General features: G+C 47.7%; 11 protein-coding genes across 25 annotated transcripts; 5 read left to right on the top strand and 6 right to left on the bottom strand.

The window, feature by feature from the left end:
• Nucleotides 1–11319: 11319 nt before the first annotated feature.
• CENPM (centromere protein M) lies at nt 11320–19018 on the bottom strand. 2 transcript variants are annotated; one of them, XM_074572697.1, is made up of 6 exons: nt 18883–19018; nt 18375–18454; nt 15808–15906; nt 14688–14767; nt 13520–13611; nt 11320–12765 (listed from the first exon to the last, which is right to left on the bottom strand). In XM_074572697.1, exons 1-6 carry the CDS (start codon nt 18937–18939, stop codon nt 12640–12642), a joined length of 534 nt encoding a protein of 177 aa, XP_074428798.1. In that variant the 5' UTR covers nt 18940–19018; the 3' UTR covers nt 11320–12639. The 2 variants fall into 2 exon arrangements, with proteins under 2 accessions (XP_074428798.1, XP_074428799.1); XM_074572698.1 differs by lacking the exon at nt 13520–13611 and having other exon boundaries at nt 12509–12765; nt 18883–19006.
• A 6466-nt stretch (nt 19019–25484) lies between these two features.
• SMIM45 (small integral membrane protein 45) lies at nt 25485–32264 on the top strand. Its single transcript, XM_074577819.1, has 3 exons — nt 25485–25836; nt 28826–28901; nt 29193–32264. Exon 3 carries the CDS (start codon nt 29195–29197, stop codon nt 29399–29401), a length of 207 nt encoding a protein of 68 aa, XP_074433920.1. The 5' UTR covers nt 25485–25836; nt 28826–28901; nt 29193–29194; the 3' UTR covers nt 29402–32264.
• A 5133-nt stretch (nt 32265–37397) lies between these two features.
• On the top strand, nt 37398–53303 carry SEPTIN3 (septin 3). Of its 4 annotated transcripts, none has more exons than XM_074577715.1 (11): nt 37402–37627; nt 40673–40755; nt 43016–43207; nt 43431–43559; nt 44297–44378; nt 44758–44895; nt 45264–45381; nt 45824–45919; nt 47864–47963; nt 48439–48490; nt 49723–53303. In XM_074577715.1, exons 2-11 carry the CDS (start codon nt 40725–40727, stop codon nt 49856–49858), a joined length of 1074 nt encoding a protein of 357 aa, XP_074433816.1. In that variant the 5' UTR covers nt 37402–37627; nt 40673–40724; the 3' UTR covers nt 49859–53303. The 4 variants fall into 4 exon arrangements, with proteins under 4 accessions (XP_074433843.1, XP_074433834.1, XP_074433816.1 ...); XM_074577723.1 differs by having other exon boundaries at nt 37403–37627; nt 47867–47963; XM_074577742.1 differs by lacking the exon at nt 40673–40755 and having other exon boundaries at nt 37398–37627; nt 47867–47963.
• Nucleotides 53304–53902: 599 nt separating this feature from the next.
• On the top strand, nt 53903–63261 carry WBP2NL (WBP2 N-terminal like). The gene is made up of 8 exons (XM_074577755.1): nt 53903–54000; nt 56426–56534; nt 57073–57208; nt 58765–58857; nt 59677–59895; nt 60308–60436; nt 60808–60884; nt 61720–63261. The coding sequence occupies exons 1-8, from the start codon at nt 53942–53944 to the stop codon at nt 61765–61767; spliced, it is 870 nt and encodes a 289-aa protein (XP_074433856.1). The 5' UTR covers nt 53903–53941; the 3' UTR covers nt 61768–63261.
• A 680-nt stretch (nt 63262–63941) lies between these two features.
• Nucleotides 63942–69318, bottom strand: NAGA (alpha-N-acetylgalactosaminidase). The gene is made up of 8 exons (XM_074577702.1): nt 69062–69318; nt 68316–68490; nt 67992–68169; nt 67634–67728; nt 66817–66978; nt 66221–66418; nt 65863–66006; nt 63942–65590 (listed from the first exon to the last, which is right to left on the bottom strand). The coding sequence occupies exons 1-8, from the start codon at nt 69223–69225 to the stop codon at nt 65408–65410; spliced, it is 1299 nt and encodes a 432-aa protein (XP_074433803.1). The 5' UTR covers nt 69226–69318; the 3' UTR covers nt 63942–65407.
• Nucleotides 69319–69342: 24 nt separating this feature from the next.
• Nucleotides 69343–76360, top strand: PHETA2 (PH domain containing endocytic trafficking adaptor 2). Of its 2 annotated transcripts, none has more exons than XM_074577769.1 (3): nt 69343–69463; nt 70837–70934; nt 71481–76360. In XM_074577769.1, the coding sequence occupies exon 3, from the start codon at nt 71489–71491 to the stop codon at nt 72302–72304; it is 816 nt and encodes a 271-aa protein (XP_074433870.1). In that variant the 5' UTR covers nt 69343–69463; nt 70837–70934; nt 71481–71488; the 3' UTR covers nt 72305–76360. The 2 variants fall into 2 exon arrangements, with proteins under 2 accessions (XP_074433870.1, XP_074433878.1); XM_074577777.1 differs by lacking the exon at nt 69343–69463 and adding an exon at nt 69694–69903.
• Nucleotides 76361–76571: 211 nt separating this feature from the next.
• SMDT1 (single-pass membrane protein with aspartate rich tail 1) lies at nt 76572–79875 on the top strand. Its single transcript, XM_074577806.1, has 3 exons — nt 76572–76815; nt 78541–78681; nt 79586–79875. Exons 1-2 carry the CDS (start codon nt 76660–76662, stop codon nt 78676–78678), a joined length of 294 nt encoding a protein of 97 aa, XP_074433907.1. The 5' UTR covers nt 76572–76659; the 3' UTR covers nt 78679–78681; nt 79586–79875.
• Nucleotides 79876–81920: 2045 nt separating this feature from the next.
• On the bottom strand, nt 81921–84349 carry NDUFA6 (NADH:ubiquinone oxidoreductase subunit A6). The gene is made up of 3 exons (XM_074577791.1): nt 84116–84349; nt 83434–83549; nt 81921–82114 (listed from the first exon to the last, which is right to left on the bottom strand). Exons 1-3 carry the CDS (start codon nt 84240–84242, stop codon nt 81983–81985), a joined length of 375 nt encoding a protein of 124 aa, XP_074433892.1. The 5' UTR covers nt 84243–84349; the 3' UTR covers nt 81921–81982.
• Nucleotides 84350–85327: 978 nt separating this feature from the next.
• On the bottom strand, nt 85328–95099 carry CYP2D6 (cytochrome P450 family 2 subfamily D member 6). The gene is made up of 9 exons (XM_074577688.1): nt 94735–95099; nt 92627–92798; nt 91410–91562; nt 90600–90760; nt 90296–90469; nt 88319–88460; nt 87534–87721; nt 87069–87210; nt 85328–86939 (listed from the first exon to the last, which is right to left on the bottom strand). The coding sequence occupies exons 1-9, from the start codon at nt 94945–94947 to the stop codon at nt 86761–86763; spliced, it is 1524 nt and encodes a 507-aa protein (XP_074433789.1). The 5' UTR covers nt 94948–95099; the 3' UTR covers nt 85328–86760.
• Nucleotides 95100–113248: 18149 nt separating this feature from the next.
• On the bottom strand, nt 113249–243564 carry TCF20 (transcription factor 20). 10 transcript variants are annotated; one of them, XM_074577581.1, is made up of 7 exons: nt 243057–243564; nt 230417–230527; nt 152026–157671; nt 128443–128536; nt 121569–121618; nt 118427–118554; nt 113249–114532 (listed from the first exon to the last, which is right to left on the bottom strand). In XM_074577581.1, exons 3-6 carry the CDS (start codon nt 157633–157635, stop codon nt 118471–118473), a joined length of 5838 nt encoding a protein of 1945 aa, XP_074433682.1. In that variant the 5' UTR covers nt 157636–157671; nt 230417–230527; nt 243057–243564; the 3' UTR covers nt 113249–114532; nt 118427–118470. The 10 variants fall into 10 exon arrangements, with proteins under 10 accessions (XP_074433682.1, XP_074433754.1, XP_074433702.1 ...); XM_074577653.1 differs by having other exon boundaries at nt 118427–118521; XM_074577601.1 differs by lacking the exon at nt 243057–243564 and adding an exon at nt 231702–231798.
• A 4483-nt stretch (nt 243565–248047) lies between these two features.
• Nucleotides 248048–269231, bottom strand: NFAM1 (NFAT activating protein with ITAM motif 1). The gene is made up of 6 exons (XM_074577569.1): nt 268961–269231; nt 266504–266842; nt 265364–265473; nt 262657–262761; nt 257922–258008; nt 248048–255251 (listed from the first exon to the last, which is right to left on the bottom strand). Exons 1-6 carry the CDS (start codon nt 269127–269129, stop codon nt 255192–255194), a joined length of 870 nt encoding a protein of 289 aa, XP_074433670.1. The 5' UTR covers nt 269130–269231; the 3' UTR covers nt 248048–255191.
• Between the last annotated feature and the right edge of the window lie 13364 nt (nt 269232–282595).

Raw genomic sequence — 282595 nt, 5'->3', positions numbered from 1 at the left:
GCACGGGGGCAGAGGACCCCCACAAAAGAGCCAGTGCTCTGTCAGGACACCTGCCCCTGCAACACCTCACGGCTCCAAAGGCTTTGCTGTTCCTCCTGCCCTGGGGTATTTCTACCTGCTGATCCCCTTTTCCCAAAGGGGAACACTGCTGCATCATTCCTGTCTCGTCCTCCCCCCTGAAATCCACCCCACTCCCCAGGCTTCCCTCGGGTCAGTTGTCTCTCGGCGACCCCCAGCCCCTATTCCCCTGGGTCCCACCGTAGCACTGTCACCCTGCCCCTCTCCCTCCCCTCTCCTCTCCCTGCTTGGCTTAATGCGGGGGGGAGCCAGGGGGAAATGGGTCCTAGCATCTGCTGTACCACGCTTACAGATTAACTCTGTGACCCCTCCAGTCAAATATATGCACCAGGGAAAGCCCAAACCGAGGTACCTAGACGTTGCTTTTGACACAGAGGGCAAGGTTTACAATAGAGCTCAGGAGCTGATGGCTCCCATTTTGGTACCTGGAGTGAAAACCTGAAGCTGCGAATGCTTGGTGGGGAGTCCAGGGATGGCAGCCGTGATGTCCTCCTGCAAGTAACGTGCTCCCGGGTCCTGTTGCGTGGAAGGATGTTGCAGCCTCATCGTCGTGACTGATCTTACCCTATTCCCTCCCATTTTCTGAGCCCCCTTTTTATCCCCTTCTTCAGCTCTTTCACACTCCCTTCCCGGCCCGTCTGCTTCCTCCTGGTCCAAGAAAACAATGTTTGAATTCACACACAATAATGCTTACTCATGGAGAAAACCCCCGCTGACTTCCCCAGCGGCACTCGCACGTGTGCCTGCTCACCAGCACGGCCCAGGCTGCCCAGTCAGCTCCGGGCATCAGCCATCCCCCTCTCCATCTCCCTCTTCATCTCCCCCATCTTTGCCTCCCCTGCCCTTCGTAACGGCTGTTCACCGTTTTTGGAGCAGCAGAAGTTAAAGCTCGGTGAGTAGTTCGAACTCTCTGCATCTAAGAGTTGAATACGCTTGATAACAGCACAAATGCATAATTAAAGAGCAGAAAAAATGACTCACTGGATAAGGAAATGCGCTTTTCTTATCTCCTCTGCAGAGAAACGAAAGCCCCAGGAGCCTGGGACTCCGGCTAACTAAGTGCTTTTATTAAACAAATAAACCAGCAAAGATATCAAAGGAGCTATTTAAAAATTATATCTTAATCCTGGAGTCAGAGAGCTCGATTTCCAGTGCTGTTTGCTCCAACCGTGCACTGGGAAGACCAGCTTCGGCTGAGGTCAGCTGCTGGGATCCCTGCGGACAGCCCAGCAAGGGACAGGGCAGCGCCGGTGGTCCCAGAGGTGGGGAAGGACAGCATCATCCTGCGAGTGGTTGTGTACACTTGAGCGACTGGACTCGTGTGAGTGGTTCCTCTGGTGTCAGGGGTGGGTGAAGTGACTCACGCACGCGCTTGCAGAACCACCCGTAGCAGAAAATATCCACCGAAAGTTCACCTTGTGCTCGTGTGCACCGGAAACCCAAAAGCTTGTCGATCAGAGAAGCCGCGAGGTGTTTATCAAGCAGACCCAGTCACCTTGGGACAAATGTCTGACAGGATGCACCCAACGCCCCAGGAACACCTCGGCACAGCCCGATGTCTGCCCCACATCCAGATGGTGCCACTGGAAGGCTTTGGCTGGAGCCAACCCCCAAAGTACATTTGGCACCTGACGGCTGCGTCCCTTCCCAGTGCCTCTGCTCCAGCAGGTGGGAAGCACTCCCTCCTGAAAGGTCCCACTATGGCTCTTGGGAGCTGGTTTCTCAGAGCTCCAACACAAACCTTCTCCTTGGCATCCACCAGGGTGCCCCAGCACGGCCCAGACCCAACTTTGCTCTGCCTTCTCAAAGCCAGCCAGACTTAGGGACAAAACCTGGGAAGATTTTAGGAATAAGGTGGGAAAACAAAGGCTTCAAGAGATTCACCAACACCCTAAATCCAGACCTCTCCACGGGCACTCTGCTTCTCACCAAGGATTTTTATGGCACTGCTCAGCCACCTGTACCGGGAGTTTGGCGTGGGGCAGTGCCCTGGTGGCACCGGCTATGCTGAACATCGTTTGTCTCTTCCCCTTCTTGTTTAAAAGCCCCTGAGCTGTGCTTGTCCATGAAGTTAAGGAAAAATGAGCAAGTGTCCTTGGCTCCCTCTGCAAGGGGACATGGACCCCTGCAGGGGTAATACTGAGCACCCAAATTAGGCTTTTATAGTGGTGTGCCCTTGGAAGACCCCTCCAGGGTTGCAGAGGGAGGGTGGTGGGTCAGGACTGCCTGGGCTCAAGCTCCCTCTGCCCATTCCCCGTCCTTGCTCCAGAGAGCTCAAAAGGGACATGGCACCACTGAGGACATGAGGGAACACCCCCTCCCCAGTCCTGCCCTGGGGGACCTGAGCCTTTGACTTCCCCTGCCAGGAGCAGACTGTGGTGAGAGAGTGAGGGGTGTTTCCAGCTGGTGCGCTGGCTGCTCTTGCCACTCTGCAGAGCATGGTGGGACTCTCCCCAGACACTGCCTGGGCTTTCAGAAGCCCCTCCAATGTCATGAACAGCACACCATTGGCTGAGTCTGGCTCTGCTGCCTGGACCTTCCTGCGAGCAAATCCTGCTGCCTGCTCTGCCTGCGGCAGGGCTGGTGCCTCCATCCCCACCCTAAGGATGGGTGGGACCGCACGCTGATCCCCTTGGGTGGGTGGGTGGAGGCCAAGTGCCCCCCGAGCTTCGCCTGTGGCTGGTTAGGGACCATTCACGTGCCTTGGCAGGGCCAGGCAGCACCTCCAGCACCAAAACAGAAACAAATGGCTGAGGGCAATGCACTGCCGCACTACAGACCTCCAAGCAGGTGGGTTCAGCTGGTTCAGGCGTGCATACGCCGGGGCAGAAACCTCCCTGGGACAGCAGGCTGAACGCAGAAACCTCCGCCGGCACTTCCCACGAGGAGCCCCACTGCTGTGCGCTCGGGGCACGGAGTTCTCCAGCAGACAACTCCAGAGCCAAAAAATCAAAGCCTGCTGAAGGCGAGGGGCTGCCTCCCTTTGAGCCCCCACCCTTTGCAGCTTGTTCCAGCAGCAAGGGACAGGAAACCAGTTGGGGGCAGCCTGGAAGTCAAAACTAAACTAAGCAGCCCCGACTACATTTTGCATAGCGCTTCATTACAATGAACTGCTCGCAGCAGAGCTGCAGCTCCGGCTCACGCGCGGGAATGGTTTGGTGAATACATTTGAATAAGAAGGCAGCCTGAGAAAATAGGAAGGTGCTTGTGAGCTATTCCAACACAGAAGAAAGGATGCTTGTCCTGACCGCACTCATTTGTTGCAATTTACTCTGCTGCCTGCCCAACCACGCTTCTTCCCCATACACAAATAACGGCCCACCGACCTCCAGGACTTCAGCCCAGCCCTGGCACGGCTGCTCCACTGTCACGCTCCTCAGCATTGGCCACCAGAGCCATCCTAACAGAAATGCTCAAAACCAGCAGCGTGCCTGGATAACTTAAAGCACAGCTCAAACAGGGAACAGAACACACCAAAACACCCCCAAAAAATCCTGTGGCACCTGTAGATCGCCACTGCCTAAGCAGGAGTAAGAGTACAGGAGGCTGTATGGTTTCCAGTACTAACCACTGCTCCAGAAACGGGTCTCTCAAGCTGGCTTTTGTGACTCCCACATCCCACCACCCCAGACCCAGGCAGTGGTAGTAGGTGCAAGGCCACCCTCCCTCACCCCCACCGCTGGGGAGCTCCAGCTTTTCTGTTTGTCACCGCTGGATGACGCCCCGTGAGCAGCTGAGCGGAGGGAATACAGGGATTTTGACTGTAGGCTGCTTGGCCGGTCAGATGCCAAACTCAAGCTGGTTTCAGCCCCAGAGCACTGAGAGGGACTGCAGTGCTGCAGGAGGAACAAGTGGCACGTGTTTGGACATGAGTGCAGCCCCAAACCGGGATGAGAAGCAAGGAAGCGGGTTTCCACTGAGCCGAAGCAGGCCTTGTGGCCGGACGGCTGCCTCCGGCAGCGAGCTTGTCACCGCCGCACTGTCAGCTGCAAGGCTCCAGCTGACAGCTTCCCCTCTCCTCCCTCTCCAGCCAAAGCACCTCCGTGACAACAACGTTTCATTAGTCTGCGGTGGCATTGCCCCGCTTGCTAGTACCTCCATACCATTCTCCGGCTTCTCACAGACCTTCAGCTAGTGGTCTGGTGTAAAAAGTCTGGCTTAAATGCAGATTAACATGAAAAATTTCAATAGCCTCATTAAGGATGTGATGTAGGAGAGAGCTGACAGGATTTGGCCCACGACCCTCGTCTCCTGCCTGGCATCTGGGCACGGTCTTAGCCATCCTGCGAAAGCCCGGAGAAGCAACAGGGAAGCGATTCATCAGGTGGGGAAGGAGAGGAAGGGAAGGGTGACAGGCTGCTGCGGATGTAGAGCTGGGGAGGTGCAGAGGGACTGCCAACAGCCCTGTGCCCCGCTCACCCCCAGCCCCCAAGGGACCTGTGGGCAAAGTCCATCGATTCCCTTTCAAAGGGAGGGTCCCCCCCCCAGCTCGCAGGGGCTCCCCCTGTAACAGCCCCACTGGGTTCTGAGCCTTCGGGGCCTTAAAGGCTGAAGAAGAATGAGTTGCACCAACACAGGCTGACACGGGAAAGCAGATGCTGGGGAGGGTGAGCAGTACTGCCGAGGCAGGCAGACATAATCACCCCCTCCAAGATCCCTTTCCCCATTTCCCATCTCAGTGAGAGCACCCACAGGGGAGGTCCTGCCCTCTGTCACAGTCCACCGGCAAGGCTGCTCATCCGCCCCTGGGGAACGTCTCCTGGCCACCACAGCTCCCTGTCTCACACTTGCCTTCCCCCTCCACGCTGCACCCACAGAGCCGTGGAGGGCTGGACCACTGGAGGACGCAGGCAGGCTTCCGAGGGACCATGCAGCAATGTAGCATCTCCCATCACCCAACCTAAAAATGCACATTAGAGGCTGAGGGCAGATACAGCTTTATACCCCCTAATAATCTTGTCTCTAAGCTAGATAACTAGGACTGTAAGTCCCTGGTGATAATCACAGACACCGTGCCTGCAAGCTCTCCCCCGGACCATTCATTTAGCTTGATGATGCTTTAAGGAGACATCTAATGAGGATAATCTGATTCAAATCCCCTCTGCTTTTGGGCAGCAGAGCAATTCAGTCCCCCTCAAACTCCTTCTTCCTCCATGACTGTCTTTATTTCCCCTTCTCATATGAATCACTCTGGGGTTTCCTTTGCTTTTTGCATTACTATTTTGATTCTTTGATATGACCACTGCAATCAAGATTCACTCCCTTTAGAACCTAATTAGCATGAAATCAGACTCGCTTTTTACTCATAGTCTCATGGTAATAGGATGCTGGCCTATGCTTCAGCTCTCACTTCGGGTGCAAGGAACATTGCAGCCTGCTTAAAAAATTCCCTGTTTACCTGATTCAATCAGAACCACTTACGGGAGATCCGCACACACTTCAAGCTTGGCAAGAGAGTCAAGCTTTGGGAAGGAGGGGGGAAGGTCTCAATCACACTCAGCTTGCAGCGCAGAGCAGATGGCGAACATACCGACTATATAATTTATAGGACACCATCACTATGTATTAGTCCCATGCAGTGGCTGAGCTCAGCCAAACCACAGCTCGTACACACGCAGAGGGGACTCGTGCAGGTGATGCGCCACGTGCAACCTGGGCAAGAGGGAAGAGCCAGGTTCTGGAGAAAGCACACGCTTCACGTTTCATCTCCTTTGTAGCTCAGAGTAGAGGACGCGGTTGCAGCAGCCCTCAACCCAGAGGGGTTTTCTCTTCCCCACGGGCCAGGCAAACACTTCCCAGCCCTCAAACTTGTGTTCGAACTAGGTCAGTATTATGCAACATCTGCACGCAAGCAGCTCCCGTTCTCTTCCCTGGGAGCAGCTCACTTGCAGAGGCAGAATGGATGCCAGGGTAGCCCAAGGCCAAGTGTTGGGGTTTGTTTGCACTTCTTCAGGGCCACTGTGCCACGCCAGCACAGCCTGACGTGCAGCTTGTTGGGGGTCACGAAGCCCAAGGGGGATGTGCACCACCACAGCAGCTCTATTTCCACAGTGCCTAAGCCTCCCTGCCCTTGCTTTTCACCCGGACGCACACACCCGTGGCTCAGCACAGCCAAGCAGGGATGCTGGGGATGTGTGGGGGACCTGTTGGTGAGGAGAACTGCTCATGACGGCCAGCTTGGGTTATAACAGAGGAGCAACAGGATGGAAAAGATCAAAAGAGAACACCAGGTAGCAAAAACACTCCCTACAGAGCAAGGTGAAGGCAGCTCCAGTCCTGTCTATAAGTTAGCAGAGCTTTCAGCCCTTCTCTGCATGGCTAAAAAGGAGCCCTGGAAAAAAGCGTGCAAGACCGAGCCTTTAAAGGTGCCCAGTGTGCAAGCACAGAGTGACACCACTATCCTAGGACTTCCCCAACTCCAATGCCTTTGATCCTCTGCTGCTCGGCATAACAGCGCAAGGCACTGAGTCACCCCTCAGTCCCACAGAGGAATGAGGATTAATTAGTTGACGCTGGCACATTGCTTTGAAGAGAGGTGCTCCACTGCAGCACGAGCCACAGGTTGTTATATACTGAGCCGAGTCAAATGCAGCCCAGGCTTCATATCTGTAATCTCTGGAAGAGCAAGAAAAGGAAACATAGCAGTGGTGGGGAAAAAAAATAATAAACAAAAATGTCCACACTGGGGCAATGCCAACACTCCTGTCAAACCTAGGAGAGCAGCCAGCACAGAGGTTCAGGAGAGCTTTGAGCTGACCAGTGCAGACAGCAATGGTGCCTCAAGGACTGCAGACCCTCAGTAAACACGCAAGGTGTTTCGTCAACCTGAGCACTGCGACTGCATAGCCAGGAGGGCAGGAGCAAGGCAGGCCCAGTAGCAGCATGGCACCATCACCCTGTCACTACAGGGTGGGCACACGCTAGGACTGGAGAACTTCCATCGGAAGACAGGAAAGAAAAATACTCCAAGCTGCCAGAAAATGGGGGAAGCCCCCTCAGTGTGCTTAATGCTAGCTGGGCTTTTTAGATCTTTCCAAGTGCTCACGAGTGTGCCTCTGTCCCCTGCATGCGGACTGCTCTGGAGCATGGGTGCTTCAGCTGGCCCTGGCACAGCTTGTTGTAGTGCCAAGAGGGTGGCAGGATCCAAATGACAAAGCAGCCTCTGTGCATCAAGGCCAGGTTTCCCAAGGGGAGGTGGCTTCTCTCTTTGTTTTTGTCCTCACCCCACCTCAGTGCTCCTTCCCGTGACGTGCAGAGCCCCCGGGGCTCTCGCACCCAGCCCGCAGCTGCACCTGGGCTGGCGGCGGGGAGGCAGCCTGCGTGTATGTAAAACACAGGCTTCTCTTTCACACACCACTGACTTCCCTCGGCAAAGGAGGTGGCGGGGCGGGGGGACGGTCACGGCGCCTTTCGTGGCTCCTCGCAGAACACCCCACTGCACGGCGAGCTCAGAGGGGATGAGGGTTGTCAGCATTGCGGCACATGTCAGCTCCAGCAGAAAGAGCCCCCAGCAAGGGAAACGTGGCCCAGCATGGGCCGGGAGCCCGCGCTACTCAGCTGCCAAGGAGTCCGAACAAGTCACATCACTCCTGAGTCCCTTGTGCCCATCCTCTCTTGCGCACCGGTTCTTCACAGCCAAGACGGCCCCTCCTGCACAGAGCCAACCCGAGGGGACACCATCCTGTCTAGTATTGCCGCGCCGTATTAATATTTAACAGTGAGGAACAGATCCAGAGACTTTGATTTCTCCCACTGGCCAATTCAAGGATAATTGTACTGAGCGGGGAATTTCAGCATTTCAAAGTGTGGTTTTGTTCCAGTTCACAACAAAACCCAACCATGTTGCAATGCCTTATGAGAAGGAACACAGCCCAGTTTCAGGCAGCCTCCCTGCCTGCAGCATACTCAGGCACGTAAGGACCACAAAACACGGCCAATCTCAGGAGGCGCCTGGCAAGCAGGTCCCACCAAACCCTCCTCCCCCAGAACTTAGGTAAAAATCAACCTCTACTAATTAGGGAAAAATGGTTTCTTCTGAATGTTTCCACCCAATTCCAGATTTGTGACCCCAAAACAATGTCAATTCGCCCTCATCACTCCCCTCCAGTGGGGGCAGCTCCTGCTGTAGAGGCAGAGCAAGCAAGGCACAGTGAATTTTAACACACATGCCCAGGGTCATGCAAGGAATCAGCCACAGAGGCGAAACGAGCCCAGTGTTTCTGGCTCCCAGCTCTGGGCTGTGCCAGCTATTGCTTTCTCTTGCATATAAATCACTTTTCCCCACTAGTGAAGGACAGCTGGTCACTGAATGGAAAGTGGCAGTTGTTCAGCAGCCCACAGCGACACTGCACACCAGCTCAGGGTGGGAAGTGGAGAACACTCAGCACGCAGAGAAGAGACTGCCAGGGGATCTGGGCCAGTTGAATGGAGAGAGAGCAGCTGGAATCCAGCCAAAGCAAAGCCCAGTGCTCCTGCAAAATCAAGACAAGTTAGAAGCCCCACAGAAGAAAGAGCCCCCCTTGCTTTTGCCAGCAGAGCAGGTACCTCTGCCATGACTCTGCAGGTCAGCTCTAGGCAGCAGAGCAGAGGAATCCCTTCTGTCCACCGCTGCTGTGGACAGTGGTCATGATGAGAGCTACCAAGCAGTTCTTAACAGCGTGACCACAGCTGCTGAGCAGCACTGCTGACCTAACCCAGCCAAGTCCCTTCAAACTACAGGTTTTATCAAGCAGAGGCATCCAGTTTTAAACAGTCCCCAAAGCAAATATTAGTGGTGGCCTTGAATCTAAACCTCTACCACGAGTTTCAAGGTTTGGAGTGACAGATAAAATCCCAGGGCTGGATTTCTCTCTGATCTTTGTTTGAGGACAGAGAGATCTTTTACTATAGGCACCATATCAGTACCCTGACTTTCTCTCCTGTTACTAAAGACCAAGCAGATCACGTCTTACCACGCCTAAAAGTTGGTCTGATTTAACAGCTGGTGTGGCAAAGCCAACAAAAAAAAAACCCCTTCGTTTGGAAAACCTGGGCTAGCAGAGAGCTACAATCCCAACAAGTAATGCCAACCAAACTGATTTGTGCTGAAACGTCTCACAGACCACCTCCATGAGCTGCTCGGCTAGCTAGATACAAAAATCTTTTTCAAGTGACTGGACTGAAGGCAAAATCCTGTGGGTCAACCTGCCATAGCAGAAGAGACCCCCTTTACAGCCTCATTCAGTTCCACCCAAAAAAACCCAAAACCACACACAGGACCAAGCCTATGCCAGTGCAACTGGTGCAAGGTCTTCTAGACAAATTAAACTGCTTTTACACTAATTTTGCTGACATAGCTGACAAACAAAAACACGTCCACAAACTGAAACAGTCAAACTAGCAGTGCTCACGGGTACTTTTGCCAGAGAGGGGGGGATTTCTCTTTGTAAGTCTCCACAGGGAGAGGGAACTGAGGCAACAGCGAGAGGAAGAGAAAGTATGTAACTCCAAAATATTTCTGTTAGTCTAGATTTCAGCCAGCTTGGCAAGCTCTTTCACAATGTTTGAACACAACAGAACCTGAGTCACTAGCCTTAATTCAGCTTCAGGCCTTCCATGCCTCTGATCCCAATCCAAGTACTACTTTCACAAGACCTTTATCAAACATTAGCCCTGGCTACTCCATCCAGATGAAAGATATCCTCAGCTGCCTTGTCTTCTCTGGTAGGGGCAGTGTTATGGCCTGTCTAAACTAATAGCTGACAGTTCCTAGAGGTATTTACATAGTTGAAGCTGTAGCTTTAGATGTGTCCCAACTACTTTTGGTTGTAAAACATGATGGACCTGAGACACAGTGTCATATTCTTAGATACGCTCCACTTCCCCTGCCAGTTCTAGTAAAGACTTTTTCCTAAGAGTAAGAAAAATATTTGCCCCAAGGTGAAGCGAGATGCTGCTCTTAAGGAACTAGATTTTATTTTGTACCAGCTGGGATTCGGCCACCTGTAGGAAGTACAAACAGCATTTTTCTTTGAAAGTAGTAGAAGGAAAGAAATACCACATCTGAAACACAGCAGTGGAAAAAACCCTATGGTTGAAGGTGCAGGAATGGACAGTAGCACGTGTGGGTTGCTACAAAGCATTCTGGGTGAACCAAAGAAAGTTTCGTTTTCACCAGTTAAGAAAGCGCAGCGAAATTACTCTTGAGGCCAAAGGGATTTTACCCGAGTCCAATAGTTATGAGAGGCAACTGGAGAGCGACTTAGGAGACGGAAGAGTCTCCTTACCTTACAGCGGTTGCGGAGGATACGAAAGACTGGCTCATTTCATGCCGCAGCCCTTCCTTCCCTCCCCCAAACTGCACCTGCACATCACGAGCAAATCGAAACCAGTCTATTCTAAACCGTGGTCTCATTTATTTTCAGGGTCCCAAAGCGAGAGCGAGGCTGAGACAGCATAACCAACTGAGAAACTTGTTTCTCAGCATGATTGCTCCTCTCTGGTGGCAAAGCCCTGGCTAGTACCTTCAGGATCACAAAACTAGCTGAAAGTAGGACAGGCCCATTAAGCTCCCAATCCTTCTTACACAGCCATAAGAGTTTGCGCATGTCTTTCTCCTTTGGGTTTTAGCCAGAGTCCAGCCCTTTTGGGCACCATAACACAGCTGAATGGTTTAGCTCCTTTTGTTCCAGCCAACAAACAACCTAGCCCTCCCCTGCCAGCAACAATACAACTGGAGCTAGGATTTGTGTGTCCTCTGAGCAAGGATACAGGCTTTGTGCCTTGCTGAGCTGTCTTCGCAAGGACTGCCAATGCTCACAGATGATTAAGCCTGCAGTGCTGCTTTCTGCTTTTTCCTGCTCACAGACAGATGTCAGAAACAAGCTAAGCGAAACAGCACACGCAGCTAGAGCTCTGCACCTAGGAACATTAAAGCAGACTATTAGGGATTAAATAAATTAAACCAGAGGGGAGCTTAACACATTCTCTCTAGGCTTCATTTCTACCTGGCATGCAATTCTGGGTAAGAAATATCCCAGTCTTTCAAGAAACGCTGTATTTTGGCAGTACACAGGAAGGAGTGTATTTGGAAAGCTTTTGCCACCACCACGTGGCTGAAACCGTGACTGCAACCCACCAACTAACTGGAAGTTCAAACTGCCAGCAAGGACCAGTCTCACCGCCAGGGCAAACTGGGACAAGTGTCTGTAGGTTTTAGAGCCCAAAGCACATACCTAATCAAAGAGCATACAACTAATTATTAAATATTATACATTTTATTAACTTAGAACTCCAAAACACACAATTGACTTGCAGTTAAGAATAAGGCATGAATTACTGCTGATAGAAACCTAACAGTTAAGGGATTATACACAGCATATGCCCACCTTGCAAGAGACAACACGTGTTTTCTGTATGCTGCTATAGTCCAGTCTGCTGTTTCATCTCTGATCAGCTCTGGAGTGCAGAGCCTCAGCCCTACGGATGCTGGAGGGACAAGTGCACTCCTGCAGCTCTGTGGAACTGAGCTGCACAATTTACAGAGGCTTACTGGAGGCCAGCAAAGTCACTTAATCTTAGATTTGTCTCTTGGAGAGCATGAGAGAGAGAAAAGCTGTTCTGTGGCTCTTTACTTTGAGAACAAAGATTGATTTCCACTAGCAGCTGCATGTTTCTCCTCCTGTGGTCTGCCTGCCATGGCTGTAATGCACTAAGTGCTGCTACACTGTCAGTTACAGCCCTTTCACCTCTTCATTTCCTGACTCAGAGAAGGTTTGACCTCTCTGGAGAATTATTTCTTGGTCTGCAGGGACTAACTTGCAGCAGAGCAGTCCACAGCTGCCAAATCACAAGCAAAGAATAGAGTTGCTCATTATCCTAGGCTTGAGAGATGGAGTCTTTTTGTTTAAAGATCTAAGAGACAGCTAAAGTGATAGATTACCTTTTTTAGTCTCTTCCTCCCCAATTAGGTACTAGGCATGGAAATACTGAGCCCTTCACTGGGCAGATGCTCACACAGCTGGATCATTAACTGCCAATTGCAGCCTATCTAGAAGCTGCAGGACAGCCTTCCTTCCCCATTATTCTCTTGGTGGGGAGATAAAACCTGCCCGTGAGGTTTCACATTAGTCCAAGGTGCTACATTTCAATCGAAAGGAAGTAGGAACCTGATGCCTCTTCTCTAGTACTTCGGGGACATTGAAACTAAGAAACTCAACCATGACACGCAGCGTTTGTGATAGTGACCTGTTCTCCTGATATTTTCTCAGTAAAACACATGGCTCCTGGCCACTGGCAAAGTGGGTGAAACTCAAACTTGATCATGTAATGGGATTCAGACGTAGTAATATATAGGAATCCCCAATTCAAACTGCCCTCCCTCCAGTACCTACACCTTATCAACTGAACAGGAATCAAACTTTTCTTGAGAGATTAGCAACTAGGAACAGCTCTGGATGAATGGTCATAATAAGTCAGGCAAAAAAGCTTCCCAATGTGATTCCAACCACAGCAGCTTGAATGCCTGAAGTGAAAAAAAACCCCAAAAAACGATGAATCTGGCTGAATTCTCACAATGAGAAGCTAGTCATCAGCAGAGCTCCTCATCAGTGTGCCAAAGGACAAGGCAGAAACTCCTGGTATGTGACCAGCACAGATCTGTAACATCCGGAGAAGTCGCTGAGCGGTGGCAACTCGTACGCCTTCCAACTGAAAACAAAAATGGAAAAATTATTTAACCAATAGAAAAGAAGAAAAGCAGTGCTTAGCTGCAATAAAAGAAAGAACTGGAACCAGCATTAAGTATGGTTCAGATCTGCTAGCTACAGAAATTCCCAGAGAGGCCTGTTTATTCCCCTAATGTTAGGGAAGGTACAGTGCTGTCAGCTGAAAACCCTGAAGGGCTTGCCAAAGGCACAAATATTACCTGCTGGTAGGGAAGCAGTCTCTGAGGGTGGAATGATGAGTACACAGAAAAGTGAAGTGTAGTGCCACTGAATGCCAAACTCTCCCTCCAGCTTTTCAGACCAAGCAGGTAATTGGAAAGAGTGGTATATCAGATGGCAAAACAGCCTGCGAAGCAACAAAGCCTGGCTAAGAGGAAGCATAACGTGGGCAAGAGAGTCACGTGACAAATAACAGCTCAGGGGCTCCCGGGACGAGAAAACGCCTGAAGGAACAAGTGTATCAAGACTTTGCATATCAGAGAAGCCTTTGTTAATTTAGACTTGGGTTCCTGAGGCTTTGAAGTAGCACAGGAAGGAGCAAGTAATTGAGAAGACTCTTTTCAAGGACAGTCAGACTCCTGTACCTCTGCTGTTCTTGTAGAAAGAGTCTGGTCCCCGACACTTATGCAAGACAGTAGCGCATGTACATATATTTGTTGCTAAACGTAACAATGTTCCCAAGGATCAGGGAGCAATGGAATTCACAAATTCCTTCAGACACCAAACAAGCTCCTTACCTCCAGCTCACAGAATAGCACAGGACTGCAGTAGACTTCTCCCAGTTTCCAGATGGCATTCATGTCTACACTGCAGTAATTCACCCTGCCAACTACAGAAAAAGTTTTCCTACATTACAAGCCCCATAATCAACATTCAGTGAAGAAAAGAACCAGGAAATTCCACATCCACTAAACAATCCAGAGCTAATTTTGAGAGCACCATAGAAGGTAAGGCAACAGCGAGCAGTACAAACAGAATGGTACAAGATTCGCAACAGAATTAGCACAGAAGTCATTCATAATACTGACAGCAGGAAAAATATCGCCACGTTACTGAATACTGTAACATTAACATTCTGGTTAAGGGATCAGTACACTATCATCAGGGGCAGAATCTTCTACTCATTAATAAGAAACCCTTCTGGCTCATGTGATATCACAGGGTGATATCTCCAAGGACTTCACTCCTATCAGGAGAGCCATAGCACAAGACAACGCAGAGACCCTTTTTCACCCCAGAATTAGGCTACCTGACCCTCAAATTCCAGGCATGCAGCACCTCTGTTCCAACACTGAGCAGTATAGGCTGGCCCCTCCAGTCCCTCAGAGCTAAACTAGGGAGGGTATGCAGGAAAGCACCCTGTCTGCTTTTGGAGAGGTGGTGGAGGGGGAGGAAGAGAGATTAAAGGCACAACTGAGCCAGACAGCACGCAGCAGGGATACCAGTCTTGTATTAAAACTATACTTAATAGTTTAGTAGCTCATCCATTTAGATTCACTTTATTACCAGAGTATCATATGCTCCTCACTGCTCATTAAGATTATCATTAAGACAGATCTGCAAGAGCAGATATAACAGACTTCTGCAGTGACACAAGAAAATAAAAATATTAAAAAAAAAAATCAGTGACACAAATCATATCGAGGGATTAGGGACAGAGAAGAGAGGTCTGACTGGCAAAAACAGAAAGAAGAGAGCAAGTGAGCATGAGAGAAGAGAACCATGTTTTATCTATGAAAACCATTAAAAAAGGGAGATGAGTTCAGATATAATTTAAACAAGGCTTTTGACAAAGCCGCTGGTTTCCTTTGTTTCATTTCAGGTTAAGTCACTGCCCTGTTTTAAGGAACATAACAGTGAGTTGTGCTGCTCAGAGAGGAGGAAGAGTGCAGATGCCATACGTACCCCCAGTGACAAGAAAGCACACTTTCCCCAGGAAGAAGCTGGCATCCACATGAGCTAGGGAAGCTTCGACATTCTTCAAGCTGTCAGAAAAGCACAGACAATCCAGTTGGACAGGGAGGTAAAGGGAGTACAGCATAAGAACAAAGGGAATAACTTTCAGAAGCACAATTAGAAAACCAATGATGTTAACATCTGCTGATCTGTGAGCCAGCGGAGTTATGCTCTATGCTAAAAGCATGGCAGCAGAGACCTCTGCAATACCCACAGCTGTTTAATAATCCATAACATATCCTTTCTACCCAAGACTCAACAGTTAGACTTAGTTTGAACGGTGTCCTCCATGATTTGTGGACACTAAGCATCCGAATTCATTAACATCCAATGAGACTTCAGCACTACTTTGGCTCTTTCAGAAGAACTAGCCCACGCATTTCTGCGGCACCATCTGTCCTGTAAGTATGCAGCTGGCCCTGTCATTTTTGGTAAATGAGAGCCCAGGATCATCAGTCACAAGTTAAGTAAAGTAATAAAATGCTGACTTTTGTGCCTTAGCAAGTCTTTACTTATGGCCTGGGGACACAAATATAATTTCTACAAAGATGAGCACAAGATGAGAGAAAAGGGATCAGTCCCTGTAGACCTTTCTCTTTTGCCTAGAGACATCCATAGTGCTGATCCCACTTGACCAGCAGTATCAGTGAACTGGGGACACAGATGCAGCGACTGGCTGGTTATTAGGTAGCGCTACCCAACACGCATCAGCCAACTGCATATTACAGAACTTAACAGCACCACCATCGTTTCCATCTAATTTTACAGACAGCGTCTTTCCAAAGCTCAGTTCAAATCATCCCATGTCTGGATTCAAGAATAAATTCTGCCTTTTCTGCTATGGCAACTTAGTGCGCAACAAGCATGTTATTGGACACAGCGGTTCAGTCCTAATCCATCGCTGGAGGCCAGAAAACCACTGTATATATTACTGAGCTGTGCCACCACAGCAAGCCTTGGGTTTGAAGTCCACTATTCAGCAATTCTGACACAGTAAAAATGTAGATTTAGCCATCAATCCAAGAAAAAAATATCAGTTTCCCCTCTCATATTTTTACCCTTCTTTTACCTGCATTTGCTCTTGATGTCAATCATGAACACAATCATATCTATCCTGGGCCGAAGGTGATCCCTCTCTGAAGGTAAGGGGAGGGATGTAGTAAGGTGACTGAAAGATAATAAATTTGCCAGTTTAACGAAATAGCTTGGCAAGGCAGTATCCGCCTAACCATAACCACATAACCATTGCAGTTCATCATGTAGCAAGTTACCAGGAAGCTGGCTAAATACTAAACATGTAGGCACTGAAGAGACTGTTATTCTTTAAGTGGTATTATCCTATCTTAAGCCTACTCATAGCTGACGACAGCCACAATGATACTTGCTAGAAAATATCGTTTATAATGGGAAGCTTCTTAGAGCACAACAGGACTCGCAGAAACATTTTCCCTGCACAGTTCTGTAGGACAGTCATTTTATTCAATTGTTAAGAAGAGTCCTTTCTAACAAACTGAACCCCAGTGCTTTACTGGTATATTTTGCTGCCAAGCTTCAGCTAAAATGCATCAATGCTTTCCTGTCACGTTTCAGAGATAACGTTCATCTGCTCACGCAGGAATGGCTACCTTTCTCAGGTGTCCATGTTACAGAAAATTGTGTTGTATTCACGAAACCTTAAACCAGAAGTTTATCACTAGTATAACTTTATAGATGAAGTTATAGCTCAGAAAGAGCTTCTATTATACCATTACCTCCCTTTTTATCCCTTTCACTGTGTCAGGAGTTACTAGATTAGTTCAGGTGTCCTCCTCCTACACAATACCACCACTGCTGATACAGCTGTTGGAAGAATTACAGGGTAGGGATTTTTGTGACTCTTCCCAGTACCAAAAAAAAAAAAAAAGGGGGTGGGGGGGGCGCTTCAATAGTGCGTATCTGGGCCTTCCACAGGGAAGAATACTATTAGCACTGTATTTTTGGAAGATGACTTGACAGATAGATTGGACAAATAGAAGTCCCAGAATTTCAGTCTCTCTCACAATACACTTCCTCTCTGGAAGCCAAGAGAGAAACACTGATTTTGCTAGAAGGAATATTCCCCAAGGAGACCAATTAAATCTTAAGGACTTAAGTTTTCCCCAAGCCACAGATCACGGTACGCATTCCCTTCTATTAGTCATATGCAGTTTGCAGTTTTGTCTGCCAGTTTCCAAATAAAGGTGTTTTGTTTCCTATAAATAAGGAAGGTATGTTTTAACAAAAACATTCAGAAACTAACAGAAGATATGAGTAAAGTGTCTTGAAAAACACATTGCAATACAAACAAGCTTATAAATTTAAATTGAAAGCTGTGGTAAAAGGAAGGTATCAGATCTCATGGCGGGAGGGTGGGGGGTGAGGGAGAACAGAACAACCAACAAAACCAAACCAAAACCCTCCATGGTTTAAATACAGTTGAATTCCAAATCAACATTGCTAGATGATGTCAGTGGCCTCCGCCTCCAGATATGCGCTTCAGAAGCCTTTTCTTCCTAGTAGTAAGAGACATAAAAAGCCCCAGCCCTGCAATTCTTCTCCCAACAGCTGTATCTGGCAGGTAGACTTTCCAGACAAGATGCCATATTTCTTTGTAACGTGTATAATCCCAAAGCAACACAGTGGAAAAAAACTGTCATGGACTTCTGCTTCCCCAGTGATACTAGCGAAGGGACTTATCTTGCTCTGTAATATGAGCATAAGTTTCGACACCTTTGTGTAGTTACCCAGCTGTAGTATCAGGAGCCATCTAGTTATGGCACTCCAAAGCTCAGCAAAGGCTGCAGGATTTGCATAGAAAATTAGGTAATTAATTTAGTATTAGTTAGCACACACATCCAAGATGCCATGATCAGAGCAGTACAGTTGCTCTAACTGGCTAGCAGAACATTAGCTCGGGTTTGCCTTTACTGCATAGCCTTGAATTACAGCAGTGAAATAACACAAACACCTTCTGAAGAGCTGACTAAACTAATTTGGTCTTGGCAAGAGAGCTGTCAAGGACATTATATCATAACAAATTAGTTAATCAAGCTTTTAAAACAGGACTTGTCAGGCAGCTACGGTTAAAATCCCAAATGCATCTTAATATCTTGAGGAGGAAAAGCACGTGCACGCATACAAACCAGGGCACCAAAAGTAATGGACATCTTTCAGGAAAACTTGTTTGCTTTCAAGTAGTTGCCAGCATTGTACTTGTCCCAATTTGTCCTAAGATGTTTAATTCCTGTATATGTCTGTCTCCCAGGAGAAAAAAAAATAATAAATCTGTGTTCCTCTCATACCCTTACAATTTATTAATCAAACACCTGTGCGACATGCGAAGGGCAATGGTATGTGCAACGAACACGATGGAGGTGAGAATTATTTCCATCCCCGTCTCTAAACACGCCCAAACCGCTTGCCCTGAAGACAGCGTTTTGCCTTCTGCAGCCGCCGGTCACATCTGTGCAGGGGTGCCCTCTAGCGCTCACAGGAGCAAGTTCTTCCTCGGAAGGGAATACCCTGCCCTTCCACCCACCGCCGCTTGGGCAGAGCCCCTGTACGACCCCGCCACGGGCCTGCGGCCGGGGGCGGCGCGTCCCCCTCCCCGCCACTCACATACTGATCGTGAAGCTCTTCTTCTCTCGGAGCATCGCCTCCGCCAGCTGCCGCTGGAGGCCTTCGTCCGAACACACCAGCTGCGCGGACAGGAGAGGGAAAAGCACGGTCAGAGGCCGCCCGGGAGGCGGGGCCCAGCCGGGGGCAGCTCCGGACCCCGCTGCCCCCCGCCGCGACGGGGACCCGGGAACCACCGCCGAGGTGGGGGGAAGGGAGGAGGGTGGCCAGACCCAGGGGCTACATGTGAATATCGCAGCCAGGCGGCCTATCCCCGCGGCGCGGCCGTTGCCGCTGAGGCACGGCCGTTGCCGCTGAGGCACGGCCGTTGCCGCTGAGGCACGGCCGTTGCCGCTGAGGCACGGCCGTTGCCGCTGAGGCACGGCCGTTGCCGCTGAGGCACGGCCGTTGCCGCGGTGGCGGAGGGCGCGGGCCAGGCGGCCACCGACCGCACGGCCGGGACCCGGGATGGCGGGGGCGAGGGGCGGCGGGGTGCCGCCGCCGGACCTACCAGGACGGCGACGGAGTTGAGCTCCGGGAGCTTGTCAAAGGGCCGCACCACCGCCATGTCCGCAGGAGACAGCGCCGCCTGCCCGCCCGCCGGGATTCAAACTGCCGCCTCGCCCCGCGTCGCGCCGGCGCAGCGCGTTCGGGGGGGCGAGGCCTGAGGAGAGGGGCGGGCCCGGGGCGGGCGCGGAGCGGGGCGGGCCCGGGGCGGGCGCGGAGCGGGGCGGGCCCGGAGCGGGCGGGCGGGCGGGGGCGCTCCAGGGCCTGGCACGGCGCTCGGGGAGGAGCGCGGCTTGGACTCTGCACTGGCCAAACCGCGGTACCGGTGGCCATTCACAGCAAATCTCTGCGCAGCAGCCGTGCTCCTGCGACACCCCCGCGTCCCGGGGGTCAGTCGGGCCGGAGGCACTTAACGGCAGCGCCGGACGGTGCCTGAGGGTTTCACAGGCCTGTGCGAGGGGCAGGACGGTGGCCGCATCTCGGCCTCCCAGGAGTATCATGGACAGCCCTAAGCTGCCGAGAAGCAAAGTCCTGGTGTCCAGGGTTGGGCAGTCCCCCTGGTGCTTGCGATGAGCTGGGGTCTGTTGGTTTGCTCAAGCCTGAACAATAACAAAGTCCCTGGTAAAATTCCACTATTCCTTGCATTGCGGTGTATAATGTGAACGAATATATGTTAACAAACTTAATACATTTTCATGCTATAAAGACTGCTTGATGTAATATGGAAGGGACAGCAGCAGTGCCTGGCTTTGCACGCCGAATTGTTCTGCGCGAGGTTTTGTGGCAGCTCCAGCAGCCCTGACCTCCAGCTGGCACCTTCCCCCTGCTCCCCTGCCCGGGATACAGGCAGGAAGGAGCCCCTGCAGGAACACGGCAGTTATGGAGGTAGGCTGAGCTTTCCTCACCCCAAGGTCAGAGCCAGATGATGATGTGCAGTGATGTAAAGCCCTCAGAGGCCCAATGTCCCTTGGTGGCCTGTGGTCCAAATTGCTGCATCTCTTGCTCTTTGCATCATCCCTGGGTTTGGTTCCAATTTCGTGGCGGGGGGGGGGGGGTGTCCAGGACCCCTTCAGCTGCCGGCTGGGGCTGGCTCTCCCTGCCCCTTCAACCAGGGCACCTCCAAATGGCAGGAGATGTGCCAGGGGGAGGAAGAAGGCCGCAGGAGGACGAAGATGCCTCTTCCACTCTGCGGCAAGCCGGAGAGGGGAGGCGGAGGGAAGAGAGGGGGGCTTTAATGTAAGCTGACATCACATGGCTGCCGTGGCTTTTTTGATCTTGACAAAGGCAGACGGTTCTGCTCGTTGCCAGCATGAGACAAATTACAGGTGAAGCAGAAGAGAGTACAGGATATTTCTGGTTGTTGTTGAGTTCGGCAGGGGGAAGGGAGGACAAATCCAGGGCAGATGTGTCCTAAAGATGGGAGGCAGGCAGATGCAATAAATAACGAGAGCCAGCTCCCAGGTTGGGGGGGGAGAGGGGGGGCATAGAGAGCAATTTGAACAACATTGCTTTTGGGCTGCTGAGGGTGTAGAAATACGCTAAAAGCTGCAGCAACCACCTAAAAGATGCTTCTCCTCGTTCATCTCCCTGCTACTCCCCATTGCCTGCTCTCTGCCCCTGCAAAAGGACCTGGGTGGCTTCAGTGTCTGGTCAGGGACATATTCACTGTCACTGCAGGCTTCTGGTGACATTGGTGCCTGTTGAGGTTCAGTGTGTCCAGATGAGCTATCACCAATACCACAGTTATTTTTCCTTGTCCCCAGCAGGTTTCTTAGCCGTCCCTTGACAGACTTCCCTACGCAGAGCTGACCCCCTCCTTCCCATGGGGACACAGAGATTCACCCTGCTCCCTTCTCCACGTGCCCCACCTTCACTGCGCTGGGGGGGGACACCTCCCCCTCACCCCCTTATTAACAAAGGACCCTTGGGTACACACACAGCCCACCTGAGGATGACTTGGAGGGGAGCAGTGGTAGTGCTGATGGTCCCTGCCTGAAAATCCTGGCTTTGGCATAGCAAATTTCCTCCTGGGATGCAAAACCATTGCCTGACAGCTGGCACAGCAAGCTGCACCAGGCAGATTCACTTTGGTTTCCTTTTTCTTTGAAATGCCTGCAGGGATGCTCCACAGGGGGATGCAAAGCCTGCAGAGGAAGCTCAGCTCTGTGGGGAGCCAGGAGGAGAACAGGAATCATTGTCCTGCACCCTTGTTGCCTATTTACTCATGGGCCAAGGGGTGTAAAATAGATCTAATGTCAAAGGATAGCATTTAATAACTGTTTTTCATGGCAGAGGATGGCACAAGGAGGTGGAGACTCAGGCTGGCAATGTGCCTGCAGCTCTTGTCTAGATCTGTAGCTCGGCAAGGAGAGGAAGGGAGAAGGATGAGACACGGTTGGTGTTGGAGGCTGGGGTGTATTTTACATATCACTGCGTGACTGTGTCAGGCTGTTTCAGCTCTCTCCGGCCCATTTCCAGTTTGCAAAGCGGGAATAATGAGTCGATCTCTGCTTCCAAGTGGTGCAGGAGAGCTGAAGGAAGGGTATCAGTGCACTGGCTGCCAGCGCAGACAGAAGGGGTGAGAGCAGGGTATGATACGGAAGGGGAGAGGTCCTGATTTTACTCTGGGCCATTTTATATTGTTCTGGTAGCACAAACCATTCCAAAAATAAGTAGAAGTATAATGTAGCCCATGTGAAGATGCTCAGGTGCTGCCAATGAAGGCAATTAGTGTCAGCGAGACTTGGCCTCAGCAGTGCTCCCTGGGAATGGTGCAGTCACTCCTGCAGCAGGACAGCACCAGCCACTACAAAAAAAATTGTAGAACACACGTTTTCCTCATGTAGCCTTGACCAATTTGCTGTCTGCTTCATCCAGTGGGTTGGCGACTGAATCTTGGGATATTTTCTCTCTCGGTTCCCCTCAAGCAGCCATAGGCCCGACAGAGACAGGCTTTGGAGATGGTCTCAGAAGGAACACTGACCCCAGCATGGTCCCAGTTGTTTCAGCACCCGCTCCCAGACCTCCTGGCAGTGGTGGCTTCATCTCAGCCTTGTTCAGCCCAAGTTTTGTGAGATGTTTCCTGTCCCCACGTCCCTGGCTCCAAGCTGACCTCTTGCAGTGCTGCCCAGGAAGCGCGCAGAATACAAACTGTTGTGTATTTGATTGCGCTTGTTCTCTCACTAACAGACAAAAATTATATCATTTGCAGCAAGTGCAAATTATTAGGGAAGCTAATGACATTTCCACATATGTTGCTGGCAACTTCAGCTTCCTTTTGGCAAAGGCTCTCCCCAGCTATTGTTAGACCCAAAGTAAGTCAGCTTTTTCCATTCTGCTCATTAATTTAACTCCCCATACACATTTCCTTAGCTTTTTGATCAACTCAGCAAAGCTTCTCAAATGAGTTTCCTTATTTGAAGCTGCAGTAGCACCCAGAAGGCAGGTTAGTCTGCTTTCGTGCCAGAGTATCTGACTGATGTCCTGCCATGTATCCAGGGTGCCTTCTGCATCTTGCAGCAGCTCCCTCACCTCCAGCAGCTGAGCAGGGAAATATTTCTGGGACTCTTGCTGGAGTTTTGTCCTCTACTGTGGACCGTGGGGGAGGCTAGTTTGATAAAGTCCATCTTCTCCCATGCCTCTACCTAGCTTGGCAGAATAGTATTTAGGGGATTGGTATTGCCTTAAAGATGGGCAGACACTTGTGTCTGATCATCTCAGAAGATGCCAATAAAAGCCTAAAGAACAGTTGAGGAAACTTGTTAGGAAAAACTGGAATAACACTTAATCAGGCTTGTGATTAAGCCGAGATCAGTATGTAGTTCTTGCTGTGATTTATGGGCATGTTAAAAATGGGAAGTGTGTGCCTGAGGTTGCCCAACCATCTCATCTTTTTCCAGCCAGGGCTTTTGTCTGAGAAGGGTTTCATGTTCTCTGCTGTGGCTGGTGACCCTCTCATGTCAAACCCAACCCCATGCTTGCCTTCATCGTGCAGGTGAATTTGTGGCTGGCCAGAGATATGGAGGAAGACGGAGGCTTGGTGGTGGGCAGTAGCCTGGTGTGAATGGCTTCAGTGGGCTTGTGTGTGCACAGCTGCTCAGGGGCTTGCTCCATGCCAGGTGGAAGGGGCTGGAAGCCCCCCAGGCACCAGGCAGGGTGATATGGACGTGCTCATGCCTGGAAGATGCTGTGGCACACGGCAGCCTTATTCGTAGTGAAAGCTGAACCGCAGCTGAAGCGTTTCCATGTGGTTTGAGCTGTACACGGCATGTTGATGCCTGGAGCTGTCTCGACGCTGCAGCTCTTATTGGAAACCAAAGGATGTGACAGCACCTGAGAGCTCTCTCACAGGCAGCAAGCAGCTGCTGCGGCATCAAAGGCCACCTTGGGGCAGGGGGCCTGTGAGTGTGTCCCAGCTCCATCAGCACAAAGCCCAGTCCTCATTTCCCGCTGCCTCCAAGGGTGCTTTCAACTCAGCTGAGGAGAGTTCTGCTTGAAGCAAGTGAGGCTGCCATGTCATGACTTCCACAAACCCACCAGTGCAGTGGTCACTGCGGGAAGAGGTGATCCCCACTCCTTGCCATGCCCTACCGGTGTTTGCATGGCAGGGAAGTGAACCAGGGGGAAAAAAATGACCTCATGAGACAAAAATGCTGTTGTTCTGGGGTTTTGGCTGCATGAGCAGTGTTTTAACATTAAGCCTGAGGTTAAACCTGGGGAGAAGTTGCAGCCCGATGGATGCCCACTGGCTCTGGTGTCCCCCTGGGGTGACCTATGACAGAGAGCTGGGATGGTCAGCTGGGGATAGGGGATGATCTTACGCATTTCAGCATGATGTCCTTGAGGACACCTGGCCTGATAGGCCATACCAGGGTGGCCTGTGGCTCTGGCATTGACTGGTGTCCTGGCGAAATAGTCTCCTGCCTTGTGGCGGCCACCACTGATCTCCTTCTCATTTTTTTTCCATACCTGGAAGTGGTTTCCCTTCTGCCCTCTCAAATGTACTGTGTCTTTGCCTGCCCTTAGGGTTTGCTCTGGGAACACAATAAAGAATATCCTTTCAACATAATTTTTTAAAAATCTTTTTGGCTTTTGGTTTGTCCAAATCACGTTTCTCTCCCAGTACGGTCAAAACCGTGAGGCTTGTGTTTTCCTCCCTCGTCAGTGGGATGAATGAAGCAATTACTGCGCTGATGGTCAAGGTGGGTGTCATGGCTGAACTTCAGTGAGGTTAAAATTAAGGCACGATTGCAGGCTCCTCTCTGGAGGCACATGGCAATCATCTGGAGGCAGTCACCTTGCTGAAGCAAACCAAGAAGCAGCTAGATAATCCTAATGGATCTCCATGCAGACATCCTGCTAGGTACAGGGGGATCACAAGCCTGTGCTCAACGCTTCTAAGCTATTACAAAGTTACATCAAACAGAAGTGGGGCTCGGGAGGACAAATGGAGGATGAGGAGGAAATTATGGAGCTTGACAGCCAGCTCCGATGGCTCGCAGTACAGCCCTGTCTCTGCACTGATGGATGAAACCCCAGTGAGACCAGGCAACAGGCCCCTTGGGTGCATTACCTTTGGAGCCAGCAAGCGCACGTGAGCTCTGCCACCGCCCACAGGATGGCTTGGGGAGGGGACAAACCCATTTGTGCCTGAAACAATCTACTGGGAAGCCAAACCTCACACCTCTTAGTTCCTGGGGCACAGGCATGTAGCAGGCACAGATGTGGGGCTCAGATAATTTGGTGGATATTATTAGCCCTGCAAGCCTTTACAGTCACCCCCTGCGGTGGCACCTGCAGGGCTGTAGGTGTCAGAAGCTAAGCAGGCAGGGCTTGGAGAGCACAGGCAGGAGAGCAGGCAGCTCTTGGGACTGCAGCCCGTTGTTTGGTTGATTTTGTTAAAACATTTTTGCGTTAAATGACTTCTAGGTCACAGTGAAAATTTCCCCGTGTGCAAAAAAAACCAACAAAAAACAACCACCAAACAACCAAATCCCAAGACAGTTTGGTTGTTCCTATTTCTGTGCTGCTGAAAAACTGAAAATGTTTCAACCAAACCACTTCCGTCAGCAGCAGCAATGACAGAGCCAGGTATGGATGCAGGAAATGAGGTATTCCACTGAAAGCAAAAACATTACTCCAGACAGCAATGTTTGTCCTGTTTTCTGCTGTGAGATACTTTCGGTCAAAGTGTTGATTCTTTTCTTTTTGTATAAAACCCCTAAAAGGAGTACTAACCACCCTCCCCTTCCACCCCTCTGCCTCTGTCCCGCTGCCGACAAGCCACCAGCCCACAGAGCCTGGGGTGGGCACACCGGCAAACCTGTGGAGCCTGAAAATCCCGTAAATCTCCTTCAGTCCGAGTTTACACACATCTCCCCCGGCATTTCTCCTCCTCCTCAGCCCGGCGGAGAGCCGGTCCCCGGGCGCTGCCGCCCGGGCTGCGGATGATGCGGGAGGAGGGAGAGCATCCCTCGCCCGCCTCTCCCGTGGCTCTCGCCCGGGTACCATGTGCGGGTGAGCTCGGGAGGCCCGTTGCCATAACGACAGCTGCTAAAATGCCCCCCCCACCTCTCCTGCGCGGGGATGCAATTGGTTGCAGACCGTCCCTCCTTCGGGGGGGAGGCAGGCGGTGAGGTGCCCTGGGGAGGCTGGAGGGGGGCTGACGCTGCCGGGGAGGCGGTGGGGGAAGCCCCCGGGAGCCCCGGTGGGAAATGAGGCCGCGCTGCCGGCTGAGTGTCATCCCTGCGCACTCCCGCCGGCCGCGGCTGCTCCCGCCATCCCTCCCTCCCTCCCGCCCCGCGCCTGTCGCCTCCCGCCGTCGCCCGGCTCTCCCGGAGCTGGGTCCCTTCTCCCTGGCACTGCCTGGCTAGGAAAAGGAGCCTGACTCATCCCGACCGGGCTCCGGCAGATGCCGGAGGGGGCAGCCTCATCCCGTCGCCCTGCGCCCCTGAAGGAGGTAGGTGGCATGTTGGCAGGTAGCGGGTGCTTGTCGGGGATGCAATATATGGGAGCGGGGTCGTGTCCAGGTCCCCAGCCATCAGCAGCTCCTTGCCCCTCGCTGTATGCTGCACCGGGGTGCCCTATCCGGGGGGGGATCTTCTGTGGTCGTGGCTGGTAGTGCTGCAACCTGGTTTGTGCTCCTGACCACGCACATGGGAAGGTTTGGTGCCCAAAGTCACCTGTGTCCAGGTACTCTGCACGGGCACCACTCTTGCCTTGCTCACCCCATGACCAGTCACCGCTGCATGTCCATGTCTCCTGCACACCCCCTTTCCCTGCTCCAGCTCCCCCCTCCCAAGCAGCTTCTGCTCTGTACCTTGCAGCATCCCCCCCCCGGGGTGCCTGTCACAAGTGTACCCACTGCGCTTTGGGGGGCAGCTGGAGGCAGCACGCGGGATCCAGGGGTGACACTGAAGGAGAGCAGCTGGAGTGACACATGTAGCATGGGTTTAAAAAGGGTCAGTCAGATTACCCCTATGAGACGATATCTCAGCTAAAAGATGGGGGAGTCTTTTGTGTCTTTGGGAGGACACAGATGTCCCACTGCAAAACAGGGTTCTGAGATCGACCGGTCCAGCAAGGGTTAAGGCACGTTTAATATCTGCAGAGCTGCTCCAGAAAGCTGACATCTTCCCAAATGAAACTCCCTCTTTCAGCATTTGCAGCCAAAATCTGCTCACCCACCTGACGACAGCAAGTGCTTCGCTGGGCCACCCCTGCAGAGGCTGGGGGCTGGGGGGGCGTGCTTTGACACCTTGCCCAGCACTTGGCTTGGCCACAATGAGGACCATTTGTTGGGGGATCGGTGGGGAGATGCAGCACGAGGTGAGGACTGCATAGCAAGTAGACCGAAGAATAGGTTGCTGGCGAGGAGCTGGGAAATGCTGGCTCTGCCAGTCACCGAGGAAGGATAAATGGGGGAGTCTGTAGGGCTGCTTTTTATTGCGTTGTTTTTGGATGGCAGCTTCACTCCCAGGTTTGCAAAGCAGATGATTAGGGAAGGAAATGAGGTTGCTGGCTTTCCTCCCATTGCCTCAGGGGGGTCCAAGCCAGAGTCACCTTCCCAGACTCCCTAACCCTGCCCAATACTTTTGCCAGCCAGGGACTGGTATCGGCTGCTGGGGCACCTCTGGAGAAGGGGTTTGCAGCAGCCTTGGCCCTCCCAGTCTGGCTGGGGGTGCAGGGGGTGCGCAGGGCTTCATGCAGCAGCAGCAGCAGCATCACAGGACACAGGAGATACTTTTGCAGAGCATGTACAGAAGCTGCGCTGAGGGGCCTCTGGCCAAACCCACACCTCAGACCTGACTCCTGTTGGGGAGGGGGGTTTGTGCCTAATTCCTTCCTGAGTTCCTCAGGATGAGTTATGTGACGGAAACCCCATGGTGGGATCCCTGCTCTGCACAACATGTCTGTGATGTTTTTGCAGGCTGGGGTAGGGGGGGGGGTTCTTCCCGAGTTACTCGCCTGAGGAAGGCAGAGGCAGCCATGAAGAGGCAGGAGCAGCGCCCAGACTGCCTCTTTGCTCCTGGCCAAATGGTGGCTGATGCTGAGCCGCCTGGTCTCATTGCTCTCGATCAGGCGGAGCAGGGTCCTGGCAAAAGGGACATGTGAATCACTGAGAGGGAGAAAAAGTCCTCCAGGAGAAAAAGTCCTCCAGGACTTGGCAAGGGTAGGGGCAGCGCCATGGGTAGCAAAACCAAGGACTGCTGAAAGCCAAAGAGCACAGTAGGAGGAGGCAAAATCCACCGAGATCTGCCCTGTGATGCAAGAACAGATAAATATCAACATTCATGCCGCCAGTAAGTGGGAGGAAATCAGGCTTTTTTGATAGTGCTGGCAGTTTCTTGCTTACATTAGCAAGAATTGTAGCTCATTTCAGATCTAACCCTGTGACAGAAACGGTGTTATTCAGAGGGCAGAGATGAATCTCATGCTTCCTGCTGCTAATCTCGGGGTGAGCAGGCAGGGATGTGCTTTCCTGCTGCAAGAGGTGTCCAGCAGAGAAATGCTGCTGGGCACATTGAAATCAACTGATGGCTTTGTTTTTTAAAAAAAAGAAGATAATAAAATATGCCCAGCCTCCACTGTGGGAAAGGGCAGCAACCTTACGGGCCAGGAGCGGGGAGCAGGACGGAGATGCTCAGAGCTCTCCCCAGCCTCCCTTTAACCTCCCTGCACAAGGGAGGCTGGGGACAGGTGGTTATTGGCAGAGGGATGACTCACGGGATGGTTGCTGATGGCAGCTTTCAGGTGTCTTGAAAAGGAGGAGCTCGATGAGGGCGCAGCTCTACTCTAACTGCGTCCCCACCGAAGTCAAGAGGCATTTCATCACCCCACCAAGGGGTGAGGGTTTTGGAAAGCCCCCCTTCAGGACTGTGTTTTGTGCCCGAGTCTGGTGCTGTCACACTTTCCCAAGCCCAAGGGCCCCTGGTTTAATCCACCCAAGCCTGTAACAAGTGCCATGTTCACCATGCAAAACCCAGCAGCCCTGGTGCCTGGGGGAGGCCAGAGCTATGACTTTTTGGGGGGATGCTTCTTGATCTTCTTTTCTACCCCTCCATCGCCCACAACCTGGCGGGTGTTTTGGTAAGAGCGGGCAGCTAGGGGTCAGACAAGTTGGATTCCACTGTGGATTGCAATGTGGATTGCTCCCTCCCTCGCAAAGGATGGGGATAATGGATGGGCACAAAAGTGGTGCCATTACAGCTTTTAAATGGCCCTGAGTGAGGGTGTATGCCCTGAGCACAGCATCACCAGGGACATAATGGTGAGGAGGGAGTGGGCCAGGACACCAGCAGGTTGTGGGGCTGGGACCCCGGCTGTCCACCCCTCTGGAAAGCTTCAGCCTTGACGACTGGGCAGGGAGATGTTTGCTCCTTCCACCTTGCTCGTTTTTAGTGCAGGATCAACAGCGATCATACAGCATGTTGTTTTGTGTTCCCCAGGGCGGCGCTGCCCCGGACTCGGCACCTCACGCCTGGGTGGCGAGGGGCTCCTGAAAAGGCAGATTGGCCGCCCCCGGTAAGTGGCTCCTGCTGCCCAGTGGCTGATGTGAGGGGGGATAGATCTGGGCTCCCCTCAGAGACTGCTGCTCAGTGAGGGGGTCCCAGCGATGAGCTGAAGGGATTGCCCTCTCCCGAAGGCTGAGGTGCCTTGGTGTGCAACCAAGCAGGACTTGGGGTGAGATGGGCTGTGAGGAGGGGTGCAGGGAGGCTGGGCACTGCTGATGAGGCAGATGTCTCATGATGAAGCCCAGTGGAGGTGATTTTTGGGTGCTCCCACTGCACAAGTTTCTCCCTCTTTTTCTGGCAGCCATGCCTCACTTCTTGGATTGGTTTGTTCCAGTGTATCTGATGATCTCCATTCTCATCCTGGTGGGCTTTGGAGCTTGCATTTACTACTTTGAGCCAGGACTCCAGGAAGCCCATAAGTGGCGAACGCAGAGGCCAATCATGGAACGAGACCTTCGGAAGACACTGATGATTCGGGACAACCTGGCCTTCGGGGTGCCTGAGGTCTGATGTGCTGGCTGTTGAGTCCAGATGAGCCTCTCCTGGGTGGGCAGCAGTCTACAAGCCTTGGTAGGGATGACAGTCCTGCCCTGCGCCAGCGGGACTGATCATCGCTTTGCTCTTTGCTGATCTGGGTCTCATACTCACCACTCACTTTTCTGCCCCTTTGCTTCTTAGGCAAGGTTTGTGTGGCATTGTAGACTCGGGGCTTCCCACATGCTCACAGCCCTTCACCCAGCCAAGGACTTCTACTTCTCTCCATGGCAAAGACTGATGGGTCACTCAAAGTAAAGGTCCCTTGTTAATCGCTTGAGTTTGAGCTGACTGGCACCTTGACATGACCCTCAGTAAGAAAGGTGTCTGCAGGGGTACCAGGCTTGCGAAGAGATACAGAGCTTTTTTACTCCTAGTCATTGAGTTAAGTCTAACCCACTCTGTTTAAGTCTGGGGGGTGTTTTTGGGGAAAAAAATGGGATTTCAACGCAGATTGTTGCTTCGCCTGAGCTCTTCACAGCACCCACCCTTGGTGCTGGGACGGTAAGCTTGCTGAAGCTCTCTGCAGAGGGACCAAGGTCTCATCAAGCCCCAGAGACTGGGGGCACACCAGTGTGGCTAAAGGCACACCACTGCTCTGTGTCTGTTTGGGAGATGGAGAACATCCATCCATCTGTCCATCCATTCCAGATGCACTACATTAAAATTAAAGATCTTTAGTAAAGAGATTTGTCCAAGTCCTGTGTCAAGCTGAGAATATTCGGCAGCTCTCCACGAAAGGGTGCTGCCAGAGTTATCACATAAGCCTCTCCCGATCTGCCTGACCTTCTGCTCCTCTGCCACGGAGTGAGATGGGATAGACCGGGAGGTAGCTTGCATTTGTTCAGTATCCTGCACTCTGGAGTCCTATGGCATGGATGGAGTCTTCTTTAACTCTCATCCCAATGAAAGCTCTGAAGCGTTCCTCAGCCTCCTTTCCCTGCACATCTCTGAGAAGGGACACTGAGCCTGTTGGTGAAATGGGCTTGTTGCACCACCTCTGCTTTCTGGACCCAAGCCGTATAATGTGGTCTGGCACAAAATCTCATGTTTGTAGACTATCTGCAGTTTCTGCACTGCCGCGGGGCTGATCAGCTACGGAAGTGCTGTACGAAGGCGTGATGCTGGGGCTAAGAGGGACATTCACATCTTCTCCCTCCCTGCCAATCCTGTGAAATGCCCTGTGTGTCCAGAGAGGTTTGGGGGAGCTCTGAACCCATGGCAGGAGGTTGTGTCAAGAGCCTCTCCTCCCCTCTCCTCCCACCCCAACACCCACCCTTTGGCTGCAGTAGGTGCAGAGGTGGTACCTGTGAGCACTCTGGGCACAGTGGGGTCCCGCGTGACCCACTCCTGCATGTCCCAGGGGATGTCAGCCAATGCCACCACCCCATGTACATGTGTCTGCACATCCTGTGCTGTCACCTGGGCCTGCCAGTATTGGGGCGACCCACATCCCCAGCATGCTCCCCGGGTGTCAGCTCTGTGCCATAGTCCCCGATGGCTCCTTTGGGCGGCAGGAGTCCCTCGGGCCAGCTGCCCAAATCTGCCACAGCTCCTGGATGGGCTCGTGTCCCTCAGCCTCTCCTGTGAAACTGTCAGGGAGGTTTTCTCCTCCATTCCCAAAGAGAGGAGGAGAGCGAACAGGGCCGATTTAAGTGAGTGATGCTACATTGGTAATTCTCTGGGGATGAAAGTTAATTTTTATCTCTAAAAGTTTTGGCAGAGGAAGGAATGGGTCAGAACATTCTGTGAATATCCTGGGTCTTTCTGGGACATTTAATCCATTCAGATTGCAATTGTATCACCATTATCTTCCACGCCAAAACCAGGCATGCTGGCAGGAGATTTCTGTCTCTGTTTCAGCTGGAGGACAAGTTGTGAGTCCTTCCTTCAGCCAAAATTCAGAGATCGTGATATGAGAACCCTAACTGGTGAGTCTCACTCAGCAGGGAAATGCAGTGAGTGGGATTACTCCTGTGCCCAAAGATACTCTCACCCTGGTGAGCAAAGGCTCAAAATGCAGGTGCAGCCTGAAACAGGTAAATCCCACATATTTTTGTGCCTTGGTGACTTGAGAGTGCGAAAGGGAAATGCCGCGGGGCTAGACTGCAGGTTCTGACGTGCCACCCTCAGCTGCACGGCTCACATCGCCTGCTCTCTGGCACAACACAGCCATATCTCCAAGCACCAGCTTGGAAACCCACTTCCTCACCTCGACTCAGTCGTGGCTGGGACTGCACTTGGAACAGACCCCAGCTGAGCCATGGGGTAGCAATAAAAAGCTCTGTACTGGAGCTGAGGGGCTTGGAGCAGCCAGGGCCAGGTAAAACTGTCCCTGTGGGAAGGGATCCTGGTTGTTGTGGTTTTGGCTGGATTGGTGCAGGCTGCTCTGCCATCACACTTTCTCCAAACCCACTTTCGCCTGCTGAGTCAAAAGAGAAGAGGGAAAACTACCAGCCTGGTAAAAATGAAAGGCTGGGTCTGCCACCACCACTCTCGGCCAGCTGGCATCCACGGTGCGATGGGGCTCTCTGCGGGTGTCCCCTCTCCCCTCCTCTGTGTCCTCCTCTGTGTCCTCCTCTGTGCTCTCTCCTGCCTCTTTTCACCTCCATTCTGCCCATGACTCGCTGCAAAAACCGAGCAAAAAGAAGATGACAAAGACATCAGGGCTGACTAGAGAGAAATTAGTTATTCATCTCCTCCAGCTTATGTTTCACGCTGTTTAGTCCTGATGCAATGAGTATTAAGCCAGGTATTTTCCACGGGTATGAAGGACTTTACTGCCAATGGTGTTAAAGCCCTCCCCAGTGCAATAAAAATGTGTGACAAACCACGTGGTCCACCCTTTATTTTCCTGTTGTTCCCCCCAGAAGCTGCCTCCCTCCAGCTCCAGGCAGGCAGCAAGGACCAGGCTGCGGCGAGGTTTCCTTTACAGCAGGGTAGGTCTTTGTCCGCCTGGTTCCTGTGCCGGCTGTGCCACAGGGCTATCTGGGAATAATTAAGCCAAAGGCAAACGCTGCCTGAAAACTGAGACTTTTTCTCCCGTGTGGGACCTGTGCAGCCAGAGAGACCTCAGGGGAGAGGGAAACTGTCTCAGATACTGAATTAAACTGCATAAAGCATCAAAGAAGATACTTAGTGCTGGAAATACTGCACAGCATCAGGTTGGTCTTTTCCACCTTCTCTGTCTCTTTGCCTTTAAAGAAGCAGAGAATCATAGAATCATAGAATCATAGGGTTGGAAGGGACCTCTGGAGATCACCTAATCCAACCCCCCTGCCAGAGCAGGGGCACCTTAGAGCAAGTTGCACAGGAATGCGTCCAGGTGGGTTTTGAATGTCTCCAGAGATGGAGACTCCACCACCTCTCTCGGCAGCCCGTTCCAATGCTCTGCCACCCTCAAAGGAAAGATATTCCTCCTCATGTTTAGGTGGAACTTCCTATGCTCAAGTCTGTGCCCATTACCTGTTGTGCTGTCGCTGGGCACCACTGAAAAGAGCCTGGCCCCATCCTCCTGACACCCACCCTTTAAGTATTGATAAGTGTTGATAAGATCCCCCCTCAGCTGTCTTTTTTACAGACTGAAGAGACCCAAATCCCTCAGCCTTTTTTCATAAGGGAGGTGTTCCAGTCCCCTAATCATCTAGGTAGCCCTTTGCTGCACCCTCTCCAGTAGTTCCCTGTTCCTCTTGAACCAGGGAGCCCAGAACTGGACACAGTAGTCCAGGTGCGGCCTCACCAAGGCAGAGTAGAGGGGGAAGATGACCTCCCTCAACCTGCTGGCCACACTCTTCTTGATGCATCCCAGGATGCCATTGGCCTTCTTGGCCACGAGGGCACATTGCTGGCTCATGGTCATCCTGTTGTCCACCAGGACTCCCAGGTCTCTTTGCACCGAGCTGCTTTCCAGCAGGTCAGCCCCCAACCTGTACTGGTGCATGGGGTTATTCCTCCCCAGGTGCAGCACCCTACACTTGCCCTTGTTGAATTTCATAAGGTTCCTCTCTGCCCAAATCTCCAACCTGTCCAGGTCTCTCTGTATGGCAGCAAAGCCTTCCGGTGCGTCAGCCACCCCCCACAGCTTTGTATTATCAGCGAACTTGCTGAGGGTGCACTCTATCCCCTCATCCAGGTCATTGATGAATATATTGAAGAGGACTAGACCCAGCACTGACCCCTGGGGAACACCAGTCGTCACTGACCTCCAACTAGACTCTGTGCCCCTAATGATGACCCTCTGAGCTCTGCCTTTCAACCACTTATCAATCCACTTTACTGTCCATTCATCTAACCCACTCTTCCTAAGCTTCCCTATGAGGATGCTGTGGAAGACGGTGTCGAACGCTTTGCTCAAGTCAAGGTAGACCACATCTACCGCCCTCCCCTCATCTATCCATCCAGTCATGCCATCATAGAAGGCTATCAGATTAGTCAGACATGATTTCCCCTTGGTGAATCCATGTTGAGTACTTCTGATAGCTTTCTTTTCTTCCACATGCCTTGAGATGACGCCCAGAAAGAGCTGTTCCATCATCTTTCCAGGGATGGAGGTGAGGCTGACCGGCCTGTAGTTCCCCAGGACCTCCGTCTTGCCTTTTTTGAAGACTGGAGTGACATTGTCTTTCCTCCAGTCCTCAGGCGCCTCGCCTGTTCTCCAGGACCTTTCAAAGATGATGGAGAGAGGCCCAGCAATGACTTCTGCCAGCTCCCTCAGCACTCTCAGGTCCATCCCATCGGGGCCCATAGACTTGTGAATATCTAATTGATCTACTTGATCCCTCATTCGATCCTCCTCAAGTCAGGGGAAGTCGTCTTCTTTCCCCATTACTTTCCCCAAAGCCTGGGACTCCTGAGGGCTGGGCCGAGCAGTAAAGACCGAAGCAAAGAAGGCATTCGGTAACTCCACCTTCTCAGCATCCTCCATCACCATGGCTCCTGTCTCATTCAACAGTGGGCCCACAACTTCTCTGGTCTTCCTTTTGCTTCCAATATACTTGTAGAAGCTCTTCCTGTTGAGCTTGACATCCCTAGCCAGGTTTAGTTCCAAGGCGGCCTTGGCTTTCCTTGTTTCATCCCTGCACGCTCTGGCGGCATTCTTCTAATCCTCCCAAGGGGTCAGTCCATTCTTCCACTTACTGTAAACTTCCTTCTTCCACTTGAGCTTTTTCAGAAGCTCCCTGCTCAACCATGCAGGTCTCCTGCGCCCCTTGGCAGATTTCTTGCTCATTAGTTACACCACCCTGAGCCCTGCTTTCCCCCAGCACTCCCCATGGCTCGCTGTGGATCGGGACGGTGGTTCCCGCTCCACCCCCCAGCCCTGGCCACCAGAAGGCAGGTGAGCATCGCCCCTGCTGTGCTGTGGGTGCTATGGGTGCCCGGCTCTCCTTCTCTTTGCTCCTGTTTGCCCACCAAACCACTTGTATTCTGATCCCACCCCACCAAAACACCTTTCTCCTTTCCTCCTTGGTTATTGTGTTGCCCTTCAAAGTCTCTTTAATAGTGACGAAGGTGTAGAGCGGCAAGCTGACTCCCTGTAACAGATGCCTTCTTGACCCTGAAAATGTCCCAAAGCTGGCAAAATTAAGAAACAATCAGAATAATGAAGAAGAAGAAAATCAGAATAAGGGAAAGAAGCATCAACCTGGATGAACACCTGACCAGCGAACACTGAACTTCCTCAGTGGGGCATAAATTGTTGAGCTAGAATCTGCCATTTGAGGGGGGGAAAAAAAAAAAGAAGACAGGAAGGGAAAACATTTGAAAAATTCAGAGATTTTAATTGTTTTTTTAAATCGCTCTTGTTGTTCTCAGGAGTAGGCGGCGCAGGCTCCTCCACCTCCTGCCATGGGAGTGGGGCGGGGGGCCATGGCTGTGGGGCTGCCTGTGGTTGTGGGGCTGCCACTGGCATGGGGCTGCTCGTGGTTGTGGGGCTGCCAGTGGCGTGGGGCTGCTGGCAGCAGGGGCCAGGAAGGCACCGGGGCAGGGGCCAGGACTGGCCATGGCGCCAGGCGTGGGAGGGTGCCGGGCAGGCCACAAGCACCCCATTGTCCCATCCGGAGGCGGGCTGGCCCCCCCGGGCAGGGCTGCCAGTGGGGGCTCAGGCCTCTGGACGACAGCGGCTGTGCCCCAGGACACTGTGGCCCCGGCACTGGGGAAGGCTTGAGCCCCCCAGCCCAGCCCATCACCCCCTGCCCTCACACCTCAGCCTCCAGCCCGCCGCCGCCCACCATGGAGGAGGACGTCACCCCTCACCGCAGCCGCCTGCCCACCCTGGGCAGCCCCCGCCGCATTCCGGGCCCCTCATCGCGGAGAGATGGCCCCCTTGGCATCCCTACCACCCCCACGAAGCGGAGCTGCTTCTCGGTCACCCTGTGCCGGGCTGCTGGGGGTCCCCCCTGGGAGCGACTGCGAGGACCGGCCCCCATCACCCCCGTCCCTCCGCGCCCCCGACCTGCAGCGGCCGAGGGGCCCCAGCGACATGACGGCCCTGGCTGGGCAGAGGCTGCCTCGGCGGCGAAGATGGGGGTGCCCTGCTCCCCGCCACGTTCCGGTGGGTCTCTGCTGCCCGGATGGGCTGGGAAGCGGGGAGGGAGGCACCAAGGGGTGCCTCGGCAATGGCGGCACCATGGGACTCGGTGTGGGGGAGGGCCTTCAGGAGCGGCAGGGGGACATGGGGGAGGATGGGGGCTTCCTACCCCGGGAGCCATTTCCCCTTGGCCCACACCGGGAATGCAGGTGGATGAAGGCAGGCGGGAGGTGAGCTCGTGGGGCGGTGAGCCCGGCACCTGGTGGGGAAATGGGCGGCTGCGGGCACCATGTCAGGAGCTGCTGTGGGTGCTGGGAGGCCTGTCTGTCTGTCTGTCTGTCTGTCCAGACGTCCTGTTGGACCACTCAGCCTAGCCTGGGTAACTTTTCAGTGCCGACAGTGATTTCTGGTACCCTCCGACCATTACCCACACTGGGTGCAATTTCCTTTTTGCCCTGGGGCATTGCAGAAAGAGGCATCCAAAAGCCAGTCCAGTCTGCCAGGCGTCCCACAAGCTGAACCCCACCCAGGGGGCTGCCATGTGGTGAAGGGACACATGGGGACATCCCTGAAAGGATGCTGCCATCATCCCACTGAGCAGAAGGTTAGAGCAGTCCCAGATGTTCGTGCCCCAGCACGGCGTGGCGGCGCCATGGTGTGTGATGGGGCCGGGGCTTGCAACTGTAGGAGAAGAAAACACAGAGAGAGGAAGGAGCATCCCCCTCCAAAGGCACTGGCAGCCAGGGGCATCCACACGGCTCTCCACGCATGGGCATATCCACCAGACACATGCAGGTGGGCACCACCAGGCATGGACGCCCGCCAGGGCAGGCAGGGATGTGATCTGTGCACCCCAACATCGCCCGTGGATGGGACCCCTCCCTGCTCCCCACACGCATGTACACATGTGTACGTGCAGCCACATGCACACATGCATGTACACACACAGAGACCAGGGACGGCGCTCGCTCTGCCTCTGCACCGTGGGCTGACAGCCAGGAATCGCGGTGCCGGAGGAGAAAAGGTTTCTCACGCCTCCGCACACGGAGCTGAAGGGCAAATCACTTTTGATGAGCCAAAACATTCCCCATTTCCTCCCTCCGGGAAAGCAGAAGGAGGCCTTGCAAATCCCCTGAACCCAGTAAATACCTAAGGGGAGAGAGCGCCCTTTCTCAGCCCCGCTGGAGCGAAGCCACAAAGGGTTAAATATCCCCCTTCCTAAACAAGCAGAGATGCTGAAACCACTGGGGAATTGGGAGGGAAAGAGGCAAGAAAAGGCCTGTGTGATGTGCAAGGGGGGCCCCTCTGGGACACGGGGGTGTCCATCAGCGGCAGCCCCCCCCATCCCCACCGCCATGCCCACCCAGGCGAGGAGGCTGGCGGGGGCCTGGGATGGAGCCGGGGGAGGGTGCGCGGGGAGAGATTTTGCGGCGATGTTTAATATTCAGGTCACATGACGATGGCAGCAGGAGCAGCACCAGCATCCCCGCTCCGCTGAAATAGCCACTGGAGAAGGAGGGGAAGGAGAGGGGGGGAGAAGAGGACACAGGGAAGAAAGAGAGAGGTAAAAGCGGAGCCTTGTAGCCCACCACGCCGTGTCAGCATCAGGCTAGAAAAGTGGGGGAAACCCACCCCTGGGAGAGGATTCGGAGACAAAGGAAGCTTCATGTTCAAAGGTAGGATGCTCTGGGCTTGGCAGGGTTGGGTGATGCTGGAGGGACACCGCTGGAGCTTTTTGTGCAGGGATCCTCTGCCGTGCCCCCATGCCGCACAGCTCTGGCCACGGGGGAGGAATAACCCTGAAGGGCAGTGGAGGAAATCCATCCTGGCTTTGTCTTTCCTCTTTTTTTTTCTTTTCCTTTTGGTGGCAGCAGTCTGGCGTGAAGGAGAACGAGCAGGGCTGGTTGTGGTGTTGATGGGGAGTAGCAGGCGCCAGGGGCTGCTCTGAAAGAAAGAGATAATCCCAGCTGGTCCAGGGCTGGGGAAAGCCCACAAGCTGCTCAGCTACTGGCTTGTCCCTTGCCAGCGACAGGCAGTAGCTGCTGGGGCAGCGGGGACATCCTGTGCTGCTCCCTGGGCATCTGCGCAGGAGCTGGCGGGTGGGCGGGCAGGGGGCAGGCAGCTGGGGTGACATGGGTACCCTGGTCCAGGGGTGCTCAGCATCCTCTCGCCTTGCGACACAGCCGAGCCACCCAGGCGGCGAGCCGGGGTATGGGGTAAGGACTGCACGGCCAGGGAGCGGCACCAAGGGTACGGCTGGGGCTGAGGCAAGTATCTAACCCTGCAGCGGCTGGACTGGGGACATCATGCTCAGCCCCTTCACCTCCAGCTTCTGCATCTCCAGAGTGGCTTCGGCACATGCTGCCCTAATTTTCATTGCAGCCCTGGCAGAGCCGGGCTCCTGCCAAAGCCCTCTGCAGAACGCTGAGGGGAAGGAAGGCTGCTGCCGCCAGGAAGGCTGCGGCAGCCCAAAGGGCTGGGATGAGTTTCCTTGCCTCACTCAAAATGCCCGGTGGTCCTCAGGCCAGGCAAAAAGATCTGATAAGGAGAATGGCTCTGTTCTGCACCCTGAGGTCAAGTGGTGCATCCGGCATGGCTCAGCCTTTGCCCTGCACAGCTGGGAGAAACGCCCTGGGGTCATTGTGGAAATGGAGGGGAAAGGGGTTTTTCCAGTGGAGGGATGCTCAGTCCAGCACCTCCATGAATCTGAAACAAGGACCAGATCCTAATGCCTGGAAGCCCCAGGAGGCTGTGCTACCAAAGCAGCCGCCTGCTTTCCTTCCTAGGGACCTGGTGTCACCCACCGAGGACCCACTCCTGCCAGCTGCCTTCAGGATCCAAACCCATGCCTCCTCCCCGTCCTGTGCCTGCAGGGAGTGGGACCGTGGATCTGGGGCCGTGCCGGTGGAAGGGGATAGGGTGAGACGTGTGTGTGGATCGCTGCCTCCAGCCAGAGTGGGACGGCCTTATGCCACACGGGAGGAGAGCTGCAGTGAGGCCGTCCATGTGTTACGTGGGGGTTAAATAGCCTTTCCTTGCTGGAAGCTGGGTTGTGGTAAGCCACTGTTTGCAGCCCTCCCTCCCTCTTGCCACTCAGACAAAGGACGGGAAGGCAGGGGGAGGGGATGTGACTGTATCTGGGTTATCGGGACAGAGTAGATGTTAATCCCCACTACCTGAGCCCCTAAGGGACCTGCAGGGCCACCTCCGTCCCCAGCTACCTGCTGCAAACATCAGAGGCAGGCAGATATGAAGGGTGCGCTGCAGTCGCGGTGTTTGCTGCTGGCCACGTACATCGGCCTTCCAGGGAGAGGTTTTGGGGTGGATTGGTGGGTGTCAGGAGCAGGAGCTAGCTGGGACCTCTACAGGCACCCGTTGCCCTTCTGGCCCTGCCTGCCCTAGCCCCAGATGCTGCACTGGAGCTAAGAGGAGCATCTCCTGTGAGCCAGAGATTATGCCCCAGCAGCCCAGCTCCGGCCACTTCCCATTGGGAACTCAGCAGCAGAGATGTCACCAGCAACTGCCCTCTTAAATGAGCTTCACTTAGCACACAGAACAAAGCAGCAAGGAAAAGGGTGGCAATGCAAACAGCAGATGTAAGTGGTTAACCTTGGCTAACCCTCTATTCATTATCCGCTATACTGGCCGTAGTGCCCCATCATGTATTCATTACAGGGCACAGCTGGAGGGGCTACAGGCTGTGGCTACGATGCACAATGCTACCCCTTGACCAGTCAGTCAGAGTGCTAATGAGGCTTTCTAGCAGCATTAGCATTACCGCATGTAAAACAGAGCCGTTCCCAGGAGATCACGTAGACAACGTTTCACGTTTCACGTCTCAAGGTGCCTCCCATAGCTCTGGCCCCGGTTTTGCACACCCTGACCTCCCCGTCAGGCTGCTGCTCAGTTGGCTCCTTGGATTCCTCCATGGGAGTCAAGAGGTCGAAAATCCTGCGCAGAAAGCTGAGCCCTCAGATACCTCTTTGCAAAATGGGGGCTTCCCTTCCTGAGGCTGTGTGGGAAGGCACCACCCCACACAGAGAGGAAGGCACGTGACCAAGAGGACAAAGGGAGGTTGTCTACCCCAAGACTTTGAATGTCCAAAATCGAAATACACAGGGTGATGATGCTGATTTAAAATCCAAAAAATATTTAAGGAGACTTCTGGAGATCTTTTGTCCTGGTCTTAGGGCTTCTTATAGATGCTCAGGAACCTGACTCTGAAATATCTGCTCCAGCCACTGCAAGGTCCTGGCTCCAGCAGCAAAGCCTGCAAAGGGACGGCCACATATTGTGATGTCCACAGCAGAGTTATCAACAACTGCCAGCTCTGGGCAAAGTGTCCCTCAGTGAGATTGAGGGATGAGTTATGAATCTCTTAGTGAGCCTTGAGGTTGGCTGCCAGCAACTTCCCTCCTTCCTCTTCCCTGTGTAAGAACAAGGAGTTGGAGGAATAAAGGAGAGGGCAACAGACTCCCTGAGGACAAGCTACTGCCTGGGCAGCAAAGAGGTCACAGCCCGCATGGCGCAGGTCCTGCACCCGTCCCATGCAACTGCTCATCTGGGCTTTCTTCCCATCTCAACATGTTCCCTGTCCACCTCCAGAGTTTATTTGCCCCATTACTGGGGTAGCCAAGTGCCTCACTGGGGCCACAGCCCCCTGCCCCATGTTCCCTCATCATTCCCTGTCTCACTCTCTCTTCTCCATGTCTTTGGGGTAGGTGAGACCCCGCAGGGCTGTGTGGGGTGCACACTGGAGGATGCTGCAGCAGGATGAGGAGCACGGCACAGCCACACGACTATGGTACAGGTGGTGTGGGGCAGCCCGGGAGGGGGCGAGCAAAGGGCAAGGTGCAGGAGAGCCAACTGGCTTGGCCCTCCATGCTGTGCCGGAGAGATGGGCTTTCCTGGCTGGCAGCAGCTTTGAGAAAGCTGGAAAAAGACAACAGGAGCCTCAGGGGATGCTTTGTCAGCAGGAAAGGCACAGACTGGCTGTGACGGGTGTAAGAGCGGATTGCAGCTGAGAAGCGCTCAGCTCGGCAGGCTGCCTCCTCCGGCAGCTGCCTGGCAGCACGAGGTGCTCCGAATTGCCAACCTGGCTCAAGCCAACGGTCCATCTTGTGCTCTGGTGCCCCCAGGGTGCTGCTCACTGCTTCAGGAGAGCATGATGATATCTCTGAGTGCCCATGCTCGATGGGGAAGAGCAGGAAGGGGGGGACCATCCTTTAGCAGACCTCTCCCCTGCTGGCAAGGTGGAATGGAGGTGGTAAGAGAACCTTCAGATGTTACCCACTGTGCTGTGCATGGGTGGCTGTGCTACCTTCCTCTCGCATGCAGGGAAGATCCCTTCTCCCAGTGTTAACATAAATGACTTCCCAAGAGGTGTAAAAGGAGCTGGGTGGAGGCACCTTTCTCCCTGCCAAGGGTGTCCCTTCCGCAAGGTCAGCCCTCAGCATGTGATAGTGGGATATTAAAGCTTATTTAAAATGTAAAATTTTCACTGTCTAGGAGGAGTCCTGTCTGCACAGGAGCTTTGATGTGGGAATGGTAAGCTGGGTCACCAGCCAGCCATACAGCCTGTTGCAGCCTAAACTTGTCCTTGAACAAAATCTCTCTGACATCTCCCCAGCCCTGGTCTCTGCCTGGCCCGGCTGAGCTGTCACAGGGACACCAGACTGGTGCTATCAGTGTCCCCAGCCTGGTGACCTCTGAGGCGTCCTCCTCTCCAAGAGGCATGTGTCACCCACCAAATGGCAGTCGCCTGCCTGGCTGCTCACATCCTCCTCTGCAGCCAGCGGGTTCTGCTGAGAGGAGCAAAAAACTCCACTGAAATGATGGAAAGGGATAATTTAGTGTGAGATACTTGAACTGAAGTGGCATCCAAAACAAGTGGAGCGCTTACCAAGGGAAAACACATGCTGTCCCTGTCCTGGAAAAATAACCATCTAATGAGACAAAGCATGGGGGAGTCAAGTAATTACAGTGGGAGAGGCTCTAGTTTGCAGCTGGTTTGTACATGAAAGGTATTTGATTCCCATCCCCTTCATCTTCCTTTCTAAATTCATCCCTCACACCTCCCTTCCCTACCAGCTTTTCTTCCAGGCCCTGTCCTCTCTCAACCTCCGGTTTCCTCCCAGAGGGTGAGCGCTACTCACTAATGAGGCAAGAGATGGAGATAAATGGTCACGGCCCGCCCCAGCAGTGTGTGCCATCACCCAAAAAAGAGTCAGGGAGGTCAGAAGGCCCACAGGGTCTTTCTTTTTGCCCTTTTGTTTTACATGGAAGAAGCGAGGAGGGGAGGAGAGGAGGGAAATGTGCAGATGATTAGCTCACTGATCACGAGGATTAGTTTCTTGACAAAAAGCATCGATCTATGGGCGGGGGGAAAGCATGGAGGTTGTGGCCATACTTTTCACTTCCACCGCTGACTTCTTCTGAGGAATTTGGCCTGCACAGCACCGCCAGTAACCTGCAGCTGCCCCTGGCAAGGGCTGAGCTTGCAAGTCCCCACAGTAAGTCCTAAACTCTCTTTCTATGCTAGGATTTGACACATGATAATTTTTGAAAGTCTGTTCCATTGCAAATTTCATGCTAAACTTGGAGGGGCAAAACACTTAATGAGCATCATCTCAGATTCAGGGTGATGTGTTGGAGGGGAGGATAGGTTGTGTAAGGTAAGTATACCTCTGGGCCACAGACTGATCCTGGTGAGAACTGGGAGACAAAAATGAGGAGACACACACAGAGCTTTGGGCAGCCGGTTAGGAGCCCAGGCAGCTTCACTGGGTCTTCTCCTGCTGTTTGGAGGTAGCCATCAATACGTTGCATGCTCAACGAATGCCACTTCTCCACCTCCTCATCTGGAGTGATACATAGAATAGTATGCTGGGAACTCGAGTAGATGTTCCTCCATGAAGAGCCCTACTGCTAAAATCTTGCCATTCAGTCATCCTCAGTAGCCCTTGAAGTGGATGCTCAAAGTTGCCCTCAGGTCCTGTGGCAGGTCATCAGGAACATCCTCATTACACCTCAATGATGATTTTTCAATCTTTCTCCCTGTGCAGGGCCAGTGGAGACCAAAAACGAAGCAGCCATGTCTGAGCTGGTCCCAGAGCCGCGACAAAAACCAGTCGTACCTATGAAACCCATGGGCATTAATGCCAACTTGCTGGGCTACATTGGTATTGACACCATCATTGAGCAGATGCGCAAGAAAACCATGAAGACAGGTTTCGACTTCAACATCATGGTTGTAGGTAGGCAGGGACCAGCTGAGGTACTGGGGACTACAGCCAGGGGCTGTCCCATGAGGCCAGGTGGGAGGTGAGCCCTTCAGGGAGGGCATGAGAAAGCAGACTCTGTGGGAAAGGAGAGACTGCACAAGGCAAGGAGACACCTACAGCCCCTTCCCCTGCCAGCCCAGCTCCGCCCCATGGGCCTGCTGTCAGAGGTCATGAGCTTCCTCTTTGCGATCCTCAGGTCAAAGCGGACTGGGAAAGTCGACACTGGTGAACACCCTCTTCAAATCCCAGGTGAGCCGCAAATCTTCAGGCTGGAACCGGGAGGAGAAGATCCCCAAGACGGTGGAGATCAAAGCCATCGGGCATGGTAAGAGCCAGGCTGCTGGGGTGGAGGCAATACTGATGCTTCAGCATAGTCTTGCAGAAGACCCCAGTAGTCTATGCAAACAGTTCTTTGGCATTAGGTAGCTTGTCTATGAGAAGCTAAAGGCCAAGTACCAGTTTTAGATGGCCTCAGATCCGGCCAAGGCTTTTCTTAAACAGCAATGCTACTGATACCACAGACAAAAGTGAGGTGTAGAAAAACAGTTATAGATATTTCTTCTGACAAGACATTAGTCTGCATGTGTGGATTAAGCCTTGCCGTAAGTCATTCTTACCTGCAGATGCTTAATAATCTATACAAATTGCATTGGTGGGTCCCATCCCAAGCCTGGTAGAGCATATCTCCTCATGGTAAAGCATCAGCACAGCTTCTACAATGGTGCAGAGTAATGGGCATCATCTCAGATGCAGGGTGATGTGTTGGAGAGGAGGATAGGTTGTGTAAGGTAGGTATATGTCTGGGATATGGACTGAGCACAAATCCATTTTCCTGTAGCAGAGTGGTATGAGGTGGCTTTGGTGCAGAGATTACCAAAATTTGGAGTCAGAAATGCAAGCGGGGGTTACAACTGTTGAGGCATGACCCAGCCTGGCCTGGTCATGCTTGCTGGACAGTGATGAGGGCAGAGTGCTCTTTTTCCCTTGTAGGGCACAGAGACATGTTTCATGGTGGAGCAGGTCCCCAGGGAGGCATATGATTGTTTGCAATTTCTTCCCCAGTCATTGAAGAAGGTGGTGTCAAAATGAAGCTGACAGTGATCGACACGCCAGGATTTGGGGACCAGATCAACAACGAGAACTGGTGAGTTTTACATGGTCAAGGTCTTGTGTCTCAGAAAGGGCTGAAGTATATGGTATGGTATATGGAGTGACTCTCATCTACTTGGCCTGGAAAGTGTCTGGGATCCTATTGCATTCAGGGGGCCAGTAATGAGGACATGGAATTGTGAACACCATGGGTCTACGTGCATGCTCGGGGATATGGGCACATTACATAGTGAGTGCCTATTTCTGTGCCCAGTTATAGAAACTCTTAAACATCTCTGCTGATGGTGTGATGCTTGTGGTGAATATATTTTATGCCTGCGCCTGCTTTGCTGCTGTCAGAGCTGGGAACACTGTAGGCAGGAACATGAGGAGATTTGTACCTGTCTATTCATCTCTCTCTCCCACCTTAACAGCTGGGAGCCTATCGAGAAATACATCAACGAGCAATATGAAAAATTTTTGAAAGAGGAAGTGAATATTGCAAGGAAGAAACGAATTCCAGACACACGAGTGCACTGCTGCCTCTACTTCATCTCACCCACTGGCCACTCGTACGTACACACTATCCCTCCTCCTTCCTCAAGCCCCTGGTGCCTCTGTGCCAGATATACTCTCTGCACTGCTCCATCTCAGTGATGGACCCAGGGGTCCCGTCTGCGGGGCTGGCCACTGTTTAGTTTAACTTCAGGTGCTGCGGGCCTTGAAAGGGTCTAGGATAAAAAGGGCAGGAGAAATGCCACTGTGGTTTTTGGGAGAGGGCAGGATAGATGGGAAGAAGGAGAGGAAAGCACGGTGTCAGCAAGTGGGGTACGTACAAGGGAGGTTTCACGGATGCCCTGACACTGGGAGAATTACTGGGATGAAAGGCAAGGAGGGTAAAGTGACCCCTTCCATGTTGTTGTTCCTTCTTGGGATGCAGCCTGCGGCCTTTGGACCTGGAGTTCATGAAACATCTCAGCAAGGTAGTGAACATCATCCCAGTTATTGCCAAGGCTGACACCATGACCTTGGAGGAGAAGACTGAATTCAAACAAAGAGTGAGTATCTCCTCTCCTGCATGGGATCCTTCCCTGCCCAGGCTTGGAGGAGGGAAAAATGAGTGTTATCCTTCCTGAGTTTGCAGCACAGTCCCCAGGGTATGCACAGAGTCCAATGCTGGGCTGGTGTGTAAGTCCTGAAGATGCAGCTGTTTATGGCCCTGAGGGCATCTGTTAGAGGGGGAAGAAAGGCGCGTATCCCTGTGACATCTCATGATACATTCTGTCATGGGAGCTGCAGAGCCAGACAAGTAACTGAGGTTGAGGAAGAAAGACTCATCATTGTTGCCGTGTGTCCTCACTTTGCTGCACAGTTCCCTGGGGACAGCCCTTCCAGCCCCTGCCTGCTGGAAGGATGTCCCAGATGTGTTTGCCTGGCCTTCTTGCCTGCATTCCCTTCAGGCTTGTGTTGCTTTGTGCTGCAAAATGTCTCTCTGCCTAGGTGCGCAAAGAGCTGGAAGTAAATGGGATCGAGTTTTACCCCCAGAAAGAATTCGATGAAGACTTGGAGGATAAAACAGAGAATGACAAAATCAGGGTAGGAAACATTTTATTACAGGAGGGGAAGGGGGCATGAGGGCTGGTCACGTTTAATGACTGTAAAATAGACACGTGTCACAAGAAGGTTTTAAGTGCTTCATCGTCCCTGAATGAAAGATGCAATGTATGTAAGGAATTGTCATTGTTCCTTCTCAGCTTAATTCATCCCTGTCGTTACCACAGGGTGCTATGAAGGCTGAGTGAGGAAGGACTAGGTTTCACCTCCTCTTGCTGAATGTTCTGTCTGGCCAACGTCAAGGACCAAAGGGGCCTGGGGTGTGACTGATGTCCAGCCTCTGTCCCAAACAACTGCCCCATCAGCCCCCTTATCTGCTGACTAAACTTGACCTGAAAAGAGCACAATATTATCCTTTGCTGATCTTCTGGTTAGCTAAAGGAGACAAGCTCCTTTCAATAAGCTTCCCATTCCTCAGTAGTCCATGCTCCTAGTCACCTTTTTCTGTGCCTGCTCCAGTTTGATTTGATTATCTAGCACTGGAGCTGGTACCCCATGCTCCCCCATCTCTTCTGAGATCTGAATTGCTAAGCTTGTGGATCACATGTGCTTTTCAAACAATTGTATCACACTGGTGTCCTGCGACTGACTTGTGACTGACTAGCACATGGGGTCCTTCAACTCCTTCAGTCACTGCTTATTCATGAGCTCCAAAGTCACAGCAGAAATTCTTGATGTTATTCCCTAAATGCTGCTCTTTGTGCCTCAAACTTGCATCTTCCCAGATAATAACCCAGTCTGCCTTTGGACTGACAACACCTCTTGACCTTGTGATGCTAGTGCATTTAATTATCCCACTCATCATTTTTGTGTCTACGCCATTAATGAATATAAACTGGCCTCCGTGTCAGCCCTCAAGAAACTCCCGGAGTCTTGCATTGCAGCTGACACTTGCTCTTTCAACTCCCCCAGCTGTCACAGCCCCGACAGAAATTATTCCCACAGTCCCCATCTTAATTAATAATTTCCCATTTGAAAATACATCACACATTCTGGAGAAGACTAGATGGGTTTTGCTTCTTCTCCAAACCGTGACTGGTTTTGAGGAGGGCACCACATTTTTTCTGCACTTCAGCATCATTACCCTAGGTTTGGATAGTCTCACACATAAGAAATAAACTGCTTTCTAATCTCCATTCCTGTGGTAACTGCAGTCCCTTCCCAGGCCCAGAGACATCTGTAAAGCAGAGCAAATCTATGAACATCTGCACAGCCTTATGGATAGCAGGCTCTCCTGCACCCTGTGCTCTAGAAATGAATGGTTTCTCCCTGTGCTTAGAGATATCTTAGGGACCTCTAGATGATCTCCAGAGGTCCCTTCCAACCCTATGATTCTATGATTCTATGATATCGGGGTCCCCAACAGCCTCACCTACTGTCCCACTTCCCAGGGAAGCTGCACCCCTTTCCCATTTCAGGCCTTCCTCGGCACAACCATTTCAGCCATTATTGAATGTTCATGTGTCTTGTTGGGGAGGACTAGTTTGAGTCCTCTCCTTCTTTTGGTGAAGCACTACAAGCTTTGTGAGAAATACTCACTGCAAACTATTCATATGAACAGCCTTGCGCCAACAGACCCTCTCCAGATTATGCCAAGGTACTTTCTCTCTGGTCATCCCCCTCTTCAGAAATGCTGGAGATGGATGTAGAAAAGCTCTGCCTCCCTTTCCAGAGCCCTTGGCACTGCTGCAAGCTACCCACTAAGCTTGGGGGGTGCAAGGACACCTGTAAAGCAAGGGCCCAAAATGCTAGTGATAGCGCTGGTGGATGAACAGGACAGTCAGTTAAGTGTTGCTCTGGAGAACTTCTTCCCTTGGAGAAGGCCTTGTGTTTGGTGAGCTGAGAGGAGGAAAGGTCGATGGGGAACAGTGATTGTGCTGCTCTCTGGAATGGGTTCAATAGGTCTCTCCACATGTCTCTCCCCAGCAGGAAAGTATGCCCTTCGCAGTAGTGGGCAGCGACAAGGAGTACCAAGTGAATGGCAAAAGAGTCCTGGGCAGGAAAACACCTTGGGGAATCATTGAAGGTAAAAACCCCCTTGCTTCTGGGAGTTGAAATATCTCTGCAGGCCCCAGTAATAGACAAGGGTCCAGATAACAGGTCCCATGGCTACCTTCCCATCCCTTTTGTGATAAATTTTTTGAAACCAAGCAAAAGGAGAATTCTCAAATAGGTCTGGGAGGGTTCTGCCATGGTCAACGTGGTACCACTACTGCCAGCTGGCAGAAGCTAGAGCCACTCTGAACACCATGGTGTGTGAAGCTCAGATCCTGAGACTGCCTTGGTTTCCAAATGAAAGTTCACATGTAACCGCTCAGCACCTGGCAGCGTGTCTGCTCAATGCCTGACGGTGTGGTGTTCACACAACTGTCTGTCCTTTCTGAAGTACGCAGGCTCTGCCCACCTGGAACTTGCCCCATGGCGATGACCTTCCCATGCTCTGTAAGCACAAAGGGATTGTTGAATAAATCAAATGTAACAATGGCTTGCTTTCTTTTCAGTGGAAAACCTCACTCACTGTGAATTTGCCCTACTTCGAGATTTTGTCATCAGGTAAGGCCATGGTCATGCATCAGTTTGGTCTTGACAAGCAGGGAGTCTTCCTGAGGCCCTCATAGAGTGAAATAGCCCCTATGAAAAGGAAAATAAAGTACATTCCAGGCAGTGGAAGCTTATGTGGGGTAGGATTGTATTGAGTTAAGGGGTAGATACTCTAGTGCCTCTCTTAGTGACAAGACCACTATGACAAGTAGGTGCTAGTTTTCATGTATGAGCTGGACACCTGGAGAAAAGCAGGGTACTACCACCCCCCTTATATCCCATTAAGGATATTAGGTTGCAACAACTTCTATTTGTTCTGACAACGGGTCTGGGCTGGAGTCAATGAGAAAGAGGCCACTACCACATCCTAGACTATGTGTCCTACCAGGTTGAAGGATGGGCTGGAACATATGACCTGGAAGTGAAAAGCTTTCATTGTCCTGTCTTATTTCTACTCTGTTTCATGAAGTTGTCTCAGCACAAGTGATATCTGCCCCGAATTCTGTAGAAGAGCTGCAGATCCAGGGTCACCTCTGTTCCCTATGAACACGATGAGGTTTTAAAACACCACCAAAAAAAAAGAAAATAAGAGAAACACACTTCAAAGCCTGTGGCTCGTTCCACCTGTGGGTATGGTGATATTGAGACACTTGGCCAGGTACAATGCTTTGACATCACACTACTGCCCTCTTTTTGCTCTGCAATACCTTCTGCAGAAGACGTGCTTTCTGTAAGTCTTCCAGTAAGAACATCCCAACCAAGTGATCACCACAAAGCACATAGCAATCTGAGCCCACAGGCTTTCTATGGAGGTTAGGGACGATGCTCACAGCAGTGTTCTGCAGGTTATGATCTGCAGTGGACCTGATACAGCCTCATGGTGTTTCCTTGTCTCACCTATGCTTCAGATGGGATAAGCCCATGTCTGCTCTGACACACCAGGATGGCCACTAGCTGTCCCACTGGTACAGGTGTGAGAGGGGCAGGACACCAACAAGCACAGCCAGGGATATCCTGCAGCCTGTGTATGTGTTCTTGAATGCTGATGCTCCAACCCTCAGTTGTGTATGATGGCACCCATGCCATCCACGCAGAAAGAAAAGTACCCTCATTAGCCAGACCGACTGAAGAAATCTTCCCTTTATCTTGGGCAATAAAATGATCATCGGAAGATTAATACTGACTGAGCTGATATTAGTTATCACATCTTCTTTCCAACCCCATCTTCACTTTGCCCCCCACAGGACCCACCTTCAGGACCTAAAAGAAGTGACTCACAACATCCACTATGAGACCTACAGGGCCAAGCGGCTGAATGACAATGGAGGGCTGCCCCCCATGACTGTTGAGACAGAGGAAAACCACGAAAGTAACCTGTGAATGACCCATCTCCCCATCCCCGCCGCTGTCACCCGGTGTCTCTGGATATGACAACCCACCCCTGCTACCCTTGACTCTACCATGGGCCTGCCTCTGAAGCATGTGGCACATCCTCCGTGTGTGTGAGAGGATGCGAGCGTTGAGTGCGTGCGTGTGTGCATGTGCCTACCTATGTGCCGGAGCGGGACCAAAGGCGTCTCCCCAGTCCTTCCCAGAGTGTCCTCATTCTCGGTTTGTTTTTTGCACAGCGGACTGTCCGTCATCTTCTTTCCTCTCGTTTCTGTGTCTCAGCTGTGTGTCTTGCCTGGGGGAAATAGGGATTTGGGGAAGGATTTCTGGGGGCAGGAGGGCTTTGGAGGTGGGAGGTATGGGGCATGCTGTGGTTCTGTTTTTATCACTTGGAGATATGGCAAGGAGAGACTCCAGGAGAGATGGTGGAGTCAGTGCATGCGTTGTCTTCAAGTGATGGCAGCACAGCTTTCTCTTGGGTCCTTGGTTAGTGGGAAGGCAGCTGGTTGGTCTGAGGGCATGGTGGCCCAGCATTTTACCCTCACTTCTTGCTGTGGCTTGCCGAGGGGAAATGGCAGCTTGGAAGTGGATAGATGGGAGAAGTGACAGACTGACATGTTTGGGGGTTCAGAGGAAGTGATTGGTGTGAGGGGACAGAATTAATTCTTGGGCTGTAACATCTATTTGAGAAGCATAAAAGTGCTTGGGGGAAATAGCCAAATTTTCCAAAAGAAGCAAAACCCAGAGGAAAAGAATATGTTCCTGCTGCAGGGGGTGCATTTGTCCTGCCCAGCGCTAAGATCAAAAGCCATGCTTGTGGCACAGGCTTTTGATCCTGTGCAGATCAGACCAAGCTGTCCTGAGGTCACCCCACCTCATCCCCCATTGCAGCGGTCTCTCTCCACCAGCACTGAGCAGGTCCTGGCCAAACTTTTCTCCCACAACATGGCCCCTCTGCTGTGGGAGCGCAGGGAAGACAGTGCCACGGGGTGTCCCTGCCAGGGGCTCCCTCAGGGACAGCCTTACTCAGCACGGGGCCTTCAGGATCTTGGAGGAATGCAAAGAGCCATGGATTGAGAAGCACTGGGCCAGGGTGTCTTCCTGGATCTCCACTAATGGTGGGAACACAAGAGATACCTCCTCCACACTAAAAAGGCTGCACTTGCTACTCCATCAGTCTCAGCCTGTGCTGTTCCTCTGCCCTCCTACTGCTCTCCCAGCTTCCATGTCCTCCTCTCCTGTGCTTTTTTCCTCATTCCCTTTTAGCCCTCCATAGCTTGCTTCCTTCCTTTCTTTCCCTATCTCACTTTTTCTGCTCTTGACCCCTTCTGTCTCTCCTTCATTTCTCCAAGTACTTTAATCTTCCTCTTCTCCAGGCTGTTTCCTCCCTCTCCCTGTCCCAGCTCTCACACCTCTTCCTTATCAATGTCCTTTTGTGTCGGGTTGAGAAGCTGTTTGTTTACCTTCCCCTGGAGGGGACAAGGAGGGAAGGTAAAGACCCAGGAGTAGAAAGAGGCATAGTCTTTGCCGAAGACTATATGCTCGTGTCTAGCCACTGTCAGCTCTTTTCTGGATGTCCCTTGGACAGGTAGAAACTGTCAGGGCTGGTTGGGCAGAAGGTAGGAAGGGAGAAAATGACAGATGTCCTGATTTTGTCAGTCTCTGCCTGTCACCTAGTGTGTCACATGGATGGCAGGGGTTGTCACCTCCAGGACAATAGCTGGTTGTACTTAAAATGCATGTGCAAAATGCCATGGCACGGGACAGCAGTGGTGCAAGTAAAGGGAAGTGCAGTGGGTTTGGGATGGGGTCTTGGAAAGGCTGGCGCAGGTGGGAGGAAGAGGTCCCAACGAGGGAGTAGCAGGGGATGACTCAAGCCAGGACTGAGGTTGGCTGACAGTTTACAGGGGCCAGGGCTGGGAAGCCTTAGCAAAACCATCTAAGAGCATGTGTCCATCTTGTGGCTTTCTCTGGTGCTGTCACTGCAAAGCAAAGGTCTCTTCACTCTTGCTCCCCCCTGTCCACACTAATCACCCATTCTCAGCACTGCTAGGACATGAGGACCATACTGGCCCTTCACAGTCCTTTCACCACCCACCTTCATGGTTCCTGGTGTTCCTGTATGCAGTGTGTGCATATAATCTCGCACCCAGCTTCCCACCTGCACCAGGCCTCCTCGGCCCTGCAGAGAACAAAAGCCTCATCACCGGTGCCAGCAGCCGTACCACAGACCCTGCAGAAACCATCCTGCGATGCTGCTACCCATCCCGCCACCCACATTGGCCATCCACAGCCCAACACGGGGTCAAAGCCTCCTCCCAGCTTGTCTCCACCAGCCGGCCAGGTGTGAGGTGTCTCCAGCATCACCAACTGCCAGAAGTATCTTCTCATCCTACTCTGCTGTGGCTGCTTCTACATAATATTGTAAACCCAGTGCAATAGGAAAGACCCCCCCAGGGCACCTCTTCTTCACTGCGCTGAAGCATGAAGCCATGCTCCACCATCTTTAGCGGGGGCATGCGGAGGTGTTCCCTGCACTTGCTTTCTCACACAGCTCTTTGGCAGCCATGCAACTGCTCTAGAGGAAGTCTCTTGCCACCGGGCTGCGTCACCCTGGGCTGCAGTATGGTCATTTCTATGACTTTTGGGCCCAAACAAGGGTTAACGCAGAGAGCCAAGGCTGCCCTGCTTAATGAAAGCAAAGCAGACCCCACAAAACAGAAGACAGAGATTTTCCTTTGCCTCTAATGTGGACTACAAGGACAAGGCTGCGTGTTTTGCCCTATATGTTTAAGAATTTTTGTTTGTTTGTAATAAGGTTTTTAAGCTCTGCTCTCTAAGTTCCTGTCAGCTCATGGACTACTTCTAAAGGATCCATAAAAGCTTGCTGACAAAAGCAAGCTCAGGTATTCCTCACTGCCATCCGCTCACCCAAATATCCTACTGGTAACTGCGTATCTACCAGAAAGTCTACAAATGGCAAATCATCAAAAATTTCCCATGCTGCGCCAACAGCAGGATATACTGCCGGGAAAAAGTCTCTGCTGATGGATAAGCTGGGAAAAGCCTGAACGGATCCTAGCTCTCGTGTGCCACCGTCTGAGTCCCAGGATGACCACAGCCGGTCAGATGCTCCCCTCAGATGCGTCATTCCTTGAACGGTACCACAGGGGGGTAAATTTTACACTGGAGGTCCCACTCAGTGCCCTCAGAGACTCAGAAACCCTTCACCACATAAGCCATTGACCAGAAGATTTTTGCAATGCATGGTAAATCCCAAAGGTCCTTTTTTTTGTTTTTTTTTTTTTTTTGTTGTTTTGTTGTGTTTTTTTTTTTACAGTGGACAAATTCCATTTAGGCTAAGACGGTAAGGAAGACCGCGGCAGGGTGTCCATGCTGTCAACAGAGCGAGCAAGAAGAGCGAGCAGCGCTACGTGTAGGCACTAGTGTTTGTGATTAGTTGTGAGAAGTTAATTACGGTTCTTCACCACGGTTCCTGAGCAGGCGGCTCGGGGGAAAGGCCGCCTCACCGGCACCTTTCCCACACCAGCAGAGGCCCCGGGAAGCGGCGCTGCGAGGGGTAGGCGCACGGAGGACGGCAAAAACCGCGCCTGAGCCACCCACCAGACCGGGGGGGGTGGGAGGGGGGGCTGGGAAAACGCCTTCCCCGGCCGCCTCAGGCCCGGCTGTGAGCCAGCCGCCGGTGCCCCCGCCAGGCCGGGAGAGGAGGAGCTGGGCCACGGCCCTCCCCGGCGGGCCTTGGGCGGACGTGGACACCCGCGGCAGGGAAGACGCAGTGCCCGGGCCGGGCGGTACCGCCGGCTGCAGCTGTAGCGTCCCTTCCGCCGGCGGCCATTAAACCAGCCCCGCCTCACAACCGACACCGCCTCGTTTCCGCCGCCGACATTGCCTCACTTCCGCCGCGCGCGCCGGCTGCCGGCCGGGCGTCACTGACGGGGGCGGGACTTCACAGGGAGGGCGGGGCATCGCGGGGGTGGGGCTCGCGGGGGGTGACGCTCGCGGGGGGGTGACGTCACAGGGTCAGGGGCGGGGCCATCGGGGGGACGGGGCAAGATGGCGCTGAACAGGAACCACTCGCAGGAGGGTGGTGTCGTTGTTCCCAACGGCGAGAGGTACCGGCGGGGCGGGAGGGGTCCTCCTCACACCTGCTCCTCGCAGCAGGGCCGGGGGCCGGCGGGACCTGGCGGTGGGAGGGAGCTCGGCCCCGCTGGGGCGGCCCCGTGGCTCGGCCCGGGGCCTGTGTTGTGCTCCCCGGCGGTGTGGGGACGGGTTGGGGCAGGCGGTGGGGAGCGGGCCTGGCTGGAGCCGACAGAGCTGCCCCGGCTCTACTGCTGAAGCTCCGACGGCACTTCGTGCTGCTCCGGCGGGCGTCCTGGATGAAGAGTGAGCTGCCATCACCTGAAAAAGACGAGGAATTGGTTTGGGTTATTTTATATCACGCAGTTAGTGATGTCAGAGAGGCAGACACCACTTAAGGTAGGAGTCTTAGTCACTAGAATTGAAAGTAAAGGGAACTTCTTGTCAGAGGCGAGGCCTGAGCAGAGCGGGTCCCCTCCTCGGCGCAGGAGGAGCGTCTCTCTTCGTGGAATCGCCACCAACGGCTGGACGCCAGCCCGTGCCCTGAGTGGGGATCGACAGACCAGCTCAGCAGGCCTTGGCTTCGCTCCGATGGTGTTTGGGTGCTCCCGGCATCCCGGCCTTGCCTAGGGAAATCCTTGAAAACAGAGGCCCAGTAAAGGATTGTCGAGTTGGTTTGGACGTGGTAAACTGTAGGAAAAATTACTTTTCAAAAACATACTCCAAATAATGCTGAGTTACTAACTGACTACTACTGCTTCAGTCAGGGAAGTCCTTTGACATGTAGAGCTTATGCTGCTTTAAAGGTGATCGCAGTATCCTTAACCGCAAGCCATTCTTCAAGGTGCTGCTTAGTCACAGGGGGGTGCTCTGCAGGGTGCACGGCCCTCCCATGACAGCCCTGGATGGGTATGCAGGTGCAGACCAGTTCAGCTGCCTAATTATGCCCAGTGTTGGTGGCTGCATGTTATTTCCTTGTGCGAGTAGCTGGGAAGGAGTAAACATTAAAGGGGCTATGTAGAAATTCTTCCCAATGAGGCAAATGATGTGAAATGCTGCAACAGGACATGATTGAGGAAATGTTCTGGTAAGGTCCAAGCTGTTGAGGAGCTGGTTTTATTTAGCTTAGAAGAAGTGTTTTCCCTCTGCATCTCAGAAGTGGAAAGAGCTCCGCTGCCTCATCGGTCTGTCCCTCCCAGCCAGTCTGAGAATATGCATCTAGCTCAACTATGAGTAATGTCCCAGTAGAATTTCTTGGTCAATTTGTTTTTTTCTCATTAAAGCTAGGCTTTTTAGTGTCTTCCTCCTTGAATAGCTGCATTTTCAGATTCATCTATACTGTTAAGTTTTTCTCTTACCTAAGGAGCATGTAACCTGAAACTACAGGGCTTTTGGTTGTTTTCCCATACGGTGGCCCTGATGATTCCTCCCTTCCCCCAGTAATTTTGCAATTTCCTGAGTCCTGACTTGATGTGGCTTCTACCCTAAGCTGATCAGAATACGTAAGATTACTTTAGATCCGTCCTCTTCAGGCTTGTGTTGGGTTAGGGTTTTGTGTTTTCTTTTTACATGTTCTTGAACCATAAAATGCCTTGGATTCTGCCGCTGTAACACACTGCAAGCTTGTCACCCACAAGGCTTTTTTATTTATTCTGCAAATTTTCTTACTAGGTAGTATGTTTAGGATCTGCCCTGTAGATTCAGTGTCACGCTTTCCCAAGTTGACTCTTTAATTTTTCCTGAAAATACATGTAATTTTTCAGGCACCTCCATATCTGTGATCCTGCAGCGTTTACAGTACTCATCTGACTTTATGTCATTAGCAAGCTTTGCTAATGTCCCCCTAGATATCCAACAATAATAACCTTATTGTTGATATTACTGGCTCCTGGTTTTGTTCCTTAGCATGGTGCTGTTTATTACAAATATTTACTTAAACCATGTGAAGCAAGGTCAGCAGTGATAGTATCAGTTGAAGCAGCTTCCTCGGTTTGCACAGTGGGTGTGGTGTTACAGTGGTGCTGCTCCCCTGTGATGGCCAGTCCTGGATTTGAGCACGGAGTGGGAGAGGGAGGCTTGCTCTGAGATGATACCTTGGCGTTAAGGGGGTGCTTTCATGCACCTCCACCTTTTCTGTGCCCCGACCTTTGGGCTGAGGCTCTTCTCATGTGGGGAGGGGAATTCCTCAGCCTGATGGTTTTGGAAAGAGAAACTGTAATTTAAAACTTCCCTTTGTGGAGCGGGAGCAGGGGTTATAACAGGTGAGAGTATGAATTCTTCCACTCTGCATAAATCATCCCTCTCCATTGAAAGGAAAAAAGACAGGGCCCACATCAGAACTGATTTTTTTGGCATAATATTCAGAGTTTCTGGTGTGCTATCCCCCTCCTGTGTCATGGGGGTGTGTGTCAGAGCTGTTACTGAGTTTCTCTCTCCAATTTGTCTGATTTCCTTTTTCAGTGTTCTCAAACAGTGTAAAGATGTGGAGCTCTCCTTCAGTGACGTGACAGGCAAGCCTGAAGCCTTCAAAGGCACCAAAAAAGGGATGTTGTATCTCACCCCTTACAGGGTAAGTCTGATGCCAGCAGGGCTTCTGCTTTCTCAAGGGATCTTGTAGACTTTAAACCTGAAACCTAGTTGGTGATAGAAGAAGTGATTTTTGTTATGGGATGAACGACTGAGAGTCCTGGGTTGGAGAAGGGAAGGTGGAAATAGGGTAGTTCATGCCTGTATCACAATCCCAATTCCCTACAAAGGCACATGCGGTCCTAGAAATCACTGTCTAAAGAATATATTTCATATAATGTCTCAGTCAATACTATTTTTTTTGAAAACTGTCATAGCTTATCCTTAAAAAGCAGAACAGTAAAACTCGGTAAATGTGCATGTATGTTTTAAGTGATATATTATTTTGCAACATACATGCTTTGGGCAAGTGAGCCATGTGCCATAAAATCCTGCAGTGTTAAGCTGTGAAATAACACAATGCATACTGATACTAGGAGTTAAGTTACCCTTTTTTTGTGAATGCTGCTACAACTAGAACTCTGTGACCACTCTTTATATGTAATTTAAGTAATTCAGAGGTATTCCCTCCTGTCTTGCAGATGATCTTTGTGTCAAAGGGCAAGGATCCTATGTTGTCTTTCATGATGCCGTTTTATTTGGTGAAAGGATGCTCAATCGAGCAGCCTGTTTTCTCTGCCAACTACATCAAAGGACAGATTCAGGCCGAGGCAGGAGGTATGTGCCCTTTGTAGACTGAGCTTTTCACAAGTGTCCCAAGTCGTTTTCTGCTGAACATCAGATAGATGGCTTACGGGCACAGGAAAGACGGGCAGAGTAGCTGTGGCAGTATAGCTAGCACATCCACCCTGAGGTAACTTTTGTCATCTGAACTTTAAGGCACTGCTTCTGTGTTACTTTCTGCCCCCAAAGCTGGTAACTGACTTTCACTGGATGACTCTTGTTTAATTCTGTAACTTCTGTCTTGCCGTCTATGTCACGTTTACTCTCTTTCCATGTGTGCTTGTTTTCCCCTCTCTCTGACCTGGAAGAGTAGGTAAGTGACCAAGTCACCCCTCGTTGGTATTGATAGAGACAATTAGCAACCACTTTTGTTTTCTGGAGGTCAGTAGCCGCTTACCGACTTGGGTACATTTGCGTGCATCTTGGATGCTGCTGTGTATCATTGATACGGCTTTGTTCCGAGTTTGGTGATGACACTGAAGTAAGACTTACAGTCATGGTCATGACCAAACATGGGGAATTGCGGCAGATAAATGGGGATTAAAAACAAAGCTTCTGATTCAAATTTCTTCCATCTTCAGCCTTGGAATTAGTTTATGTGCGTTTTGATGGCATCCGGAGAGCTTATGCTTTTGCTTTCTGTTCTTAACAATGTTTTAAAGTGACTGGGTCCTCTGGGGATTGTGGATCAGCCCACTTTATTGGGTGGAAATCATACAAAGACAGTGCTTTTAAACAGGTGAATCTCCAAGGGGGGGACTTTGTCCATGGTGAATTGTTTTGTTATATTTCTGTACTTTATTTCTACATTGTCCCCAAGAGACTATCTCTACTTTTACTAACTTCATTGTTAGACAGGGAAGATAAATCTTATTTTATGAAATTTTTTATTTAAATAACATATATTTTCTAAAAAACACCAAAAAACCCCAAAGCATCCCCCCAAGAAAACCCCAAACAAACTAGAAAAAAAGTACCTACAAAACAAAGTACTCTTACTGATCTTGCAATATCATCGCCTACTTGAATTTTTTTCTGAAAAATTGCTGTTATACCTAAGCATTTATAATCTGTCTGAGCTTCTGTGGGTCCAAGAGATTAAAATGTTGCGTCTGATTTAAATCCTAGCTTGAGTTGCAGATCCTGATCTGCAGTCCAATGGGGTCAGCAATAAAACTTCATTTGAGGGCTTTCAAATTAAAATCCTCAGTGAATTAAGTGTTCTTTCTTTACACTGTGTTCATTATTAGGTTCTATTAAACCTTTCAGGAAAGAACAAACCACTTAGTATGTAGAGTAGGCTGCTTCTACGTAACTGTAGAGAGGGTTGACTTTTAAAGGGTAAAGAAATAAATTCCTGATCTTCTTGAGATACTGTTTTGGGGGACATCCGGTAGCAACACCATGATTCTTTCCTCCTGGTAGCAGGACACAAAAGAGTCTTGAAATAAGAAAGAAAAAAAAATAATTGGAGTATTACCTGTTTTGCTGTCTTGACTGCTACTGAGGAGGTTAATAGTCCGTTTCAATTCTAATTCTCCCTTTCCTAGGTGGCTGGGAAGGGCAGGGGACATTTAAACTCACTTTCAACAGTGGAGGAGCCATTGAGTTTGGACAGCTGATGTTCAAAGCTGCTTCTAATGGTAAGGGGTCTTCAGAGCCTGCAGTTCCCCCCATGGTTGGCTGAGCTAGTTAGAGAATAGCGCTCTTTTTGAACTTCATGGGAAGAAGGGTACCCTGTGCGCTTTTCCACAGCAATGCATTTTTTTCTCTTTCCAGGGGAAGTTTTGTTTTTCCTTCCAATCTTTTTTCTTCATTTCACTTCAGTGCTTTGTGCAGTGGCATATTCTGGGGGTGGTGCTTCTAAGGTGGACCACCTTTTTCTACAGAACGTTATTGCTCCTGGAATAAAGTTGAAATATGTGATGGTGAAAAATTGATTTGCTTACCTACCCTCAGCTGAGTTCTGTAATACAGGAGTAAGATGGGGGAAGTTAATGTGCGCATTTGGAGAGAGGAAAAGATAATAAATTTAAAAAAACAACTTATATTTAAAACTTTCAAATGGGGGGAAAATGTACATCAACTTTTTTTCTGGTAAGAAAGCTTTCTTTTTAAAGAAGTGTGCCTTTAAAAATGTACTTTTTTTTTTTCCTGATAAGAAAGTTTAAAAGGAAGGAAAAACCACCCTACTGATCCTTGCTCTAGAATGGTCTTTTCTTCCAGCAGTGGGAGCTCTTTGATGGGACTGGTACCTGGTATTTTTGCAGCTGGTTCCCTTTAGGACCCTGTGAACTTGCAGTGAGGAGACTAATGCTTTTCAAGCGCAGTACTATGCCAGGATTGTTTAGTGAATTTAGATGAAGGGAAATAGTGATGCATGAACAGAACTATTTTCCTTTTATTCTATACGTTTAGTTGTAACAAAAGGATATCTGGCTTACTAAATGTGTGCTTCTTAGCTTCCAGTGGCATTCCTCTCCAGAACCCTGGCTATGGCTATACACCTGTTCCCGGAGGGTATGCACCCCCCCAGCCTGCTCCTGGGGGTTATTCACCTGCGCCGGGGGGCTATGCTGCTCCTCCACCACCAAATGGACCGTATCCTTATGCACCACCGCCGATGAGCGCCTATGGACCAGCTCCACAACCCATGGGATATCCATACGCCCAGACTCCAGGTTTGGAAGCTGTGTAATGATGACTGGCAGGGTGTGTTTGGTGTTAGTTGTAAAGAAATCACAATGGTATGACGAGGGTTATTGTAGTTTTGTCTCCTTCAAGGATCCTTGTCCTTGCAAAAATCTGTCTTGTGCTTTTGATCATACCCATGTATGTCTACAGTTGCAGCTGATGGGAGATGAAAATGGGGTTTGTCAATTGTGCTGCTGCTTGGCAGATCATTATTTGCCTGCTGGCATGCTGGGCGTTAGCAAAATGTCAAATCCCTCCTGTCTGCACCTCTGCCAAGCCGCAGAGCTTCCCTCACTGCTGCACTTGTCCAGAGATAATGTGCTGTTGGGCCTGTGAGCTCTCTTCCCTTCTGTCCCATTGCCATGGTCCAAAACATCAATCTGGTGTCATCTTTTTCAGGTATTTACCCACCACTTCCAAACATGAACCCTGTGTATGTGCCACCTCCTCCCCCCTACTCCGGGCCATCTCCTGCAGGACCCTCAGCCCCCTCTGCCCCCCCGGCCTGGGGGAGCCCAGGGATGCCAGGTAAATGGGACTGGGGGGCTGACAGGGTCTGGGTGAAAAAGGGCGCTTGGGGCCTTGGGCTGTGGGTGGCGTTGTGGGCACAGCGTGGGGTGGGGAAGTTGTTGCAGGAGGTCAGAGTCATCTTGATCTATTATTTGAGATAGCAGAGTATGGGGGGAGCTGCTCAGCTCTGCACTGCACAGCTTGTGGTCAGCTCTAGCCAACCTGCAGCTTTCCTGAAGTGCTCTGAGTTCAAACCCAGCTTGCTGCGATTACTGCTAGCTGTTTGGACGCTTGTTGACTCCTCAAAAGAGCTGTGGCTGGGGAGAAGGCCCTGGGACTTGGTCCACTGCCTAAGGTGTGTGAGATGGCTTCTTCTCTTTCCTTTCTAGGGGGCAGTAAGGCCATGGAAGCCGCTTCCAGCGCGTATTACAACCCTGCTAACCCACACAACGTGTACATGCCCATGGTGAGTACTGCGCCTGTGGCCTGCGTGTGCCTGCTCTCTCTTCTGTCACTAACGGAGACAGCGGTTTGCTTTCCTAGCAAAGCCTAGTGTGCCTTCATCTTGAACGTGCACAGAAAGGACGCATTTTCCTGTGAGGTGTGGGTGATAGTGCCATGAGGAAGGCTTGTTAAATCCTCAGTTGGGAAAGGAGGAGGGCCTGAAGATTCACCCAGTAACAGCCATTCAGTACAACAGAAGCTCTCTGCTTCTCTTGGGCCTGAAGGTGGGGAGAGTGGGACACTGAAGGATGTTCAAGGGTTTCATTTTCACTTTTTTCTGGGCTGCATGGAGATGAGGAGGTTTCTTAAAGTTCAGTCAGTAGCAGCCGGTAGGTGGGCTGTAGCCTACATCTGGTATGGGACAGCCAGTCTGCCTGCGCCCTTCACTGCCTCACATGCCTTTGTGGTGGGCGGGACAGCGATGGAGCAGCAAAGCTGGCCCTCAGCCTGGGGACTTGCTGCCTGCTGGGTCAGGGCTATGAACATCAACAGAGACAAAACCCTGGAAGTTAGGGGAGGATGGGGATTAAAACAGATTAAGTGATCTATTATTTGCAATAGACCATTTGTTACCTGTTTTTGAGAGGACCTTCACTAGAAAACTTTATGAGAGGTTGCATGTATTCTGGAGCATTACTTATAGCAGAGGGGAATGGTCTGGTGAAATGCCAGCTTAAAACACAGCACCCAGCTCTGGCTGTAGCTCCCTGAAGAGCAGTCATTTCTTGTAAGCCAAGCCTGGGAAGAGTTCGTCATAAAATCAGCAGGGTTGTTGACTCTACTGTATCTCGTTCCAGGATCAGCCACCTCCTTATACACCTCCTGAGGATAAGAAGAACAACTAACAGAAGGAAATTGCAACCAGCCTCCCACACTCTCTCTCCCTAAAAACAACTTGTCTGTTACTACCCCTCGGGTTAGCATAACTCTAGGTCTCTTGGTATATACACAATATATGTAGTGCTGGGCAGGGGAGCGCCTGCCCTCCTTAAACATAAAGTCAGTGGCAATACAAGGCGGAACAGCAACACTTTCCTGCTTATTTGCTTTATCTCGTGGGGTTGAAGCACTAACCTTTTGCTCTACCCTTGGCTTAAGGAGAGAGATGGACTTCTTAAACTGGCAGTAGACCACAGCACTAATCTAGGACTAAAATATGAAGGCTCTGGGATCTTGGAGTAAAACTACTTGCAATGCCAAACTTTTGACTTCTGAAGCACCAACGAAGAGGAAGGGTATAGAGAGCCCCGAGGTTCCTTGCGTAGACTCTTGGGTGGCCCAGAAACGTGTTAAATTTCCTTAAATTCTGGCACTCTTCAGCGTGAGGTGGGGCTCTGGAAATCCTGTATCATGCTGGAAACGTGTTTCATCTCCTGGATTAACATTCATGGTGTGATGAATTTGGGAAGTGCATCCTAAGAGACACTGAAGCATTTGGCTGCGCAAGAGGGAAGTGGGCAGGCCCCAGTCAGCCTGCCTTGGTAGACATTGAACAGAAAAGCAAACAAAGGTGTGCCTGCGGGGCAGCGCGCTGATACTGGCAGGCATGCGAATCGGTCTTCCTTTCCCTCTCCTAGAAGCAGGTCCCATATCTGTGCAATGATCCTGTGTCAAACAGCCGTTCTTCACGCGTAATAGAGTCAAGTGCTGCACAGGAGGCTGCTTGCCTTGGAGCAAAATATGTTCCATTGGGAAGATGACCTGGCACTAGCCTTGTCAGGAGACAGGTCCCGCAGCCCTCTGCTGAGCAAGCCTGTGCTGCGTGATAGCCCCACAGGGGAAAACTGGCCTTCATCTCGTCCTTGGGCCGCTACAGCCCGCATCTGAGCAGTGTGGGAGGGTGGGCGCCGTAAAACCAGAGTTGGGTTGCTCAGGGGTGCAGTGCCCTCTCTCAGCTGGGAACCACTGTCTGGTGTGGATGTTCCTCATGCTCAGCTCTCTTGCAGAGACCGGCTGCTCAGCCAGAACCTTTCCTTCTTCCTTAGGACATAGTGCCATTAAACCTGCTCTGAAGAGAGTCTCTGGTAGTCTGGTTGGAGACCTTTGTGATCCTTTACGTATGGGGTTATAGTACTTCTTCCTACAGCCTTCCTACCTTCACAGTGAAGGGGAAGGAGCGTTTTCCCTCTTACTTCCCTGTTTGCCAGGGCTCTCCTGTAAGTCAGGCTTGCGTGACTTGCAAGTGTGAATTCCTAAAGCAGCCCTATATGGGGGGGAAGTAAATTTCCTTATCTGTAAACACCTGAGTTAGAGATATTCTAATAACTATTTAAAAAAAAAAAAAAGAATGTTTATAACTTTTTGAATTGCACTTTAATACAGGAGTGTTGATACCTTTATCTGCCTGTTCGCTTGTGTGTGTGTGTGTTGACCTTCATTCTTGTCTACTGTACGGAAGGCTGGAACAAACAACAGCCACTGGTGGTGTTCCCTTGTGTCGGCTGTGGGATGGTCCCTCTCTCCCTGGTGTGTGGCTAAGCTGGATCTGGAATTGAGTAACTGGAGGGAGAGAAGATAATGGGGCTCATCCTCTTGCTGCCTGGGGAGGGTGGAAGGCCGTTTGTGCCTTTGCTGTCGCCTAGATATCCAGAACTGGCATGTGTTCGTGTCCTCGGGGCAGGCAAAACACTGCATTTAGCAGGGGACGTGTCACCACCCCGCTACTCACTATGGCTCTGTTTGTAGCACCTCTCCTATGTACATTTACTGCCAGAAGGAAGGCCTGTCTTTAAGAGGAATTCCTTGCTAGCCAGTGGGGGAAAAATAAATACATGGTAAAGAAAAGTGGCACTGAACTGTGGACTGTAAAATCTGTTTCCCCTTGTGCCAAGGAAAGACGTTGCCCAGCTGAATGTGATGGAGCTACTGGAAAGCCCTTTCCTACTCTGCATCAGTCCAGTCTCTCACAGGAAACCAGTTCTGTTCCTTAGCATAGTTCTTGTCTTCAGTTAATGACCCTGTGATCTTACATTAACCAAGTAGCTATAGCTGACGACACTGAATAAACATGCAACAGAGAGCCTGTGACCTGCTTCCCTTTTATTTCAATTAATTTGTCTCAATCGCTCCCCAAGAACAAAGCCGGCTCCTGTATACAGGCATGACACGCACTCCTCCTTCCCTGCTGCAAGCATCATATTTGGTATCTTGCCACTGCATTCAGAGAAAATTTCTAGAAGTGGCCAGAATCAGCTCTTTGGTCCTGCAGGAACCCTCCAGCATCTAAATAGAAAGGGGAAGGGACTTTTTTTTTCCCTTTTTTTTTTTTTTTCCTAATTTAAAATATGGTATCTCCCCAATCTGAGGCTTAATCTTGTGTTGGTCTGCCTATGTTGCAGTCTTCACGAATGCTGCACCCCTCTGTGGGGCAGTCGAGGTAGGCCATGTCTTGCCTAAAACTCCTCCCTAGGATGTGCGTTGTAGGCAGGTGAAGCAGCTGAGGCCTCTAGAGTCTGTTCCGCCACTCTGTGGAGCTGTGGATGTAAGTGCCCCTGGGAGAAGGAGGAGCCTTTCCCTGAGAAACCCTGAGTGTTCGGCCCACTGGAGGAGAGCCGAGCCCCCTTTTAGCAGGAATTTCCTGCTAGAGCAAGAACAGGATGCAGCGTGCAGCTCGGAGGCACCTGTGACCATCTCCCAGCTCAAAAAAGACAACTTCAACTGAGCATCGTCATCTTCCTGACACCACTCGTGCACAACACACTACAACTCTGCAGTTTTTGGTGCTGTACCACAGCAAGGCTGCTGGGGTTGGGCACGGCCAAGGAAGTTTTGTGCTCTGCTCTGCTGTAAACTGGTACCAGAGGGACTTAAATATCTGATGCTAGCATGCCTGCCAGGCTGGAGTAGTGCTGGCCTCCAGGACGCTGGCAGCGGGGTCAGGCCTGCAAGCAAAGCCTCTCTGCGCAGGACCATCATGCCTCTAGGAGCCCTTGGTCACAGGGAAGGTTCATGGGAAAGGTTGCAGCCCCATTGATAGTCCCTTATTCTAAGCCAAGCTGACTATAGCAAAGGAAAGAAGGTGACCAGGTCTTGAGGCTAATGCCATCACCCATGGGAGGGGGAGGGAGGGGACAGGAGGGTGGTCGCTACCCTAGAAGACACTGAATCACCAGAAGCCTTTCTACAAGTGTAGTTCAAAGAGCCCCTGCAGCGGTCAGTGGTGGCCAGCTCGAAGAGGTGAAGTGCACAGGTGTCAGCGCTGACCAACTCCAACAGCAACTGGACTCTGCTTGTATGGCGTCTTCCACAGGAGGATCTCAAAGGGCTTTGCAGGCACGCTCCGCACACGCTTCAGAGGCGGGTAACAAGAATTCCTGCTTTATGCAGACTGAGTAAACATCATCAAGCGGGTACCAGAGGGAACGGTCACTCGCCAGCAGCGCTGGGCACGCCAGCGAAAGGCACTTGTGCAGTGAAGAGACACGTGCCCCAGGGTCTCGCAGCTTACCCCAGCACTGACCCACACCCCCCCTCTGCTGAGCCTCGTCACAGGAGGACCGGGCGGAAACCCACACCAGGGGCTTGCTGTCTGACAACGTGCCAGGGCTGTGCCGGGAGCGCCATGGGAGAGAGATACCACATCACCACCCCCGTGGGGTTAATAACGACCGAGAAGCTGTCTTCCGTCTTTAAGCCACTGATGATCTTCCCGCTGTACACGTCTTGTACCTGGAAGACAGAGATGGCGGCTACCAGGATTTCCACAGACCTTTCATCCTGAGGTCCAGCCGCAGTTACTGACGTGGCATGGTGGGACAGGACACAGCAGTGGGCAATGGGGGGGTGACCCAATGGGTGCTTGCCCCTTCATCCTGGAGGCAGGGAGTGGGAGTCCTCCCCCCCTCCCCAAAATGCAAAGGGTGTCAAAGCGGGAAGCTGGAAAGAGGGGGATCCAGGTGCTGTGGGGATGCCCCACCATGCAGTGTGCCAAAGGGGCTCACCTCATACACGGCATCCTCAGGGAAGTGGAGCTTGGCCAGGCTGGTGGTGTAGACAAAGGGCATATCTGTCCTCCGGCTGAAGAAGACAAGGGCGCTGGCGGCCTGAGACAGCGGGCGCAGGAACACCTCGATGTGGTATTTCTCCTGGGGGTGGGGATGGGTGGTGAGGCAGAGCTTCTAGGACCAGTGCTGGCCCACAACTTCTGTCTTTGCCCTGCAGGGCTGCTACGCCAGCAGGTCCCCAGCTCCCACAGCTCTCCTGCTCATGTACCTCTGCATCGCTTCCCTCTCCCTCCTCATTGTCACGCCCCATGCTGCTCCTGCCTGCCCTCCCCACTGTGTCTGCCTTCCCCCTAACCTTAACAATCCTGCGCCCCTGGATTCCCAGGGGGTCCTGGTTGATCTGGATCATCAGGCGGTTCTGCAGGATCTCCTTGGCGCTTGGGGAGATGGTGCGAAGATCCGTCGACATGAGGAGTGGAGCTGCCATCACCGTCCACAAGGCCATCTGGGAGCGTGACTGCTCGTAGCTAAGGCCAAAGTTTCCAATGATGAGCTGGAGGGGAGACGGTAAAGAGATGGGAGAGGCAGAAAAGGGTTAGGAACTTGTCTGCTTGTCACCCTTGGTGATGCTGCAGCGTGCTGGGAGGAAGCATCCACGGGAAACCTCACATGCACTTTTGCTTCCCCTCGAGCAGCCTACCAGTGCCAGGAGAGCCCACCCCTGCTAGGTGCTGAGCCACCAGCACACATTCAAACGCACTCCCTAAAACCCTTCACTTCACCATTGTCCTCCCCCCAGGCTGTGCAGGGAAGGACAAGAACACCTGAACTACTCAACAGGTATACTTGGGCGGTGAAGGGTTTGTTGCAACCTTCTCCCTGCACCCAGAAGGGGATCCCCGGAGACCCCCATCCCTGACCAAGGTCAGTGCAGCCACCACCCAGCCGTACCATGTCTGGGTCATTCCAGTGGCCGGGGCCAGCCACTGGCTGCAGCACATCCTGGTTTGCGAAGAACCAGTCCAGGATGGAAAGCACGCTGTCCCAGGAGTCCTGGATGTCGTCGTAGTTACGCCACAGGTTGCAGACCTCTGCCAGGATGGTGTAGTTCACCTGGAAAGGAGCACAGGATCAGGCAGGAGGGAGAAAGGACGGGGTCTGCAAGCTGGGGTAGAAGGGGCAGCCAGACTTGTTGAGAGCTACAGTGTCCAGAAGGTGGTTGCAAGGCAGAGGGAACTGGAGAAGGGGAACATCGCATAAGGAAGGAGGACAGAGTCATATCCCAACATGACTGGGCACATCCCAGTATAATACGATGTCTGGCAAAAAAACCACACAGGCAAGGGGGAACTATGATCAACTGCAAGAATGAGGGCAGCTTGGTATTGATTCAGAAGGTGAAAGAGGAAATAAAATAAATGTTCTCGATTCTCAAGAAATGTTACCAGGAGGAACATCCTCTTTCAAGCACTTAAACCAGACAGGACCCACCTCTGAAGAATGAACTGTTGGGATCAACCCTATATCAGCTGAGTGGGGTGGAGAGGGCCTTCTTCCCCCAAACCCCCATCACCTACCCATGCTGGGAACCCCCAGTGTCCGCAGATGCCTGGCAGGGAGGCCATGTGCCCTCCGCGGACCTGCAGCCCCATCCTACCAGGGGCAGAGCAATAAGCGGGGTGTAGCACCCAGCTCCTGCAGCTCCAACAAGAACTCCTCCAGGGCACAGGGGACATGAGAAACAGCCATCAAATGGGACAACCCTCACCTTGGGGGGGAGTCCCCCCTGATACGCTGGCCAGCTGCAGGAGTAGACGATGGGGCGGCCTGTGGCATTCAAGGCCCTTGCCATTTCTGGGTAGCCTTTGGGAGAGAAGATGACAAATGGTGAAGGAGACAGCTGGCAGCAGCCTGCCTCCCAGCCCGCCCCGTCAGGGGACCCCAGGCCAGCCTGGCCTCCTGCCTTACACCGGCTCAAGGGCACCCAAACTCCCTCCTCTTTGCCCAAGAGCTGCAACAGAAGACGCGAGGGAAGAACTGAAGCTGGCCAAGCATTTCTGCGGACAGCCAGCTGCCCTGACTGAAGCAGAGAGGGAAGAAACGCCAGCCAGCCAGGGAGCCTTTACCCTTCGCCTGCTCTTCTCCTGACGAGTAGCACCCATCCAGCTTCAGCATGTCCACACCCCACTCCGCAAAGGTCTGGGCGTCCTGCTCCACGCGGTCCAGCGTGGTGCCCGGGTAGCCCCCACAGGTGAGGATGCCCAGGTCACCATAAATGCCCAGCTTCAAGCCACGGGCATGGACCTGCAAGGAGAGGCAAGCTGCAAGGAGGGGACGAGGGGGGTCCAAGGTGCCTCCCAGGGACCAGGCTCCTCCATCCCCTCCCAGCCTTCCAACCACGGTGGTGTGGGGACACAGAGACCCCCCCACCATCCCCAGTGGGCACTCACGTAGTCAGCCAGGGCCTTAATCCCCCTGGGAAACCTCTCGGGGTCGGGAACCAGCCGTCCCGCCGCGTCCCGCTGCTTGGCTGACCAGCAGTCATCGATGTTGATGTACTTGTAGCCCAGGTCCCTCCAGCCATCCTCCGCCAGGCGGTCTGCCATCTCATAGAAGAGTGTCTCACTGTGGGTCAGGGGGACGGGGACGCGGCAGGCTGAGCCTCTGTGACCTCTGTGCCCCACTGGCTGCAGGCAGCCAGCAGGACTTTGGGGCTAACAAGGGCTCTGGAGGGTCCGTCACCGCAGGGCTGGCCTGGGCCATACGGGAGGGTCCCCAAGGCTGCCGTTTAAACCCCATTCATTGATTTAATTGAAGGGAAGCGTTTCCCCAACGCCTCGCAAACCCCGGCCACATGCTTGAGTGCCGGGGGCTCTCCAGCCCCAGCTCTGGGGTGCTTGAGCCCCCCGCCTCCCGCGTAGCCATGCTCCCCGAGATCCCACTGCTGCGGAGCTCGTCCCACAGACACAGAAGGTGCCAGAACCGCCCCGGACCTGATGCCCGACCCGACCATCCACCCTCTCCCTCCCTGGCATCACCCACCCACCCGGGGCAGACCCCGGATACCAGCTCGGTGTTTCCGAGCAGGGTCCCTCGGGCAGGGGACACACGGGACAAGCCCTCCTTGCAGGGAGGGGGGGATGCCGAGCTCCGGGAGGGGTTAGGGAGGGGTTTCCCCCCACCCCTCCCCGCCAACCTGATGCAGTTGCGGGGGTCCTCCCGGCAGTCCACGTTGCAGCGGAACCTCTCCCAGGCCAGCCAGCCCATGGGGGGGGTGAGCGCCAGCCCGTTCTCCAGGGCCACGGAGGGCAGCGCCAGGGCCACGGCCAGCACCAGCCCGCTCAGCACCGCCGTCCCCATCGTCCCCGCCGCCGCCGGGGCACCGAGCGCCTCTCCCCGCCCCGGCCCCGCTCACATGATGCCGCCCGCATCACCTGACCGACCGCCCCCGCCTCCCTCCGGCCCGCCCCGGCATTGCTCCCAGCCCCGCTGCGCCCCACAACCACCCGCCCCGCCGGTATCTCCGCCCCCCCGCCCCTGCTCCCTACGGCCGTTCCACCGTACCGGCGCTGCGCCCCACAGACGTGGCACCCCATCGGTATTGCCTCCCCCCCACAACCCCCGAGCCCCCCCCCCCACGCTGTTGCACCCTATCAGCGTTGCACCCAGTCGGTATTGCACCCCACGGCTGCTGCACCCCATCACTGGCACCCCATCACCGCCGCACCCCACGGCTGCTGCACCCCAATAATTACGCGGGGCGGGGGGGGGGGGGGCTGTAGGTCCCCCCGAGGCGGGACCCCGGGGGTACCCGAAGGGGTGTCGGGCGGAGCGAAGAGGTGCGGGAGAGAGCGCGCCCCCCCGCCCCCGGCCGCCCCCCGCTGCCGCCGGCGGGGCGGTGCTGCCGGCGGGGCGGGACGGCCCCCCCGCCCGCAGGAGCCCTCCCTCCCTCCCTCCCCCGCCCGGCCGCGGCCGGTCCCCGCCGGCCCCGCACCGCCCCGCCGCGCCGGCAGCGCCGCCGAGCAGGAAGGGCCCGAGGTGAGGCCGGGACGGGGACGGGGCCCGCGCTCCCGCCGCCGGGGCGAGGGGCTGGGCAAAAGCGCCGGAGGGCGGCGCGGGCCGGGGCGGCGGCGGCGGCGGGCCGGGAGCGGGCGGCGGGGTCCGCTGGCAGACGGCAAACACGCGCAGGGACACAAAGACACGGAGCCCGGCGTTGCACGGCCCCCACCCGCGCAGTCCACGGGACCCCCACGGCCCCCTCCCCTCGTGGGGCACCCCGGCTGTCCTCAGCCCCAGCTGGAGATTTCCTCGGGGGGCCGCGCCGGAGGCAAAGCACCCCCCGGGGAACAGCGTTTCCGTACGCCTTGATGGGATTTGGGTCCGTTTTTCCAACGGGAGGCCGTGGCCCCTTGTCCTCAGCCCTGCCCCGCGAGCCCTGCCGGGGGAGAAGGGCTCCGGGAGGGATGCTGGAGGTGGCTCGGCAGCAGGGAGCTTCCCCCCGCCCGGATCTGGCCCGGGGAGCGGCGGCTGTGGTTTGTTTTCTGCATATTTCTGTACGCAGAGTTTTTGCCGTTGGACATCCATTTGCAGTTGTAGAAAATGCAGAAAAGGCTGCGCCCGCTGCGTCCTTCTGTGGGACCTGCCACCTTCCCGAATCGCCAGCCACGGGGCTGATGGTGTGGCAATGGGCTTCTACAAAAGCTCTTTTGTTTTTGTAGTAATAAAACCAAAACAAACTCACAGGAGCCAAAAATCAAACCCACGGGAGCGCTGGCCTGAGCCGGAATGGGGCGCAGGCTTTGAAGCCAATGCAGAGTGCCGCTGGTTTTGCCACCCCAGTTTCCAGAGCCACGCACCTGCAGTGCTCCAAGAGCCCTGACTTTCTGGGGTGGGAGCGATGCAGCTCTTTGCTCTTCCCGTCCCAAGCTGTTCTGGTTTGTGATTCCCTCTCTGCCACCTTCCTCCGACCAGGGATGGGGCTCGGCACGGTGAAGCTTCGGAGGCCCCCGGGAAGGGAGCTGCCCGCCCAAGGAAGACGGCAAGGGGTTGCAGTCTGACCCGCACAGCCGGTACGGCACCTCGCACCCTGCTGCCGGTGAACCTGACAGGGCTGGGGATGCTGCTGCTGGGAGGGCCGGTGGGGACGGGTGGGCCTGTGGGGAGACGGGGAGTGGGGAGAGGGTGCTCAAACGGAGGTCCCAGAGCCCTTGGGTATGAAAACGCCCTCCTTATCCTGCCCTATAATAGAGGAGAGGGTGAAATGAATGCCTCGCAGGCACAGAGGCAAATTTTTTTGATGTGTCCCATAAAAAAACAGCAAAGTAGGTCACTCGAGGAATAAGAAAACGAAGCAGCGGTGTTGTCGTTCCTGGAGAAGGTGGGTGTTTCAGTGGTGGGGCTGTGGTGATGACCACCTTTCTGCAGCAGCAAGGAGCCAGCCTGCCATTTGCAGGGTAGTTGCTGGGTGACACACTGTCCTGGAACGCTGGCTGCTGGAATCGGGGCTACTTTTCCCCATGGTGGGGTTTGGGCAAGATCAGACCTCTCCTGGTGGGGCAGGCGAGATGTTCCTCACACTGAGCCGACTTCTTCCCTCTCTCTTCCTCTCCTCTTAGGCAGGGCGATGAAGCTGAACGAGCGGAGCGTGGCCCACTACGCCACCTGCGACTCGCCTGCCGACCATGCCGGCTTCCTCCGCAAGCGAGTGGAGCGGCACCACCACCATGCCCACCACCACCACGCCACCTCCTACCAGCGCCGCTGGTTCGTCCTCAAGGGCAACCTCCTCTTCTACTTCGAGGAGCGGGAGAGCAGGGAGCCCGTGGGGCTGGTTGTGCTGGAGGGCTGCACTGTGGAGCTGTGCGAGGCTGCCGAGGAGTTCGCCTTTGCCATCCGCTTTGATGATGCTGGCGCCAGGGCTTACGTGCTGGTGGCTGACGGGCAGGCTGCCATGGAGGCCTGGGTGAAGGCACTCTCACGAGCCAGCTTCGACTACATGCGGCTGGTGGTGAGGGAGCTGGAGAAGCAGCTGGAGGAGGCCTCCAAGACCTTGGCCGCTTGCCACAAGTCTCCGCGGAGGTCCTCCTCCTCTGGCAGGAAGAGGCATCTCTCCAACCCCGCCTTGCTGCCCCTCCAGGAGAAGCCCACCGTCCTGGAGAACGGTTACTCCACCTGGGGTAGTGGTGGTGGCGTCCCTGGTGGGGCTGCCGGCCTTGACCGTGATGGGGGACACACGAAGCCCCCACCCCTGCCTCCACGCCGGCGTTCGGCCGCCAGCAGTGCTGTGGGGTCCCCGGTGCCCAGCCTCTCGCCAGCCATGCCGGAGAGCCCGGTGTCACCGGAGACGGCCTGCTTCTCCAAGCTGCACAGCTGGTATGGGCAGGAGATCGCGGTGCTGAGGCGGGAGTGGCAGGAGAGGCAGAAGAGGGGACACCCGTGACCGGGGGCGCAAGCCACCGGCCAGCTGATGCCCAGCAGCCTGTCTCCCATGCGGGAAGAGCGATGCGAGGGATGCTGCTTGCCCCCTGCCCTGGTTGGTGGCCAAGTGTGTGGTGCGTGTGTGCTTCACTAGCATGTAGGAGGGACCCAGGTCTTCCACAAACCTCACGTTTCATTTCCATGAGGCTTTATGCAGCTGGAGAGCATGTAATACCAGGGGAGCCGCCTTGGAGGGGGCCCAAATCGGCACATATGCAGCAAACCTTGCCCAACAGGGTTGGCCCCTTGCCATCCTGGCGTGGTGGATGCTCTAGGTGCTTCATCAACCGCCTCTCCCCCACCACTTTTTTTTCTTTTGGTTTTATTTCTCAGCGTGGAAGTTTGCACAGGTCAGCGTTTATTATTGTCTGTGGTCTTGCGCCGAAGTCCTTCTGCCTTTGCTCTTTCGCTGCAGATAAGGCTGGGCTCTTACGAAATGCCTCCGATAGGCCGCTGGCCCTGGTGGGTGTCTCCAGCCTTGTGCTCCTCTCGCCCCAGGACATGCGTGAGCCACCATGGCTGTGGCTGGCCCAGCAGCCAGGGGCAACAAGGACCGGGCTCTTGCGTCGTCATTGTTTTTTTATTTTCGTCTGCACTAACCCTCCTCCCTGCTAAATCCCACAGGATGTGGGTTTCACGGGCTTGCATCCACCTCTTTGAGTGCCTGAGCTCAGCAGCCAGGCTGAAAAGGACGCACTGAGCCTGGTCTGAAGCAACAGCGAGGCCCAGGAGCTCCCCAGGGCTGATCTGGACTCTGTCAAGCGGTAGCCAACCACGCCTGTTAATGTCCTTCCCTCTTCCAAAACAGGGACACTAAAGCCTCTTTGCCTTGCCAGGGGTGAATTTATCAGCCTCTGCGCAGACTTTAGCTCCTGCAAAGTGCCATATAGGGCTCAGCCGGCTGGTTGGGCAGCTTGCCCAAGACGGTGTCCAAAGCCGTGCTCTTGCGGAGCCTCTCTCGTTGTTGCGGCTCTGCCCAGCTCCTGGCAGACCTGCGCAGTCGGAGGAGAGGCTGTGGAGGGAGAAGTGAAGGTGTGGGTGCGTGTTACAGGTTGCACTGACTGACTGCGTGCCAGTAGTGTCTGGCCTTGCCCCTTGAGCATCAAAGCCATGTCACTGCCTTCTACCGAAGCCAGCGCTTTCCCTCCAATTTCATGTCAGCATCACTCGGCTCATCGCCGTAGCACGTCCCATCCTCCCAGCGGGTGAGGAAGGCTGCGGGGAGGCATGCCTGCTGCCTCGCTACAGAAACAGACTTGTCCTTCAGTCAGAAACCTTGGCCACGAGGCAGATGGTACGAGTAGGTGGGTGCTGAGTCCAGGGACTGGAACACCCTGGAGATGGGGGTTTATAAATCTTCTGCCTTATCCTCTTGACAAGGACTGTTTTTCAGAGCAGGAAAAATGCGTGAAGCAGGCTTGCGCTTCCTATTGAACAGTGTTAAACCTGGTTTATTGTCTGTTTTATTAAGGAGCCTTGCTAGGAAAGCAAGAGGCCATTCCAGGTCATGACTGGTAGGAACCTATTTGCTTTTCTGGAGTTAAACGCACTCAGCTTAATACTTTGCAATAGCCAGTAGAGATTGCCAACGCAGAAATCAGATGACTTCCATTAACTCTTGGTGCCTTTGAAAATGTATCTGTGGTGCTTTTGGATGACAAGCTTCCAGCCTGCTGCCTAATTGTGGCTCGATGGTATGTTAGAGGAAATAAGATCTTAAGTCAGACCTTACAAATATGACTTTGGGCAGTGGGAGCATAAACTTCACATGTGAAGTGATGCAATCCAGTCCTCTCCAGTTTGTGCCTGTATTTCTTCACCATAGGGACCTTTGAGTTTGGTAGGATTATTTTTGTTCTCCTTTTTACGTGAAAACAGTTCAGAAAAAACAGAAATAGGTGGCCACAGGCCAGTGCCCAGGCTCCGTCAGCAGCCCAGCTGGCTGGACTTACGGGCCAGCTCTGCCTCCCTACCTGCTGCTTAAATTGTTCAGTGCTGCAACATTCCCGGCTGGGAACTGTCCCCTTCCCCATGGCAGGGCAGCAGCATCTGGGGATGGCACTACCTGGTGCCTCCTCGCATGGGTATTTTGGGGCCAGGGTCAGATTTGGCAAACATTTTTCCTGTGGTGTTGGTTTTTAAAAACGTAATACAGAGAGAATAATATTCCTGATGTCTCAGTCTTAAGGAATTTTGACAGTAAAGATTTAACTTCCAAAATAAATCAAAATGTAATGGCAGTTCCTGCATGAGACCCAAGAATCGGGAGTGACTTGAAAGGGAAAATAAATTAACAAAGCCAGTTCTGTCAGAACTGGAGCTGAAACAGTATTATTCATTTAAGGGCAGTTTCACTTTTAAGAAGCTTAGTTTGTTTTAATAAGCCAGGATTGTGCTAGTAACACTACTAAAGAGCTTATATTTAATGCTTTAATCTGTCCCATTCAAATGGCACAATTTCCACGCTACCTGCCTTTGCATTAGTACGTATCCCAACTAAATCCTAAATCCTGCAAATGAGGGGCTGCGCTCTGCTTTCTGGCTGATCGCATTTGGAGTAATTCTGTGTTTTATTCTGCAGCGCCGAGAAGAAAATGTCTGAATCCCAAACAGTATTTCTGCTCGGCCTTTGCTAGGTCTCCGAAGCGCTGCGTGACTTCGGATGCGCTCGGTCAGGGCTTCCTCACCGTCCCGCTCACGTTAACAGGGATGGCCCTTTAGCGAGTAAAAAGAGCCATAACTGGAACCATGCCCAAATTTGTATGGGAATACAGGTTTTTTTAATGGCCACCGCTGCTTGCTTCATGAGGCAGGCAGCACCTGGGTGCTCCGCCACCTCCTCTGAGACGGAGGCCATCAAACCCGCTCGGCTGAGGATCGGTGGTGATGGCAGCGCCTTCCTCCCCCAGGCAGAAGGTCGGGATTTCAGCTTCCTGAGATTGCACATGCAGCTGGGCGATGGAGCGTCCTCGCGTTCTGTCTGCGGGCAGAGATCGTTACAGGCAAAGCAGAGAGTTTTCATTGTCCCCTACAGCAAAATGGGACTGATTGCCACACACTGTTTTTTTCTCCGGTCATTCAGGTTTGGACTGTTTTCACCTCCCGCCTTCGCTTTCCCTTATTATTTTTCAAAAATAGAAAATGTCTGGGCAGCATAAAACAGGTTCCCTAGGAGAGGGGGGCTGAACACTAAAGCTGAATGGCTACTTAAAGTACGGAAGTCAAATCTTTTTCTAAGAGTTTTCTTTAGCACAATAATGCAAAAGCGATGAGAGAAAAATGCTTGAATCTGAATGCTTGAATTTAAAAGAAATTGAAGACTGAAGGAGGGAGGGAGATTCTGACATGGCCTCTGCAAGCTGTGCCAAGAAAGGGTCCCAATCCTGCTAAAACAGTTGATTAAAGCCTTCTATTTTTCTGAGGCTGGGATTTCAGATTCAGGTCCATAATGTATTGTTTTATTTCTGCACATTTATCTTTTTATAGAACATCTGTGGTGATGTTTTTCACTGAATCCAGGTCCTAGCGATCTGAGTAACCGAATTTACCTGTGGCCACCGCTAGCCATTTGGTGGGCATTCACAACCAAGACTGGACACTTTCTGCTACAAGAGCATTAACAGTTCACGGATGGGTGACACCCCCCCCCCCCCCCCAATCTTACTTCTCTCAGCTACTTTTGCAGAGAAACTGAAATAGCCCCCACTGAAGCGCACAGGGGATGTGTGCGAGTTCCCGTGTCGGTGGCATCTTCGCCAGTACGGACCGTGCTTTATCATCTCCACAATGACCAGGCAACACTACCAGCGACCCGCAGGCACACTCCCGCCTTCCGAAGCGCTTATGTTTTAGGTAGACGACGTGGTTTTGTTTTGTTTTTTTTTATTATTATTTTTAAGAGGCGGCTTTGCATGCGCCGTTATTTTACCCGCGGAACTAGTATTATGCATTTCAAAACATTGTTATCGTTTGTATTTTATGCCGCGACACCGAATAAACCGTTGATGATTTGTAGGCCCGCGGGCTGCCAGTGGAGCTGTGACCCCACACACACCCCCGCGGGAAGCCTCTGCGGGGCCTGGCCATCCCGGCCCCGCTGCGGGGTCACCCGCCCCGGCTTCCCTCAGTCGAGTCCTCACGGTGCCCTCCGGGAGGCAGTAACAGCCCGCCCGGTGCCCGTCCCCCCCACCCAGGGGGGGAAGGGGCCTCGGCCCGCCCCGCGCATGCGCAGCGGCCGCCCCGCCTCTCCCTTCACGCCTCGCGAGAGCCGCAGGCCCCGGTGACGCCTGGGCTCGGCCGTTACGGGCAGGAGGGAGGATGGCGGCGGCAGGCGGGCGGCTCCTGGCGGTGTCCGCGGCTCGCCTGGGGCGGGCGGGCTGGGGCGGGCCACGCCGCTCCCCGGCCGCGCCGCTTGTGCCCTCCCGGAGCGCCACTGTCACCCGCAGCGGTGCCATTTTGCCCAAGCCGGTTAAGGTGAGTGAGGGGCGAGCGAGTGAGGGCGGCAGCCAATAGCAGCGTAACGGACGGCAGCGGTGGCCAATCAGTGCTGGTGTACGTGCTGTGGGTGGGGCTGCGGGAGTGAGTGACAGGGGTTGGGCTAATGAGCGGATCGCTGAGGGCGGGGCGGGGTGCGGAAGCGCTCGGCAGCGGAGGAGAGCGGCCCTGAGGGGTCGGGGCGGGCCCGGCCGGACCGTCTCCCCCCTGGCGGGGCGGGGCGGGGCGGGGCGGCCCCGGCGGTGGTCCCAGCGCCGTGAGGAGGAGATAATCACCCGCCCGTACACAACCCTTTCTCAGCGGCAACGGCTCTCCCTTCCTGAGCCCCTAGTGTTCCCTGCCCCGAGCCCACGCCGGGTTCCTGCTCTCCGGGTGGATGAGAGGGGAGTGGTGGACGTTGTCTACCTCGCCTTCAGCAAGGGTTTTGATACTGTCTCCCGTAACATCCTCATAGGTAAGCCTAGGAAGTGTGGGTTAGATGAGTGGACAGTGAGGCGAATGGAGAACTGGCTGAATGGCAGAGCTCAGAGGGTTGTCATCAGCGGCACAGAGTCCAGTTGGAGGCCTGTAGCTAGCGGCATTCCCCAGCGGTCAGTACTGGGCCCAGTCTTGTTGAACATATTCATCAACGACCTGGATGAGGGGACAGAGTGCACCCCCAGCAAATTTGCTGATGACACAAAGCTGGGACACAAAGCTGACACACCAGAAGGCTGTGCCACCATTCAGCGAGACCTGGGCAGGCTGGAGAGTTGGGCGGAGAGGAACCTAATGAAGTTCAACAAGGGCAAGTGTAGGGTGCTGCACCTGGGGAGGAATAAACCATGCACCAGTACAGGTTAGGGGTTGACCTGCTGGAGAGCAGCTCGGTGCAAAGAGACCTGGGAGCCCTGGTGGACAACAAGTTGACCATGAGCCAGCAATGTGCCCTCGTGGCCAAGGCGGCCAATGGCATCCTGAGATGCATTAAAAAGAGCATGGCCAGCAGGTTGAGGGGGGATTATCTTCCCCCTCTACTCTGCCCTGGTGAGGCCACATCTGGTGTACTGTGTCTAGTTCTGGGCTCCCCAGTTCAAGGACAGGGAACTACTGGAGAGAGTCCAGCAGAGGGCTACAAAGATGATCAGGGGACTGGAGCATCTCTCTTACGAGGAAAGGCTGAGAGACCTGGGTCTGTTTATCCTGGAGAAGAGAAGACTGAGAGGGGATCTTATCAATGCTCATAAATATCTAAAGGGCGGGTGTCAAGAGGATGGGGCCAGACTCTTTTCAGTGGTGCTCGGCGACAGGACAAGGGGCAATGGGCACAAACTGGAACACAGGAAATTCTGTCTCAACACGAGGAAAAACTTCTTTAGTTTGGGGGTGACAGAGCACTAGAACAGGCTGCCCAGAGAGGGTGTGGAGTCTCCTTTTCTGGAGATAGTCAAAACCCACCTGGATGTGTTCCTGTCCAGCCTGCTCTAGGTGACCCTGCTCTGGCAGGGGGGTTGGACTAAATGATCTCAGAGGATCCCTTCCAACCCCTGCCATTCTATGATTCTGTGCGATGCGATGACAGGGGGGTCTGGCACTAGGGACAGCAAAGTGTTCTTCCCGCTGCTCCCCAGGCCCTATCTGCCCTTGTGAAGCCAGAAGAGTGCAGGCTCAGCCACAGGGCAACTTGCTGGTAAAGATTAATCTTTTCCAATCAACTCCTTGCAGACACCCTTTGGCCTCCTCAGAGTGTTCAGCGTTGTGATCCCTTTCTTATACGTTGGGACTCAGATCAGTAAGAACTTTGCAGCCCTACTTGAAGAACATGATATCTTTGTCCCAGAGGATGACGACGACGATGATTAAAGGGTATGTCATTAAGATCACCAGCAATCTAATTATTTGTACTTCCTGTTTGGCTTGGGGCAGGGAGGAGAATCTTGGAAATACAGCAACAGTTCTGAAAAATGCATTTGCAGTTAAACACATGGACACCCACAGCTGTACTGCCTCTGGCTATGAACTTTTCAGTTCCTTTACACTGGAGTAGGCCAGACTGGTATCTGAACATGAAACCTCCACAACATACATTCGTTAGCGATCGTAATAAACTGACGACAGTTTAGGTCTTGTAATTTGAACCAGAAATAAAAATAAACCGTAGTCAGTGAGGGACTATATTGCAGACAGAAAAGAGGGACTTCAGCATCATTACACATTTACCTGTTTAAAAGTCTTCTGCTAACTCACAGAATGAGCATTTTAAGAGAGAATGAAATTCTGATGTAGAGGTGAACAGTCTGAGAGAACTCCAGAACCCATTGGAGCAAAGTGTCTGGTGGGTGTTAGAACACTGATCTCTGGAGTAGTTGGACCATTCAGACTCATCAGATAAAGGTGAATTATTTCTGCTTTTCCTTTATCTACAGTACGCTACACTACCCTCTGTTTTCTGTTATTCTGTTTGGCTTGCCCTTATGTAAAGACTTGAGTTTGGGTGTATTTATTTATAGAACAAAGAAGTTGTTTTAAAGAAGTTGTTGTAAATAGTCTTGTTTTATAATCCGTTTGGTGGATGTATTCCATTTGATAAAGGGATTTTCCAGCGTGCACTGTGCAGCTAAAACCAGAGAATTAAAAGGCTGCAAAGACTGAAATGGCCTGTCAGAAACTCCTTTTATGTAAAACCCGCCTTGTGTGGTTCGGGGGAGGGTACGGACTGGAGCTCAGTACAGTATATCTGGAAAGTAACAGTTGATTGTTCTATTTGCAGAACTGTAACAGAAGAACAGAAAGGGAGAAAACCATTGAGAAATCAATGGTTCCAACATTCGTCACCTGCGTTTTGTCCTTCCTAAATGGGACGGGGGCTCTGTATCCCCTTTGCCAGTGAGTGTCCTGCGCATGTCTGTATGATGGAAATCTGTAGATCTGGGTTGAAGGAAGTGCTTGATAGGCCTTGCATCCTTGCACGCACACAATCACCTCATCAAAGACTGCTTGGGATTCCTTTTATTAGCAATATGGGAAACACTTAATTAAAGATCAAGAGATTGAGATGTATGACTTTAGTCTTGTGTTTTTATAGATTATGTGCCTATGTCCTAGCATTACTCTCTTAACCTTTCTACCTCAATACATTTCAGTAAGGAGGCTCGTTTCATGTTTATTTCCTCTTATGAGTCCTGGAACAGGGTGTCCAGAGAGGTTGTGGAGTCTCCTTCTCCAGAGGTATTCAAAGGATATGTGTTCCTGTCCACCCTGCTCTAGGTGAACCTGCTTTGGCAGGGCAATTGGACTAGATGATCTCTGACGGTCCCTTCTAATCCCTGCCATTCTGTGATTCTTTCTGTAATTCAGGACTGATCTACAGTACGTGACAGGAATCCTATCAAATAATGCTGATTTACAACCTAGCAGGTGTATCTGATGGAAATTGTATCAGTTTCACCTCACTGAGGATTAAATACAATATTATCATTGCAGAGTTTAAAGTTTTGAATAGCTTTGGTAAAAGGTTATGATCACAAGTGGCAAACTAACTCACTGGCGTATTTTATAGCATTTAATCTCTGAATAGTGAAAATCTCTGAACACTCTGGCTCCAAGTACCTAGTATGTACTAGGTAGTTCAGTACTTCCCTCCATATGAGTCCTAATATATTTATTTTCTTAACTGTGTATAAACTTCAACTCTTCTTTTCATAGAAGTGTTTTCTGTTGCAATTAAAAGCTTGCATAATAGACTTAAAAGGTCTTCTCTACTGCTAGGGCATGCTTAGAGTATCTTCAGTCACATCAGATCATCTGTTTTTTCAAATACCTTGAAAGGTTAGTCTTTTTTTTTTTTTTTTTTTAAGCCAGCATTGCCCCAGTGTGCCTGATGGTTTCTGGGTCACTAAAGCTGGCCTTTTCTCGTTTATTTCAACGTTGCACACATTAGCATAGCGTATGGTTGAAACAGCCACATTTGCTCCCTTATTATTTGGCACAGCTTTTGATGTTTGCTCTATAGCTCTCCAGCATAGCTACTGAGAGACAAGGGAGCCTTGTCTGAGTAACCCCAACAGCTGTAGTTGAAGGCAGCTGGCAGGTTCTTGAGTCACTCGGTATCTGAGTTGCCCCCTCCTTCCCCAAGGCTGCCTGAGAAGTGGTTGCTCCAGTTCATCTGCTCTTGGGAGCCAAAGATATCCCTCCTCCTGTTTTGTATACTGGCAAATGCTTTATCCCACCACCTCTGCTGTCCCTTTCTGTGTCAACCCTGTCCTTAAAAACACCCCAGACCCAAAGCCCCTAGGTACACACATACGCATCCCTGAGGAGTGCTGCTTTACAGTCCTCACATGGGGAAGAAAGCCCAGTATTTAGGCAAGGATAAAAAGAACTTTAAGTGCACTACAAAGATGCAATGCTGATCACACGGGGTGGGCTCCAGCACAGAGTTACCATCTGAAAACCTGACTGGTGAAAGAACAAACTCTCCTTATCCTTCTCAAAAGGGAGCTACTAATTCCCACTTCAATTGAAGAGGTGATGGCAGGACACCATCTTCTGCTAGGCAGCAGAAACTCTTACAGAGCCTCCCTATTCTAGACAACAGTATGAAACCCCAGGTAATTTCATTTTACAGCAGGGAAATGGACTGTGCTGATCTTTTTATTGCACAAAGGGCTTTATCAGCCTATTGGATTTTATGCCATTCTCTGCGAGGAAGTAAACAGAGACTAGTGTCCAAGTAAAGAACACAAGGTCAACAAAGTCATAGCATGAAATTGCAAAACACTGCATGAATACAGATGGGCCTCAAGCACAAGAATATTTCTGTGACTACACTGGCTTTTCTGAAGGCACAGTCTTTTCTGCTCTTTCTTCCACAGAGCTGACACCTACGCACAGCGCTGCAGGCTAAGCAGAAACCTCCACAGCCAGGTTGTGTTGTGGTTATTCAGCAGACGCCCCAGTGCAGGTGATGGGACAAACTCACACTGAAAACACACTGGCAAAACCAGGAAATCACAGCTCTTCATACCGATCAATGACTTGCACACACTCTGGAATCAGACTTAGTCATCAGCCTCCTAATATGCTATACGATCTTTCTGTACAGATATTTTTCTACTATATAGAACTTTATTTGTAATACAAGGCAGGAAGACACAGAGTCAATCTCTCAGGGATCGTGGCCGGCATAGAATTTGGACAGAAAGTCTTTAGGTCTTGGGGTTTCCGTCTCATGGAAATACCTCATGATGTGAGTCCTCTGCTTCCATACCTGAATGGTTTCTTGAAGATCCATTTTTCCCTGCGCACAGACAAAAGAATTTTAGACTACTTTGCAGTTAGAGCCTGATTCTAACTATACTGGACTATGAAGGTTATTTGAATGCACTTAGAAACACCCTTAAGATAGCTGCATTAACAATTCTGTATTCCTAAAGACTGCCTGCATCGCCTATACTATAGGCAAATACACCTATACACAAATATATATACTGTTCCTGCCTCGTGATTTTAATGCTTCACGGCCTGTATTAACAAGTTGCTTGTCTCTAGAACACAGCTTCCCAGCCCCACAGAATAGACAAGGGACCCTGTCCCCTTCTTAGAACCTGGCTTGTTTCTCTCATGACCAGCATGAAATTCTACGTAGCATCCCTAACTTTCACGCAACTCCATTTAATTTTTTTGAATAGCAGCAAGTTAGCTGTAAAACTAAGTAAAATTGCTGTTAAGTGCTTTGCACTAGTATCACTACCACAGAGATATTAAACATAACTTCTTCATGACTCCAGTCTGGGAATTATTGTACTGGTTTTGGAGGATGGCAACATAGGGTAGAATGAGAGAGCATGTAATGGTCACCTATTGTATCATCAAGGATTCTGTTGCCATTTTTTTCATCACGTAAAGACAGACTACCTGTCTCGAAACGCAAGGCTGGTGAGCACAGCAGTCCTTGGTTGGAAGCTTTCTAATGCATTGGAACTGCAGCAGTCAGTTATTGTTGCTCAGACCCATTTCAAAGCCTTGTCCTACTCTTGGTGGGCTGATTACTGTGAACCAGACATAGCCAGATGTGTTATGGACTCAAGGTGTTTGGCCAGCCTCCCACCAAGTACCACCACTCTAATGTATGTTTCAGAATCGGTGAACAAAACCACATCCCAATCTAAGGGGGTACTGTAAGGAGTAGAAAGGTGATTTTTATTGGTAAATTTGGTAGCAGCATCTTTTCCCCCCTTTCTTTGATTGCCATTGTTTTCTAGGAAAAAAACAACCCAAACCCGAACATAGTATTTAAAATACCATTTTGCTTGCCATACACTTCCCCTTTTAAAGATCTGCAAACTGGAAGAGCCAGTACACTGAGTGACAGAAATCTGTATTCTAGCAGCTCTTGACTTAGGTGAGTTAAGACCCTGTTCCTCTGCATGCTAAAGCAGCTCAATCCCTTATCAACAGGTTTGTTGACAGAGATAAACCAATCTGGATCGCAAGAGAGAACTCCTCCATAGTGCAAGCTGAGATAAAAACTGTCCCTCTGCTCCATCACACTCACCACTAATTATCCATTCTCACATTCTCTGCAGCTTCAACAAAATGGGAGTAACTTGTTCATACCTTAATAACCAGCATGTCTATCACCCGTGGATCTGTAACGTGGGCGTTCTTCATGAACATCTCCCGCACCTTGTTACGCCCCTGCTTCACTGTGATGTCCAGCTGGTACAGGTGCACTAGGGAAACCAGAATGCCCACAGAGGTCATCTATATTGCTTTTCATTTTTTCCACGCAACTCAACCCTACAAAACACTACACGGTCGTTTATTCTTGCGATGTCTGCCAGCTAACAAGATTAATTTAAAGCGAATAAACGACACAGATGCAGTACGAGTCCCAGTGCAACATTAAGGAGGCAGACAATCGTGCCAGGCGCCCCTATTCTGGAAAATGAAAGCCAGATTTCTCCTCCGCTTAGCTCGGAAAGCCAAGCAAGGCATGAGGAGACAGGGGATTCTCCCTCCCGGTAACGGCAAGGCAACCCCGGCCGCGCCAGCCCGGTGGGCCTGCGCTGCGCCGGGGAGCGGCCCACAGCCCGCGGGCCCCGCACCACCGCGTTGCCCTCCCCCGCACGGAGCGGGCCAGGGCGGGGAAAGGGCCGCGGCTGAACCCCGCACACCGGGGGTACCAGGCACCCACCCCCGACGGGCCCTTTAAGAGCCCAACGGCTGCGGGGCGGCCGTTACGACCTTGAGCTCGCGCTCCCGCCCGCGCATGCGCCGCCGGCTCCGCGTCCCTCACCCGTGTTAGGCACCTCACGGTACCAGGCCCGGTACAGCTCCCTCACGCGCCGCTTCGCCTCGCCCAGGTCCCGGCTGAAGATCGGCTTCACCGCCGCGGACACCGCTCCCTTCCCCGCCACCGCCATCTTTTTGCAGCCGCCGCGGCGGCCACTCCTTCCCCCGCCGCCGGTGGGAGACGCGCACGGGCACGGCGGCCTTCTATTAGCCGGCTGCGCTGCCACTCCAGCCTTTTGGGCCGGGCAACTAGCGGTGACCTCCCATCTGATTGGTTGGGAGAAGGGACAATCATCGCTGGCTGCGGGGAGGAGCCAATCAGTGGGTGGGCGGGGCCGTGGTGTGCCCTGCCTCCCGGGGCGGCTGGGCCTGCCCCGCCCCTCACGGCCTGCACCGGCGGGAGGGACCGGGCGCGGGGGCGGTGGGGGGTCCGAAGGAGTGCCGGAGGGAAAGGGAAAACCGAGCGAGGCAAGGGCAGCACCGGCTTGGTACGAGGAGGGCCGGGTTTAATCTCGCAGGGCTCACCGAGGCGCGAGGTGCCGGGGCCTCACGACAGCGACCGAGGGGGAGAGCAGCAGCTACCGCAGGCCCCTGGTGAGCCCTCACCCCGGTCCCTGCCACCGCCGGGTCACCCGCAGGCGCAGGCCCCGGGGCGATGGGTGAGAGGAGGCCGCAGGACGCTTCTCGGCCAGGGCCCCATCCTCACAGTAGCTCCCGCCTCCTCCCCGTGGTGTGACAGCGCCTGCCCTCAGCCCAGCACCCGCTGCACGGGGTTTTTTTTTGGCTTGGAGACGCTTTCCCCTTCACGATTATCGTTGCTAGATGTGTATTTTGCAATGATCTATTTGTTCCCTTTTGCCTCCCAAGCGGCACACCAACTGATGTTTGCACATGAAGGTTGGCTTTCCTTCAACGCGTTCTTGCATGCTAAAAAGTCCCTGCTCCAGCTATACCTGCACTCTGTCCAAATACGTGATTGCTGGAATCATTCCAGTTTAAAGTTTAGTTCACTGACAGCTTCTTTTTAAAGACACTTCTGTGTGTGCTGGTAACTATAAACCCAAGCATGTTCAGCTCAGTGTCATTGAACCAAACAGAAAAGTAACACTGAAAAGATCTTGAACGAAACAGGCGGGCTGCTGGCTGTAAGGAGAGAATTGTCACGTGAGTTTCTGAGGCAGGTCTGTGAGACAGCCACAAAGAGGAGAGGGGGGAATAGAAGAATTTCAGACCACTTTTATTCTTTTGGATTATTTTGCAGATGAAAAGCATAAATGTGCAGCTCCCGCTGAAGTAAAAATCTTAACAACGGTATTAAGTATTTGCATAATTCAATAGCTTTCATAGCTTCCAAAATTAGTTATTAGAAAGATAGATGTGAATGTGGCTTTCTTCAGTTGTGATTAAATGTAGAAGCTCCTTTATGCTATGGTCTTTTCAGCCATGTGGTTAAAAGGCAGTTACTACTAATCTAAACATTAACGTATCTTAACACCTTGCAAAACAATTTGTCAGGAATATTGCAGGGAGAAAGAGAAAGGCAGCTCGGAAATCTGCAGCTGTTTCAAACAGCATAATTCCATTCCTTTGTGAGTTCCAAACCTGCCTGAGATATTACTTTATGTAATGCTGAAAAAAGCGGTTTTCAGGAATTATTTAGATAGGAGAGGGTAAATCTGAACACCTGGATTCCTCTTAAAATATAGGAATTTCTGTATTTCACAAATGACCTGCTTCTGTGGCTGAAACACCATATGGATTATTTGTGTACTACTCCTTGGTATTTACTCCTACGGGAGGCATAGTGTGACATAAGGATTGTCAGGCATTTCTCTGGGCTAAAACTTAGTTTCTTTGGGGCTATAAATGAAGGCAATGCAGTGTATGCGCAATGGACAGGAGTATGCAATAAACAAGAAGGAACGAAGGGGATCTATATTAATTGGATGGGTCTATATTTATTATTCAGGAGCGCTGTTCTGAAACTGCATTTAAATGTCACCTTGTTGACAGACCTGAAGCTATGTCCCTGCCCACCAGCAGCACATGCCAGATCAGCTGATGGATTGTTTTTGCAGGAATCGAGTCAGATCTGGTCTCCTCTGGGCACCGAGCAGAGGCACCCGCGGCTGTGGGATGGCACTGCATGGGAGGCAGAGCATGGCTGGGTATGCAATGGGGCTAACAAGGAAGGGAGTGGGCCCAGGAGTACCTTACCGATTTTTGCAAGTTTTTGTGCTCTTAGAATGTGCAAGACCCCAGGGTTGTCTTTTACCCAGGATACCCTTGTATTTCAGTAAACTGATTTAGGACTAATAATTCTTTCAGTAGCTGTGTGCTCAGCAAACTGCCTCTACAAACGACGAGAGCCCAAAGTACAGCAGAGCTGGCTAATTAGGCACACATATACTTGCAAACTTGTCGGTCATTCGTAACCTGCTATGGCTGTCTGATTCAAGATCCAGGATTGGAATTAAGCTAAGCTATATACTGGGCCAGATCCTTACTTTACACAGCTGGGGGCATCTGCACAGGCAGATGAGAGCAGGGTCTTGAGCAGAACCCAGCATGACCCTGCCTAGCCCTGCAACATTTCTGACAGAGTTTGCGTTGGTGGTAGTCTCTGAGTGACAGGAGAGTGGTGTGCACTTATCTTGGGACAGCTCGCACCAGGTATGGGTATGGAGAGCTCGTGAGGGCAAAGCAACCATCCTCCCGTGGCCTGGGCTGGTCCTCGGGGAGCACAAAGGTGAATTTCTGCAGGAGAGTGGTAAAGAAAATAAAGAGCTCCATCCGGGCCAGCTGTTCCCCCAGGCATGCACGGCGACCTGCAAGAGAGGGAGTAGAAAGTGTCAGTGAAAGAGGACATTAAACCACGCTGAAATCACCGTGGGAGAAGCAGATCACCCCTCCTGCTGTGCCTCTGACTTGCAGAGGGATCCCCTCCTCAGATTTACCTGCTGAGAAAGGCAGGAAAGCCTCTGGTTTCACAAACCGCCCATTCGCATCCAGGAAGTGTTCGGGGTAAAACTTGTTTGGCTTCTCCCAGACTGTCTCATCCTTCAGCACGGAAGACAAGTTGGTGATGACTGTCGTACCCTGTGCTCATCCACAAAAGGAGACAACTTATGTGAGAACAGCAGCATTACCTCGGCACAACAGATCAGTGCTGATCCCTCTTTGGTCCGTGTCTCCCATCTAATGCAACCATCATGCAGTGCTTCAGAATAAGGCACCGATCTTCTCTTCTGTATCTTATTTAAAACAGAACACATTTTAAAATGTCCTACTTCAGTGCTCGCTAGTGACTGTAATTTGGGGCTAGAAGTGTAAGGCTGCAATGTTGCGTGAGGTCACCCACACCCCAGGCCTGGCATCTGCACAGGCAGAGGACGCTGTGTTGCCTATCTGGCCACGGTCACCTTGGGAATGAAAAAGCCTTGCAACTCGGTGTCCCGGTACGTCATGTGCGGTAGTCCGATAGGAACAACATCCCCGTAGCGTTGCACTTCATGGATCACAGCGTTGGTGTAGGGCATGCTCACTTGGTCCTTCATGGTGGGTGATCTCTCTCTGCCAATCACCATATCAATCTCTGCTTGGACCTTACCTGAAAGCAGCACAGCTAAGGAATTAGAGTGCCCTTAGATAAAGAGAAGGGGCTGGTACAAGCTGTAGGAAGGCTGGCAGCATGAGGTTGTAGACACTGGGTGAGAGCAGGACAAGCAATTAGAGAAAGGAACAGAAAATAGAGGGAAATGCATCTGTTTTCAGTTGCTCAGAGCCACCTGTGTATCTGTTCTTTGTGTATAGTGTCTTTAATAAAGGTCTCGTCAGTCAACATCCTACCTTACCCCTCTCTATGCAGCTGAAAGCGTACCTGGGCACGCACCATTAGAGAATTAAGAGATTAGCATCTATTCCAGATACCGGAAAGAGGGTACTGTGGCCACTGAAAGTCCCCAAGTAGCCTTCAAAATGAAGGCGAGCACAAACTTGCCCTTCCAACTCATCTTTTTATCAGGGCTTCTCCCCTGCCACAGGTCCCTGCCAGAACAGCTATGTTTGGGAATTGTTTCTCCTGGTTTCTGCCAGACCAACAATCACCAAGGCTGTTCCTCATTGCAAAATCCCCAAACCAAGCCTCCTCGCAGAAAAATGAGGGTTGAAGAGAAGACACCACACCTCTGCCTGTCTTCTGACTTACTCTGTATTTCCGGGTGGAGAAGCATATACAGAAGTGCCCACCGGAGAGTGGTGGAGGTGGTCTCAGAACCAGCTGCAAACAAGTCTGCGGTCACCAGACGAAGGTTGTTATAGGTGAAACCACTCTCTTCAGCCGCCTTACCCTGTGGAGGGCAAAGAAGTGGGTGATTGGAGCTGGGGTATTTGCTGGGTGAGAAGACCATTGTTCCAGAGAAGTACTGAGAAGCACTAGATCCGTTTTTGCTGACCCAGAAGTTCATTGGGAGAGTAGAGGACAACACAGGCAATGCTCTGTGTATGACTGATGTAGTTTGGTCACTGTGTTACCTCCTGTATTTGAAGGTCACCGGTCACCTCCCGTATCCTGAGAGATGAACGCTACACCTGCCTTCAGGACAGATGTGAACGTCTTTTGTGCTCTCCACTCAAACAGACAAGAGGCCCCAGCCACTTGCGGTAACATCCTCCCCCAGAGGAGGGGGAACACTGTTATTCAGGGTTGATCAGGTCATAAAACCCACACAAGTAGAGAGGAGGCTGCACTGATGTGGCAAATGCAAAATTAACAGTATTTTGAGGGGGTTGTCTATAGCTATGCATTACAGATTCTCCCTGCTTCTGCCCTGCTATTTTCTTACAATTCAAAAAAAAAAAAAAAAGAAGGATCAGGGCATCATTGCTGCCTATTAAGTCTGCAACACCAATTTCAGCAAAACTAGTCTCTCATCCAAATGCTAATTGAGCTCAAATTTGTTAGCATATGAGATATGACAAGCTCTCTGCATGAGTTCATCTGCTTGTCTTTTCTAATCCTCTTTATACTTTCCTTTCCTAGGGACTAGCTTCTGTTAAGTTATTCTGTATATTTTGATGCTGTTGTAATATGGATAGCAGTTAATAAGGCATTTAAGACTCAACTGTTACTCCAATAAAAGATCTCTGGCAAGGGAGCCACGTGGCTGACTGACCAAAGTTAACCCGGTAGAAGGATTTATCAGACTGGCTTATCAGGGGACCTTAGCGAACAGAAGAGGGATGTGACAAGAGGCAACATGGTCTCATCCAGCCTCAAATAGTACTGCTCGGTGCAGAGGAACATAGGTCACGTTGCTCTGCCCGTGCGAGCTCAGGGGGGCTAATGCATGGACTGGAGGTGCCCCGGCGCCCGCAGCACAGCAGGGTTTGTTATGCAGAGCAGCAGTCCAGCCTGAGGACTCGGATGGCGGAAGCAATTCCCAGGCAGAATTTGCTACAATTGCTCATCTGGCACTTGAAATTTAGGGAATCCATGTGCAGAAACATATGGTGGATGGATGGGCTGACGCAAGTACCTTTGATTTTATACTGACTTCATGCCTGACTGAATCAAAGGAAAGACTCCTTTTAATTTCAGCGAGGTTCAGATTTAGGCCTTCATCTGATCTGTAGGGAACTAATTCTCAGCAAGCAATTCAAAGATACACATCCCAAAGGAGATGCTGTCTTTCCAAGTCATAACTTGATTCAAAGACAGGCTACGGACTGGGCAATGATGCCAAAAAGCCTGTCTGTTGCTGCAGTTCTGCACTGATTTTGAGACATCAGTCATTAAGGCACTGACGTACACAGAATCTTACGTGTTGACTTGTCCCCTGGTGGAAACTTAGAAATACTAGTGAATTCTCAATCATTGCCTTTTAAATGCCGTCAAAATGGTGTAGGCTGGAAAGAATGGGAGTTGCTAGACAGTGAGGGGAATGTGAAGGTAGAAAATGCGTACAAGAACATCAGCAGATAATATGGTCTCTTAAGATAATAAAGGAGGTTACAGCATGAAGAAGTTAACACCTTTCTTCTCAAGATACAACATGGAATGAAAAAGTAGGAAATTAATAAGAGGTTTTATACAGCTTTATGAGGAAAGTCAGCTTCTATCAACAAGCTTGAACAGGCAGAGGAATTGCCCCTGGACCCTGAGGTTCTGGTGGTGTCACCCTACCTTCTCCATTTCCTTTAAAAACGCATCAGTGAAATCTCGGATGTAAGCAGGGTTCCAGGTCTCCATGTGCCTATCTATGAGCACGTCTATGAAGTCCATGAACGCCTTTTGCCCTCGAAAGACTTTCTGTGGCACTCCGGGGATATGCAACAAAATGGGCACCTCGTTAAGAAGCTGGGATGCCAGAACCAGAGAGAGAGAGAGAAGATATTATGTGATGCAAAAAGAAAACTAACAAAAACACAGTGCTCTCTCAAGCAACAGAGGGCAGCTTCTTACAGTTCATATTACGCTCTTGGTTTACCTGAGGCAGGAATCCAGCTTCTTCTTTTAGGGAGTTTTCAAACAAATGTAACAGCTTCTTGAATGTCTCATCACCGTAGCTGAACCGCTCTCCATAGACGGTGGTGCAGATGATGTTGCAGACTGCATTATTTACAAGAAAACGTAAATCGAAAGGACGACCTAAAAATGGCAAAGGACACCAAGCAATGAAGGTAAGCAACACCAAGCTGCTGGGCCTCAGCTGTCAGCAACAAGAATACGCAAATGCCTCCTTGATGCCTTCAAGAGAAAAAGCCCCCAAAAGCACTCAAAGTACAAATGCATCGTACTAGGAAGTGAAGATTCGTCTCCTACCACTATTTGGTTGATCCTTGTTTAAAGGAGAAAACTCCCAAGAAGAGCGGAGTTGCAGGGCTGTTCTGTGACTTCACAGATAACACTTTGCTTTGTGTCTAGATGACAGGCAATGTGCTGTGAAAACTCTCAGCTGCACTTTTACTGCATGTGATAATATCAATATGTTCCACTAAACTTCGTAACGGTAATAGTTACCCAGCTCTGGGAATAATTATATTTTACCTCTTTAATTCTGTTTATTTCCTATTTATCTCCTGTTTCAAGTGGATTAGTGTTACAGTAGCCCCACTGTGTAAAGTAGAAGTGGCTTCAAGGTAGAGCAGGGTCTATAATGCATATAGACTGGAAACACTGCTTTTGCTTAGGAAGAGAGCACGGCATGCAAACGGGAGTGGTTGTAGTGTTACTTCTCTCTCTGCATTCCTGTATTGCCTTTTCCTATGATTTCCCCGTGCTTCTGGATGTGACAAACCTTCTTCAGAATTGACTGCAGTGCACAGAAATCCAGCTTCCTCCACCACTCGCTCCTCCAAGGATTTCTTTCCCATCCCGAAGTCCCTCAAGGTAGAGAGTGTGAATTTTCTTATCTCCTTCCAGACATGCCCATATCTTGCTACAACGATCCCTGGAATTATGGATGAGCAAGAAATGTCAGGAGCTCTGACCCGTCAAGCAAAGTTTGCTGGAGAAAAGCAAATGTGAGTTTGGAGGTACAGGTCTGTGTGAACAGGTGAAAGAATCACAGAATCACAGAATGGCAGGGGTTGGAAGGGACCCTCTGAGATCACCTACTCCAACCCCCCTGCCAGAGCAGGTTCACCTAGACCAGGTTGCACAGGAACGTGTCCAAGTGGGTTTGGAATATCTCCAGAGAAGGAGACTCCACCGTCTCTCTGGGCAGCCTGTTCCAGTGCTCTGGCACTCTCACAGTAAAGAATTTTTTCCTCACGTTCATATGGAATTTCCTGTATTCCAGTTTGTGCCCGTTGCCCCTTGTCCTATCACTAGGCACCACTGAAAAGAGCCTGGCCCCATCCTCTTGCCCCCTGACCTTAAGATATTGAGTCTGATCTTGTACAGCTTATTCACAGAACAATTCTAAAAACGGATTACTGCACTTTCTAGTGTGCGTGCCTGGCTAGCAAAGGTGGAGGGGGATTCAACGAGAGCAACAAGTGCTGCTGAGGGTAAAGGAATCACTCCCCCAAACCACTCAGCATCGCACCCTCAGCTTGGGTGAACTGGGTAGCAGCTGGTGCCACTGGCACAGGAGCTGGGGATGGGAGATGTGGGCTGGATGCTGGATAATATTGTCTTGGAGGAAAGTTACCTTTTTTTTTGTCTGTGATGACAATGACATGCACACGGTGTGTGAGCATAAGCACTAATTACTGGGTGTCTGGAGCTACCAGCTCCAAAGCTGGCAGGGAAGCTGTATCACTGATGGTGTCCTAACACCGCTGAAGAGGCGTGTGCTAGCCTGGAGCTGTACTGCAGCCACCAAGGGGAGCCCCCTTTTCATCACATCTGATTTTGTCACAGCCAAAGGCTGGCAGACATACAAGGAGCTTGACCCAGAGGGACATGAGAAGGTGGCACGGTAGTGAGGAAACCTTCCATCTACCCAACATCTACTCAGTCCTCCTTGTGCTAGTGCCAGTGGGGAATGTCTGTTTCCAAGGGACTTGCCTTCAGATTTATTTCCGTAGCCCAGATGTTCATATACTGGAAAGTATGGCCGGTCAGCAAAGTCCTCCGATCTGTGGACCAGGGCTTCCTTCACTGCTTTATACCCGTTCAGTACTACCAGGTTGGACCAGCAGTTCTGGAGATTGAAGACATTTCCAAACTTCTTGTGAAGCTGCCAACATAAAAAAGTACATCCCTGAAAATGAGCTGAATGTAACATCAAAAATATCACCTGATCCTTCCTTAGGGCGTTTACTATTTAGTGATTTTTGCGGTGCTTTTATGAGGAGACCTTCAGCTTATCTTTAACCCGTGTCTTGGCAGTGCAACAGCTCAGAGCGGTGCCAAACAGCAGCTGAAGCGGGGATCAACGCTCTGTGAGCTGAAAGATTTAGAATACACCCACCCTGGCCAAACTGTTGCCATGGCCATAGTGCAAGTATTTTGGATTTTGTTTGTGGACAACACAAGGCAAGGACCTTTTTGGGGATTTTCAAAGGCTGCACGCTCAGCAACAAATTATTTCCTAATACTTGTATTTATTTTGATCTGAAAGATTAGGCAAGTTTTGAGTTAGTCTACTTCTGCTAGAAGGAAATATTGATGATAAGGTGATACATTATTTTTTTTTTTTAATATGCATTTGTTCCTAAAGATCTACCCAGAGCCCAGATTCTAGAAACAAGGTTGGAAGAGGCAATTCCACACTGGAGTTTCAGGTCAACTTTCTCCCTAAAAGCAGTGTACACAACTAGTAAGACTGGTAACTGGCACACACCCTACATCTGCTGTGATCTCTAAGAGACATAACGCTGACAGCAGGATGGCTGCACAGGTAAGCCCGTCAGCCATGCACTCACCATGGGACCTTCCCACGGAGCTAAGTCTCCTCCAGGTAGACAAGCCCTTTGACCAAGGCCAGGCTTGATGAGGCTCTGAGCAATCTGATCTAGTTGAAGATGTCCCTGCTTACTGCAGGGGGCTTGGACTAGATGACCTTTAAAGGTCCCTTCCAACCCAACACATTCTATGATTCTATGATTCTACGGCCGGACGCAGACTCCCAAGACGGCAGGTCGAAGCTCCCCTGCTAGTCAGTAACACTGAACAAAGCACTAGGGAGCGGGTTGTTGGAAGACAATGCAATAGTAGCAATGCCCCACAGACTGTGCTATGTTTTCTTTTTCTTTTTTTTTATGTCATTTTTTTTTCTTAAAGCTAAGCGTCTTCATTTCTGCACTGTAGCAATGCAAGGAATTGGAGTACTTATGACTGCATTTGCAGCGGGGTTGGAAAGGAAATTAGCACTTCACCGGCAGTAGAAATACATCCTTAAAAGCGATTACTGGTCAAGATTGTGGTTAGCATGACCCTGATGTGATGTGATTTAAAAATGGTAATCTTTTGGACTATATGCAAGCAAATAATACTAATGCTATATTTAGTTTCTCTATTTGGCAGATTTTGGACAGACAGCTGAACAGTGCTGTCCTAGAGAAAAAACCTTTAGAGTTCCTAAACTGAAGCACAAAACCCCAGTGGTTTATCTGCTGCAAGCTGTGCTGTGCTTCTCCTTTGAGAAAAGCTGAGCCCTGACGTTGAATAGGAATGCCACCGAGATTTTGGGCATTGCTGCTGGGGCAAATCCTGCCAGCTGATCTCTTTCACTGGAACTGTCACATGCCTGTAGGCGTGCTTAAGTCACTCGCAGGGAACCCTGCCATTCCTGCAGCCACATCCCCAGCCCACAGATATTTGCTTTTCCTCCCTTGTTTGTGCGTTTCCCCATTCTCTTGTCCCCACACCGGCCCACATGTTAAGTTAGTGGCCAGCTCTACAGCAGAGCAAGCATCATCCATCATTGGGGGCACAACAGGATCTCCCACTGAGGTCGGGAGACGGAGGCTGGCAGAGTGTTGGTGTGTGATTACCTGTTTATCTGTCTGGGCCAGGTCAGTGTCCTTAGGCAGTGACTTGCTTCATCTTTGGACTTCGGAGAGGGCATTGCTCTTTGGCTTTGTGCAAGGGTAGTTCTTGCCAGGATGTCCCACCCTTCCTGGGCCCACAGTCATGTGAGGGGGCCCTTCGTCACGGGGGCTAGCACTCACCTTGTTGAAGGAGAGGTGGGGGTTTTGGAAGTCAACGTACAGCATGGTCCCAATGAACGGCAGCGACATTGGGCCCGGTGGGTAACGGGTCCACTTCTTCCTGCGCTTCATGAAGTCAAGAAGTAAAGTAAAGACTGTAAGAAAAACTCCCAGTACGGAGATGTTGCTCCAGCAGGATGACAGCTGGGACCCCAGCCACAGGAGCAATGACATTTTGTAGCCTGTCTTCTCCTTGGTCTTCCTCTTTTGACCCTCTTCTTGCTTTCTCGTCTTCCGCACAGTCTCTTTTTCTGTCTCCCTGCTCCTCTCTCCCTGCGGTTGCTGGCCTCTGAATGTGGGACTTGGCTCAAACCCGAAGCTCCTCCTCTGCTCAGCTCAGTTTTGGGGGAGTGGTGATGAGCGTCATCCCTCCTCTTCCTCCTCCTCCTCCAAAGCCAGAGCTCAGAGGCCTCTTTGTCTCTGCCGCTGGTGGCAGCTCCGGCAGTGGTGCCCTCCGTGGGGCAGGGCTGAGTAAAGTCCAGGTGTTTGGGTGCCCTCTCCCACAGCCGAGGTGGGATCACAACTATCAATCCAGTCTTGCTGCATTCTGGTGGGGCGATTTTGAAAGAGTTTATTTAAATCTGTGTCGCCTCCTTGTTTGTACAGGCAAGTCAAGGGAGAAGCAGCTCCTAAACAAAAACCGTCCGGGGTTCTGTTTGCAAGGTGAGCATTTGTTCCACAGGAGCTTGAGAAAGCTCAGGTCAGGTGAAGCTTTCCCTTACAGAAAGCACTTGTCACAGAACTTAGCCTAAAACCATGACCTGAGACTTTAAAAATCATTTATGTTTCTTGGAAAACCGATCTTTATCCAACTCCAAATGTCAGTCAGCACGATGACCTTGACTTTTGTACAATACAGCTTAGCTACAAGGGAGAAAGCACGTGCATTGCAAGGATCCTCGAATTTCCAGCCTTTGGGGCAGCAGTAATGCAAAGACAATTATGGAGACAAAGTATTTCCTAAAACAGCACAGCTATGTGCTCCTGGCATCGCTGCCATCAGAGATCAATAAAGCTCGCTCTTATGACAGTTAGTTCTAGCTAAAAAGAAGCAGTAAACCCATCACAATTTGATCTGTGATCTTGGCGTGATCAGAGAAAAGCTCCTAATGGAGCAATTGCTGCGGCAGTGATGGAGAGCTCAGGCTGCAAAGCGATGCACCTGCAGAGACTGTGCAGTCAGCGCTGGTGGGCAGCCAGCGCCTCGAAATGCCCCTTGTCCAAAAAGGCACCTAAATGCTCGTTGTCCGTGTGCAGAGTCCCCTCACTGGAGTCTCTACAGCATCAGAACAGGGTGCCCAGGGGAGCGGTTGAGTCACCATCCCCGGAGGTATTTAAAAGACATGTAGATGTGGTGCTGAGGGACATGGTCTAGTGGTAACTTGGCAGTATTAGGTTAACAGCTGGACTCGATGATCTTAAAGGTCTCTTCCAATCAAAACGATCCTATGATCCTGTGATCTCGCATGTCCCTTGTGAAAGCATCATGACTCAGGGTTCATCTCAAGTGCCTGTAAACAAACACATGCAGCACGGGAAACAACTGGGGCGGGGGGAATTACCAGCCCCCACACAACTGCGGAATTATGATTTCTTTAGGATTACAGAGGCATGGTGGGATAGTTCACACAATTGGAGAGCTGCCACAGATGGACATCGGCTCTTCAGGAAAGACAGGCTGGAAAGGGTGAGGAGCAGTGGTGCTTCATGCAGAGGAGTGCCCAGAGTCCCACGGCAACGTGGGACTGGTGATGAGCCAGTCAAGTGCTTCTGGGCGAGGAGAAGGCAAAGCGACGTGGGCAATGTTGTGGTAGGCATCTTTTCCTCTACCCGCTTCAGGCTGCAAACTAGAGACCTCCTCCACTTTTGGCTAGTGGCATGGACTGCCGTTCCTGCAAAGGGCTGGAGCAAGTGCTGTAGCTTAGGTAATTTCAAAAGAACAGTTTTTCAAAGCAAGCAAAGAAACAATAGAAAACAAATCTCTTTCTGAGAGAGAGAATGAGAAAAGGGTAATTATCCTCCTGAAGAGTGAAAGATGTTCATTTGCATTTCTTTTCAAGAAAGTAATATTTTGAGCAATTTTCGAGTCAGGGGAGGTGGGGGGGAAGCAACCTCCAAATCCATACATATTAATCTTAGCTAGCTGCAGCCCCGCTGTGCTGGGTGTATGGCTGTGACTGTGAACAGTCGATTAAGAGATGAGCTAAGTGAAGTTACGGAAGTTGCACGCAGCCATCACCATCCTTTTACTGTAGAACCTGCAATACAAACAGGCAGCTTTAAGAAAAAGCTTATTAATATTGCAAAACGAAGCATCCAGAAGTAGAGTAATGCAAGAGCTGCCTGCACAATTTTAATTGAGCCTTTTTGTCCGTATTTTCCATAAGATCATCTTTAATTATGGTCTCGTGCCATTTTTCCTTTCTGAAGGAGCCTCCCTTTATTCAGTGCGCAGGACAGATGATGATTATTTACTAGTCTTGTTTTAATTATAGTATTTGGCTTCAAAGCCTACTTTGCCACCTGGTGATCCCATCCTGCCCAGAAGGCAGAGCTGGTTTTGTTGGGCTTTTCCACCATGGTCATCCGTGACTGCGGGGGTTGGGAGCAGGCAGTCTCTTGTGCCCGCAGCATCCCTCTGAGGTGCCACCGATGGAGAAAATGGAAACGTGAGTCCAAATGGCCTTTTAAGTGTTGGTATGTTGGTACCTACCAGGAAAAGCCTAGAAGCTGTGTTTGACGGCACCTGACTGCCACACACAGCTGTCCGGGACCTGTGCCCAGCTCCCGGCTGGGGTTGCAAATGGCTTCTCAGGGTCACAAGTTTGGCACCCTGGGCCCTAATCTGGTGACAGATTAGTGCCTGTTTATGAAAAGTGCAGTTTCCGTAATTACCCAGCATCACAATCCCCTTCCTTCACAGAGGTGCGGGGAAAATCTTTTAGTGGCCAAGGAAACACTCTTCTCTCCCTCTTTGCTTCAATGCTGGAGCCAGCCAGGAAGCACTGGGCACATAATACGACTATTTCCTTGAGCTTTCAGAACTTTTTCATCCAGATCCCAGCAGGCTGCCCACTTTCCCCTTAACACCGTTAGATGGATCCAAACCTCAGCAATGTTTCATTCTGGAGGAGCGAAGCCTCTCGCAACGGCAGGAAGGCTCAGCGTGAAGCCTGCAGCTCCTATTCCCTGGCTGTCCATCTCCCTGGCAAAGCTGGGTCTGGTGGAGATCCCAGAATACTTTCCGCGTCGGTGGCCTCTTCTGAGCCCAGAGAACATGCTCTCCCACCCAGTCCCAGACTTTTTTGGTTTTTCCTTCACCTCCTTGTTTCAGCCCACCATCTATCTTTCGCCTGTTTTGCCTTCACTCGGGCGGCCTCTCCCCCCGACCGTTTCTGTGCTGGAAGGGGGCAAGGGGAGTGCGGAGGAGACCGGCTTCCCACTTGTCATTCACCCTTGCCAGCCTCCGGCAGCCGGCAATAACCACCACCTGCTCCGTTCAGCCGTCTCTGGGGAATTTTAGCTGAAAAACTGCTGTGAACTCTACCAAGCGCACGCAAACTGGGTTTTCAAGTGCTTGTAACGCGGCCAAGTTTGAGCACAGTTTTAGAGAGCTGGTGCAATGTGTCTTCCTAACAGAAAGCTGCCTCCTGCCAAATTCCGCGTGTAATGCTTCAAAGCATTAAACTGAGAAAGGAAAATATCGCCAGAAATTTTTCTAGCGGGTTAGGAGAAGGTCAGATAAACAATGGATTTCTAAGAACGATGTCAGCCATTAGAAAGGGATTAAAAAATTTTTGGCTGAACGTTCCCAAACAAATTTAGCCTGAGGCACAACCCCAACTCGGGAAATTTTAGTCTCAGCCAGTTCATTGTGACTTTCTTGGCCTTCGGATGGAGTTTTATACATTGGAAGTACTTCCACAGCCTTAAGATGGACTGTGCTAACAGCTTGTTCATAATAAAGCAGTCAGCAGAGCTGAAATAGCCAAGTCTTTCATAGTTACTGTTACTATGACTTACTGCCAGCCTTCCCACATTGCAAAGAAATCTGTTCTTCAGGCTTTTCTTCTTTAAATTTCCTGTGGCTTCCTACTCTTTTTCCTACATCAATCACAGCAGCTCACCTATCCCCAAAGCCAGGCTTAGTCGGACTTTGCTTCTTTCACCCATCCCATCCCATCCCATCCCATCCCATCCCATCCCATCCCATCCCATCCCATCCCCATACACATCCCTTGTTCCTAAAGACCCACAACTCTGAACTCAATACTGAAAGTGAGGGGGGTCTTGGGCCTCATTTTTCACCCCAGAGGGACAACTTTACGCCGGCACCCTAAGATGTTGAGGAGTCAGTCAACATCCGGATGAATAAAGCAGCCGCTGAGACGAAGTTTGTTTTCTGAAACAAGTTACCCCCAGAGAAGCCTTGGATACTAACGGCAAACTGAAATAAGGGCAGAATGGCTCTATCTTGAGTTGATACTTCACATTGCTTGAGACGGTATTGAACCGATCTCACACATATACGTAACGCTGCCCAGTAAGGGGTGTGACAGTGCAGCAAAGGACTGGACTGTGGTAGTTATGGGCCCTAACCCTGGTATCCTCATCATGTTAACTGGGTTTAAAGCAGAAATCAAAACAAGCCAGCTGGATTGTAACTAGGCTGATCACCGAACTCAAGTTCAGATTCTCCTACAGGCCTTAATTCCTCAGGCTAAGATGTTCCCACTGTTACTTTAACCTGAGTTAGCCAAACAGAGCTCATCACGAACGATTTCTAACCCCGGGATGGAGAGATAATGAATCTAAGTGCTGCTTTGTACGGGTCATGGTATCAGAACTGGTGTAAAATGCCTCCTGAAGATACTGTCAAACCTCTGTGATGTGGCCAAGCTCTGGGAAGACGCCTGCTCGTTCGGAAGATGACTGGCAGCAGTTGCCTTGACTCACACTCTCCTGCGAATCTGTCAGAAAAATATGGCTTACGCCCCCGATCCCAGAGGCTGTTGATTTGTCTCAGCTGCTGGTTTTGGTTTCTTGTTCTTTAAGCTTCTTGAGAGCTGTGAATATATTGCTTTTCTTTTCACTTTTGATTTAGTACTGATACCATGGGGTTTTTCTTTGCTGTAATGGGAGCATCCGGGGGAATTTTGGACAGAGGTAATGGCTAAAATCCTGGTGTGTTTCCCCTCCCCACCCCCCGCCATAAAAGATGCATTTAAATCCATATGGGGAAACTCATCCTGCTTTCCTGAAGTGTGAGATCAGTGAGACACCTTTGAAAACAACGAGGTGGTTCAATCCAGGTTTGGAAGCCAAAGAGACAAAAGCATCTTGGTTTAGTTTCTGCCGTTGATGGGCCCTGTGAGTTAGAGGTGAGCACTCAGCTGGCTGCCGCCTCGGCTTCACCGCTGGGAAAATGGCTTTTAATGGGGCTGTTTACCCAGTCGTGATAAAGCATCTACAAATCTAGGTGCAAAGTACATTAATGAGGACCGATACTGTAATTATTACATAGCAAAGCGGCAGGTTGCCAAAGATCTCGGAAGAGAGGTTAAAAAAGATAAAAAGTTAATTTGAAGACTTGCTCTTGTTCCAAGCAACGTCCAAGTCTGATCTTTTTCTTCTGGCAGAGGGAGTGTTTCACAGGGAGCGTTTTGCTGCTGTTTCTGTGTGTTGGAAGCTGGGGATGCTGGTTTTTCAGAGTTAGGTCCTCAATTCAGTTATTTATGAAATAAAAAAAAAAAAAGGAAGCTAATCCAATTAAAAGAGAATTGCATGTTTCTCCTGTGCTTATGGTGCTCAGGGGCAGACAGAATAACCTTGGCTGATGCCGTCTCCTAGTAGGTAAGTCAGATTTCAGGTTTCAGTGATAATTCTCTCTCTTTTCACTCCAGGCTCATTAGCCTGTTTCTGATGGCTCCTGAACATCCCTGGCTTCCCAGGAAAGCATTCAGAGCTGCATGTGCTCAGCACATCTCAGAAAGAAGAGATGAAGAGCGGCATTACTTCTAAAACATACTTGCTGTTACAATTTCCTTAGATTCAATAAAGGCAGAAGTGATTCTCTCTGTTCACATCACCTTCCTACTGGCTCGGTGGCTGCAATTGCTCCAAGGGTGAGAGTAAAAATATTCTCGTTCTGGTAAAGCGGCGCGTTATCATCTACTTCATCTGCTCACGCACGTGTTCAGAGGGATGCCACAGCGGTTATTTCGGTGCTCGCTGTGAGCTCCTGCCTCGTTTAAGTCACGCAGCCGTTTTCAACATCATGAGCGCGTGCGGTCGCTCAGCTCAGGATCCCTTTTCTCCTCTCGTGCCACCACGTTTGCCTAGCTGTTTTCTTTGGAGGAGCTTGCGTTAGCTGACCTGTCACTGTGTGATAAGGCGTGCAGACGTTCACCTCTCAGATGTGGTCTTTTTGGGTGTTTGCCTTGGGCTGGCTCTTGCAGATGCAGCGGATCCTACAGAAACAGCAGAGCCGTATCTACTTTGTGGCCCGGCCTTGCTGGGCTCTACAGGCAGACGACAGCAGGTATCTGCTCCCCAGGGCTTAAACTAAGACCAAACTGCAGGGGAACTGAAGGCAGGACATCAAATACAAGTAAAGGCCTGGGTGAACTAGCCCTAGTCACTTTTGCCGGTCTGGGCTCAGCCTGCCGATGCGAGGGGTGCAGACGGCCCTCCAGGGCACTAGCCAAGAAGCTGCAGGCAGAAGCGACACTGCAATTTCCCCCGGGTTTACAGGACGGTGAGCGCAGGCTCCGTCCATTTGCACAAAATTGGATGTTTGCTGGAGCTATTTATTAGCCTTACGTAGCACCACGCACAGGCATTCGCTGCCCTGCGTGCGTCTCGCAGGCGGTGGGACGGACCCGCGGGTTGGGCACATCGTGGCACACGCGAGTCGCGCGGCAGGGACAGCGCTGGGGACGTGGTTCCCACTGCCACTGAAAAAGTGACGTGAGCCCAGCTGGCACCCCACAGAGGGTCCCAGCTGGAAAGTTCTCCATCCCCGCAGCAGGCTGACAGCAGGCTGGCGACGGATCCTCCTCCAACCTCTAAATTCCACGTGGCTTCTCCTGTCAATCTGCGGAAAACAAAAGACACCTCCGGCTTTGCTCACTGACAACCCGGCACAAATCCCAACGATCTTAACGATCCTGTCTTACTCCCAGGCGCCTGAGGAGCCTCGAGGGGCAGGAATTAATGATAAGAAAGGAGAAAAAAAATAGCGACTGATAGAGAAATCCAAGGAGGGAAGGGAAGGAACAGAAAAGACGGCATCCTCTGGAGAGCAGCCTGTCGCCGGCAAAGGCAAGTGCGCTGGCAGGCCAGGCTCAACTGCGGAAGAAAATGTGCTCACTGCTACGAATTGATGATTGTTCCATCAAGCAATTTGTGATCTCCTGAATTTTGCCCTTTGTTCAGCAGGCCATGAAGGCAGCAGCGGACGACGAGCTGAAGAACTTACAGCGATTCCATTGGGAAACTATAAATAACTTTAAGTGCAAAAATAAAATGTTCCAGCACTTTTTGCCCAAATGATTATTAATCCACTTAAAATGAAAATACTCAAAGATACAATTTTGAAGATCTAAAGCCTCTGTTAATAATTTCCGAGAGCGTAGCCTGCTTGTTGTTTGAGTACAGAGTTTATTATTTTGCTATTTTCATGAATAACGCAGTGTCAAGCTCTCATTAGCGATTTTTTCGTGGTTTTATCTGCACTTTTCCTGTCAGTATAAACAGTGGCTTGAATACAAGTCAGCGTTTAGAAGTTTTTATCGGTGTGTTGGAAACAGAAGATTGTTATGTGTTACTACGGCAGTGAAACAGGTTATTTTTGTTTGATTTCTGTGTGATGCTCCTAATGATAGTTCATGCTTCACGAGTCTGAATATGCACTGGGAATCGGAATGCGTATTTTATCTTTTTATGAACACGAAACCCACAAATAACTGTTTTGCTTTGAAACTTTGGCTCAGTCACGCTTACAGTTTGATTAATAACAGTGGGACCATATGGAGTGAAAGAGAAATTAGAAATGATGGAAATGCAGGCAAGATCTTACTAGGGAGCGCTCAGCGAGTTGGTTACCTTTGGTACTGCACCCCAAATGACCTGTAGGTTGCTTTTGCCCATAGTAGTTGCTACATCTCGTAGCAACTGTAGACAACAAGCTTATTTTTCTGTGTTTAAAAAAAAAAAAGCATTAACAAAAATACCTGCACGCTTTTACCCAGGAGATATCCATAAGCAGTGCTCTTTCCACGGGAAGGAGGAAGGACCAGAGGTGGTGGCCGCAAGGAAAACAGAAAAGGAAAGTGTTTTCTTCATGTTTTTTAAGCTGGCCAAAAGACCGAATGGATGCCTAAAGACATGAGGCTGCCACGCTGCGGGTCGTGAGCGGGAAAGGAATGACATGGGAGGCGTCTGGGTCTCCAGTGGCCTGACCCTGCTCCTCTCCTCCCGACAGTGAAACACCGAGATCCTCGACAGAAATGACACCTCCTCACCCGCAGAGGAACAGCAGCCTCCTCAACCTGCCGGTCCCCAGGTCCCACGGGGACGGCTGCGTGGCCGGGCGCCTGCAGATCAGAGCAAGGAATTGCTGAGCACCGGCAACGTGCAGGCTCCTGCTGGGCTAGCCAGGAAAAACGAATGTTTTTGTGGCAATGACATTTTAAAAAATGTTGGGTTGCTTAAAAAACCGAAAGTTTGGGAATTTCGAAAGCCATGCCACATACGGAGATGACAAACCTTAGTTCTCCTGTGTACTGCATACAGGCACTAGGTACGTGCATTAACACCTCTCTGCAGCTCCCTTCTGATTGCTGTTGCTTCAGGATAAGACGTATTGATTTATATCCAGAAAGAGGGAATGGCCTAAGACAAATCCTTAATCACTTTATACTCTTTATTGCCTATTCCAAAGTCCACAGCTTTTTGGTTTGTCTTCACTGTGTTTTGAAACTAAGGTCTGATATCTGGGATAGCCTTTGTACTCAGGATTAAAAAATTCAACTACTATTTCTGTTACCTCTTTTTCTGTGCAAGTCTTATAAATCTGACAGCGAAGGGCAGCTCCCGTGATGACAGCTTCATGGCAGATGGATCCCACCACCCGAGTCCACCTGTGGAAACAAGCACACCTTGCTGCTCGTGGTGCCCGGAGGGAACAGTGGTAGGGGAAAAAGCTGCCAAACCCGTCCAAGCTGTCCTCTGCGGTCTTTAGGAGTGAGGAGTGAGAGCTGCTGTGGACCACGCTGCCTTCTCCCAGCTGGTTGCTCCAGGGAAGAAGCTTCAGCCCTTCAGGCCAGCGGTGCCCAATCTCAGAGTTGTCACACAGCGCGGGAGTTTTCACCCGGGAGCGCAACGGGGATGGAAAGGCTACAGATCACACAAGGAGCAAAATTTGCCTCCAAAAAGCGTTCAGATGGTGGTTTCTCCTCAGCCTGCAAAATCAAGAAGCACACGCAAAGACCTTGGCTGAAACCCCTCCGTATTTTTCCACGAGAGCCAGTGGAACAGCTGCAGGGCTCAGCGAGAGCCGGATGAGCGCTTTATACCATTCCCAAACTGCTGTGAAGGGCCTTTGGTCACTCCGCAGCTCCTCACCCTCCATCCCCCGGCTTCATTTGTGCGTGGGTTTCGTGGGCGTATGAGTTCAGAAAGCTTAAGGTGGCAGCACCAGCCAGCCCCTCGGGGCTGGGACCCACAGCGCAGCCCGGGGCTGGCCCAGGTGGCCGGCAGGGCAGCAGGACCAAGGGCTGGGAGGCAGCAGCCATTCTGGAGCAGGCGAGCGGAGGAGGGCACGGAGAGAGGTGGGGGCTATGGGAAGGAAAGGTGAACAACTTCACGCCTTTTCGTGCCGCGCAGGATTAGGGGAAAACTTACCCTGTGGTTTCTATGCATGGTAGAGATGGTTGACCAGCTCGAGGACTGCCCGTGGAAGCGGTGATGGAAAGCTGCTGCTGCCTGACACGCTCTGCAGCACGCATGGCCTGGGGTTTCGGTCCCATTTCCCTCAAGCTGGGCTTGGCTGAAGTCAGGCTGAAGATGACCTCGGGTCTCCAGAGAGTATCAACCCGAACATCAGCTTTGCTAGAAAGCAGGAAAAAAGCAAACAAGGAACAAGCAGGGAGTTTCAATTAGAAGCTGCATCGGACTCCTCAGGAAGAATTAAAGCTTTGAAGATGGAAGCTCTGATATCTCTTTTCCAAAAGCTTCACACAGGCAGCGGTCCGTGCTCCCCTTCCTCCTGGCTGCGGAGGGAGGGATCACAGCACAGTTCCCTGCAGGAACGGGGTCCTGAATAACCACCTGCCGCTGCTGCAACTCCCCGAGCTGCTCTGGACAGCCCTGCTAAAGCCCCGCAGGTCTGCTGGATTTGGGGATTAAAACCACTGCTAAATATTTTCAGGGATCCGCACAGCCTGACTGCTCTAACTTTCCATGCCACCGTGAACTGCTGCATTTATAAGCATTTATAAGCCAGACTTTTCTCCAAACCACACGGCAACAGGGCAGGAGGGAACAGTGACAAGCTGCAGCAGCAGGAATTGCGACTAGATGTAAAGAGGAACCGCGGCTGCAGGAGACCGGCTCAGCGCAGGCGTCCAGAGAGAGCGAGGGGTCTGCACCCTGACCGTGCAGGGTCCTGAGCCACCTGGTCTAGTTCTGAGGTTGGCCTTCACTGAGCCACAGGTTGGATCAGAGACCCCAAGGGGTCCCTTCCAGTCTGCTCTTTAACAGGATTTCCAGATAGCTTTAAAATGTGAACGTGGATGACAGGTAAAATGCTCACCTGTGTCCTTTTTGTAACAATCGCAGTCGTTGGCCGGGATTCCCGAGCACAGACACAATTTGAATTCTTCTTTAACTCTTGGTCTACAGCAGGTACACCTTTGTGAAGCAATGGAAAAAATTTCCTCAGTTTGGGCAAATAAAAAGCAAAGCTGAAGAAGTCTGAAATCAATTTATTGATTCTATCAAAAAAAAAAAAAAAAAAAGAGGAAGAATTTCAGGACTTGTGACTTGCCCGGATGATGAGGGCAGGTGAGGACAGGCCAAACACCCAATTGGAGAAGTTGCTGAAGTGTAACAGCACCGAAATAGCCGCCGGTTACCAGGGGAGCGACCTCTGAGTGAGCCTGGAGGGGCTGGGGCTCTCCGCGCCCTCCGAGGAACGGACACCAGCTGCCCCTGGGTCGCGCCTCAGGGGGAGGGGGAGGGCTGGGAAAGGTGAGCTCCTGCACCCCAAATCCTTTGGGCTACAACTCCGAAACACAACCCTCCAGTGACTCCAAGACAAATTATGAAAAATGAGTTACCCGCAAGCACCACAGACGTGCAATACACAAATCACCTGAACATAACAGAAACGATGGAGAAGTGCAGCAGAACGGTCTTACAAAGACTCCCGTAATCAACGGAAACGAGGATGAAAATGTCTCAGCCTGTTTATGCCTGTTATGGAACCCTCGGGTGCTTTTTGAATCTTCGTGCCGCGAGGCTTTTCAAGAACTAGGGACGCTCGTCTGCCCTGGCAATTACAACAGCCCGAGCCGCAGGGGCTGCAGTGGGAATCAAGCCCAAACACTCACTGTCAGTGGGGACAGAAGTAAAAACGAAGGGCGAATACAGGAGTTAGTGGCTTCTCTGTCCTCTAATGCGAGCTGTGGGGCTGTTAGAAGCTTGTTTCAAGGACGGCTGCTTAGGAAGTCGGGGTTTGAAAGGTCCAAAGCCGGCTCACTGCAAGGAAAGATTTCTTTCTTTTGTGAATGCCGCCTGTTTGCTCCTGCAGAGGCACAGTGCCTCCTGGGAGGCTTTGAATTGTGACATTTAAGGTGCCGAAGTGTCCCTTGAACTCACGACAGACCTCAGCTGCGGCTTTTACCGCTCCCGCCCGAGGTTACACAAGCTGGTCAACGAACACAAACATTGTTTCCTCAGCTATTGAACACTTGTACTCGCCTATTTCCAGACATACGTATACGCTTACGGATAAAAAAGTACATGTATTCTTAAAAACCACCAATCAGTATATCCTCAGTGCACCTAGTGAAGAAAAAGGTAGGTCAGAGGGCTGTTGCGAACGGCCAGATGAAAAGGCCATTCACACAAGCCCCAGAGCAGCCTTTTCTCTTGCGTTGTAAAAGACAAGAAAGGAAAGTTCCATCAGGCCCTTCACTGAACACTTGACAGCGCGCTGGGAGGGGCTGCTTGGGTGTTTGATCAGCTACTCTCAAAGTCCAGCTAACTCCAATAAATGCTAAAAATAAAGGGTGAAGTTCTCTCTCTCTCTCTCTCTCTCTCTCCAGAAACAGTAAATACGGGTTGCACAGACTTCTGGTGTCTCCCTGTCTCAAGCAGCTCTTTCAATTAGCTCAAATGAAACCCTAGAAAACGAACATCAGCCTCCACGTTCCACAGTTCCTGCAGGTTGGTATTGACTGGAGGTAGAAAACCTCCAAAAGATAAAGTACGTGTGATTTGAAGAGGAACAAACCAACACAGGTGATGTGGCCAACATTCCCTTTTTAAGCACAAGAGAGATTACCCTCTATTTGGAACCATTTGGATGCCAAAAGGTTGTTCTACGTTAAAGAATTATTTCAGGGCCTGTTGTTGTTTAGCGTAATAAATAGCACAGGAGTTTGGTGTGGTACCTACCTAGACTGTTCTTCCAAAACTCACACATGCGCAACTCCACACGGAAAAGGTCAGCCAGAACAGACGCCTCCACCAGTGAGGACTTCAAGTGCCTTTCTGGTGGTCTCAGGTCTCCTCCTTTCATGTCTTAGCATTCCCTTAAAAGAAGCCCCAAGAACAAACCTTCCGTGACCTTTTTCTCCTGACCTATTATTTCTCCATCGCTCTTTCACAGTGTTAGGTCACTGTAAAAGGTGTTCTCACCTCCTTGTGCTTTTGAGAGGAATGTTGGGCCATAAAGCTGCACTGCTGACCCTCAGCTCAGGTGTGACTCCATCAAACGTGGGTGTTGGGTGGTGTTTGAGGCCAATGGGCCACACTCCAAAGCAGAATTTGTCCCGGTTAATGGCAGTTTACAGTCATTGTTGCCAATTACTGGGGATTGGAATTAGTCCTAGTGATTTCCGCCTTCTAATCTGTTCATCTTCTAGACTGCAACAATTCTGCGCAGTCCAAAAGACGCACCTTCTTTCCCTCTTTGTCTGAAGCAACAAACCACAAACTTGATGTTTTCTCAGACCTTCATATTTGTCATAAGGAATGCTTCCATTTCTGTTGTAATAGCATCTTTTCCAAGTGTTTTTTGTTCCTGTGGCAACTCGCTGGTGGTGTTTTTAATAAAAATGAGTTTTGTGGCTAAGTAGGCCACGATGACTGCAGCCACCAATGCCCTCTTTAAGGCTGCAAATGCCGACTTCCATCTCATGGCTCTAGAAACTGTTTCTTCTCCTGGCACATTTTCCTGTCCTGTGAAGCCAAGAACTTTTCATACTTGGAGCAGAACCGAACACAACGTTGGAAATCTGCTTAGAGTCTGCGAAATTGGTGCATTCTGTATGGCCTCTGCTTTTGGTTGCTGGAAACCTCTTCATCGAGGGTGTTTCACAAGCTTTCCTTATTTTCTTGCCGAGTGCAGCTCTTTGTTCTGCTTATACACACGGTCCTGTCTTGCCTCTTTGAGATCCATTTCCACCTGCCAATTTCTAATTTCATCATACAACACTCAACATTAATTTGTCTGCCTTTCAGTATTTCTTCCAACTAAAAATGGAACTGTGAGATTTTTCTTATTTGTAAGGCACTTTTGACACCAGCTGATTAAAAAGTGCACGAGAAGTAGATACGGTTATGCCCCATAATCCAGGTTCAAATATCTACTCATGGCAATTCCAACAGTCCCCAAAATAACGTCCTCAAAATAATCTACAATTTATAAGAATCTAATGATTCCACCTCTCTTCTGAGAGAGAAATGCAGCTCAGGGGCAGGAACTCGGGTGGAAATCCAATTACATTTTCCTAATACAAACACTATAAAATATACAGACTTTTCCCTTTTTCATTAAGCCATTAAATGTGGTGACGCTTCTTTATTAAATCACCTTCAGCTCACAGGGCTCTCGCTATACAATACAGATGTAGTTTTACTTGTCTTAAGTATAAATGCTATAAATGCTATGGTAAAACACTACACTTGGCTTTAGTGTAAATGCAGGGCACCTCCCAGCTCCTTCCCTGAAAATTTCTCTGCCATTTTTCACTGCTCCCCATTAAAAGACATGGCACTGAAGAGAAATAATTTCAATAAAACTCAGAAAACCATTGTCACAATATACCTCAAAGCCAGGGAGCACTGACCCCCAAACCCACTGCGACCTCCAAGTTTGGCTGTCAGCAGGTCTAGGTGCAACCCAAAAGCCACCAACTTTTGCAGGTGGCATTTACAGGTGACCTGGATACGTTCATGTTCAGTAGTATGTGCGTGCAGGTTTTATCACGCAGAGAATCCAGATTCTCCAGGTAGAGCAGAAGATTTCCTTCACAGGAGGGTTTGCTATGAGCCAAAATAGTAATTTTTCTTTTTCAAATTATTTGGATGGGAGATAAGTCTCTCTAGAGCTGCCAAGAAATACCAGCATTTTTAAAGCTAGACAGGTAAGGTCAAAAACCTGAAAGCATGGCATTAAAACTGAGTTAAGCAATAAATTACAAGAAACCTCTAGAGGAGGAGGAGGAAAGGGAAGCGATCTTGGGTCTCAATACAGCCCTATGAAAGAAACCACCGAACAAGCAACACTTTCCCTCCAGTTCAGGCTCCCTTCTGTAGAGGTATTCACTAGGATATGGGTCCCACGTAAGAAACAAATTCCTACAAAAGACTCTGTAAGCAGCACCCTGTTCACTTTTCAGCTGGATTACACAGCGAACCTTTTGAATCTGACCAAAAGTATGGGCAGAGCCAAAAATTAAACACTCACAGACAGAGATAATAACAGCACCTGTTTCATTGACATTTTAAGAACCTCATTCTTTCCTTTACAGCTTTACGTGAGAATTTCTAGCTGAATAGCACAGGTCTATGGTGCGGGGTACCCGTATGGAGGTGATTTTTCATTAGCCAAACTCTCTTTGGCATGCAGCGATGTCACAGAGGACGCGCCGGAGAATTACTGGTCTCCCACCATTTTCTAATAATTACTTCTGCCCTCTGCCTTTTGGACTGAACTCTCTGTCTCGTAATATACTGCAGTAGCTCTATCTTAAAAAAACCCCACCAAAAACCCCGGAAAACTAAACATTTGTTAGAAATATTCTACAGCCAAACAAAAATCTCATCCTGTTTCACAACAGAGATTGCTAACCCAAAACTAAGACTGTAACTGCGCTTTTGGTTTCTCATAGGAAAGTCAGCACACCCACAAAACGTTACCCACATCTTTGTATTTTCAAGATCTGTAACTGAACCTGGATTATCCGTACTCTTCCTGTTCTTTTTCACACAACTTTTAATCGCTAAAAAAAACCCCACCTAGACCAGTGACGATTTACTCATCCTCAACTATCCAGATATCCTGATCCACTTCCAAAGGTCTGATATTTAAGCTCAATTTTCTACATTTTTAGACAGAGGACTGCTTCTTCCAGTCATTCTTGTAAGGCAGGGACTAGGTCAGACAAACTGATTCCGTGTCCCTCTACCAAGTACTTCTACCATGTCCAGGACAACTACTGCACTCAAGACAGCCTAGGTAATTCCTGAGGTAATACCACTGTTATTTGCCATATAATTTAGAAAGTTTATATGCAAGTCATCCCTAAAATGTCCTCCTTGCAACTATACCAGTTCAGTTAAAGGTATTATCTTTCCTCGTGTACGTTCTTATGTACATTACAGTTCATACTGCACATTAAACAGTCAAAACACCAGAGCTGTCATTTAATTGCCCGTATCTTGACAAACTGCATTTTTAAAAAAAATGCACGTCCCACCAAAAATATTGTTCTTCATCTTGCCATTAGCTGGACTCCATGAACTAGATGTACAATATTCTTTGGCAGATACTCTACCCTGAACCCCTTAACATTTTTGGTTTGGGTTTTTTTTTATTTAAGTACCATTACACATAATCAGTTTCTCTTGTTCCAAGACCGATTCAAAGGGTTCACGAACATCACAATCCCAGATAAAATCCCCACCCATACCTATGTGACACACGGATTAGTGAGGTTGGCCACCACCTTCTGCAGAGGCAGCCGAGCCTGCTTTCTTCTGTGCTGCACAACCTTGCTATAACCTCCACGGTAGTCTATGCCTTGGATTCCCAAGTGTAGATTTCCCAGACAATAAAATTCCACGATCAATGTATTGATCAGCAGCTCCAGGTATCGAGATATGCTTGCTGTACATATCCCAGGGCCTCCGTCAGCTCCTGCAAGCGTTCCTTTATCCTCACCTCCAGCTGAACACCGATCAGCTTGTATCGATAGACATCCTTTGCATGTTGAATCCATTGCATATCCTTTATGGAAAAACATTATCTTTGACTTTGTTCAGCAGTGTTGACTCACTTGGGTTAGTTGTTGGAGCTTCCTTTTTAAATGGCAACCACACACTTTGGAAATGCTGTTAAACCATCACATAACATTTTCTGGGAAGCAGATTTAAGCCTCTTCCTTTTCAGAGATCCTGATGGGAAGGCAGACAGCATGGAGAAACACTTTAAAAACGAGCTGCCTCATTCAAATTCTCTTTAGTTCATTCCTCATCCGAACAGGTAATTCCCAAGTGGCTGGCAGGCCACTCATTTTCTTCTAGATACAATCTCCATTTTTTAATGTTCCGCTGCAAGCCATTTCTGCTCCACAAATCCTAAGTTAGCCACAATTTCCAAACTTTTTCTTTCTTTCAAGTTTGGGGCATCCATGATATCAAGCTGTTAATTGCTTTTGCAGGATGGAGCTGGTAAAGGTTTTGTACAACGGGTTTCAGAATCCACTCAGGCATTTCACATCTTATGAGCCAAAAGAAATTTTTATTTCCAACCAGATTTTATGACTGCTTCAGATCATTTCCAGGTTCTCCCAAGACGCCATTACACGTTGTTTTCAATTCCTCCTGGCTTGCATTTAGAGAATTGTGGTAGCTCTGGTTTCTGTAAAGGCTCGACCAACAAAGATGACCAACTTGCAACACCTCTCTCGACTAGAGAGCACGCTCCTTACCTCGCCCAACAGCGCCGGTGAGGGACCAAACCACAGCTGATTTTTAAGCATTTACCATTTACTTTTTTGCTCTACGTGACTCCCACTAGTTTCCAACCACAGTGCACAGGGAGCTATTGCACCTCCACAACAATTGCCATGAGCACCCACAAGGAAAACCTCGGAGACGCCCTCCCAGCTACCCAAAAACCTTCTCCCTCCGCTGCGTGACACCACCCTGAAGAGCCAAAAGATCAAATTCAGCAGTTTCACCACATGGTCCTCTGCTGTCAGTACTGCAAAGCTAATTTCTCACCAACATAAGTCAATGCAGTAACAATAACTTCTTTTTGGGTTTTTGTTGGGTTGGTTTTTTTTGGGGTGTTTTTTTTTCAGAAGAGGTAGAATAGAACAGACACTAGGAAAAAAAAAAACAAATTTTTATTCAGTTGAAAAGAAGTCATTTACTCAATCACATTAACTATGCTAAAAATGATTTTTTTCTGACTACACCAGCAGTTAAATATTTTCAGCACCAATTCAGGACACATTAGTGACATTTATCACAACAGGTCTATTTCTTAATGTAGAAGGACATACTAACTTCAGTAGCTGCTACTGGGAAAGGAGTAAGCAGAAGACTGCCCTTTCTTTCCAAATACTTATCAGTGAGAGTAGCAACTTCTAGAAATAAATAACTGCCAAATTATCTCCCAAATCTTTAAATCGATCTTTTAAAAATAGAGTTAAAATAGATATCTTAATATGAGCTATCATAGATTTTATTTTTTTATGTGCTGAATACTCCAAAATGCAAGTAGTTGAGCAAGCATCCAGTACATAACTTTTTAAAATAGTTCTTCCCTCCCCACAATATCAACCCCAGTTTTTGTTTGTTTGTTTGTTGTTTTTTTTATCCAAGTCATGCTGGTTCAATCCCTATCTCTAGTGACTTCCCAGTAAACACCACGCTGTTTGATATCGCTAGGATATGCTACCATCCTATGAGTGAAAGAAGTCAGTGACCCAGTGAAATACCACCAACTCACACGAACAGAAAATTCATCCAGTCATTGGCTCGTTGTCTTTGAACATCAAACAAATCCTAAGCTTTAATTTTTAAAAGCTTTGTGGTCTTCCTCTTGCTGGGCCAGTTCAGAAGGTAATCACTGAAGGCAGAACGGATGAAGGCAAAGAAACCAAAAAAGCAGCAGATAGTACTGTCTCTCTGTCCTTTTAAACAAATCAAGTTCGCACAAAACAAAAGGAGACAAGGTTAAAATGAAGTTTATTAGTTTTTTTGGTTTTTTTAAGCTTTTTTTATATAAAACTGTTTGTGAAACAGCTATTTTATTCCCATGGCAGAGTGACCCCTGAAAGATGCACTAACCCCTTTCTTAAGGCCTTAACAAGAAAAAAAAAAAGATTTTTTTTGTTGTTGTTCCTTAAACCCAAATGTTTTAAAATTACATAATTTACAAAAAAACCCCACCCCAAATAACCATATAGTGTAGCAGGCTGTTACACTGACATTCCCTCTTCCTTCCTTAGGAAAAGCAAAACGTAAAATAAAAAAAAAAAAAAGGACTAAGTGGATTTTCCTGATCAGTTTGAAGATGCACTGAGTCCACCAACATTCAGACTTCCTTCCCAGTTCCCCAGTCTGGCAGGTGAACCATCTCTTCCTCTCACCTGCCTTCAAAAACCGAAGGCAGCTTCTTGAAATCATTTGGGGGTGCATGTTGTTGCCACAAAGGGCAGAGACTGCTTTCCACATGAACAAGGTGTACAGGACATAGCAAGCAGCAGCTACCTCTTACTTCATGAGTCTCATGACCCAAGTCTCCAGATGTTTATCAAGCTTCCACTACTAATATAGTGTGTTTCTTAAAAACAATAACCTCCCTACCCTGCATACACAAGTACTGACACCCCATCACCTGCAACCATCTGAGCCTTCTTCCCACCACACCCTAAAAATAACTTATCATTGTTTTGTTTGCCTTTTAAAATTGAACTTCCTTGGATGTTGTGAGAAAGAAAGCAAGGGGAAGGGAGACAAATCCTGTTGGGAGTACTCCCAGTTCCTCTGTTCTTTCCCGCAAAACGTTAGGCTCCACGGGCCTTGCGTTGATTTTGGATTGGGTAGTTACTTTAGCTACAGTTTTCTTTTTTAATTTATATGGGTTTTTGTTAATTTTAATCAAAAGCATCAAAAGGGATATAGCGCACCTTTCATTTAAAACAAAGTCTTTCAAGACTAAAAAATAGATCTTTATATATATATATATTTATCCCTCCCTCTTTAATTCCCCCCACCTGTTTCCTTTTTCCCCCTCCCCTTCCCACTGTCACTATGGAGATTGTGTCCATGGAAACAGCTGGTTCAGACTCCTTGGTCAGATTCTGTGATGTCATCAGTCTTGAGTGTGATGTAAGAATTTATGAAGGAAGTGCTGGCATTGGCAGGCACGTCGAGAGGGGGCATGGCTGCACAGTGGGAGAGATTCCATTCAGTCACGAATGTCCACCGCTTTTTATCTCAACAGCCTAACCTGAAAAACAAAGCAAAACAGTAATATTGGAATGGTTCCTTTCCATTGTCTGCCAACATGCCCCCACCCCCCCGCCCCCAGCTTCGGAATAACCCACCCAGCAGCCTACCACAGCAGTAACACCAAGAGCTCTTCAGTTTTGTGAACTGAAAATGGATGGAAGCACAACGGTGTGTAGTTCATAAAAGCAACTCCATGTGATAAAAAGTTAAACAACCAGCAAAAAATGAAATAAACCCAGCTACGGAGGAGGTCCGGGATGACAGGACGATCTGTGCCACAACAATGGCACAGCACTCTTCCAGAGCAGCTACCTCCAGCAGCCAGAAAGGAGCTCCTTTACCTCGCGTTTGCTCCTCATCTGGACTATGAAAACTGGGAACAGAGGGGACCAAGCACATTGAAATGCGATGACAGCTTCTGGGATGCCACGCTGCCCCTCAGGGACTGCACCTGAGTACTTTCATATAGGTTATCACACTACCATCCAATGGGAGCTTTCAGTGAATATGTAGCAGATAGTAAAACTGATATCAAAATTACAGGAGTCTGGCTGCAGGAACCAAATCTGGGAAATATCTAGATTTCACAAGCTAAAGGTAAAGCTGCAATTAAACTAACTGGAGGACAGGTAATATTTCTTTCTCTTGCTTTTTGTTCTAATTGCCAGATTGTGGTGGTGGCAACGATTCACGGAAGGACTAAGCTTGGGATGCCTTTCATGACAAACGTGGTGGAAATGTCCAAATGCTTGGCGTACTTGTTTTCCCTGTCCAGAAATTCTCTAAGGCAAGAAAATGAACTTCATGAGTTTGCTGAGTTGGTGGAGGCTCAGTTCAAAATTAAAAAGTTAAAAATTCATTTCTCTAAGCTACAGTTCTCATTCTTAATCTGCACAGCCAAGAAAGCAAAGCTTGAAATAATACATTTCTTTCTTCCCTCTCCCATAACACAAGTGAGTCCAAAAGCAATTTGTTTATTTAGTAAGGTTACTTACTTTGATAACTTAGATAAATCCCTCCCCACCAGCTAGTGAGCTTGGGAAAAGGAAAAAAGCTCTCAACACAAGCGACGCATATGGAAAACAGTTAACGGCATTAGAGGTACGCCTGGGAACGAAGGAACACCCATGTTCATTCATAGCTGGCAATTAAACTCCAGGAACCCTAACTAGGTGTGATACAGAAGTCAATGCTGTTCCGATTATCAGCACACCAATTAGATTACATCCCAGCAAGCCTACCTCTTGGCTGCAAATTTCCCCTCATACAGGGGTGCCAGGCTGAGAGCGAAGAGAGTCAGGCGAGCACGTATGAAAAACAGACGGGTAAGCCACGGAACTACAGCTGAAGGGGAAAGGAGGGAGGTTCCTAGAGAGTTCAGGCAGCTGACCTCTGTGGTATTCATTACTGTGCAACTGTGAGCCCTTGCTGAAGGAGCGTCGAGGCCGTGTTGCTGTCTCTGGCTCCTGTACAACTGCAGCTTGCCCATGCCTGGAATCGGTCCAGAGCATTAGGCACTGGCTCAGGGAGGAAACAGGCTCACCACACAGAGAGAGTCCTTCCCTATTCCTGGACAAGATCCAGAGCACCAGACTCACTCCCGCAGTCACTCTCCAGATCTGGATTCGATCCAAATGTTCTAGAGGCAACTGGCTCAGGGAGAGAGAAGCAACAGAGACAGAATATACTGACTTGCCTGGACGTTATCCAACACACAGGGTTTTTCTTAACTTGCTGGGCCCAGGGGTGAACCAGGACTAAACCAGCCCAATAATCCAACAGCCGAGTGCCTGTTCTATCTTACACTAAGGCCAGCAGAAGGGCAGCTCCTGTACTACCAGCACTGCTACGAAATTCCTCTAAACTTCTTTAATTATCCCAATAACACAGCAGTTTGGGTTTTGCTTTGGTTTTTTTTTTTAAAATAATTGGATCTTTTGGATTTGCATGGGTTTTATTTTAGGATTCAAGGTCATGTTGGAGAACTTCATCTTTAAGACATTCTCAGAAACCAAAGGGGGAGGCTAAATAGGACCTTCTAAGAACTGCTTGAGACAGAAGTGGATTTGGAAAGAAATGATGCGTTAGAGAGATATCTAGAGCACACAGTGAACATGGTGCAGAGATTCCGCAGCCTGCAAGGTCTTAAGCCAATACATTCCTAGGATATACAAAAAAAGAGTTAGCACTGGACAATAATGCAGGAAACAAAGCTGTGTAAAGGTCTCTGGGACACAGTAATGTTCACCAGCACCTTAAAGAAACGGCCCAAAAAATCATCACTGAGAAGACTTCTCTAGTGTTAAACAGTTGTAACAGAAGCCCTGTCTGTGAGACTATCACCCTGTTTTAACATTATGAGTTATATTGCATTTTACACTTTAAGAAAAAGAGAAAAGCTTAGAAGAATCCCAATGACCTTTACCACGGAAGGACAAAGTTACCCAAATAATGAACTTAAAATACTGTTTGTGTAGTAACTGTTTTAACAACACTCCAAAGCCAAGAAAGAATGCTGTTAAAAATGAAAAAAAAAAAAAAGTCACAGAACACAGCAGAGCTAAACCAAGTCAGCAGTCAGTCTACAAAGTGTTTATATGAAACACTACCTGTCTTCTGCTACTGCACTAAAAAAGGGAATTGTGCGATTAGTATCTCATCCTTCACAGAAAACACCATTAAAAGCACTTCACAATTACTTAACTTGAGAAACAGGTAAGATTTTAAGGTAAGGGAGGTGCCTGGGAAGCAAGGGAATGACGGTAAGGGGGGGATTGTTATAATCAGCTCAGAGAACAGACACGAAAGAGCAACTTCACCTGCATGATTTCAAGAAAGAGAAGCAACTAGCTTGAGTAAGAAATGCAACTGAGCAGGGAAATGAAGGCAAGAGACCTTCTTGGGCTGCAGTTTATGGGGAAGGGTGCCAGTAAGTATTAATTTGAAACCAAACACATTTCATTTAGACGTCCCTGTTGCCACTGAACGGCAATGTACTTGGTGGAAAGGAAATATATCCCAACCTCATCGCATTCCCTGGGCGCTAACTCCCACCTCTGTGCTATTCCCTCCTTGTGCCAGGGTATCTGCCCAGCCAGACAGTAAATCACATTAGGAAAATGACACAACTTAGATGCTATCATGACAAAATACAGTTTCAGACAAATCAAATTCCCCACCAAGGCACAAGAGCACAACTGCTGTTTTCCCCAGCGCTGCTTGCTTACGCTGACTTACAGCAACTACAGCCCACCCTGGATTCAGAGCAACCGGAGTAAACATTACAAACTTTCGTGGCCACTTGTGGATATAGTACCACCCTTTCTATCACCCATGCCTGTTTGCAAAACAGAGGAAAATGCTGGTCTGAAAGGAATGTAATGGGCTCCTAATGAGACTAATTTACTTACCCCTGTGTTTACATTTCCAAAAAGGGGAAAAAAGGGGAATCAAGATTACAACAATCTTGAACTCATTAATATTATTAATTCTTACTTACATACAAAAATTTATTTGGAAGCTTACTATTATTCTGAAACTTATGGAAAAAAACTTTCAGATCCTTATGGACATGATGATGGCAATATGAGAGGAGATTTCCGTCACTAGTTTAGCTGGGAGAGTAATCAGGCAGTTGTAACAGCTAACAAGCTTTGCCTCTCACCACTACACACAAGGAATTGCTGCGGAAATATAAAAAAAACTGAAGTCACTAGCCTGAACCGAGTGGCAGCAGGGAAAAAAAAACAACCAAACCAACCATGAAACAGTTATTGCAAATTTTCCGAATGTACACCAGAGCACCTTGATTTCTCACAGAAATGGGGAAGGCACTGGAGGTAAGGAGCCACAGAAGGCGGCAGGTGGAAACTGGGAACTCTCCCCAACTCACCTGTGCTTGCTTTTATTTCCATTCCCAGGAGTACACTTCCCCCCTCACCCCCGCTCCGACTGCTCTGTGCTGAGGCTGCCTTTCACCATCTTGTTCTGCAAGGAGGGAAGAGAGCAAGGAAGGAGGGGCTGACGGACCAGCAAACCGAAAGGAGGAGGAAAAAAGAAAATGAGAGAGAAAAAGAAGACAGGGGTAGGGAAAGTGAACATACAGAAAGTGAGAGAGAGAAAAAGAAGTCAGTATTGGAACCAGACATAGATTTTTCAGACAGAGTTTTCCCTGTGACAAAAGCAGGCAATTCCGCAAAAGTAAAGAGTTTGGGATATGAAAGCCTGGTTAATTTTAAGAAACACAGAATTTAACACAAAAAGGTAGGACAAGCTGAGAAACATCGCTTAAAGTCGCCCCACAGATGGCTTAAGACAATCTAAGACTGCAGTGCCACCAAAAGGTGAGGTATCCCATCCCCCTTCTATCCTCTTCAGTGCCTCGGCATCCTTATCAGTCTGCTGCAATAGCACTTGCTGTGATGCAGACCCACAGCCAGTTGGATTTGTGAGAGCAAGCTAACCCTTCAAAAGATGATTAGTTTTCAGACAGCGTTTTCCCTGTGATAAAAGCTGCTATTTTGCAAAAGTAGCACATTCAGGACATGGATGGTTGAAGCATCAATGCTGACAGAAGGAAATGGGAAAGCTCACTGGGGAGCACAGGGAAAGGCAGGACCAGTCCCTCTGGACTTCACTTGCTTATGCCTGAAGTGTCAAGCACAGTTAATGAGGCAAGAAGCACCTTTGCTCTCCAGGAGCCACTTATTATGATGAGGTGTATTTACCGATGCGAGGCATGGACTGAAAAGGGATAAGAGGCATTATACTGGGGGACTTACATACTGCTAGCAGATTTATAGAGTTAGTTCTTCCACCCATTAACTACAGAACAGAAGAATGAGGTATTAGACAGGTACTAATTAGCTACTAATGTTAAACTGGTGTTATGTAAAAGCATAGTTTTAAATGGTCTATTATAAAGTCTTTCTTCCTCTCAATTGCTCACGTTCATATCATGCAAAAAAATTGATGCAATTTGTTCTCCAGTTATTCTAAAGGCATGGTTTTCAACCTTCCTGGTTCCTGCCTCGTGACTGGCTGGAACTCCCCTTTCCAGCCACTACAATGGAAGGAGCAGGGGGATCCTATAGTCTGCCCTCCAGAAGGATCTGGAACAAACCAGTAATGATCACTAAACCACTGGGCAAGGGCAGAGTCACAGCCAAGCAAATAAAACTCTGCTTAACTTGAAATAAATGATTCATATCTTTACTAAGCAAAAGCCAACAAACTTCAGCATCAAAGAACGGCTGCTGGTGTTGAATTTCCATTTTCGACGCAACACACAAAAAAAGATCTGCAGTGGGATAGTTTTGAATAAAATGCAAAATTTTATTGGCTCATGAAGTACCTTTATCAACTTCATTGGCAGTTTTCTCCCTCTCGCCCCCCAAGATTACTTTAGAAACCAATGTGCCTGCTCAGTATCTTCTCCAGGAGGCTGGATTCTGTAAAATGGTTGTTTCCTTTCACGGTTTGAGCACCATCATTGCAAGTACTCACAGACAGCAGCCATGACCCAAGCCAGCTATGAAAAGCTTTGACACCGTGTTTCCTGTAATACTTCAGGCAGTGGGCAGCAACAATTAAACAGGCTTCAAAGACGCACCTTCCTATTCTCTTTAGTCAAGTATCCAAGGATGGGCAGAGGGTGGCACTTAGATAGCTGCATTCCACAGTAAGGGGAGCTCATCCTTCCCGTTTTTGTTTGGCAAGATCTGCAGGTTCATGTAGCACTAATACATCAACTTAAGCTTGCTGTACATTTTCAACATTATTCCACAGTTGCGAGGAATAATTTATTTTCTTTTATGATGAAAAGTAGGCCAGTTGTGGATAATAGCCTGAATGCCCCCAGAATCTTCCAGCAGATTTTAAATACGTGTGTATAAATACATCATATTGTGACAGAACATCCAGAAAGGAACATGAGACTAATTCTTGTATGTTTACAAAAGACAGATTAAAGATAATCTGTGAAGACAAAAGACCACCAGATGTCAGTCTAATTCTAGGCAGAGAAAAGATATGCAGACAAGGACTAAATGGAGACTAATCCCTGCTAGAAAGCTACAGAATTCTTCCCTATTATAATTTCCTTTCCAGCACATGCCACACACACTCTCGCACAATTCCTCGTGTATCCAACTGGCCACAAGAATAGCCATTTTTCTGGATACTTTTGAGCATTTAAAACTGGTAGACTGGTATCCACAGCCTCCCAAAGACCTATCCTCCCTTATGAGCTGGGAAGAGTATTCCCAGCACTGTATCACATTGCTTATATGTACAAAAGAGTACGTATTTTCTCCCTTGTCTCCTCTTTCCATACAGACAGAGCAACAGCAGTCCAGTTCTGCGCACCACTGTGTTTGCAGGCTCCATGGACATTCTGGTAAGGATGTCCAAACCCTAGGCAGAAGCCGCATGCTGAATCCGTCACCAAAAACTAAAAATGATGATTGGGTCTCCTGAAGAGTCAAAGATCTACCGAACAACTGAACAGATACATTCATTGAAGGCTGAGTGGCAGGACTCAGTCTAGTTATTACCCTAAACTAGAACAAGGTGTTTCAGGTTCATCACTACACCGGTTCATGATGTAGGCTAAATGTTTCCAAAAACTGGTTGAAACTTTTCCATGAGCCATTTTAATTCCTCCTTGCATCCTCAGTAAAACCAAGGAGAAAAATCACTGCCCATTTCAATGTAGCACTCAAACAGAAACAGTGAGCAGAGTACTGATTCTATCACAGAAGTCAGGAAATGAAGGTGGGCTTTCTAAAGAGTCATCAAGGATCTGAAGAACAACTGAACAGACAGGGCAAAAACTTAATTTATCTTCTTAAACTCTCTGTATTCTTCTCAAGTTGATGTTTGCCCCCAGAATATACCACAAGCACACAACACGAAGAATTCATCTAAAAGCATCTCTGACTACGGATGTTAACCAGGTATAAAATTACTTATCCAAATTTAGCTACCAGAAGGGGGCAGCAAAAAACAGGTCTAATCCAGGAGAGGATTCTTACCTTGTGCTTGGGGCACCTCACTGAGAAATTCTCTTCGTTTAGTAAACAATCTAGGAGGAGAAGACAGCAATTCATTACTTTTTTAAATAAAAACCAACTTGAATAATACATCACATGTGTTAATCTTGCCTCACAGGTATATTTTCCATTCAAAGATCTCTTATAGGAATACTATCTTATTAGCAGGTTCATCCCTTCCACCCCCAAAGTTTTAGCAAATGAAATTACTAAACGCCCCAAGTGACAATGTCACCTGGATTAACAAGCCAAGCCCAAGCACATCCCCAGTCTCCCCAATCCTCTGTATACAGTAAGAATCACAACACCAGGTCTACAAATCCTGCACCCCAACCCCCTTCAGCTATTCCAGCCTTCCTTGTTACAGCACAAGGAAGACAAATGCATTCATCCAATCTGAACAGACGATCCCTGCTTTATACTTCATAGGAAAATCGTTGCCTTTCATCCTTACCCCAAGGCCCTGCCAACATCAGGGGCAGAAGGGGTCTGTGTCTCTAGGTATGAGTGTATATGACAGTTTATTTGCAATCCCAAATCCTGGTGATCAGTTTACACTTTGACACTATGGCAGTCAGGTCACTCATGTTGCTCTTGGATCTGCTTCCATGACTCGTATATGTGAAGCTTCTATGATCTGAGAAATAGTTTAATTAATGATTTAAACCTATTATGGAAAGTAGGGCACCTATGTAGAAGTGCTTATTTAGGAACAAAATTAAACAGTACTATTGTTTGGAGAGCATTTCTTTAGTGGCACTGCCAGTCTAAGTGTTGCTTCCCTCTCACTCTCCCTCCCAGATGATGCCGCTAAGGGATGCTGAGTCAACAGCTCCAGGAAATTCAGCGCTATGCCCACACCAGGAGCACCACTGGCTGGCTCTGTGCCTTCCAGACACCCTGTATTTCACCCTCACACCAAGTGAAAAAGCAGCTACTCTCCTGAGGGAATTCAGCTGCCTCTCCCCTGGGCACCCTGAACTGCAGGGCCACCTCTCAACCTGACCAAACTTCTGAGTTTGTTCTTTCCAATTGCCTCATGCACCGAAGGCAGGCTGACCGAGCACCATCACCACCTCAGCAGGTCCGAGCACCGTCACCACCCTCAGTGTGACCGACACCGCGAGAATTCAGCAAGGTGCTTATGACCTCCGGTCTGCTCCAACCTACTCCAATAGCTAGCAAGTAAAGAAGCACAATGGTAAATAAAACGTGCTAATTTAAAACGCTCTTAAGTATGTAGCATAACCAGCGCTACCTGCTGTTTCAATCTGCTGGAAGAGTTTAGCAGACAGCAGGAGACTGCAACTAAAGCTTGAGGGAAAAGCTTTCTAGACACCCAAGCTTTGGCAGAGCATCCCTCTGCTATGAAACGCTTATGTTTCAACATGAATGCCTCTGGCCTGAATCAAAGGGAAACAGCATGCAATAGGCTAAGTTACTCGAGAGATTTTAGCAAAGGGGAGTGAAACCCTTAATCCTGCCACAGATAGCAATTTCAAATGCGGTATTAGCAAATAACAGGAAATAAATAAAGTGTTGCCTCACTATAAGGGCAGGAATTGTACATTTAGACTACAGCATGAATTATCACTGCATAATACAGCAATCATCAAAAATATACACAGCAATCATCAAAAACATACACAGTATGTTAGAACAGGATGGAGATTTCTTCTTTCTTGGAAACCCAAATTGGTAATGAATGCGCTTCTCTAGCTCTTACATGAGAAAGGAAGATCATACAAGGATCAGGAAGAATTGTCAGAAACCTCATACCTCACGCCTGATCTGCATGTGGAGCTCAATTTCTTACTAGGGTTGGCATTTTCGTTGCAAATACTAATAGCAGATCCAATTAATAGCAATTTTTTTTTTGTTTCTCTTAAGGGACAACTATGAAAAATTTCATCAGCTCGCTGTAGAAAATCAGCTGAATACCAATAAGGCAAAACTTGTTCATCATTACAAAGCTGGCCTGGATTTCACTTAGCAGTTCCAAGTATTTTATATCACAGATTACAATTCATCACGAAGTCACCAGACATATAGCTATGATCAGTTCATTGTGGCAGAAAGAGAAAAAGAACCAAGCCTCGTCCTTGTTTGTGCAGATTTTTCTCCATAAAGAAGTCAAGGAAAACCTAAAACATTTTTAATAGGAGCAATTATTCTTCTATAAGCTTCACGCTTTGTCTCACCCTCTGTGTTCTGCTTGTTACTCATCTTTAACGATACTTGTGAAGACACAGGATTTCTGTTCTCTGAAAATTCATTTTATTTTGCTGCTAGTCTTTTCCTCATTTACAGTAAAAAATTTTTTGTATGTGAAACTGCCTACGACATGTTGTGGGGACAAGTGTGCTGCAACAATCAGGATCTGACTCCAGGTGGGGGGAACAAGCAGAGGGAGAGGATACAAAATTTCAGAAAACAAAGATCCTGTTTCCATGGAGACGTCCCTAAGACTAACTTATCTTGAGACATCAGAGGCTTTTCATAAATTTGGACAGACTAAAGCCAAACACAGACAATGTTAACCACAGTCATTTCCATATAAAAATTACTTAAGTGGCACTACTGATCGTGATTTTTATGCAAATAGCTAGGAGGAGTTCAGCTCTCTTGCATCCTGTATTGCCAAAGATTACTTTGTATGAAAAGAGATTAAAAGGAAGGCTGAATTAGGCTCTATAAAACCATCCATATGTACAAACTGGCAGCTTACAAAGCCACATGCCTTGCATAGCAGCCAATTAGCAACAGCGGTGCAAAACCTGGCTCCTCACCAGGGTGAGATTGGAAGCCAACCATTGGTGCAGAAGCCAGAGCCCAGGTCGCACGGCAGGGACAACCTTCAGTGCTGCAAGTTACTGAAGTCAGTAATATTTCACCCTACAGACCTTTACAAAAACAAAAAAAAAACAAACAAAAAAAAAAAAGTACTGTCTTTCAAATGAGGCACAGTAACTGGCAGGGTACTAACTTCTAATCCACACCAATGCAATGGTAAAAACACGCTCACAGTGCAACTGCCTAGGAGTATGGTGCGCATACTTTGTCTCAGCTAAGGCATGGTCGCTTCAGGGATGCTACAGTAACTCAGTCACACACCAAGTGTTTAGGACTCTACATACCCTAAAAAAACCACTCCAGCAAGTGTTTCCTGATACATTCTTTTTTTAAGATACAATACCAATCATACACAGTATTCCAAAAGCCTGAGAACCCTTATAAATGTCAGCATAAACTTATGAGGGTTCAGAACGGATCTGTCCCAGATCCTCAATAAAGAAAGGTGTCACCATCCTCCAAAGCAGGATGGTCATCTTCAAATGAAACTAGCACAGAGCTCAAGGAAATTGAGAAATACCCACATCCGATTCACTACAGGAAAGACAGCAGCACTGCATAACCATAAAAAAGGTTTACAGGCAGACAGCAAGCTGAGGAAAGAGAAAAGAATGCTGATTTGCTTCTCAAGGAAGCCTACATTTTCTGCTTAGGCATAAATGAAAATCAAGTCCTATTCCATATAGCTTGCTTATTTCTGTTACACAGATTTATTGGAAGAGTGGCTGTAGATTAAGACAGCTTGATTACACCCACAGATAAAAGAAACTGCAAACAAGGTCTTTTACTGTCATACATACCATCAGGCTGAAATTTTGAATACTGAGATTCTACTTGAAGCTGGGCTCTTTAATTTGTTTTGGTTGAAAACTTCAGCTAAAGCAGCCTAACAATTTCCTTAAAACTCTTTCTTGGAAAAAAGTTATTCTGCCCATGTTAAACATCCCAGAAAATTTTCTCTGAGAAGCCCCAATATACCCTGATTTTCACTAGGACCTGAATTTTAGCCAAGACACGCTTTGCCAGCTTACCACAAAATCTGCAAATGTAACTCTCTGAAAGGAGGAATGGGGATTTCAATCTGCACATCCTTAGGAGAGGCTTCTTAGATCTTAGTTGCTAGGTCCTTTGAAAATTCCACTAAAAATACTTTTGTTTGAGGGTGGGCAGGTCTTTCCTATAAACGAACCTCTGGCCTCAGATTTAAGCACCAGACCCAGAAGCACTGAAGCTGTCAGGGGATACTCCTAAGGTTCTGGCAGCCTGAAGAAAGAAGGTGACCATTTCAAAACTGCAAAATGGGAAGCACCAGCCCAGAAGGCGGCAGAGGTGAAAATGTTATTGAGAAAGGTAATCTGGAACTGGAGAGAGTGGAGGCTAGCCGGATGATAAGACTACTGCTAGTAGAAGTTAGGAGCAGGGAATTAAGGATAAGTGCCAGCAGGAGGTGGCCAAGACTGAATCAAGGACTGGTTCAGCCAAAAGACTAAGAATTAGTGGGATAAGATGCAGAAAGGTGAAGATCAAGGGCAATATACAAGAACAAATGGAGACTAGCAGGGTCAAGTGTGACAAAGCGGAGTAAGAAGCCCAAAGATGAAAAATAGAGCTAGGAGAAAGAAAGAAGAGGAAGAGGTGATGTTAGAGCAGAGAGGAGGAAGCCAGAATGACAGTTAGAAAACTGGGCAAAGGAAAAGTTGGAAAGGAGTAGGGAGAACTGGGTCTTACAGAAAAAATGGGATAAGAAATTTGAGAAGTGGAACCTGAGACCAATTGGATGAAGAGCTTGTGGCTGGTGAAGTGCCAAAGGAATGGAGAACATATCAGACACATACAGACTTAAAAGAAAGAAACAGAAAGGAAAGTGTATAAAGTAAAGTCTTTGTTCTCACTAAATCATACTCTTCCTGAAGTGAAATCAGAGATTCACCAAATATACCACTACTCTGCTATTATTTAAATGTTTGTGAAACTCACAAAGTATCCCGTCTCCATGAAGCTCTAGCCCACTAAGTGGCTTGCAATTTAATACTGCCATATTACTCAAAGGGGGGAAATTAGCTTGGAATGGTGCACTCTGACAGATGGCCACATGACAACGTGATGTCTCATAAGAAAATTAAAAGAAAATGCAGTAAGCATAGCCTTGCAACTTGAACACAAAAAGCTACTCTAAAAAAACCTCAAAGGTTGCTAAGTCAAGACAAATATGAGGAAAAGCCAAATTTAATGTAGCCCACTTCTACTTATTATATGGTAGACGTATTATATTACATTTAATATGGACTAAATAGTATGATTATATACTAGTTTTTGTACAGGAAACTGCCTCTTCCATGCCTAACACAGAGCTTCTCTTGGGAATCAGTCATGATTGTTCAGTAAATTTGTCATCTGGAGGATCCTACTGCGTTTGCTGAAGTGGAGTAGAGTTAATGAGGAAGATATATCTGAAGAAAAAGGACAATTATCTTAATTTCAATACCTGTGTTTAGAACATAGAAAATGCTACATACTGTACCTAGTAACACAAAAATGCAAATTAAGCACCCCAAACTATTCGGAACATTCACTATAATTTCTTTGTGGTTTTTGATGGTATTGAAAAGAGCAGGTCACAAACCAGAAACAAATTACTAAACACAATATGAACACAAACCTGATGGTTCTGTCCCTCAAATCTACTGTAAATATAAAGTTTGTTAATGTTCATGAAACTCTTAGGCATGACAGAGATGAATATCGCAGAAAACTGCACAATTCCACTTTCAGAACTGAGATGGAATCATACGCAGTAAATAAAATTCAGAATCAGCGAGGACACCAGATGCTCATGAACGAGTACCCTTTCATCCTGCAGGCTGAGGTAGGGCCTTATGGAAAAAGATGTCAGTCTTTAAAAAGGCAATTACTATCTTATAAGATAAATTCATAAGAGACCAAAATTAAACAGACACCCTAATTTCTGGCAATTTTTCGAGTGTGTGGTTTTTGCAACCTGAATAGTATCTCTTTAAAACCTTATTTCATGTAATATCAAGGATTCTCCATGTATACGGTGGTACTAGCAGTATTCCACTGCAATATTAATTTAATGAAAACATTTCTATTAGAATAAAACACCGTGCTCCAATAGGGTGGGATTTCACAGTGAGAGCTGCAATGCAGTCATTCAGAAATGAGCACACCTACTTCAAATACTCTAACATTTGAAAACCAGCATAAAATAGGTGGTGAAGCAAGTGGGCTGCTGTGGAATCGGGATAATAAACAGGAAGCTTGCAAGTATTTGCCAGTCAAGAGTTGTAATCCTGAATCCTTACCTGCGTGTTATCAGACTGACTTTTGCATGATAGAAGTGAGTACCAGAGGACTGAAATGGCAGGACATTATTCATTCTGAGCTGGCACTTCTTACCCAAAAATAAAGTTTATTTCCATGAAAAACTTTTCACTATTGTACAATGCCAACTCACAACCCCAGGCTTATCATTGGAGATAATACCACCCAAATCATTAGCTTGCCCAACAATGATTGGATCTACTCAAGAGGCTGGCTGAAATGCTTCTAAGGAAGGAGAAGGAAGGTTGTACTGCAAGTGGTACTGATGATTGTACAAACACTTTGCACTTGAAATCATTACTATGCCTATCCAGAGGAGTGTAACCCTGAAAGAGGAAACACCCTTCTGGTTACTTTCTGTTAACAAAGGTTTCTATTTTTTTGCAAGGAAATAGCGATCTGCTCTCATATTGCGGCCAAATTCCCCAAAACCAGGCTTTTTCTGCACTTTCAGGTAGATTCTTTTTCATTACAAGTTCCATCTTGTCCGTACAAGTTATTGTACACTGTTTATCTGACATTATTCCTCACCATTTATATTACTGTATCTTCATAGGAGGTGAGAAACAGAGGGAGTAAATTTGCAAAGTACCTTGGAATTATTTAGTGTTCTATATTTTGATTAAGCGTGAAACATAGTTAGGACGTCATTTGTTCTTACCTGCATCGATGGCACATGGGTAATGGTATCGGAAGGAGCAGCCTTTGTTGTAGCAGCCTAAGGTGGCTCCCGGTTCCTGGCAATGGGAACATTTCTGAAAGGGAAACCAAGAAATAGCAATGAATACTGCAATCATCCTTCTAAATATCTTCATTTTCCTGGGAATTTTATCAACCACGTTCCTGCACAAATTTCTTGAGTATCACAATGTTAGACTGTATCTTTCCACACTATACAAAGAAAGGCCTTTTGAATAGGCAACAACATTTCAAACAACAAACTTTTCAGCTGTGCTAACCAGGCAAGTGATATGAAATGTTAAAACCAAACATTCAGAAAGAACTTGAAACCCTTCTCAAATCAGTTGCACTGGCCTATGTTTCAGTATGTGACAATGACATCAGTGTTAAAATTGGAGGAAAAGAGCTCTTCGGGTCTACAGCAGTTTTAAAATGAGAATTAACGTGACAAAGAATGATTTAGAAGATACCATTAGCACAAAAGTAATTTGGTTACATCATTTTCATTATCACTAGCAGTCCAAGAGATGAAGTCAAGTTGAACATTTTTTCACAGATGATCAAAGACGACTTACTAGGAGAAGATGCCATCAAGGGAAAATACCTCACCGCCACAGAAATGGCGTATCTCCAAAAAAACGCCTGCAGTGCTAGAAAGATGCTCATACGTTTATTTTCAAAGTAGTAAGACTCATCTGATGACCACATTCAATTTTCAGTTCTTAAATGCTATTACCTCAACTGGTCAATGATGTATTTAACCATATTATCAGACAGATGTGAGTGCAGAGAATGAAAGCCAGTCATCCATTCACTTCGTCCTGAATGACTTAAGGAACGACCTAAGGAAGCAGGCCTATCATGCATCTCATTCAGACAGCAACTTCATTTCTTGAACGTATACAGTAAGTGATTTTCATTAACTAATCTAACATTCTGATGAAAGCTGAAATCTGACAGGTTGACATTTTTCCCTGCAAAAAAGAAAATAAGGCACAAACCAAAATAAGGCGGAAACCAACAAAGCCTAAGAGACCACTACTACTTAAAAATTAAAAAGCAAAAAGACTACTGACAGAAAAAGAAAAGATGACCTACAACTAACTTTTGAGTTATACTTAAGAAACACCAGAATTTTGGTTTTGCTGATAAACACAACGAACACCACAATAAGGCCTCGTATAACTGGTACAATTCATCTTGAGTTTAGGCTATAAGAAGTTGCCTTTGGCCACTGACTGCACACGGAGAGATGATGACAGTGATCTAAAAACTCCTTTTCTATTGGAAAAACTAGTGTCAAACTACTTGTGCTCTATTAACACTACCAGCAAGCTACACCTGTACAGCACACAGAACAGATGTGCTGGAACCAGCAATGCAGCTGGCACCGGTCAAAAGCATGGTGGTTTCTTTTATCGTACGGGGAGGCTCATATGCCAAGATAGGCCACATCAGCTAGGCCACACCTCTCCACATCCCTGAACAACATACATGTGGCAGCAGAGGTCTGCAGAATAGAGTGGCCAAAGATAACAGCCACAGCGAAGTCCCTTGCTCTGCACAGTAAACACAGTTTTGGTTACAATATTTCAAAAAACACTTAAGACTACACAACGGTGATTCTCTTCCTACTATTCTATGCTATGCAGAGATGACTATAGTTTGTATTTAAATGACTGAATGAGGATGAAAGCAAAACTAGCTCCAGCCATAAACCAGGTGGCCCTCTCCAAATCAAAGCAGATGCAACTAACAGAAAAGCTTGTGAGATGTCAGTTCTCATGACATCTACAACTGCAGTCTTGAATACTGCCTTCTATTTTCGGTTATGCCAAAGCATCCTGAGCCTCATCTTCAGCGCTCCCTATTAAATTGTGTCTGTCTTCTAAGCAGCGAATGTGTATCACGACAAAGTACTGTAGTATTTATGATGTAAGGAAAGCGTCCCTGAGGCCTAGAAAGAGACACCCAAGCAGCTTATTTTTGCCTGTCAGAACACGAATGCTAGTTTCCAAAGGGGGAGAAAAAAAAAAAAAGTAAATCTAAACCAATATTTAAATGCACACCAAAATGTATGGACCTCTAGCCAAACTGCAATGTAATTCACTCTCTCATGACAGTAAAACCAGGTTTCATGTATAGAAAATGTCTTTTCCTGGTTATGAAGTCAAGCCTAGAAGAATATTATGTACTGGCAATAGTCCCAGATTCACCTATGCCAAGTATTCACAAAGCGCAGCTCGAGGAGTTCTGAACCACAGCTCTTTACCTGTACGCTTTATTCTCGCTTTTAGATGTGGCTGACTGAGATTAATTATTCTAACAGGACAGAACCCAAATTGACTATTCCTTTTGAACACAGAAATTAATTTCTAGTTTTGTTCCTCAGAGGCATTCTGTCCTCCCCACTTTATCTCTTCTTTGAAGTACCATCACACTGTTGCAACAGAAGAGGTGATTCTTCCCTGGAACACTGTGTCCTGTACAGAGCAGTCAATAAGAGCATAAGAACTACAGCAGCAGAGATTAAACCGCAGCTGTGTAAAATATTTCTTAACACTAAAAAGGCATGTCTTAGAAGAGTGTGCTGTGTGATACAACCGAAAACAAGATGACCCCTACCAAAATTTTTGATACTTTTCCAAATGTTAATTTAGTCTTTGAAGTTATTCTTTGTTGCATCTAGCGTGGTTCATCTTGCTATTCTGAAACTTGCAGCAGAAACATGACAGGCATTTTGACGAATTCTAAGTGTGCCTGTGGCGCTCAGCTGAGAACGGGTACTGAATACTTTCAAAATCGGTTGTAGTTAGGACTGATTAGACAGGAAAAGTAGGTAGTTAAGATGCCAGAGCATGAGCACCAAGCCTTCATTTCCCTTTTTTTAAATCTGCCAGACCAACCAGATTATTACCAAGGTTACCTGCAGCTACGCCCACAACAGCAATTCCCCAGTGGACTACAATACCATTGACTGCTCAAGGCAGAGATCATCTGCTGCTGCTGGCTCCCCTGCTGCTGAACAAGTCTCCATTCTGGCAGATGCTTCTGCTTTTCACAAGCCACTGACAGTCTAATGGCCCCATTTCTTCTACCTCCTGGGACCCCCGACCATCTGCTTCTTTTAGGGGAAGCTGGGGGAACCACATACACAATAACTACTCTTTTCTTTCGAGTTCTTCCTTCGTGACACACCACAGTGACTGAACAAAGCAGACACCCTACAAAGCTGTATGGTTCTAAAACAACTTACTAGTCTACCACTTAATCTTTGAAAGAGACTATCACCATGTACTTTCCAAATATATCCAGGTGTTTCTAGCAAGACAGAACAAAGTGATTAAAAAAATTTCTGGATGGTCTCAGTCTTCTTTTGCAAGACATCACTGCTGTGCCTTAAAGGATAAAAAGACGCATAGCTCCTGCCAGTAATTTTTGTGGCTTTGGTCAGAACCATTATCCTTATGTATTTATGTTTCAAACCAAAAAGAAAATAAGAGATGTACAACTAGAAAACATTCTAAAACGAAAATAAAATCACAGAACTTCATACAGGAAACATACGAATTGGGCTTAATGACCACTGATCGTTCTCTGTGGTCCATGAGCAAATTTTCACCCAAACTCCACCATCCTGCAGCCGTTCACCAGCAGATGGTAGCAGCCTGCTTGTCACTTGTAAAGGAATTATAGCATTCTTAGCCAGGGAAACAGCACTCAGGCTCTCATGGGAAGAGAAATTCCTTTTGCTCAGTAAGCAGCCTGCTTAACCTCCCCTGCTTGAAAGAGCTGAAGGCTGGTACTTGGAGTGTGCTCCCAATGGGAGGTACCAATGGATAGTAATCATTGCCAGGCATCTAATCAACTCCTGGCTTGAATTAAAAAAGAAAAAAAAAAAGGGGGGGGGGGGGGAGAAGGAAAAAAAAGACCACACAGCGAAGACTGATTCAGAGGTCCTATCTCCACAATTCATCTCTGGCCACAAGGCACATATATCTCACTTAGAATAGGCTGGAGAGACTGAAAAGTGCCATTTAGAAGAGACACTCCATCCCTTGAACTAAATTATCAATAGTATTAAAGCCAGATACATTGTCTCTACCTCTCCACACTATTAGCAGCCCATTTCTTCCTCCCTACAGCTCATCATTCTCTGCCTACCAAAATGAAGTAACACCCAACCTGGAAGTGTGAACAGCTGGGGGACAGCTACCACAGCGGCAGCAGAGCTGCTCCGTTTCATTCAAAATACTAAAACATCCACTATCTTTATTTCTTCTGCTTTAAGTTGGTTGGGATTTTTTTTCCTCTGCAATTTAATAAATAGGGGTGTCATTTTGGGGTACATTTTTTGCCTCCCTCAGATTTGTACCCAACTCCACGTAGGTATCAGAACATGAACACGTCCAGAGACACTTACCTTCCTCCTCCCAACCACGCACAAGCTCCTACACTTGTGAAAAGAAGTGCCCCAAGCCGCTAAAGTAAAACACACACCTTAACTATTCTCTTTGGCGCTGCACTGACAGAGAGAATGTCTTCATCTAGGCGTACTGGAATGCCACAGCAGACAGGGTTTTGCTGGTGGGAGGATGGGAGCTGCTGGACTCGCCCTTCCAACATATTCTGGGTAGCAGCAGGAACAGTTGCTCAGAAGCAGAAATTAAATGCTTCTACCTGACAGTAATACAAGGTGTTTTCAGAGGATTCCTCCACTATCTATCTTGCGGAACAATTACCAAAGCAGTTTAAGCAAGGACATTCACAACAGATGCAACCGTATCGTATTTTCTACTGTCTATAATCCAAAGAGTCTTTTCTTGCTGATCGGTTGCTTCGTTCACTTTGCTCACCTGTGCCCCACACTGAGGCCTTGTTCTAACTTCCTCTCTTCCAAGCACCAGTTTTTCCTTTACTCTCTGTTTCCTTCCCTTTTCCTTTGCTTTGCTTTCTAGGTTATCTCCTTGTTTTTCCCCTTCTTGCATACCAGTGTCAAGAACGCATAAACAGAATAAAATGGAAAGCAACAACTGAAGGTTACTAAAAAAGAAAAGCAAGCAAAAAAAGAAATATATGTGGCATTAATTATACAGGTACACGTCTTCACTTTACGTGTTATATGCATTTTTCATATTCCTTCGTCTGTTTAAATTATAAGCTTTTAGGAAAATAATTGCTTCTGTATAATTGCACCGCACGAATGCAGATGTAAGATAATGAGGATTTCAGAGTCAGCTGCAATATTAGGAAGGAGGGCCTTCTGACTATTTCTGATTAAACAGTTGGCAGGCTAGGCAGAGGCTCAGATTTAATATCCAGGCAAAAGGGCAACAGAAGCAGCAGGCAGCCGCATTCTCTTTCCTGGAAAGCGGGATACAGAGAGACAACTTATTCCAACAAGCTACAAGGAAAGAAAAAAAATATTTGTACTGTTTGCTGTAGGAGAAAGGAATAAGTGATTTTGGAAGACTGCTGCAAAAAAGGGATTGAGATGAAAAAAAGAGAGGGTAGGCAGACATTTTTAGGAAACAGAAGCAGAAAACATTCTGCTAGGAGCAACAGGAACAAAGCATGTTCAATCTGATGTGCAGATACTGGTTAACGAAAAAATTTGCTTATGTGACTGGGGCTAGAGATAACCAGTACTGAAGGATACAGAATTATTAGTTTCCATTTCCTGTCAAACAATTTAAATTCTCCAAAACCCAGGCACAGAATATCAGAAATATGAACCCCACGATTAAAAAGATAAAAATCCTTTAAACTTGCATTATTAAAAGGTATCTCTTGCCAATGATGACATACTCCTATAGCAAGCAAATCAAGAAATAATAAAGGAAAATAGTCACTGAAGTAAAATTGGGCAGCTATCTTGAATTCAAGAAACTAAGGACAAATTTAGAGTCTAAGATTTCAGCAAACAGACAAATCAATGATCTGGAAGATGCTATACTAACAAAGCTGCATTAGGGAACACAGTAGAAAGTCAGAACTGCAGTGCTGCATGGGCTGCTGAAGCACAAAGGGAAGCTGCAGCTCAAAATGGATGGCATGGGAAAAAAAAAAAAACAGAAGAAATACGAGAACTGAAAAACGTCTTAAAAAAGGGAAATCTTATTCAATACATACAAAACTGACTAAAGTACAACAGAAGCACTTGAAATAAAGAACACAGCATTCTATTTCCCTCAACTCAAAGGAAAAAGAGAAAGTAACAAGAACAAAAATAAATGATTAGTTTTGACAAGGAACAGTTTGCCAGCAAAAATTTCTAAGGTCCTATTGCAGACACTTAAGCTATTCGACTGCACTAACAGAGACTCTCAAAAAGGGGGGTGAACAAAAAGGTGTGAAAACTTGCACAGTCTGCAAAGTTATCCAAGGTAGTCAGATCTCAAATCGAGGGTAAAGAGCTGCAAAAAGATCTTACAATCTCTCATCTCAAAATGGAGATGAAAATTAATGTTGTTAAGTACAAAGTGATGCACACAGGGAAAATATTTTCACCTATGCATATACATGATGACAGACTCTAAATTAGCTTATACTACTCATGAGAAGGTATTAGTAGTCATCCTGGACAGAAACATTATGCAGTCCCTGCAACTGCAAAGAGAGACAGACACAACTTAAGAAGTTATTAAGAAAAGAATCGGTAACGAATCCAAATCTTCATTATGTATTACTCTTGTAGAACCCCGACATTTTGAATATTGTGTGTGGTTCTGGTCATCCTATCAATAAAGGAATACAACAGATCAGAAAAAAACAAAAACAAAAAACAACCAACAGACAGAACACAGAAATAACTACGAACATAAAGAGCTTCCATATGAGAAAAGAGTAAGTCTTTTCCAAAGGAGGTAATTGAAGGGGGATTGAGATCTACAAGATCAAATACGGTGTGCATAAGTGGATGACTCTTAGCCTTTTCCAAGTAGGGAAAGCAAATCACGGGCTTAAATGTAAAATAAATCTGCTTTTTTTGACACAACAAATAATTAAACTATAAAACTCATTGCTGAAGTGTTGCACTGGACAAGAGTTCAAAACCAGATCAGCTAAATTCATCAAGGACACGTATGCCACTGTCTGTTGAACACAGTGATCCAAAATACACTACGCTAAAGCTGTGACTGATGAAAGCAGGGAGAAAACACACAAGTAGCACTCTCCGCCTGTCTGGTTTACCACACGCCTCTGAAGATAACTGCTCCTGGCCGTTGCCGGAGACAGGACACCACAACAAAACACATTTTCACACCCGCCTGGAATGGCAGTTCTTTTGCAGATTTGACTGTGAAATTCCACAATGGACAATAAAAAAAAAGCCCCATGATTATGAAAAAGAATGCAGGCTCACAGGAATTATACTGTTAGATAACAAGTTTTTAAGAATCTTCAGTCTTACCTCCATAACAGGAAGGCTAAGCTGAACTGTAACATTACATAAAAGGGCTGAAGTTTGATCTAAGTGATAAATTCATGTTCTCGACTCCACACAAGCCTAAGTGTTTCGTTCACTCGGTGAAGTGATCAAAGGTTTAAATGTGCATGAACATACTCTAGGAGATGAGACTGGTGTAAAGCAGAGAAAATCATGGAGGAGGATGAACCCTCCCCGCCTCTCAAGCAATGGAAGGAGAAAAAAAAACAACAAATGAAATAAGGAACGAGCATAAGTGAACCAGAATAGAGGTCAGATACTGCAAGAGAAAAATGATGGTTAACTAAAACAGATTTAGCAAAACTGACCCAAAACAGTGCCTTAAATTGTAATGAAAAAAAGCATGTTTAATTTCAAATTAAGTGGGCTAAGTACATGCCTTTGTAGCCATTTCGTATTTTAAAGGGAATATTAAAATAATACACAGACTACCAAGTCCAAGAAGACAAGAAATGGGTAAATCTTTTTTCCTTTGATGACAAAGAGCCACCCCGAATGAGAGAAACATTTCAGACAACCGCTTACAAGTATAGGGATTTGAATTTGCTAAAGCATGCAAGTCTAGCAGAAAAAAATTATGCGGTTTATGTTATCTTGGCTATTCATTTGGGGAATTAAACGTGCAACAATAAGTGCAATTTAGTTACGAAAAGGTCTGAAAGATAGAAGAGCAGACTTAAAAGAGGAAATAGAAATTCAAATTTTCAAGCACTGATTATGTGATAGGGACATACAGAGTTGTGTGAACAGCACAGTCAGCAAGAGAGAGCATTTACTCCAGTTGGATTTTCTGCTGGTACCAGATTTCTTTCCCGACCATCTTGGGTACTGATTACAGGAAATATCCAAATACATAGTGAATTTCTATTTAGCACAAGGTCTACCAAGCACAGTATAAAACAAAAGCAAGCAGTTTCCTTAAAACAAAGCGATACCACCACCATAAGGGAATGAGTTTTAGGATAAAATAATTACCAAAATCCCTCCCCTGTAAAACAATGCCTTTGAATACCAATGACTGGAGTGACATAAAAAAAGGAAAAACCTGACATAAACAAGAAATGCAATAAACTCCAGGAATTTCTTTTCAAGAGGCAAACCACGTGACAGAACTAGTTTTTCTCTAGTCAAAAAAAAGGGGATGATGCTTAGTATTTACTAAGAATGTCAAAGAAAAAAAAAAAAGGTCTAGTTCATTAAGGACACAATCACTATGTTATTAAGGCCGTGGATTCAACAGAAACAAAACCTTTGTAAAGGCTTAAAAATAAGGAAATGCCTTTGAGCAAGGCAAACAGAAAAGATTTTGACGAGATATTAAATACCTATGCAACCTGGCAGGAAGAAGGGTGCAGCACAAATCCACTCCCGCAAACAACACAAAGACTTGTAATATTGGACAGAAATAAACGATTTGTCATTACTTGTAATAATCTGTGCAAGCCCTCATCATAACCAGAGCCCCACTGTGCATGACACTTCGGTAATACAGAACAAAGCGTTGGTGGATGGAAAGGGATGAAATAGGAACGGTGAGACTGAGCCAGCAGCGTTGGGCAGAGTCCATCACAGCAGCAGGCTAAGCATACCCAATTGTTCAGAAGAAATCCCAGACAAGGAGGGCTTTGAAGAAATGTGTGAAGGAAAACAAAGGTAAGTGTGCAGGGTTTTGAAAGTGAGGTGCTTCAATTAGGAAATGATAAAATTTGTCGGGATGCACTGATTGGAAGTAGATCATAAGTTCTTGAAACTGAAAGAAGAAAAAGAAGCAGGATGAAGGCAGATAAAATAATGACAAGTACCTTACATTTGAGGCATAAGGAAAGAGGAAGTTGGCAGATGAATGTGAAAGAAGCAGGTACGCAAAAATGATAGTTTAGAAAAAAATAGTTTCTAACAGTATTCCAAAGGGATGTTTACTCAAGAATACCAATTCTTAAATTAAGGTTGAAAGAGCTGCTCCTATTGCACAGTAAGGATAGGTGAAAAAGGTACAATGCTCATTTTACTGGAAAATGAACAACTTGTCTTTCTAGAAAAAGGGCAGCAAATAAAAATACTACTTAATACTGTTAAGGAGAGAATGATGAGAAGACGACAGCTCCTCCAGAAGGCCGCTGAAGCAGTAGTTGGCGGCAGAGCTATAATAAGCAGTAGCAAAGCGTATACAAGTATTCCTGAGGTCACTGGTGGCTGCTGCTACCAACCCAGGAAAAGCAGCTGAAGAAGAGCAACAGCAGCAGGTCAAATGAATCCAAAAGAAGAGGTAAAGGTGCAACGCTTGCAGAAGGAGCAATGTCTGTGAGTCAGTACATCTCTCTTCAGTGATAAGCTGTCAAGTAACACATCAGTGTTAAAAAAAAAAAAAAAAAAGAAAAGAAGATTCAAAGTCATGAACTACAGGAATAAATAATCAATCACAGTTGAGGAAAACAAAACAAATCAGTAACACAGATTGATGAAATTACCTCAGATACAGAAGAGGAGCTCTATGTAAAATAATGTTTGCTGGCCAAAAAACTAAGTTATTTCACTATTCAATAATCATCAGGAAAAAACCTACAAACCATAATGATATATGTGCTGCTTAAACTGCCCATTACAATAATAGCTACTTTTTATGAATTCTAAACTGAATTTATTCAAAAACATCTAGGGTCAGCAGGCTTGCCAGAGACACACAGCACAGGAAAACTTCGCATGAGCTAGCAGCAGTTTAGAAGTGGCAGCAAGTATAAATAGCAGCAGAAGTCCAAGGCCGGATGGCATTCCAGCTGGATATTACAAAGCCGCTGAGGTAGTGTCAGTAGTTTCCTTAAAGGACAGACTTAGTGTTGTTCTCCTGGGGAAAGAACTTCCTCCATCTAAGGATTAAGGAGCTGTGTGGTTCTGCCCAGATCTGAAGAGGAAAAAAAACTAATGAAGATCTTTCGGGCTCAGAACACTGCTGAATCGTGGTGAAGGCAATAATATTATCTATTTGCAAGCCACATCTTCAGTTTTTATAAATCTTGATCAATCTATACGAAGATAAAAGGATGGTATAAGCCATAGACTACTAGAAATAAGTCACTGTGCAAGATCAAAAAGAAATGTAATTATTTTTTTATCTGAGGCAGAAATTGAAGTATACAGGCATTTCTGTTATGTTTTTCATTAGTTTTACACAGGCACACCCTCTTCTCACTTCTTATTCCTCCATCTTCTGAAGGTTCTAGCCCAAAAGCAGAAGCGTAAGTCAGCAGTAAAGTCTTCTTTGTTAGACAGCTTCAGAGACTCAGAACAGAAAACTCTTCTTTTGGCAATACCCTTGAAGCTATTTGTCCAGAAAACTGAATTTATTGGTAACTATTCAAGACTCCTTTTCCCCAGGAACTGCCTCTGCAAATTTCTGCTTGGAGAAATAGCACCATGTGGCATCACTAAAGAATCCTTATTCTCCCCAATGACAATATGTGACACTTCAAAGGAGGAATAATTAAATTTAAGTATAGGAATTAAGGCTGCATTAAAACCGTAAAATAGTTTTATGTACCTATAATGTGGGTATTGGAATTTTTCTAATCTAACCTAAACAATTTCCTAAAATTAGCATCTAAAAAAAAAAAAGTTAGTTTTCTGGAAAGCACTGGTTATGCATTGTGTCAACCTTGAAATTTTACTGATTAAGTTTAACCTGAAGAGTTATTCCACCAGAAAACACTTAACGATTAAATCTAATAATGAATTTACATCTGGTACTAGTACGTTCAAGTTAGGATCTTCAGCATTTTAACTTTCTACAAGAAAAGAGAAAGCTAACATCAGGTAAACACATAACAAAACATTTTTATTATCTTCTATGGTCCTGACTCTAAATGATACAAACAAACTTTAAACATAGCTTCCTCCCGTTACACCTATGCAGCTAAAACAGGTAACCTTGTATCAGCTCCCTAATCTCCCAATTTAATTAAGAACACCTGACAATTTAAACACATACTGTACTTTCGATTTTCAAAACACCCTACAAATTTGTCTTAATGGTCACAAAATAAGTGGTTTTAAAGCCTGCTTTACAGAATAATTAACTGACTTGACAAAGGCCACTTAGGGAAGTTTTGACAGTGCAAGCACAAAGTCTGAAAGCTCACAGCTCTCAAACCTGAACTCAAGTACATGAAGTTGCCTTTCCCTCCCATCCACACCCCTCCTTTTTTTTTTTTTTGTCCCCCTTTTAAGTTTCACATTGAGCAGCAGTGTCCTTTAGAGAAAGTCTCCATTTCAGAGATTCATGCCAGGACACCCTCCTCCCTTCTCCCCTCCCTTAGTAGTAAGTCTTTTATGACACTGGACAGTCTCCTTTAATCATCAATAACTTTCTGAAACTTAGCAAGTGCGGGTTCTCAGTAAGAATAAAGGAGTCAGAGGTGCAAGAAAAGCTGCAATTAACAGCGGTATAGTGCAAAGTACCAACAAACCCACATTTTGGGAAACGATAAGCCATGAGAAAAATACAAACATACAGCTGAGTTAGAACTAAGGGACCTAAGCGTAAATCAAAAGAAAACATGCAAGGAGATAGAAACAGGAAAAAAAAAATATTGACTAAGTGAAGATTGCACAACCAGTTTTTAAGAATCTTTAATATTTTCCCCAAAAGAAGGAAAAGCTTCGGACACAGACAATTAGATGGCTGAGTTAAGCGCATCTATGCTACATTGGTTATGCAGCCAGGCCTCAGGAAGAAATACGCAATCCATTTTTCCCACTGGTAGCTCAGGTAGTGACAAACAGGGCAGCTGCAGCATGCAGAGCCCTGGGTGAGCTTTGCTACCCACCACCGTCTTTGCACCTTGAGTACAGTTGATTTTTTTTTTCCCCCCCCTAAGTCCTATGCTGTTATGTCTACTCCTACCAACAGTTCAGCGAGTCTGAAGACAATTGAAGCAGATCTGCATGATTAAAGTCAGACCCTGAGCACTGCTAGAATTTCTTAAAAGAAACTGCAGCTATTTTAGTCCTTTCAGCTGAAGAGAAACACCTGCTTTAGGTTACTCTGGCTGGCAAATCAGGCCAGAGGAGGGGAGAGGGCGTCCAGTCCCTAGCACTTCTAGATCATGGAATAATAATAGTAAAAAAGAAACCCCCCTACCTTTTCATATGTCTAGGTAACTAGATGGCTGCACTTCACGTCAGTAATAAATACTGCAAAGCTATATACATTTGAGAACCACCTTAGACAAATTTTAACATGTACCTTTTATTGAATTTACTTGTTTGTGTAATTAGTAATATTGCTCTGGAAAAACTTTCTATCTGAAGTCACAGTCTTGACTAGTCCACTCACTTCCAGACTATTTTAAGACACCAGATTGTACTTGCGCAACCTGCTGCCCCTCCTCCTTTTCCCAGCTGGAGCATTTCCCCTGTATCAGTACTGACACAAAGAGTCAAGAAAGCTGGTCCAGCCAAAAAACAGCATGATAAAAATGGGGGACTGAGGGTGGGGAAGAATTTGCTGGCCAGATCAGGTGCCTGGCTTAGTTCCGTCACAGTGCAGTAGTGCTGGCAGAAGGGGAGGTGTGGGGGAGAAGAACAGCTTCTAACAACCCTGACTTAGCCTAGATGAAATTACAACCATATTTCAGCTTCACAACAGACTCCTCAGTGGAGCAGAAGTGGTTTACAAGGGACACTCTTCCCTCTTTTGTACTTTTAACAGCAAAGGAGCCTTGACCTTTTGCTATGTTCCCACCTCACTCTACCCTCATCTTATTCCACTTCCCCCAGCCCCACATCTTTCCCCTAATTTACCCCACTGTGACACAAAGCAATCAAGGACTGCTATCACAGTAAAAATGGGAATTTCATTAAGTTCAGGGGGGGAAATCTGAAAAAAGAGTTTTAGTTGCAGCGAGGAGTGGGATAAGACTATGAAAACCATCACTACTGTGAGACGGTTTTTGGAACCTTCGAAGGGCCCTTTGAGGAAGACGATTATTTTTGGTAACTCCCTACATGAGGGCTAATCCACAGCCAGTCTCTGCCCTAAATCAATGCTGTGCTAGTTTGGCCACTTGCTTCATTTCCCGCTCCTACCTCCCCTCCTGGCTCAACGCTGTGGCAGGAACACGCTGTTGAGAGCAACTAACACCAGAATTCCCCATCCCCATATTCCCCAAACAAGTTGGTGCCCACATCTCCAGCTACACACCTTCTCAACATGGCTCAAGCCACTTACGCTTGCCCATAGCTTTAGCAATACAAGACTGCTGTTAAATGCTAATTGCTTACTAATGAAAACTAATCATCATGCAATTAAACTTTAATCACTAAGCAGCTGGCTGAGATCCAATCCGTAACAATGAAGGTTCATTAATAACTTTTTTCCAAAGTGCTCTATCCGTGAAGACTACCCTATACTTCACACAGAGCCCAGCTAAGTGTATGAAATTGTTTGAAAAATATTTTCTCTGCCAAGAAAGAAAGAAAGACTACCCAGAGCACAACAGCATAAGCGTAGCATAGTTTAGATTAGCTGAAAAGGATGGATTTAAGATTCAGGGAAGCCAAACTCCATTCCTAGCTACTTCCATAACCTCAGGCAAAGTGTGTAGCACAGACAGAACCTCTTTTCTCCAATTCTTGCCTCTGCAGAATAACATTCTTCAAGGAGAAAGAAAAAAAAGTTTTAATTTTGCTGTAGTTTCCAAAATGAATACTCATCATACTTCAGTTTTATTTTTACTCATCTTTCTAAGTCTAGGGAAATTCATCTAACCTCTTTCAGAACATATTTCTCTAATTAAAAAAATTATAATGGGTTATATAACTCGGTTTATAATGGACAGATAAATGAAAATTTACTTTCAAAAGAAAAAAAGTTTAAAAACTGCTTGTTTTAATATTGTATTTTTTTTTTAAGAATCTCACACCACCACCAGTGTCTCAGTTTTACCTGCATCATTGTTACCTCAGTCTGGCTACTGCACAAAGCACTATGCTTATGAATGTGGTTTGCATTGCACCGTTTGAAGAGCTTTCTTTTATTATGAATGGTAGAACATTGGTCTAGTTGAAGCATTATTTTTGCTTATTCAGTGATCAAAGGATTCAGAATAACGTTTATTTTAAAATAACATGGAAAAACTGTCTTTTTTATTTTATTTAAAGAGTCTTACAAAAGATAAAATGTAATTCTAGTAATCCATGCGATATTATATAACAGAAAGTCATGAATCCTTACCTCCAGAAATTAACCTCTTACCAAACTGAACAAGCAAATAAAGATTAAGTAATAATTTTTTTCCAAAATCAGAGAAAGTACCTTCAAGGTTTGCATTTTTGCCTAGTTGTAATCAAACATAGGCCATCTTAAACACAGAGATGTGGAGAAGAATAAAGCCCTGAAGTTCTCGAATGTCCTTCAACGCTTATTTGTTAGTAGCATTCTTCTAACGACGTTGAGCTCAAGTGACTAACATCTGGAATTAGTCTAAGTTAAGAAAGCTAGTTCAGTTTAAGCTAACAAAACACAAACAGCACAACCACCCTCCTCCCCAGTTTTGGGGAATCTTTACAACCTTTTTCCCAGCACAGCTTAAAACGACACATAAATGGATTGTATTCACTCGCTATTGAGAATTTAGCAAGAGTTTGGCATCTCTACAGTAACAAGCAACTTAAATCTTACAAAAAGGACTGTGTGAGCTTGTGGATAGCCAAACAAAAAACTCTAAAGCTTTGTTTAGAAATCTCCTGCACAGAGAAGGCCCCATTCACATTTGGAAGAGCTTCTTAGAAATTAAAGTTACTTAAATGTATTTTTAAATGAAAACTGTACATAGATTTTGAGGATCCCTGATGCTTTATAGAAAGGCCACAACTGTGGAATTAGCAAGCTCCTTTTTACATACAAGTTTCCAGTGCTCCTGGCTACAACTAATGTAAGTGGTTAAACATCCTATTCTTTCCCAACGTTCTATTGTCAGTAAATCTGTTTTCTGCTTTCCTCACTCCGCATGCTAGACAAACAGTAAAATATAAAACCACAGGCAAGCTCAGACATAATGCCCGTACTTTGGGATAAACTAATGACAAAGGAGTCTGCTAATAAAGATGCATAGAAATTACTTCCCCTTCATCTTCTCTCTGCCCCCATACAAAAGGTTGCTACTGGAGAACTCTTCTCTTTTCCCAATACCATCTTTATGTTTGAGACCTCAACTAAACTGCATTTCCTGCCATCTACAATCCAGGATCACCAATATGTTGCACCAGTTTTACCTGATTTCTATTCACAATAAAGCCAAGAAAAGCCAGTTTCATTTCACAAATGTAAATTAATGGCTTTCTATCACTCAAGATACTGAAATATATGCATCAGAAATGTAGATGTGGACTCTGTCTGCTCACCTTTTTGGCATTTGAGGCTTGTGATACCAACATACAGAGCTGCTGTGAGCTACAAAGTGCTGTAGCACTAGTCATTCACACTTCTAGGTCCCTACCAGAGGAAGGCAATGAACTGAGACACAACAGGGGCTCCTACCAGGTTCTCATCTCTGTGGCGGCATGCTCTTACAGACCAGGAGTCATGACAGCAGAGTTTCAGTAGCGCAGCAGATGGCAATGCCTTTCTGAGAAAACTGAATCTGAAGTTCATTATTCAGCCTGTCTTTCAGAATTTCTTCTCCACCCAAAAATTCATGCTTCCTTATTTTTGTAACACTGCAGAAGAATATTACAGACGCTACCATTTCCTGAGGAATGAAAGCAAATGTTACGCTAATTGTACTAAGGACTGTTCTCAAGAAAGAGTGAGCGCATTTCCAGCTCAGGCAACGAGGTGTTTGGACACAGTCTGTCAATAAAAAAAAAAAAAAATCAACTACTTTATGGGTAATTGTAGAAGGTGCCTTGAGATACTGTAGCACTCCTTGCTTGAGGGGTTAAAGCATACTAAAAGCTGTTGCCCGAGATAAAATTATTCTCAATACACCCTTTTTTCAGCCACTGCTAACAGGCAGGTCTTAAATTCATTACTGGTTTCCCCTTCCCCACAGTGAAAAATTAACAAGCTCCAGTGTGGCTTCTTCCTACTCTGGAAATTCTTCCCTACTTTTACAGATCTGGGTGTAAGAAACACAGGTTTTCCTTCCTGTGTTTGTCAGGCATGTGGTCTTTGAAGCAGCAGATTATTATTTCAACTGAACCCTGACCTGATGCAGAACTTCACTTGAGGGGCTTTTTGGAGAGGGGAAAAAAGAGGGAAAAAAAAAAAAAGAAGAAAAAAAAAAAGTCAAGTTCTGCCATTTTTCTATCTAAAAGGGATGATAATGAATAAAAAGGTCAGCCCTCACCTCCCAGCACTTAGAAACAATAGCCCTGTGGGCCTAAAACACTTTCAAGCAGTGGTGTCACCTGGGCACAATTTTGTGTTATGGCTAACTTGATCTAATGGTTATAACTACCAGTGGAAAGGGCCCTCCCCGTCAGACACAGCAAACATGGTTCAGAGAGTAAGCAGATTCAGATGGCTGATCTGGCACAAAGATCCCCCACTCCAGACCAGTCTTCTGATGGATTAGCTAGCTAAAAATCAACCCACTGTGCAAACACAGAGTTGGTAGGTCCAGCACAAGGGAAACAGTGGGAGCAAGCAGCTTGCAAAGAGGATAGATTAGGATCACCCCTCTTGAGAGCAACTCACTCCTAGCCTGGCTTCGGGATAACAAAGCACACCTGTGCCAAATGAGACATGCAGAATAAACTGACACCTTCAGACTCATGGTGCTACGCTACTCAGCTTTCTGGGGCTAGAAACTGTTTTGCTTTGTTTTGCCAGAGGTAGTTAACCTTCCACAATTTTCTCAGTTCTGAGTCCCTAGCTTAGGCATTTGATTAGCCACACAGTTAGGAACCTTTTAAGAGCAATTACTTACAGCATGTAGGAGCATTTTTGTTAGGCTTTGATTTCCCAAATCTGAGAATATAAATAGCTTAATTCCTAGTGATCCCTCTAGGCACCTTTCTTTACCCAATTTACAGCTAGGATCCAGAGTGGTAGAGGTAAACAAGAGAAAAGGTTCTACGAAAGCAACAGAATGAACAAAATATTATAGATAAGCAATCCTTATTTCCTCTATAGTACAGATTTTCACAGATAAGACACTCTGGAAGATCAACTAGCAGGAGTCTTCAGTGGTCAAGGACAGGTTTTGTGTGCGAAATCATAAGTTGTTCTTTGTGAAATCTGGATAGCATATGTAAACCTGCCTCCAGCCCTACAAACTAACAAAGGCACAGTCAACATGAGCCAGAAGGCTGCCACTGCGTAACAGTAATGGAAAATTCAAATATTTAAGTATCAATCTACATAGACAGAGACATGCATTTAGGTTCCGAACTTCTGTGAGCCCACATGTAGTTTTAAGAACTTTCTCCAAAGTCAGTCTGACCTTCTGAACTGGCTTGTTAACAGTCTTAAAGCAGGTAGATTTCTCCTCTTCAGGTAAGCAGCAGGCTCTGAAAGATAATCCAAGGAGTCTCAGACAGACAAAATTCCAGATTGGTGAGAGAAAGCCCAGAATCTTTCTGTTATACTGTGGATGATGGGCAGATTTTACCCTTCACTGCTTGCTACTCTGAAGTTCTCCTGACTGAAACCCAAGATGATCCTTTCAATAAGGAGCAACAAAGGAAACAGGTGCCAAGGACTTCTTTCCATGTATAATGATTAAAAGATTTTTTAAGCTGGGAACGAAGCAGAGATTGATGAGAAAAGCATTAAAATTCTCTAGACCTTTTAAAAGAGATTTTTAAAAGGACGATAAACAAGTTTTTCTTTCACAGAGTGCTGCCAGCAGAAGCAAGAGCTAGATTTACCTTCAGCAAGGTCAATTCTGACGGGGGAGAGAAAGGGGAAAGAAAAAAACCAAAACACTAAAACCCCCAGAAGTAGTAACTGTGCTAGGCCAGAGCCTCTGCCTCGGAAAAAAATGTTTTATAAAAAAATTTCCAAGAAACAGCATACCACTTCCTAGTGAACAGCTTTTTAGAAAACAACAGTAGAACTATATTCTTGGATTCTGCAACTCAACCTAACACAAAGAATGTTCTTTGCATTGTTCTTCTCTTCACTTACAGCTTCTTAAATTTAATACTGAGAATAAAGACCATCAATTCTTTTGAACATTAAATCTGCTGACAACTACCAAAGTGACTTCATAATTTTGCTAGTTTCAAAGGTAACCAAGATTTCCACTTGCATGAAAATGAGTTTCTCATGAATAGGAAAACAATGAGAAGATAAACAAGGTAGGAAATTGTTTCCTTAAAGGTATTTACAGCAAACTGCATACATCTGTTAGTTTTCCAAATCTATAAATACAAAGAAATGGTTGACATGACCGTAAGAAGAGAGACCAAAAAGTTTCTAGAGGAAGAATACGGATATATTTTCGAACTTGCTGCTGGAATACCTGCTTTAAGATTCCTAGTATCATAAGCCAAAGGATCTTATGCCAAATCACTTATAATCTGCTTTACCTAGTCCAAAACATGGCCACCTTCAATATTTCAAAGAAAGCATTCCATAGGCAACAGTATCATCCAGCAGTAGGGAGATGGCATTTTTTCAGTTCAGGATTTCAATAGCCTTGGAGCAAAAAATGTCCAACTGCAAGGCGGCCAATTAGCACCCTTACTATGGTTTAACAAGCAGTTTAAGAGAGAAGACAGACTACTTGGCAGGTAGGTCTATCTGCTGGGGTATCTACTTTGAACCTCAAAATAAGGAGGAAGGATTAAGCCATTCTGCGTCTGAAGCAGCCCAATTCATCTGATCAGCTATTCACATTCTCAGAATCAAGAACACCTCTAGAGTGGCCAGAGCAAGAGGAACACCTTTTTGCCTTTGAAAAAGGCAGATTCTAGCACTTTGGAAACCAACTGGATTGCTGTTTAGAAGATAATATATTCACACCATTTTCAGTCTAGGGTGAAATGAGACTTTAAGGAAAGCTCAAAGCTCAGGAGAGTCACTTCACAGCTCGATAAACCTTTTTAAAATAATACCTTATAATCTCAAATTCTTCTAAAGCATCCGGTACAAGTTGATCTTTGAGCAACCTCACATACATTCTAAGCTTTCCTTGGGATTGAATACAGGGCTGTTCCCAAAAAACTGCAGTAGGACAGACATTTATTCATATAAGGAAAAGAAAACTTAACATAGCAAGAAGAATGCTTCACATTCCTTCCTGATTCTGGAAGGCGAACAAGAAACAGGTGTTTGGAAAAAAAAATAATCTATAATAAAGCTTCCATGTGAGGAAAAACAGCTGAGTTTGTGTGAGAAGAAATGCAGGGTAGGTTACTTATGCCACTACCTCTACATCATGGTTTGATGGTTTATGGCCTTTGACTAGAAGTTCAAGTTTTTTGTTTCTATACTAGGACGCTGTATAAGCAACATCAACAGAGCCAGATCTCTAAAGAAAGCATTTAAACTCATTTAATGGTATGGATTCAGTTTAAATTTGGCGTACATTTGCCCTCTGTGGATATTACAAACAGTTTACATAGATTTTGAATTATGGCAGTATTTCACTTGCACAGAATGTATTACATACATTAATTATTCACTTCCAGGCTCACAACCCTTCATATGCCATAAACTAATGTCTTTCCTTACCCTAGACCAAATTTAGGACCTATATTCCTGGTATGCTTGTGTACACATCTGTCTACTCTCTCCTGCTAGCAAGCAGCTACATGGTTTGCACATCTGCTTTTCCAGGACACTAGCACTGATGAACTGCATGTCAGAGGGAACAAAACCAAAATGCACTTGCAAAGCAAGGAAAAGCTAAAGAAAGAGCATATGCAACAAGCCCGGGAAATCAGCTGTCTGAGCCAGAAGGCTATCCTCAGGCAGCAGGGCAAAAGAGTCTAGTTCAACAGAGCGTTTCCACTGCCTGGGGATGGCTCCCGGCAGGTACACCTCTGAATACCCCGACTGCCATCTTTGCGTTGTACATAACCCTCTCCTAACTGAAGGGGGGAGGATATACTGCTTCCACTGAAGAATACAGCACTACAGTTTGCTAAAAGAGAATAAAAAGGTTGAGGAAAAAATAATGCTAGGAGAAAACCTATTCCATTATTTGTGACAGAGGTGAAAGAGAAAGGTGGATTATTCTTACCGACCTAACGCAGAAGAGCCCAGCATTCAGCTAGGACACCTGTTACTGTGTTTGTAGAAGACTAACAAAACAAAGCACACACAAGAAAACGGTCCCTGCCTCTGAAAGTTCAGAGTCTCATAACTAGATTAAAAACGGACTCAGACAGAACAGTGGAGAGCACTGAAAGGCTACATATTACTTCTCATACACAGAAAGTAAGCAGTATTTCTTACAGCCTTAAATAGGAAGGATTAGGAAGAAATAATTTTAAAATCAAATGAGGAGATTATGAATCTGAGTGACAAGAAAACCAGAACAAGATGGCAGACGATGGATTAAGGATGACGTAGACTAAAGTCCACGTTCTGAAGTGAGAGTCTGAGAACTCACCATGAACTCAAGAACAATTTTTAAGTTTGTGGCAGAAGAACACGAACCTGGAGCAAAAAGGAAGCTCTAAAAGACTCTGGAAAAAAGTGACCAGGTTACTAAAAACTACCCAAAAACACAGTATGCCAAGATAAAGGGAAGAAAAGCACAAGCAGAACTTCAGTGAACCCCCCACAAAAAGCTGGGAGCAATGAACAACAGCCCCTACAAAAAAATAGTGGAAAGAAAGGTGGTAATCAAAAGAGGACACAGACTGGAAACAACGTTGGAACAACACTTCAAGAGCAGCACAGCTGATAGCGACAAATGCAGCTGACAGGGAAAGCAAAATGAAGTACTGGATCTGAACCTTAGCTAGGAAGAGATCACCGTAAACACTCATTACAATTGTAGTAGAGCACAATTGAAGCCACAGTGGAGGACAAGAGCCCCGGACAATGCAATCAAAGAATCTGAAGATGAAAAAAGGGAAAGGAAATTAAGAGGTAGTAGCAAAGGCAAGAGAGGCCACAAGCATTTTGTACACTTTTTTAAAAAAATAGGAAACCCTCATGTCTACAGGTACCATGAGGGAAAAGAAAAGCTAGGAGCTGAGCAAGTGATTAAAGGAAATAGGTAGACAGAAAGGATACAAGGCTCAAGGGAGATAAGGGGATGTTCCTGTATGGTGCCATAAGGGCAGATGGAAGGGTTAAGAAGACGAGGAAAAAAAAATTCTATCTGTGACAAGGAGATGATTCTAACAGTTGGAGGTAAGTGATAAAGGGTAGGCCAACGTGTATACAGTCAGAAAGTCATCAAGATGCCACGCAGAGAAAGAACTAGATGTCAAACAACATGCAAAACCCATATAAAAACGCTGTGGATAATGTGCTACTATTTGTCAAGTTTGATTAGAGCCTACCAGCGTAACATGTTTCTGCCCAGATGACCCCCTTTGCAGGTACAGGAACACAAAAAAGATTGCTGGAGGTCAGCTCAAGTGGTTCAAGAACACACAGAAAAGGCATTTGCTATTAGGAGAATAAGGATCATAAATGAAAGACCCACCCTGAAAACAGGAAAAAGGGAAAATCAGGCTGGTCTGATCGAAATTCAAAATACCAGGCAACTACAAGACATATGAAAGCACGGCCACGTTGCAAGTAGGATCCAAACAGCGGTGAAGATCCCGAAAGAAACCTTGCAATTATCAGAGATAAGAAATTCAGCAGTTGCATCAGAATAAGCATGCAGGCACGGCTCGATGAAAACCAAATGAAATTAACTGACTTTGTTTAATGAGAGGCTAGAAAAAAAAGAATGCAGGCCAAATCAAGTTAGGGCAAAGAAGCATGTAATTACTGTCAAAGAACAGTGAGTGAAAATGCAGAACAAGCCAGGAATGAAACCTGAAGAGAAAAGCTCATGGGGAGGAAACGAGCACACTGTATGTTACAGTACAGAGCAAAGAGAAGATAAAAACTGGATTCCAACACTGTTTAGAAAAGGAAGAATTTGAAGGCAACAGGAAAAAGTAGTCTAGTGCTTCTTCCATGGTCTGGCCCAGGACAGAAAGCATAATGCAAAAGGGTAGCCACAATAAAGGGATGCAGCATATCGCTGATGGCAAAGAAAGCTACATTAACTGTGGTTTTAAAGTGTCAGCTTACGTCTTCAAAAATCAAGAATAGCAAGTGTCTCCATCCACAACCAGATGGTTGTAAATAAAGTTCTCCCTTTGTGCCTCTTTTAATTTTACATATTTCTTCTCACGCATTGTATACTCGCACTTTGGAGCAAGTCAGTTATCACTATGACTTGTGGTATAATTTGTATTGAATTCATCAATACTAAACCCACCCACGTTTCACTTAAAGCTTACAGACCTCTGTGTGATTTGACTCTATCCACCTTATTTTGTAAGGACTGCAAATTCTCCTACAGTTGTGTAATATGTATTACAGGCACAGAACAACTTAGGTTGGAAGGGACCCCTGCTGAAAGCAGAGTGAACTTTGAAGCTAGATCCAGAGATTCAGCTTCAGAGGTTAAGTGCACTGCTTAGGGCCTTGCTCGCTCACATTTGAGCATCTCCAAGAACAGATATTTCACAGCTTCTCTGTTGTTCCCCCCTCCCTCAATCCAATGTTTGACCACCCTTCACTGTGAATTTTTTCGCTTAGTATCAAATTGGAATTTTCTCTGTTGCAATTTGTGTCTGCTGCCACTTGTCCTTTCACTGTATGACTCCAAGAAGAGCCCTAGAGAATATTAGATATCTAAAAGAACACAATAAGAAGGAGAAAAAAGATCACTGTAGTGATGAGAGAGTCTTTGGACATTCAGAACTTTTAGTAGGTAATAAGCATCCAGCTTTTTTGATGCCTGAAAAGTCTGTCTGATCAGGTGTGGCAGAGATCTAAATAAGGCCATCAAAAGGACATCACTGGAGATTTAAGATGAAATATGATTGCTTAAGACGAGAGAACAAGAAAAAAATGGTATTCCAAGTGGTATACATATTACAAATGAAAACAAGTCATTTTGTATAGCAAGGTTAGGTACTCACCATCTCTCTTGCAATCTCCACAGCTTCCTGCAGCCCATAGAGCCTGCCACAGACCAGGTAGATCCCATTGGCCCAGAGAATACAACCCTCATGGACCCAAAATTCATTGCTGTCAAGAGGTAGTTCAGGAATTTGTAACTCCAGCTCAGTGCCACCTTCTGAAGTGGGCATAGAGGGTTTTGAGTCCAAAGGAGTCTTTTCACCACCACTGCCACTGTCAGTGGTTGCTTTTTTACAAGAAGCTCCCCTTGAAAGTGACCGAGAGGCTCCACTACAGTCCTCAGAGCGGTGCCGCCTCTTAAACCGGGGATGAGCAGCTAGGCTTCTTTGTTCCTTCTGTTGTTGCTGTTCCTCCTCCTCTTCTGTATCTGTCTTAGAACCATTAGAAGCACTTTTGTGCCGTACCTTGACCTTGCTCTGCATTTCCGTGGCCCTCTTTGGAGGCGGGTTCTTGGGCAAGGTGGCTGCATAATCCTGGGGGTAGAAAGGACCAAAGAGGTCACCCATATTACGATAGCTGGCCCATTTGCCACACAGGCAGCAAACCAGATGCCCTAAGACAGAAGACTCTGTTACTACAGGGCCCTGCAGCATGAAAGTTGAGGTCGGCAGCACTTTGCTCTCCGCATTGCTAGGAGGGGGTGTTGAAGACCTCTGTCCTTTCCGACCCCTCACCAATTTGTTCTGCTCCTCTTCCTCCGCATTAATGATTGTGCACACAGCGCCTAATTCACACTTGTTTACCACATGAATATAAGGGAAAAAGGACTTATTCTTGGAGTCAGTTTTATCTACAGACTGAGTAGCATATTTAAGCTTGATCTCTGGTTCTTGAGGCTCCACAATTGGAGCAGCCCGTCTAGGCTTCCGCTTCCGTGGCTGTGCTGCAGGTTTTCGCCTCTCCCTCCTTTGCCTCTTCGGCTTTGGCTCACCCCCACCTACCCCTTCTGAAGACTGGGAAGGTACTGGTGGGGGTGGTGGGGGAGGTGGCAGTTGCTGCTGCTGTTGCTGCTGTTGTTGCTGCTGCTGCTTTTTCTGCTTGTTCACGCTCCCAATTGGCCTCCCCTTTTTCTTTCCAGAGGGAAAATATCCCTTTGGAGGGAAACCATCTGGCTTGGGTGAAATGTTTGTCACATCTCCATCTTTTTCCTCAGACTTTGGATTTGGTTCAGAAGTAAACACACTGGAAGGGGAAATTGTTTTTGAGTCGGAAAAGGTCAGAGTTCCAGCTCCGCTTACAGATCCATCAGACCTTCCCTGACCACCTGACTTCTGAGGTGGTGGTGCTGCTGCACTGGATCCTGCTCCTTCTTTACCAACACTGGCAGTTTCAGGGACCTCTTTCTTTGTTTTATCATCCTCACTGCCTTGCCACTCTTCTGAAGATCTTGGAAGAGTTATTTCAGCAGTTGTATCCTGGCTTGCTGGCCCGACTTGATCTGACATCTCTCCTTTTCTCTTCTCAGCCTCTGGTCCATGTCCAGCTACATTTCCTCCTTCAGGTCCACTTTTAAGGGACAGGATGTCATCGAGAGTGACGGTATCTGCACCAGTTTCAGCACTGTTGGCAGAAACACTTCTCCTAATATTGGGAGATGTAATTTTTTGAACAATAGCTTCCAGTTTTAATCCTCGCCCCTTTCTTGGGGGCAATATTTTGGTCTTAGCCGGACTTGTGAGGGAAACAGCAGGGCAATTCCTATTATCAGGACTTGGCAGGTCCTTGAAGGAATCTCCCTTTCCAACTGACTTGCCAACATCTTGGCTTTGAGATGAATGGGCATAGGAGTTGTATGTTTTATCAGCTCCTTCTTTTGCTGAAGTCATCAGTCGCCCTTTATCTTCACTGCCACTGTTCTTCATATCTTGCGGCTGTCTTTTGGTAGGGATAGGCGAGATGAAAGAACGGACTCTCCTCCTCATAATTAATGGATTTTGAGGAGACTGGTCTTCCTGGCCAGGGAGCCTGAGCATGGCATTACTAGGCTTGGGCAAATCTGTAGATTCTTCCCGACGATGTCCATCGCTTTCTTGAGCGCAAAATCTTTTTTGGTTGGCTGCTCCGAGAGGGCCACTGCTTTTGGCAGGAGAAGTTTGCCGAGAGAGGTCCCAACCAGATTCGTGATGCTGCAACTTCTGGTTGCTGTGTTTCAGTTCAGTGCATTTGCTCTGAGTACTGTCACTCCCCATAACACAGCGCCCAGCGTCCTGGCTTCCAGTATCGTGGTAAGAGCTACCTTGAAGGTACATCATTCCATCCTTGTCATTTTTTAAGGGACTTCTTACTCTTTCCAGAAACTGCTGTTGTCTCGGGCTCTTCCTTGCTCCTTCCTGCCTGTGCTGAGCTGCAGCAATCACACCCTGAGCAGTGCTGCTTGCCCAATCTTTGTATTCTTCTTGCTGTTGCTGGTATATCTGTCTCTTGTAATGATACTGGGAATTTAAACTCTGGTTAGGGTCACCAAAAGCATGAGGCCTAGCATTTGTGTGATATGCTGAAGCTAAAGACGGGCCTTCTGAATTCTGAGGGTAAGCAGAATGCAAGGAACCCCTGTTAACTCTTTCAGATAGTGTCATGTGTGGGTTCATGTGATGCAGGTCTGCCCCTGGGCCTCTGCTTCTGCCTGGTGACATTTTCAGCTTATCAGCAAGATCCTGAAATTGAGAAGGTGATTTACCCCTGCTGCTTCCAGTTCTGCCAGGTCCTCGTCTCATCTGTGTTGATCTGCTGTCCTGCTGGGGAATGTAGTCTGGAGCAGCATCGGAGACTGCAGCTCCAGGGCTAGCGTTGCCTCGGAAAGATTCATGCTTGATGCCAGCAGGATGACAATGGTCTCCCGTTTTTTTATTATTGAGACTAGCTGAGCTCTTTGACTGTTCAAAATCTTCTTCTTTTATTTGCCCACTGTGAGCTTTCATCTTTGTTTCCATGGCTACTAAACCACCAGGGAGTATTACTGACTGGCTCAAGCCAGGGGCAAGACGTTCACTCCTTCCACTTCTGGCCTCAGGACCCATATGCCCCATTGGGTGAGGGCCAGGATCTCTGACAAGTTGCCTTAATGGAGATATGTCGCAGATCACTGATCTCCTCTCTGAGAGCGCTCCCCCTTCATGGGCAGAAGACTGAGACTCCACATCAAACTTTCTAGCAATAGGGTAATCAGCTAGATTTATCTGCTTCATGTCAGGAGCTGCGCTGCTAGACTTCCTATCCCAGGGACCCCAGTGAGGGCCTTCCAGGAGAGACCCCATGCTTTTATTTAAGAGGCCCCTATTGGTCAATTCATTGGTTTGACTAATTAAGATATTGGGCCTCATGGCTCCCTCCAAACTCCCAGCCATCCCAGAATGCTCCTGTGCGTTCCTTGAATACCTCCTGTCTGGATGATGGTGGTACCCCTGCAAGACCTCCTGTAGGAGGCTAGGAAACTTCTCATTCCGACCTTTGCGCTCACTGTGCCCTGGAAAATCCCCTTTTTCTTGACCAGAAGGATACTGTGGAAAGCCACCAATATTTCTCTGTATACCAGCTGCTATATTATCCTTGTAACTGTATCTTAAACTACCGGGAGATTTGGAAGGTTCTGTTCTTGCAGGAAAATTTGGCCCAACAACTGCATGACCAGACTGGCTATTCCCCTCTCCATTATGGTTAGTGTTATCTCCGCTTTTGCTCCCTTTACTTCCTCCTTGATTTTCTGGCTGTGTCCCTACATGCCCAGTTTCTTTTGCTCCACTAGCACTAGCAGGTGCCTGAGCGGCTGTGGAAGCATCATCTTGTGCAGGTTTATCTTGGGCACCTGACTTTTCTACTCTTCCTGTCATGGCTTCCCGGGAGACAATCACCCCAACTGCCTTTTCATTCACTTTTGGAGCATTTTCCACAGCCACCACTGCTTCCTTTCCATCAGGGGAGGCCACATCCTCCCTAGCTGCAGGGCTGCTGCTGAGTTTTGATGGCTCATTCTGAGCGCCTTGTGCTGGTGAGGAGTTGGATCTCTCTAAGTTACCCCCTTTGTAAGTGGTATCTGAGCTGGTGCTCTGGCCGCTCAGTTGTCTCACCCTTTCCCCATGATCCTCTGAACTACTGGAACAGCCACCATCAAGGGACTCTGCCAGGGGAGATTTGAGTTGCTCCTCTGCCTGGGAGGAGCCTTCTGAGTTGGTGCAGCTGTCGGCCTTCTTTGAAGAGGACGACCTTTTGGAACTTTTTTTCTGAGGTGCCAAGGCATCCGAGAGCAACATGTGCTGAACTGTGTTGGGCAGATTGGCTACTTGAGAACTTAGAGCACTCAGGCTGCTCAGCCCTGGATCTGTGAGCCTTTTTTCCTGCAGTCCTTCCAGCCCAAATCCCTTAAACCCCCCTGCGTGAGCATTGGGGCTTGGCATCATAGATGGTGTAGGACTAAGCTGAGGCATCATCTGTAGGATTCGGTTTCTAGAACCCATGGACATGTTGCCTTGCCCACACTGGAGATTTTCTCCACCTGGCATGAGTGGAGAAGGGGTAGAGCTGCAGCTTGGAGACTGAACCACAGATGCAGCAGGAGATGGATTAGAGATTGGACTGAAGTTTTGGTGGAACTGCATCGGTGACCTTACAGGAACTTCAGTCTGGCTGTACTGTCCCACTTGACTTTGAAGAGAGAGCTTGGTGGCGGCATTTGAATACTGCATTACGTGCTGAGGTGGGTGCTGTTGCTGCTGCCCCTGCTGCCCGCTTTGGGGCAGCTTAGACTGCTCAAAGCTTTTCATTGGTTGTGTCTGAAAGCTGTAGTTTGACTGAGTCCCATATGCCTGTGCATTGGAACCCACAGCATGGCCTTCATACTGCGACCCAGAATTCACACTGTAGCTTCCATCATAATTCTGTCCTGACTGGCCAAAACGCTGTGGGGAGGGGAAAGAGGAGGAGGACGACGACGAAGGTGGCTGATAGTGTTGGCTGAACTGACCCACTCGTAACTGGTACCCAGAAGCAGAGGAAGGCAGGGTGGATGGACGTTGCATTGGCTGCATGTGTGAGGTGCTAGAAGCAGACTGGCTGGAAGCCTGGGGTAAAGGCTGATGAGATTGATAGATCTGCTGTCTCAGCTGCTGCACCTGCTGCTGCTGGCTAGAAGCCTGCTGCTGATACTGGGCACTCCCTGGAGAAAAAGGACCAGTATAATCCTGTTGATAGTGGGATACACCCCCAAGGGTCGAGTGCTGTGTTTGAAACTGGCCCACATGTCCCTCACTCCCATACTGACTCCCAAAGCTACTCCCTTGAGGGGGCCCATAGCTCTGTACTGGTCCAGAAGGCCTGCGCTGAGGTGGCTGCTGCCCTCCTGACGCCACTGTATCTTTGTTGGCAGCCATATAGTAAAACTCTCCTGCTTCTTTTCTGAAACCTTGGTAGCTCTGATGGCCAGAGCTCTCACCAGGCATTGCTGTAGAGGCTCCTGTTGCTCCACGACGTCCACTGCCAGCACCTCCTCCAAAGCTCTGGAACATCTGGGCCTGCTGGCGGGGGCTGAACTCTTCCAGTCGGGATGAACCGTGCACTTCCTGCGGGTAGCTCTGCTGGTTTCCGTGGTAACTACTTTGCTCCCGAAAGGACTGCATGCTGTTCAGCAGCAGAGCGGCAGCTCGAAAGCCCTCCTGAAGGGTGAGAAAAAGAAAGAGGGGAAAAAAAAAAAGGTATAGCATCCGTATCTCCCAGTCAACCCAATATCACTGCTCAATTTCACTGTTTCAATAGCAATTAAAATTTAGTATTTGTCTCCTACTTTCTGGTACTTCAATGTGTATCCCATCTCCTTGCAACTTTCCAACCTTTTGGTAGTGCAAGTAAGATGAATCACTCACTCTCAAAAAAATACAAGTTGGTAGCCTACTACCAGTTGGAGTGCATTTTTCCCCACAGTTATTTACCAACTGGGTTTAGTCTGTTTATGTGCCCCTGAAGAAACAAGCTTCCAACAATATTTTGTTTTGCAAAGGAGAACAATCCTCACCTTCCAGCTATTTGCTATGGCTAATACTGGGAGCAATCAAGTATTTTGCTACCATGTTAAAAGATGCAACAATGCAACACCCTCTAACCACTCTTGGATCTACTGCAGGAATGATATCTAAGGCCTACGTTTCACTCTGGGAAAGACCTCTCTTAGAAAACACTCAAGATACAACTGACCAAAGCTCAAACCAAGATACTCCAATAAAAAGGATCTATGGGAACCTATGAAAGAACTGGCACCAGCATGCTCAAAGACATCTGCTCCATGCTCCGTTTCTGACTACTCTGGTGACACTTTTAGGTGAAAACCAACAGAGCAAGACAACACACGGTATTTTCCCCCCTCCTCCCCCCCCCCCCGCTTTGTTTTAAAAGATGGAAAAGTCAGAACAAGTCCACTCTATTTGAGCAAAAGGGTCTACAACTTCATCCCTTAGGACTTTTATATTGCCTTGAATGAAACTAAACTGAAAACATTTGTCAACCAGAGTACATAGTTTGGAACACCACATATGATCATCTACATTTACATAGCCAACTCCAAAGTAAATGCACTTCAGGAATGCTCTCCTATGTACTTCAATATATCTTTCACTGTGTGGAATCATGACTCATCCTCAAGGACTGGACCACAGCTGCAAAATTATCTGGGGACCCTGGCTGGTCCCTCTGTAAAAGCCTGACACATCAATAGACACATTAAGAAAAGTATGGTAATAAACAAGTATATGCACATACGCTTTTTTATTTAAATAAATAAAATCTATAAACAGATGACAAAAGCATTTCATTTGCGAAACACCTTGTAGTTTTCTCTTCCTGAAAACAAACTGGATAGAGCCACCTGGAGAGACTCCTTCCTTTAAATAAATCTTAAGACAATGCTCATACTTTTCCAGGAAACAGAACCCTGACTCCTCAGATTGGAGACTTCCTGGAAGACTTGCCTGCATTATGGTTTCTCATTTAGCCATGTTTTGTACCATGTGTTTTGTTGCCACATTCTACTGAACCCACTCAAAATTAAAGTCTAGTTTTTCACTTGAAAGTTTTGTTCAAGTAGAAGATCACCAGAGTCCTAAGAAAACAGGCATACAAATGAGGAGGTGTGGGTGATGTCTGGCATCATGCTCTTTTCCCATCTGCCTCTCAAGATCTTTATTTTTTTTTTTCAATTAGTATGTATATTATATACAGGAGGCTTTAACCCCACCATTAGGGTCTTTCAGAAAAGCATCCTAGTTATATTTGGGTTTCTACTTCTGTTTTTGCATGCTGGCTACAGAACACACGCAAAAAAAACCCCTCCACTGCAACACATGTCTCCACAATCCTGCTCTGTTAACTGAAAGGCATCTTTGTATTGCGGCCCCGGTTAATGCAGCTTGCTGTCCACAAGTAAATTACTGAAACACTTACTAGAAGGGAACTTTCAAATTGTTGATACTTCCCATTCTGTCTCTCCCCTTACAGGAAGTCAACTTTACTGCTGTTTAAATCTTATATTCTAATATTTTAAGTGCCATACTATAAGAGAGTTCTGCTGAACTTCCACGTTTTTAGCATTTTTAAAGACTACTTATATTACATGAATAACACTTCTATGAATGTGACACCATGCCAATCTGTTCATTTTGGGCTTCTTATGGATAAACCCTCCCTCCCTTTCTGAATCATTCCCTTTGATGTTTCATCAGTTTGAAGCTCCTGCCCTCAAAATTGGAATACCTAGCGCAAGCTTCTTTCTCCCTTTTTGTACGACTTGCTGTTAAGGTGAAAAATGGGACAAAAAAATAAAAGCAGGAAAGAAAACATACATAGAAATACAGAAGGAATTTATCAAACTAAAGGCAGGAGAACATGTACTGTAACTGGCAGATGCTAGAAAGCAGCTTCCCTAGACAAGCAGTTTAGGGCTCTGCAATCAGCAACATTCATGTGTTACAGAGACTGCACGCATACCCTGGCAGTCCCGCGTTTTGCATCCTCTTCTCATGAAAGCAGCATTTCCATCCTCCTCACAGGCTCAGGCTCAGCCTCTCTACAGAATCTCAGACTAATTTTTAAATCTGGCTTTAGTAAAGCTTACTTTGCATAGTCTGAACAAGGTCTCAGGAAGCCTCTCAAGCATTACATCATACAAAAACTTTCATCACTGATGACAGTCATTCTTCTATAATAATACTAACAAAGGCTTGAGAACTGCTAACATACATTAACAATGCTAGGAAACAAGATTCTTAAGACTTCCTCACTATTAAAAAGGAATCATTTTCATTACATAATGGAATAAAAACAGCACAAGATGCTGTAAAATACCTTTAGGAACACAGATCCAGTAAAGGTTAATCTGAGGCACAAATTCATACCCTCCATAATCTCATGCAATTACATAATATTTATCTAATCCAGAAGATACATATGCTAACTCAAAAATGGGGAGAACATGTTTTTCTCCTTCAATTTATTATATTTTTTTTAATCTTGGATTTTATCCTGACAAGTAAAAACTTTTCGTTAGGAAAACTTAAATTGCTAGTGCCCTAAGAAAGCACTTTCTGTTTTCATGTCTCCTACAGAATAACGCTTACTTTGAATATCTCACAAGGAGCTTAACTTGAGTAACAAAACCAGTAGAATAGCAGCCAAAAAAAAAAAGCATTTCATTAATAAGAGGAGTAATAAAAGATAGGAGGTGCTTCAATCCATTACACCATTGATACAGGAAGTGTGCTATGTGTTTTAAGGTAACTAATGTACTATAAATACAGGACTATTATAATTGCTATTGTAAGAATTTTAATAACAGCAGCATTGTAAAGTGCTTAGATCTAAACGCTATGTCCTCAGCAAAACCACCAAGAATAATTCCATGGGCAAACTTGTTAATAAAAATAAATTCAGACAGATGAGGCCTTCAAAGTCTACCTAGATCCACAGGGGGGCAAAAAAATTATTTTATTAAATTTTTACTGGAAGCCTTTAAAGAAAACTTTTCAGCTGGCACACACTCCTCCACGTGCAGGAACTCAAGAGAATGATACACCAGCTGCCAACTAGAGACTACAATACAATTATATAAAACTCCATTATGGCAGTACACATCCATAATTCCATCCCCAGCAGAAGGGGCAAAGTTCCACCTCCAAAAAGGTGCTTCATTAACAGCCACAATTTACACACATTTACAGTTATTTTCCAACACGTATAACAAAAACATCCCAAACCTTCCCCATTTATTCAAAGAGAAGGTAAGATTCTGGCATAGCTTTTGCTACTCCAGCGTCACACCTACACTCTCATTACACATATATCCAGTTCTCTCAATGCATCTTTGTGACTCTCAAGTATTTATAGCCTGTAGCTGTAGAGCCATCTAAGCATATCCATCTAGAGATTACAGACTACCTTCACTAGGCTAAGCGGTTTCACTCTGCTCCAACACACATGTTTCTTCCCCAATAGCCCAGTAATCAAAATTTGCCTTCAACCTGGTAGGAACAAAGGAAGCATATTCCAAGCTTGTGCGGCTGATAAAGGAACAGCCTCACTGATGAAATCGCTGCACATGAGTCACAAATAGAGAGAAGCAGTAGGTCCTCTTATCCCTATCTTAAGACTTATTTGTGAAACATCTGAAGTTATTTCAACTTACCTTCTCCATGTGAACTTATTTTTAAGTACATCTACAATGCAGATTTTGTTCCTTCTTTAGTCATTCGAAATGGCTTTATAGAACAACTTTGTTAACATAGGAGTTCCTCAAAATATGGAGCTACTGCGTTCTGATCCTATGTGAGCAAGATTATTAAATGGTAGTCAACAGCATGGAAGCATATTTCGACGTTTCCTGCATGTATATGACTGCCTCCAACCACTGGTGATGAACAGGGTTTATCAGTCTTCCCACATCAAGATTACTGTGTGAAATGATCTTCTGTGACATACTGTGCTAGGTTTTTTAAATACATACAAATCTTTAAAACTTTTTTGTCCCAATTATCAAAGACTGGACAAATACAGGACAGCTGCCCAGATCTTCCCACGTATCTCTGATGCCAGCATAGTAGTGCATCTCTACAGACAGCTCAAAAAAAGTGAGCTAAAAAACAAAATACTGTGGGGATATGCTTGATTCTTAATGATAAGCCTATAAAGAAGCAAACGAAACCAGCATCACTTAATTCTGTAGGAGGTAAGTGAGGTCTTTCTGCTTCGTTAAATTTTCTTTAGATTTGGGTTGACTACTGCGACCCATCTGTGCAGAGAAGTCTCAGGCAGCAGTCAAATGCAATATATTTTCAGTGATCTGTCAAAGACCTCTCACTTCCTAGCATGCTTATCAGGAAAGAAAGTGTAGTTACAGGCAGGTGACAAACAGTAAGACGGCATTTTCCATAGTAAAAAAAATGTACACGAACAAATGTTTTTTTTTACAGAGCGTCCAGAGTTCTGATTAGACTTATTTGATGAATGCTGTGCAAATAACAGAGATACACATACACCTCTGTAGTAATTTCTAGTCACAATCCATACAAAAAGCAAAAATTACCATTTTTGTCCTTCCTCACTGTATCTTCTTAAAGTAGCAGATCACGCCCACAACCAAAAAAACCCCACCAAGCTAGAACCTGAGTATGAGCAATTCAGTGGCATAATTTGTAAGTAAACAATACCAAGGATCTGAATTAAGCCTGAAATATAGGAAAAAAAGATTTCCAGGTACTGAGTATCATTTCCATTGTCAAGGTCAAGTTTCTAACCCTTATTTCTGCAGGTACACAGTTATTACTTGCACACCTAAGAAATGGCTGGGAATAGACTGATCTCATTTCAGTTTTGGGGGAACATTACCCTGTCTGCTGCCTTTAAGAGAAGGCAAATCAATTATGCCACAAGTAAGTGAACTGAAGGATCAAACCTAAAACTGCATTTAGCAAAGTAACAGATCTAACTTGTTTCTCCTACTTTTGATGCCTTTTTAAAATAAAAGGGAAACCAGTTTTAGTTTTCAAGCTTAGGTGTGATACGGCAGTAAACCAAGACAGCCAGCACTTCAAAAGGTCATCAGTTTGTCCAAGCAATAATAGTTACTGCTCACTTCTTTCACAAGGTTGTGGTTACCCTGAACTGCAAACAGATTTTCTTCATACCTCTCTATAAAGCTGTTTCAGATCCTGTTCCATTAAAAGTTACTTTGGCATACTACAAAAACAGAATGATCTAAGGCATGGTAAAATCTGGTATTGCCTTATTCACCACCACACTTCTAGAGAAAACTGCATTCAGATTTGGCTCTCACCAATACATTATAATTTATTCTATCAAAGAAGCCTTACTACACTATACAATTATTTTTCACTGAGTGCCAGAACCTGTTGAAGTAGATAAACCAAAGCAGGTATTCTGATTTTAACTTCAATTTTTACATACTTTCCAAGATACTTTGTTACTGAAAATTAAAATTTTACATTCTTCAAAAAAAAAAAAAATCACAACATGATGTCTTAAAAACACTCACGTGCAATTGTTACACATGCTCAGGTGTCTAATAATAAGACATATAAGCAACACATCTGGCAAATCAGTGCTAATACTGGTCTTGACCAAAAAAAAAGAATTTTGTCCTGCCCAATGAAAAGATTTGAATTCATCAACAGATCCCTCAAATGAATTAAAGCTTGGCCAAGTGGATTGTAACAAGTTTCCATCATCTCACAGAGACACTATGCCTTCTTCATCATAATGTCTGTACAGCTTTTTAGAAAGTCAGTATGTATGAGCTTAAATCCAAACAACTAAGGAAATGTTTCTCACAGAATGGGTGAAGAACAGATGAGCATGGCAGAAGGAACACAGTGAGCTTTGTCAGCTGACAGAGGGGAATGCTCTGGTGATTATTGTGCTAGATAAGATCTACATTCACTTCTTATTTCATATATTTCCTTAAGTGGCCACAGAAAATTTTACTAAGCCTGAGTCACAGTGTCTTCCTATCTTAAAGGGGAGACGTGAACAGATATATTCAGAGTATATTCAACTGCTATAATAAAAGGCACTATATAAATAAAAATGACAACAAAGTAATCAGAATTTTGCATGTGGATATTATTTGACTGCTGATTTCTTCCCCTAACCTCAAAATATTTTATTGAATTATTTTTTCAAAAAATATTTTGAGAACACCAAACTAAAAATACCCTTTTTTGCGGCTCAATTCTTCCTTACTCACTACATGAAGACAACTAAAATACCGTCTTCAGTTTAGCTCTGCACTTCGAGCAAAGTGTACTGTTAAATTTATACTCCTGAACATGAAGAAAGAAGTCTGACAAGAACAAAATTTTGTTCTATGCTGGTATTAAAGTTGATGTGCTATGAAAATATGTATTTCTAGAAAAATAACTAACGATCAAAGTTCAGCAGAATTTTATGTATCTGATTTTACTGTTTTGTCATTTGTTCTTAGTCTCAATCAACAGCACAGATGCACTTAAACAGCTTTTTAAAATCCATCAACCAATTGCTTTTAACAGACACTGCCATCTATGCAAATCAGTCAGATTCCATTTTATGTCAAAGATTAAAACAACTTTGGATTCACATATAGGGTCAGTTCTCTATGCACTAGCTTAAGAGAGCCTGCCTCCTTCACAGTCCTTAACAGCAGCCATTCAAGCAGCAAGCCAGATCAGGGAACTGATACGGTTGAGAAACAATTCTGCAAGAGAGAAAAGCCATTTCTGAACCGACAGATCCATTCACTGTATCGTCACACAAACATCTGTACCAGCAAAACGGACACAGCAGGAACTGCTTAAGTGGCATGGCTACTGAAGTGCACTTGAAATCAGAAGTTCATATTTAAAAGGCTCTTCATCTTTACACAACAGTCAAACAACCCTTCCCACCATCAAAATGAAAGTAATACTGAACCCTCAGCTCTTCATTTCTTTTCTCCTCAGCTCATCCTAACCCAATTCACTAGCCCTCCAAAGAGTTTGGCAACTCATTTTATGCCTCTAATTGCAAATTCACCTGTGTTCTTATCTCCAATGTCTCCATATAGTCAAACATTATGTCTGCTTCCATAATACAGCAAAATCCAAGCAACCTTTTCAAGGACAGCTTGTGATCTACTCTTCACCTCCTCAGACAGCAGGTTCAGCAAAGGCATCACAACCAAAATTGAAGGCAGTGAAAAGTCAATTACTAATTGCAAGAGGAAACCAAAAAAGACTGAGCATTGTTGCCAGGTTCTACCTGTCCAAGCTCCCACTTTCATTGCAAGAATTAATCCAGTACACAAATACTTCAGAACTACGCAGCAGTAAAAAATAAAAAAAGAATCTAGTACATTATTTTCAATTAACTTTTATAAATTGTTCATACTAAGTACTAGCCCCTGCCTTTACAGTCTTAAATGCATTATCTCTTCAAATTATGACAAGTTGCTAAGATTCATACTTAGGTTATATTTAATATTACCTGTAATACATGTCTTTCTTTTCTATTCAATGTAGTCCATACAATTAAGTCTTTTTATTCTGTTTTACAATGCTTGGTGCAAAAAGCCTGTAACTAAGACTCCTGGGAACTCCTCAAGGCAAATGAAGTAAATTAACACAAAATCTCTATCAGTTATGTGCAAGTATTATTACAATGCAGGTTACGCACTGTATACAATAATTAAATCTATTGACTAGGATAAAATCATTGTTGAGGATAATACCACCTAGTTACATTATATGCAATAACATTAAAATCAGGTAAAAATATAACCTCGATCTACTGAAACTAACAAATGAAAGAATTACCATCCAATTGCAGAAAAGCTGTACTCAAATTTATGTCCTCCAAACTTCCTACAGATAATTTCTGTTCCTTTAAGATAACACAAGAAATTTAGCTACGCACTATACCACTTTCAAGTTTCAGTAGCCAAGGTTATCATTCTTCCTATCTATTTAGCACTTCATCCCCCTAAAGTGACACAGATTTAAGAACAATATGGGTGGAAGGTCTGCAAATACTCCTGCTATGGAAGACTCAGAAACAAAAACACAGTCAAGGCCCTATGATGCTTACTGATAAAATGTGAGGGGAAAATAAGGTTTCTCCCTAACATAAGAAAGAAGTAGTTGAACTTCCCTCAGAAAAAAAAAATATTTCCAAGCATTTCTAAGATTCTCACACTAAAAAACCCAACAACTTTTCTTTCCCTGACATCTCTCCTTGTCTCGTACAACCTATATCCTGTAAACATCACTTTGCTCATTCCTCCACCCTCTGGGTTCCACAGCATCTGCCTCACACTGGAGGCAAAAGCTGAGGCAGATCCACAATTCAAGTGCTGTCTCCTAAAAGAGACTAACAGGGAGAGACTAAGACTACAGCCATAGTTACAGGGAGACAGAAGAAACAGTTCAGATTAATACAAAATAACTTCATACATTTAAGCGATTCAACAAAAAGATGACTTCAGTCATCTTTTTGTGACTATTTTAATGACTACTTTAAGGAGTTCCTCCCTCTCCTACTTTCCCATCCACAGGACTCTTGTTCCCACCCCAGCACTGCAGTTTTTCTTTGGATTTTTCAGATTGGACTAGTTTCTTGAACCATCTCATTGTGCATTCCCACTGTAGTTTTACTGGCGGAACCAAGAGACATATGACAGAGAGGAGGCAGCGTACTGCAGTGTTGGAGCAAACAGTTAAGAGCTCCTTAAGTTCATACTTTTTGAAATTCCTGTATCACCAAGCCTTAGCCTCAAGCACTTAAACTGGTCAACTCTCCACAGCTTCCCCACAGAGTCAATAAAAGCCTTCCAGAAGACCTCTTTCCATGTCAGTGTTATGAGGTGATTGAACTCCTAATACACCTCAGTTAAATGTCTGAAATTATAAACTCAGGCCACTATAACCAAACAAGATACTGTACCCTGCTACTTCAAATTTCAAATGCTTAACTCCATGCTCCTAAGTTCTGCTGCTCCAGCAAAAGGCACAGTGAATAACAGCAGTAGTCAGATCACACCAGACACAAAATTAACTCTAATGAGTGTAAGCAGTTCACAGAAGTGAACAAGCTACAACTGCAGATCCTCTCACAACTGGGGTCTAATGCTTTCTCCTCCCTCAGCAGATTTCAGTATCACCACAGTGACAGTGTAAGGCAGCATCTGAGGTTGTTGATGGAGACACACTTGGAAAGTTGATAGATGCAGCTTCCACTGGTTTCCATCTTGTATCCTACAACATATATCCTCAAGAGAGTCAACAGTTGAAAGCAGGGAGGAGGGATAAGTTCAGCACCGGAGAAGAAACAACACCTCTATAAATACAGATTAGTGGATGGTAACAAAGATGCTGCACTCTGAACATAATTTTTGGAAATGCTAGTTAAGATTCCAAAGTAAGACAGAGGAAGCTTTCGATGGTCCACTACTCTGAGAATCAGCCCCATCTTTCTGTTAAACTTGAGTTCCTGCAGTCATTCATCCTGTACACTGGAGAGAAGAGAAAAAACAAAACCAGAAGACTCCACTGTTTCTTTCTCCATCCTGCCTCCCCTCAAGAGGAGGCTAAATAAAGAGGGACAATTAACATAAACCATACATGATGGGCTATATATAATCATTCCATAATGCTAATGTATTCTTAGAGTTCTATAACAAAAACATAAAGATGAGATGCTGTTTCTTCCCTTGCTCTAACACATCCAAACATCCAATGAAAAACGGACAAGTTTGCCACCTTGTTTCAGCTGGAAAGATGACAACAAAACCAAGTCATTGACTTTTACCTTGAGAATTGCTCCTGATTTAATTCTTTATATCTTGTTAACCAACTGGGCAAAAAGTTCTTATTCCTTAGCTCATTTCAGAGGGGCAATGTGCACATGAAGCTAATCGTGAAAAATTTCATGAATAAACACAAATGAACAAAGTCTTTATAAAGACAACAGTAGTGTGTATAAGCAAGGAAGTTTATTTCCTAATTCCTCCTCCTGTCCACATTTAAGAGCTTCCTGACCCTGTTTCTTGATCTAAGAGATGTGCTTTCCCTGGTGAGCTTCATCCAGATTCACTCAAGTCATATTTTTGCACCAACTTCAACAGGTTTTCAATTAGGCTGCAGAGTATACACACATTTAACCTCTTTTCCTCCCTTTGCCACTTTCAGCAGCTTTATTATAATACACACCCGTTTGGTTTTCTACAAATTCCACCTTTCAAACATACAGCAAACTATACTTCTGCACGGCAAAAAGACACAGAAACAAATAAAATTAACACATGACAAATTTATATATCCTAATTGCAGGACACTACCATCATTCAAAAAATACACATACTCAACTGAGCAATTCTCAAGGAAAAAAAAAAAGACAGCTTTGTCTCTGATAACTGGAATATGAGGAGATACCAAATGCAGAAAAGTATCCCAGAGGAAAAGGGAAAAAGACCAGAAGGCAAGAATCACCACCTTGCTCCCCAAACTGCAGTAAGTATGCTGCAGACTGAAGTCAGAATTGCAGAGATGCAGAATACCTCCACTAGTGGACCTCCCTGGGTCATCACCAAAGCAAATCCCCTGCCACAGCTGGCAACTAACAATTCTGTGTCAGAAAACTTCTCTTTAGACACTCTCACAGTAATTGGAAGACTAAGGCAAGCAGAGGAAGGATGTTTCTCCATTACAATGCAGTGATTTGGAGGAAAGGGGGATAAGGATAGCACAGTTCAGGGTTTTTTTTCTTGCAAAATAAATAGCACCACTTTGGAGCAACTCTCAATTATGCTCCTGCTACTTCCGCTCTCCAGCAGTACAGAAGAGAATCTGCCACTCACTCAGCGATGCCCTGTGATACAAAGACAATCTGCTACCACCTGCTGTAAAAATGTTGCCCAACTCATTTAATTCACTGCCTGCTAAGTGTCTATCATACTTTTCATGACCCATCTAAAAGACCATTTTTATATAGCTACATGCACAAGGTATGGTCAGGATCAAGAATATCAGAAAACCTGATGAGCACAACATTTCATGCAAATATGGTGGAGAAAAGGAAAAGGGAAACCTCCCCACTTCCACATGCATGAAGAGAAATAGGGAAAACATACAGTGGCAAACCAAAGTGTACACCATATGACAGAACACTGTTGATGTCACTGCATTTTTCCTTTGAAGGCAAGATGAGAAACAAAAGGAAAAGACACAATAATATAGAATCCTAGAATCATTTAGGTTGGAAAAAACCTTTAAGATCGAGTCCAACCAATAACCTAACACTGCAAGTCCACCACTAAACCATGTCCCTAAGTGCCACAACTACACTTCTAAATACTTCCAGGGATGGTGACCCGACCACCTCCCTGGGCAGCCTGTTCCTATGTTTGACAACCCTTTCAGTGAAAAAATTTTTCCTAACATCTAATCTAAGCCTCCCCTGGTGCAACTTGAGGCCGTTTCCTCTTGTCCTATCACTTGCTACTTGGGAAAAGAGACCAGCCCCAATCTGTCTACAACCTCCTTCCAGGTAGTTGTAGAGAGCAGTAAGGTCTCCCCTCAGCCTCCTTTTCTCCAGACTAAACAACCCCAGGTCCCTCAGTTGCTCCTCACAGACCTTTGTCGCTCCTCTTTGCATGCACTCCAGCACCCCAATGTCTGTCTTGTAGTGGGGGACCCAAAACTGAACACTGCATTCGAGATGTGGCCTCACCAGTGCTGAGTACAGGGGGGCGACCACTTCCCTAGTCCTGCTGGCCACACTATTTCTAATACAGGCCAGGATGCTACTGGCCTTCTCGGCCACCTGCGCACAATGCTGGCTCATATTCAGCCGGCTGTCAAACAACACCCCCAGGTCCTTTACCACTGCTCAGCTTTCCAGCCACTCTTCCCCAAGCCTGTAGCTACATGGGGTTGTTGTGACCCAAGTGCAGGACCCAGCACTCGGCCTTGTTGAACCTCATACAGTTGCCTCAGCCCATCAGTCCAGCCTGTCCACATCCCCCTGTAGAGTCACTCTACCCTCAAGCAGATCAATACTCCCGCCCAACTTGGGTGCTTGCAAACTTACTGAGGGTGCACTTGATCCCCTTGTCCACATCATTGATAAACATATTAAAGAGAACCAGCCCCGATACTGAGCCCTGGGGAACACCACTTATGACCAGACACCAACTGGATTTAACTCTATTCACCACCACTCTTTGGGCCCGGCCCTCCAGCCATTTTACCCAGTGAAGAGTATGCCTGTCCCAGCCATGAGAAGCCAGTTTCTCCAGGAAAATGCTGTGGGAAACAGTGTCAAAGGCTTTACTAAAGTCTAGGTAGACAACATTCACAGCCTTTCCCTCATCCACTGAGCGGGTCACGTTGTCATAGGAGATCAGGTTTGTCAAGCAGGACCTGCCTTTCATAAACCCATGCTGACTGGGCCTGATCACCTGGCTGTCCTGTACATGTCAAATGATGGCACTCAAGATGATCTGCTCCATAACCTTACCTGGCACAGAGGTCAGACTGACTGGCCTGTTATTCCCTGGACCCTCCCTTCCAGCCCTTCTTGTAGATGGGCATCCCATTTGGTAATCTCCAATCAACGGGGACCTCCCGGTTATCCAGGAATGCTGATAAATAATGGAAAGTGGCTTGGTGAGCACTTTCACCAGCTCCCTCAGTACACTTGGGTGGATCCCATCCAGCCCAACAGACATATGTGCATCTAAGTGGTGTAACAGGTCACTAACCATTTCCCCTTGGATTATGGGGGCTTCATTCTGCTCCCCGTCTTCCAGGTCAGTGGGCTGGGTACCCTCAGAACAACTGGTCTTACTATTAAAGACTGAGGCAAAGAAGGCATTAAGTACCTCGGCCTTTTCCTCGTCCTTTGTCACTATGTTTCCCCCCCGCATCCAATAAGGGATGGAGATTCTCCTTAACCCTCCTTTTGTTGTTAATGTATTTCAGAAACATTTTTTATTGTCTTTTATGACAGCAACCAGATTAAGTTCTAGTTGGGCTTTGGCCCTTCTAATTTTCTCCCTGCATAAGCTCACGACATCCTTGTAGTCCTCCCAAGTTGCCTGCCCCTTCTTCCAAAGGTCATAAACTCTCCTTTTTTTCCCTGAGTTCCAGCCAAAGCTCCCTGTTCAGCCAGGCTGGTCTCCTTCCCTCCCAGCTTGCTTTTCGGCACATGGAGACGACCTGCTCCTTTTGCCTATTTCCTTCTTGAAGAATGCCCATTGTTCCTGGACTCCTTTGCCCTTCAGGACTGCCTCCAAAGGGACTCTGTCAACCAGGCTCCTAAACATGCCAAAGTCTGTCCTCCAGAAGTTCAAGGTCGGACTTCAGCTGACCCCTCTCCTTACTTCTCCGAGAATTGAAAACTCTATCCTTTCATGATCACTGTGCCCAAGACAGCCTCCAAACATCACCCACAAGTCCTTCTCTGTTCACGAACAGGTCCAGCGAGCCACCTTCCCTAGTTGGCTCACTCACCAGCTGTGTCAGGAAGTTATCTTCCACACTCTCCAGGAACCTCCTGGACCGTTCCAGAAGATAATATAATGCTGATCATGCAGCATTCACTACATTTATCAGATAACCATTTATGTTAATTTAAAAAAAAAAAAAAAAAGTGTTCCCACTATCCCAGAACTTCTACTCCTAGGAAACACCATCAGACATATCAAATCCCAAGGAAATTCAAGTGTACCAGGCATCTGATCAAAGGTAACAGCAAACTACAGATACTGAATTGGAAGCTGATTAACAACATTTCATTATGGTGTACAACGGTTTATTCCTTTAAGTTCTGGCAGGTGTGACAGCACATATTTTTCTGTCAGCTAATAAGTTTTAGGTATGTTTTTCATAGTCATTAGCAATGTTGTACATGGACACAAGCCATCTATAGTCAGCTCTGCTAATACAAGTCTCCATCTCAGTTAAAAGCTACTACCAAGACAGAGTTTGCAGCACGTATTTTTACACGAAAAGTGATATGAACAATACTTCCAACAAACTGTGTTAAAGCTTCTAGCATAGTAGCTCCCCATACAATTTCTAGCTAAGTACGGAGCTCTTATCAGAACTCATCAGAAGCTTGTTTATGACTTGCAATTTACTAGCAATTAGATGACTGAGTTCATACTAGTAAAATACTCCAAAATAAATCATCATATTCCGGCACAGAATACACAATGATTCCATATGCAGTTATTGGTATGAACATAGACATGCCGCATGCTCCCAAAGAATTGTGGGGGGGAAGGTAATTTTCCTAGCTTTTTTGTATTTGTTGCATCACAACGGAGGCAAGAAATAATGGGCTTCTCAAATGGAGAACAGATCAAATCTCAAAGGGCCTCAAGCCAGGGCTTTCAGACAAAGAACCTGGTAACCCTTTTTCCACTCCTCCAATATTATCACCAGTTATAAACATTGTGGTAAACAGAAGAAACACAAAGAGCACTCGGAAAAGCACATGCATATTCACGGTCACCAGGTCAAGCCAACAAGAGGATGCTTGTACTTTCTTCTACCAGTTCTTAACTCTGTTCTTGAGGCATCACTAGACAACACTCAGGAAAAAAACAGGAGTTCTACTGCAACATGAATGCTTTGTTGTATACAGGTCAAAACAGGATGTTTGACTGCTTGTGCTGTTGTTCATAAATGCAGCACAAACAAGTTCAAGAGTTGGTAAAATGTAATTTTCACATTTTTTTATCTTTAAAGGCAAACATGCAACATATCACAGACTCCAGAACATCCTGAACTGATCTTATCCTCCAACAGGGCTAAACAGAATCCACTTTTGATTACACATCAGCCTCAACTTTTGAGTCTTTGGGTTTGTTTTTTTTCTCCCCTCTCCTTTTTTAAAATTAAAGGAAACCCACATACATGCATAGAGAAGAAAAACATGCTTTTCCAAGTGTCCCAAAACAAACCAATACTTAGCTTAGTGATAAGCAGTGGAAAAGCTCAACTTAAGAAATCAAGGAGTGGTGTAGCTAGACACCAGTGTGACACAGATGTACTAGCAGTGCTGTACACTGCTGTATGACAGAATCTTCCATTTTTCCAGTTACTCAAGAACTGTAAGGGAGAGGACCCAGGTCAGAAGAATAAATAGTACCACTTTTTTTTTTTTTTTTTTTAAATAAGAGGAGAGTTTGATAGAAACAGAGTTGCACATTAGGGTGCCATTACCAGAATACAGTAGCCTCTCCTGTATGATTTTAAGAGAACTATAAACCTCTGCTTACATTATGTTTGTGTTCTCTATCACTAGTACAAAACAGTTTTCTAAAAAAAGTTTAAAATCTACATAAATCTACATAGCATATCAACACTATTAGAAGTGGTTAAGGCTACCTTTATTTTGGAAGTCCAAAAATTAAACTAAACCAGAAATTAAAATTTTTTTTGAGAGAGATCTCAGCAAAAACACACCTTTTGTTATCAGACTACAGATTAATCACTTGAATGGAAAGAGTTGGTTGGTCTCAATCCAGTCCCTACCAACAAATAGCACATTAGTTGGCTCTTCAGAAACTGTTGTACATAATCTTTCCTGTCTCAGAGGCCAATTGCAGGATTAAGTAACACAAATTCTCAAACAGACAGCTAAAGTACACATTGAAGCCTGAGAAGCCAGCACTGCCAAAAATATTTCTGAATCTTTGAAAGTTATAAGAACTCAGGTTCCAAAAACATTAGTCTAATACCCTTCGTAAGTACAGAATATAATTGAACAGTATATGAAAAAAACAATATATTTAATTAAAAAGCTACCCCACCCAAACGGAGATCTGGCATACCCTGTGTCAAAAGGCAAGATATGCATAAGCCAGCTATAAAATCTTAAATATACCCTTATCTCAAATTAAAAGGGAAACCAAGCAAGCAGCATGAAATTATTCAAGTTTATTACATATTATGCCCTCATTCCAGATAGCAACCTGCCAAGCTGGTAGAATAGCAACAGGGATTGTGCGGTACAGTTCCTATGAAGGGACCCTTCTAAGAGCAGCATTATTGCCATTTTGCTGTGCTTCATGGGTGGTTTAGTTAAACATGACCTAAAAAGGAAGGGAGAAAGGGGGTATGCAATTTTCTTTTTAACATTGTACTAAGAGCCCAAAAGGATGACTTTGCACACATTTCCACAACAGGAAGGGGGAGGACCCCAAACACTACACATTTCACTCTTTTTTCCTACAGACTTTACACATGCATCAAATCACAGACAGAACCATATTAAGAACGTTTTTACTTATCCTGATCTAAGCCTTTAAATTTAATCCAAGTATCCTTCAAAATGTAGTAAAAAAGAGGTTAATATCTCCCCAGTTCTTCAGTTGAAGGTTAAGGAAACTTCTGATAATAAAGAGGTCTCCTTTACAACTAACACACAAGTTTTCTGTTTCATTTGAATAACCCTCAGATCTTATTTATGCATTATAGAAACAGATTTACTCCTTTAATAAAAATTCACCTCAAGCCTTTTTTATGAAGCATTAGCAACTGAAAAAAGGACCCAAAAACCCCCATAATTCCTGACCTCGTGTTAAAGACACTCACAATCAAGCTGCTCCTAGTACTTTCATATAGGGAACCATGCTTAACCTGCCCCAGGCTCCAAAGGCATATTAAGTATACATTTCAGCAAAAATGCAGGTTTCATCAATCTCAAAGCCTCTGAAGTCTGATTTAGAAATCAAAGCCCAAAATTGTGTCAAAACACATACTATCCTACTGGAAAGGACGTTAGCAGATTTAAGTCTAAGGAGTCTGAAGAACACCAAACTTGAAAGAAGGTCCAAAAACCTCCCCTATATGTTTAAGTCTATTAATACAAAGCCTCAGAAGCTATCAGTTTGTCTGAGGTCACTCCCTCAGTATGCACAGCAGCAAGTCATATTTTTATATAAAAGGTGTTGTCATGCTCCCACTCAGAAAACACAGTAGTTTGCTTGCTAATTTAACCAGAAAACACAAAAATATCCATTTTATGTACCAGCAATTTACAGAAATGAGGAAACACTATTCTCCTCTCCTCATAACATTAACAAAGTTTAAGATATGGATGACTAAACTAATAAATATCTCTTTCCTTTTTTATAGTAATTCTTCCTGCAGCACACTAACACAGCTTTATATGCCAACTGAACCTAATGCAGAGACAACAGACGAAAAAATACAGTTTCAAACTACTCAAGTTGGAGGGAACTAATATGGAACCCTATTCAGATTTAACAAAAAAAAGAAAAAGACCAAAACATTTCAGCCAAATAAAAACTTGCAAGTAACAATACTAAGTAAGAAGTATTTACCACATACACTTAACCAAACTGACTTAGTTATGCTATGCAGTACCCATCTATGAAACTTCAAAAAACAAAGTTACCTAACAAAAAAGCAGTCTAGAAAAATCGGTAAAAAAACCCCCCACAGCTCTTGAATTGAGTTCAGCCAATATGCTATAAACCTAAGCCAGAGCTTGCTGCATCTCCATCAACCAGTCATTCTACCATTCTACAGACACTGGGTAAAGGAGCCAACTGCTACCTGCAGACTTACTGATCCAAGAAGCATGCTAAAAATCAAGCACTCCAAAGAATTACCCATGGATGAATCAACAGATGGCAACAAGTGACAGACATGAAATAGCTCCTAAAATGCTAACCTAAACACAGAAAGCTCTATGACTGATCCTCAATCCCCTCACAGGTACCTCTCTTTCTTTTTGTTTTCAAAGGAGGATCATAAAAAAACATGGAATGGTACAGGCAACAATGCTGCAATTTAATCAAACTGCCTGCCCTTTTAGTGAAGGGGGGAATGTTATGGATAAGACAGTACACACAGGAAATAAAGGATTCTGATGGTGCCAGACCTACCCACAGAGACAATCACTTGTTGATTCACGTACAAACGTGCTCCTATTTTCAACTTAGTAACAGAGCCCTAGTATCATTAGACAGCTTTCATACATAGGTTAAAACACTTAGGTTACATAACTCTCTTATTCCTTCCTTGAAGGTAAGGAAACATAACTTCCAACTGCAGCCCTAAACACAACTTCCAGCAAAGTAAGCAGCACTAACAAAAGACAACTTGATCCTCACAGCAGTCCAAACACGCTATATCCTGATTATCTCTGCAAATTAACAACGGTACGTTTAACCCTCCAGAAAGGGAAAAGCACCGCGAACCTCAAGCAATCACAACACAGCCTGTCCACAGCCTGCAATTTGTGCACGGGGTGCATCCACCTTCTCCGACATTTTTAATCCTTTGACCCTTCAGTGGAAGCGCCAATCCCCACAAAAAACTCCCCAGTTCTTGCAAACCGACCGTTCTTTTGGGGCGGGAAAACAGGTGGGCACCTCACCGCGGAGCACGAGGGCCTCTTTAAATACAAAGATTTTTTTTCTTTGAAGAAAAAACAAAAGGGGGGGGGTGGAAACGTGCTAAGAAGAGAACTTCCCAAGAGCCCTTTCACAAACCCTCCCCTCCCCATACCCAACACTCGTCCTCCAGCTCACGGATAAGACACCCCCCACCCCGCTCCTCCCCACACAACCTCCCGCAACACAGAGGGGTCCTCGGCCTCCTCCGGGATGAGCGGGGGGGGGAGGGGCGCTGGCGGGCCCCACGGTGAGCCCTCCCCTCCCCAGGCCTCCCCCACACCCCCCGGCCCGGACCGAGCGCGGGTACCCCTTACCTGCGGACCCTCCCTCCCCACCCTCACCCCCGCCGCCTGCCCGCCGACCGCGGGAGGTGCGGGCGGAGGGCGGGGGGCGGCTCAGCAGCGCGGGCGGCGGGTGGAGGCTGCGGGCCGGCTACCGTGCCGGGGGAATGGGGGGGACTCGGGGGCGTCCGGCTCCATCCTTCCCTCAGACACACACACACACACAGAGAGACACACACACACAGGAAATAACACGGGGTCAGCTGACCCCCACCAGCCAATGGCGGCGGGCGGGGGGGGGGAGGTTGGGACGGGAGGGGGGGGAGCCGCGCGCGCCAGCAGCAACGGCGCGAGGCGGCGGGTCCCGGCCGGGCGAGGGAGCGGGGCGGGAGGCGCGTGCGCGCGCCCGTCGAGGGAGCCACCTCCCCCCCCCAACCACGCGCCCGCTTAAAGGGGCCGCGCGCCGCCGCCGCCTGAGGGAGAGCGGCCGGTTCGGGGTCCGCCCAGTCCCGGCGTGCGGCTTGGCCGCACGCCGGGACTGGGCGGACCCCGAACCGGCCCCGAAGCTCAGGAAAACAACATGGAGGCTCGACAAGTCCAGTGGTGCTTGGGCGACTGGAAAAGAGTAGTGCCAGCCCTCCCGAGCACCTCGTAAAGCCTTTAACTGTGGAGTTAAGTGTGTCTAATCGTACTTCGGCGTTGGAGAAGTAGTCGTTGTTTGGTTTTTTTTTAAAAGAATATTCACTAATTTTGGGGGGGGGGGTTTAATTTTCGTGACGGCGCCTGTCAGACCACGGTCTCCTCCGCCGAGGCCTGCAGGCCAGCAAAGGAAGCTCTGTGCGACGCGGCGGCTTCCTCCATCTGCCGCTCGGAGCATCTCACGTGAGAAGGCAGGAGGGCTGGCGGCCTGGGAAGCTCCAAGCGCTGGGCAAAGAAAGCTCGAGCATCCTTTAAAACTTGCTTTGCCGGGAACTTTGCTGAGGAGATACGACAGTTCCAACAGCCGCCCCGTTTCCCAAGCTTTGTGCCCCAGATCCTCAGCACGCTTTATGCCGAGGGAAGGCCCGTGCCTACAGATAATCCCAAAAAGCAACAAACTGCGCTCAGAAGGACTGCGCTGTAAGCACCACCAGTTGACAGCTTCACTGATGGCTCCCCCACAGGTGACTTGCTCTTTATGAAAAATAAATACAAACCACCACATCTTGTACTACGCATTATCTGTCAAAAAAAATTCAGAGACTGGCTGAAATTCCATCTAGATAAGACTGCAAGGATAGCAATAGTCTGGGGAAAACAACCAGAGCAGACAACAATTACATGTGCTCCTACCATTTGTCTTTCAAGTTAACAATTCGCGGGTGTTTGGGACTTGCCAGCTGCCAGCCAGGCAATCGTGCAGCAGGAGCACCCAGGAAGGACTCGCCTGCTCCTCCGCTCCTCCTCGGACTCGATAGGCGACGGCTCCTTTCAGAGGCAAGCCTTCTGCTGTGATCTACACCTTATCTCCTTCAGATGAGATTACTGCCATGTGTTCCACATCGGCTACCTGTGAATTGCAGCTAGAACATGCAGGCGTTGCCTTACTGCGTGCTCTGCCAGTACCATACGCCCTGCTCCCCTCGGCACTTATTGCCCACTTGCATGCAGCGTTTAAGGCACTTGTTGCCCACTTGCATGCAGCGTTTAAGGCACGGTGCTTCACTTATGGGAGGTGGAGGTCATTGCTGCTTTCACCTGAAGAAGAGGCTCCGACAGCATATTCACCATGACAAACAGTGAGGTTGCTGTAGTCACAAACAGCCTTAATCTTGTTGACTGCCACGGCATGCTAAGAGCTTGGTTAGAGCAGCATTCCCTCTGGGGATCCAGGACTGTGATAAAAGCTGTAATGGGGTGGGGGAACTCGATAAGGTTTTTATAATTTGATTTTCCATTATCTGTTTTTCTGATTTTGAAGTGAAATGTCAATTGAGGTCAATCCTTTATGTAGATTTATAAGGTAGGAGTCCTCAGAGCGCTCTACCTTAAGTTAAACTTACCTTAAGGTAAAACCCCTTTGTATATACAAATATATGAGAACATAGATTATCTATATAAACTTGGTATTTTGAGGTATTTTTTACTTAATGTCCAAAATGAAGTTGCAGCATAGATAGAAAAATGCACTGTAGAACTACAAGGACAGCTAACATTCAGGAGACAAACATTTCTCAAAGGACCAAAAATAAGTGAATTTGCATACTTAAATACCTGGATCTCTAGTCTGCTGCACGGCAGCATTTCCCATTTCCACTAATGACTACTTATAGGTGTTACAGGGGAAGTTCAAGAGGAGGTGCTTTTTAAAATATTTAAAAGCTAAAAGCTATATGGCTGATTTTAAAGGATGAAATGAAATTTTAAAAAAACACATGCTAGAAATACTGGCAAATACCACACTATCATCAGCTGCTGCACTACAGTAGGCATCTGTTAATATACAGGGTCATTAAAAGTGCAGAATGAAAACAAAGTTACCAAAACTATATTAGTTAAATACCACATGAGCAGAGACGCCATATCCTTTGCAGCTTTTGAAGTGATGTATCAAGCTTTAACGTACAACCCCACTGAGCTTAATGGAGAATTTAATTCTCTCAGAAACTAATTTTTGGCTGTCTGCAGACTCTGGATGAAAAACCACTGTCATTAGTACACCTTGTTCACATCACTGAGTTTTTCTTTGCCACTGAACATTTCCCTTTCTTTCCAGAAGAAAGAAATTCAACCTTCTGACAACCATTCCATGACAACTACTTGACCACCATCAGTTACACAAAAAAACATTTGTTATAAATAATACATTGTTAGGATTAATGAAGAAAGTAAGCCCATCGTGCTCCTGAGGCTCTGATCCTGCAAACACATGATCAGGGCAGGAATCTAACACCCACGCAAGCAATTCTAGTTCAGGGTAAAGTCATCAGTAGTATCTATACACTCTTAAAGCAACTTATATACAAATCACCCTTCGATTCTGAAAAGAAGAAAAAACCCAGGGATTTAAGGGCAAAAATGGTAACTTACCGAAATAAGCCCTTAAAGGATCAATTTCAAAATCAATGCAACAAACTAAACAGGTTTGCATGTAAATCTCCAGCAAATACATTCCATCATCATGGAGTAAGTGCTATAAATTGAGCAGATGCACCATACCACAATCGTAAGAAAAACTGAAGTCTCTGCTTTTAGTGCAAGCAAGTCAGCTCAGACGTAATTGTACAGAGCCACTGCAGTACTACCACAACAGAAACCTTCCAAATCCTACCGGTTTCCTCTCAGACATCCTCTCCCCACCTCCTAATCAAAGTGTTTCCGAGGATAGAGGCACAAACAAAGCAGGGACAGGCAGGAAAAAGGCCTCAAGACTTGGAACCCCCCTCTACAATGGACTGGAGATTCTGGGCAAAATAAAGCCCCCTGGCTAGCCTTCGGAGTTAGTGCCATTGGTCCTACTAGTGCTGCTGTCACAGCACACATGCAAGCAATGCTGACTCTTCTACTGCACGTGAACGCTGCAATGGCAAAAGCAAACATGTTTTCCCCCCTGTTACGCCTTAATGTAAGGCTTACCTTGAACATCTCTTTCCCCTCTCCAACGGATCATGGAGAAAAAAGGTCCTTCTGACCCCGAGAGGACTGACAAATGGAGATGGAGGGTCTCCTTCTGTCTTTGAGGTCACCGCTTCTGATCGAGCCGTAATTCAGTGATTACTCAGTTCGTGTAGCTCTCCAGAATCATACATTATCAGCTTGGGGGTGGGGGGGGGAAACGGAAGGATGACACCATTCCTGACCTCAACCACCTCTCATCTCCACACATCTCTGAGCTCCCTCTGCCTAGAAGGGGGGAGAACAGCAAGTGATGCAGCTTCGGGGATCAAGAACAAATTTGCAGGTAACGTACGCTGGAAAGATTCCGAGCGCCCCAGTGTTTGTGAGAGGAAAGATGATTTCTGAATGCAGCTGGTGGGGTCCTCTGAGAGATTTTGTCTTCTTTACAAAAGGTTTCATTGCTGATGAAAAGCACTGAACTAGCAGCACCAGGAGGCTGAAGCCTCCGCAGAGTGAGGCACGCAGATTTCTCACAGGCACAGCACCTGTCCCCTCCACGTATTACCCTTATCCTAATCCTTTCCCCTGTTACACAATTTCATGTCATGCACAGGCTCGCCACTGCACTTTTACAGCTTTCATCTTGAGGCACTTAGATGCTATGGGAATGGGCATTAGAGACTAGCTTGAAGATAGGTAATACAAAAGATGACAGCAAGATCGGGCACCTACAGGTCACACAACCGGGGACTGAAACTTATATTCACGGTGGGACAGCTACATCTTTAAGCAAGTGTAAAGCAAGGACAGCTAGCCTGTTTCTCTTTCTCCAAGAAAGACATCAGCATGGCTGCATTCATTAACATTTCCTACCCCTCTTCCTACCTAGCCCCAGGATTTCCCATACCTTCCTCCTATTTCTTTTACGCTTACTTCAGATAAAAAGTGTTACATCTGACCCTCGCACAAGGGAGAAGCAGTATCAGACGTCTCACAAGGAACTGCAGCAAAGACAGGGAGGGCTCTCCTCTCATTAATTCACCGATATTGAACTTTTCCCCTTAAGACAGCCAACGGATCTGTGTGCTTGCTGGCAAGCGTTTTGGACGAGCACCGATTCCCAACATACTGACTGTCATGGGTGCATTGCTTAGAAGCATCTCTCCTCCAGACACAAGAAACCTCTCCATAAGCCCTAGTGTTAAATCCTACAGCCCAAATCCTGCAACAGAGCAACAAGTGGACTGCAAGACTTTGGAGCATCTCAAAGGAAGGAAAATGACAAAGCAGCTGAAGGTAGGTAGCATGAATCATAGCAGGTGAAAAATTAAATCACCTATATGGGAGACAATTCTGCTCCATCTTTTAATACTGCAACACTCCTGTCCTCTCATTTTCCCGTTACAAGGAGCTGATTCATGAAAATAAGATCTTTGTACCTTAAGACCTGCTCAGCTGCTTCTGCTTATTCCTTTTGCCTCCTGCCAAAAAGCTGCTTCTGGCAGAATCAGAATTAGTTGCTGTGAAAGGGATTGTGACGCTGCAGACAAAAGAATTTGAGTCCAGTAAAAAAAGCAAGAAACAACAGAAGCTGGACTTTTGAGGAAAAGTGGATTGCATTTCCATGCAGATGTCCAAAGTAATACAGGTGGAAATTAAAACAGAAAGCCACACAAATATGATTCTCTAGCAAGACTGTCTCCAACAAGGCAGAAAAGGCCATCAATAAATCTTCATTATCTGAATTGCTAAACATATCTAAATAAAAGGAGAAATTCAAATATTAGGAGAACTCACCTTTTTAAATGGTCTTATATAAAACCAACTCTGCCTTGCCTGAACACGTTTTACAGAAAGGAATTTTTTTTTCCTCTTACTTCTGCTGGCCTTTTACAGAGGTTTCATTTGCTGGGTGGTTTTGTGTTTGGTTTTTTTGTGCCTACAGGGAAGTGGGAATTTCCAGGCTTAACAAGCTTAAATCCCCATGACATATAGTCCCAAATTTTAGAGGCAACTAAGATTTTGATTCTTACTTTGCTCCCTGTTGGTTTCCTCCCTGATGCATGCAATAGCTGGTTTGAATCTCAGCTGTTCCAACAGTAGGGGGAAAAAAAAGGTCCCTGAAGGAAGAGCGTTAGTTCTTCCAGTCACCTTGCTGCTACCGCGCTCCAGAATTCAGGCACATGAAAGAGCACATGAGAAGGGCTCGCAGCAGCAAGAGGCAAAAGCTGAGGGCATCAGACTGGACCAAAACTAAGAGGTCTTCTACATTCATCTGGTAAAAAGGCTGTATTTATATTGGGTAGTACTAATCTAAGGGTCCACTGAAGATACACGTTGCATGAAATCTCATTAACTTCTTGTCACAGAAACTAAATTCTGCTTTTTCTGTCACCTATAGTGATGTTCTCTGGTTCTGATTCATCGGCGAGACTGGTTTATCAAAAATATTTTTAAAGTTACACCACCGTTTACTTATATATCTCCTATTGCTAAGAAAACATGAGGAAAAAAAAAACTACTTCAAACACAACCACTTTAATTACTTTGTATCTCGAGACTCATAAAAGTACATTCAATGCTCAAACCCTCTAATTCTACATTTCAAAAGACATTAATGTCTTATTTTAGTGCCCTGCATTACTGTAAAGTCGCGCTCAAATCCAATTCAGCGTAGGGCACACGAGAACACACAGAACTTACAACTTGAAACACAACATATTCAACTATTTATGAGCACTACTGACACGTTTGGGGAAAAGAAGCGTATTTTCATTCAAGTCACCTAACCCAAGTGATAACAATGCCTTAAAAGCTATCAGGTAATAGAGATAACTGTCCTGCGTTAAGAAAATCAGTACTTAATTTTGTAAAGATGGGACAGACCTATCTTTAGAGAGCCCAAGGCACGCAGTAAAATCTTAAGTAGCTTGTTTCTATTTCAGGATTCAACTCTTCCAGTTGCCTACTGAAGTTCAGGTTCAAACTAACAAAACCTCTGCTTATATATCGGGGTTTTCATCATCCCTCTTGAAGAGATTATCTTCTGCAGCTGGGAATCCTTCTGGCACTCACATTTGTCCTGAGAGGTGATTAGGACTGAAGGCCCCCCTTTAACTTTTTCTGTAAATGTGCTCTGAGTAATTAGACCTAAACAGAATGCCGTCAGTTCTATCAGGGCTCTGAAAATAAGGTGGGCACTTCTTAGGACATCATTAGCGAGCACAGAAGCAAGAACAGAAGCCTCAGCAAGCACAATTCACATCAACCTACCAACTCAATGAGTCTCCCCTGGTTTTAGAAATAGCCCAAATCCACAAATAAAAAAAACAAGCTATTCCAACACAAACACTTTCATGAGGAGCAAAGCATTTGGCGGGACTGCAGTCCTCAAGGTGGTTGCTTTATAACCCTGGCTGAACCCAGGTCTAATGAAGAGTTGCTGCTTACGCTGGTGGAAAGAAAGCATTTCACCACGGGTGAAATTTCACGTTCCCTGGGGTACCTGCCCACAGCCCAGGGATCCCCCCATCACGGCCAAGCCTTTCCACAGCAGGGAGTGCGGGGCGAGAGAAGAGATGACTACTCTTCTCCGAAATCAGCAATGCTTCAAACCCTTACAGCGTGATTCATTCCACGGGCTGAAGATCAAGGTGTCGGCTTACTTATTGATGAAAAAGGGTAGTCACCCTATTTATAATCAGCTAGCGTTATCTCATCTCAAGAAACAGTAAGTCAGCAGCTAGCCTTAGGTGGTAAGTAGGGGGTTTCCTTAACAGTACTCTTCATTGAGATTGAAGAGAAGTTTAAAAAAAAAAAAAAAAAAAGAAGAAGAAAAAAGCCGTGGTGGTTACAAGAAAGGGAATATCTATCTTAACAGAAAGGGGGGAAACAATTAACGCTTTCAGCTCATTCCCCATCACCACTGCCAGGAAATTCTCTGATATAAGCATTGCCTGCCTAGGGCTTTTTGAGAGACCCTTGCACATCCTCACTGATTACTTCCCCTACTCAGGGAGACAGACTGTCCTTTACCCTAAATGCTTTTATCCTCTTGATGAGGTCTCTTACCCAGCTGGATCCTGCCTCCTTCTCCCACTGCAATCTCTGAGCCTGAGAGAAGACACCTGGGGACCTTCCACTTTGCTCAGGGAAGAGATTTAATCCTTTCATATCCTAGCATGGGGCTGAAGTGATGCGCAACTCCCCCCTCCCCGAACACCTATGGTTACAGTCCTGGGCGACGGATGTCCCCAGCTGAAGAGAAATCAAAGGACACTATTTCCTGCTCTTTCAGAAGTCATTTAAAAGCAGGTGTAGAAAAAGAACTGAGGAAAACTCCATAAGGGACAATGCTGCTGTACCCAGACAAGATGATGAGGCTTAAAATCTCTTCTGTATCTAATCTTAGCTAAATCACATCCCTGACAACCGCTACCCTCAGTTTCGCAGGGTGTGTTTTGCTCATCACCCCCCACCTCCCAGCCTCACACGCAGTGTCCAGTCCCACCTGGTCACCCCCACTTCTGCCCTCCCTGGGGCCAGACATCCGAAGGAGGACCCACCCATGGGGTGATTTGACTTAATCCTCTGAGGGGGCTGCGGAGCAATTCCAGGCTTCACTTCCCAGCCAAGCGGGGGTCGTGACTCAGACAAGCCAACAGACAGCACCCAGCGCAGACAATGATTTTTATCTTCAAAGTGCTTTACAAACTAACAAATCCTTACTTCTCCTCTGAGAGAATAAAGAAGGGGAAAAAAATAATCCCTAAACATCACCACCGTGAAGGAGCAGAGATGCAAATAACCCCAAAAGTCCTTTCATGTCGGAGCAGGGCAGAGGAGAGGAATGCTGCTGTGCAGCAGTGCTTTGGGTTTGGGTTTTTTTGTGGTGTTTTTGGCTTTTACACCAAAGACCCAGATTCAAATCCTGTTTCGGATCGCTCTGGACAGTACGGTAGGACAGAGGCTCTCAAGCTGTGGCCAGCAGGTCCCCTCCCTGAGGGCTGTGGAGTTGGGGGTCGGAGAAGCAAGCGGCAGTACATGGGTGTCTTCCAAGAATCCACTTGCCCGTTCAGACTGCAAAGGTGCCGCACGATTAATTATACATCTGTGCTACAAAAGATCAGCTCTGTAACTGCAGGGGGTGCTATTCATCAGCCTTGAAACGAACTGGCAGAGGACAGCCAGGGTCCAGTAGTTGAAATAAAGAAATAAATAACTACAAAAGCAGGATGCGCTCTGGGTCGTTAGGAGTGAAGTGCAGCGGCGGGACCCAAGTGACCCGGAAGCGGAGAGGAGCTTGGGGCTGCAGCTGGTCGGGATGCCGTGCTTTGCCCAGGAGCTTCGTGAACCAGAGCAGCGGAGAAGCCATCGGTCACCGGGGCGAGGCGTGTAGGCAGAGCGGTGGCAGCAAGGAGCCTGCCTGACACCTGCACACACTTTTCTTTCCTCAGCCTTCCCCTTCCGAGGAGGTAACAAAACATCATGTTCCCAAGCAGTGGGAGTCCAGCCAAAGTGGCTTCACCGCAGGGACAAATTCAGAAGGACTCCCTTTCCCTCATCCCTTTCTTTCGAAGCCCCCCTTTCCTGGAGCAGGCGTTTAGCAAGTACAAATACACCACAACGTTAGGCATCCTTCCACTGTCACTCTCCACTATCCTTCCTCCTCCAGACACACACACTAACACAAAATGACGGCTTCCTCAACAGACTGAATGAGCAAAGCCCTCGCGCTGATCCTTAATTGTCTGCGCTTTACTCTCTCACTCCAGTCATATTATATCACAAAACTCAAAGCAGCCCACCCACTGCCCCCGTCTTTGTCCAAAATCTCAAGTGAACAGTAAATTGGACACAGGAAAAAAAAAAAATTGCTGAAGACGAAGGGAGGGGCAAGCTAACCCCCACTTTTCCTCCTCCCCTTTTTTTTTTTTCTTTTTCTTTCCCTTTTTATGTTGTGTTTTTTTTTTTTTTGAGGTTGCTCTTTGCTGGTGCACCCACATCGCTATTGTGCGGTTGTCAGTTAAAAAAACACCACCACAACACAACACAACACCAACCAACCCCCCCCCAAAAAAGATGGAGATATTAAAGAAGGAATCGTATCTCTCAGCCCTTGAGAATGTGACCCCGAGGCCCTGCCCTTCTCCCTCCTGATGTACCCACCCACCAGGGTGGAACGGCAGGCCCCCACCCCATCCACCCCCGTGCTCCTCTGAACCTGCAGAGCCAAGAAAAAAAAAATAAAAACGCATCCAAAACAAAATTTAAAAAAAAAATAAATAAATAAAATAAAGCCATCGTCAACGAGGGATGCGGGGGGAAGGGAGGGGGGAGAAAACAGCCCCCCACACGCACATGCATAAACCCCATAACCCATTTATGTCGGAGCGGGAGCAGGAGCCAGACTGCAGCGCGCAGCCAACAGCTGGGGCCTTTGAAAAGGGACAAGGCGAGCGGCTCCACGCCGGGCTCCGGCCGCCCCCCCCCGCCGCCACGCCGCCCTCCTTCCCCTTCCCCCCCCACCCGGCCCTGCTCCGCATCCACCCACCCACGCAGCCCCCCCGCCCCCACCCGCGGGCAGCCCGGGCGGGCACGGCGGCGTCGCTGGGGCGGGTGACACGCACAGGGCGCCGCAGACACACGGCGGCCACCGCCGCCGCACGCGTGGTCGGCGAGAGCTGGCCTCTGCAGGGCAATTTTCCACTCTCAACTTTCCGGGAGAGGGAGAGAGGGGAGAGAGAAAGCCCATTTTACTGTACCTTTCTGGCATCTTTCTCAGCTTTCCCTGCTGCTTCTCCCCACCCCCTTCCGATTTATCTCAGCTACTGGTTTTATAAACCGAGAGGGTGGAGGGGGGGTGGGGGTGGGGGTTGGGGGGGGGGGAAGGGAAGAGAAGAGGAGGGGGCTTTTTTTTTTTTTTTTCCCTCTGCTCTCAGCCCCGTCTGCACCTTCTGCCTGAGCCCGCCGGTGAAGTCACAAGGCTGAGTCTCTGACATCACACAGAGCCCACAAACGCCGGATTGTGACTTCACTGCAGGGTAGAACAGGGAGGAATAGGAGAGGGGAGGGGAAAAGGCTCTTATTCAAACACATATCTGCAGTAGTAACAAAGGGAACTCAGGAAATGGCTGGCCAAGAAAATGGCTTTTTTTTTTTTTTTGGTATAAAACATACTCTCTTTTCTTGTTGTGTTTTTTTGTGGCTTTCCCCCCCCTCCCTCGCAAATAAAGTTTGTGACCATGATGGAAATACCTTTCAAAAGTGGTCTGGGCAGGACAGACAGCAGCCGCCAGCCCAGGCTCCCCCAGCCCTTTTGGGACAGAGCCACCGGCCACGCTGGGGCCGGAGCAGGATGAGGTGCTGGGGTGAAAACCGAGGGGTGTGGGAGAGGGTCTGGGGGGGACGATGGAGGGGGATTGCGGGATGAAAGAAGCGGATGCTGTGGGTCCCACCTGGGATGTGCTGGGAAGGCTGGCGCCGAGAGCCACCGAGCAAGCCAGGGCCACACGGTGTGACCGAAGCTCGGTGGCAGAGGTCTGGGAGCCAGGGGCCGGGCTGAGGTAATGCTAATCAGCGTGCACTTGGGGTGTCCCCACCCAAGGACCTGAAATCACGTCTAAACTACAATTGGAATAAAAGAGGTATCAAAGGTCAGGCTTAAGGTGACAGAGTTGTGCGTGAGGCCTAAGCAAGGCAATAGGGTTAAAGAGCGAGGTTTTTGGTTCCCTAGTGTATTTTTAGGTTTTAGGCGCCCTGGGGAGGGGCAGGGAGGCCGCCATAGAGGAAAGAAATGCCAGGAGGCTTTGATGTACTCCCAAAACAAGGCAATGCCTGGATATTGCTCCAGGAGCAAAAGCTGATGATACAGACTTCTGAGGTCATTTCTGAAACAAATCCTAAAAGAAAAAAAAAAAAAAGGGTTACTAAGTAGCTAGTGGCTTAATGTGACCTGGAAGGGTGTAAAGTTTGGGGGTTTTTTTGGTTATTCAGCAGGAGGATTTTATTTTTTTTTTTAAATCAATTTCTCAAAATTTAACACAACCTCAAACATGTTGGTAAATAAGCAAAAAAAAATATAAAATCTGTTATTTGTGTTTAAAATGGAAATTTTTTTTTCTCCTTTTGAAGCAAGGCAGCTCAAACACTTGCACTGTGCTAATCATGCCTGAAGGCCAAGAATTCAGAGGGATAAGCCAAGGGCACAGCCACAGCCAAGTGAAATAAAAAAAAAATTAAAAAAAAATTAAACAGCGCTAATTGCGGACAATGTTATAAAGTTATTTGAACTGCAGAGCCAAAGGGGCGACAGCTTGTGCTCCTCACAGTGTGTCCACTCCTCTCTCCAGCCTCCATCCCTGCCCTCGCCGAGACCTGCAAAGCATTCCCCACCGCCGCGCCGACCTGGAAGGGAGGAGAAAACAGCACTGCCATCTCAGCCTGCCCTTCCCGCAACCTGCCAGTGCAGCAGGAGGGAAATCTGTATGTGGAGCGAGCGAGAAGTGTGGAGGAAACGATCCAGATCCCTGCCACGAACCGGCTGGCAGGTACATTCCCAGCTTGCCGCTGCTGGACGGCGGGAGCACCCCACCAGTGCCTGCGGTGCCCTGGAGGGCTAGCAGCCTGCACGGCGGCGCTGGAAGCCTGGCAGCGGGCAGGGGCGAGAGGCGGTAGTTGGCAATTTTTGTACCCCAGGAGCTCTATGTGCTTCCAATGTAAAACCCAGGCGGCCAGAAGATGCTCTTCCAGGCGGGAGCTCCACCATGGCTGAAGCCTCTGTTCCTGCACTGACTCTGAATCCCAGCGCCTCAGGGCATCATCGCCTCAGCCCTGGCACAGCCACGGCACCAGGGGAGATTTCCCCTGTCGTTTTACGGCTTCTCTGTGCCAGTATAGCAATAAAACAGGCTGCAATGGAAGGAATAAACTCTCCTTCTGCCTCCACTTGTGAGAGGGAGGGAAAAGGTATGAATTGCGAGCTGGCAGGTCCCCATCCTATCTTGTATCCTTCACCAAGTCTTGCTCGTTGTTTGGCCACAACTTTGCTACCGTTTTTATACGGAGTGAATCTCCTTTGATCATTTTTAATTATTTTTTTTCCCACCCTTCTGACTGCATGAGGGAAAGCTGCACATTTATCCCACTCCTCCTCTCTCGGGGAACCTCCCTCAACCCGCCTGTGTCGGGGAGGCAACATGGCTGCCAGCGCGCCAGGATGCCAGCAAGGCGAGGAGGTGAAGGGGGAAGAAGAGATGGAGGCACGGGCGTTTGTTGGGAAGTGGAATAAAGAACTGGGGGGGAAGAGGAAGGAATCTAACATGCACACACCGACTAGCATGGGCTTGCTCCAGCTTGGCCCACGATGCAATTACCTGACTTGGAGGCCGGCCAAGGCTCCCAGGCTAAGTCCCTCTGCACTTGTGCAAAGTGCTGTCAGAGCTGCTGGGACCACAAATAGTCAGGGCTTCGGCAGCGCGTCTCATCCAAAAAGGAGAAAAAGAAAGAAGGAAAAAAAAAAAAAAAAAAAAAAAGAGATAGGGCAGGGACTGAATGGGCTTATTTTCACACAACTGCGATTGTTTTGTTGATGCGGAAAGGTAATTAAAAAAAGTTCTGATTTCAAACGTGCCACAGAATTCCCAGAGCCCAGAGGCTGCTGCTTAGAGGCAGATTAATCACACTGAATTCTCCATCTAGATATTGCATGCACTCCAAACTCCCACCGCTAATAGCTCTAATATTCTCCTCAGCGTGTGCATGCTGCTGGTGTTATGTTCCAGGAATATTAATTCCCCAACTCAAGCTCCTTTTGCTTGCGCATGTACCCTAAAGGCTTGCTGCCGGGCACTGGGAGATTATGGAAAAGAGAAAACAGGGCTAGAGGAGAACCGGGGTGCAAAGGTACTGGCTGGAACTCCTCAAGGAAAGTCATTAATGTTCTTTGGATAAGCAAGCCATCCAAATAAAATCTACCTGAAGGCCAAGTTCTTTAAACAAAGACAGCCAACTACACACGCACAAGATGGTTGAAATTAAAATGAGCTCCCAATGCTGGCTTTGTGTTACCCGCTCCAGCTACCCTGCCACTTGCCCAAAATTTCAGTCCTATTAATTGTGAGCTCTGAACTAGGGGTTTCGTTTGTGTCTCCTGCTGGTGTCTTCCCCCAGCCCCTTCTACCCCCGCGCAAGGCTGCAGGCATCTCAACTCTTGCTGCCACAGGCTAGTAACAGTGAAAACGTAGCGGCACCTGAAGAGCAGGTAGCGCTTTACACGGCCAGCCCCTTCTACCCCCAGCAAATCCGACAGCCCAGTAGGTTCACGGTCCAGCTCAAGGTCTCGCTGCACGTCAAGGACCAGAAGGTGCATCCCTGGGAGCCTCATTCCCCATGGAAAACAAAAAAGGGGAGGAAGAAAGCAGGAGAGAAACATGTATTTTTCTTTGAATTCAAGTAACTGCCGTTCCTAGTAAGCAGTTCAGTGTGTGTGTGATCTATATATATGGCCAAAAGGCCGGCTGCTAAGCTTTAAAACCAATGCGCACTTGAAAAGTACCATTTAAGATGCCTATGATGTAATTTTCAAAGCTGCTAAATGCCCAAAGCTCCTAGTGCTGTTCAGCGAAGACTGCAGGCAGCCGCCAGGTTAAAACACTGTTCCCTGAAACCAGCCACACCAGGACGCTGGAAACCTCCACGCAGAAGAAACCTCAAAACGGATGGCGCTGGTCATGCTTCCATTTAGTAGGATTACTTGCATGACAAGAAGCTGTCGTGGGTATGATTTTCTTTGTCAAGCAGTCAAAATATGTATCTCAGTGTAATATAAATCAGCATGCCTATGTCAGCGCTGGAAAATAAAAGGGAGTTTGCCCCTTTTGTTGCAGGCGTTTCTGATAAGCGCACTAGTACGCAGGTTAATTTGGACGCGACCAGTCCACGAGCTGTTTTCACAGCTCGGAACATCTTACCTAGGACTAAAACCTGTAATGACACGGGTGCACAGGCGTATGTGGTGGCCCTCCCCACGCTCATGACAGGTTGAAGAGAAAAGGCAACATTTTTATGGCTAAACACTTTACAGGGGGCTGGTGGTAGCGGGAGGGAGACCTGCATTACAACAGAGACATTTTTTTGACCTTCCTCTGTTTGCTACAGATCACACAGGTCTACATGTGCCTCGAACTCTCAGCCGATTCCTTAAACTTGGCTCCCGCTGCAGGGAGGGGGAGGACAGGACTCCAACCCAGGCGCCGCCTGCCCAAGGCCCTTGGGGCTTAACTCTGCTGTATTGGCAGGGGAGAAGCACGGCCTTCCTTCGCTGTGATAAACTGAGGCATCGCTCTGTGTCGCTTAGGTGCAAATCCGTGATCCTCTTTCTCTCTTTGTACACAAAGAATGAAGCTGATAGCGAAGCTGACATCTAAATCCTCACTATTGCACATCTGAGATAACCCCGGTTGTTTTTGTTTTTCGAACTCAAACATATGAGAAGGGAGAAAGACAGAAGGATTTCAACCCTTGCCAAACCCTGTCGCCAGCCCCCTGAGTTACAGATCTATGAACTCTTACATGGGATGAGGGCTCTTTGCTTTTATCTCCCTGTGCAGCGCGTGTCCTCAGCCCTTTGCAGACAGATGTTTTGCCCTCCGAAAGGGAAAAGAGGAAAAAAAAAAAAAAGAGAGAGAGCGTGAGCACAGAGGAGAGAGAGGGAGCATGAGCAAGAATGCTGTCTGCAGATGTCAATCAGGACTTCAGTCTAGGTCTAACCTGCCAGTCCTGCAAAAGGAGGATACATGAATTTTCTAGTTGGATAGTCAGTATCATCAAACAAGAAAATTGTGAGGTTTAGATTGTAATGCAGTCTCACGTTCAGTAAAAAGGCCTTGCTACATGGAGATGATGTGGGACTGAGGAGCCTATTCCTAGCACCTTAAAAATTAAAATTTCACTACAAATATCCTAAAGAAATGGTCAAAAATAGTACAGCATTTCAGACCGGTTTTGTAGAGCACGGTAATATTGGCAAGCGGGAAGTGATTGTAGGTAGAATACTGTCAGGTTTGGGGAAAGCTTTCTCTGCATTTTAAAAAATTACATGAAGGAAAATATTCTTGGGAATGAAAAGTCTAATGATTACAGGTATACAGAGAGTGTCATCTCTATCTTGGCGTTTAGCAGAAATCAACTCCCCCACGCCAACACCCTCCCCTCCAGCCACCCACCCTGATATTCTTCTTCACCACTTCCCACCCATTAACCCAGTACCTGCAGTGCAGTGTTCAAGTGGGACTGGCGGAGCTGCTGCCGCTGTCATCTCGTCGGAGCTGGCAGTCACCTGCCAATCTCGCCCCCACTTCCTCCTCCCCCCTGCTCCCCCCCACCCCTCGTCAGTGCAGCTTTCCCTGGGGATAGATCACTCTTCCCCCCCCCACCCCCCTCCAGCAGCCTGACAAATAACTACTGTTAACTCAATAATATCCCCCTCCAAGGTTTTTTAATTACCAGCCGTCCGCAGGGCGCGGGACTCGCACGTACAGAGAGAAATGGGCCGGAGAGGCAAGGCTAGCAACAGGGGGTCGGGAGAGTTTGGGCTGATGCGGGCTTCATGCCGAGGGACAGGTTTCCTGGTCCCCCATCCGCATGGCAGGGCTGGCACAGGCAACCTGCAGACCCCCGCAGGATGCTGCCGCGCCGGCAGCGGGGCACAGGGATGCGGGCAAGGTGCGGGGTGGGTAACATGCCGCTGTGTTTGGGGAGGTAGGAAGGGGTGGATTTGGTCTTGCAAGGGCTGATGAGGAAAGCTGCTCCTGCAGGACAAGGGGAGACTCTGCTACACCAGCTGGGGAAGCACCATCCAGGACAGCGTTTATTTATACAGCATTTTAAATGGGAACCAGAAAAAAAAGGGGGGGGGGCTGTGGAGGGGAGAGGGGAAAAAACCCCATCAGGTGCCTTTCTGTTTGTACATCTTTACCAAATACATCTATCGTTTGACATACAAAAAGGCCTTTTTTTTTTTCCTTTGCAAGAGAATAGTCTTATTTTGTCATTATTTTTTTTGCTGAAAATTCATGGGTCTGTGGCCTGAGAGGCTTTTTCTTAGCCTTGAGTTAAATGGACACGGCTTACTGAACTTTCAAACAAGCTCTCCACCTAATATTTGTTTGTTCACGCCCATTTACACTCCCTTGATTTTTAACAGGTCTGAATACGGCTTATTTTTTTAAATAATCGGTTAATGAAGTTTTATCTGAATACTTGTAAGCCTATTAGTGCTCGAGTTGTCCATCGAATCCCCCCTCTCCCCCGAGAGGTTAAACAAGCCCAGAAATCCTTTTGTACTTGAAATAACACGCTGGGAAGAAAAGAAGCAAAGAAGGATAAAAAAGCCCAAGCCCCACATTCGTTCCTTTTTAAATCATAAAGAGACATTGGGAAAGGGGCATAAACGCTAGGCTTCCCCCAACCCCCGCTTTTTCTCCTCTCCCTCCTTTGTAGGTCACCTTTACTATGAAGACATTGATGCTTCAAGTCTTCATTTGCTTAAATCAGAGTAACTTCAACACCACAATCAGGTAAATGCCGTACCCCAGGCAGGCGATGAAGGTGAAGGAGCATCCATCCCTGCACCGGGGAAGGAGGCACCCTGCGTGGGGGGAGGACTGGGTCCTCCTACGCAGGAGTGGGGCAGGGGGGGCTTCCCTGGGAAGGGGCAGGCCCTTTTGGAGCAGGACAAGTTTGAGGGCATGGCACCAAATGGGCTGAGCTGGGGTGGAAGGGGACCAGGCAGACATGTTGTGCCGAGGGATGTTGTGCTGTGTTGACGCCGGCCTCCGCACCCCAGGAAGGGCTGAGGGCGGCAGTCGAGGGGGAGAGAGCGGCACGGCAGCCTAGGAGCCCTTTGGCAGCTGCCCCTGCGCCCCCGGGGGAGCATCCTGGCAGGCGAGAGAGCCCCCGCTCCCCTGAAATAAACAGCAGCCTTCCCAATGCTTCATTAAACTAACACAGCTTCCCGCCATTGCCCCGGCAACCGACACAGGCCTCCTGTTTGCCAGCTGGGGGAATTAAAGGCAGCCTGGCAGCCAGCCCCTGGCTCCTCCGAAAGCTCCCCTTACACTGTCAGAAAGCGTCCCCAGGCAGGGGAGGGGGCCGGGCAGCCCCCCAAGGTGCCACCTGAGATGGGGGGAGTCCTGCTCCCCCTCAGTCTGGCAAGCTGCGGTCCCCAGGGAGGCAGGGACCCCACCACCGCCACCAGCACTGGTGCTGGAGGGCAACACAAAGCTGGAGGGCTCGCCAAAACGATCTCTGTACTGGAAACAGACTAAATAACCCCCTGGATGGTCCCATGGCGCAAAGGTGGATGCTACTCCCCATCACAGCATCACCTCCGTCCAAACATGATCAATAGTTCACATTAATTAGCAACACACTCCTCTCGCTGCCCATCCACCAGCCAAGTAAGCAAATTATGTCCTCTTGTCCCCGGTTTTCTTCCATCCTCTTAAATCACATATGCCACGAGATAAGCCTTAGCGCGATCCTCTGCTCCCATTGCCCCCTTGGTGGACATAAGAGAGGTGACAGAGGACACACTGCCCCGTCCTTTGTGGCTTGTCCTTTGATAAAGCCATCTCAGGAAGAGCTTGGAATGAAAACATCGATGTACCGGCCTCGAGTGCACAGACACCCTCCCAATCCCTCGGTTCAAAACAGGTAGACAGCAGGCAAGGCAGAGACATCCCTCCACACGGCCTCAGCGGAGGAGCTCATTATGCTGCCCAAATCCCAGAATTAGAGCCGCTGGGCTGGTGTAATGTGCCAGCTGGTTCCAGCACCTTCCTCCCACCATCACGCCAGGCCAGTAACACCACAAAGGAGGTGCTGCCCAAATTGGTGAGGAGAGGAAAACACCTCGCTTCACAACGGCAATGAATAAAGGAGCACTATTCACTCACTCGGGCATCCACATCTGTTTTGTCCTGTTTTCCATGACTACTGGCTGTGAGCAGAGGTCTCACAGGGAGGAGCATTAAGTATTTATTCCAGCTCTAGGTTTTGTCAGCTTCTGATGCCACCAATGTGTTTCGATCCTGCTTGGAAAACTACATGGCTTTTTTTTTAATCCTGGGATCCCAAAACAACTCTGCAAAGGTACCTCCAACCTCGCTGGTAGTACCCCAGCTTTCCATAGCTCTGCAGCACACGTTTTGCAACGAACTTAACTCTGTCGAAAGAGACCCACTCCAGTCCTGCCTCTGAACAATTTGTATGCCTTACCCCTTGCTTCTTTGTGATAACAGTTTTATGAAATACTACTTAGCTACACATTAAATATCAGAATTAAGAAAAAAAGAAGAGAAAAATAAAGAAATGAGTACATTACAGATTCTGGCCACTACTCTGCACTGCATGAGGAAATGGCACATGGAAAATGTGGAGCTGTTTATAAGCATTAAATAACAGTTTCTAGCAATCTTGCAGAGACAAACATAAAGGCAGCACATCCAAGCAACCCTACAAAAATTAGCTCAAGAGATCCCACCTCAGTGACAGGAGACTGTGACAGACTGTAGTTCAGGGTGTCTGAGCACATCTTGAACAGAGGGAAATAAGGGGCAGGAAAATATAATCAAACACCTTCCTTCAGTCCAAAGCTCCCCAAAAGAACCGTTACAGTCCACGAAAGGGGAGTCTTTGAGGTTAAGGGGAAAAAGTATGAACACTTTGACATAATTCACTGTAAATTATAGTGAGAGTGGGAAGAATATTGCCTTAGCTTTGATGGGGGATGCAGAGAAAAGGGGACGCTTTCAGCTACTTGCAGGAGAAATTGAGAGGGGAAATTGCAAGGGGAAGATGTGCATGCAGATTACCGCAGGTAACAGCCTTTAGACTGGGAATCATAGAATGGTTTGCGTTGGAAGGGACCTTGAAAGATCATCTTGTTCGAACCCCCTTGCCATGCACAGGGACACCTCCCACTAGACCAGGTTGCCCAAAGCCCCATCCAGCCTGGTCTTGAAAAATTCCAGGGAAGGCGAGTGTTAACCAGAAAGCCTGGTTAGGAGCTGCAGGCCTGCCAGTGGTCTTGGTTTAACCATGTGTCTCCTACTTTGGAAGTTTCTGATAGTCTCATCTTCTGATACTCTCCTCATGCAGGACTCTGACCTCTCAAAAAATGGCACACATACAAAAAAAAGCAGCTTTCTAGTTCTTAAGCTTTTCTTCAAAGCAATAACAAGTCGAATCACGGAGACTTAAAACCAAACTCCTTCCCCCAAACAGAAACCAATTTATGTTTAAATATCATTTTTTTTCAGGTAGTGCCAGGGTGTGAAGGGAGAGGAGGAGGCTGACAAGTCCTGAGGCAAAGGGACACCTGCACCAATCTGGACTGCTCTGTGCCCTGTCCCCACCTCTCCAACTGGGAAGCACTCAGAGCTTGCTGTTGCCAAACCCACTTTTATTTTTTCCATGCTCCTCACTAATTAAACCTTCAGTCAGGTCTGCCTCTCCTCCCACCTGGACTAGCTCAACTCCCTACTTCCACATTTTTTTCATTCTTCCTCAGACTCAGGAGATGTAAGTTTCTCGAGTCTCAAAGCTCCTGGAGGATGAGGTGGGTAAGGAGCCGTCTCTTGGCTCAGGCAAAACGTGGTCCCCTTCTGACTGCCCTCCTCCGAGGCTGGATTTCAGAGCAGAAGAGACTGCTGTCAGCGAGCCAAAGGCGTGCAGGGGTTGGGGAGGTGGCTGGTCTCTGTGTGCGCACCGCGTCCTCCTTCCTCGCTGCTGCCATACATGATTAATCATCCCTGAGACATGCCTGCTGCTTCCCTCTGGCTCTCCAACAACCACAACGGCGGCGGCGGCAGCAGTTGAGAGCAGAGAGACCTCCTCAGGTTCCCGGCCCCGGCCCAGCGAGCGTTTCCCAGCGGGGACCTCTGATCCTCGCACACATCTCTCTCTCGCACGCGCCGGTCTGCCTCACGGCCTCGCAATTAATCGCTCCCCTCCCCCCATTTTCAAACTCGGCTCATCTCCCACCCCTCCCCCCACTCTCTCCCCCCCCCCCCAGTCCATCTGTGTCTAATTGCATTTCATCTGTAGTCATTCTCTGGAAAACTCACCGGGAAGGTGTCCAGGAGACTAGCACAAGCTTAAACACGCGCTTGACACGGGGAGCCAGGGGGAGGCCGGCTGCCCTGCTGGGGCGGATCGAGGGCCCGAGGGAGCTGGTCCTCTCTGCAGCCCACCTCTCGCCTCCCGGCCTGGGCAGGGGATGGGGTGCCTGCCAGCGGGCAGGGGGCTGGCAGCCGGGGAGAGGCGGCAGGCAGCCAGGAAGGGCCGTCGAGGGCCGTCAGGGCAGAGGTGAGGCTGCTCAGATGCCAGCTCGTGGTCTACCGTGGGCAGCACTTGCTTCCCTCCTTCCTCCGCTGAGCACCGGCATGACCTGCAGCCAGGCGGGATCCAGCGCTCCCCTTGCCCTCCTGGACGCTGCCCCTTCCCCAACCAGGCGCTTGCCACTTGCATTGCCTGTGTTCCTGCCTTGTGCATGGCACGCTTAAGCCGGCTGTGTCCCAGCGGTGCACAGCCCCGCTGGCCACACAGCTCCTCGGTCCCACCCCACCACCTCGCTGCTGCTCAATCCCACAGGGGCCTCCTGTCAGAACCAGAAGTTATCCAAGGGCTTGTTCACCCTGGGAAGGGGGGCAATAAGCCAGACTGAACAGACAGCACGCCGGGCACTGCACACCAGGTCACGCCATAGCCACTCTCACTCACCACTGGAGCGAGCAGCTCAGCTCTTAATTGCCTATGAAAAATGCCCCCACAAAATAGTCCAGAACAGCTAGGGAGCCATAAACTCACACCCCAGCTTACTGCATGCTAACTTCCCTGCATAAACAAGCTTAAGCGTGTAGTGGTTTTATGCTGAAAGCAAGGTTTCCTCCTGGAGAGGCGGCTCTCATTGTGGGCAATTTAAAGTTTTATACCTGAGGTAGAAGATCTGCAGCCCAGGGGCTGAGCATAGTCCACAGGTTCATTTTGCATAGGCTGGAGCCCCCTGACTTCACAAATCACTGCTGGATAACACAAAGGTATGGGCTGATGCGTGGCTGCCCGGAAGGCCAGCTTGGCTCTCAAGAAGGGAAGGGTTCTCCACCTTTGCTGCAAAGAGCCACTCTTCCAGTTGTGGGAGGGTAGGGAATGAACTACTAACCCGTATAACACCACCTTAAGCCTCGTCCATTTGCTGCCAAAACTTTAAATAATAGAATTCACAGCTCTAATAAGGGTGACAAATTTACTTTAGTAGGGCAGCAACTTAGACCCAGACAAATCTTTCTCCATTTCTTTTCTCCAACCAGCCAGCAGCTCCGGAGACAGAATTGCTTTTATCCAGGCTGACAGTGAGGGGCATGATTACAATCAGGTAACTCCCAGGCTTTTCCTTTCACTTGCCTTCCATTGACAATGGCTACGCACCAAAATCAGTCCAAGGGATGCAAACACAGAAGTAAGCAATTGAGTTACCATGACTAACAAGTTACCATTTGCCAGCTGAGTCACAGTAACACTGAACCAACCAACCTCCTGATGGTTTAAGCAAATGTTTTACTCCTTATTGCAATGAAGAAGGATCACAGAGTCAACTACTATAGCCCAGATGACAATTCATAATCTCATCGTGGTAAATCAACTTGCTGGCAATCATCTGTTCATACATTTTGCTCTGCCAAAATCAGACTGAGTCAAACCTTTTGGTTCCACCAAATGCCACAAGCCACAAACGCATTTCTGCAGTACAATTGCAATGCTGTTTGTGGTGAAGATGCAAAAAACTACTACATTTTACCCTTTTAAGCCCCTTCTCAAAACAATTATTCTAATGAAAAGTGCAACATTGAAGCTGTTCATCTCCAGAAGCAGGATCAACACAAACATATGTAAATACATCTTTAAATAAGCAAAATATCATCCTGCCTTCTCCCTCATTCTTCCTGGCTATTGGACACCGAACCGAGAATCCAAAGTCTGGGTTCAGTTCCCAGTTTTAATGCAGACCTTCTGCACCATCTTGAACCACACAACACAATTCTTTATGAGGCTATAAAATGGGGATGCTACTAGTTTTGACACAAAGCAAGGTGGAATACACGCATCAATGCTTGTAAAAAGCTCTATACAAAAGACAAGGGTTGTATAAATAACTAAATATAAACATACACAACAAATTTACCACTGCCCCAGAGCTCTGACTTTGTAAGGTAGTCTACAGAGGAGGGTATTTTCCTGATGCTTACCCATTTAATGAAAACAAGTACCTGTGAGAGAACAGACAGCACTCCATCTGCAGATGAATTTTATCTGCTTTCAATGCTAGTTCAGAGCCAGCACATGCTGGGAGTAAACAAAATCCCTTACGAGAAAACAATTTGTGACAAATGAGAGCAGCACATGGACGGAGGACCACTGAACAAGTCCCCCTACACGTCAACATCACAGAAACTACCACCACCCTTCCTAACTCTTGCAGAGGTCAGGAATTGGGCAAGGCACAGAAACTTACCGGTCCTCCCACTGCTAGCGGCACTCTGCTCTGTGTCAACACACGTCCTCCAGGCTGGCAGAGGAAGTTTTTACTGGCATTGTCTAAACTGTGTCGTTACAGTGCAAGGACTGTCAACCCTGTCTCTTTCATCAGCACAGAGTTCTCCTTATCAGAGAAGAGAAGCACAAAAGGGAGAGAGAATTACGTACACACGAGCAGTGTTTCTCCGATGCTCAGCATAAAAATCTAATCAAAATTGTACCAGAATGGTGATGTGAAAAGCACCCTGCCAAGTCAGTAATAAATATAAAATTCATATCTTACATTTCCACAATATATCACCTCTCATCCCGCTGTTGGGACTCGGATGAATCCCCAAATCAGAACAGATTTGTACTGGAATCTAACATTTTTGTTGGCTTCACATTCATTCAAATTGCACCCTTAAGTGAGAGTAGGATAACAGGCACTTAAAATGGCCCCTTGAATGCAGTGGCAGCCATTTTAAACAGGGCCCAACTCCTTCCAGCCGCCGGACTCATTCCCTGAAGTTCGTTCCCCACCCACCCCATGTCCCTCTCACTCCCTGAGCCCTGCACTCGGTCCTGTTCCCCCTCCCGACCACCCTGCAGCAGAGGAAAGACAAAGTGGTATTTTTAGGGCGCACAAACAGCTGGTTTACCCCAGTAGGCCCCACTGACGATATCCTAACTCCAAACACAAACCATCTAATTCTGGAGATTGTAGCCACCGAGACCTGAGCAAACCTCGGCATAAAAGACAATAAACCCCATCTTCTCTGCTTTCACCCTTCCCAAGCAATACTCCTGGGCAGATATTATACACAGCATCTGCAGAGTCCGAGAACTACATGTTGTGCAGCCAGCAGTAGTAACAGCTTCTCCTTTTTGTGAAGACCTCATGAATTGCGAAAAAAGTAGAGGTGACAAGGAGCGAAAAGTCATAGTCCACCTCCCTGTGGCTCATTATCCTAATACCCATCACCAAATCCTTCCTGGCAGATTCCTTTGCCAAGGACTCCGATGGGAACATTCAGCAGTCCCGCTCTCTCTCATCTTATCAATACACCTATATAATAAAACTGTGCCCATTTTTTCACCTTCTGAAAGACAGATGCATAAAAGATAGAAGGTGTTAGAAAACCCTGAGGAACACTACAAATGTTAATAGCAGTAGGTACCCTAAGACAGAAGCGCCGATCCTAGTCTTTCACGCATCATACCATACCTCATCGCTGCAAGTCTAAATAGTGAAAGCATCTTCTAAAACCTTAACGAACAATAAGGTGTCTAAACAAAGACCAAGTTTTCATGACTGCTCAGGAGCCATGAGCGGTAGGTGTTCAGTTCTTCTAAATTCTGATGTTTCCTCTAACGAGCCACAGGTGACCTCAAACTCCACTGCCTCATCACTAGTGGTAGCACAGCTAACTAGGGATGGCAGCTGTGAAATGCATTGCCAGGTTTCCCTTTTTTCAGTAAGGTTTTGCAGATCTTCATATTTCTCATACTTACATCTATTCACTTCTTGGTGCCACTGCCTACAAACCAAGTATTTGGGGAAGAAAAAACCCTTGGGAGCCACAACAATATGAATGATTTAAAGTAGTCCATCCAAAGAAGGAAAAAGGAGCTACCAGTACTTGGAGACGCTTCCAAAAGGAGGTACATGATAAAGGTATGAGTCTTCTGTAGTTCCAAGTACATTTATCTGCATCTACACCGACGAAATCAGGACAGTTATTTCACCTCTGACAGCAGAAACATAGCTGCAGCACACTCAAGAATCAACTCCTGATACTAAAAAACAAAAGAAAAAGCCCACCACCCCACAATGTCATTTAGCTTTACAAGACGATAAACTATGCATCATTTGTCTTCCTTTTCCTAGTATAGATAAGCCCTAGAACAGCATCACCCAAACTGTGGTCCACAGGTCACTGCTGGTCTGTGAATTGTAATAGGTGGTCCGTGCAGCACGCTATCTGCAAACAACACTCAGTTGGCACCTAATAAAACTCCCCATCCAGTGCCCTGGGTCATTTTTCCCATTATAAACACTGAATGTTTTTATGCCTATATGACAGATAAGCATTTATATCTCAATGTAAAACATCATCCAGACTGCATCTATTTTGACCAAAGGGAAGAGACAGTATGAGACCCTTCCTGAGAGAGCCGCTCATCACAACTGAAACATCAGCATTTTCTACTCACAGTCATTGCAATGATACAGGCGTAGGAGATGCAGGACGCATGGGTGGGCCGTCTCCTGGAGAAGACTTGCAACAGAGCTACTTCTATGTACAGGCGGACACCGCTGCAGACAAATAGCTGCGCTTGCTGCAGTATTATTATCAGTCTCTAGAGCTGACAAGCCTCAAATTGTTTTGGTTGCAACCATACTGGAAGGCTGGCATTACTTCTGGGCTACACCTGCTCAAAAAACTCATGACAAAATAGAAGGCTGCAGAAGAGCAACAAGTACATTACCAAGAACCAGAAATCAATTTACAAACACAAGGACTAAATACAAGAGCTTGCTAAGCAATGACCAATGAGCTGGGACCTCAATTGCCTACAAACCTCTGACAGGCACAAACAAAAAAGTGGATCATTCACCACTACCTGGACTACGCTCAGGTCCGGTGGAAACCAAGAAATGAAAAACACAGGCCCGTTGCTGCCTGGGGAAAAGAGGACAAATCACTTTAACAGGGAAGCATATGGTCTCGTCTTCTCAGGAAAACATCGGAAAGGCAATCACTCGGGACAGCTAAAACGAAATTGAACGCAAATACCAGAAAACGCGTGGAAGGAAGTATCACATATACTGTGCTTTGATCATGCGTAGAGGTAGGTAATCAGATCAGTGGGGTGGGTTTTTTTGTTGTTGCTGACTAAAGGATATTCAATTCCACAGCTGAACAGCAACTTACTTACTCTTCACTTACACCTTGCCACTGTCTACCCAGGCTTCAGTGTAGGATGGTTCCTGTCACACAAGAGTGTGACACACCTGTACCTAGCATACAGTACAGTGCAAGAGGCTTCAGGCAGAACCTCTATTCTTGACTCTTTGAGGATAATCAAATAACCATGCTGAATCAGGCTGGTTGTTTGTTTTGCTTAAAATGTATTTACTTCAACAAGTAATTAATATTTTGAGTAGAGAAGGCCTTTGTTAAAGATTCACCACATTCACCCCTTCAATTAAGGTTTTAAATGTTCACATTCATAGATTCATTTACACCTCCCACTTGTCCTTCAGCAATGCCAGAAAAGACCAAGGTTTACATTGCCGACATCTCAAAGATAAAAAGGAAAATAAAAACAAATCCTCCAGAAAACAAAACAAACAAACAAAAAATACACCAACCAAATTGGGAAAAAAGACCAAACCCAAACCTACCAGGTCTTTTATCCATCTCCAGAAAGATGAAATGGTGTCCAAGCTGAGCTGTTTAGAAATCTCTCCCCTCTCACGTGCAATACTGCAGCTGTAAGATGAATTAGAGGAGCAACACGGGCAACTGGGGCATCACCGGCCACCAGAGGAGAAGACGACTTGAGCCCCCCAGCCTGGATGTGGGGCTGAAAGGCCTCACTCAACCCGCAGCCCCGCACCCCAATGTGGGCAAGGCGGAGAGGGCAGGTGTGGGTCAGGGGGATCCGGCCTCCCTTAGTACCTGCAAGAGGGCACGGAGATTTCTGCTGTGCGGGCGGTGAACTCGGCGTACCCCGGCGATGGACAGGTACCCCGGGGGTGGCTGGGGTATTTGCATATGTTAATTGCAATGTCGAGGTGTTTGCGCCCGCCGCGCTCACTTCTTCAGGGGGAAACGGCGGCGGGATGCGACTCTACCTGTGCCGTGCTGGTGATGTCACAGGCAGCTATTTCCAGCCCGGTTGCCATGGAAACCACCAGGCCTCAGCACCAGTTAGCGGTTCAATATATAATTTACTTATTCTTTTTCACCTAAGTGATTAGGACTCAAAATACAGAAGCATCTCACAGACCCTCAAATCCTCTGATCGTTTCATAGGAATTTCTTGAAGGCAAAAACCAGGCTGAAATACTGAGCTGTGCACTCGCCAGGGAATTAAAAATCCAGGCAAATAAAAGCCTAAAACAAGACAAAAAAACCAGTCCTCTCCCCTCTGTCCCCTGCCCTCCCAAGTTTCAAGGGAGACAAACGCTGCGGCTCCTGGAAGCTTTCACAGGGCTGTCACTGTTTGAAGGAGATGAGCTGACGGCGGAGGACGAGATAAAAGCCCGACACAGGAGCTGCCACATCCAGCGTCGCCTTTGGTCCATCCCACCTGGGATGCCACATCCCACTGTGTCCCGCAGGCGGCTGCTGCCCGACACCGCCGGCAGCATAAGTGTCTGCCCCATCCTCCGCCGCTGGTGATGGGTGGCTGCAGGACCCCCAGAAAGTCCCTTTTGGCTCCTACAGATTACCATCGTGCATTAAGGCATAAGCTTCTCCTCCTGATTAATCTTAGCAGAAGCAGTTATGAGTGCTGCGAGTCAACGCAACACCAAGCCAAGCCCTGGGGAAGGTAGCCCCTCTATCTCCACCCCGCTCTTACAGCCTGGGATTGCGGCGGTTGCCTATATTTTCCACAACTTTTTTATCTGGTGCTGCGGTCAGAGGTGAGGTGATTTCTCTGCTTTTCCACTGCCTAATTAGTCACTGCAGAAGCTTCTGCGAGACCCAAAGGTTATGCTTCAACATACTGGTCCAGTGAGAGAAAATGCAAATATTTTTACTGGGAGAATTTTCAAGAGATTCATCTATCTTCAGGTACTTTTAAAGTACCGGTCTTAACATTCCTTTTTGTGCTTCATTATTTTTTAAATTAGTATCTTTCAAAATGGGAAGTTTTAAGCATTAATTTTGAAAATCAGTTGCTTTGTGGCCGAGCCATGTGGTCTGACAGAACAATAGGAACAGCAATACCTCCCAGCCCCCCCCTGCCCCTGGTTTCAGACCGGCATGGGCCACCTCCCTCTTATTTCCCAAAACAAGTCACTGCAAACCATCCCCGCTGCACCCCTCCTCCTCGCCGCTCCTTCCTCCCTCACACACAGAGCTGGGAGCAGGGGAAAAAAGGGCAACCACCACCGAGACCCAACAAACAAAACCAGAGGCGTTATCACAGGCACAGTTTTAAATCAGACACATTACTCCCTAAAGAGTAAAAGGGAAAAAAAAATGCACAGACAAGGATCTTTCCATAGTTATTTTTTGTTGACATTCTTAAGCATTTTATATGCTAGGAAGTTCTCATCTACAAAACAGGACAACAATTTGAAAGCCACCAAGACAAACTGGCAGGGGACCATGCCAAGACATTAACACTCTGAAGAATTCAAGGGGCTTCTTCCTAGGGAAAGGTGCTATCGGGCACCATATGGCCTCAGGAGCAAATTTGAGAGGTCTTCCTACTCAAAATTATTTAATACGATAATTCAGAGTGGCCAGTTTCTTAAAACAAAAGAAAGCACCATTAAAGCAAAGTGTAGAAACATACGGTAGTGCCTCCAAAGTAAAAATCAAATAAATGTAATCTATAAAGCTAACTGACCTGAACAAATCTTTTTCCTTATTTCCTCCCCTTTCTCTCTTCCAACTCCTTGACTCAGCCCACCTTTCTCCAAACCGCTGCTTTCATTTGTGCTCCAATTCCTTTCCTTCTTTGAGCTGCAGCATCTCCTTTTCTCTCACCCTTTTGCATAACCCTCCGCACTCCCTGCAGCTCAACACCAGCTTCCCTCTGGTACCCCTTGGTCTGAACTCCCTCTTTTTCCGTGACTGGTCCCTTTCTGTCCCTTCATGCTCCCACCCTCGTTCTGCTGGGTCACAGAGTGCTTCCCTCCTTCTCTAATATCAGGATATGGCGCACGTTTTACCACTATCAACTGAATTAAACAGCCACAAAACCCTTGAGAGTGTACCAGGAGCTACCCTGATTTCAAAGCTAATGAAAATAAAAGATAAATTTATAAGTGACTGAGCAAAGACCACACGGGAAGTCAGTAGTATTGGCCGGAATAAAACACAGAATCAGGCTGATCTGTACTCAGGTCACTTCGTTGTCTAGAACCAGATCACACCATTGACAAATCAAAACAGATTTATGCCAAGACGAAACCAGAAACAGGCAGTGAAAAAAATAATTGCTGTTGGCTGTACATCGAGAAGTATGATTAAAAAGATGATTAAATGTTTCTATTTTGGAAAAAAAAAAACCAACCCAAAAAACAAAAACCAACAAAGAATGTCTTTAAAACCCCTTTGCTACAGCAGCTCATTTCACACAGGGAACGAGGCAAGAAAAACATGTTGCAGTGACTTTAGCTATGGGAAAATGACTGATACTTTGGATCGAGCTGACAGCTGACTTAAGAGTCATTGCTAGGGCTAAGATCTTCCTTCTCCAAGCAGCCTACAGTGGTCTGGCATGTCTCAAAACTTGAAAGAAAAAAAAAAAAAAAAGCTGCTGATTTCATAGAGAAGTAGCCTAAGAGGCTGTTTGGAGGATGAAGTCAACTACATATGGTTCTATTTATTTGTTTGTTTTGGGGTGGGGAGAGGGAGTCAGTGGCAAATTCTCAGCCCTAACAACCAGCTCACAATAAAAGCTTATGAAGTCAAGAGTTCCTCAAGGAAAAGGAACACTCTTAAAGTTTGTATTTATTACATAAATGCCAACATATTTGCCAGATTCCAAGACTCAGGCAGCATCCAGCTCAAATGATTAAAGAGTGTTTCTCCTTGAGGCCACCATTTGAATCCAGCCCAGATAAACTGTAATCCAAAATTGCCTTTGGATAGCAGGTCAATATAGTTTACACAAAACCCCCCTCTGCGTAAGGAGGTGATACAAAACAGGTACGCTAGGCAGGTCATGTCCTAATGCACACTTAGACCTCTACGCCACAAACCAAACACAGCTGCATTTGAATGCATTGGCCAAAGTTTTCTGCATTTTCTTTTAGCAGGGGAAAAAAAAAAATCCCCCCTAGGAAACTCTGTACAAAAATATCCCTTTCTCTGTGCTTTATGAATGAGAATTCACATAGAAAAAGGCAGGAAATGAGGCAAGGTTGCTTTTTCCCTCATTCTCTATATTGCGACCGCAACACACACACACACATTTCTAAGTTTAAGAATATAACCGCATACTCATATATAGCTGCAACTCATCCAAGCACTGGTCACTTGGGAAAACTTTGAAATTCAAGAATTCTGTGACTCTGATCCTACAATCACTACCAGTTGGGAGCTAACATACATTTCTTTTTTTGTTCATCCTGAAGCTTTGAATTATAATTTGCTCATTAGCCTAATAAATATCTCATCGTTGTGTGGCCTGTAACAGCAGAAACGGCGCTTATTATAACAGTTCCCCACTGCAGTAGAGGAAGCTCGTCTGACCTCAGCATCCCTCAGCACCTTAAGCAAACACGGATCCAGTATAGCCACGATCCTCGCAGAGATTTCCTGCTAACCCAGACGTATGCAAAGCAAGAGGTGCGAGTCTCCTCTCCCTGGAGCACACGCAGGCTCTTCTCCAGTCACAGGAGAAATATCCCATCCCCAGAGGTTCTCTCCATCTGCTCCCGGTAAAAAAAATTAACAATCTATGGCACAGGGGCAACACGTGCTGTAAAAAAGGTTCACTAGCTCAAGTGCTTTGGCTGTGCTGAGCATTTCACTTGTGACCAACATAATTTCCTGCCATTCCACTTTTCCCAGGTTGCCTCTACATCTGTCCTGAATCTATGTGAAACTCCTGTTTATACTTGATCCAGAGCCTGGCAAAAATTCCCTTTTAGAATGGAAGGGTAGGAAAACCCAGAGGTATTAACAGATTTTTATTTTTTTAAAAAAAGCTTCTCAATACATATAAAAATGACCCCAAAGTAATGAATCTGTTTTTGTTTGGGTGTTTTGTTTTTTCAAAAAAGCTGAGATTGTGATTCTGATTCTGTTGAAACCTCCCCTGGCCCGTTCCCAAAACATATGTGTGATGAGAAGAGCGATGAGTCTCCCAAATGTACTAAATAGGGCAATTTTGGGACCTCCTCCAAGATCTCTCTCCATCTGCCCATCTCCTGCCCAGCAATTCATTGTGTCCCCCAAATCTCTAACTCGACTGCGTTCTCCAGCCCTGGCATTGGCTCCTATCTCTGTCCCACGTTAATCCCATCACATCCCAGCCCAGAGCAACACCTTCGCTCTTCCCGGAGCTCTCCAGGACTGACACCAGGGTAGTTCTCTGGCTTTCCATTCCCAAAACCAGGTGGTCCCCAGGGCACAACGGCAAAAGGGAGCTGGGCAATCCTATGGCACAGATCTTTGTCTTCTGCTGCAAAAACGGGCATCAATCCCAAAAGCAGAGGCATCAAGTTCTGCCTCCTTTCTACACTGGCTCATGCTTAGCTCCAGTAGCTCTCCTGCCCCATTTCTCTTTGGGTTTACTTTTCAAGCAAGGCTGAACCTTCTAGCAATGTTATCAGACCTAATTCAGCCCTGCTGAAATCCCATCATTCACCTGCACAAAATATGGAAAGAACTAGCACTGATCTTAGGCCCCAGACTAACAATTGTCCCTGTGCACAACTGATTTAAGTACTGATGTGGCATGTGCACAGAGGAGGTGGCAGAAAGACTCTTCTGCCTGCAGCAGGTGAGAGACGGACCTGCAATTTTCCTGGGAATTTGGCTTTTTCCCTTAGCCTTCTGATTTACAGCCCAATCAATAGGTTTCTGCCCACTGCTGCCACCCCCTTTAGTTTCAGAATTGATGGGCGGCAGCGCTCTGGTGCTTTTGTGTTACAGACAAACTGCGAAATGCCACCGAGGCGAGCGCTGGGCTGCATCACTCACGGTCAGCACAACACAACCGGGCCAACCACGCGTTGGAAAGCTCTGCGCCGACCTGGCCGTGCCAAGACAGCCCGCTCCCTCCCGTCAGCAGCCCTTGCCAATGCCATTTCTTGCCCCACAGAGGTTTTGCCAGCGGAGATTATTACCTTGTGTCTCTCTCTCTCTCTTTCGCACACGTATACACAAACATGCATGTTGCATCTGATCACTTCACAGCCTGCGATACCCTCATCACACCCTCGTGAAGCTGGGAAATACTATTAAATGGGGATAACAGAAGCGGGCAAAAAGTAGAGGCAGACCACTTATCTAAATAAGCTGAAAACAAGTTGTTGGACAACACACTGAGAAAATCCAAGTCCTTACTTCTGCTGAGAGGGGCAATCAAGCCCCTCCTGCCTCTCCCCTCCCTACTCTGGCATATTTCCCCTACTAGATCTGACTGAAAAATGGTGGTTTTACTAAGTTAGTTTACCACAGCACACTTACAGTAGTAAGAAGGAACGTGGGAGGCAACTGGGTCCGTTCTATTTGGCAACCGTGCTGATTTGTATCTACTTCAGTCCACCACAAAGCCATGCCCTTATAAACACCCTGAAACCCGCAAACCAAACCCCAGTACTGCCTCATCTCTGAGCTGTAGATTTCAACTCCAAATCATAAATGGCACAGATTAAACGCAAGCCTGCTTCCACTTGGGCTTGTCCATCTGCTTCCCTTCCCTCAGCTCAGTCAGAAAGGGTTCAAGCCTAATTCCTGCTTTCCACAATTTACAAAGGGGAGCCCTTGGGCACATCCTCTTCTGGAGATACAGAGAAGCTAAACAACATCGTCAGCAGAGGCAAGCTTGGGTCTGAACCATGGCATGTTGAGTCCTCATCCAGCACCTTCCCTCCAGTGTTATGGCACACCTTCTCTCCTTTCCTTGAGCTGCACGTGTTGTAAATGATACCCCATCCACAGCACTGCCAGTACCACTTAATATGAACTTGCAGCTTGACAAACGACTACTTAGTGCATCATATCAACAAGTACCTGGATCATAACTTGCCACCCAGACCTGCCCTTTCACCCTACAACGCCTTTTGAAGGCTTTTCCCAGGAAAAACTTATCGCACACTGGCTTCCAAAGTCAAACAGATATAAGTATGCCTTAATTACACTGCAGTAGATCCCACGCCTTTTCAAAGCTTTAAAACACACAACAAAACAAGCCTCTCCTCTCCTCCCCACGGAAGGGCCCGAAGGCACAGCTGGATCCTGGCTGATGGTGACAAAGCTGGTTTATGCAGCCGCGGGTGCTCCCTCCATCCCCTCGCATGACTGTCCCCAGGCACGACTGGGAAGCAGGATCTGTTTCAGTAAGGACAACCACCAAAAAAAACCACTCTGCCCTCCCATCTCGGGCGCAAAGCCTTGCTCTAGCTCAGAGGAGGGCCTTTAGCCAGCAGGCTAGGGGATATTCTGGGCAGCTGGACAACACTGCATTCCTTTCCCTGTGAAACTTGTATGAAATGCTGTGTCTTAGACAGACACTTATTACTGTTTAAACTAACACTTTCCAAACAGCAAAAAAACCACATTTAATCAATATTCCCAACTGGCTCAAGCGCTCCTATCTAAAATGGAAGGAGAAGAGAAACGCTAAGAGGGACAAGAGAGGGAAAAGAGAGTGTTTTCAAATGAAATGAGGAATGTGAGAGAGAACTGACAAAACAGAGATGGTGAGCAAGTCTTTTCCAGAGTCACGCAGGTGCACAGGAGCTTTTCTGTACCAAAGGACACATTTTTGTATGAAGCCAGAGAAGAAACTGCTCTAAAGGAGTGCAAGGTAGGGGGGTGAAGAGAAGGGAAAGTAAAGGAAAAGGGAAGCTCCAGCTGCTCGAGCAGCTGTAATGCCCTGACTGGGACCAGTGGATGATAAGCTATAAAACACCTTGGCTGCGTGTACGGATAAGCATGAACAGAGGGGTCCCTCATTTTCATCACCAGTGTCTGCAGTTCTGGCATGAGGTTCCCTGGATACTTGGACATGGAGAAAAAGTGAAGTTTCTTAGATGCAGGCACCACCCGAGAGGAGGCCTTGCCAAATCACAGCCTCTGCAGCCACAGGACAGAAGCACAAAGGATGTTGCTTTGACAGTCCAGAAAAAAACTGGCCAGTATCTTAATCTAATTAAGACTTTTCTAAAGATAATGAAAACATCCACAGTGGTATCAGATAGGAAATCAGTTATAAACTAGTACAGACCCCCGCAATTCAAAGTATAATAAAGCCATCTGACAGGGACATAAAGAAGCAGCTTCTGTCTCGGGTTCATTGCTCCAAACTAAACACAGCGGAGTTGTTCTCCACTTTCCAACCAACACTTGGTCTCAGCTCCAGCATCCAGGACAGCTTATCAGACCGAATGGGTCCGTGTGGTGTGTGCCTCTGGCACCTGACACTACACCACGGACATGACGCAAAGACCATGCTTCTCCAGTTCCACTGTGATACCCAAAGACCCACCCCGTCACAGGAAAGTTTTGGGTGATTAGCTACCTGGTTAAAAGAGATGTTTTTGCCACTGGCGAGAACCCCAAATAGCTCCTCTGAACAAGAGGCTTCATCACTAACCTGCCATTTTTACTCTTGCCATAAATGAGAGTTTTGGATTCAGCCTGGAGGCAGAAGAGACTCTGCTAATTGCTCGCCTCTTTTTGACAGCTAATGAAAATCATGCACCCCTGCCAGCTCTTTTGCATTGGTCATCTGCCTGCACTTAGTGGACCACGGAAGGAAAAGAACAACTGATCTTGAAGGGGACCAAGTCACCAGCATCACGCACAGGATCCTAGACAGAAAACCAACCATTTTCTCTACATCTCGAGATGCAGCTTACCTTACAGGTTTTGATAAGCAGTTCAATGCCTGTTTTCAGACTGCAGGCAGGCTGGAGAGGAGCTATGCGGTACAATGCCTTCCGGCATCCAGTTTTGTAACTCCACTTCAGGCAACTCATTTATGTTCCTTCTCAGGCCAGGTCAAAAAGGAGCACTAATAGCACCTCATCACTGATAAAGCAGCGACACACAAACCATGATACCCCAAATCCTCCCAGCAAGATGCCACAGTGAAAGGCTTGGAAGAACCACTGAGAGTAGATGTGATTCATACAGCAAGCTTCTCACTCAATTTTGTCCATCGTTCATGTTTATCTTATATAACCAAAATAATCACCAAAAATCCAGTTCTGTGGGATATGACATCAAAGTTTGGACTACCCCATTGCATCGACCTGCAGCCTAGGTCTCAGATACAGAACAGTCCTATGAGAAATAGGAACAACCGGTAAATATAAGGACAGCAAATGCCCCTTCCCAATAAGGCTTACAGATCATAGTCCTCTCACACAGAAACGTGGCTTACAACAATAACTTGTTCAAGGGGTCTAAAAAGAAGGACTGAAATGCAGTGCTACATCTAAGATAAAGCTCTTCTGGGGAAATAAGGCAAACAGCAGAAAGACATTTCCGCTGTGCAAAACCCAGCATGGCCCATCTTCACCTGAACTGCCCACCCACAAGGTCTAATCAACAAAAGCACATGCTCCACTGGTGAGGGACAGGCCAGACGGGTAAAGGCGCACGAAATAGAGGGCCTCTGTGAGGTCTCTGTGACCTCCGCTCTCCAAGGCACGAGCTGAAAGTCACCATTCCAAAAAGCTATGGAAAAAAGGGAGAAGGTTGGGGTGGCGGGGGAAGAGAACAGACTCTGTATTTGAGATTCTGGGAGCCGAAAGAGAATAAAAGGCTAGTTGGAGCCTTGCAATCCACTCTGGTAAAAACCTTATGTGCAGACACAGAACAATGCTGATTTTACACTAGAAACCAGGAAATGAGGTGGAGGGAGAATGCAGGACAGCGCTGTGTTTCTACATTAGGATTTTTAAGTACACTGCAGGATTTCTGTCTCAGAGTACTCATTGAGTTACATCAGACTGTAATGGCCTGTTGATTTTGAGAGATTACGGCAGCGCTGCTGATGCAGGGGGAGAGGAGATGGAAGGAAAGAGAAGATGTGATGTATCGGCCAGCGTGCACACACATTTCAGATGATTACCTACACTCCTGTGCGAGAGAGACACAGCGGATTCACAGTGGGACCAGGACCGAGGGGGGACTGTGCACAGGACCCTGTTAGCAATGTAGGCTGGCACAGGAGGCGGTTTTGGTCCATCCCTGATCCCTGTTTCATTCCCCTGGGGCAGCAGATGCCAAAAGCAACATTTCTGCAGGGGAGTCCCATCCAAGGCTGGCAGGACCAGAGCCACATCGCATGGCACAGCAAGCGTAATGGAGGAGGTGAATCCCGTGTGTTGAAGGCACGCGGCGCGTTCCTGAGATGGATTCAGTCTCACTCTGCCAGGCTGACAACTTTGCCTGCCTGCTTTTCTCTCTCTCCTGTATTTCACAGAGAGATGGTATCCTTTCCTTTTCCTTTCTTTGCTCCCGGGCACAAGCAATCAAGAACAAAGGATGAAAGAAAAATGCAGTGGGGGGGAGTGAGGCGGGGGAGGGACATTTGAGAGTTAGGGAGCAATCTTGAGCAGAGAGAAGAGAATTAAAAAAAAAAAAAAGGAGGAAGAAAGGAGATGCAGAGGCTTGGAAAAAAACACAATATGCAAATGAGGCAGAACAAAAATCAGAGCTGGGAAAAAAAATAAAATAAAATCACACCAAACAAACCCACCTCTCCATAAGCTCTCTGTCTCTCATAGATAGGGGGATGCCATCAAGGTGAGGGTTCCCAAAGCCTTCTGCCACCCTCCATCTCCAGCAGACACCCGTGGCTCACTGCAGGCAGGCAATCTGCCCTCTGGGGCATAGCGAGGGAAGGGAAGTGGGAAGAGTAAAGCGATTCTGGAGCAGTGAAAATCCTTGTTTTCTCTCTGAGGTAGGGAGCTGTGGGGCAAACAGAACCAGCCAGGTGCTTCTAACATGATGTTTGTCAAACAATCTGATTTCAAGCTTCACTGGAGTAGTCCCTCAGCAGCTGCTTTAATCTACCGCAGCACTTCTCCCCCACAGCAGGCTGCAATTCTCCTTGTCCCTCCTCCGCTCTTCCACCAGGACAGAGGCCCCCCAGGAGCAGGGACCTCCATCCGTCCAGCAGCGGATCGCCTGGCAGACCAAACCACCTCAGGCCACACCACAAGCTAAGCAGGGTCAGGCTTGAACTGGAGCTTTCCAAAGGTCATCCAGCTGCACAAGGAAAAGGGGGGTTTTGCCGCTGCAGATGACAGTATCGCTCTCAGAGCAGAGCCCTCACACTGCTCAGAGGTGGGTGTCAGCAAAGGTGGCCTCTTCCCTCTGGACCGCAGAGTAAATAACTCATCCATCAGCTTGTTCATTAGTGACACCGTAGCTGGTGTTGTGTTATGACACACCATAGTGCAGTTACCCTTCTACTCATCATCATTTATTTCTTCTCCTTCCAAGGTCTGGCAAAACATCAGTGCATGCTCCTCAGCTGGGAACAGTGAGAGGTGTAAACGGGAACTAGGAAGCAGCAGGATTCCTGGCTTTCGGACCAATGGGGCTGACTCACTGATGCCACTTTTTAGCACCAGTAGTACTCTCCTTTCACATCAACAGCAGCTCCTTTCCCCCAGCTTTCTGTTCACCTTCCTGCCCACATTTCTACTCCAAATATTACTAGTTGTTTTTCTAGTTCTGCCTGCAAAGACCTGAAGCTAGGGACCTATAAGCTATGGGCTGGTCTTTACAAAACAAAACATTAAAAAAAATTGTTATCAATATCAGAATAATGGATTATTACTTCTACTTAGTACCAAGGAGCATCATTTAACTTAGTAAATATTAGCTGCCCAGACCCACAGCTGTGTTGCAAGTGCTAGTTAGAAAACAATTTAAAGAAGCTGACAAATTCCATAGCAGAGGTGTCTACGCACCGGTTGGGCGCTTAAAGGCAAAGGCGAAGCCTTGCACTGTATTTTACAAAGGACTGCAGAAATGAAGGTAGAGTGGAGAAAGGAAGCTGTGCACGCATTGAGGGCAGTAAGTTGTCTAAGGGGAAAACAGCAAGAGAACAAAAACGCAGCGGTGAGGAGGGGAGGGAGAAGAGGACAACAAGTTTTAGCAGAGATCTTTGCTGGGCAGATCAGTAACTGCAACCGCCTGCAAAGGTCTCTCGCACCTCCAGCAACCTACGTGGCTGCACGCACCAGCTGCATTTCCCAAGAGCTCCCTTGCTCCCAAGTGCGACTCCCCCACCCCAGAGACGCGCGGGGAGGCAGCGCGGGAAGACATATGATGTCTCAGTTCACATCTTAGCCGGGTCTGTGTCCCCATCAGTAAGAACCGCCACCACAACTGACACTAATTGGTTCTCTTGTTGTCATGCTGCAGAGGTGACAAGGACCACATAGGCACAGACAAGAAGCTTCCCTCTTTCCGGTCCCTTCAGGTCACATCTAGGCGCCCTGGTAGGAACAGTGTGCGTTCATAGCTGGTACTGCCACGATGTGTGTGATGCCTGATCCCTGAATAAAGAGCATCACTATCTGGAGCTGTCGAGCCTGCGTCACTCACTGCAAGAAGCAGGGGGGGGAAGACAACTACCAGCTTAAACCAGATTTTACTGGTAGGAGCACCACCACAATCCAGGCTCTCAGGGACTTTACAAGGGAACCTGAAACGTTACCAGCTGCAGTTGCAGCCTCCATACCCTCCTTCAGCCTGGAAAAACAACAATTAGCACACGTGTACCTTAGTGCATGCATGTGTTTGCATGAGCCTGCAGTGCAAACATACACAATAAACAGAGCGAGGAAGAAAGAGATTGTTGTTTGAAGCTCAAAGCAGCTATTTGTAAAAATCAGTGTGCAAGTGAGAATGAAACATAGACAAGAATTACTTTCATCTTTCTGGGAGGGAGAGAGGGGGGCAGGGAATTAAGCACACACACACCCGGAGCAATGCCCAAGAAGAATTATGCCGCTCGTGATAAATGCACTTTTCTGGTTCTGTGAAAAATCTGACATAATGAAAGTACCTTGAATGCAATTACCGGCACTTGTTTAGCATGGCAGGGCATTGCACTGCCACTGGGCTCGCTCCTCTCTGCTCCCAATTAGCATGCCAAGTACTCTAGCCACACACATGGGCTCACAGGTCAGGGATTGGCGCAGAGGAGCAGCAACCAGCTACCTGCCCTCCAATGAGGGAGCGAGTGATGTGCTGGAAAGCTTCGTCTTCCTTCATTTTACATCCTCCCATCCCTACCACACTCTTTTCCTCCACTCCTCCAGGGTCTCTGGAGGCAGTGATAAAAACCGCAAACTCTCCCCCCTCCTCTCTCAGCTGGTCTCATTCACGGCTCATGGCAGACCCAGTTTCCTCTGGGGACTCACTAATGAAGACGGCCAACGTTAATCTCTTTCCCCCTCCCTGACGGGTCGATTTATAGTTCCACGGAGAGTCCTGGATTGCAGCCAGAGGGCTTGACACATTCTTCTTGTTCCAAGACAGAAGGGGGGGGAAGAGACAGGCTTACGAGCACACACACACACACTGAAGACACACACGCGCATTTATGATTTGGATTTAGCTGGAAGATGCAGCTGGAAAACCTGTTTACCTGTTCCGAAACGGCAGCTGAAGGGAACAGTAACCAACAGCGCTTTTGTGTATATGTGTATACTCCAAACATCTTTGTGTTTCCATAGCACCTCTTTCAGCCCAAAGACCCCAAATCACAGGGATCACTCCCTCATCACCAGGATGAAATAAAGCATCAGTTGTGTGCCAGCAGCATTACCCGTGAGTCATTAGGAGAGGAAGCAAATGATAACTTCTCCAGGATAAACGGCAGGGGGAGGGGAAGGGGAAATTTTAGACAGGCAGAAAGTAATGAACTGGAATCGGGCCAGGACACCGAGGTTATTGTCCCCTCATCTCGTGAAAAGTGCGGTGGGATCTTTAACAATCGATTGATTGAGGCCTTGGCTCTACCTCTCATCCATCCATAAGAGGTTCCAGCAGTAGTTGCAGCTTCTCCAAGAGCGATGCTGGTGCACAGGCTCAGGAGCGGCTCAAAGAAATGTACCCTCCAACCTGCCTTTCTAGTGGCATTGCCTGCACTGGAACTCCTCAGACCTGTCATTCCCACGGCTGCACCTTCGAAGGAAGGAAACTGGAGAGACGGAAAGACTCACATATTTTTTCACCACTGAGCTATAAGGGAGTATCCTTTCCTCCCCACCAGCACTTCATTTTCCCCCCATTTGGCAGTCGCTGCAGTAGCCTCACTGCATCCCCCAACTTCACGCTATTTGTTTAGTTCAGTCCCCCGTCCGCACACCGGACTCGCCCGCAATGACAGCACGGCTCTGCTAATAGGGTCAGTCAGTGAGCTACTGCTGCAGAGCCGCAGGGGAGCACAAAACACTGGCTTTATTCCTGTAAGACCTATACATTACCTTCTCGCCCCCGCCCCCTCAGGAACCAAGTGGTGGATTTAAAAGGAACACTGTCAAGTCATTTAGGCCCATTATTTTGCACTAGAAGAAATGGCCTTTACAAAGCTCAATGGAAGCACACTCTCATTCCATCTTTAAGTAATCTTGAAGGTTTCAATTGCAGGGCTGTAAACCACAATGCAAAAAAGCACAGACAAATAGATCAGATCAGATATGAGACTACCCAGACACAGAGTTCCACTTGCCAAGCTGACTGCAGAGCAAAAATAGAAATGAACGCTGCACATAATTATAGTATTTTACATTTCCACTGCACTTTCCATCCTGAAAGATCCCCAAGTGCACACACATGTGCATGCATGTGCATACAGAGAGGCAGGACATTGGGAAAATTCACTTGCTTGTGAAAGATACCAAGGAATCGTGGTCCAGTAATAACAGCTTGTACCGAACCAAAGCCTTCATTAACACACACACACACACACAAGCTCGCAGAAAATCATTATAATGTGAAACAAGACTAAGCCAAGCCACAGCAATCTGTAGATCAGCAGCTCCAGCACTTCTGCTGCTGCTCAGCGTTTCCCCAAAAACAGAAGATTAGAAACTGATCTTTTATTAGCTCTCACCCTCTGTTTCCCAGTGAAGCCCAAGGTGCCAATTCCACTTTGCTACTGCAGGGCAGGGGCAGCTCTGCAGCTGTCGATCCCCAGCCTTCCCCTCTCCCGCTGTCGAGCGCTTTGCAGGCTGTAAGCATGCCCAATCTCCAGCCCTGTGGGCTGCAACGGCCCCATTTTGCAGGCAGCAGAGCATCTGAACAGGGGAACCAAAGCCAGGGACAGTGTCCTAACCATGGTGCTCATCTTTCCCTCCTGACAAAAGAGCTGGTGTCAGGTACAAAGGCCCGTTCTCTACTTGTGTGCCACCCAAGATGCTCTGAGCAAGGATGAAAAGAAAAGGGCCAGGAAAAAAGAGCACTGGAACATAATCAGAAGCAGAGATGTGACACTCTGGCAGAAACCTCCAACTTTCTCAGGAGGCTGGGAGGCAGGGGAGAAAAGAGCAGGCGCTAGTTCAAGCCTCATCTTAGGATGCTGGGTCACTCCCTTCTCTTTCCTGCATGTCTGTAGCAATTCAGTTTTGTCTTCCACATATGAAATATCTCATAGCAGTTTTAAACTCCCATCTGAGTACACAGGCGTTTCGATGTTGACTTGTGGCCAAGCATATGAAGAATGGGGGTAGGAAGTTCAAGAGGAGACAGAGAAGGCGGCGGCTCTGAGGGCACTACAAAAACGATCTGATAGGTCAGGAGGAGGGAAGGAAACAGTCTGAGGTTATGAAATGATACAACAGCTGGATAGATAGAGCTGGGATTTTATTTTTTTTTTTTAATGAAAAACAGGAATCTCACCAACAATACAATGTAATCAAGTGTAGTATGCAACTACCAGTTCAGGGAAGAGCCTGCCTGCTAGTAGCCTCAGCCCTTACACTAGCGCGAGGCTGAGATCTGCTTTTGATGCCCCTCACAGAAGATTCCATTCACTCAGCAACATGCTGCAGTCATGCCTGAGGCTCCGTGAACGACCAGCACGTGCCCTTCTCAGCGGAGATTTTTGGGGAAGGAAGAGATTTTGTCAAGGACACTGCAGCAACACCCTCCTCTATACTTAGGGAAACAGCCACGGGACTGTTAACGTCCAGAGAAGACTCCAGGTTTTAATAAGGTCACATCTGAAAGAGCCCCACATAATAAGCTGCATGGAAGTCAATTTATCGACCTCAGCACACAGGGCTAAGTCAAGCCTGCTGGGATTCAAAGTTGTGGTTACAGGGCGCGTAGGTAATTCATACCTGATGCTCGAGGCCATCCCCTCTGGCTGCAAATGGGAGACCAATGCGATTTCTTAAATATCATTTAGTTTAATAGCCCAGTGCATTATTCAGGAATGCAAGGAAGAGCCTGCTTAAAATAGCACTTTTATTTTGACAGTGTCACTTTAACAACAAATAGCTGGCTGCTCAGTTCCCTTAGCGGGGAGACAGCAGGTGCTCAGCTGGCTGATTTAGCCGCAGCCGCAACCACCACCACGAGCTGCTGGGTGCAGTTCACAGGCTGCAATTCCCTACTCGCCACTATGTGACTGCAGATTCCCAAGGAGGGGGAAGGGCCAATGGAAGTGAGAGAAGAGGCACGGGGGTGAGCTTGGGGTGAAGGATTATTAAATTGACGATCAAACCTGATTGCCGCTTCCTTGGGACACCCTCATTGGACCCATGGAGGTCTCTGGTGGGCACCCATGTCAGCTGCCTGTCCCCAGCCTTGTGTGCTCCCCTTCCTGCATAAGGGAATTAAACACTGTGGCCAGGTGACTCCTTTCCCCTCCCAGAAATAACATGCCCACTTTTCACCTGCATACAACATCAGCAAGATACTCCGTGGTCTTCTGAGACCCTCCCCAATGGCTTCCTTCTATGAAGTCAAATCAGTGTCTTCAGCTCTGCCTCAGTAAACAACTACAAAGCAAGAAAACCATCTTGCACATCCTTGTGCCTACAGAAAAGCAGGGCTATGGCAATATATCTTAGCAGAGGGGATGGTAAACCAAGTGTCTTGTGGCATGAGATTGCTAGAGATGACCTTAAAATAATCTTTAAAACTAAAAATAGACAGGTGCATGTGACTTTGTGGTTTGTTTTTTGTTTTAGTTTGGGGATTTTGTTTTATTTTTAAAAACATACTACATAAAGAAAGTCAAGACAAAATTTCTGGCTGTTTCCTTTACCTCCCCCATCTTCCTCACCTAGCAATGGAAGTTTTTTCTAGGCTGAAAGATTATGACAATCAGTGGATGAAGAAAATTATGTCCTTCTAAACAGTGAGAAACTGAAAGCTGTAATGCTTAAAAAGGAATGGGATTTTACTCAGCCCATGTCAGATTCTAGTTGGTCTCCACTTGCTTTTGTTACTGGCTGTACCAAGACCTGTATTTATTCAGTTGTTTTACGCTGAAGACAACCACTAGACTCAAAACTCTCTTACCTACAATTAAAGTATTAGAGCTCACAGAAACATCCATTATACCTCAGCAGCAGTTCCCTAACTAACCCCCCCCAAAAAATTAAAACACAGAGCACGCATTATTCTTTATTGTAGCCTTAGATATATCAGGCTTGATGACAGTACCATTTCTTAAATCCATCATGGTGGGGTGAGGGGAAGAGATAAATTGGTACAAGCCTAGTGTAAAACAAACATTCCCTTTGGGTCATCTTTAAAACTAATCTGAACACTACATTAGAAAGCACGCTTAAGGAGACAAACAAAAACCTTTCAATTGTTTTATAAGCATACTATCAGCGAAAGAGGCCTGAGTAAAAATAATACTATATGACTGTACGAGCTGACTGTTATTGTTGGCTACTCAAGCAAAGCAGGGCTTCAACAACCCAGAATTTATAGGACTGAGAGCCTGGTGGGTCTCTGGTTTTGATTTCGTGCCAATTCACATTCACTCATGCTCTTGGGTAAGTCATGATGCCGTCAGCAACTTCAGTCCAGCTGAAAAACTGGGTTAAGAAAGCAGTGGACGCTCACCAAAAACTAGGCCTTGCCTGCACAGAGACACAAGGAGAGGCAAGCTGAAGCACTTTAAGCAGACGGGTAAAATGGCATTAAACCCCTGTGTGGACAGATTTAAAAAGAACACAAATGTGTCCCTGATTTGCCTGCTTCACCACTAAACCGATTTTTACTAAATCAGATGAAAGTTAATTTAAATCTAAATAAGACTGTGGTCAGATCAGACAACCAATCCGGTCAGTGAGGGCTAACAAGTTGCCGTCCTTTCAATTAGATATCAGTAACTCACCATATGTGCTTCTAGTCTTCTGTAATGCAAAGAAACTTACAGTATCCTCAGAGAAATCTCCCACAAACTGTTTTTGTGATACTTAAAAATCAGAGGGGACAGTTTGGCTGTGAGTCAGCAATCTGGTATGTTGGCAGGGGCAGGCTACAAAGGATGTCCCTAGAACTGCCAGTCTAGCACCGTTCCTCGGCTCCAAAATTAAATACAGTCAAACTTTTAATTTCCCCCCCAGGAAAAGACAGAAATACAGCTTTGACCCTGCTGGGATGCTGTCTGAGGAACACCCAGAGATGTTGCCACCTAGAAGGGGCATTCATCTGCAGCAGGACGCTTTCCAGCACTACAGTCATTTGATGGGAACAAGAAGCCAGACGAGGACTGTTGGCAACTCTCACGCATGCTACTCCAGGACTGGGCACGGACTCAAGAAAACAACTTCCCAGCCTCCTCCCAACAGTGACCCCAATCATGCACCTGCCTCAACAGATGCTGGCATGCCTTTATGGCCTTGACGAGAAGATGCCTCTCATACATTGGCTTCCTCATTTGGAGGAGGCCCACCCAAACCACGTGGGCCAAATATTGGGTGACCTCCTGTGAGTGGACACAGAGAGCTCAGCTCATTGCTGAATACAGGGGAGATAAGGAGCTGGCACAGTAGCTGTTTCCTGAGGAACAACAAGTTACTGGCACCAGGGAAAAAGCTGGTTTAGCGTCTACCTGATTTTCTGTCCTTCCTGCCCCAGGGTTACATCGCCCTCAATTGGGATTTTGTAAGAATGACATTGCAAGGACGGAAAAGAGACACCACTGCCCCCCCAACCCTCCTGCGGTGGGAGCCACGGGGGGTGGGCTTGGTCCATCATACCCGTCCATATCATAACCCCTTCCAGCCAGCCTCTCAATGTGCCACCAGGGCCATCCTCTCCCGGCTGCTCTGTCTCATCAGCACGCACCAACACCAGGGCTCCTCGCTGCTTGCTCTCTCCCCCTCTCACCAGGGCTATGCAGCATTAATTCTTTGCCAGCAGCTCTGGCTCTCCTCGTGCGTATTCCTCCTCACAGCTCCAGCGAGTGCACCTCTGCTCTGACCCACTGCCCCACACCGCATCCCTGGCTGCCGGGCTTCTGAACCTCAGGACCCACAGCTGCCCCAGACCGGCTGCCCCCAGCCCCCGGCAGCACTCTGCGTGCGTTTGGAACAGGAAAGCAGCAAAACCCCCATTGCCCCGGGGAGCCGGCTCAGACCACCAGCATCATCCTGCCTGCACTTTAACTAGCACGTTAAGGCTGGAAGGGGAAAATGCCCAGTGCCCCCCCCCCCAACCTGCACCTCCCTCTGCAACCCCACCAGCTCCCTCCCCTCCCCAGCTCCCCACCGTGGCGTAAACCCTTTTGTTTCTCGTCAGGAACATGGCAATTATTTCAGAAAAATCTCTCCCCTCACCACTGGTAGAAATACCACAGTCTGAGACAGTAGCTCTCTTGATGATCGCAGACGGTGGAATATTCCAGAAAAAGAGGAAGATTTGGGGAGGGGAGGAGGTATCTGGGATCCAATCTTCTTCCTCTCCCTGCCAACCCCCCTCCATCTCTAGCAGATTTCATTTGTATCATCAGGATTTCTGTGAAATTTTCACTCAACCCTCCCTCTCTCCCATTTCAACTCCTGGCTAAGCTCAGTCAAAGGTGCACAAGAATAACATGCTGCTCCACTTTTCTCACAGCCTGGACAAATAAGTCTTCAGCTAGCCACATGCAAGCCATTAAAAATATATTAACATACCCAGCAGGGTCTGTCACTTTTTCTTTTCTCCCCCCCTCCCCTTTTCTTAAACACAGAGAAGGAAGAAATCTTGCCACAGTAACAAGAGGTTTTCATCAAGTCTCATTACCTCAAGCACAGCCGCACACCACAGCCCCCACAGAGAACAGCCTTCGGTTCCCGCTGTCATTAAAGGAACGAAGACCTTAAACAAAAATTAATCCCAGGACAGCATGAAGTTGGGAGCACACAAACAGTAAGGCAGGGAAGGGTGCATGAAAGCCGAGTGGAGGAGCAGGAGCAGAGCCACCAGACAGGGCTCCACTCAAGTGGCTTGGGAGGGATGGGGAAGGTTAAACGTGTCCCGCAGGGCAGGGCAGGGGCAAGTATTTTCAAAGCTTCAAGCCAACATCCAGAGGTATGCTGTATTTCCCAGAAACTTAGTGACACAGCAATGTCCTGGAACATTAATACGGCTCAGGGTAAACCCAGACCAGCGATTACAATAAGCAAGAAGCCTTTTCTAAATCTGAGATGCCGAACAACAAGGATGGTTTTGCACACTCTCTGACACACGTCCATTTTTACTCCAGGGGGTCCTCAACCCTTCTGCATGGCATTGTGGCCCACACTTTGCAGAACTCCTGCACAGCACATCTTAACCTGCAGCAGCTGCTCTAAGCCTGAAGCAGGTGGCTGCTGGTGTTACTCGTTTGGGAGGAGGGGTTGAAGAGTGGGAGGCAGCAACTCTACATTTAAACAAGGGATTTCTAAACCAGGGGGTTGTTAGTCAAAGCACTATCAAGACAAAGTGCCCTGAAACTGTAGTTTCTCAAGTATTTCTTTGGGCAAATCATGGGATTAAGCAGCTTTCCTCTCCACCCTGGCTACTTTAATCCAGATCAATTCCATGATCCAGTTCAGTGTGCAGCAGCATGTTCAGCTGCACGGCACAGCTGAACAAGCAGCTCAGGAGCAGCAGCAGCAGCAGGGGCTGCTGAAAACAGCGCTCGTAAAACTACACCCTTGGATTCAACAGGCATGGCACCGAGCCCCAGGAGAGCAAGACGCTGCATGCAAACTCCATGAAAACAAAGATAAAGGAAGAAGGATACTTCATGCATGGCTAACTGGAAAGAGAGGACCTGAGCCAAACAGGACATAAGAACTCAAAAACCTGGTGACAGCATGGCCATGTATTAGGCACCTCTAGGTGAGACACAAGTTTTATTTCTCCCATGGGAATGGGGGAAAGCAAAAAGCTCTCCCTTGTGAAGCAGGCAGCGCAGGAAAGGCAGAGCTACGCAGATGAGCCGATGATGGTAAAGCATCGATGAAAGGTGGACAAGAACCTCTGAGGAGCAAGGAGGAAGATGAGAACCCACGGCAGGTAAGGAGTGGGAACCATGCAGGGACACCAGAGAAATAACTCCTTGGCAGTGATGAGGAGCAGAAGGGAGCCAGGACATGAACTTGATTACACAGAAGCAGGATGGGGATGCAGATGGGTCCACCCTGGGCACAGCGGAGGGGATCAGGAGAAACATTAAAGGAAACTACTTCAGGACTCTGGTTTCACAGCCATTTCAGTTGTGAACAGTTTAACAGGTCATTATCTGCACAGTTCATACACCCTCTGATTCCAGAGTAATTACATCCATTCTGTAAAAAGACATCACATAATGAGGTCTACCAATATCACAGAAGGAGATAGGAGAGTAAGCAAAATGTCTGACTGTACTAGGAACAGATCAGAAAATAGCGCTGATTTCATAATGATATGATACAAGTCAAAGATATATTCACCTCTGCAGCACTGAAACCTGCTCAACTTATCCTACCTTGGAAAGGGAATACAAGGAACAGAGGGGTTTCAGGAAACGGCAACAAAGAGATTTGGAAGACAGCAAATTCTTATGTGAAGTCCACACATGCAAAACAACAGCTATGTGCTACAGGGGGGGAAAAGTCTTCTAGTGCAACCACACTGTTACTGCGTACCAGAGCTGTGACACAGTGGGTGCACACTCCTCTCCCCAGGAAACCCATCCATCCTCTCGCAGCCAGCCACCACAAGCTGGCAGTAACTGCCATCAGCCATGGGAGCGAGCCATGCCTTGAACACAGAGCAAGGCAGATTCATTTCCCACACCTCCCAAACGGGATACACTGCACACAGAGTCTTCACTGCAGCGCCTCATGGTTGGTATTTCCACCACGGGTGGGTTGCTCTCCCTACCCTCTTCAACATAGACGACACAAACTCCGTTATGTAAAAAAAACCAACAACAACTGAGGGACCTGATTTAAACTGATTGCAGGAATATCCTGGAGCCTTACTCGCACTCCTGAGTTTGACAGCAACGTAATTAGGTCAGGGGATAGCTTTGCTGTAACAGATTCCTCGGACTTGGCTCTATCTGAGGTAGAGATGCACGTGAATGCTGCTTCATCTTGTATATGCTTAACTTGACAGCAGCCTGGATTCTTGAAAACCTACTCTGAGTGACCAGCCCATCTCAGATCGCAACTCAGGCCCTTAATATGGGCTCCCAACTCCGTACTTCTGCAATGGCCTCCAACAGCGGTGCTAAGGACAGATGAGTTTTAGCCAAGGTACAGCTGCCTGCAGCTGAAACCAATCTCCAATAAATACCAGAGAAGGGGAGGCAGGCAGGCTCTAAGCAGCATGTGCAAGGAAGCCACTTGTATTGACGCAGGCTAAGGTCATCCCAGGGACCAAGGAGTTTGACACCCATGATTAAAGCATAATCAAGAAATGTTTCCTGACAGTGAAGTCTATTAGGCTGTGGAACATGTTCCTGGGGGAAGAGGAGGAAGCCTCATCCCAGTGCCTTTGTAAGGAGCGACGGGGCAGGAAATAGAGAACTGAGTCCCAGGACTGGCGAGATAGCCTGATGGGGCCAGTCCCACAAGACACCTCTTTCAGGACTAAGACTGACTTCAGAAATTCCCTCTGCCCGTCCTGCAACATCTCCTCCCCAGTTCTGCCCAAGTTCTGCTTGCCAGGCGGCACCGTGGACTAGATCATTGTAGCCTCAGACATTTCACATATTTGGAGGGATGGAGCTTTTGACTCACATCAGGTCACTGATGTATTTTACACCACGGCCCTACCAACGGTTGCATCCACACAACCGACGGGATGACAGCCGTGATACAGGACAAGAATGTGAGGTGGGAGGTGAGCAAATAGGGATTTCTTAGTCCATGCTACAGGTATCTTTATACTAACCCTGTGTGCATGAATTCATGCAAAGAAAGGCAGTGGAGGATGCAACTAGGGTGCAGCGCATTAACTAAACCATGACTTAGTATGGTCAGACTTGTATAATTGGACATGACCTAACATATATGTAAATTATCTTAATTTACAGCAGAGAATGTCCCTGTTAATAATATATATGGTATCAAGTAAGTTTCTGACACACTAGGCTGGCACTAACTCAGTGTTTTAGGTCTGAATGACTGTCTCAGTTTTGACTTTATTTAATGTTTAATTGCCTCCCTTAAACATATCCTTTTTATATTTTTTGAACGCGGGGAAAGATCAGCTTGGTTTTGAACTGTGCAGATTGACAGGAACGCATATTTTGCCCCATTTAAAGCTAGCAGACGCCTATCTCCCTTTTTGGTGTTTTTTTATTTTTTGGTTTGGGGATGGGGGGGAAAGGAGGTGTTAAGAACATCACAAAGTTCAGAATTAATGTCTCAACTTGTAACACTCTTCCCCCTCTCCCACAACACTGGTTGCAGAAGCTACCCACGGCTGACACTACTCATGAAGCTCCATATGGTTCTACTTCCCCTCATTTTTCCTCAGCCTGACAAACTTTGGCACTGCTCAGGTTTTCCTGGTCCTTAGGAAACAGGAGAGATTCCAACAATTCCAGCTTCTCCTTCCTTTGCTTTTACAAAGCTCCCACGGTGCCATCTATGAAAAACCTATTTTAATGGCAAAGCAAAAGGCAAATTTGTCTGAACGTCACTGGTGGTGCAGAATTTTTCATGTTGCGCTTTGTATTGGTAACAATTACCTACATTGCATTAGAGTTGAAGGACTTCAGTAACATCAGGGTCCCTCATGCTCAGCACAACATACACATACAGCAACAAACATCTGTGCCTGACAAACAGGCTAGTAAAGTTATTTTATTTAAGGTAGAAAGGCTTCAAAATGGAGTGTCATTTTAAAGCACCCATGAGTTGACAACAGTTTGTGCAATTCACAAACCATTCAAAGAAAGCTTCCAGTACACCCAGGAAGTAACCGTGTACACAGTGAGTAGTACCCTGTATGCACCATAACTCAGCAAGTGCTTTTTGCAGCTCCCTTCTACACTCAGTCAGGAAGGATATAGATCATTACAGCCTCCAGCTATAGAGCTTTAGCTCACAGAGTAGCAGCTCACACTTTTAGCTCTGGAGATCCCCAGTTCAATCTGCTGCATGTCAGCCAAGAGGGCAGCTGTCATATAATTACAGCCACAACTTTGCATGTGAAAAAGTAGGGAGAGCGAACAGAGATCTTATTATAGCATTCTGGTTGCAACCTGCCGAACAGCTCCCTATTTAAAGTAACTTCTTGTAAAGAGGAGGGGGGAGAGAAAAAAAAGGAAAGACAGTCTTACAGCTCAGCTTCCCAATTCTCTCTGTTTTGCAGAAGGAATCAGTGCTGCTTTGCAAAAAGCCTTTTGTTACAAATGCGTATGTATATTAAACGAAGCGTGCAAGTACAAAGCAAGGACTAAGGCCCCAGCCCCATCAGTGCAAAAAAAGAAAGAGAAAAAAAAATTCTCATTGCTCCAACCATGACATCTGAAGTCCAACAAGGCATCTTAGTTTCTTTCTGAACTATAATCATTCACCAGCAGCCAAGCCATTTGGCTATGCAATTTAAGTATTAAAATTTAAGTTCAAGAAATCTTAACTCAATTACATCTTGTTTTCTTCAAACTGTACATACAAGCTCTCAGGGAGACTTAACAGAACAGAGAATCAGAAGAAGAGTATGTTTGAACTACAAAGGTACAAACCATGGCAAAAAATTCAGTCTCAAATGAAAAGATCTTTTAATGAGTGCAACACAAAACAATTAGACCAAGTTTCTTCTTATCCGTTAATCTCTCTGCAGATCCTTCTGCACACACACAGCAATTTTTGAGCCAAACTTTCTTACAAGCCAAGATGTTCAAAAACAGAATTTGAAACAATGCAATCCAGTTTTAAAGAAACATTAGTTTCCCCCCAACAATTATTCTAGAAATTTGTCTTTCCTCAGTAAAGCTATTTCAGGCTTAAGATACAAGATTAAATTCTTTGCAGAACATTCTCCTCTCCTAGACAGTCCCATCCATCCATCTATCTGTGACCCAACCCATGGGTCCCCCGTTGCCTGGGGTTAAATCGACCGCTTTGGACCACAAGCAACAGATGGGAGCTAACTCTCCAATTTCCTGCAAACTACTTACCCACTTGCTAAATAACACTCGAAATAGACCGATCTGACTCAAACTGTTCAGTACCTGCCTGCAAGAACACAGACTCGCTGAAACATGTCCACTAGTTCATGCATGTTACACCAGTGGCCCTTCAAAACTTCCCGAAATGCAGTGCCATGCTTCCAACAGGATTTGAAGGAGAGGTACCTAGTAGACAGCCAAGCTGGAAGGTGTTCAGATGGTTGCTAACACCAAGCACAAGCCTGCAACAGTTAACTCCGGAATTCAGCACAAGCACGGACACACTAACAGTTTGTATTTAAACCAACTGAATTCTCTGGTGACATCCTCGCGTCAGCCTCATTTCTAAAGACACATTTTCATTTTGCCCAGAGAGTCTTCTGCTCCTCACCTCAACCAAGACCTACTCAGGAAACACACACACTACCTGACCATCTCCCTCCCTTTTGAAGAGGGTGAGGGAAAGAATTGAGGACATGGAGCCCAGTTTTGAATAAAACTATGTGCAGCTGCAGCAGCAAAGAAACATTTGGGACTGATTATACACAAGCAGCAAAACCCTGGCTGGGCTCATCCCACAGAAGGGAGCCATAAAAGGTTCACCTCTCCCTCACCTACAGCAACCAGGCAAAGCTCACGAACATCTGAGCCACACTTGTTGCAGACGTCCAATGAAAGCAGTACAACCCTATGCAGAGATGACTGAAATGAGACACCATTATGCTGTTTTCTGGTATTATTTCTATAAATTTAGCACCGCTAAAAGGTTCCAGATAGACATTCTCTGGAGACAAAAATCCTTTGCCTACCCTGAGAAGATATGCAGAGAGAACAGCAGCAAAACATGTACGTGCTTTTCTCATCTCTCCCAGCCTGCCGAGGCTGAAATGACTGACAAAGGTCCAAAATGAGGGACATATAAATTATTAATATAGCACTACTAGTCTTGCTATTGCTGTGACAGTGTAAAAACTTAACAGAGGCAGGCTCTGCAGGGAAATATTTACTTCAGAATCATTCATTCAGGAAACTTACATACTGAGGAGAAAAGAATCATTCTGCAGCACGCTCTGTCAAACCCCTCAGCTTTAAGACCCTTCGTTTCTAAAGCAAAAGCAATTTTAACAAGAACAGGAAATCAACATGAAGCATAAGACGCTTCGAATTTCAAGTGAGCAACACTGGAACAGCATTACTTCCGGACACAAACCCTAACACACATCTTCTCATGCCTGACCTGGAAAGTCCATCCCCTTCTGAGAGCCAGATAAGTGTTTTGTCTCTGCAGCCTCTCTGCTGAGACAGCCAAGTGGCATACCAGCGAGAGGATAATGGGTAGCCGTGCACTAGCAAGTGGAAGGGAGCCAAAAAGCCACTTCAGTTTGCCGCTCGGGCTGCAACCTGTGCTTTAAGCTCACGTGAGGCTCCAGATTCACACTCTCCAACCTTTTATTTCATTCCAGGTCTCACGCTGTACCTGCTGCCACAGTAGCCAAGTACCCATAAGTAGCACACAAAGATGTGACTTCCTACTCATCTATTTGCTTCCTCTCCCCTCTTGCAAGGGGAACAGTTTATGCAGGGGTATTAGTCTGTTTTACATTAATTTCCAGAACCGTGACAAATGACCTGAACTTTGACATTTCTGAAGAAAGTTCAATTATTTTCATCTTTCTTAGTAATCAGAATAGATTTACTTTTCATTTAAAACACCAAATTTCCCTCCCAAAATATTTGAAGTAGTTACTGAAATGTTTTCTTTACCAAAGCCCTGCAAAGCCTCGTGATTATTAATAACATTTTGAATATAAAGAGGCACAACATTACTCCATAACAGTAAAAAAAAAATGCATGCAGTCAATTTTTCACACAATAAAGTAATTAATTTTTAAAACTAGTACTTTCCATTAAAAATCTTGCGTTTAAAAAACCAAGGTTTCCAGTAACTCTAGACGCTGATGGGGGCAAAGAAAAAATAGACCCTACCCCCAGCTGGATGGCATTCCTCTCTTTGGATGCAATGTGGTAACATTTGATTGATGCATCTGATCCATTCCAAAACTCCAGGCGATGTTTTAATCATCAATGGTCAGAATCCTATTAATTTTCAGGAAAAAAAAAATAGAAAAACAGAGTAGAATATGGAAGCAGGACATAGAGCACCTAGCATTTGTCTAGCAGATGCAGCTGATTTAGCTAGGTCCGTAATAATCAACAGATTAAAGATCCGAGTTTATGGCAGAAACTCACATCCACCAGCATAAGCCCCCTCCTCCCCTCCACCCTCTTTCTGCCACCTCAGACCAACCCAGTCTCCCAACACAACCTGGAACATTAGTCCCATACCAAAGGAAATTAAACGGGAATAGGAAAATGAGTGGGAAGAGATAAACCAGGGTAAATAGGGGTAGCATGAAGAGCCCGCTGGCATGCAACCAGGAGTCTGAGCAGGCCCTTACTACAGCAGAAAACAGGAGATCAGGCACGTACAAAGAGATGTCAGGAGAGCAGATGCGAGAAGGTGAAGGTTCAAGTGGTCCCTGAGCTCAGGGGGTAAAAAGTGGCAGCAGGCAGAGTACATAAGTGAGCCCCAGCATGCACAACGAGCTCAGCCTTCACAAGCAGCAACACACCAGGCGACCCGTTAGCTTGGCGTCTGCTGTGATAGGCATTTTCATTATCGATGGGCATGGTAGAAGAAATATAGTGTGAACCTTCCACATTAAACAAGGCTTCCCGGTCTGCCCATAAATTAATTTTGCTATCAGCCAAACCCAGATCCACCAATATCAACCACTTTTGCTCTGAAACAAGCCTCCACTTACAGTCTTGCACCAAACAGTGTCAGCGCTGATGAGCACTGCAAGCCCTCAGGACCTGTCAATGTAAGAGGCTGCACAGCCCCAAGAGGAACTGACCCATTCCAGCAGTGGCCAGAAGGACAGCATGGTCAGTGTGACCCCACTTCTAGCAGGCCAGCTGATGCGTCAGACCAGTCCACGTCCCAGTCAACTGACCTGGAGCTGGGCACCTTCCCACTAGAAGTGGAAACAGGGCTGAATGGTCAGCAGGACAGCTGGGAAATACTCCTGCTCTAGCTGGCCGGCCACCTGTTTGAGAACGTGAGCTCACAAAGGTCTCCGGGCACATCAGTTTGTTGCCTGGTTGCTCCTTACTTTTGTTCTGTGTTCCCAAGCATTGGGAGGATTAGCAGCCAAGAAGAACTGGAGGGGGAAAAGTAGGGAAGGCAAAAACAAGCTGACATACTTACAAAGGGAAGGGAGCAGCAGGCTGAAGACCTTACAGCAGGAAAGTGATTGCTACAGTGCAGAGCAGGAGCTGGGGTAAATAGGAGGGGGCTGTTAGCAGAAAGCAGGCAGGCGAAGGCATGCCACCATGGGGAGCAGGAAGGGCGTGTAGCCCAGGTCTGATAAGTCAGGTGTCACCACCAGAGTCTTACACCAGCCCTTAAAGCTTCTACCACCGACCAGGAGGGCTCTAGGCTCAGCAACAAGCAGGATCTGCCACAAGTGTGCCCACTCAGCAGCTTCAGGTAGTCATTTAAGGCATCTCAGGCCCAGACCATTAAGTACCCTGAAGATAAGGACACAGACCTTGAATTCGACATGATGCGGTCACAAGGAGCTCACACAATGAGAGGATACACTCCCAGCCCCTGCACAGTTGCAGCTCGCGCCTCCCTTAGGCTCCTCAGAGCAAGCAGTTGCAAATCCAGCCGGACCGCATTTGCAACCAACCCCCCCGGCCCGTCAGGAGGGCCCGAACCCCGGACCATCAGCAGTGAAAGCACAAACCTCCACCTCACGCTCTAAATAATTAAACTCTGTGGGAGCAGCAGCAGACTCATAAAACTCTTACGCAGACCAAGCCAGCCATTAATGGGGGTCAAAGATGAACGCTCTATTTTTTTCTAAGTGTGCTTTGATGCGTGGGGAGAATGGTGAGAGGAGATCTTCATTATCCTCTCTGGTGCCTGATGAATTTTTCCTTTCCTGGCTATCAACACCTCCTACCTCCACCTGAACCCCTTACTGCTGGCAATCATCCGGACAGCCAGAGACAATTAGAAGGTGTGTTTGGACGACATCTGTGCTAGTCGGTCACCTGCAGGTAGGGAAGCAAGAGGCCTCACTGAGCAAAGCCAGGCTCTACCAGAGTCTCAGCCAGTGCTTATTACAAGGTTTGGATTTCACGCGGAAGCCGCCAGGAGGAATCTCAGGGCCAGCGTGATGCCAAAAGTCATGCAAACCACAACCTTGCACACCATCTCCCCTACAGCAAGGCACGGAGCAGAGCACAAGCCAGTAAAATCTGTCGGGATTATTAGCTTGGGCTTGGAGCCAGAGCTGGGAGCTGCCACAAGGGCAGGGAGGCTGCCTGCAGCCCTGCAGGTCAGCGGGAAGGAAGTGGAAGTCCCCTGACAGACAAGGAGAGGCAGCAGGCAGGAAAGGCAAAACACAGTTGAGAAAAGGTCACGGAAACACTAGTCTGACCCGCCCCTTCTGGCCTTAAAATACACACATACACACACACACGTGAGCTTTTTACTACTCTGCTTTGTTCAGACATTTTAAGGAGAGCTCTGCTCTTCCCACTCCCTTTGCATTCCTCCAATCCACACCAGTTCTGGAAATGCTTATTTAGGCTTTCCATCAATGAAAACCTCAGGTGGAAAGAAAGGAGAGCAGCCTGTTTCAGGGAAGGAGTCACCACATCGACACAGAAAACTCCCCCAGCAGCATGCAGGGATGCTGGATGCTGTGTTGGAGTGCCAGTTCCAGCCTGCACCAGCCAGCCCTCTGCCAGCCTGTTTTCTCAGCTGCGTTTGCCTTGTGTGGAGGAGAGACCACGGACTGGAACTGGCTCCAGGATCTCTGCTACCTTGCTGAGAAAGTGGCTGGTGTAGCAAAGTCAGTTTTTTTTATTATTTATAATTAGTTCTGATAGATGCCCCTTTCTTCAGGTCACTAGGAACCTCCTCCCGGCAAACCCCAATACTCGCGCTTTCAGAGGGAAGTTAAGAGCTTTACGTGCAACACCAGCACTCATCTTTCCCAGCATGGCAAAAGCAGCAGCTGTCACTTCCATTATTCTTGGAAATAAGGGAGAAAATAGTCAGGACTCTTGAGCCTTGGCAGCTCTTCCCTCCCACCGTTTGGCTACCAGTGCTACAGTTACTATTCAAGGCAGAAGTACTCAACAGGGCACACATTCCAGGGGGCTGAGCCATCCCGCGTGGCCAGACTCAAAATGGCAGACAGCAATGAACAGGATAATTAGAAAGTACAACAGAAACCACAACACAAAAACAAGCGGCTTCTATTACAAGAAACGGTTCTATGGCATGGTTAGATCCATCACCCCATATGCTGGGTCGTGGTGGTGCCTCAGGAGCCTGCTGCTATTATCTGTTTGCAATCACATTTCAGCCCGTCTTTCTGCTTAATGCACGAAAAGCAGAGCTAATCAGATTCGCTCTCTCTTTCTGCTTAATGTCTCCAGTTCCCAAGCATGCTCTGTACTGCTTCAATTGATGTTCAACTAACATGAGCTAGGAGCATGCCCTGCAAAAAAAAAAAAAAGGAACTACCTATTAATTTTAGTCCTTCTTTCCATCTATTATGTCTAAAATTCCTTCTACACTTGAGCTTTGCAAACAAAATTCAGGAAATTCCCGTTTCCCTCTCTACACCACACCCGGCTCATGCATGAATTCCCTTCTCCAAGCTGCTCCTCCAGTGGTATCTGGGCAATTAATTACAGCACAGACCTATCAGGCTTTCCTCTCACTCTCTGGGACAGCTTTTTTAAATATTTCCTGGCTAGGAACCTCCACAGAAGGATGTCTTCTGCTGGCACCATAATAGCCCCTCTTTGTTAATCTATCTGAAGTGATCATCACATGCTCTTCTACTCCCTCTCCCCACAGCACTATTTAATTATTGCAGTCCTACACGGAAACTCTAATGTACCCTTGGCATTTCCAGTCTGAGGACAAACAGGGCCCTGGAACGGCTGCTTCTTTCACTGCACTCCTTCGCACTCCACAGAACAGCTGGAGCACTGTTAGAGTCAGCTGTGATACCTGGATCTTCACTAGAATGACCAACACAACAGCAGAGAAGCCCCCAGACTGGGCAGATTGCAGGAAAATTCAGCGAAGAGATCCAGGAAAAGACTGGCTTACAGGAACACCCATCATCATGGGTTAAGCAGCACAGGAGGAGAGTCACCAACTACAAGCACAATTGAAGATGTGCCAGAAGAACAACAATAAAAAAAAAATCAGCAAGTATTTACAGGAGATGAGAAAGAGTTGTAGGTGGAAGACAAAAGTGCCAGGATACATATCTCTATCCAGGAGGAGTGGGGAAAAAAAGGGAGACTGCGGAGACGAAACCTCAGACAGCCCCTGCATCTGTACACATCCCCCAGGTAATACCCACTACATCAATCAGAACAATGGCAGCTCCGGAGAAGACCCCGATTATCCAGCTCCTTCACTAACATCTTCCCCAGAGGCTGCACGCATGTGCAAGGGGATAGAAGAAAAACATACTTCTCAATGAGATTACTTACAGCATTTTCTATATTGCTCCCTCTATTATAAATGTGTCTTTAAAAAAAAAATATTGCAGCTGGCTTGTAAGTGTGTCAGATTTTAAAAAAACCTTATCCTTGAAAACAAAGACACTTTGTGCTCAGCACATCCAGTGGCACCATTATTTAATATCAATACACTGGTTCTTTCCTTTATTCACTCCATCCTTGGAACACAAACCCACTGTAACAGCCACCCAGTGCATAATCTTACCATGCAAAGCAACACAACCCTACAATAATCTTTCTATTGCCATAATGTCTTCACATACCAACGAGAAGAATTTAGACTTAAATGCTTAAAAAAAGCCCCAACCAACTGCAGTACAGCATGAAACAAATCTCTAACAACTCTCAAGTTGGAGCAAATTCCCTCGTCCCTCCGTACTACTTTCCTTATTTGAAAATGGCTGCACACACATTTCCAATTTGTGCACCACACTGATTGCAACCTGCCCCTCCTGCCAGGTACAGCCACTCGGTCAGTCCACACATGCATAGGCTCACTGCATCCTGCTGCCTCTGGCACACTACTCTTCACTGACATCATCTTCACCTTCATGCTGTATAAAATTCATCAGACAGGCACAGTATCTGCTCCTTCAGCCATAAAGCAATCACTGTAGGCCAACAGACGCCTCCATCTAGTCTCCCAAATGCACACTCTGACCTGCACCGTGCCCCCGCTAAGTAGACACTGGGGCATGCATCTCGTTAGGTGACACATCCCTCCTTCCCTGCAGTCAGCTAGGGGTAATGCAGATACACTGATCTATCAATGCCAAAGCTGAGGCAGGAACACTGTTCATGCCTGTCAGCAGAAGCAAAGTTTGCCTTGGCCAGTTCCCATGGAGTCTGAGCTTCAGCACACCCATCTTCACCACATCCCCAGAGCAAGACAGCATCGTTCTGCACTACCACAGCAGTGTCCCACACAAGGCCTTCCCAATTTCTGCCAATGCCTGAAAATTAGTCATGTAGTTGCACCTGGAGGAATTGCAAGTCACATTTCAGAGATGGAGAGACCTCCTCCTGGTGCTGTGGTACTCAACTTCAGGCCCGTCTCACCACGGGCATGCAGAAAATTCTCCAAATGTTTCCCTGCCCATGCCATTTATTCCAGGCCTCAGGGACCATGTGGTCCCACCAACTCCAAGACCTCAGTCCAAACGGCCACCATCACCACATTTGGAGAAGCTGTTTCACAAGCTCAGCCTACAGCTATCTTCTCAGGCAGCCTCCTTTTCACCTCTCATAGAGGAGGGTTATGGCTACTATTTTTTGAGTCCTTTAATAATAATATATGAGCCTAATAATAATAATTGTTCTTAGGCTCATAGCAATGGGCTGTTAGCAATGGGCTCTCGGGAACTATGGTATGCCTCTCACTGCAGAGGCAGTGAAACTCAACCTTTCCCCTTTTTTTTCCCCTTTTGAAAATGCTGCTTGGGAATGGAGTCAGCATCTGGACGCGCAAAAGTATAACGTGGGGAAAGAATGAGAGGAGTGGAGGGGAAGGGAGGGACCTGAAAATGAAGGCCGAGGGCGAGGTTTCACATTACAGCTGAACCAGGCTAATAGTTCACTGCTGCCAAAAAAAGGGGGGCCCCATTTCCACCTTTCTTTCATTCCCTACCTTTCACTGCTGGCAAAACAAATCTCGCCCCTCCTGCGCAGCAGCTCTGACACTAGCCTGAACCTGGTGAGCAGGTTCAGCTCCCTGTCCCAGGAGAAAACTATTCACTTTTTTATATTTTTGGGCAAGTCAGCTTTCCAAAAGCTGAACAAGCTGGATCCGTTTAGCACCAGAGCGGGCACAAGGCAAGGAATATGACCACAGAGCCACGAGCAAGGTATGACCACCCACCCCTCTTAGAAAGAGTAAGTGGTTAGAATGGTTCAGCTACAGCAAGAAAATCCATCCTTACCCACGTGAAACTGCAGTTTCACCCAACAAGTATACTGGTTCGCACAAAACAAGGGGCCTAGCTGAAAAGTCTGCAATAGAGGTGTTTGCTAATAATCTTAAAACAGGGAGTTTTACCTATTATTAGGCTCTACCTACCAATAGCATTTCTGAACTGGATGATGAAGGCAGCCATGTAGGTAAACAATGACACTAAAACTGAGCAGACCCAAACCAGACAGAAATAAAAGAGGTACTGCAGGTTTTCCAATAATAATTGCGCCTCTTTCTAAATTGGACTCTCTTATTATCAAACAAGATGGCTGCCTTCATCACTATGCTCAGAGATGTCTGTTTTCATTACAAACTTAACAATTAGTTTCAGGGTGCTCTTGATAAAGCATTTTTCTTTCCCCATCATCTTCCACATCATCAGATGAACAAAAATAATGCAGTTCTTTTCGATTAAAAAAAACAAGCCCATATTACTCCACTGTCTTTATTCCTCTCCACCTCCTCTGCTCAATTACTAAAAGCAATTTACAGACAATAAATGTAACTTCACAGCTGCCTGTATGAAGTATTCCCTTCATTTTATAGATGAGGTTACAGGCTATACAGAAATTAATATCAGCGAGGTCTACTTCAAAGCTGGATAAGCAAGAGGAACAGATGAACTCTTAAAGAATACAGATCATGACTGTACTCTAGTAAAACCAGTAATAAAGAATTAAGGATGTTACCAGTTGGGATATAAATTCCTTGAATGTACCTGCTTAAATAACGGTAACAAACAAAAACCTGCTTTTAGGTTTTGCTTGGGTTTATTCTGTTTTTATTAGGAACAACATCATGAGCTTTCAGATTTACCGCTCAGCATCCCATGCTCGCTTTGCTAGTAAACGCATGCTTAACTGATAACCTCACGGACTCAAAGAGGGTCTTCCCAGTTGATGCATGATCACCAGGAACCTGCAGCTAGGAACTCTGGACATAATTTTAATCGATGAAGGCAAGCCAGGAGAGATCCAGCATTTTCTGCCATAGCCTCATGGGCTTTGGCAGGGCTAAGAGAAGCAAAAACCTATGTCTGCTGTTAAAATTGACAGCGGTGACTTTGAAAACGCACCAGGAGTAGCAACACCAAAGGGGAAAAAAAAAAAAAAAAAAAAGTCGTGCAGTTTTGTGCAAGCACTCTTCTGATGATAACTGCTCCTTAAGGCTTAATGAAAATGCACAGCCAACTTTTCTTCTTCCACACATTAGCAGAGCTCAGAAATAGCACCTGAGTCTAGTTATACAACTCAGCAGGCCCAGCTTCTCCTAGGAAGAAAACACCACCAGCCTGCAGGTACTCCAAAGGCTGAGTCATCTGAATAGTCCCTTCAAGAGAAAATAATCCTATTAAGAATTGGGGTGTTGGTATTGAAGACAAAAAGGAGTGTTAATTTTGGCACTCCTTAATTACACTCTCTGTCCATTTACTACCAAACCTAACACCTGTAGGTTAGTAAATTCACCACGCTCCTCCATCTATCCCCAAGGGCCTTTCCTGACACCATCCCCTCTTTAGCCAACAATTGCCTCTCATTGCCTGTATGTTTCTTTATCCCTGACTACCACAAACTAGTATTTCTACAACCACAGCACTTAGAAAACTAATTTAGGATTAAGGCCTTCATTTCTAGCCTGCACAGAAATACCAGGCGTGCTTAAACCAACAGGGCGTTGTGGGCTTCTGCACTGTGACTAGCTTAAAACCAAAAGCCGTACCATGCACACATTGGAAAACAGATAGGCTTCAAGATGGACCAAAAAACCAAACACAACACAAAGGATTTTGACTTGTAAAATCTCTCACATGAGGAGAGCTGATAAACACCATAACACTTCTAGCAGAACTGCCATTTTCTGCATTTCCACTGCAGCAAGTACAGATGTTTGTGCCCGCTGATACTTGTACCCTTTTCACCCAAGCCTGCAACGGCATCACAACCTCGCACTAGCCCCAAAAATGGCTCAGCAGATGTAGCTGCTGCAGAAAGCGCCTGCCCCACAAGTGGCAGTCCACATACAGGGCATGCAACCCATGCTCCCCTTTACAGGCAAGGTCTGGGGTGTTTGTCCCAACCCATCAAGCCCCAAAACCTCCCAACAGCTGCACAACAGCAGGCGGAGAGAGGTGAACTAACGGGCTTGAACAGGTAGTCCTGCGGTTTGAACTGATACCCCAGTGTTATCAGCAACGCCACAGGAGTCCAGAACTTGCCTCCTACCCACAACCCCAGTCCAGCAGCCCTCATCTGCTCCACCTGAGGACAGGCCACAGCACCCCTCCCTCTCCTAAACTCTTCCAAGGGGGACAGACTGGGAAAGAAACCAGTGGCTCAGGCTGAGAATTTTATTTTTGAGGTTGGCAGATCTGCTGTGGAGACTGATCCACTGATATTTTTCTAATATAAGGAACATATAAGATGCCTAGAATTTGATAGCTGCTTTTTAATTAAATTGAAATAAGTAAATCACAGCCTGTTGCCATGGAGAATGAACAGACACAGCCTCTTGACTCCAGGGCAGGATCAAGCAGGAGAGGCAGACAAGGCTGTGAAATTAAAAACACCTATTTTAAAGCAAATGGTCTTGATAATTAGCAAAAAACGTGGCATAGGGAAATAATACAACCATATGGCAGGAAGTGGTTTTCAAGGTGAACTACAAAGCTGTTTTAAATAAATGAATAAACTGCTGGAGTTGCTGGGTCACTCGCAGAATCATATATGCAGGATTAAATGTGATTTTAAAAATACACCCCAAAAAAATAGCAATTAGCTCTTCTTTCACTTTCCTGCCTATAGTCTGTGTCTATTCTTATTTTTAAGGAATCATTTAAAGTTATTAATGTTTGCATCCATTTGCAGTTACCAGAGAGCCATCAAACTCACAGGTTTCCAAAACCCTGGCGGTTCACCCTGAAGCGAGAAGAAGTTTATGGGATATAAAACCTTTTATCTCTTACTCAGTGTCATTACACAATCCTGGCCAGGTCAGCAGACACTAATAATAATTCGTGAAGATTCATTCCTGTACATCCCTGTTATGACTTCCATGACAAAGTGACTTGAGGGGGGGGATTTGCCCCCGGCACACCACGTACCTGACCCCGTGCTGCACCTCTCAAGAAGCACAGCTCAGAGAGAGTCAAAAGGTAACGCTGGTCTGTCAGGGGGAGGCAGCACGGCCTTCGGCACAGGCTTGGCTGACAGACAAAAGCCTCGCACCCTCCCTTCCCAGTTAGTCCAAACAGCACAGGGCATCAAAATATTCCACCTCTTCCTGGTTCCGGCCACAACAGCTACCAGCTCACCCCCATCAGCAAAGGCTGGCCAGAAAGATGGGGCTGGATAGTTTATGTTGCTCCTATACCACCTCTGCAGAGCAGGTACTGTATGGTGGCTGCCCCGATTCTTTTAAGACACTTGTGCTCTGCGTGGATCCGAAAGGGCCCCAGCAAGGAAACTCCCTCATCACCTTTCTGAGCCCAGCCAGGGCAAATCTGAGCAAGACTGTCTTAAAATTTCCAGTAAGCATGTGGCCAAAGTGCATCAAATTCATAATAGCTTAAAAATACTTGAAATAAATTGTACCTGATGACTCAGTTTCAAAAATGTGCTGTACATTTTTTTGAAGGGAAGGGACAGACAGACTAACTTTCACTCCAAACCTCCTGTCCACTCCAGGGGAAAAGCCAACCTTTTCTCCTATTTTGTGAAGACACAAGTCATCAGCCACAGTCATTAGTCTTCCATTGCGGCTAATGACCCACATGAAACAAACTGTCAGGGTCCCAGTCCAGGACCTCATGACACAGCCAGCTACATTAAAAATCAGTCATATTTTCAGCACTAATCAGCAGAATTTGAGCTGGCTATTGACAAGTTCTCTTCTGTTCCCCACCACAACCAAGAAACACCCCACAAAGGGAGGGGAGGAGTCAGGACAGAAATCTTAGAAAAAGAAGCGGTTGGGGAAAAATGAGCAATTAAAATCAGCATTGCCTGCCTTCATGGTTTTGCCCCATATTCTGTAGCATTCGCTGCTTTAACTGAAGTCACACTACATAAAATCCCCGGCTTTCATTAAAAATAAACTCCAGGTCCAAGTCTGCATGACGATATACATAAACTTGCAATCTGGTTCACCCTGAGGATGCCAACAAGGACCCCAATGTCACTCCTTAAAAATGTTGGGGTGGGGGCAGCCTGCGCAGGCTAACTCATAGCCTTTAAACAGTTGAGGCTGACGGTGGTATTTGCCCAACCTCCTCGCCTTTTCCAAAGTCTGCAGCAAGAGATGTGAAACATCTCAGGACACATTAGCTGCACTGGAAGGTGCTACACACCCTCAGCTTCCCCTCTCCCCACAGCCTTCCCTGGTGTGCCATCGTTTTTCTGCTGCTTGAACCACAGTCGTTCCCCACCACCTGAACACAAATGGCTTCGCCAGGGCTGCTTCTGCCTTCACAGGCATCAGGTACCCAGAGGGCACTGGGTGGCTTGTTGCTCCTCCTCACTTTGTAGCATTACTTATTTTTAATTTTGACTTAAAAGAAGAGATTTAACACGATTACCGAGGCCGGCCCAGCGCCTTCCTCTGAAAGGGAACTGTGGTTTCTTCTCCGTCCCCACTAAGCCAAGATAACCACACAGGGGAAGACAACTCCTTCCCAGGGACACTCCCAGTTGGACAGAGCCAGTGTTAACGGGCGCCTGCGTTAAGACTCAAGCCAGGCAGCTGCTTGGTGTATGAAGGAAGATGCTAGTTGTGCCCAGGAGCAGGTTATTTTCGTATCACAGCAGAAATGGTTGCAGGCCAAAAATAAAATCTAAAAAAAAAAAAGGCAAAAAAAAAACCACCCACAAACACACATCAAACCATTCGCTTCAGCAGCATCATACCACGCCGTACACACAAAGAGGGGAGAGCACTCGTGGGGCCGAGCCCCCTGTTTCCATCACTTGTGCTCTCTCCCCTTGCCCACTCTTCCCCGGCCTCCAGCCTGTTCTCACGCCACCCCACTCCCTACAAGCCCCTCCTGCGCCCCCCGCCCACCTTCCTAGTACCCCCTTCTCCTACTCACAAACTTCTCCTGACCTCTACCATCTCTGACACTTCTCCCAGCACCACACTCCCAGGAAAACCAGGGCCGAGCGCGTCCCAAACAAGAAGCGGCTTGGGATGCCAGCCTCACTGGGGTATTTTTCACCTGGCAGCGGGTCCCGCCACGCCACTGCCTGGGCTCCCACCGGGAGTTTCCAGCCATAACCCTGGGTGGCTGCGAGGCCGCTCGCTCGAGGAGCCTGTGGTACATATGCTGTCAACAACTTCCAGTCATGATCCCGGTGGGCAAGTCCCGGGTGGGCGAGGGGCCGGCTACCACCGCCAGCAGTAATCCAGCTTTGGGAAAGGCTGCTCGTAAGCGGGATGGTGCTTTTCACAAAAATAATAATCACCTTAATAATATTCTTATTAACAGCCAGAAAGGTCACGACGTCTTGGTCTATAAGGGGGGGGGGGAAGGAGATGGGCGAAGGGAGGGGAAGGAGGGAATGCACAAAACCGCGCAGCGTTAACCGTTTGTTCGCCATAAAAAGAAAAGAATATGAAGGGACGGGAGATCAACGGCGGCTGCAGACAGACAGACGGACAGAAACCCAGGCGAGGGGCGGCCTGCGGGAAGCATCAGCGCTTCCCCCCCGCGCCGTCCCTCACACGCGGGGAAGGCGGCTGAGGAAGGCGAGGGCGGCGGGTCTCCCACCCGCAGCGCCCCGTTCCCCGTGGGTGGGGAAGGGGGCCGCGGGGAGAGCTCGTGTTACGGCCCGCTTAAAAACAAATAATCCCCCCCCCCCCAAAAAAAAAAAAAACCCACCGCGCACACACACACAAAATCCAAGCGATTAAAAAAGTCACCCCAAAACAAATATGGGGGGGGGAGAGGAGAAGGTGGGTTGTGGGGTGCCGGGCCCCGCGAGGAGGGGGGGGCGCCCTCGCGCGCAAGGTGAGGCGGGCGGGCGGGCAACCGCCGTAACGGCCGCCGCTTACCTGTGGGGGCCGGCCCTCAGGGTCCCATGGCAGCCCCGTCCCGCCCCGCCCCGTCCCGTCCCGTCCCGTCCCGCGGCGGGCAGAGGGGGCTCCCGATTCTTTGTTGCGCGGAGGGGAGCGGGTACGGATCCTGTCAGCTCATGTGACGCGGCGGGGGGTCGGTCTCCGGGGGCTTCTCCTTGCTGGGTTTAGGGTGGGTTTTTTTTCCTTCCCCTCGCCCCTGCCCGCCCTCCACCGGCGCACAGGGCAGGCCCCGCAGCCGGGCGCGGGTCTCAGGCCCGACTGGCTGCTGGCAGAGCGGCGGCGGCGGCGGCGGGGGAGGAGGAGGAGCCGCCGGCGGGGCGGGCTCCTTCGGCAGGGCCGGGCGCGGAGGAGGAGGAGGGCTCTGGCATCTCACAGCGCTGCCTTGAGGGGGAGGCGGCGGGGGAGGGCACTGCCCCGGGCCCCCGCGACCCGTCGTTTGTCGTGTCCCCCCCGCACCAGGTTCACGCTCTCGCCCGCGTTTCCTGAGAGGAGGCGGCGCCGCTAGCCCGCCCTCCCCTGAGGCCTCGGTGGGATCGGCCTCTGCCCTGGCCCGGCAGGCCCCGCTGCGGCGGGGGAAAGGGAGCTGCGGTGGGCCTCGGGGCGGGCGCCGGCTCTCCTAGAGGAAAGGCCGCTGGCCGCCTCACGGGTAGTGAGGGTGTTGCGGGGGCCGCAGGGGAGCCAAGTAGGCAGGGGCTTCGCCGGCCTCCTTTAGCCTGGGGTAGGAGTGGGTAAAACGGACCCCTGAACAGTGGGTTTGTTCCCCTCGTGAGGCTGCTGTTGCTGCGCTTCAGGCACTGATGCATAGGCCTGGGCCTGCCGCAGCAGTCTGGAAAGTAAATAAAAACGTAATTATGTGCGTTCTAGTTGGGGCTCGCAATAAAAAGAGAGGAAAACCCCTCGTTTTCTCTAGAAGAGATCAGAGAAATAGCAGTACTGAGTCAGATCAGCATCCTGCTCCGAGAGTGCTGAACAGGCAAACCCCAAGACAGACTGTCAGCTGCAACAGGCGGATGGCAACACTGCCCCAGAAGAATCCCCCACGACCTGGTGATCCTGTGGTCAGGCACTTCTCAACCCACAACTGAGGTCTTCGTATTTGACAGCTTCCAAAGGGTTTTTCTTCAGTCCACTCAGTCTATTTTTTTTTGAACCATGTGAAATTTTCGTATCTGCTACATCATGCAGCAAGCATCCAGCTCTTCTTCAGACAGCATTTAGTCATCTCCTTTTGTTTGCCAAGCTGTAAGTGGGGTGTAGAGAGAGATCACCTTTCTGCAGCTCCTTAATGCCCCAATATGCCATTTTTCTTCATGAGCCAAGTCTGAAAAACATTACACCACCAAGCCAGGTTGTATATAGGAAACATAGATGACATTTCTATCAGAAATGCGGACAGCTCAGAAAACCTCAGACTCCTTCATCAAATACAACCGCAAATTCAATGAGCAGCTTCCCTGCTGCTCTGGTCAGTCCCAAGATTGCTCCTACACTGGCATCAGCTTTCTAGACACCACAATTGACATTAAAAAATGGCACCCTGCAAGCTAGCACATACATGAGAACCTACAGACCATAAAACTTCCTCTATAAAGCGGATGCAATAAGACCTGCAGCCATCCAAAACGCACGAAGAAGCTGTGAGATTCAGCCAGCCCTGCAGATATTGTTGCACCTGCTCTGAGGGGAACAGTGGTGATCTGCTTTATCCAGCAAGGTCACTCTTCCAGCAAAACAGATACGAATTTACTGCAATAAAGATACAACAGCAACAACAGCAATTTTAGAAAATCACTTTTCAAGGGAATAAGGTTTATTTGGTGTTTGTCTAGTGCAACCAAAATTAACAAGGACTGGCAAAGTCTCTGACCACATTAGCTCTGCAAATTTGTTTTTCTGCTTTTTATTTTAGAGTCTCTACTGTAGCATTCCCTCCTGCAATCACGTGCCCCTGATAGCGATAATATTCCATGCTAAAATACACACATAAAATAATCTTTCAAATTACTGTCTCTGAAAGATTTTTTTCCCAGTGCCTCTTGTCCTAACCTTCAGGCTCTCCCTTTCCCAGCTCATTACAGGAAGCAAATCCGCAGATGAAAACACATGAAATAGAACCAGATACCGCCAGAGCATCAAACGTGAAATACGCCAGTACCGCTCCACAGACAGCATAATCAATGCCCTTCCTCCCACAGCAAAACCGCCGAAATTCTTTGTTCCTGCATGTACTTGTCCCAAATCTCTACAGTTCATCGCTTCATCCAGCACACGAGATACCCCCACAGAAACCACGTGAATGAAACTAAATAATTGCTGTCTTAGAACGAGTGCGTTACAGCCAGCCAATAAAGGACAGAAACACGTACCCATCATTAGGAGAGTATTTGTCACACAGCAACAACTCGAACCCCTCAATCCTTATCCCAAAGGAGACCTACAAAATGTTCCCAAAAGATAAAGCTCAGAATTAAAATTTAGAATCCCTAGATACTAAAGCTCTTGGATTTAATGGAAACATTGCCTTCCTCGCCCATTCCAGCCTCCCTGCTGACTTCTCCCTTTGTCACCAGCACAAACAACCCTGTTTTGCTAGTGGTACAGCAGAGAACCAGAAACCTGTCAGTCACTTCTGCTCACACCCCTTTCTGCTCCATAGGTGCTCCTTTTTTTTTTCCTGAAGTGGTCAAATGGATTAATATAATTAGATTAAACTAGGAGCAATTGCATCTAACCTGTAGTTAGCTTGAATATTGCTGCTTTCTGTCAGATCTGATAAAGAGACCCTGAGCCCAAAAGCTTGTTTGCTTTTTTCAGCTCTATCAGTTGATCTAATAAAAGATATTACCTTTCACCACAACCCTTGCTTCCCTAGGATCTTTAGACCATCACAGCTACACCACCACTTTTACTTTTAATGTCTTGCCTGCTTTAACCGATTCTTCCAGATTCTCTTATCTGTGAAATAGAATATGATAAAATGTATTCCCTTCTGTATCGATTCTTGCACTGTTTTCATAAATGTAATATCCAAGTACCTTCTAGGACTGCATTAGCTGATCTGACTAACATCTGTCACATGGAGCGTTTGTTTTTCTTTTTCTTGTTCTCTCCCCAGGAAGAATATGATACATGGAGCAAAGTGTTTTGGTTTCATAAGTTTGTTGTTGTTTTTTTTTTTTAATTTCCTCTATTCACATTGCTCTACGTTTATACCAGAGAAAATGAGGACAATGGCAATTTCTGTGATAGACCTTATTTCCCAGGGAAGTTAATTTCAGAGTGTTGAGCCAGCCACCCCTAGAAAGATGTCTCCTGCACAAAGGAACATTTTAATATGTCATTCCCCACCGAAAAAAAGCTAATCCATATTCTCGACATTTGGGACAGAAACTTCCTAAGGAAGGAACAGCATTTCCCTTTCTCCAGCAAAAGAGTTTCAACCCATGATCCTCAGTATGTGACGTTCAAACAGATTGTTGCAGATTATTAACATACAGGCCAGCGCTCTATGTAGTTATAAATAGGAAACTCTGGAAACCAAAAAGAGTAGCATGCCTTTCAATTGCACTGAGGCAGATTATCATAGGACAGCTTGGAGGGGAAATGGTGGAGACAGACTAAAAAATAGAGATAATTTGCTTTTGTGTAAGGAATCACACTGCTGTTCCTCAAAGAGGAACCCTGAATGATCCCATGTGTCTAAAAAGGCAGTAGGTACAACATACAAGCTACTGAAAGACAGAAACGGAGGTGAAGAGAGGAATCATCTGTGCTCAAGCACTGAAAGCAGAAATACCAGAAGACCTCAGGGAGACAGCAGACAGCAGATTTAATATGTTTTTGCAATGTGATATGGCAGCAAAAATCATGCAGTTAATTTAATTTGGGGTTGTAAAGGCAGAGACCTCTTCTCAGAGATATAGGCAGTAGTCCTATTTTTTAATATAGCGGTGAGACCGCAGTTTGAAGACATGTTTAGTTCTGGACAACTCAGTGCTAGCTAGATGTCAACAACTTGGAGGGAAATAAAAAAAAAAAAAGAGGAACATAAAATGATAAAAAAGCTGGAAGGGCTTACAGCTTGTGTAGGTTGGCCAAATAACAACTGTGAAGAGCATCACGGGAATTGCATATGAGAACTTCAGGGGTGCAGAAGCACCAGGGAGCGAGAAAGACTGTTTAGGGTTGTCTGAGGGAGTATAAATGGTATAAATGTAAATTAAATTAAGCAAAGGAAACATTAATCTACATGACTGCAAGACGGCATCCCAGAGGAGTTCCCATCATCTGATTCACTCAAAACTGGATGGAGCAAAGCACACAAGAAACCACTTAAGAAACCCTGACTGCAGGAAGGGACTAGATGAGGACAATATGCTTTTGGGACTGTTTAATTGCCCACTAACAGGGACATCTGCAGAGCAATAGGTCTCAGCCCAGTACATGGTGGAAACTTTCCCTTTTCTACACCATTGCTGGAGACACCTGTAGACCAAAACAACTGTGCTTAGTTCCAGCAGGTAACCATGGAGGGAGTGCTGTACTCAGAAGGGTTGAGGGTGGGTGGGTGGTTATATATTGTCAGAATTTTTCCCTTTTACCACTGGGATGTTTTTGAGAGGTCACTGGCTCATCACCTGGTAAGAACAGCGATGATGGCACTCCTGTGTTTTAATAGTCACCATAATGTTCCCTTGGATTACACAGATCTTGGAGTAGCTGTCCTGGACAGCACTTACCTCTCCCAGGAAGTCTGTGGCATCCAGTTAGAGCAGTTAATTGGAATGAAAAAAATCAGAGGCTTTATTATTCCTTAGTTAGAGGGATGAGATCAAGGTAAGCCCTTTTTCTAACGTAGGAAAGACAACTTGAACATGTACCCATAACACCTTTACATCACACTGTGCCACCATATATTCTGGCCTTGCCTGTCCTATGGAAAAGACCTGGCAGTACAATATGTTTCTCCCAAGCAAGGGCTGATATACCATGTTGCAGCTCATCCTGGATGTGCCACACACACATTGCTGGGGAAAAAAAGGAAAAAAAAGCCCAAACAATTTTATAAATGTTCTATGAGGGGTTTGAATGTTTTATTTGGTCTATATTTTTTTAACAACACCCCTTAGGGAGCATGCAGAGTGATAATCATCAGACGAACCATACACAAAGCACACAAAGGTATAGTCCCCCATAACTGTTGACCTTAAATGGCCTTTTTCTACATAGAAATGTCATGATCTTCATGAAGGAAAGCTTTCTGCTTATTTATGTAAATGAAAAACGTGGCCTAATGCGCACGAGCATACAGCAAATATAAGTGTACTAACGTTTGGGTTTGAGATAGTCTTGTAATGAACTGCTGAAGCATAAGCTAAAATTAATTCATCACCCCCCCTAGTTTATCATGAACCTCTGACTGTTTCATTTGCACTCTGCCTAATGACCCATCTTTCTCAGGACATCATATGTTACAAACTTCTCTGTAATTTCATGCTCTTACCTTGTAGGTTATATTTAAAGGAAAAAAAAAGAAAAAAAAAAGAAAAAGGAAGTGTTTTCTCCTTTCTTTTAAACGTAACTCTTGTCTAAGTGCTAGGACAGGCACTGTCAGCTCTGAAAATTCAAGATTAATCAAGCAATTAAGAATTGATATCTAGTGACTTATCATGCCTGGAAGTGAGAGATGCTGCATTCATTTTAGCTCTGCAAGAACCCAAAATAGCTAACCTGATTTTTATGGACAGCAAGATTATTTTAAATCTTTTGGGGAGGAGAAGAACAGGAGTTACAGCTCCTTCTATTAAACTGGTTTCTTTAAAATCCCCATCTGCGTTTTGCATGTTCCATAGCAAAGGGCTGGTCTGTACAGAGGGCCATGCCAGAAGAGCTGCTGTACTTCAGATTCACACCCTGCCTTGACCTGAATGAGTCTGAAAGCGTACAGAAATCCCGAGAGAGCAAAAGCCGAGCTGAAGTTTTACTTTCTTTTCCCCATGTGCTAGCGTAGCGCTGCGCTGCTTGAATAAACAACCCAACCGAGCAGGAATTGCATCACCTCAAAACTGTGGTTTCCTTTAAACATTAAGAAGTATGGCAAGCATTTCCATTCACGTAATTATCAGTATTATCAACTCTCCTCACAACTCCTTCTTCTCCAGCATCTAACTGTTGGGACGGTAGGGACTTCCCTGCCTCCCTTCCATGCAAGCAGAGGGCTCCTTTGCGACCCAGCTGCAGCCATTTGCTCTTGTCCTAACCTCTCGACAAGCTCAGGAGCTTCTTCAGCAATCAGGAAGACTTTATGGGGTGGATGAGCAGCAACTCAGCACATTCCCTCCATAAATGTTTATTTGGGGAGTTACAGCATACATATTTGGGCTTTCCATGGTAATTTGGCTCTGATGAGCTTTCCTTATTGCCAAAATGGTGGATACCTCCATAAAAGGGAGCAGTAACTTCTCTGCAGCTCTGCTACCTCAGCAAACAGACCTCAGTCAGGCAGATGTGAGCCAGACCGATACCTGCATGAGAAATCAAAAATGAAAAGCAAAGTGCTACTGAAACCGGTGCTGGTGACTCAGGAAGAAAGTTTTTTTTCCCCCCTATACTATAAGGAGGCCAGCAGCTCCTACTTACCCAGCTACTGGTTCCTACCTAGACAACCTGATACAAATAAGAACATAGGAACGTGAATTCTGTTCCAAACTTCACCCCTGACACTCTGCAATTTTGGAAAAGTCATTTAACCTCCCGAATCTCCATTTTTTTCCATGTATGAACCCGAAACGTCATAGTGAGCCTTGCAAGGACTTCTGAAATCTTTTAGTGGCACATGTCAGTGCCAAAAGCACCGTTAGCAGCATTATAGGACTAATTCCCTCACAAGGGAGGGAAGCTCACTGTGGTACAGGTATTTTGGGTACAATTATTACCCCTGGAAGTGCTTAGATATCATTGCATAAAATTGTAGGCAGACAAATCTTTCAGATGGGATAGAAACCAGAGGCCCTGACTGGTTATTAAAAGACATAACATTTTGAAGAAGCCCATATGTTAGCTCTTCTGTGTTCACCCTGTTCCAATTTGGATAATTACATTCTGACTCCTTAAAGCAGGGTGGCTGACCTGCCTGGCCCTACCAGCTGTATATCCAAATCTTCACGTGGCCCAGAGCGATACAACACAACCCACGTGTTTCAAAGAGCTGAAGGAAAAGAGGAGCTCCATGAGAGGTTTGTTGTCCAGTGAGAAGAAAGACTCCCTCCTGGAGTGGGAGCCCTCCCCTCCTGCCTAAATTAGAGTCCTTGCCTCAGGAGCTGACAACTTGCCCTCCTGTGTCACCTCTCATGGGAACCTGCCTGGTATTGTCAAAGTGCCATTGCGCTTTGTCCCCAGGTGGCTGTGTCATTGCAGTACTGGTGCTGAGAACCTTGCAGACCCACAGCTTGTAACACAGTTTGGCAGCTTAAAGGCCTGGTTATTAATAGTGAAGTACCTAGTAACATACTAGTTACTAATAGTAACCCACATTTCTATTTTATCATTAACAAAGAAAAACATTTTATCCCTGGCAGTAAGTGGAGACTGGCTTGCCCTAGAATCAAGCAAGAGAAGACACTGAAGGTTCACATTCCCCTCTTCCCTTGGAGATCAGGTAGTCACTGGTGCTCACTGACCTTCTCCCTTTTTATTTATAAACTGTTAATTATACTTCACTGTGCTAGCAAATCTTTACCACCACAGAATCCCAAAATACAGAAAAAGAGCCGTATCTGAGCCTTGATCAGCTTCCTGACACAGCAAAGAAGAGGAGCAGCATACGCTGCAAAGGATTTTTTCACCGTGGACACACAGTAAGTTTTCCCAAACCTAAGATAAGCTGCCGTTTCCAAACACTGAAAGAAAGTAGTGGTAGCTCCAAGCAGCCTCCAACATCTGTCCAATTTTGCATTTCGGATGCCAGTCTGACCCAATGATGGTGCAGCAGCCACTCTCCTGTCCCTCACATGGGCAGCCCTGTGCCAAGATGCGGGTATCCGATGAAGCTATTTCTCCAGACTTCATAGATGCAAAGGAGGGGAACCTGTCCTGTCCCCATCTCTTCACAGGTGCTGGTGGCACCTGGGCCATGGCACAGGGCTGTGAGGGGTGCCAGAGGCACCAATCCCAGGGGTAGAAGACAGTCATGGCTGGGGACGTTCTGCAGGGCTGTAGGTGTGTCCACACCCAGGAGTCTGTGGTCTGGGGGTTACCAGGGGATCTGGCAGGGGGATGTGGGCAGGCAGGGGACAAGAAAGGGAGCAGAGAGGACCTAGGGCACCATCTGGTGGCTTCAGTTACCGCCTTCCCTAAATCCCTGTCTCACAGGGTCACAGTATTGCGTGGTCAAGGGCTGAAGAAACATCAGGTCTTTCCAAGAGACAGCCCAGCAGGAAGAAGAGAGCCATGCCCTTGACCCAGACTCATACACCCTTAGGGCACTGCTAGGTGGAACAGTGGTGCCAACCAGAGCAGTAATAACCATTTCACTTGGGTGCTGTTCGGTCAAGCACCTCCCTTGATAAAGAACCATCCCTACTGGGTATTTAGAGATGATTTACAGTAGTGACACCCCTGAGAAGAAAAAAAAAAAAAGAGGAGTAGAAGACAGAAGCAATGAAGGAGAACACCTTGGACTATACCTCGGACATATGTTTCATTGTTGTTATCCACCACAGCAAGGTATTCCTTTTCTACAGATAAAGGCAAAATATAGTTGGCGTGTTTCATACGACAGAACAGTACCCATGCAAGAGCTTGTCCTCTGCAGAAAAAGATCAAACCAATGAACCATTCAAGTGGACCCTGTTTGTTGCCTTCCTAAATTAGGATTTGCTGTAAAGCATTGTGAAGGAGTTATTTTAAAGGGACTAGATGACCTCAGTGTCACCAACACCCTTTGCAGCGATACCAGCTAAGACAACACATTGAGGATGATCACGGTGAGAGACCACATCTCTCAGGACCAAAGGTTCATACCTGGTGGAGAGGGCAAAGGATCCTGGTGCTAACACAGCACCTTCTTTAGAAGGCAGCAGGCAACGCATTTCCACCTCACGCTATTGCTTACTTTGATAATGGGCCTCCACTTCCCTGAAATCCTATCAATACAAAGGGATAATTCAACACCTGGGAATCAAAGATTATACCACCGTAACCTGAAAGCATGCTCTGTGCATAACAGCACCATGCTGGGGGAAGCAAGTGAAGCTGAGGCCCTTAGGGACGCAGTTTTTAAGAGGAATCCATTCTCAACATTAATTTTAAAGCAAAACATGTAGAATGAACAGAACCGCCCAGTCATCACCTCTCATCTTTGTAGAGCTGGGGGAGCTGATCCTCAATTTCTCTTTTTTCTTTTTTTTTTTAATTGCTCAACATTTAAAAATTAACTCCTTTCCTCTTGCTAGTAATACTCATTTTCTGCATCTACTCTCAGATAAGACAAAAAGACCAAATGACTGTCTTTTTCCTGAAAAAATCTCTGCTACAAAGTAGCTATACCCATATTATATAAATTATATTTCCTAGTCTCTTCTACCTGTGCCTGAAGGCATTTCCTCATACCTCCTTGGAAAACTCTGTGCGATTTAAAAACATTGCTGCTCTCACAGTCTTCTGCTTTATACCTTTGTCTCTCACACACTCTATGCTACTGTGGCTGTCCATGGCGCATGATGCTAAAGAAGTGATACTAGTTTGTGGCTACGTAGCTTCAAAACTTCCTTTTTCTCATGCAGCGGACTTTTACGCTTGCAGGACCAATCCAAAGCCATGGAAATCAACACAGTGACTCCCCCTGACTTTGGCAAGCTTTGGCACACAGCCTAAATCCCCAGACTTGCCAGTGTTTCTTGGAAATTCTGACTTTTTCACTTAATTGATCAGAACCTGGTGTGATTCTTCCAGTACTTCAGCACTGACTGTTCCTCGAATACGCTTTTCTATTCCAAATGTCGTTCTTCCTCTCATGTTTCATTTTAAACAGCTTCAGCTACACTTAAGGTATAGAATTGTTCAGGCATAAATGTAAGAAACACACTAAAAAGGTAACAGAAAGACATGACAAATCAATTCACTGCAAAGTGAGATGCTTGCCAGGAAATTTCCAATAGCACCCAGCATTTTTAGCATTTATAAAATTTAAAAAGCAAAACAGAAAAACTAAGCAGCATTATTTTGGAAGTTTTCACTTTTCATCTAATCCACCAGCTTCTGCTGAATATTTTATTGCCATACTGCGACATATTTATAATTCATCTCATCATTTCTTCAAATTTGTTAAGGAAAGGAATTGTTATACCTGTACAATCCTCTGTAAATTTTTCTGTGAACACAGATTTTTTCTGGTCATATTAGTAAACACTAAAATTGCTGACTTCAAAAATAGTTATAATTGTCGCGATCACTTAAAAAATGGAATATGGGTCTAATAAGCCGTGCTGCCTATTCATTGCTTTTTCTGAAATGAATTCCTCAACACTGGGAAGAGAAAAAGCATTTTCCTGTGGTTAAATAAAGTCCAAATTGCATGTTTGAAATCTCTTCTAATAAAAAGAGCAAAGCAATAAGCGGATTATCTCTTTAAACATAGTATAGGAAGGCTGGAGGCCCTGGAGACATTTTCCATAGCCTCTATCTCTGATGCATAGCAACATTATCTTCAACTAGAGAGGGTCCTATGACCCTGGAGCTCAATTTTAATTTGATCTTCTTCTTTAAAGAGGTTTCTGTGATTCCTCTCAAGTTATGCTGCATATTCTTATTTTGGGTTGGTTTTGTTTAGTTGTTATTTTGTTGTTGTTTTTTAATCTGAGATAAAACAGCCTCAGCTTTTTGATCCACTGGTTTGATCGTGTTATATGGATATTTAATGTAACCTTTTCCCTATCAGAACTAGAATACGCATCAGCACAAATGGTAGGCAAGTTCCAGCTGACAGGAGAGAGAAATGCTTGGATAGAAAATTCACCTCTAGGGCCTCCCTCCAGTCATTCTAAGTTTCAGAACTGGTCTGCCTGGCCAAATAGCATATGGGGGTGGGGGTAAAGAAGTCCTACACCCTTGTTGGGAAATACTGGCCAGGTGAAACAAAGGCAAACCTATTGGTTTTGGTGGGGCAGAGGTACCATGCCTGCTCCCACAGAGGCTCAAAATCCCAAGTAATAATAAAGCCCATTGCCAAGAAGAACAGGAAATTGGGGAGCTCAGCTTGAACGTCTCTGGGCTGAACCTGGCACCAGACCCGCTTGGTTTACGCGGCGCCAGCAAGGGAGTTTCCTCGGGTTCCCACCTCCTTGTTCCTCTTCCCTGTTCTGGAAAGGGCTCTGCCACTGAGACATGTTGCCAGACAGGGATATTTTCTCTGTTTTCCTTTTCTCCATCTTTATCTCTGTCCATGCATCCAGTCCTCACCATATACTGCTGATATTGCTGAAGGGAAAGCATTTACTCGGAGGCACTGATTTGAGTCGCCTGAGTATGGTCACAGCAGGCAGCTGTGACTACTTGATGGGATTAGCAGATTATGAGAAAGCATGTTTCACTGTGGGGTTCCTGAGAAAGGGAAAACAGGCAGGTGGATGCTTGGATCTCAGTTAAACTATGCATGAAAGCCTGATGGCCGTGTCAGGAAAGCCGTAGGCACAGGATCAGACGGACTGCTGCAGGTCAGGATCAGAAGATCAAGCCAGCAAGCAGGGAGGTCTCTGGATTGTCCTATCAATTACAGAGGATCGAGATTTAAGTATTTCAGCCAGGCCAGGTGATAGAAACCTGAACAGATCCCATCTGCACCATTTCTAAGGCACATGTGAGTGCCTGACAAAAGCAGCTTTTCTTTTGCATCAAACGTCTTTGCTGCATCATTGCAGACTGAGCCCTGGTGGGATGTGAACAGATGCATTCTGTTGCTAATGAAGGGCAGTTTAGAAGGAGCCAGGGGTTTCACAAGTCCCTCGTGGTTGTGCCCTGAAGTCACTGTGGATCTCTGCAGAGAACTGGGGATGTAAGAGAGTACTTCTGCCGTACGGAAAGATGTCTGGTCCACATAGGGTCAGATTTTCCCTGTTAGATATTCTCATACAATGTATCAGAGGATTCTTCTAGAGATGCTTGCTTCTTAGGTGTCTGCAGAATGATGAAAAGGAGAAAAAAGAAATGGAGGAAAATTATTCAAAAGAAGATGAATTAATTCTTAATAAGCAGACACTGACGTTTGTTCTGTTAGAAATGGCTCTAAGTGATCCGCTGAAACGGAAGCCACTATAGTGAGAAATGCTGCTCCGCCAGAGATGAACGTGACTAATCCAGCCCAGGGATAAAGATGCCTCCTTTACTTGTCACTCTTCCCCCAAAAAGCTGTCAGACAGGGAGGGGAGGGAAAATTGGACTTGGTAAAAAAATAAATCACTTTGGATTCTGTGAAGGAGGAATTCCCTGACCTCCTCAATCCTGTTTCTTCAACAGTTGAGTCTATTCCTCACAACCATTCCTTGTGTAGACAAGGCGCTGACAGACTGATATTTTAAGCGCTGTGTGGCACAGGCCTGCTGTAAGCAAGGTTACACAGCAAGTAGCTGAAATGCCACCGGGTGAATGAAGCCCTACCTACACTAGCATTTTCTCTGTTGCCACCACCAAAGGGAAATATTTTACAAAAGCGCTGTGCAGGCACCTCCAAAGCATGTGGGATTAACCCCTCGCTACCCAAGCTGTCTGACAGTCCAGCGCGACAGCATGCAAATGCTGTCATTTCAGGGGCTCCCTGCCCCGCTTCCCTTTACAGCTCCCCCTCTATGCGCAGCATCCCACAGCAAGGGCTGGCTGGACTCTGCTGCAGTCAGCCACCGTCCAGCAATCCCATCTCCCACTCACAGGCCAAACCCTCTGGCCCACAAGTCACACTCTTAGGGAAAATACCTTGTTATATAGCTGGCTGGAAGACAAGTGTCCCAGACAGTCACAGACCAGGATGACTGAGAGGGAAGCGGATCAACGTGCTTGCAACAGTAGCGGAAAGTGCAGTCAAATTCCCCTGTGCAGAGGTAATGGGGCCCTGCTGCTTCCTTCTGACCAGCACAAGAACTGAGGACCCTCAGTGGTGCCTGCTCTTGCTGTGAGAGTTCATCCTATCCCCTCTCTTTGCTTTCTTCTCCTTTGTTTCTCCCATCTCTGCTTTGGCCTTCATCCGGCCCTGGCTGAGACTACCAGCACCAGACCCACTCACACACAGGTGCTCCTTTGCTCTTGTTTTGTTGCTTTGCTCCTGCTCTGTTTTTCAGACCCACTGCCCCCCAAAGCAGCGGTTGAGTGATCTGGGCCACACACAAGGGATTCAACACAGCCCAGACAGCTCCACAGTAGGGAAAAAACCCCGCATATACTGCATCTCATCATCCAGACTGAATCATTTCAAAGGGGGCATCTAATAAAGGTATACAGAAGAATAAAGAGGACAGGGAAGAGGGATCAGAACCTACTGTTTTCCCTATCCAACTAATTCAAAATGCAGCAAGAACACAAAAACGGGGATGGTGTCTTTTCCAGTGCATGTGATGCACTGGGGTATAACACAGCCTATATAAAATAACCCACCCTTCCCCTCAATAATCAGGTACCTGCCACTGCCTTTGCTACCACCAACCACTGTGGTGCCAGAGCAGTAACTACAGGAGGCCAGTGGCCTAGAGACCAGACCACGTGAGAAGTAGCTGTGACACAGAGGAGGACACTTGACTTTAGACCACCTTTTCCTAAGAGGTGGGAGTTGTGAAAATGCCTCAGACACTGGAAAATACTGTCCTTCGTGAAAGAGAGGGATGGTGCCAAGTGAAGTTTGCGCCATCCTCCACACTGCATAGTCAGTCAACCTGGGGAACTGTCCCCAACAGGACATCAGTGGGAGGATGCAGGATACATTTTTCAAGAACATTTTCCAATGCTAGAAGAGTGAATATATTTTTTAAGCAGATAAGAGGTCTGGAGGGGAAAAGAATAATGAAGTTCTGAGGACAGGAAGGAAGTGTTCCCTGGGGTGCCTCATGCAACTTTTGTCCCTGTGAAACAGCTGGTGCCTGCCAAAGGCAGAGTAGAGGGTTGTGTGGGCCCCAGGTCTGCTTGACGTGGCCCCCACAACTGATCGGCACCTGCATATTCCAAGTTGCAGCTACTTTCACTATGAGTGAATTTCATTCCTTGTCTCTAACTCATAACTCCCAGCCCACAAGAAGATCCAAGCCTGCCTTTTCCTGAGCCACAGAACTGACAGAGACTGTATCAGCCCAAACTCTGTTCAGAACATCTCAGCTTCTGCTACCATGAAATGGCTCTCAGGTGCTTAATGCCAGTGAAAGCAAAGCTGTGTCCAGGGTCTGCTGGACCCCTCTGCCCAGGAGGACTTCTCAGCTGTCTAAATAATCTGGAAAGGGCAACTGTGGGGACCAGCATCTGGCCAACTCTCCATGAACGTCTGTCCCCTTCAGAGGGAGCAGCGATGCCAAACCCCTCAATTCCTTCTAGGATACGTCACACAGCAAAGCATCTGCATGCAACCAGGACTGCCAGAACTGGTAGCAGTGCAGGAGCAAGGGTTCTGCCGGAAGAGGAAAGATAGGCTACATGTGCAGCCCAGCTGGCAAGTGGATGTGACTTCCTGTTTTCCCCTTTTGGTGGGACTGGAAGTGGGGAAGGAGCAGACACACTTACTGCCTGCTAGGGCCATGGCAGCTCTGTGGGTTTTCCTTCCCCATGTGCCCAGTGCATAAGGGAACTCTCCAAGAACAGGGCCCCAGCCCTTACCTTCCCTGGAGGACTCTTTCTGGGTGATGGGTTGTTTGTGTAGTTCTCGAGGCTAGAATAGACATCAACTTGCTGCAAATCCAGGCACTGCAGAGAGAAGAGAGTAGGGATCAAATAAATTACTTAGGTTTAAGACAACTAATTGCCTACTGTGTTGTTCCCCATCTCATGCCATCTCGACAATTTTTAGGAACCCCATCCATCTCCAAAATTTTGAACTTCCTGACCTGAACTTGGGCAAACAGAATATCCTTTTCCCCTGAAATCTTTTCAGTGCAGCTGCATCATCTTCCTTTTTCAGGCTCACAGAGACAGGCTTTGATATTATCTACCCTGTATAAGGCAGAGGAGAAGAATGCCAATGCCCCTGCCTCCCTCTGCTCCAAATTGTCCCAGAGCAGAATAAAGTCCCTTCTGCTACATGAAAGGATACTGTGCACCATGGGGACGACAGGTAACAGGGAGTGCTCTGCATTGCCCAGGACTGTTTAGGTGCCTGACACCCAGAAGCTCTGACTCATGGTTATTGTGGGCACACAAAGGTGATAAGAGGGGCGAAGCTGAAGGTCGAAGCACAGGAGCTGTTGAAAATGGGAAATCCTACATGAGGCATGATTTCTGTTTATTGTTTGGAATTTTTTTCCAAGCCAGAAATCTCCTTTCTTCTTAGAGTGAGCAAAAAATAATAAAAAAAAAAATCAATACACTCCCAGGCCTTCAAACATATCCGTCGTCCCACACAGCTACACAGAGAAACACACACACGCCCTACATGTGTATGTACCCACTAGTCCCCCAGGTAATCGTGTCACAGGAGATGCGTGTCAGTTTGAGTGATGTTCCAGATCTGCCTGAAGGATCAAACATAACAATCAGGAGGACTTTTCCATGTGTGTTTCAAGGATGACAGCAGGTTGCCAAGGTGGCTGTTTCTCTGGCAACAGGAAGATGGGAGGAGCTCCGGCCGCAAGAGGGGCAGATGGTATTAGTGGATAGACTGCAAAGGGAGCGAGGCGCCCTGCAACACAGTGAGGAGGATGAGCAAAACGTGGGGGCTTGACTCTGGGGCTGCCAGTCACCTGAACCCTCAACATTTCATCCAGAGTTGCAAATGCTTGGCATCTTTCAGGATCATGGCCAGCAGAATGGTGGTTTGAACAGGATCAGATGATAGAGCAGCAGCATTTGGGACTGGAGCTTGGAACAAACAGGCACTCAGACAGGAGGGAGCCGCAGTGAACAGAGCACCACATGGCTCTCCTATTCCCACTCCTCCTCCGGGAACAGTGAAATTATTTCACCTGTCTGCTTCCCACTCCCAACAACCCGCTTGCCTACACAGACATTCCCAACTATTCGCATGTGCACATACGCACACAGAAAATCCCATTTCCCCATCCTCATTTTCAATTCTCTTTGTGATGCTCGCAGTGAGGACCTCGTCCCATGTGCTGCACTCCCAGCAGCCTGGCTCTGTGTCCCCTTGGCAGGACAGGCAGCCTCTTTCACTGTTCTAGTCTGAAGCCACTCACAAGCAACAAGGATCCTTTTGGTGTTTGACCTCCAAAAAAGATTTCTTTTGCAAGCGCTCTTCCCATGGAGGCTGTTGACAATGCTGGTCCTTTGCCGGCCAATTGGAAAGCTGGTGTCCCCAACCGCCATTTGCAAATTAAATACTTTTACTTGGTCACTGGCCACCTGCTACTGTCACAGTGGAGGCACACAGGCCTCTCTCCTCCCCGCTGGCAGATGCCTTCCCATCCCCAAGTAGCCTCCTTGTCTTGCTCACACCAGGAAAAGCTCCTGTGTTCTGGAACCTGCGTGCGCCGCAGGAGTTCTGTTTGCTGCTCAAAAAAAGCTTGTTTGAAGTGTAAAGCAGATGAAGTGAGTCCCTCGAATTATTATTTCCAAGCTGCTCGTTAACTAGGCAGCTAAGCTGGAAGACAGAGGAAAATACAGGTTTGGGTCTGGGCAGTGCAGTGAGGTAGAGCTGCTCCAGGGCTGCAGGGGGACAAAGAGGTCAAGGAACACCTGGCAGTGTAGTTGGAACCAAGTGGGTACCCAGCTGCCCCCTTATTACCAGAGCTTTTTGCTACCTACTGCTTTTCACTGTCTACACCCACCTCCAGGGACCATGAGGTAAACGGTGGCACCTGAAAGAGCCAGCGGGGAAGGCATTTGCTCCTAGGGATTTTCAGCAGGATGGCTGTGCAGAAGGTGTGCTAGGACCCTTCCCACACCAGGAGTGAGCCTTGCTGCTGTGTGCAGGATAACATTGAGCATTTAATGAGCTGCCCCAGCCAGTTCCAAGCCCTTACTTTGATGTCCAGTGCTGCCTCCTCGTGCTCTTGCTCCTAGCTCCAGGCCTGCAAGGAGACTGTGGTCCCCTGACCTGACTCTTTTCCAGACTCTGACCTCTTGCTTTTCCCCACAGATAGCACATCTGGCATGTGCTGGCCTCCTTTCCTGTCCCCTAATCTCTGACCTCCTTTTTTATCTAATCACTCGGAGTTACTTCTCACTTGTCCTTCCCTCTTCCTTGCCTTAGCTTACCCCAACGCTGACCACAGATTTCTGCCCTCCCCATGAATTAAGCACTAAGTGTTCAACACCCGATTTAACACCAATGGGTTTTCACAACGCACCTAATTTCAATCTTAGTTTGCAGGGCTGGGTCTACACCATGCAGAGTCCCAACAAAATTTAGCAGTGGGGCACCAGAGTCATCTTTCAAAGGAAATAAGGTTTGTCAACTTTCCACTCCCCTCACCTGTCCTGAGGGCCCATCCAATGCAGGGTCTCCATCCCAGGGCTCTTGCCCTCTCTCTCCCATTAACTTCTCCGTTACACCTCGCAGCCCTGTGCTCCCCCCTCCTCACCTCGCAGCCCTGCTCTCACCACATGCAGTGTCTGTGGCGGGAGTTGCTGCTTCATGCCTGAACGAGTCACCCTGCAGCAGCTGCTCCATGGTAAAGTAACCTCCAGTGGGCGGGCTGGTACCCCCCCAGCATACAGGAGGTGGTCCGAGGCCACTTGCAGCGCTGCCAAAGAGGGCTGGGCCACCTGCCCTGCACACTGGGCTGGCTAAAAGCCCTGCACAGCTGGCGTGCAGTAAACGGGCTTCGGGGGAAGGCGGCTGGGCCAGGTCTATAGGGCTCCTGCAAGCACAGGGGCTCAGCCAGCTCCTGGGACTGCCTGTGCCTAAGGCTGGCTCTGCTGGCTTGCTATATTAGCCTTAGTGAGGTCTCCTGAACAGAACAACATGATGAAACATGTAATTAAGATGGAGCTAAGGATGCATGACGAGGCCGACTGAGCGAGAAATGGATTTGATTTTTTTTTTGTCTCCTTGCAGAAATCACCCACTTCAGCAGGAAACTACCCATTCGGATTTTTATAAGCCTGAATTAAAAAGAAATTACTTGATACAAATGAGTTTTATAACCTGCAACCTTCTTTACCCAAAGCATTGCTTTTTGCCAAGAATAAATGTATCACATACAAAATATAGTGCTTTCTTTTAAATGTCTACTCCAAACCTAAAGGGACACAAAATGGTGCCCCCCCACCTGCAAAGTGAGAATGAGAAGGGGGTAGGCCCATCCTCTTTTTCATATCTGCCCCCTATCAGGTCTCCTGCTTCCTTGGCAGAGCTTTGCTCCTCTCTGCAGTACATTCTCCAGAGCTTCGTTTTGTTTATTTTAAATGATTAATGCAGCAGAGCTTACAGGTTTTCCTCAGAGAGACTTTCCCAGCCCTTATAGGCCTCACAGTCAGAAAGGTTTCCTAATATTCAGGCAACATCCTTCTCTATTCGCTTTCATTTTTTTTATTCCTCCTCGTTTGTCCCACAGATCATGGGGGGGGAAAAAACAACCTTCCCCGCTTAGTGGAGCAGCTCTCCCATGGGAGTGAAAGAAGAAAAAAGAATCCATTTTAAATGGAGCTGGATGGGTTGTAAATGGGATTAGGGGTCATGGTTACTTGATGTAGATGAGGTCCGGGCCTGACATTTTAGGAGAGCCACTCCAATCCCGTTACCTATGACACTGCTGCTGCTGGGCTCAGGGAGTGGCAGCAGACAGCATTCCCCAGTCTGGGAAATGGAAAAAGGAGATCCTATGCAATGAAAGGAAAATGTTCCAAAAAAGAGACTCCCTTCACTTTCTTCCTGCCCTTTTCCCTCCGAGAGCTAATCAGCGGGCTCAGGACTGCAGCGGTCCATGACACTGACACCAGTGAAGGTGTCACAGCAGGAGCCCTAAACAGCTGGGTTGTTGTGGGGAGCACTTTGCCCCTTTCCTGAGCCATCATTCTCCAGCTGGGGAATGCACATGTCCTTGAGACACCCTACGGTACGAAGTGGGGCTGAGATCCCCTCTTCCTTCCTGACTTCTGGAGACCCTTCTACCTCTACCACCAGAAACCCTCTCTGGCCCCACACTTGCTGCTCTCTGCTGCTACACTGCTGTCAGAGGGAAGTGCATAGTGCGAGGCTTTGGCATTAGGAAGGCCACTAGTGGGACCAGGATGGAGATACGCAACATGCACAGTCCTGAGAGGAGCTAAGCAGGGCAGAGCACAGGAGCACAGTCACCACGACCAGGCTGGTATGTGGGTATTGCTTATGTTTCACATCATGATACTGGTGTTGTCTATACCACAGCAGAGCAGGGAAAGGAAGGGTTGTACCATGATGTAGACAGAAGGGATGGAGGGCGATTGTGGTACTCACGTCATAGACAGGAGGTGGTGGTGGTGGTGGTGGGCTGGCTGAAGGGGGCTGTGTTTCCACCTTGTTTCTCGGGATATTTAGCCCGTTCCTTCTAGGGCACAACACCTGTTGAGGACAAGACACTAAATGACACATTGGGAGAAAACACCATCTCCCCAAAGATGACGTGAACACCGATGTCATGTCAAAGCTAGCTGCTCGCACACCTTGAGTGCTTCCACAGCAAAGAGTGCTGGCATTCTCTGCACAATACGGGCCGGTCCCTTTCCTCACTCCAGGAGTCTGCTGACTTACACTGGAACAGTGGAAAAGAGAACTGGGCTCTGTGCGTACATAGAAATCGCTTTCACCACTGAAATGTTGCTCGTTGGAGGATGTAAGTATTTAACAACACACGACCATGCTGTAGGACAGGCAGTAAAGCAGGGCCCTGTTCGAAGTATGTAGGGGAATTTCAGAGAAGGAAAATGCAGTGACTTTCATCGGGATTTGGCTAGGAAGATTTTGCTAATCTGTAGAGTCTAGAGAAGAGCACCAGATGACCATTAATGATGACATACAGTCAGTGATACGCTGATGTGCAAGTCCAGCGTGGAGTTGAAAGACAAAGGTCTCTTCCTCTGAAATGTTTCTTGCATTGGATGAGTTCTCCTTGAACATGCTCCATTCATGCACAGATAAGGGTTAGCCCTGCTCAGCAAGCAAGAAGGAGGCAGAAAGGGAGAAGGCTTTGCTTTGCTAAGTATCTCTGTTCTAATTCGGAAAGAAGTGGGATGATTATATTCACATCACATGAAAACGATGAACTGCTTTCCAGTCCATTAGTAACTAAGGAGGATGCTAAATAGCTTCTCTTAAAGATAAACATTTTTAAACCAGCAGGTCTGAGCAAGCTGTGGTGAGAAATATGGGCTGTGTTCTGCAGGAGGGCAAATGTAATGACTGCATGATCTCTTCGGGCCCCAAAGAGAGCCTGTAGGTCTGAGACTTGCTGGCCCACCTCAAAACCTAGAGATGCCAATTGGCAAGGCGTGACAGTGTCTCCCTCCTCATCCCCATGGAGACACTGTCTAGGCAAGCAGAGATGGGGGCCTGTCTCCAGCCTAGTCACTCTGCCACTTACACTCCTTCCCTCTCCATCAGACTCCCTGCAAGATAAATCTCACAAGATTAGCAGGTCTGCCAACTGCTGCCATTCTGTTTTCAGCCTCATGATCTCTGACTCTGCGTGCTGAAGGCTGATGCTCCTTGGAGTCATAGGACTGTACCAGCAGCACAGCCTCCACATAAAAATGCAGAGGGTCTGCTGTCATGGTGGCAAAGAGCAGGTTGAAAGAGTAAATATGGGGGATACTCTACCTAGGAAAAAACAATCCCCAAATTCCATTCTAAAAGACATCATTTTTTTTAAGACAGCCTTGAAATCACTGGAAGAGTGCAGAGGATGCTGTTTTGAATTCCTGAGGGTGGCAATACTAGGAGCAGTAGGTTTTCCCCAAACAACAGGGATGCCAGTATCATGTCTCCAGAATTTTTTCCACAGGGCCCTTGTCTCACCCAGATCTTTCATCCCTACTTGTGGCTTTTCTTCTCCTGCTGTCTCCATCCTTTCTCCCCCACTCCTGGTTTCCCCTTTGCCCTCAGCTACTCATCCCAGCTTCCACATCCTCACCCAGCTGGTCCCAACCTGTGCCACTGGTCTGCTCACCTGAGGGGCCCCGTCAGTGCAGTCTTAATACTCATCTCCAAACTGCAGTGCTTGCTCACTCCGGTTTCCAGTCCCGGTTTCCAGTCCCAGTTTCCCTCCTGAGGCTCCTTCTTCCAGCCTCACAGAATCACCACTGTTGGAAGGTGCCTCTGGAGATTGTCCAGTCCAAACCCCTCTGCTCAAAGCAGAGTCAAGTAAAGCAGGGTGCTCCTCCGGTCCTTGTCTCTCTCTTTTTTCCCAGTTAGTCGGGACTTGCACACAGGCTTCCCTGGGGTCCTTGTCCTGACCTTCCCTGCTCACTCTGTCTCTTAATGTTTTCTCTGCCAAACGCATGCCCAAGGCTCTGGTCCCCATCCCCTCCACACTCCAGATTGTTTTCTTTTATGGTGCCCAAGGAATGCAGTCGCACAGTCTTCTTGCAATCAGGTTGTGCCCTTGCACTGGAGTTGCCCCCATCTTTACAGAGGATTAGAAACAGGGAAATTCCTGCCCTCCTCCTGCCACCAGGGCTGCCACAGACTTGCTTGACTGCACAGGATGTTACCTTGTCTGACTGGCACCGTGTGGAAAGGCAGCCTCGCAGCGCTCCTTTAGACAATTGAGCTGCTAAATTGACAAAAGCCAAGACTGAGCATGCACAAACTGCAGTTTTCCGAAGACCCATCACAAGGCTACGTCTCCTTGAATATTCTCAGGGCCAGCACACTGCTAGTGTGACTTCTTGCCCTGTGTCATATCCTTGCTCTAAAGCAGAGTGTGCTGGAGTCAAAATGATTATCAGAATTTCTTTAATAGACAAATCAATGAGTCGTTTTGTCTTTCCTGTAATATTTTTTCTCAGAAAGACGGAACTTAAAAAAAGAAACTAAACCTGAGGCAGACACTCAGCATGGAAAATTTCAGCACAGGGACTTCCAATTCCACCAAGTTAGAAACAAGTGAAATAAATTCCTAGAATGGGTCATGTCAGGTATTGCTTTTTATTTGGTTATAACTTGCCTTTCTTTTCCGCAGAAGCAGAGCTGTTGCGGTGATGCTCAATACAGCAAGAAGAACTGTAAGGGTAATGAGGATTTCCCACACATAAAAGGTCTCTACATACCCTGTATCTGTAAGAAAGAAGGCAAAAGATTCAGTGTGAGTGGAAGTTACAATCCTGCTGCGTTTTTAACCCTGGAAAGAGCCTTGAGAGAGCTAAAATACAGAAGGAGTGCAGAATACGGTGGCACAGATGCACACACCCTTCAAAACCTAGTTTGAGAGCAGGGGGCAGCTGAAGAATCATGCAAAAGAGACTGGATATAAGCAGCTTCACTTCATGTAGATTAGAGGGAAGGGACATAACTATGAGAGCCAAGAAATGTGGCAGGTAGACTTGCAAAGGTCTTCAGCGATAGGGGCAGAAAGACAGATGGTGGAAAGCACACAAGCCACACAAAATAGCAGGGTGGGTACTGTAGGCATCCTCTGACCAGTGTGGCAAAGCTATTTTGTCATGGCTCTTTGCATTTACACTTTCTAAGAAGTTTTTCATATTCCAGCATGCAAATCCAGCCAGTCAGCAGCATGCATGTCCTTATGAATTTTCTCTAACATTCCTCTTATCTTGGCATGAAGCTGGCCCTTGCTTCCAATCTGTGCATTAACAGGACAACTGACCTCTTGTACCACATGGAAAAGGGGGAGACATTATGGTGAGCCCCTAATGGTGAGCACCTAACCTGTACATCTGACTACAGCGAGCCTCCTAACCACGGTGACCTTGTGTTCAACCATCTTTGTCACACTGCTGAAGGCCAAACCTCAGTCTCCTGAACACTGACACCTAAAAGCACGCTCTGACCCAGTGCCCAAGCTCCCTGGATAGATCCTGACTTTTAATCCTGCTGTTCCCAGGAGGCAGGTCAGATAAAAATTATTGCATCTTCACGTCTTCATCTATGCATTGGGAAGAGCAGCACAGATCACCTGTGTAAAATACATTCAACTCTGATGGCATTAAGTATTGGGCATAAAGTATTATTCCCACCTGACCACAGCATGTTTGGGTAGAGGAAAAGAAGAGTAAAGCTCATATTTTCATAGCCAAACTCAGCTGATTTTTAATCAGCTGCCCTTCCTTTCTGGTTGTTCACTTACCTCTAGCAAGGACAAACACTCCCTTTCCCATTATCCGGATATCATCCCATGTGACGTTGCAGTAGTATGTGCCAGTAGAAGAGGTGTTTTCAAGTGACGTGATTGTGTAGTCGTAAGGTATGGTAGCAGTCTTATTCTCTTCTCCAGCAGGGATGGGTACGTTTTCTGACCTATGATGGATGGATGTTTTCTGGCCCAGTGAATTAATCCAGTAATAGGAGATTGAAAATTTGGTGTATTTCTGCATGTAAGGGAACATGACTTTACAGGGGATGGATACTCCTTCCTTGAGCAGTGCAACCTGGATTGGAGGTTTCTGCTGTACATCAACTTTTCTTCCTGTAAGGGTAATAATTGTTAGCAGTCACCTAACATCACTTTAAGTCAGGAGAGGACCGCTGCCCCAAAGACAGGATCACACGGTGAAAATAACCATATGTCAGGAAGCACACAGTGTTGGCCCTTGTCAGAAATTTAGTGATTCAGAGCACGTGCCCTGTGTGATCTGACACATCTCTTAGGTAATTGCTGTGTGATTTGCGACAGCCTGTTGCATTCGCAGGCTTCCCCTTTTCCCTTGTGAGCTTCTTCGTACAACACCAGCACGCAGAAAGACAGGAAATGAAGCTGGAAGTGAACTGATTTTGCAGTGGCGTGAGACTGTATTTACAACAGATGAATAGAAAGTGATTTTCCAAGACAAATGTTAGCTGGATATCTCCTGAAACTCCTGAGCTACAAACCTCTGCTTGAGCATCTACGTGTGCCCATGTGATGACACTGCACCAGCGAAGGTACAGTTCGGAAGCAGGTGTTATTGATGGGACTGTGTATTTCTGAAGCACAAGTGAGGAAGGAAATTGCATATTCTGCACAGAGGCCAACACCAGGGCCATGAGAAATAAGACACAGTTTAATCATGCCAAACTTTTGCTGCTGTAAATGGGCAGCAAAGCACAAGACTCGATGCTAGATATGGGAACTATCTGCAGAAGACTGCAGATCTTAAGTATCGATACGTGACAGTATCTTAGGCAGAGAGATGGGAGATCATGCCCTTCATGAGCTTCCTCCTTACGCAGACAGGGCTGTTGGAAGTGATCTATCACTGCACTTCAGTAGACAATGATGTCGGGAGTTACAAGAGAGGATGAATAAGCACAGATGGGGAACCACACCATAATTGACTCCCTGTTTTGTTTAATCAAAACTCAAAAAAGCTAAGAGTGAGCCATGGGCTAGTAAGGAGCCTGGGGTACAGGATATCTTTGGCCTCCCAGCCAAATCTGGGTTTAACATCAGGCAGTCTCTGGATCTATTTGTTTGGCAGCTGACATAACACCACATATAAAGAAATTTAAGAGGAGGCCAATGCAAACCATTGTTGTCTTTAAAAAAGGGAAGTGGAAACTTACACACAAGTCTTCTTACAAAATGAAGGATTTTTTCAGAGACATGAAAATAGAAGGGGGAAAAAAAAGTAGCGAGAGAAAGTAGGGGATGGGCAGGCTTTTCCATTCATGCTTTTGATGGCATTCCCTGGGGATCTGCATCTATGAACAGGCTCATAACAAGGCATTAAAGCTGTCCCAGAGCACAGCCAGGCTTGCTTTCCTGTCATTGTGCACTAACACTGTATCGCAACAGCAGCATCACCTCTGCACAGCGGGACTTGGCATCAGAAAAGGCAACTCAGACTTAGCACTGCTGAATGCTGGTCACTGAGAAGTGGCGGGGGGGGACGGGCAATAACGAAGGGAGGGCACAGTCACTGTCCAGAAAGGACTGTTGGGAAGTAATATCCATTAAGGAAAATCCTCTACAGATGACAAAGCCAAGGACAACAGCCCAAGAGTAAGGAAGAGCTTAGGTTACATCACGAGAAAAAGGTTCTTAACTGTAAAAGCAACCGAGATACAGTACATTCCTAAGGGACATGCTCATTCATTGTGAGGGCACCGTCTTATGTACACTAGATACAACATTATGGAAAGAAGGCAACAGAAAATCCTGCAGACACTGTGGGAGGGATAACCCAAGTGGTCTCTTCTGGGCCTTATTTTCTAAAATCATTCATCAACCTTCTCCTCATCTCTACCCAGCAGAACACACAAGAATATAGTTTCTATACAAGGCACGGCTAAGCACTGCTGTAAAAAAACAGATGAGAGATCCATCTTCATACAGCATCGCAGGAGCCATTAGCTTGAGCAGAACATGCCAGGAAAAAAGCCCAACCATTTTATTTAGGTTATCTAACCCTTCTCCCATGTTCCTCCCTTCTTGAGGATTCTCTCTCTCAGCTTTGAAATGCTTAAAAGACAGAAATAGCAGCAGTGTGCAAATTCCTAGAGGGGATCTCTGGAAATTAGCAAAAGCTGGGAATTAGCAGCTGGAAATGCTCTAATACGAAGAAACATGAGAGTAAACAAAAGGAATAAAAAAATGTATTTTTACCTCCACACCGAAGCAACCAAAGAAACAGGAAGATGACTTTTAGATTAGAGGTCATGATGGGGGGGGTCAAAGGCCGTATGAAAGCAACCAGGTATGAAGATCCAAAAGGCAAAAGAGATGTGGGTTTGTCAGGTATTTCCAAGCCCAGGCAGCTGGTTGATCCTCCCATTTGCAAAGGGACGGGCGGGAGGGACACACACTGCTTTTGGTAAGCTGTTCCTGGTAGATGCAGGCTCTTCTGCTTTTCGGTCAGACTCCTCCCTGCACCGAGATTCATTTCTCTATACTATTACGATGGCATTACACCTACCAGCGAGTGTCCAAAAATTAAACTGTAAGCTCTTTAACATATAGAGCTTTTTCTCCCAATGACCATAAAATATCACACGCATTTAAAGCAAACTTTGTCGCCTTCCACAGTGACCAAAGCTCCACAATGGAATAGGGAAAAAATGTCCTTTGACTGATGCAGATCGAGGCCATTTGAGGTGAATGTGGTCAAATTCAGTGAAATGTTCAACTGACTCTGGAGTGACGGGCAAGCTTAGAAATGGCACAGTGGGATTTTTACCATAATTTTGCAAGGATTTGTTTACACAGTTGTTTCGGATCAGCTGTTCCTGATTATCTCACTGTATGGACCATCCAGGTTTTAGAACAAAGGCACCTTGCTTCAAATTATCTTCATCAAGTGCTGTGTTCACATGGGGAAACTACTGAGCAGTGCCACAGAGTTTGGGTTCATGGCAGAGTAGCACTGTCAAACTCCTCCTTTATGTGACCACTCAAGCGTGGGATCACCTGTTTTGCCTTCAACATGGGTAACAGTACCCAGCAGTCAGTACAGAGAAACGATTCCACTGTCCTCCTGACTGCACAAAACTTCCCGCCGCAGCCAACTCCTCCACTAGGTCACTTTGGTGTAAGGCAGAAGTGAGAACAACCAGACAGCAAATTCATCCCTAACAGCTGTGATGCTTCAGATCCACAAGATGCTGGCTCTGAATCAGCTTTGCTGGCTTTGCAATGCAGGCAAGCCTTAAGAAATCTATTGTAGGGAAATCTAAGGAGAGCCCTTTGAAGAAGAAAACCCTTTCTTTGTGGGAGGATCCTGCCGCCTGTACTCACGAAGAGTCTTTGATTTCGAAGAAAGCTTGTTTTTAGCTAAGACATCTGCAATGCAACAGCTGAGCAGCATCTGATTTAAAAAAAAACCCTGATGTCTGAGAGGTCTTCACTTCTCTCTAGGCAGGTTCCTCCTTTCGCACTTCTTGTGAGATGTTTGCACTGTCCACAAGAAAGCACTTTGCTGCAATTTCAAGGGTGCCTGCTCGCACAGGCTGCTGGGCTGTGGAGGGTGGTGGGGGACAGCCGCGCGGAGAAAGACCTAAGAAGGTAGATGAGCCTGTAAACTGCGCATAGTCGAACTCTATCTGTTGTTTTATCTCTCCAGAGTTTGTAGGAGTGAGGTTTGCTCCAAAGCAACCTTTCATTTACAGCATTTTTCCTCCTGTTCAGCCCGGGACAGGTCCTCAGGAGAAAGGGGTCTCGACACAGGGGGCTGGTGAGCAGCTGCGGCTGCTGCTTCCCCCGAGCCCAGGGATCACTCCAGTACCTTGCTGAGAAACCTGACAGATGGGGAAAGGAGCAAGTGGCTTTGTGTGGCTCTGCAAGGCTGGTGCAGCAGCTGCACTCCTCCGGGGAAGGTTTAGCTCAGATTAGACAAAACCAACTCCTCTCCCCAAGACATGCTGATGTGAGCGGCACAGGGCTGGTCTCAGCTGGAAATCGCTCCTCGCAGGTCTTAACGCTGAACAGCAAGGACAATCAAGAGCGGTAACAAGACACTTGGGGCCCACTTGGTATTTCAGATATGTAGGCACAGATCAGGCAGCTGTGGCTATGGGGGGCTGTGGGATCACAACAGTGCTCGGCAGCATGTCTCAGGCCTGGGCAGCATCTCAAGGTAGTTGGGGTAGGGAGGGAGAAGGGGGCAGGGGCTTACTACTCTCCTGTGGAAGAACTCTGCTGAACAGTGAGGGCTTCCTCGGCTCTTGTATCACGCTCATTCCCATGGTAGCATGCAGCTTTGCAATTTCCAGCATTGATGTATTTCTAGAGGACAGAACATGCTGCTCCTGTCAGTGATGTGTTTTAACTGTTATCAGCATTTATCTGCTTCAGGAATTCAGAGTGATAAGTGGATTAAGTGCGGTAGGTTTGTAGGGCTGCTAGGTCAACATCCTCCTTCCGTCTTTTCCCTTCTCTTCCTATAAACAACCCTGTTGCCACTCTAAATGCCAAGTCCTAGAAATATCACTGTCTGGAATTTTTAAAAAAATACATACGTCTAGCATTTCAAAAGAGATCACACATAAGACTCAGCTGTGGGATTAGAGGCACGGCCAGGCCAGAAATACATTCACTGCTGGAATTTGCTATGGTAAAGCTCGCTGAAAAGAAATGGCTTTGAAACGACTACCCAGCAGCTATTAACCGCGAGACAGGATGACATTCTGTTCCTTAGAGCCTAAAGGAAGCCTGGATCTTTGAATGTTAAATTCTAATTCAATTCGGTCTGGGGATTCTGGACCATGCTTTAACCCTGGAGACATAAATGGGAGGAAGATGAGGAAAAGCTGGGGAGTTGTGTGTTTTTATTACCGGTCTGTGGCAGGGCTGAACTGATCCCCCCGAAACTTACGTGGAATTAACCAGGATACCTGTGCCAAAGGCAATAAATTACAAAGCTCCAAAGGAATAGGTCATTGTATGACCTTCATTCATGTATTATACAGCACACTGCCGTGTGTGAGCTAGTCCCTGCAGCGTGATATGGAGGGAACCGCCTGTCCAGCTGTAGCCCTGCCACAGAAGAGGCTGGCCGGGATCCGTATGGCTTGGTCCTTCCTTTGACGCAGCGAATGCTGATCACTTCCTGAGACTAAATACAGGATTGGGCCAGGTGCTAGCAACAGTTTCTGCTTGCAGCTGGAAAGCGGCCATTGATTTCACTCAAGCGCTGTTAAAAGCCTGTGACAGTGGCCAGCATTCCCAACCGTGAGGAAAAGCACATTGTTCTGGTGCACACGAACAACAACTAGTTTGGGCAAGTGCTGAACCTACCAGAATTGCCTGTTCACAGCTGTGTCCAACGTACACCCACAAGTAAAGGCGCACACACGCACGTGCCCACACATGCCCCCACAGCAACTCCAGGGAAAGCATTTATTCAAACAAAAAGGCTGCTGCTAGCCAAGGCAAAAGCAATGCTGCAGAGACCACAACAAAGCCTCTTTATTGCTGAAGTGTTTTAACACCACAACCATCCAAAAGAGAAACACCGCTTGGCGCAGAGAAGAGCTGCAGCAATTCAACCAGCCTGATTGCAGAGCGCGCTCCGGAGCATTCCCCAGCGCGGCAGCTCCGGATTTGCTGCCTTGTCAGAGACCAGCTCAATCCCCCATCACTGAAAGCCAGCCAGCGGCAACACACGCGCCTCTGAGGATTCACAATCTCTTTGACTCCTCTAACCCCAGACTCTGCGGCGTACGGTTTTCCCTCCGTCTGGCAGCAGGAGCGATAGGAGAGCGGGGCCGTACCTCTGCCAGCCTTTTTACCACTGTTGTGTGTCGAGTGCCTCTCAGCAGGGCTGGATGATGCCGAGGTAAAAAGCTGCCAATGCCCTCGCTACGTTTCCACGCGCTGAACCGCTCTAGGGAAGAGAGCAGTCAGCGACTCGAGGGGAAACCAGAAAAAGAAAGGTGTTGACACTACCACAGGGAAGGGAGGGGGCGCTTCTGTAATTCCCTTTCACCAGCAAAATGAGCCTGCCTCAGAAATCACCCTGCTTCTGCTCTTTTTCTGTTTATCCACTGGAAAGATTCCCGAAGATTAAATTATCCCCACACGCCTGGTGGGGTCTCGGGGTTGCATGGCTGCGCCTCAACCTCGGGGCCTTCCCTAGGGCTCCCCTTCCCAGGGTGCCTCTCACAGCCGGGGTGGCCAGCCAGGGACTTCGCCTGGAAGGACTTCGCCTGGAAGGACTACTTTACCTCCTTAGGCTGAACGCCTTCCAGTAGACCATCCACCTGGCGGGGCGCAGGGCCTAGAGCCTGCTCTGTGGGACCAGAGCAGCCATGTTTGGTCCACTCGCGCAAGGGGCGCAAAGTTTCCCCCGGGGCAGCTCACCCTCACCAGCAGGGACAGCGGGGCCACCTCGGCTGCGGCAAGAACGACACCCACCCCGCCGCCGCGTATGCCCGGCCTGGCCCGGTGGCGGGGTGGGGGCTGAGGGGCGGCGGCCGTTACTCGCCAACCCGCGCCCTCGTCCACAAGATGGCGCCGTCGCCCCGGCCGCGCCGCTGCCGCCCCTGCCCCTGCCCCGCGATGCCGTATGCGGCGATGACCGTATTTTTTTTTCCCTTTCGGGGCAGGTGACTTACTCGTCGTCCCGCTCAGCCGCGGGGGGCTGCGCCAGCCTAGCTGAGGGTTGTTGGTTTCAGCTCAGGCGAACAGGGCCAGGCTCGTACGGGTCGCTCAGAAAATGAAGTGGGCGAAAAAAACCCCATGTTGGGCCGGGCCGGGCCGGGCCGGGCCGGGCCTCCCCCTCCGCCCCCCACCCACCGCCACGGTCCGGGGTCACCGGTGGAGCCGCCGCCTTTGGCGCCTGGTGTCTCCTCGGCTCAGCAGCACCCGCAGCCGTAACCCCGGAGGAAACGAGCGCAACTAGCATCCATTTAAGACAAAATTGATGCTAATTAACCGTAATCAACAACTCGAAGAACAACATTTACTCAGCAAGCTGCAGATGCTGCAGCGTAGCGGTTCGCCTGTTTGGCGGCGGCAAGCAGAGGACGGAGAAAATAAACCTTATTTTCGGCTCTGTCGGGCGCGTGGCCCTGCTGCAATGGGGTTCATCCATCCCCGCTCCCAGCTGCCTGCCTGCCGCCCTCCCCTGCCTGCCACCCCACGCACCCTTCCGGCGGCTCCCCTCCCAGCCCCAGCTCCAGCAATGGTGGCCACGCAGCTGCGGCCGAGTCACCTTTGCTGAGCCCTTTTTGGGGCAGCAGCCCCCAGCCCGGGGTGGGGGACACGAAGCGTGGGGAGCCGTGGGCAGCGTGGCCTTCAGCGGCTGGCACCGCCGGCCCCAGCCGTCCCTCCTACGCCCAGGGCGCTCGGGAAACTCCTGCCAGCGCTGGTGGGGAGCCTTGGTTTTACTATGAATGATACTTCTCAGCTTGCAGACGCCTCCTGGCACCGCCTGCGGGCCCCCGGCTGGGCTCCTGCTGCAGCAGGTGAGGAAGCAGAGACAATCCGTACACTGATTTTTCCTGGGAAAGCTTCCTATATACTTTCCACAACCAGCAGAGCCCAAGCACCTATTCCGTGCCTCTAACTGGTGATGCTGCACTCGTCAAGGCTCCAGTGATGGTGTTTAGCTGGCGGTGTGGTGGTGTTTAGCTCGCTGTCGTTGCCTCAACAGGGGCAGGCTCAAATCAGTGCCTCTACAAACAGCACCCCAAGGGCGTGCGGCTGCTCTCAGCGCCCCAGCAGCATGCCTTGCCGGACCCCGTGGGAGTACGAGAGCAGGAGCCACAGGCGCACAGCCCTCCCACAGCCACGGGATGTGTCACCAGCCCCGAGGTGCCACTGCCACGCCAGCCCCAACTTTCTCACATTAGCAGCTGAAATGCTGGGGTGCGGGGGGGGAATCTGGCTCCTAGCCAGCTCTAGCCGTGCTCCTAGCTGTGCTCGCTTAAAACAGGAGCCCCTGACCCATCTCCTTGCCAGCTGCATGCCTTGAGATGTGCATGTCATGCCCTGAAATCCTCTTGAGTGAAGGGCTGCACATCCTCTCTGAAAGGGGCGAAGGGAGGCAGGTTTGTCAGGGGCTGGGTCCTGCGCAGGGCAGACACAGGGAGGATCATGTCGGACAAGGTGGCAGTGGTTGCGAGGGAGCCGCAGGACCAATCCCTGCCAGCGACGGCCTCGCCAGATGGCCCTTCTGGCCTCCTCTGCACAGGAAAGCTGCTCCAGCCCCAGCAAGTGCCTCTTCAAGCCAGCCAGCTGTGCCAGCCCCGCACCCTGGCAGGGAACAGCTTCTGACCGCAGGACCCTCATCACAGTGACGGTGACCTTGGGAACGAGCATGGCCGCCCCACAGCAGACACACACATGCAGCTGAACCCTGCTTTAGATTGGCACAGCTTTTCTCATGCACACCAGGCCTCTGCCAGCTCCTGCGGGGAAGGCTGGGAAGGGATTAAGTAGCTAAGTATCTCACTGGCAAATGAGTATTGCTTTTTTTTTTCCTATTAATTCCCCAACTTTGCTTTTATTGTGAACTGTGGAGAATACATGAGCTGATACAGCTGTTATAGCACACTCTCCTAGGGTGAAAAAACATCTTTTTGCCACCAGACCCTATTTTGGCTATCCAAACTAAATAAAGCATCCTAGCAAAAGCATTTCCTGGAAGAACCACCTCTCTGCTAGGATTTTTGCCAATACAGAAATGTGTTTTATTCTGTCTTCCCTCCCCATCCCCCAATTTCCCACCTGCCATCTACATCCCTGGCTATCATGACTGCAGGACAAGGATCTGTAGTTTTGGCCTCGTGCAAGAGGATCATAATTGGGTTTTATTTTTCAAAGCCTTGCAGAGTATTTCTGAGCCTGATGGGAGCAGCCGAGGCTGCTGTGGGGCAGGGGGAGACCTGGGAGGGGTTTTCTGAACCTCTCTGTGGGCCTGGAGGTTGGGAACTGAGCCCAAACCCACTCCAAACCCTCCAGTGAAAGAGGTCTCTCCTGCCTGTAAAACCATGTGATGGGTCCAAAAGGGATGGGAAATGCAAAATACCCTGGAGTGCAAGCACGTCCTGCCTGCACGGAGACACGGAGACACAGCGAGAACAAGTGCATGGCGGTGGGACTAGGTGGATACCATAGCAGGGTTCAGACCCCTTCTCCTGTGGCTAAATATATCTCCACTTGCTCTTTATATATATATGTGTGTGTGTGTGTGTGTGTATCTGTGTGTGTGCATGTATATACTTGTACGCGCACACATTTTATACCTAGCTACTAATACTTGCTGAGGTTTCCCTAAGCAGCCCCCTTGTGTCCCCCCACAGTCCAAGCAGCCATGTGGAGACCCTCTATCACAGCCAGGCCCACAGCTTCTCCTGCAGCCCCCCTCTCCCCGCTCCGTATGTGCTGGGGAGATCCTTCCCCACCCCGGTACTGCTTCCTTTATTATCTCTGCCCAGCTGTGGTTTATAACTTGTTTAAATCTTTTCTAGGAACAGATAGAGATCGCAGTTACCCAGAATCCAAAAACGCAGACAGCTTGAAATGTGGTTAGACTCTGCCCTACTTTCATTGAGCTGAGAGCAAGGCTCAGCCAAGGTGCTCAGGGGAGAGGAGGAGAGAAGGAGAAAAGAGAAAGCCCCAACTCAGCAAACACCCACCCCCCCTTCCTCCCGCCCCAAGAAACAAACCTAGCCCATCCTCCCCAAGCCTGCTGCCTCTGTTCGAACCGCACTGCCTCTCCTCCTGGTTTGCTCGGGACCTGCAGGCAAGCAGGGCACGGAGGCACTAAACCTGGGAGAGATGCTCTCCTGCACCGCAGCACTTGACACAGGTGCGGGGCATCTCCCCGGGCTGGGAGAGGCGTGAGGGTTTGCCAGTTCAGGGCCATGAGGACGGCAACGCAGTGAGCGCTGCAGATTAAGAGTGAGATGCGTCAGTAGAGTTGTTACCGTCCACGCGCTCACCGACAGCTTTTCCCCACACTCAGTTGCTCCGAGGCCGGGGGAGCAGGAGAAGCGGAAGAGCCGCCTGGGACTTCCCTCCTGTGAGAAATCCCCTCACCGGGAAGTCCACGCTGGGTTGCAGAGCTGCTGCAGGGCTGTGCCGTGCCTCTGCGGCGAGCACGGCTCCCTTGCACCGTCAGGCTCCTCCAACAGCAATACTGCCAGGAACCTGCAGTGACCCGGAAAGGGATACTGCTGAAAAAATGCTGGGAGGCCTTTTTTCTTCTCTCAGTGGTGCCAGCCCATAAGCCCAACCTGCACACAAGGTCGTGTGTTTCCATGCCCGTTTTGCCCGGGGTCGGATTCTGATAACCCTGGGCTTTTCCCACAAGCCCTGAAGGTGTTCAGAGGAGATGGGACTCAGGTGGAGGAGAACATCCACTCACGCTTGCAGATATGTACCTCCAGCTCTGTGACTTTGTCCAAAGTAGGTAATATTCGCTAAGTAATTCCACATATATTACTCCAGCTATGGAACAGTACATAAACGAGCCACTCGCAGCCACTAATATTTTAAGGGCGTTGCTTAATCCTGCTTGGAAGTGCACGTATCAAAGTAAGGATCAGAGCAGCAGCAGGATATTTTTTGCTGGTGCTCTCACTACTGGCAGCAACAGTGAGGTGTTTCAGGAGAAGGGTTTGCTGTGGTCAAGGTGATAGATGCTAAAGAAGGTATCATCTGAAAGATAATATAGTCCAAGACCATTATGGTATTTATTAACACCATTTACAGGGACTGACTTGAACAGCCTTGGAAGGAAGAATGAAAAAATGCCAGCAAACACATTACATTCTTCTGCAAGAAGTTTTTCATCCTATTGAAAAGCTTTGTTAGAAAGAATGATGAGAATGGTAATAATAAGGCACTATAATTATACCTGATCCTTCTATAATCTCTCTCTCCGCAGAGTTCGGGAGCACTTTACTGCTATTATTGGATTTGAACAGTCCCATCTGGATAACACACGACTGATTTGTTTGCATGGCTTATTTTAGGTATTTCAGCACGTACATTAGAGCTGCCTTCGTATCTGTCCGATTCCCTGCACAGTCTGTAAGAACAGGAAAAGATTTTCAGCTCCTGTTCTCCACCGCCCTACTCTCCCATCCCAAATCCTTGGACAGCTCTTCATAGAAGTCCAAGGATAAAAGGAGCCATCATTTCTTCCCCACCTAACCCAGTACCGCACAACAAGGGTTACAACCTCAAGGATGGATAGTACCTAGAACATCTGGATTTGCACCACTATTATTTTAGGCTTGAGATTCAATGAATCCCAAAACAATTCTAGATGCACCTAGAAGTCTATCGGCAAGGACCTGGCACATACCTTGTGCTAATGTACACGCTCTGCGGTCAGAATAGCTGCTAACTTTCAGGCTGAAGCTTTCAAATGAAGGGATTTGCTGTGTGCGCATGTTCCCGGCATGCACAGAACCAGGGAAGGCATGATGGATGCTGGCGTCTTTCTGGACTCAGCATTACTTGCAATGCCATCTCAGTCACAGTGACAGTGCCAAGCTCCCGCCGCAGCTCCCATTCACCGTGGTGTCTAATTGAGCGAGCAGCTCCACTGGAACAGGTTGCACAGGGAAGCTGTGGATGCCCCATCCCTGGAAGTGTTCAAGGCCAGGCTGGATGGGGCTTTGAGCAGCCTGGTCTGCTGGGAGGTGTCCCTGCCCATGGCAGGGGGGTGGCAACTAGGTGATTTTTAAGGTCCCTTCTAACCCGAACCGTCCTATGATTCTGTGATTCTATGATCAATGTCAAGAACTTTGCTGGCCCCTTGCAGGAGCTCGTGGGTGTGAAACTGGGCACTTGCTACTTCACTCTGCCAGGGCCAGGAGAAAACAGACACAATTCAAAATAATTCAGCCCACATTTAAAAATGTTATTATAAAAAAAAGAGATTAAAAAAAATAATAAAAGCATGATACTGAAACTATGATTTACATAAACAGAACTGTTTTCAGCCTGGCCTGGGCAGGCTGGAGAGTTGGGCAGAGAGGAACCTAATGAAATTCAACAAGGGCAAGTGTAGGGTCCTGCACCTGGGGAGGAATAACCCCATGCACCAGTACAGGTTGACCTGCTAGAAAGCAGCTCTGCGGAAAGGGACCTGGGAGTCCTGGTGGACAACAAGTTGACCATGAGCCCATGAGCAGCAATGTACTCTTGTGGCCAAGAAGGCCAATGGTCTCCTGGGGTGCATTAAAAAGAGCATGGCCAGCAGGTCGAGGGGGGATTATCCTCCCCCTCTACTCTGCCCTGGTGAGGCCACATCTGGAGCACTGTGTCCAGTTCTGGGCTCCCTACTTCAAGAAGGACAAAGAACTGCTGGAGAGAGTCCAGCAGAGGGCTACAAAGATGATCAGGGGACTGGAGCATCTCTCTTATGAGGAAAGGCTGAGAGACCTGGGTCTGTTTAGCCTGGAGAAGAGAAGACTGAGAGGGGATTTCATCAATGCTTATAAATATCTAAAGGGCAGGTGTCAAGAGGGTGGGGCCAGACTCTTTTCAGTGGTGCCCAGCAACAGGACAAGGGGCAATGGGGAACAAGGGGCAAACTGGAACACAGGAGATTCCATCTCAAGATGAGGAAAAACTTCTTTAGTTTGAGGGTGACCGAGCACTGGAACAGGCTGCCCAGAGAGGGTGTGGAGTCTCCTTCTTTGGAGATATTCAAAACCCACCTGGTTGTGTTCCCGTGCAACCTGCTCTAGGTGACCCTGCTCTGGCAGGGGGGTTGGACTAGATGATTTCCAGAGGTACCTTCCAACCCCCGCCATTCTGTGATTCGGTGAAATTCACAGCAATTTGTCACTAGCTTACAGTGCAGGGAATGTCCCTTTCAGGCTGAATTCCCATAAAACTTAACCATCCTTTAGTTGCTCTCATTGCTTTTTAAGGGATTTTTTTTCTCTCCTGTGAATTGGAGCAGGGTCCCACTTGACCTTATCAGCACGGACAGGTGGGGTTTCCGATGCCTGCCCATCCCCAATGCTGTGGACACATTTTGTTGAGGAGTTTAAAAGGACCCATTAGTCCTGCCTTACGTTTTCCCACAGCTTCATTTTTGGAGTATTGCATCCAGTCTCCTCACTTTCGTTCTCTTAGGTTCTTCAGAGCCGTCTTTGTCAATTTGTTTACTTCTGGTTTATTTTTAAAAGACAAACCCCCAATGGACATAAGCTCTCAAGTCGCTTTTGAAAATGCTGTCTTGTCTGTAAGTGCTTTGTTTGTGATCCTCTCCAATCCTTTAGGCTATTGTTTACGAGCTGGAAGGCATCTGCGCTTGGGCTAATCATGCCGAATGCCAGCAATTCCCCCAGCATGATTTGTTGCAGAAGCCAGTGGGAGCAGGGTTTGTTTTGATTATATTTAGTGTGGAAAACCCACGTTTGCTCACATCAGCCTGACAAAACAAGGCGGGGGCTAATCCAAAATCTTCTGAGAGGGACAACAATCTGGTCATTGGTTTCGGTGGCATCTGGGACCAGCTCAAAGGTCAAGAGCTCTGAAGGCAAGGGTGGTGTCTTGGGAAAGCAGGTAGCCCAGGAGCCAAAAAATTCTTCCTTTAAATGTGTATGCACGTTATTTGCTCTGGGTTGGATGAATCAAACGCAGACCTAGGAGGCTGCCAGTGCTATACGGTGTTTTGCACAGCTTCTTCAAAGCTGTGCAGCTCCTTTCTGACGTGAGGACCCCCCAGCCCTGCCCCAACAAGCACGGCTGGGCACAGCCACCCCAGCCGTCACCTCGGGCTGATGCTGACCTCCCCTGATGCCCTCTGCTGACAAGTCAGACTCTTTTCAGACTCTTTCACTCATTCTGGACCATGGTGACGTTTTTCTCCTGTGCTGGTGCTTGCCTCCAGGCATCAGATGGGTGTCTCCATTTTTCCACTCATGAAAGCTGGGAGGAAGCTCCCAAGGGCTGCTCCTGCTGGGGATCTGCCATCAAACTGCTGCCAGGGCACGCAACTGCATACTGTATGGGTGGGCGAAGGGGGCTGCCACGTGCAGACACCCCCTCTGCCTCCAGAGGCCCCAGTGCAGGCACCAGGAGCTCCATGCGCACCCGGAGCTCTCAGCACAGCTATTCCCTGCGGAGCAGCTGGATTTGCTGGCCCAGGCTGCAGCCCACGCTGTCAAGCCCAAGACTGAGCTTCATCTGGCTTGTTCCCAGCCTCCTGCCATAGCAGAGATGTGCCCAACGAGGCACAGAGCTCAAAGCTCAACCTGCATTCCACCTCTCCCCTATTTCCCACCTCAGCTTTTCCTCCTCTGGAGGTGCTCCATTAATCACCATTAATCCCTTTTTGTACCCACAAACTGATTAGCCTCACCAGTGGCCTGTGGCCGGGACTTCCGCGTTTTGAGCTATACATCGCATGAAGAAATGTCTCCTTTTGTTCCTTTTGAGTCTTGCACTTGAGTATTTCATCAGATGCCTCGGTTTTTTTACGAAAACACACTTTGTCACCTAGACCATGGCATTTAGGCTTCACAGATCTCTGCCGCAGACCTCAGCCATCTCTTTTCCCGGCTGAAAAGTCCCAGTCTATTGAGACAGCCCTTAGACGGGAAGCATTTGGAAGTCCTCTGCTTTGCCTGAATCAAAACCCCAGCTCCGCCAGCCCCAGCTGAGATGAGAAGGCAGCGCGGAGCACGCCGAGACCCGGGCGGCTCTGCAGGGAGGCATCGGGAGTCACAGAGCGGCTCTGCCGCATCTCCCTCTCCTTTGACACCCGCTCTCCCTTTGAACGCTGCCCTCAGTCCCCCGCCTTTGCACCAGGCAGAAACCTCCGGTGCATGCGGTTATTGTAGCTCTACTGATGCCAAGCATCCAAGGAATTGGTGCAAAACGAACTCCATCGGACAAAACCATCGCATTCCCCTAACCAAGGTATTCTTGTAAATTAACGGGTTTCGCATGTTTGAAGACTAATGATGTAAACACACGTTTTGGGAGAGACATCAGGGTAAGAGTTCAAAACCGAGACCCAGCTGTGTGTACACAGAAGGTTTTATTTTGAAGCTTGCCCACCTAGGAGGAGCTCATTTCCAAACACTGAGGATGCCCAAACGTTAATAAATTTTTTGAAATGTGTTTGCACAAACTTGCGGTTTTCGGTGAATCCTGATCCATCACAGCAGATCCCTAATGGCACACAAACCCTTATGTCAGAGGTAATCAAGTATTATTACAAGAGCTGCTGGCTGTGGGGCCCCTCCTGTGCATGCACATGGGTACATATGGAAGTTATTAGCAAGTTTCAGCGAAGGATTTTGGGAAATTAACCCCTGGGGCCCCAGAGCACCGCTAACAGACAGCTAGTCAGGAGCAGATGAAGAGCAGTTTCCTGCTGGATGCCTGCGGCGTGTTGGGACCGAAATCCAGGCCCTTTGCAGCCCGTTAGAGGAAGCCCCTCTCATGAGGACTAAACTTTTCAACTTCTGCTGTTAGGAAGAAAGATTGAAAAAAACCATCTGCGAGGCTGTATAACTTTCCTCGACAAACTGAAATGAGTCAGCTGGAGAAATGTATAACATAACATATAAAAATGCAAACAATTTTCTTCTATTCCCCCAATGGCGCTCAAGAGGTTGCGAGGAAGTTTGTAATTTCTTTATAAGTCCCTTTAGGAGCCACCAAAAGAAACATTTGGATGCGGGCCACCAGGAGCTGCTCCTACATGGCAGAGGGACCGGTTCAGAGGCAGGGTGATTAAAGCGAACGTCTCCCACTCGTTAATGAAAGCAGCAGGACATTGTTTGCAGTCACCCCGTGGAAGTAAACTCTTAGGGTTTTACT

Source organism: Larus michahellis, chromosome 1, assembly GCF_964199755.1.
Source record: "Larus michahellis chromosome 1, bLarMic1.1, whole genome shotgun sequence".
Taxonomy (NCBI): Eukaryota; Metazoa; Chordata; class Aves; order Charadriiformes; family Laridae; genus Larus; species Larus michahellis.
Note: the sequence above shows the minus strand (reverse complement) of the source record. Positions and strands in the feature narration are given on the sequence as shown.

Bases quoted from the DNA above. Each gene is read 5' to 3' on its own strand.
- PHETA2 (XM_074577769.1), top strand. From the start codon at position 71,489: ATGAAGCTGAACGAGCGGAGCGTGGCCCACTACGCCACCTGCGACTCG.
- NDUFA6 (XM_074577791.1), bottom strand. From the start codon at position 84,242: ATGGCGGTGGCGGGGAAGGGAGCGGTGTCCGCGGCGGTGAAGCCGATC. The intron at 83,550-84,115 runs GTGAGGGACGCG...TGGTTTCCCTAG, and splicing joins CCGTGAGGTGCCTAACACGG to TGCACCTGTACCAGCTGGAC. The intron at 82,115-83,433 runs GTATGAACAAGT...GTCTGTGCGCAG, and splicing joins TAGACATGCTGGTTATTAAG to GGAAAAATGGATCTTCAAGA.
- TCF20 (XM_074577581.1), bottom strand. From the start codon at position 157,635: ATGCAGTCCTTTCGGGAGCAAAGTAGTTACCACGGAAACCAGCAGAGC. The intron at 128,537-152,025 runs GTGAGTACCTAA...TTTCCCTTTCAG, and splicing joins TGGAGATTGCAAGAGAGATG to AAATGTTCCCATTGCCAGGA. The intron at 118,555-121,568 runs GTAAGAATCCTC...CTGGTCCGTCAG, and splicing joins TGAGGTGCCCCAAGCACAAG to CCCCTCCTTCCTTGCTCTCT.
- SMDT1 (XM_074577806.1), top strand. From the start codon at position 76,660: ATGGCGGCGGCAGGCGGGCGGCTCCTGGCGGTGTCCGCGGCTCGCCTG. The intron at 76,816-78,540 runs GTGAGTGAGGGG...AACTCCTTGCAG, and splicing joins TTTTGCCCAAGCCGGTTAAG to ACACCCTTTGGCCTCCTCAG.
- CENPM (XM_074572697.1), bottom strand. From the start codon at position 18,939: ATGGCGGTGGTGCGGCCCTTTGACAAGCTCCCGGAGCTCAACTCCGTC. The intron at 15,907-18,374 runs GTGAGTGGCGGG...ATTATCTTTCAG, and splicing joins AAGAGCTTCACGATCAGTAT to TCACCTTACTACATCCCTCC. The intron at 13,612-14,687 runs GTACGTATGGCA...CTTTTTCTGTAG, and splicing joins GTGCTTTCTTGTCACTGGGG to TTGGCAGGGTGAATTACTGC.
- WBP2NL (XM_074577755.1), top strand. From the start codon at position 53,942: ATGGCGCTGAACAGGAACCACTCGCAGGAGGGTGGTGTCGTTGTTCCC. The intron at 56,535-57,072 runs GTAAGTCTGATG...CCTGTCTTGCAG, and splicing joins TGTATCTCACCCCTTACAGG to ATGATCTTTGTGTCAAAGGG. The intron at 59,896-60,307 runs GTTTGGAAGCTG...CATCTTTTTCAG, and splicing joins TCCATACGCCCAGACTCCAG to GTATTTACCCACCACTTCCA.
- SEPTIN3 (XM_074577715.1), top strand. From the start codon at position 40,725: ATGAGGAGCACGGCACAGCCACACGACTATG. The intron at 44,379-44,757 runs GTGAGTTTTACA...CCACCTTAACAG, and splicing joins CAGATCAACAACGAGAACTG to CTGGGAGCCTATCGAGAAAT. The intron at 45,920-47,863 runs GTAGGAAACATT...GTCTCTCCCCAG, and splicing joins CAGAGAATGACAAAATCAGG to CAGGAAAGTATGCCCTTCGC.
- SMIM45 (XM_074577819.1), top strand. From the start codon at position 29,195: ATGCCTCACTTCTTGGATTGGTTTGTTCCAGTGTATCTGATGATCTCC.
- NAGA (XM_074577702.1), bottom strand. From the start codon at position 69,225: ATGGGGACGGCGGTGCTGAGCGGGCTGGTGCTGGCCGTGGCCCTGGCG. The intron at 68,491-69,061 runs GTTGGCGGGGAG...CCTGACCCACAG, and splicing joins GACCCCCGCAACTGCATCAG to TGAGACACTCTTCTATGAGA. The intron at 68,170-68,315 runs GTGAGTGCCCAC...CTCTCCTTGCAG, and splicing joins TTAAGGCCCTGGCTGACTAC to GTCCATGCCCGTGGCTTGAA.
- CYP2D6 (XM_074577688.1), bottom strand. From the start codon at position 94,947: ATGTCATTGCTCCTGTGGCTGGGGTCCCAGCTGTCATCCTGCTGGAGC. The intron at 91,563-92,626 runs GCAAGTCCCTTG...CCATAATTCCAG, and splicing joins CTACGGAAATAAATCTGAAG to GGATCGTTGTAGCAAGATAT. The intron at 87,211-87,533 runs GTGACCGTGGCC...GGATGAGCACAG, and splicing joins AAGGCTTTTTCATTCCCAAG to GGTACGACAGTCATCACCAA.
- NFAM1 (XM_074577569.1), bottom strand. From the start codon at position 269,129: ATGGGAGGATCAACCAGCTGCCTGGGCTTGGAAATACCTGACAAACCC. The intron at 266,843-268,960 runs GTAAAAATACAT...TTACCCTTACAG, and splicing joins TTGGTTGCTTCGGTGTGGAG to GAAGAAAAGTTGATGTACAG. The intron at 255,252-257,921 runs GTAAGGGCTGGG...ATCATTCTGCAG, and splicing joins GAAAGAGTCCTCCAGGGAAG to ACACCTAAGAAGCAAGCATC.